Here is a 288,358-nt window from a genome sequence, read left to right on the forward strand (position 1 = left end):
AGAAAGAGCACTTTTGGGTTCTATTTTAGCTTGGGCTCTGCTATGATTTCATGGTCTAGTAAGAAGAAAAAAAAAAATTCTTAGGATAGCTGACATTGAGTACATTGTTTCCTGTTCATCTTGTTGTGAAGATATGTGGCTTCGAAAGATTCTTTCCAACTTGTTTGATTAGGTGTTGGAATCGATAGTAATGTATTGTGACAATTAAAGTTGTGTGAAGCTTTCTGAGAATCTTCTTTCTCATGACAGGTCAAAGCACTATATCTAAGATGTTGTACAAATAAAAATTGTGAGGATCAGATACATTTCTATTTATGAGCATGTTGTTGATGTTTTGACAAAGCCACTATCTTGGATGGTGTTTGATTTCTTCTATGAGAATCTTAGAGTGGTTAAGGATTCTTCTTAAAGAAATATAAAATTGATTATATCACATCATGAATCTTCCTTGGGTTGTAGCTGAGAGGCCATAGATTATGGTCGGGAAGATTGGCACTCCCTTAGGTCGGTTGACTGATAAGCCAGTGAGTCTAGTCAAGGAGCTTGGTTCTAAGCCATGAAGTGATCCCTTAGATCATGATGATTGAAATGCCAATGAGTTTGGTCGGGGACACTAATTTTGTGATCTATCCCTTAGGTATTATCGAGAGACCAATGTATTGGTCCAGGAGATTGACCTTGAGTTCCCTTCCTTAGGTTGTTCACTAAGAGGCCAATGAGTTTGGTCAAGAAGGATGAGTTCTCTCCCTTAGGTCATGGACTGAGATACTATCTAGTTGGGGATATTTACTCCTCCCTTTGGTCATGGGCCAAGATACCTTTGTTTATGGTCGACGAGATGGACCTTATGTATACTCTCTTGGGTCATTGAGCTTGATTGAGAAACCATTGCATATGGTTGGAGAGTTTGACCCCATGAATGATATTGTTTGATCCCATTGGTTAGTTGGGCACTGACCACGATGCCATTTGGTTTTTTCTTATGGGATGTGTTGGGTGTTATGTATCTTTTCTTATGATGATACTTGTACATATGATCTCTCCCTTGGGTTCTTTTTGAGAGACCTATGGATTGGTCAGGGAGATTTATCTTAAGAGAGTGAGAGACTTGTACATCTAATCTCTCCCTTGGGTTGTCGCTGAGAGACCTATGGATTGGTTAGGGAGATTGATCTTAAGAGAGAATGAAAAACACTTCCCTGTCTAAGGGGTAGTGTTGGAAATTTAGTAGCCATGGTCGATATTTTAATTAATAAAATAAAAGGAAAATTTAAATTTACATTTATGACCCTACAAGTGTCAATTCAACCCCCTCTTTGATCAAGTCAGCCTAGCCCTTGGAGGCACCCATTCAACCCCCTTTGGAAGCTATCTATATGAGACCTCTCCTCCTCATTTGGGCAATCAAATCATCTCTATTCTAGCAAAGGAGTTTGAGGATCTAAAAACAAAATCTTATACCTTTCTCTTGAAGACAAAAGGAGGTCGAGTTCTGTAAACATTCTTATATGACTAAAGTGAAGTATTTGTGGCATTGTTTTATGTGCTTCATATGAATATATCTGGCTTATATCTTATATAGAATGTGCGAAAGTTTGTGGAATTATTCTTTGTGGTATGTAAGATTCTTTGTGGCACTATTCTTTGTGGTATGTTATCTTCTTTTTGGCACTATTCCCTGTGGTATGTGAGCTTCTTTGTGGCTCCTTATCTATGTGGTAAAGTGATTTTATGTGGCTCCTTATCTCTTTGACTGAGGAAAAGGACAAAGTTTTGTCCATATGATCTTATAAAAGATATGTTATTTTGACTGATGTACAATTGATGAATTGAACTCTCTCTCATAAGGAAAGATTTTTGGGTTTCCCCTTGTGGGTTTTATGATAGTCTCTAGCCTAAATTTTGATGTATCTTGTCTCTTGTCACATTATTTATTGTGATCTATATTTCTCTGTTGTAGATGTGAAGATTTGAAATTATTCATGTATAAATATTTGATTATTGGAATTATCTAAAGAAGTAATATTGTAACATTGGGAGTAGTTATCAGTTTGAAAAATTGCACTAGTCTTGATTTCACTAGAAAATCAACATATATAACTCAAAATCTCTTATAAATCAAATTATTTTCAATGAAGTGATGTAATACTTAATATATAACAAATTTGATTTAAGAATGAGGGAGGATTTTTCTTTTTTCTTTTTTCTTTTTCATATATTATTTCTCTCAAAGTGTGTGCTTACCCCAAAAAACCTTGGTTTTTCCCACAAAAAACTTCAATACAACCCCACACAAAAACAATCGATAATTCATTTAAAAAAAAAAACTATATCTAAAAAATAATGGGGTTAAATCTCAAATAAGTTTACTCTATTTCTAATTTTCCAAGATCAAGAATATCACATAGTAAAGAGCATATGCATACCAATAAGAGTATAAGTCCAAGAATAAAAATAGTAAAACTGAAATATTAACTCAAAAAACAGAAACATTTTTGGGTGACACAAAAAAAAATTCAACTAAAAATAGTTCTTTGACCACAATGGAATAGTTGTTCAACCAATAAATACAATAAATTAATAGAACCGAGAAATATAGCAACATAGGTTCAAAATCCCTATTAACAAACTTTAAAATAGACTTTGATATCATATTCAGTAAAATAGGGTATACCACATATGATGAACACCTTAGGTAATCATCCACACAACTAGATCGGATAACATAACTTGAGTTTTTTACATGGATAGAAACCTCTAGGAGGGAAACAATGCAAAGCTCCACCCAACCATTGTGGCCACTTGAGGCAATTTATTAATGAAAAAGATAAATTTCCACATAAGAAACTTTCTCATAATTGATCATTAGTAAATGATCCTCCATGCTTTTTAAATAGATATCATAGACCATTCAACTGCCAAGCCATGGATCAATAGTTGTTAATATCAAGGAGAATATGAGCTATCATATCACTCTATGTCTAGAATATATTATGACCATTGGATTATATAACTGTAAATGCATACTAAAGAAACACATTTTTACCAAAATATACTTTAGAACAAGTTGATATTAACTAAATCCTAAATATCTAAATAGCCTAACAACAAAGGATCATCCATTACCTTAATGGGAATAAAAAAAATTACATATGCTTAAGGATTAGGTGAGACAACTAACTATCAAGTTAATATCCCTTTACCAAGGATTGATAATTATAAATGCATTTTGGATGAAACAAATTTTTGTTATAGGAGATTCCTCAATAATAATTTGATATATGTAACACAAAACATGTCTAAAGACTACTCTCCTAAGAAAACTCATTATTAAAGTTCTTTGATATGTGCATCACAAAACAAGTCCAAAAAACACTCTCTTAAGTAGACTTTAATGTTCGATATGTGCATCACAAAACAAATCCAAAAAACGCTCACCTAAGTAGACTTGTCATTAAAACTCTTCTATCTCAAACCTTTGAATCCATAAACTTTTATCAATGTTCTTGGAAAAATCAACACTTTAGTTGACAAACAAGATAATGAAGCATTAAGTTTGAATGTTGGAATACTGAGGGCAAAGTGGTGGGGCATTAGATATTTTCCACCTCCAATGAATGATTATAATTCCTATATTAGTATGAGGATGATCCCTTAAGAAGAACCATGTGTTGAATGGTAATGAGGTTGATCCCTTAAGAAGAACCATAGTGATGAATGGTAATGGAGCTAGATGTATTTAACTGTCCCATGGATATAGTGGTAGAGTACTCACTTACACAAATTCATCCATATGCATAGTAATTATCCTTTCAAAGATGGTATGAGAGAAAAGATGTGGGATTTGTTTTCATTTTATCTTGGACCTAGTAGTTTTTTTAATGTAATGGCATTTGTTCTTTATCTCAAGTACTATAACTTGACAAACATTGGGAAACCTTCATCCATCCTCAAACATGTGCCTAGGGTGTTTTGTCAATTGTATTGGTTATGCTTCATGGAAATTTCTTTAAACCCCCAACTCACTCCAACAAATGCACCCTTTGCTAAATCAGAAATTTTCAAAGAAAGCTTGAGCATTGCAAGAGGCAAGAAAGAGATAATTAAGGATATCTCTCTTTATTTATGGGAAAATGGGAAAGGTACAAAAGGGAATGGGCTAAAAAGGAATTGGAATTGGAATTGTAGATGTTTTAAAGGCGAATATCAAATTTGAATTCTCAAGTTTAATTCATTAAGATTAAAGGAAAAGGGAACCTGAGATTGTTATGGAAGAAATTTCAAATGCAAGAAATAATAGAAAGGATGTGAGAGAAAATAAATGAATTGAAGAAAAAATAAAATAAATAAAATAATAATAATAATAAATAAAATAAAATACAATGGCACATCACCTCATCACATTTTGTGAAATCTTATAAATTGGAAGGTATGCTAGCTAGAGAAGAAGAGATGATATAGCAAAAATCAATTCATAAAGAAGATCTTGATTAGCATTAAAAGATTCAAAGATAAGAAAAATACTTTGGAAAGAAATTTTAATGATACAAAATTAATGAATGAAAATTAACTCTCAATTGGTATCTAGGCACTTAAGATTGGGTAAAATCTCAATTTAGGAAATGTGGAATGTAAGAAAAAAGATATCAATGGATGGACATCTCCATTTAGTTTATATATGTATATGTATATGTATATGTGTATATATATATATATATATATATATATATATATATATATATATATATATATATATATATATATAGATAGATATAGATATATATAGATATATATTGTAAGCTTGGTAGATCATTTCTATTTCTTTTCAAAAAGTAGAAAAAGCTTACATACACATCTAATAGTGTTAGATGGCCTCAACTCACCCACTAGGAGACTGAGTATGTTGGCCATCTAACTGCATTGTAAGCCATCCATTATTTAAAGGTTCTCAAAATGTCTAGTAATGCAATATAAGTATGAATATTATTATTACTCCTAATATATATATATAGCTAAAACATAAACAAAAATATTGTAAATCCATCATATGAACTACACAAAAATTTTAGAAAACATAACCATACTAATCATCATGTTACTCATTAGAGGAATCAATAGGTTAAAGATATTTGGCGCTGGAACCTGACAACTTTTTCTGAGGAAGGCAAGGGATGTGCTTCTCGATCTGGTTGAGGCAAACATTTTCGAGTTAGATATGGTGTTGGATCAATTCAAATTCTCAATGAATTTCTTGTAGAGAAGAATATGGTTTGGGTGGCCCAACAAAACTAGACCCTATTACTTTTGCCATGATGTTATTCATAATCCAGTATAGATAAATTGTTTGTTGGAACTGAGTGTATCTTCCATGAGAGTGACGAGGGTCCTAGACTAAAGACTTACATTTCTCCATGTCTAAATCACAGTTCTCAACCTGTTGTTTTAGCTCTATTTCCCAACTGGATATCAATCAGCAGACAGGGGGAGGAATATTACTATAGTATACCTAAGTAGCTTCCCATGACTTCCCCACATTTCCTCGATGCCCTCTACCCCTAGCTAGTGGAGGCTGGGCTTGCCTGCCTCCACACCCTTGACCTCTATTGCGACTTTGGGCCTGGTGTCCCCGACCATTGTTCCTTTTCTGGGAGGAGGGTCGAGACATAGGAATGTCTTGCAAACCACACAAGGGAGAATGATACCGAAACCAAAAAAATAAAAGTCCAACCTTCGAGAAGCCCGACCAAGAAAAATATCTACCCGCGGAGAGGCTAGAAGACATGGGAGCTTTACTAGGCTAGAAGAGATATAACCCTAAAAAAGTGAGCAGACATGATACAAAAAAACAGTGAGAAACCGAGTTAGAAAAATCAGAACCCTCCTCGGCATTGACCTAGCCACAACTCAAAGGGCCATATTTGTTTTCCTTCTGAACCCGGAAGCCCTTTGAAAACATAGGTCATTGTCAGGCAAGATAATTCTTTATACGATTAACCCAGGTCACCCAAAGAAGGTGGTATATCATTAATAAACTAATTGCTCAAAATCCCATAAACCCAAAACATTGTATGAGACCCCAACAATAATTGCAGAGTACAAAGCCATCATAGAAAGTAGAATTCCAAATAGCATAGAGAGATTGGCAGAGAACACAGGTCAGAGAACACATATAATGATTCTTTCTTCAATAACAACTGAGGAACCCTCAATACTTCCCACACTTCCCAAATTAGAAACAACCATCATTATGTTCAAGTAATGAAAGAGAACCAGACCTGGGAGAAGGAAAATAGAATTAACTAAGAGATCATAACTGCACCAATATGTTGTCGAATGAGAGGTGAGGAAGCGCAGGAGCCACCTGTCCACACCCACGCTTGGAGCCTGGAGGAACCGCTTACCCAAATTAGACGACCACACACTAGTTCTAAAACAGGACCTCAAAGCCAAACTTATTAATTAAAAACCACACCTCCCAAAACTCTTAACAACGCTCATTGCCACCTTTCGCATGTAGACAGTTAAATGAGGGTCGTCATTTGGCTAACTTGATTTTTCCCTCATGAATACTCTCTTCTTGACATGGATCCCACCAAGACCACTACGCGAGCTTGCACCCCAATCGAGGATCTTAGATTCAAATATTGGTATTGAGGGTTGCTATCATTAGCATGTCTTCTTAGGATTTGTTTTGATTGATCCAAATCTTCTCAATTTTCCATTGTATGCCAAGTTCAATCCAATGTCCTTTCGACATTTTGGCATCCCTAATTTTCCAAAAAAATCACTGCAGTGTTACCTTCTCTTCTAACATGGGACGGGATTATGTAATCAAACTCAGTGATGAGATTTTCAATGTTCTGGAGTAGTCTACCAGTTCTCCAGCTGTGACTAATATTTTCACTGCTAAAACCTTGATTGAGTTTCCTGAGGGCCTCAATCACAAGATGAGAATCCCCTTCTATTACCAATTTCTTGTATCCTTCTCTCACAATGATAATTAAGCCTTTTTCCAATGTAGTGAATTTAGCTTCATTGTTACTGGCATAGCCACAATCCACAACATAGAGGATCATGATATTGTATCAGTGGTCTCAGAAAATACCTCCATACCCAGCATCCCCAGGATTTCCTTTTGAGGCACTGTCGAAGTTAAGTTTCACAAAAACCTATGGAGGGGCATAGTACTAGGACAGAGACAATCTCGGAGAAACTATAAGCTTCCAAGATGAAGGAGCTATCATTTGGAGAGATAGGTTCAATTGATTGAGAATTTGGGCCTCATGGGGAGAAACCTACCAATCATATGGATTCCATTTATCAACTAGGATTGTTTCTCTAATATTTTAAATTATCCCTTTCGATACCCCTTCAAGGTTTAAATATTGATCCTTGAAGATTCTTCTATTTTGTTCTTTCCATATTTCCCATAGTAGGAAGCCTAAAGCCAAACTCCAAGCTCTATTAAGTACAAGACTTGATAAGAGCCCTTTTCTCCATGCTTCGATAGTTTCAGTAATTTTGTGTTGATCCCTATCTTGATGACCAAAGAGAAGAGTTATCTTATTCCAAAATTTCTCTGTTAAGGTACAAGTATTCAACAAGTGTTATGTTGTTTCTTCATGTTCATTATAGATAATGCAATAGGACAGCCCATGTACTCCTCTCTTTTGAAGTTGATCCCACGTTAAGATTCTCTTACGACACACCAACCAGAGGAAAAGAGTCATATTTGACCATAAGTGTTATTTCCATATATTCCTCTAGATGGGGCTACAGATGTTCGGAGTATCTCCTGCAGCTAGTTTGTTTATTTCCTTTACATTGAACATTCCTTTAGTGGAATATCCCCATCATAGGATGTCTTTTCCATATTGATTAGTTATTAGCACGGGGGTGATTGGATGAAAGAAAGATTTGGTTCAACCAATCTATGGTCAAGTGGTATGTGGAAGTCCCAGAACTAGTTGCATTTTTCATATGTTAATAAGAGCTACTTTCGTCTTGTATTTGATGGGTAAATATACTTTTTCAAATTTGGTTTTTATGGCTATTATATCTTTGTTATTTTTGTTGAATATATGTTAGTTAAGATGATGTTTTATGATAGTCTTAATGTATGGCTCTCATCATGTTTTGATTAGAAAATGAAAGAATAATGAAGATATGACATAATAAATGATATTGCAGCTATTGTGATAAGGCATCAATGCTTCAGATCTATTGTTATGACCTGTATATTGAATATTTGTGACAATGTTTGACAAAATCCTTGTCATGGGTAGTAGGGGTACAGTAAATTAATTGATTAAATGTTTGAATTCTTAGCCTTATTCCATTGTTATTTATCATTTCTGAAAGTTTCATGAAGTTCTAGGTAGTGGTATGAGTCTTGGCCCTGAAAAAGTGGCACAAAATTTGGGGTCGCTAGCTCAAAACTAGCTGAAAAAGTCATTCGTTGGCATGCCTTGTTGTGGGAGCGACTAGAAGGCCTCAATCGCATGCATGACTTGTCATGGGAGAAGTTGGGGGTCCATATCAGTGAAATGTCAATTTGTCTTAGAGGTTGGTCACCTGGAAGGGTCGGTTGCCTCCTGAAGGTTCTGTAGCATGTGTGGAATGTCATAATGGTTTTGTTTTGTTAGTTCCACTTTTTTAATTGTACATGGGCATTTGAATCACATCATAGTAGCCTCTCGTCACATGTGTACCCCAGCAGACTAGTTAACTCGGGTAAATGTGGGAGGATGGTGGTTATGGAGTGTTATCAAAGCATGGTTCACCCCTTGGACTAGATAGGCGGTGTCTGTTGGTCATGCATATATGTCGATTAAATATGTGTTCCTTATTCTTATGGGCTATTTTCTTGTTTCATATGCATGACGTTGTTCATAGTTGTAGTGGTGTCACCATGTGAAACGTTAATGTTGTTGTTGTTGGATGTGGTCATCATGAGTGCATGTCGGTTGTGCATTGGTCATGCATGTCAGTGTTAATATGTTGTTATGAATATATTGATATGGTGATAGTTGTCATGGATTGTTATGAAACCAACTCAAAAAAAAGATATAAAATAAAGATAAACGCCTTAGAATTCAGCCTCTTCGAGGGGGCAACCTCCTTTACATTACACAAATGAAAAATTCTTGGATGATACAAATGATAAGACCTCCTTTCTATATATAGGAGTCTAAGGGGTCATAATATAATCAGAGTCGACATAACAATAATAATGAAAGGGCACAAAAATAACAATAGTGGGCTTTTATGGGGTACAATAATAACAATATTGATACTACATGGACACAACAATATAATAAGGGGGTTGCACTAATACTAATAAGGGGTTACAATAGTAGTATAGGGACCTAACATGCCCCTCTCCTTCAAAAAGTGTTGTCCTCAACGCTTGAGTAGTTCTGGATGCTTCTGTATAAAATTATCATCCTTCCATGTGAAATCTTCAACAGGCAAGTTCTTCCACTTGATGAGATACTCTGAAATTTATCGTTTTCGTAGCTGTCGATTCCTTGGTTCTGTGACTACCTCAAGTTCCAATATGATTTTTCCTTCCTTATCAAGTTCTGTCAATATTGTTTAAACTGGGATCTTCCGCAACTTTTGAATGAGTCCCCACCCTGCTCCGTCATTCTTCCATTCATCTCTTGCTTCATTTATCAAATTTGGTTGGATAATTATAACAACCTCTAACATTTTGGCAACCATATGTTCAATTTCACTCCTTTGGGCATATGGATATCTGTAAGGTCTGATGTTTGGAGGAACACTTCATGGAATCAAATGAATAGCATGATCATGATCACAAATAGGTAGGAGGCCTTTGGGAGTCTCAAATACCTTGGAATGATTGTCCAAGACTTTTTGGAGATCTAGAGAAATAGATGATTTCGATGTGGGAACCTCTAGCGAACATAATTATGAAATTACGCCTCTTTGCTCTTTCTTTAGAAGCTTTATCATTCTGTTAGAGTTGATTATCTTTCCTAGTTTCCTTGTGATACCCCTTAATTCAACTTCCTTTCCTTTCGAAGAAAATTTCATGAAACGTTCTTGAAAATTAAAAGCTATTTTACCCAAGGATTGTAGCCATTGGACTCCTAGTACAACATCAGCACCACCCATTGGAATGGAAAGAATTGGGCTATTCAATACATATTCTCCCATGGATAATTTGATATTATGGCACTTTCCAGAGCAATTTATGGTTCCTCCACTTGCAACCATCACTTAACACTATGGTGCTGGATATAGGAAGAAATTCAATTCCTTAGCAATCTTACAATTAATAAAATTATGGGTACTTCCTGAATCAATCAACACTATTACCTTTTTATTCTTGATATGTCCTTCTATCTTGTTAGTTTGAGTGGTAATTCTGGCTAGTGCATTACAAGATATGGTCGAATTCATTTATTCTTTCTCGATGTGATCTTTCACTTCTTGAACATTTTTCTTCTTGATATGTCCTATCTTGAGAGTTTGAGGAGTGGTAATTCTTGCCAATGCTTTACAAGATATGGTTAGATTCATTTCTTCTTTCTCTAGGGTTGGTTCCTAGTGTATGTCCTCTTCTTTTGATGTTTCTTGTGTTGGCATTATGACACAGGTTTGGCACTATGGCATAGGTGTTGTCCTTGATGGCAACTCAATCAAATGACAGATCACAGTTCAGGCCCTCAGAATGAAGAAAAAAGAGATATACGCAGGTTCCTCTTAGCCAAGTCGCGTATACACACGGGATAGCCGATCAAAAGGCACGTATACGTATGCACGCACTTTCATGCAAGGAAAAGCATGTACATGAGGGAAAACTTATTTTTTGGTCCATGGTATTTAGTCCTTGGTATTTGGACCTATGGTTTTGGACCATGGTATCTCATCCGAAGTGTTGAACCCAGGTATTGGGTCCATGGTATTGATTCTCTATGGTTTTGAACCATGGTATTGAGTAAGGCCTAAGACTATAAAAGGGGAAGGAGATCATTAGGAAAATGCATTGACTCGAGCATTGAATATCTTATGAGGAGCAAGATCTAGAATACTGGTCATTGGGTTATGGTGCATAGCTGGATCTGAACCAAGGAGGAACCTGAGCGCTAGAAGAAGCATAAGTACTATTGATGGGTCAAGATCTTAAGGCTTGAATAGTAATATCTTTGTGTGATTTTGATCTGTTTTATTTGGAGCATGACTTGATCTATAAATCTGATAATCTTGGTATAACTGATGTCTGAATAAGTGAAAAGGGTAAATTATCTTTTATAGATATGTATGCAGGTTCGACATAGCAGAGATGCGTATACACGTTGGTTCAGTAATTCAAAGCAGCGTATACGCTGGTTGGCCTTAATACAGAAGTGTATGTACATAGGTTATACATATTGAAGTAGTGTACGTCTCTTGAAATATATTTTAGCTACTTCTGTTTATTGCTGCAGTGTTCTGGGTTCAGGATTGGTTTCTGGTTACTGTCAATGTATTCTGGTTACAGCATTCAGAGAAGTAATTGTTTGATTCAGTTTTTATTGAAGCAAAGGAGATTGGTTGATGCAGATGTATTTGATGTTTGATTATTGTCATTAATGGATCCAGTCTGAAAATTTATGAAACATGGTCCCTGGAAGAAAAGAGGAGGTTGTAGCCTTCTGTAGGTCAGCACCTACATATTAGTACATCAGTTAGTACAAGAGCTAAGGGTGTTGTAGCTCCCTTCCAGGAGAAGCTGGAAAACGAGAGATGGTTGTAGCCTTTTGTAGGTAGAAGCCTGCGTACTGGTATAAGACTGCACCAATATTGATCCATTGTAAAAAGAAGTTTCTAATTGAAAGAAGATAGAGACGAATTGCAGCAGGTGGTTTTCACCCACATTGGGTTTCCACCTTATATCTTGTGTTCTTATGTGTGACTGTTTGTTCTGTTTTACTGGTCATGGTTATTATTTATATGGTTTTGACACATGGATTAATGATCAACATCTGAAGAATAAATTAAATTGTAAGTCTGCAAGTTATACGCGAGTTTCCTTAACTGTAGTTGCGTATATACGTCGTTTTCACTAACTGAAGTAGTGTATGAAAATCTGATTATTAAATGAAAAATAATTGACTTGATAATACTGATTCACCCCCCCTCCCTCTCAGTATTATTTCCAACAATTGGTATCAGAGCAGGTCCTTCAAAAGAAGCTTGATCGCTTGAAGGAAGATCTATCATCATGAGCAACTACAAAAAATAGGCATCGATTAGGCCACCAGTCTTTGATGGGAGCAACTTCGTCTATTGGAAGGTAAGAATCACAACCATCTTCAATCTCTTGGTATAGAAGTTTGGGATATCGTGGAAGCAGGATACACATTTCCATCAGCAAATCCTACAGATACGGCTGGTAAGAAGCAGTATGAAACAAATGCAAAGGCTGTCAATACTCTATTAGGGAGTTTATCTCAATCAAAATTTGTCAAGGTTATGTAGCTCAAAACCGTAAAATAAATGTGGGACAAGATCGTTCTGAGCTATGAAGGAGACGATCAGGTAAAACATGCAAAACTACAAACTCTTAGAATTCAATATGAAAATCTCAGAATGTACAATGATGAAAGTGTGCCTAATTATTTCTTACATATAGATGAGATTGTTAATCGTATGAAAAACTTGGGTGAAGAGATAAAAGAAGTTACTTTGGTTGAAAAGGTTCTAACATCTTTGTCTTCTAAGTTTGAATCAAAAGTCTCTACCATAGAAGAGAAACATGATCTACAAAGTATTACCATGTCACAGCTGCACGGAATCCTAACTGCTTTCGAAATGAGAAAAGGGGGACCATCAGACAGTAGAGAAGCCGCATTCAAAGCTTTAGGAAAAGGATGTTACAATGAGTCAGGACATATGTCAAAAGGAGAGGAAGAATCAAACTTTTTCAAGAACCTTCAACGGGGTTCTGGAAGATTCAGAGGTAAGCTACCTTTCAAATGCTTTGCTTGTGGACGAATCGGTCACTATGCAACCAAGTGTCCTCATAAAGATAAGCTTGATAAAGGTAAGGAACCAGTTAGATGGAACAGAAAACAGAATGTAAGTAAGAAGAGCTATTATACACATGAAGACAGTGATGGATCTTCAATTAGTGATGAAGATGAAAAATGTAATGATTATAGATTTTGATGGCTTTTGAATATGATGATTTCTTGGATGCTATAGATGAAAATGATCTCTATGAAGAAATTTCTAAACTTAAAATATTTTTAGAAGAAAAGAGTATGATCATAGATACTCTGACATTCCAACTTGCTAAAAGGGAAAAACACAATGAAAAGTTAGAATGTGAAATTGTGGGACTTAGAAAAGATATTGAGAAAACAAAAGCTCTTAATCTTAGATTTGCTAAAGGATCTGAAACTTTAGATGAGATTATCAAAGTGCAGCGTTCTCCACTAATCAAGACAGGTCTTGGATATACTAAAGAAGCATCTCAAGCACAGAAGCCATCCACCTCCAAAAGTTATCTTGATGCAGCAAGGAGAAGTGAACAGGTTGACAATCGACAGCAAAGGCATAAAGCAGATCACCAGGTAAATCAGGGTCAATCTACCTCAAGGATGAACAAAGATCACCAAGTACATCAGGGAAAATCTACTTCAAGGATGAACAGAAGCTACAACCAACCGCAGGTAAATCATTCTTAATTTGCCTCAAGAATGAATGTCTATGGAAACTACAATCACCTGGATGGAAGGTTTGATAATCGTAGGAATTTCTTCAATGGCCAATGTTTCTCTTGTCATAACTTTGGACACAAAGCAGCTCAATGTGTTGCCTACAAGACCATCATGACCAGAGAAGCACGAAATCAAAGGAGTGTGACTGGAATCATGAAAAGAACCTACAATAACTTTTCTGCTCTTGAAAATGAAATAGAATGTTCTATTTGTAATAACTTCGGTCATGAAGATTCTGAATGCAGGAGTAGGTTTCAGCAAACAACTCAGAAGGAGCAAGCTTCATTGAAATCCAAAACATGGAGAAAGAAAAAACCGCAACCAAAAAGATGTGGTATAGCCTTATATGCCGAAGGATAGGAAAATTAGTGGTACATCGACAGTGGATGCTCAAAACATATGACAGGTGATAAAGAAAAACTTCAGTCATATAGTACTTTAGAAAAGGAAAGAAAGGTCTCATTTGGAAATGACACCCCTGCATTCATAAAAGGTAAAGGTTCTGTTATTTTGAAAGAAAAAGTCAAAGCTGGAAATGTTATGTATGTTGATGGCTTAAAACATAATCTATTGAGTGTCAGTCAAATGTTTGATCAAGGAAATGAGGTAATATTTCGATCAAATGGATGTATTGTTTGTGAGCTTGATACAGGAGAAACAGTGATCAAAGGCATAAGAACTCCAAATAATTTATACATACTCAAGGGAGGACAACAACAATGCTATATAAGCAAGAATGATGAACACTGGCTATGGCACAGAAGATTGGGGCATCTAAGCTTCTCTCAGATAAGGAAAGCATGCAAATATCAGGCAGTTTGTGATCTCCCTGACATCAGAATTCCAGATAATACAATATGCAAATCATGTCAGTTTGGTAAGCAAACCAGAACTAATTTCCCTGAGAAGGAAGGATCAGCAAGTAAGCCACTTGAACTTTTCCATACAGATGTATGTGGTCCATCTAGGAAAAGGTCACCTCGAGGAGAAGAATACTTCATATTGTTCATTAATGACTTTTCTAGGATGTGTTGGATAGGACTTCTGAAGCATAAAGACGAAGCTTTCGAAAAGTTCAAAGCATTCAAAGCCTTGGTTGAAAACGAATCAGATCGCAAAATCAAATGCCTCAGGTCTGATCGAGGAGGGGAATTTACCTCAAATGAATTTTTCAATTTTTGTGAAGAACAATAAGAAGGGAATTCTCTACTCCAAGGACTCCTCAGCAAAATGGAGTAGTAGAAAGGATGAACAGAACGGTTCAACAAATGGCTTATGCTATGCTTGATGAGTCTGGAACTCCTGCAACCTTCTAGGGTGAAGCTGCATTTGCTGTCGTTACTATTCTCAACAAGACAAACGTCCGGGTGAACAGCACTCAAACTCCTCATGAACTCTGGTATGGTAAGACTCCTACGGTAAAATACTTCAAAATTTTTGGAAGAAAATGTTACATCAAAAGGACTGATGAAAACCTTAGCAAGTTTGAACCTAGAGCAGATGAAGGCATTCTCCTTGGTTACTCTCCCCAAAGCAAAGGATATAAGTGTTACAATAAAAGACTTAGAAAAATTGTTGAAAGTATTGATGTAGTGGTTGATGAAGAAGGAAACATTCCAAGGCAGGTAAAATCCAAAGATTTCGAAGATGATGAGGACTATCATTCAACATCAAATCAGACTAATGATGAAGAAGAAACCTATGAGGAACTAGAAGAATAGATAAGGGTAGAAGAAAAGACTCCATCCAGGTATGTCCAGAAGAATCATCCAGAAACTCAAATTTTGGGGCAGAAAGAGGCAGGTGTACAAACAAGAAGAACTATTTCAGAAGCTTCAAGCTATCTAGCATTGCTCTCCTCCACTAAACCACGAAATGTAAGTGAAGCATGCAAAGATGAATGCTGGGTCAAGGCCATGAATGAAGAACTTGAGCAGATTGAAAAGAATAACACTTGGGAGTTAGTTCCTAGACCAAATGATAAGAATGTCATAGGGACAAAATAGATATTCGAAAACAAGATGAATGAGAATGGAGATGTTATTAGAAATAAGGCTAGACTTGTTTGCAAAGGGTATGCTCAACAAGAAGGTATAGACTTTGAAGAAACTTTTGCACCAGTTGCTAGACTTGATGCCATAAGAATGTTCCTTGCTCTTTCTAGCTTTCAGGAGTTCAAAGTATATCAAATGGATGTGAAATCTGCCTTTCTAAATGGAGACTTAGAAGAAGAAGTGTACATTGAGCAACCAGATGGATTCATCCTTGGGAATGATCCAAAACTTGTATGCAGACTCAAAAAGGCTCTCTATGGCCTTAAACAGGCTCTAAGGGCTTGGTATTATCATTTGGATAAGTACCTCCATCAACAAGGTTTTTCAAAAGGATCAATAGATAGCAATCTATATATAAAAATTGATAATGATAAATTGCTAATACATGTTGTGTATGTTGATGATATCATCTTTGGTAGTAATGAAGAAGCCATGAGTCAAAACTTCGTTTTGGTGATGCAGAAAGAATTTGAAATGTCCTTACTTGGTGAGCTCACATATTTTCTTGGTTTACAAGTCCAACAAAACAAAGATGGTATCTTTCTATCACAAACCAAGTACCTCAAGCAGATTTTGAAGAAATATGGGATGGAGGATTCGAAACGGTATGTACCCCTATGGTAACAGGATGCAGCCTCAGCGCAAATGATGAATCAGCAGCAGTGCATCAACCAACCTATAGATCAATGATTGGAAGTCTGCTCTATCTAATAGGTACCCGACCAGACATCATGCATGCAGTTGGAATAGTCAGAAGATTTCAGGCAAATCCAAAGGAAACTCATCTTCAGGCAGTCAAAAGAATTTTCAAGTATCTTCAAGGAACTCAAAATTATGGCTTATGGTATCCTAGAGATACAGATCTCACACTTCATGCATATACAGATGTAGATTGGGCAGGAAGTGTGAATATTAGAAAAAGCACTAGTGGTGGTGCATTCTTTATGGGTTCCAGATTAGTATCTTGGTTCAGTAAAAAACAAATTTCAATTACATTATCTACAACTGAAGAAAAATATGTGGTTGCTGCATCTTGCTGCACACAACTCCTTTGGATGATGCAAACATTGCAAGACATTCAAATCACTTGTACTCCACCTATCTCCATTTTTTGTGATAATACAAGTGCAATCAGTATTTCAAAGAATCCAGTCATGCATTCGAAGACCAAGCACATACCTATCAAATATCATTTTCTCCGAGAACAAGTGCTTGAACAAAAGGTCAAATTGGAGTATGTCCCCTCCAAGGAACAAGTTGCTGATATATTCACCAAACCACTGCCCAGGGAGACATTTGAATACCTCAGATAGAAGCTGGGAGTAGTTGATGCATCATCTTGCTGTTGAAATTATCAGTTTCAAAAAACAGTGGTTGTACGCGAGTTTCATGAAGTGTATCCGCGTACATACGTAGGTGTCTGTAGACATAGTCACGTATATTATGGTTTGAAGACAAACAGTGGGGCCAGACTCAGGATGAAAAGAGTCTAATATGGGTCTGACAGAGACCATCTGGCACAGGTTCAGGGGGAACATATACTTCTAATAATGCATTGTTGGCATTATCTTAGAAGATATTTGGTTCATTTTCTTTCAGGTGGAACAGGTGCAAAAGGAGATCATGGTTACTGGTCTTGATGATGATTGACAGATGCTTCTGATGTTAGTTGCTGATGACTATCATAGTCTTGTCTTAAATATTTAATCTCTATGTCATGTATTTCTTTTATTATCAAGGTCATGTAACGGCCTATGTTGGTTTCCCCACTATGCCTGGGATGAATGATGTAATGTTCTTGTTTTATCATGTGTAAACTTTTGGTGTATCCCCACTTGGTTGGGTGGATGAGTCAATATTGGTATATCCCCACTTGGTTGGGAGATGGATGTATGTATGCGTCTTTGGTGATAGGAAGGTCATTTATGATGTATAAAGTCATGTTTCTTCTTGTAAAACATCTTCTTGCAGACCTTGCCTATAGTCAGGGGGAGCATGGACAGCACAATAGAGTAGAGATTTCAGCATGTACTCAGGGGGAGCATAACCCTTTTCCCTTGATGACAAAGGGGGAGAATGACTATGAGTGACTTGGGGTTGCCATCAAGTCCAAAGGGGGAGATTGTTGGCATTATGACACAGGTTTGGCACTATGGCACAGGTGTTGTCCTTGATGGCAACTCACTCAAATGACAGATCACAGTTCAGGCCCTTAGAATGAAGAAAAAAGAGATATACGCAGGTTCCTCTTAGCCAAGTCACGTATACACGTGGGATAGCCGATCAAAATGTGCGTATACGTATGAACGCACTTTCATGCAAGGAAAAGCATGTACATGAGGGAAAACTTATTTTTTGGTCCATGGTATTTAGTCCTTGCTATTTGGACCTATGGTTTTGGACCATGGTATTTCGTCCGAAGTGTTGAACCTAGGTATTGGGTCCATGGTATTGATTCTCTATGTTTTTGAACCATGGTATTGAGTAAGGCCTAAGACTATAAAAGGGAAAGGAGATCATTAGGCAAATGCATTGACTCGAGCATTGAATATCTTATGAGGAGCAAGATCTAGTATACTGGTCATTGGGTTATGGTGCATAGCTGGATCTGAACCAAGGAGGAACCTGAGTGCTAGAAGAAGGATAATTACTATCGATGGGTCAAGATCTTAAGGCTTGAATAGTAATATCTTTGTGTGATTTTGATCTGTTATATTTGGCGCGTGACTTGATCTATAAATCTGATAATCTTGGTATAACTAATGTCTGAATAAGTGAAAAGGGTAAATTATCTTTTATAGATCTATACGTAGGTTCGGCACAGCAGAGGCGTGTATACACGCTCGTTTAGTAAGTCAAAGCATCATATACACTGGTTGGCCTTAATAGATAAGCGTATGTATGCAGGTTATACATATTGAAGTAGTGTACATCTCATGAAATATGTTTTAGCTACTTCTGTTTATTGTTGCAATGTTCTGGGTTCAGGATTGGTTTCTGGTTATTGTCAATGTATTCTGGTTATAGCGTTCAGAGAAGTAATTGTTTGATTCAGTTTTGATTGAAGCAAAAGAGATCGGTTGATTCAGATGTATTTGATGTTTGATTATTGTCATTAATGGATCCAGTCTAAGAAATTATGAAACGTGGTCCCTAGAAGAAAAGAGGAGGTTGTAGCCTTCTGTAGGTCAGCACCTACGTACTAGTACATCAGCTAGTACAAGAGCTAAGGGGGTTGTAGCTCCCTTCCAGGAGAAGCTAGAAAATGAGAGAAGGTCGTAGCCTTCTGCAGGTAGAAGCCTACATACTGGTATAAGACTACACCAGTATTGATCCATTGCAAAAAGAAGTTTCTAATTGAAAGAAGATAGAGACGAATTGCAGTAGGTGGTTTTCACCCACATTGGGTTTCCACCTTATATCTTGTGTTCTTATGTGTGACTGTCTGTTCTGTTTTATTGTTCCTGGTTACTGTTTATATGGTTCTGACACACGAATTAATGATCAACATCTGAAGAATAAATTAAATTATAAGTCTGTAAGTTATACGCGAGTTTCCTTAACTGTAGTTATGTATATACGCCATTTTCACTAACTGGAGTAGTGTATGCAAATCTGATTATGAAATGAAAAATAATTGACTTGATAATACTGACTCACCCCCCCCCTCTCAGTATTTTTTTTTTTCTCAATCGGTCTACTCCTATTATTTATACAAAAAGTGTTACAGCAAGGCAGCTGCCTTGAAAATTCTTGCCATGAAGTTGGCATTTTACAAAAAAATTCTTGACCTCAGTCCGCGGAAGATTTACAACAGTGCTTTTAACTTCCATAAAACTCCAAAATTGACACACAGCTATCCATTGCTAAACATAAACAAAACATTAACTGACAGAGACCTGAAACATACATGAACACCGAGACTCAAAAGGGAGGCGAACTCCTTCTTCATATGCAACACAAAAACGGAGGCACGGGCTGGTTCATTCGTCATCTGAGGTATACGGCTGTTCCTCAATGACCCGACACCCAAATTGAGCTGAGTCATCTGAGTCGGACGGATGGACCTCTGAGCCTGTAGGCTCTCCTCTTGCTGGCGCGCTCGGACCTGCGTTGGCTTCAGAATTCACCACAGAAAGGCCTCCTGTGACTTGGCGCTGGTTAACATTTGGATTTGCCGTCCTCTGATCTGTAGGAACCCCAAGATGAACAACACCCGAACCCCTAGCATTCTCACACTTTTCAATCGTAACCGAGACTATGAAGGAGGAGTTTGCCAGGGAACACGAATGCGGAAACGGGCAGTGGGATGTGCATTATGCTCACAGTCATCGATCCTAACTTGCCCTCTTCCCCTGCCTCTGCCACTTCTGGTGGCTGGATAATTGAAGCGACCGAACTCCAAAGCATCCGAGGATGGGTCCGAGGTGGGGGTGGATAGCTGATGGGTGGCACGACCGCGGGAACCGCCTCGCCTACTCCCCATTCTGGGCCTTTCTCGCGGCATTTTGATATACCGAGGCTTGACAGAGGGTGAATGCACAGAGGGGGATGACAGAAAAACGAGTGCTCAGAGAGAAGCGGAGACGGAGCCCAGACAAATCCGTGAGCCCCTGGAGCCAGAGCCGAGCGAAAGACGAAGATGGAGAAAGCTCTTGAGCCGAGCGAAAGACTGACTAACAGAAACGAACTAACAGAGTGGCTCAGGGAGACGCTCAGAGCAGCGACCTTTATGGAGTTGAAGGCCTGCAACGGAACCGCGGGAGTGAGGAACAGCCTGAGAGCCATTGCGCAATTAACCAGGAGACTGAAGGACAGCATTAATGCTGCCATTAATAGAGGTGTGCGAGACCAGCTCGCCATCCCATAACCATTACCAGTGGTGCAATTGGGCTGACACCTGCCCACTCGACGCGCCTCCAACGTACCCTCTAGCCTGTCAATCACCCGCATCTGGGAGCGAGTAGTCCTGTTGCACCAGAGAAGTGCATTCATGTTTGAGTTGTTCATCATCTGAGTCACCGAGAGGTCCTGAGAAATATGGGATCTGCTGGTTTACCCCTTGATTGGCCAGTCTATCTGCTACTTTGTTGGCAATGTGTCTTACATGCTTGAAGGTGATGCTTTGGGGATTCCGGAGCCTTTCCTCCAAAAGTTCCAGTCTACTGAGCAGCCTCCAGCTAGAAGCTATCTTGGCTGCCGAGGTACCTGCTTGAATCCTAGTGGCTACTGTTATTAGGATAAGGGAGTCTCCCTCGACCTCTAATGGGAAGAAGTTTTTTTGATCTGCAATGCAAATCCCTTTCCACAGTCCTTCCAATTCAGCAGCATTGTTGGTGTCTTTGCCAATGGTTCCATAGTAGATATGCAGTACTACGCCCACATTGTTCCTGAAGACCCCCCCAAATCCCGTCGGCCCAAGATTGCCCTTGGCTGCCCCATCAAAATTCAATTTGTATGAGTTGAATGCAGGAGGAGACCAAGTGAGAGGAGAGACAGAATTGGTTAGAGGACAAGCTTTGACATGGGCCAAAAAGGACATGTCCAGATTCTAGGCGTTCATGATGAGGCGTTCCTGAGGTGATTCTAGTAGATCCGTGTCTTGCCAGTGTCTAATAGCTAGAGTTTCTTGGAGATTTTGTTTCAGAAGAAGCCACAGAGTGTCAATTGGCCTGCTGATATTGTTAAAAATTCTGTTGTTCCTTTCCTTCCAGAGTATCCAATAGAGAAAGCCTGGGATTAGATTCCACAGAGAGTTTAGAAGAGGGCTTTGAAAAGGGTGCTTTGGCCATTTTCTGATGGTTTCTGTTATATCTCCCATCCGTTCTCCCGATCTTCTATTGCATTGTTCAATTTTCTCCCATAACTGAGTAGCTAGAGGACAAGTCTCCATGAGATGCATAATGGATTCAGAGTTGAGATTGCAATTGGGACATCTCGATGGGCCAATGAATCCTCTTTTTTGCAGATTGTCCCAAGTGAGGATACGCCTCTTGCTTAAGAGCCATAGAAAGGTGGAGACCTTAGGCCATATTCCTGGTTGCCAGACCCGTTCCCATATCTGATCCTTGTCTGTCTGAGTGGCTGAGTAGCGAAGCTGGTAAGCTTCCTTGGTGGTAAACATTCCCCTTGGCGTATGTCCCCAACGCAGTTTGTCCTGCTGGTTTGAGTATTTGATTCTTCTGTGATTTAACTCCTGATCGATCTCGGTATAGGTTTCCCCTTGCCAATTGGCCTGCCAGGTGCTAGCGGGTTTCCATAGTTGAAAATCTTGAAGCGTTTGCTGCTGCCAGAATTGATGAACATGGGTGAGATTTGCTTGCTACATAGAAACCTTCCATATTGGCTTGTGGAACAGAGTGGCTAGTTTTGGGAGCTGTTGCCAAGAGTCCTCCCAGAACCTAGCTGTGGTACCTGAATGAATTTCCCAGAAGCTATGTTCTTGAATGAAGGCGCTATGAAGCTTGGCAGCATTCCAAATCAAAGAGCCTGGGGTTGTAGTGCTAATTCTTATGAGGTCGCTCCATTGACTTCCTGGGGCATATTTTTCTTGCCATAGCCGCACCCAGGGTATTTGTGGTTTGGAGATCCAATTCCACCATATACGAGCTCCCATTGTGTTGTTGCTTTGGAGAGGATCCCTTAATCCGAGCCCACCCTCTGATTTTGGCTGGAAAACCTCCTTCCAATTGACAAGAGCCCATTTCCTATTGAGACCAGAAGATCCCCACAAAAAGTTTCTCTGAAGATTGCGGATTGCTTTGAGGACCCATTTTGGCGCTGCCAGAATAGAAAAAAGATACAGCGGCATGGCCTGGAGAACAGATTTGATCAAGATGAGTCTATCGGCCATATTGAGAGAGCAGAAAGTCCAAGACGAGAGCCTTGAATCCAATTTGTCGAGAAGAGTCCTCCAGGAGGTGTGCTTTATGGCGGAGTCCAACAAAGGAGCCCCCAGGTATTTTGATGGAAGCACTGCTGTAGAGAATCCCAGAATACGAGTGATGTTCCTTTGAGTGGTAGCAGGGGTATTAAAAAAGAAGAGTTGGGATTTGGAGGCATTGATAGAGGTACCAAAGGCTTCAAAGAAGAGAGAGAGCAGATTTTTGAAGGCTTTAGCCTCTTGAGAGGAGGGGTGGCCAAAAATCATAGTATCGTCTACAAACTGTTGGTGGGATAAGGGATGAAGACCATGGAGAGAAATGCCTTTTAGAGCTTGAGAGGAAACAGCAGAGTGAAGCAATCGATTGAGTCCTTCTGCCATGAGGACAAAAAGGAAGGGGGATAGGGGATCCCCTTGACGAATACCATGTGAGGGGCGGAAGGGCGATGAGGGGGAGCCATTGAGCAGGACCGAGAAACAGGGAGAGGAGATGAGATTCATGATCCATCTTGTCCAAGTGGTATTGAAGCCAAATGCCAATAACATCTGATGAATATAGTTCCAGCTAAGTTTGTCAAAAGCTTTAGAGAGATCAAGCTTTAGAATCATACCTGGCTTTTTCAGAAGCTTCAGAGAGTGGATTACTTCATTTGAAAGAATGATGTCGTCCATTATCTGACGCCCTTCTACGTATCCAGTCTGCTCCGGCGAGATGAGAAGAGGGAGGAGAGGTTTGAGCCTGTTCGCCAGTACTTTGGAGATGAGCTTGTAGATGACGTTGCATAATGCAATCGGCCTGTATTTGTCGGGCGTATTTGGTTCATCCCCTTTAGGTACTAGTGCTAAGAAAGTGGCATTTAGGGAGGGGAGAATCCAGTGCATAGATCTTGATTCCTCCACTAATTCCCATACCTCTGTCTTGATGAGCTCCCAAAACTCGTGAAAGAAATTGGCGGTGAAACCATCAGGACCAGGTGCCTTGCCATCCTTGAGTTGGGCCATCGCAGCTTCTACTTCCTGCAGTGAAATAGATTGGAGTAGTTTATTGTTATGGTCCTCCGTTATGATTTTAGGGATGTGCTGTGTGATGGTTCTAATGGCTTGATCTCTGCTTCCTGGAGGCTCCCTGAGAATTTCCTGAAAGTAATCTTTAAATTCCTTTTCCATGTCTTCGTGCACTTCTAATCTTTCCCCTTGTTTATTGTTGATGAATGCAATATTTTTGTGCATTCTTCTTTGGATGGCGGATCTATGGAAGAATTTTGTATTCTTCTCCCCTTCCTTGAGCCACCGGATTCTGGACTTTTGTCGCCACAGGATTTCTTCTTGCTGCCTGCAAGCCTCAATTTTAGTCCAAAGGGTCTGCTCCTGATGCGCCTGCTCTTCTGTCCTACCCTCCAAGATGATAGTCTGTTGAAGTGAGCTCATTTGTTGTTCCAACTTTTTTCGATTCTCAAAAATGTTGCCAAACTGAGTGCGGTTCCAAACTTTGAGAACTTGTTTCAGGTTTTTTAGTTTCTGTTGGAATTGGAACATTTTGGCTCCTTCAGGTGGGATAAAGGATTGCCAGGCCTCACTAACCACTGCTTTGAAGTTAGGATTTGAGAACCAGAAGGCTTCAAATCGAAAAGGTCTGTTGCATCTTGTACCTGGCCGTGACCATTGTAACATAATGGGCCAGTGATCTGATCCTCCTTGGGGCAATATGGAAGCATGAAAGTCCCCTCCCAGGTGTATGGCATTGTCCGAGATGAGGAACCGATCTAGCCTGGAAGCAATATGCTGAGTACCCCTCCGCTTATTGGTCCAGGTATATACACCATTGGAAGTCTGAATATCCATTAATTGATTACTTTGAATAAATTCTTTGAAGCCGCTGCTATCACCTTCTAACCTTGATCTGCCGCCGTGTTTCTCCTCCAGCGTCGTTATGATGTTGAAATCGCCGCCACCAATCCAGAGGGGGAACTGCCTATTAGAATTGAGAATGGTGAGAGTATCCAATAGTTCCAGTTTTTGCTGTAAATTTTGCGGAAAATATACATTTGAGAGATGCCCGTGAATGTTTGTTCCGATGAGATGGAAGGACGCTTGGATGAGGAAATGGGTAGCATGAAAGTCTTGAAGAGTGAGAACCTGCGGGTTCCACATAATTGCCAGTCCTCCGGAAGCCCCAGAGGCATCTACTGAAACTGAGCAGCTGCCTGACCAGACCTTATTGAGGATTCTTTCTATAGCAATGTTATTACTTTTCGTTTCTTGAAGAAAAACTAATGATGGTTTTTCTTGCTGGATCAAGTTTTTTAACATTCTGTGTTTTGAGGGGCTATTGAGCCCTCTCACATTCCAAGAGATGAGCTTCATGAGGAATAGTGGGGTTTGGGTTTGTAGAACTTTGTCAACTTAGGGAATTGCCTGGATTCCATAAGTATTTCTCCTACGATAATGGTCCTTTGCAAATCTGTTTTGCGCCCTCTTTTCTTCGTTTCTTTTAGAATTTTTTTTCCATCCCAGAGGATTCCTACTTGTATACCTAGACATTTGTTGTGCTAAACTTTGGTGAGAACTCCTTCCAGCCTGTCGATTTTCCATGGGGGTATTGAATTATATTCTTTCTGCTTGCATGTTGTTTCCAATTTGAGGATATCCAGACCATCCAAGCTAACATTCTCTGGATCCTCATCCATTATTGTGGGTGTATTCTGATCTTCCATGGATGCATTGTCATGCAGACTAAGAGCTAGAGCAGCATCTAGCTCCATTGAAGAAGACTGTTGGCCTGACTCTGGAACAATTTTCTCCGAGGTAGAGGGATTTAGGCCAGTATCTGGAACAGGTTTCTCCGAGTCAGAGGATATTAGTAGGCTGGAGGGATCGGAGGCGGAGGATGGCCGAGAAGCTTTGATAATCTGGGAGGATGAGGGTGGGGAAGGGATCGCCTGAGGATCGGAGCTTTGATTCTCTGAGGGATCTTGAGAGGAGAGTAAAATGAATCTGTTCTGGGAATCAGGCTTTTTGGGGCTTTCTGGGGCTGCAGGATTTTTCTTTGCATGCCTCCGGCGATTTGGGACTTTAATGAATCCTTCAGAGTCTTTGCTAGATTCATTAGCAGAGGTTTTGGGCTGGGAATTCAGAGGACAATCCCGGAAGAGATGGCCATGTTCATGGCATTTCCGACAACGAAAAGGGATATGCTCGTAGTCTAATGGTTGGATCCATTCAAAATCATCATGAAAGAGACTTACCGAGTCTGCAAGAGCTTTGGTCAAGTGCATCTGGACACAGATCCTGGCGTATGAGGTGTATCTACGGGTTTTGGTTTCCTCAGCAACTTTGATGAAAACCCCCAATCTGTTGCCGATGTCCGCTAGTGTTTCCTCTTTCTAGTATTCCACAGGAAGGGAGTACATACGTATCCATACTGGAGCCCAACTGAAATCTTCCTTATCTGGGTTAAACCTAGCTTTCCAGTCACGAAGGTATAGACCTGAGGAGTTAAAGAAGTACGGGCCGCCTTCAAATATGCGAGATTTGTCCTCCACGCAGTGGAAAATGGCCGTGAAGAAGCCTTTGGGGCCAAGCTGCAGAGTGACTTGTCCTTTGGGCTTCCATTTTGAAGCTATCCAGCCCTACAGAGCCTTTTCAGTTGGCCAAAATCCTAGGAATTTGCCTATGAGCGCGTGGTCCTACATAAATTGGATTTCGCTATTGATTCAATGACTGGGGAGGTCGACTTTGATTCGTTCTGCAGCTTTCGGGATGCATGTTGCCGAGGTCGCCTTTGGCTGTGACGTTAGAGACTTTTGGTTCATACCTTTATCTTTGTCATCCGCTTCACATGCTGCTGAGGGGTCAGCTTCATTATTGACTGGTTTGGATCCCTGATCTGTTTATGGGAAACCGCCAGGAGGGGATAGAGGTACTGCAGGCTTGGAAATGTCAGAGGTGGAAGCGTTGAAAGGAGGGGGGGAGGATCCCGCCCCTCCCAAAGGCGCATCCATGGGAAAGAGGTCAGTAGGTGCGCTGTGGCGTGAGCTTTGAAAACCAGAAGTATGCAGGGATTAGGGTTATCTCGTACTGAGCAGTGCGAGGCATTCGCAGAGCGGCCTTTTCTAAGTTCCTTGTAGTCCCCCCCCCCCTCTCAGTATTATTTCCAACATCTTGACCCTTTTCTTCCTCCTCTTCACAATCTATGTAAAATAATTTCTTCTCAGCACACTTATGACCTTTAGTGTATTTGCTATCACAAATGTAACAAAGCGTTTTTTCTCTTTTTTCTTCCAATTGTTTTGGTGTAAATCTTGTAGGTTGTGGAAGGCTAGGAGCAAACATACTTCCATATTTATAGTTGTGAGTGGTGGGATTCCTTGTTTCCATAATTCTGCTTTCAATTTTTCTTTCCAACCTAAATGCCTTCTCCAATGAATCAGGTTCCCAAAGACAAATCTCATGTTTAATGTTATCCTTTAAAGTCCCTATGAAGACATCAATCCTTTGTTTCTCTGGAATATCATTTACCCTTATATTCAATTTTTGAAAGTCCTTAATGTGCTCTGCCATTAAACCCTTTTGTTTGAGATTTATCAATTGACTAAAGAAGGTGTTTCTCTTTGTATCCTCATAATGTGATATCATTTCCTCCGTGAAAATTGACCACATGACAAGTGTTTTATGAGAAAAAAACCCTTCATAACATAAAAATTGATTTGGTTCTAAATATAAAGATGAAATACGTACCTTTTGTAATAGTTGCACCCATGTAGATCAAAATATTTCTCCTTCTATGGTATCCATGTTACGGGATCCTTGCCATCAAACTTCCTCATATCTATCTTTGGAATATGCTCGATCTTCAATCCAACATTAGATTCTATGAAATCATGATCAACATTAATTTTTTTCTCATCATGAGTTTCCTCTACTAACTTTTCACCATTAGGAGGCCTTTCTTGTAGCAGCTTTGTCCCACCTTCCTTCAAACCTTCCATGTCTTTCTTCAAATATTCCATGTCTTTCTTCAAATATTCCATGTCTTTCTTCCAATATTCTTTCATACCATCAATTTCAATTTCCATGGCATAGATAAAACTATTTATATTAGCATTGATGCATTCTTCAAATCATCCATCAAATTTTGATTACTAGGTGTTTCTATTTTATTGATTCGAGTCATTATTTTTCTTGCTTTTAGGATCGCGATCTTCAATCTATTGTATCTCTGAAAGTTTAGATCTCCAAGGTCTATAATTGTGATCTATGGTCTCCCTCTGTGTCCTCCTTCCAATTCCACAAGTCTGATTGAAATTGGATTCTCCAAGAAAGCGTTATGCCAATCTCCCAAGATGACCTGATTATATACTTTTTCAGTAGAGCAAACTTGTACGAAGTGCCACGTGTCAATGTTTCAACCTTCGGACCTAAAAATGATACATAGAGTAGTACAGTCTGTTCTTTTTCTTCAACTTCTTATGAAATTTCAATCTGATGCTCAGAGAGAGTTATGATGATTTTCCCAAGGTCTCCTATTTGGGAGGTAATTCGGGATCCTGCAAAAACCCTAAATGTCTTGGAGGATATCTCTGAAAATATAGTGCAATAAGATCTGAAATTTGGGCCTGAGCTTTACCGCAATTTCCACTCAAATGGGTTTTAATTTCAAAGTTTGAAACTTCGTCGAAACAAAACTATAGTGACAATTCCATGATGACCTGTTTGAGATGGAATTATGGAGTTTGCAAAAACCCTAGTTTCCTCAGATGATATCTCTGAAAATATAGCAAAACAAGATCTGAAATTCAGACCCAAGGATCATCACGACTTCGGCTCAAATGGGTATTTTTTTGTAGCTTCTGAAACATCGCAGAAAACAAGTTATAGCAAAAATTCCACGCTGGCCTGTTTTGGAGCAGCGAAACCCTAGAATCCAAAGCTCTGATACTAAATGTTATGAAACCAGCTCACAAAAAGATAGAAAAGAAAGATAAACGCCTTAGAATTCAGCCTCTTCGAGGGGGAAACCTCCTTTACATTACACAAATGAACAATTCTTGGATGATACAAATGACAATACCTCATTTCTATATATAGGAGTCTAAGGGGTCATAATATAATCAGAGCCGACATAACAATAATAATGTAAGGGCACAACAATAACAATAGTGGGCTTCTATGGGGTACAATAATAACAATATTGGTACTACATGGACACAACAATATAATAAGGGGGTTGCACTAATAACAATAAGGGGTTACATTAGTAGTATAGGGACCTAACATGCAAGAGGTCATGGTATGTGGTCAGTATTGTCATGCATTGATCAGTGGATAATGGTTGAAATGATGATTAAATGTTGATTATTTTTATATATGTATTGCGCTAATTTGGTTGGTCATGCAGACAAGATATCCTCCCCTGATTTAAGCTTAGGTACATTGGTTTGTTTATATTTTGGTTTAGCTTCCATGATATACCTTGCAGGAAGAGAAGAACAAAGATGACTAGCAAGATGGTAGAATACAATTCACGAGATTCTCCTTATTGATCAGATGAGAAGCATGGTGAGGGATATTCTCTTGACATAGCAAACACTCTGAGAAGTTTGAAGGTAGAAATAAGGAGTTGCAAAGAAGACAATGACCGAATCATTCAATCACAATAGATACTTGCTAGGGCACAAGAGAAACAAGTAGAGGTTAATGCAGTGATTCTTCAGAGTTTGTAAGACTTGCAAAGATAGGGACCACTTAGAATCAGTCATGAATAGGAGGATAGGACTAATAAAGCACATGGTAGCAGGTCACATGATGGGCACAGGTTGGATAGAGATGACACAGTTAGAGATGGAATATTCTTGGGTACCTCTGATAGACGAGGCAATGGACATGGGCTTTACTCTAGTTCTGGTTCAGACAAGTATCATGGTCATCATCATTATCATCCTTACAGGAGGAGTGACAAGGGGTATTTTCCAGATGAGATCAAGAAAGAAAATCCACCTACATTTGGTGGGGAAATGAAGAAGTCACAGGATGTCGAAGCATGGTTGCTAGGAATGAATATGTTCTTCAGGTTTCATGATTATTCAGTGAACATGACGGTCAAAATATCAACATTCAGTCTTAAAGGTAAAGCAAATATCTAGTGGGAAGATGTAAAGAAATTTAGATGTATTATTCAAGAGGAGTTGACTTGGAGTGATATCGAGAGACTATTCAAGAAGAAGTATCTATTGGAGAGATATTCTGATGACATGGCAAAAGAATTCTATGAGCTGAAGATGGGATCTATGACCGATGAGGAGTACACTAGCAAATTGTTGGAGTTATTGAGGTATGTGCCTTACTTCAAGGAGGATAAGGCCAAGATTCAATGATTTATCAGTGGGTTGTTGGTAGCATTCAAGGAAATGATTGATTTTGATGAGCCTAGATCATTGGAGGAGGCCATCTGGAAGCTAAAGCATTATTTTGAACAACCAAAACGCAAATATGAGACTAAGTCACACTGGAAAGATAATACAATGAATAAAGGAAAATGGGACAAGAAGTAAACAAGGCATCAATATACAAGTAACAAAGAGAATGTAGTACCACATAAGAAGTTCAATGCATCTTATAGATGACAGGGATTTTGGTCTGAGGATCAGAATGAGGGTGCAGGCTAGAAGCCTTTGCAGTGTTAGACTTGTGGAGGAGAGAATTGCAAGAGAGATTTTCCACAACATTAGGGTGTTAGACCGCAGATCTATAGTGCTCAGTAGACGTAGATAGTGGGAGATGTTGGACAAAGTATTCCACAGATCTATGCAGCATTGGAGAATATGCAAGCAAATCACCAGACGTCTATTATTGAGATGGTCGATAAGATTTGTGATCAAGTTGTTTCTATTTTGATTGAACCTGAATCTAATTATAATTATGTTAACACTGACCTGGTGTATAAGTGTAGTTCAAATAATGAAGTACATGCATAATCTTGGTTAGTGAAGTTGGCTACAAGTTCAAAGAAGAGATTTCACCATTGGGTAAGAGCTTGTGCATTTTAGTTGAATAGTATGCCTACATCAGCACATTTGAATGTATTGTTGTTGGGATTATATAGTATTTTGTTGGGCATCTACTGGTTGTATCTTTGTAGGACCAAGGCAAATTGTTATGACAAGGCTATTGCATGTCTGGATGAAAATGGGGTATAAAGAGTCTTGAAGGGTAAGAAGAAGGCAACATCATATAGAATGGCGACAACTATGCAGGCGAAGCATAATCATAGAAAAGGGTGTGTGTTAGTTATGGTGCATATTTCTAGTGACAAAGGTAATGAAGTTGAGGATGCGAATGTCTTGAGCAGGTACCCAGTTCTACAATAGTTTCAGGATGTGTTTCTGACATATATTTCAAAGTTTCCACCTCACAGGGAAGTAGAATTTTCTATTGAGTTGGTACCAGGGGAAGTAACAACATCAAAGGAACCTTACAATATGAGAACACCAAATTTGGTGGAGTTGAAGTTGTATTTGAAGGAGATGCTTGACAAGGGATACAATAGGCCAAGTGTATCACCTTGGGGTGCACTAGTGTTTTTTGTGAAGAAGAAGGATGGTACTCTCAGGTTATGCATTGATTACAGACAATTGAACAAAGTGACCATCAAGAACATGTATCTATTGCCGAGGATTGATGACTTGTTTGATCAGTTGAAGGGAGAAGTTGTGTTCTTGAAGATTGATCTGAGATCAAGATACCATCAGGTAAGCATTAAAGAATAGGACATATACACCACTGTTTTCTGGGCCAAGTATGTGCATTATGAGTTTGTTGTAGTTCCATTTGGTTTGACTAATGCTCCATCTACTTTTATGTGCTTAATGAATAGTGTGTTGCGTCCTTATCTGGACAAGTTTTTTATTGTATTCATTGATGATATATTGATATATTCCAAGAATGGAGAAGAGCATGTTGAACACTTAGCAACAATATTGAGATTGATGAGAGAGCATAAGTTGTATGCTAAGCTCAGTAAATGCATTTTCTTTTAGACAAAGTTACATTACTTGGGACATGTGGTTTCCAAGGAAGGCATAACAGTGGATATGTAAAAGATAAGGGCTATGATGGAGTGGGTAGCTCCTGTGATTGTGGATGAGGTAATATCATTCATGGGGTTGGCAGGTTATTACAAGAGGTTTATCATGAACTTGTCACAGAGTTGTTATCCTATTACATCGTTGCAAAGGAAAGGTAAGAAGTTTGAATGGACGGAGGGATGTGCATCCATTTTTAAGAAGTTAAAGAAATTGTTGACAAATGCTCTAGTTTTAAAGATTGTGGATCTGGACAAAGAGTTTGTGGTATGTACTGATGCTTGCAAGAGAGGGCTTGGTGGAGTCCTTATGTAGGAAGGGCATGTAGTATGCTATGAATCAAGGAAACTGAGTGAGAATGAGGAGAATTATCCGATAGATAATCTTGAGTTGGCACCAATCATCCATGCATTGAAGATGTGGAGGAACTATCTTCTTGGAAGGAGATTCGTATTGACGAGTGATCACAGTGGATTGCGGTATCTATTTAACCAATTGAATTTGAATTTCAAACAAGCTAGATGGTTGGCCACAATCATTTAGTTCCAATTTGAGATCAATTACATTAAAGGCAAAGAGAATAGGGTTGCAAATGCTCTTAGTAGGCAGATACTGGGAAATCACATAGCAGTTAAGAGTTATTATGGGACATATTTACAGGATCAGATCTTGCAGGCTAGACAATAGGATGACAGGTATATGGAGCTTATGCAGAGGTTACAACAGGGTATGGGTGATCAAGATGTGGATTATTGTCTCACAGCAAATGGTTTGGTTAAATTTAGGGATAGGATATATGTGTCAGATAACAGTGAGCTCAAGAAGCTTATCATGAGGGAATTTCATGCTAATCCATATTCAAGTCATCCGGGATATCAAAAGACATTGACAACAGTTAATAAGTTTTATTATTGGCTGACTTTGGCGAGGGAAGTGGTAGAGTTTGTAGCTATATGCTTGGATTTTCAATAGGTAAAAGTAGAGTGTAAGCACCTAGGTGGATTAATTCAGCCTATTCTAATTCCAGACTAGAAATGGGAGGTCATCTCCATGGAATTCATTACAGGTTTCCCAAGGACATCTAGACAACATGATTTCATCATGGTTGTGGTGGACAGGTTGATAAAGGTAGCGCACTTCATTCTAGTAAAGTCAACATATTCATTTAATGATGTAGCACAAGTCTTCATCAGAGATGTAATGACATTGCATGGTGTACTGAAGAAAATTGTGTCAGATAGAGATGCCAAGTTCAATTCTAAATTATGGAAAGAGTTATTTGCAAGTTTTGGTGCAAAGTTGGCCTTCAGAAACTTATTATATGTAGACAGATGGACAGACAGAGAGAGCCAATAGGATATTGGAGTATATGTTGAGGATGTATGTGATGCACCAACATCGAAAGTGAGAAGAGTATCTTCCACTAGTTGAGTTCGCTTACAACAATGGATACCAAGAATATTTGTGGACGAGTCTGTTTGAGGCATTGTATGGGCGAACTTGTAATACTCCCATCAGTTGGAGTGATCTAGTGAACATGGTGTTGATTGGACCGAACATGTTGGCAGAGATAGAACACAAAATGTAGGGAATCAAGAAGAATATGAAGGAAACAAAAGATATACAGAAAAGTTATGAAGAGAAAGAATAGGTCATTTAAGGAGTTTTAGGTTGGGGAATAGGGGTGCTTGTGCATCAATCCCAAGAAGAGCTCATTGAGGATTGGATCATGTGCTAAGTTGGCACCTCAATTTTGTGGACCATTCAATATTGTTGAAATGATTGGACAAGTAGCCTATCGACATGCACTTCCTCCGACGGTTAAAGGCCATGATGTTTTCCATGTGTCATTGTTGAAGAAGTGTGTTAAAGATGTTGATCATGTGATTGAATGGTATATATTACAAGTGAAACCAGAAGGAGAATTCCAACCGGAACCTCAGTGCACTTTGCAGAGAAAGATGTTCATGCTTCGGAACTGAGCAATCTAGTAGGTTCAACTGCAATGAAATAATTTTGGGCTCGATGAAGCTACATGGGAGAAGGTGGATCAGATAAAGGCTATGTATCCTTCTCTATTCGCTAGTTGAGTGAATGTTTTTGGAATATGTTATGGTGTGATGCTTGGTATATGTATATATGTATATGGATGTAAATACCTCCATGGTTTGTGTTATAAATCTCCAATAAGTGGTTGGGTGTCATATCGTTATGGTTGTCATGGTGTTATGCTTCTCATGTTGGTTTGCTTCTCAGCAGGGTGATCATTGTAAATACTGCAACAAGCTAAGTTATAAAGCTCCATGGGAAACATGTTTTCTTTTCAACAATCTTGTTGGTTGTATTTTTCTTTTCAACAATCTTGTTGGTTGTAGGTACCATTGAACACCAAGGAAAATGTTCCCCCAAGGGGGATGGTTTTGTAACAACCCTAGTAAAAAATCCATGTAATAAAGTTAATAAAGGAAAAATAATAACCACAGTCATGGGACACGTATTCCGAGCTGAATGTTGGGAAAAAAACATAAGTGATGGGGCTCACTTATGATTAATTAATAGCTATGGAAATTGGAAAAGGTTTTGGAAATGAAAAGCAGCATTAATTAGCATTTTATTTATGAAAATAATCAAAAATAGGAGAAAAGGAAGATGAAAGGTCATAGGTTGCATTCGAGGAGGAAAATGAAAGAAAATAACGAAAAATGAAAAAAATAGAGGCCTCATCAATAAAAAGGGTTCTGAGGATCAATTTGTAACTTTTTGTCAATTCAGTTTTGGAGCTCTCATTTTCTACTCTCTCTCTCTCATATTCTTGGACACTTAAGAGTTTTTTTGGAGCGCTCTTAGAGGAGTGTGGCATACCTAGGATTTAGAGAAAGAAATGAAAGGAAGAGCAAGAAAGCACAAGAGGACATCAAGATCAACAACAATAATGAGTTTTTCTTGTAGGTACCAAGTTTCATGTATGATTTCCTTGCTAGTTTTGGCATGCATGGCACATGCATGTGGTTTCTTGATTATGATTTATCGTTGGCGTGGACGATTGCCTAGATTGATAGTGGATTTTCATATCCTTTCCATTTCCTGGATAGAATTGGTGTTGTGGGTGTCTTTCCTTTTGTTTTATAGTTGTTTCTCATGTTCCTTATGGTTGTGGGTTGAGATTCTAGTTCCTAGAAGCCTTGGTTGGACAAATGCTTTGAAATCCTTATAATAGCTTGAGTTGAGTTACTAGTCCTAGAATCCTTGGTTGGAAAAATGCTCAGGAAGCCCTTGGTGGGTTGAGTTACTAGTCCTAGAAGCGTTGGTTGGACAAACACTTTGGAAGCCCGACATCAACTATGGTTGAATTACTAGTCCTGGAAGCCCTAGTTGGAACAAACACTCTGGATCCCTTGACAACTTGAGTAGAGACCAATCTGATGATGGTTAATGATGTCCAACCATGAGGTGAAATCACTGGTTGAGGGTTGAGGTGTTTGGCCTCTGGAAGCCCTGGTTTGGTTTTGTTTGATTTGTTTAATGAGATCTCACATTCATGCTTGGTATATGGTACGGGGGTGATTAGATGAAAGAAATATTTGGTTAAAACAATCTATGGTTGACCGGTACGTGAAAGTCCCAATTCTAATTGTATTTTGCATATGCTAATATGAGCTCATTTCCTCTTGTATTTGATGGGTAAATATACTTGTTCATATGTGTTTTTTATGGTTGTTATATATTTTTTATTTTTGTTGAATATATGTTGGTTAAGAAATTGTTTTATTACAGTCTTGATGTATGGCTCTCATCATGTTTTGATTAGAAAATTAATGAATAATGAATATATGATGTAATAGATGATATTGCAGCAATTGTGATAATGCATCAATTCTTCTTAAAGATTCTTAGATAAGTATGAAACCCCTATGCTTAGATCTGTTGTTATGACCTGTAGATTGCATATTTCTGACATGTTTGACGAAATTCCTATCATGGCTAGTAGGGATCTAGTCAAGTCATTGATCAAATGTTTGCATTAGTAGCCTTATTCCATTGTTATTTATCATTTCTGAAAGTTCCATGAAATTATGGGAAGTCGCCTGAGTCCTAACCCTAAAAAAGTGGCATAGAATCTAGGGTCGTTGGCTCATAACTAGCTGAAAAAGTCCACAGTTGCTAGCATGTCTTGTTGAGGAAGCGACTGAAAGGCCTCAGTCGCATGCATGGCTTGTCGTGGGAGCGGCTGGGGGTCAAGATCAATGAAATGTCAAGTTTCTTAAGGGGTTGGTCACCTAGAAGGGTTGGTTGGATCCTAAAGGTTCTATAGCATGTGTGGAAGGTTAGAATGGTTTTGTTTTGTCAATTCCACTTCCTTAACTATACATGGGGAGTTTAATCACATCATGGTAACGTCTCGCCACATGTTTACCTCAATGGACCGGTTAACTTGGGTAAATGTAGGAGGAGTGTGGTTACACTTAGAAAGGTCAAGTTTTATCATCATTCCAGGGACTTTGAGTTAATTCATAGAGTGGACTACTTGAGAGGTTATCATTCCATCCAAGTTTTGGTGGCCTTCCACAAAATCGGTTTTTTCTAGAGAAATAAGCTTGGGAAGGAGGGGTTTGAGCCTTTTGACCATAATAGTGGCTATGATTTTGTATATAACATTACAAAGAGAAATGGGTGTAAATCCAGAGGGGTCCTCAGAATGAGCCACTTTAGGAATTAAATAAATAAAAGTAGAATTCAATCCAGGGATTAAATTTTGGGACCACCTAGATTCCTCCACCACATTTAAAACGTATTTTTCAATGAAGTGCCAAGCTTCTTGAAATAATTCAGCAGTACTCTAGACCCAGAGCTTTGTTTTTGGCCATTCCTTTAACTACTACTTGAACCTCCTCCATAGTGACTACCCTCAACAAGGAAAGGTTTCGACCTCAGGCGACCAACTACGAGATGTGCCTAGTTATTCATTGAATGGCTTCTGATCTTTCTGAAATCGGGTCGGAGAGGAGGATTTTAGAATGATCTATTAAAAGGTCCTCCATTTCCTCGTGTTGGGTGAGGTGATTCCCTGATGAATCCTTTAAGGAGAAAACCTTGTTTCTTTTCTGATGTTGGATCATTGACTTGTGAAAAAAATTGGTGTTCTTCTCTCCTTCTCAAAGCCATTGGACTCAATATTTCTGTTTCCAAAGGATTTCTTCATGTTTCCTTGTTTCCTCAATTTGATTAAGGACCTTCCCCTCCTCAGTGTCCAACTCTTCTAGTCAGCCTTTTAGGATCATCCTTTGTTGTATTACTTGCATTTTATCTTGCAGCTAACGTTTCTCCACCAGGATATTCCCAAACTGAGCTTTATTCCATCTCTTGATTTGTTGTTTAAGATATTTTAGTTTGAGTTGAAAAGTATGCATGAAATTGTTTCCTTGCAATGTACTGGCCTTCCATCACGCTTCCATCTTACCCAAGAAGGTCAAGTTCCTTAAACAAAATTTTCAAATCTAAACGGTCGTTTTGAGAGGACTAGCTTGAGATCCATTTCCAATCTTGTTGACCAATGATCTGAGCATAAACAAGGGAGGATGGAGGCCTCGAAGAAAATATCTCTACTAACCAATTGTTCAAAAATGAGAAACCTATGCAGGTGTGAATCCACCTGATGGATTTCTCCCCAACAATTATTGCAAGTATAGATTCTATTAATTGTTGGGACATCCACAAGATTCAAATCATGGATCATAATTCTAAACGCTTCCATCTCAGTATATAATCTTTTTATTCCACCCTTTTTCTCTTCCAATGATGAAATAAGATTGAAATTGCCTCCGAGAATCCATAAATCCTCTGAACATATCCTTCAAAGTTTTCCTATATTTTGGAGGAAAACAACTTTTTATCCTAGAATGTGGGGACCATAAATAGCGAAAATTATGGCCCAATATCGGGTTCCGATATGTCTGAATCTCCCCGAGAGAATCCTAGGGTAGCTTAACCAATCATCAAAGATCATCTCCATATGATTTCCATCCCTTTCGCGCTTCCACGAGCATCCAACGCCATGACCTCATATTGGGGCTTGAGACCTTTAATGATGTTCTTCAGTCGATCTTCTGCTACTTTGGTTTCTTGAAGAATCATGATGCTCGGTTTCTCCTGTTTGATCCTTTCCTTAAGATACCTTTGTTTTCCTTGGCTGTTGAGTCCTCTCACATTCCAGGATACAATTATCATTGAGAATACTTGTTGATTTGGTGGAAGACCGCTGAGAGTGGTAGCACCCTTCCTGATTTTACTCACTAGTACAAAATTACTAATTATTTACTAAAAAAATAACTAAAATTTGCATATAAACAACCATTTTTCAGCCAGTGACCAATAGTAGCTAATTTACAGTATCTTATAATGCGACCAACTTTTAGTCATTTTTAGCTTAGTCATTAATTGGTTCAATTTTACCATCTAGTAGTATATTTAGTCATTAATTTGGTCATTAATTTTTCATTGGTTTAGTCATTAATTGTCGCAATTAATAACCAAATATACAACAATATATATTACTATATGAATCATCGAAAAAACCAATTGATGACAAAAGAAATATGACCAAAATGTTTGTCGTGTTATAAGATACTGTAAGTTAGCTACTAATAGTCATATATATGCAAATTTTAATCATCATTTTGAAACCAATTAATGACCAAAGAAATATGACTAAATTTTAGTCATGTTATAAGATAATTTAAATTAGCTACTAATATTTGTATATACGTAAAATTTAGTGATCATTTTAATAAAAAAATTATCATTTGTAGTACTCATTTATCTTTTTTTGTATTTTCATATTCATTATATAAACCATTAATTTAATAGTTCTATTCATTTCATTTCATTTCATTCATAATCATTATAAACGACTAATTAAGTCATATATTCATTTTATTCGTGTTCATCATTAATTAATATAAACTACTAATTTAGTAGTTTTAGATTGATTTTATGTGTTTATTATTAATCAAAATAGATTAATTAGTATGATTTTGCGACTAAATTTTAAAAAATGTCATACAATGTGCATGTTTATCTAATATGATAACGCAAAGTTACATATGTTAATTACAAGGCTCAAAAATATCAAGTGCAAATAAAAATAATTTAAACCATATAAAGTTTATTATATAAAATATCAAGTTTTACAATATGAGTTTCCAACTTAATATCTGTTGGACTATAATTTACACCTAAAATATTGTTTCATCATTTCAAAACATTATCGTTGTGTTTCCAAAGCATTGCAAGTGAATTCACCAACTCTGAAGGCTTGACCATCAGTCTCTATGAGCGTGTCTTATGTAAGATACTGGCTCTAAGGGTATCACTAGACAGATTCTCTTCTCTCTCTCATTTTGCATTTGTCGCTCCAGTGTTATTATTCTCCTCTTTCTTTAATTGATGCTTCTTACCATGAATATTGAGTTCCTCTCTTGAAAGTGAAAGAAGAAACAATGCAGAGTATAAGACATGAAAGAATATGAATACTAGAATATAAAACAAAGTATACTATAAAATATTTAAACAACATATACCTCAACATTCGATAGTGGCCACTATGTAGCTAGATGACATGTATAAACAAAACAAATTAAACATCACCATAGAAAATAACACCTTAAGAACTTAGTATTCAACCTTCAACAAAACCTTACACACAATCATATAAATTAATTTACATGTTAAAAATAGTAGGCAATAAATAACTTGTGAAAACAAATAGAAAAAAAAAAATGATCAGTGTAAAAAATATCCTTATTCCTTGTTCGAAAAGAGTCATGTTCCTTAAATTTGGATATTATTTTGCCCATAGTAAAATTTCCTCTCTATTATGACCTATGCTTTTAGGATCATGAGATTGATCCAACATCATATTGGATTGTGGAGACAAAATGATTCAGCTTTCCAAGATGAGTACCTCACTTGGTTGAATGAAGGTGCTAGTTGTGAGTAGTGTCAAAATATTAGGGAAGAATAACACTAAGGCATAAGAATATATATCACCACTTGTCCACTGAAAGAAAAAATTTCAATCCCACAATGGCCTCTGGGAGTACATTTCATTGGATGGATATCACACTCTAAGAGATGATTGTCTAATACAATGAGAAGTGTACATATATTGTCACAATGCCCCTCACAGTCAGACCCTATAGTTGTGTCCTATAATATTAATCATATTATACTATTTAATTATAAATTATGACTATCAGATAATTATTAGTTTGAATAATTAGTTTGAAATTGCGTTTTTAGTATTTATGTATACATGAAAATATTCGGAAAAAAAATGTACTTTTTGTGACTAGTTAATTTCGAGTGAATCTAAATACACAAGAAATTATGGTGCCTCAGTGTTTCTCTATTGCTTTTGGTGAATTCCTCTTTGATGATGTCCAATGACAATGCAGTGGACATTTATCCTTGATGTTTTTCTGAGCCAAAGGGAAGCTCCATAAGTAACAACCATAAATTAGCCTCAAATATATTATTGGGGGCCAAAATGTAGTAATTATATGACAAGCCAAGAAACACTCCGCATTAATCATCTTCCCTTTAATATTGATTAATAATTCTTTGCATGATCATGTAATACTAAAGTGTCAAGTAGGGATATTTAAATTCATTCATCCATCAATATCACCTTTGAGAGTGCTTAGTAGTTAATACTTCCTATTACACACACAGTAGATCACCAACTTCAAGGATGGCAATATAAACACAACAAAAATGAAAATAAAAGAAATGCTAGGAAGTCAAATGTGACTAATATTGAGTCAAGAAAATACCAAGCTCTTCACATTAGCAAGGCAGTATTAAGAACTAAAACAAAAAAATCCTTCCATTGCATCATTTTCACCTTTTCTTTAATTTACTTAATTGAGAACATAACTTTCAGACAGACAAAAAAAATAAAAATAAAAATCCTAACAAATGCTTGAGTGATAGTCGTATCAACTAAACAGAAAGGAAATCATTCGATATGATTTTAACTTGCGGAATATATTGAATAATATGAAGCTTTCTCATCCCTTGTTCCTAATCAAATTGTAATCTGTGGGTTCCAATCAAGTAATCAATTTCCCTCCAAGATAGTTAAGAGATCACTTTGGACAAGGACTTCTAGAAGCATTGGGATAGTAGAAATGGAATTACATAGGAGGAAAATGAAGCACGTTAGTGGGTGCTCCAAAATATTTGAATGCAACTAAAAATGATTTTATACTCCCTCCACACATTTTAAAACAGAAACCATTCAGCTGCATCTTATTTATTTTCCACCTTTCTATAATATGTAATTATTTAAGCAAGAATAGAGCATTCATAAATATTGTCATGAAAGAGGACTCTTCATAATCCTAATAAGTTGGGCTCTAAAAAAATAAAAAATTTCATGTAGTGGTGTTTCTAGTGATTTTCAAACTTGTTTTAATTACCTAAATTTAGCCTATTTAAAGTAAATAGTTGCACTGACCACCTTATCTTCAAGTCAGTAACTTTTCTTGAGGGCGTCTTCATGACATCCACCATCTCTAAAAATTATGAGATATTAGTAATATCTTGAAGTAAATAGATAACGTTGGCATAGAATCGTTTATTGATTTTTTTTACTCCATGTCACAAATTTATTGATATTTTATGATTCTTGTTTTCGATTTCCATGCTAATACTGGATTCATCATGCCTGCTAGGATCTTTAGTTGTGCACACATCATATTGCTCACTTCTAATTGTATGAAAAACAGAAAGTATGAACAATGACATGTAGTGACATGTGGGTGTCTATTTTACTCAATGATATGCTTGAATTTTTAACCCATTCCAATCCTACCACAATGAAAGTAAGAGAGACAAGTCACAAGAAGGGCTATCAATAAATGAAATTAGAGACTTTAGAATGCAACTCAATTGTACCTGAATGTAACGATAAGTATTTGCAGCTGCCTAGTCATCAACGAGCATTGAATCACACTGTGAAAAATTCCTTTCATTATGAGAATTTGGTTGCACTGCAGTAATCTTCTGTAGTAGTTCATTGACTTGCATATAGATATAATTTTAAAACAATCCTACTCCTGCAATTCTTCCCTATATGGATCATCTTTGTGCCCCCTATTGATAGTTATTTTTCAAGGCAACAGAATAGAACTCTCCAATTTCATCATCTCCTTTCAAAACAATGCTTGATTATTTCCAGGTGATTGTCTAACGAGTCTCTACTTAGGTCCATGAAATCCTTGATTTGTCTCCATCACACAAACCTCTTTTCGTAATAAAATTATAAATCTGACATCTGCATTCCTCGTCCCCGACATACCAATTATTTACAATGGAAAATGTTATCGTTTCTCCCTTGGTGTAATAGAGATCCACTACTATGGCATGGAGATGATTGGTGTCATAAAATGGTGCAGTGCATCCTTCAATATATGTCACAAAACTCCTCTCACCTCACATAACTCCTCTCATATACAAAAATAAGAGTCCTCTCAAACTTCCTGGTCTCCATCTCATTCATCCTGAAATAAGTGGATATTTCCATGGGTGACAAAGTGTGCTTGGGGATTTAATAGAAGGAATTATCACTAAAAAAAATTACAATGCAACATAATAGTTATCAGCAGGAGGAACAACACTGCAAAGCTACTTCCTAACTAGATAAAGATACTCTTGAATTACCTCTTATAATGAACAAAAGATAACCTCAACTGTCTATAGAGTCTACCTATGTATGGTGGCAATGAAAACATTGTAAAAAACAACATCTACAACAATGTTGGTCAATCTCTTTTTTTAGTCAAGGGCATGCCCAACTTTTGAAAAGTATCAAGCAGGTCAGGGTCCGCCTCATCTACGCTCCTCTTCTTCTTATACTCTCTCTATTTAGGTTCAAAATAATAAAAAAGGTCTTGGAAATTGATGGGTGGGAAAAAGTTATCAGACCATTTGGGTTCTTCCATTTTTAATCATTGTCTATAAACATTGAATCTAAATTTCAAAATCCATTCATGTTCCTTCTTTTTAGCTGAACTTAACCTAAGCTTTGGAGGGTTGTAAGGTTTAATGGATCTAAGTATATTCTACTTAAAATATAGTAACATGGTTTAAAACTGTAGGCATTGAGATCAGAATCTAAGAATGAAACATAAAAGATTTTATGTTCATGATTACAGGAAATTTTAATTTCATGTAACAAAGTTTGAGGAAGGTCTAACATTTGCATCCTACCAGAAAATTTACTTGCATCACTTGGGCCCTTTGCATTTGGGCATGGTAGAGTCCATTACGCAAACAATCAACCACTAAGAAAAGGTGAAAAGAAAAAATAAAATTTCATGCATTCTGACCCTAGAAAAGTTAGGGAGGAGCAAACTGATGTGTACAATAAGGGCATGCAAAATGCTTACTTGTCCATTGTCTTTTGATTAATTGTTGGCCGCAATCAAAATCTGCATTATAATAATCATTAAACCTTTTGTACAATAAAGACATGCAAAATGCTTACTTGTGCATTGTCTTTTGATGAATTGTTGGTCGCAATCAAGATTTGCATTATCATAATCATTAAACCCTCAATTTTAGATAAAATTTATGCTTTGATCATATAAACCCTCCAAATTGTTTACCCATAAGAACAAAAATCATCTTTAGTAAAAAGGAAGAACTCTCCAGAGTCCAAATTCATACCCATGTACAAATTATCAAAATCTCCACGCCAAATGACTTTGCCCTTCTTCCATCATGCAAAATGCTTACCTATGCATTGGCTTTTGATGAATTGTTGGGCGCAATCAAGATCTGAATTATCATAATCTAAGATAAAATTTATGTTTTGATCATATAAACCTTTGAAATTGTTTACCCATAAGAAAAAAAAAATCATCTTTAGTAAAAAAGAAGAACTCTCCAAAGTCCAAATTCATACACATGAACAAATTACCAAAATCTCCACGCCCAATTTCCTTGCCCTTCCTCCATCATGCAAAATGGTTACCTATGCATTGTCTTTTGATGAATTGTTGATTGCAATCAAGATCTTCATTGTCATAATCATTAAACCCTCAACTTTGGATAAAATTTATGCTTTTATCATATAAACCCTCAAAATTGTTTACACATAAGAACAAAAATCATCTTTAGTAAAAGGAAAGAACTCTCGAAAGTCCAAATCATAATCATTAAACCCTATAAAATTTATGATTTTATCATATAAACCCTCAAAAAATTTTACCCATAAGAACAAAAATCATCTTTAGTAAAATGGAAGAACTCTCCAGAGTCCAAATTCCAAATTCATACCCATGTACAAATAAACCCTCAAAATTTTTCACCCATAAGAACAAAAATCATCTTTAGTAAAAAGGAAGAACTCTCCAAAGTCCAAATTCCAAATTCATACCCATGTACAGATTACCAAAATCGTTGATGCTCTCCTAATGTGTTTCACATGCAAACTCCATCTGGAGAAAAATGGAGTGCTACAATGTGATGTTGTAATCTGTGAATATTTTATTTGAACCCAAGGCTAAACTGGAAATGAAAAAGAAAAGAAATATTTGTAATGGAAAAAATAATATAAAATAAAATTTTTAAATTGTAATTGGGTTAAATAATTTATTTTTAATAAGAATTTGTTATTTTTGCGTAAGATGCTAAATTAAAAAGAATAAAAAGAAGTTAAAAATTATATTGGGATGAGTGTAAACATTTAAATATGACCTCAATTAATAAAAATAATAAAATTCAAATTGTTGTATTTTGATTTTGTTATTAACTTGTGAATAGGCTTTGTTACAATACCATGGGCCAATACCATGGCTTATCAATACTTACTTCACAACCAGAATATTTAAAAAAAAGAAGTTAAAAATTATATTGAGATGAGTGTAAACATTTAAATATGACCTCAATGAATAATAAAAAGTTAAATTAATAAAAATAATAAAATTCAATTTGTTGTATTTTGATTTTGTTATTAACTTGTGAATAGGCTTTGTTACAATACCATGGGCCAATACCATGGCTTATCAATACTTAGTTCACAACCAGAATATTTTATAGCAATATGACAAGATTCTTAATCATGGATATTCACCCCCACATTAAGTTAGATATTATTAACGTGTAAAAAATAGTCTTTGTTACAATACCATGGGTCAATACCATGGATTATAAATACCACATGCCAAAAAAACATAAATCATTTCACAATCAAAATATTTTATAACAATATGACAAGATTGTTAACCATAGATATTCACCCTCATTTTATTATGGATATTAACTTGTAAGTCGATTTGTTACAATACCATGGGCCAATATCATGGCTTTGTTACAATACCATGGGCCAATACCATGGCTTATCAATACCGCATGCCAAAAAACCATAACTTATTTCATAGTAAAAATATTTTATTTTAATTTAATTTTTTAATTGAATCTAAAAGGGAAAATGTTACAATTTGAGATATATATAAACCCTCTATCCTCATGAATACTATAAATATTCCCATAGAAATTAAATTAAGCTTTTAATAAAATTAAGCTAAGATGGATCTATGCCGATTCTTTATATATATATATATATATTCCCATAGAAATTAAATTAAGGTTATATATATATATATATATATATATATATATATATATAAAGAACCAACATAGATCCATCTTAACTAAGGATCCAAGGGATGAGAGAAAGCGAATTTACTAATTATAATAGATTAAATACACTGCATGATTTTTTAAATTTTTCATTATTTTATTTTATTTGACATGATTGATTCAAAATATAGGTTCAATAGTTTACAACCAATTAAGTTTTTTTAATTTAGATAATTTCTTAAACACAATACAATGTGATCAAATTTAAGAGAGAATTGGGGAGGGGGTGGAGAGAGGGAGGAAGATAGTGAAAAAGTTGGAGGACAGAGAGGGAGAGAAAAAGAGAGTGATGGGGGGAGAGAGTGAGGTGGGAGAGAGGGAGCGAGGGGAAGGAAGAGAGAGAGAGAGATGGAGTTGGAGTGGGAGAGAGATGGAGGAAAGAACAAAGACATAGAGAGATAGAAGTCTAGAGAGATAGGAGTGAGAAGGAAGAGATGGAGAGAGAGTGGGGAGGGAGGAGAGGAGGGAAGAGAAATAATAGGAGAGGATAGAGATAGGGAGATAAGGGAAAGGGAGAGAGATGGAGACATGGAGATGGAGAAGAACAGGGAAGGGGCAGATAGTGATAGAGTTGAACGGAAAAGAAAGAGAGAGAGAGGGAGAGTGATTTGGGGGGAGAGATTGAGGGAGGTGGGAGATAAGGGATAGAGAGGAAGGAAGATATAGCTGAGGAGAGAGAGATGGAATTGGAGTGGGTAGGAGAGGGAGGGAACAAGAAAAACAAAGAGGAAGAAAGGTGGAGAGAGAGGGAGTGACAAGGGAGTCATGGAGAGAGAGTGAGGGAGAGAGGAGAGTGAGAGGGAATAGAGAGAAGGATATAAATAGAGAGGGATAGAGAGTGTGTGTATGTTTGGGGGGTGAGATAGAGAGAGGGAATAACAAAGAGAGACAAATAAAAATATAGATATTATATAGTATTATATAACCAACCTAAATCCATATTAACCCTATAACTATCAAGTTCTGAGAGAGATTCTATCTCTCGAGGTGCAAACATTTCCTCAAGTTTTGCACTAGAAAAACAAGTTTACACCTTGAGAGATTGAACCCCTCTCGACGCTTGATAGATCCGAGGTTATGATGGATCTAGATCGGTTCATATGAAATTAAAGTAGTTTTTATTTAATATTATAGTCTTAAAAATTAAAATTGCTCTTCAAATTAATTTCAAACTAGATCCAATTAGATTCAATGAATAGATTTTTAAAAAATATATAAAATAAAATTTTTTATTAAAAATATATATTTTTAAAATTACAAATTATTAGAGATAAATAATGCACACACCAGGTGAGGATGAAGAATGTTTTAAGGAAGGATGAGAATGAAGAATGTTTTAAGGAAGGATAGCCTTTCAACCAATCTTTAACAACCTTTCAACCCCTAATCAATTGTAAGTTTAGATTGCTTGACACAATTAAGATGGCTAACATAAAAAACTGATTCATATTATTGTAGTACTTGTTAGGTAGTTGTATTTTTGTTCTTAAACTAAATTAGTCATTCATGTTAGTCATTTTTAGTTGTATTACTTATCAGCTAGTCACATATTTTCGTCCGAGACTAAATTAGTCATTCATGTTAATCATTTTCAGTTCAATCACTTATGATTGCTCATTTTTTGTAGTATTTCACTTGGAAAATATGTGGTGATTAACTTTTTTAGTCACCTAGTCACTAGTTTCTCATTTTCTACTAGTGACTAGTAAATCTCCCACCATTTGGATCGATTCCTACAAATTCCTTCTTCCTCTTTTCTTACTCCCTTTACCTTGTATGATCTGGTCGGGTTTCGTAGGGATTTGGGATCCCATAATTTCTTTTTTATCCCCATATTCTTGGCATTGGTTCACCTGATACTTTTCGAATGTGACTCGGTACAACCTCTTTAATTTGATCCTCTAGTATGAAACGTTCATCCAAATTTTTCCATTCGTTCAGCAGTCGTTTAAGGACTATTTCTTCAGTGCTCAAATCATCCATTGCTCCGTCGATTTCCATGATCTCTTGGGCTTTTTCCTAATCGTCTTCCTCCTTATCCGCCAGCTCCTCTTGGGCTTTTCGCTTTGGTTTATTGTTTCCTTTGGGTGTGGCCCTCTCCCATTCATTGAATGTTGATTTCCCTGGTTCCGTCGACTGCTCATTTACCTTTGCCAAAACTTTGTACCTGTTATTTTTGCCTTGATTTTTCTTTTCCATTTTCTGGTTATCGATCTGATTTTCTTTGTGATTCTTCTTTTTTATTGGTAACCACTTGGAACCCCTCATTCTCAACCTAAGTCTTAGAGTTTTCCCAAGGGACTTCAAGAACCATTGAACCCATTTGATTTTGAATTCTCGAAACAAATGTCCATATTCATAGCATTTTCGGTAGCGAAAAGGAATATGCTCATAATCCAAGGGCCTGCTACTTAATTTCATCCTGATATTCCAACTCAATATACTCTGATAAAGGCTCAATGATATTCATGTAGATGAATATCCTTGCATATGAGGTATAGTGTCCTCTTCGCGTGGAATCATCCACTTTGACAAATTTTTCTATAGAATTTCCAATTCCCTCAAGGACAAAAATTGACTAGAAAGGCGAACCAGACCCAAACTGGCATTGTCATAAATTTTTCCTGATTAGGGTTGTAATATTCCTCCCAGAATCACATGAATAAGCCCGCATTGTAAAAGAAATATGGCCCATTTTCAAAAACCCTCTCCTTGTCCTCCAGACTAGTGAAGATCATAGTAAAAAATCCTTTGGTTCCAAGCTTCACATCTATGTGGCCTTTCGAGTGCTATTTTAGTTGGATCCATTTGATAAGATCCTTCTCAGATGGACAAATCCCTATAAATATGCAAATTAATCACTGGTCTTTCATGTATTTGCGATATTTCTCCAATTTATTATTCACAAATCTCAAATTCTTGGCAACCATTAGCATCGGATCTGAGCCTACCATTGCGCCCCCATCACAAGGTTTTCAGTGTTGTCACCTTCTTGACTTTTACCCCCATATGAGCCACCTTTAGCACTAGTTTCTCCTACCACTACTTTGTTGGAGGGGTCTCCCCACCATAATTGGTCCACCCATCGATCTACCAATGACCGATGATTGGGGAAGGATCTCAAATCAAGAGTGTCATATTTGTATTAGATTTTCAAAGTTCCATAAATTTTCAAAGATGATGACCTTGTTGATTGTCAAAAATATATATTTTCTTTTCTAAAATTAACATAATTAATAGGTATAATATTTAAAAATAAAAGTCCTCAGGGTTAGCTCAATTGATCGAGTCCTCGTTCTTTGCCATTGAGAGGTCATCGGTTCAATTCTCTTAACACCCTTAGGGTCAAGCTCCATGGTTGAGCTTAATCTCTCGGGTCTGCAAACCACAGAAAACAATAATAACCTTTAAAACTAATTTGAATAATTAGTAATAGGTTTTGAATATTGTTATGATTTATAAGATTTGGGGTCTAGGATAAATGACGATGTCACTGATTCAGTTGTTATTCTTAGATATGAATGGTCATGATATAACCTCACCAATATCAAAATTCAAAGAAAAAAAACCTATAATATATAATAAGTAATAAAAATTCTCTTTAAATGTTTAGAATTTTTTATTAAAAACAAACAATAAAAAAATGTTTCTTTTTGTATTATTTAGTTAAAGATACATCATCAATCTAATTTTATTTAAATGTAATATTTAAAATATTAATTAAATGCAAATATATTTTAATAGTATTATTATTATTATCCAATTTTAAGGCTCACTTCCGCACTCTACCCACTTCCACACTCTACCCTATCCCCTCTAGTTTTGAACATGTGACCTCTTAGGAAGAATGGTTATGATATAACTTCACCAATATCAAAATTCAAAGATAAAAACCCCATAATACATAATAAGTAATAAAAATTCTCTTTAAATGTTTAGAATTTTTTACTAAAAACAAACAATAAAAAAATATTTCTTTTGGTGTATGAGACCCCCTTGTTTGTGGGACAAGAGACTCACTTCCACACTCTACCCTATCCTCTCTAGTTTTGAACATGTAACCTCTTAGGAGGAAACGCATGCTCTTAACCATTAGGCCTACTCAAACTATATATAAGAAAGTCGAGAGAAAACACATTCTCTCAAATGTACTTAATTTTAATCAAATGTACTTTTTTAATTAAATTATTTTTTAAATAATTAATCAATTTAATAATTACTTTATATTATTTAGTTATAAAATATATTATTGTAACTTAATTTTAATCACATGTATTTTTTTTAATTATTTTTTAATTATTAATAATAAAATTAATATAGTTATATAAATTAAATTATTGTTACACTATAGATTTAAATGCTTCATAGTTATGTTTTGATAAGAAAGTTATTTTTAAATAATTGATCAATTTAATAATTACTTTATATTATTTAGTTATAAAATATACTATTGTAACTTAATTTTAATCAAATGTATTTTTTTATAATTAAATTATTTTTTAAATAATTCATCAATTTAGTAATTATTTTATATTATTTAGTTATAAAATATATTATTGTAACTTAATTTTAATCAAATGTATTTTTTTTAATTAAATTGTTTTTTAATCATTAATAAAATTAATGTAGCTATATAAATTAAATTATTGTTACACTATAGATTTATGAAGCAATGTAGCTATATAAATTAAATTATTGTTACACTATAGATTTAAATGCTTCATAGTTATGTTTTGATTTTATTTTAAAAAATATAATTATAGTAAGTAAATGTCAATTTAATTATAAATTTAGAAATGAAAATCATTCTTATATAAATATTCAATAAGTAATATAATAAATTTATAATAATATTAAGTGAATGTTAATGTAAATATAAATTTAAAGAAATAATTTTTGTTAAAAAAATCATAAAAAATTAATATGCAAATGTTAATACTAAATATATTTATATGTTCATCCATTAAACTCAATTTAGGTGATTGTCTTTATATGTTCATCTATTGAACTCAATTTCAATGATTGTCTTTATATGTTCATCCATTAAGTTCAAGTGATTGTCTTTATATGTTCATCCATTAAGTTCAGTGATTGTCTTTATATGTTCATCTATTAAGTTCAAATGATTGTCTTTATATGTTATTGTCATTATATGTTCATCCATTATTGTCTTTCACAAAAGTGACATCTAATTTTAATTTCCCACAAGTGATATCTAATCTAATTTTAAACTAACTTAATTGTAATAGCCTCTAATAAATTTTAAAAATTTTCAAATAATCTTTTTATATTTCCTATAAAATATGAAAATATTGTCTTTATATGTTCATCCATTAAGTTCAATTACATTGATTATCATTCACACAAGTGGCATCTAATTTTAATTTCCCACCATTGATATCTAATCTAATTTTAAATTAAATGATTATCTTTCATCTAATTTTAATTTCCCACCATTGATATCTAATTTAATTTTAAATTAAATTAATTGTAATAGCTTCTAATTTTCAAGTAAACCCACTTAGCCCCTTTTACCATTGCCACTCTAAATATTAACCCACTTAGCCCCTTTACCATTGCCACTCCCTCTAACAAATGTTTACGAGAAAAAGGAGGATGGTTTCAATAATTGATTCCGGAGAACAAATCTATTTATTAAAAAAAACCCTTCCGTTTTCCCTATATAACGGAGAAAAAGACCCTATATAACGGAGAAAAAAAAACAAGCGGATAGTTTCAATAATGGATTTAGTGAGAACGAATCTACGTTTAAAAATACACTCCCATTTACCCGTTAACCCTCCATAACGGAAAAAGTCGCGGCAGAAAAAGTCGCGGTGGAAGAAGTCGAATACACCAGGTAGCTTGCTTTCTCAAAAATATATTTCATGTATATATATCAAAAACATATATATATATATATATATATTCATGTATATATATCAAAAACATATATATATATATATATATGCGCGCCTTGCAATTGTTTCTAATAGACAAGAAAATACGTAAGGCGCATAATTCTTTAAATAAATAAATAAACCGTGCTTTGATGTCAGGTTTTCCCAATTTTAAGAAAAGATGTTACCAAAATTTTCCATGATGTTACCTGAACGGTTGTAAGAGAAGCATTGTTAAAACAGTTATGTAAATTTGAACAAACAGAAAGAAAAGGGGAAAGGGAAAGGGAAAGGCAAAGGGAGAAGGAAAGTTTTGAAATATCTCCACCCATGATGATTGCCAAATTATTAAAGCCAAAAATGGATAAGATGGTATTGATCGCAGACCGCTACTTCACAAGTTGAGTGAGAGACAAGAGGCAGGGAGACATTGGGTCGTCATCAATCACGAGCAACATAGCCCCCCTCGTCCCTGGCCCTCCCTTTCCCTCATCTGCTACATTGTAAGTTACCGAACCCCGAGGGAATTTCGGGAAAATCATGTCGTATATCTGCCCTTCTGATCACCCTGCGAATCGTCCACATCATCTGAGAAGAGGCCGAAAAGTGGCATTGTTTTACATCTGTAAATCCTTACAAAGTGGCAAGAACCGACGTTCTGCGACCATATATATGAGCCCTATCTGTTGTCCTCTACTAATAATAAGTAGATAAAAATACAATAAAAGTACATAGAGACGACTAGAGCCAAAAAATCAAAAAGGCGAATCCGAATCTGTCGCTGACATCTGTTATGCCATAATTGTGAAGCTTTCTGGCTATGGCGTTTGTTTCTGAAAGCGGTTTCGGTAGCAAACTTTTTTTTTCATGCTGTTGGAATCTGGCAGAAATATATACTGACGGAGAGATTTTCGGGGTCGAAATTTTGACAAAGACCCTCAGATTCCAAAGTTAAACAAAATTTTGATGGAATTCTTTCCAAATTTTTATGGGATTTATGACATGGAAGAGGGTTCTAGGGTCTTTTTACTCCTTCCTGTTCAGAAGTCTCTGGGATCCACGAACATTTGGGCTGAAGGTGGAGATTTAGACCAATCGGGTGTCACGTCTTCCTGGGTTACCAGTTTCTTAATGCACCATAGGTCCTCTGGACACGAGAAGATTTCCCAATGGGGAATGAAGTCCCGCAGTGGATCACAGCAACCCACCTCGGTCGCTATTAGTCTGCATTTTCGGCTCTTTCTGGCGAGATTGTAGCAGAACCGCCACAGATTTTTTATCAGCTCCGGTCCCTTGCTCCCCTCTGTGTGCAGTCCGTATAGAAAATGCAACCCAAACGGATGGAACACGTCGGGAATCGAGGGGATTTTTAACCAGGGCAAGGTTCTGTCCAACACACGCGTGGTGGCGGCGCACATACACTTCAACGACGAGACACCCTTCACTTGCATTTTGAATACATCGCCGCTGTTCCACACGCTGACGACGGCCCATGAGCTGGGGAAATCGGCGGGGAATTGCCCGTTCTGCAAGCTCGGCCAGCCTTCCTTTCGGGGAAAGGCCACCCATGTGCCCAGGCTCAGTTTATTGTTCACCACTGCTTCAATGTCGGCGGGAAAGAATTCTCTGGTACCAAGCCTATGCCTGTAAAGGGCTTCGGCCTGTTCAACGTTGAGCTTCAAGATTTTAACGCTGGAGGGCGTTCGTTTGGAGTGGGCATGGACGGGGTGGACTAGAATGGCCGGTGTTCTGAACTTAGAAAAATTGCATTTCTCTGTAAAAAGCTTGATAGATGCCTCATTATCCTTCTCAGTGGCCATGTATGCATACTCAGCTCCATTTTCTTTCAACCATGCTTCAAGTGTTTGGACTAGCTTCAACCCAATTCCCAAACGCCTGGTCCAAACCAACAACAAAAACCATGTTGCATTTAGAACTTACACTTGAATAATTAAGTTGCAGAAGCAAACCACTGACCATGTGTTACAAAATTGCACTATACAGAAAAATTAACCATAACCCAATTAACTATTTATTATTGAAAAGAAGACAGCACCAATTAGTATAAGAGCCCCATAATACAAAATGTTCATATGATACAGTGGACTGGCCATCACAGAACCAGAGATAGCCGATCATCCCTTTGATAAGGCATTACAATCAATATCACAGAAGAATTACCCAATGGCTGATGTCAAAGATTACACCATTGGCATAAAGATTTCACAGTATGGTGGGGTTTTTAATAATGTAGCGAACCAGTTATCACAATTAGAAATGCCATGAGATAATAGCACAAGAGGGCAGCCCACATTTAATATTACAGTGGGAATTCTCCAGTATGATAAACCAGTTACATAACCAATATATAATGCAACAGTATGGCCTTCTACAATATGAGGGTTGACCACATTTCATAGTGCAGTGGAATTCTACAGTATGGCAGACCAGCTACAACAACCAATATGGAGTGTTATGTGATTGTTAAAGAATTCATTGCATGGTGCACATATATGGTATTTTGGACCAGCCACCATATCTAATATCAACCAACATGAATGCTGCAACATAATAGCACGAGGATTCCCCAATTTACTAAAGATTTCTAGTACCAACTGTCACAAACAATGTGAAATAAGCATAACAGGATTAACCCATTGACATAAAGAAGAGAATAGTACAAGAGGTAATAAAAACCCAATACATGAATATAGTGCTCACAGCTATTAAACCCAATACATGAATATAATGTTCATAGCTATTAAACCCAATACATGAATATAGTGCCCACAGCTATTAAACCCATTTCTACTCTCACCGGTACCAAACCCTTCGATGTTTGCATAATCCCAAATTGGTTAGTCACTCCATTAGGGATTGCACAGCTAGAGGGTTTTAATATTGCAATATTTTAATCAATCTTTAAATAATATACTATTCTTGATATTGCATGGATTACAGTATTCCCACCATCAAAAATTTAAAAGCCACCGAAAGCCTTGTACAGTATTTACACAGCAACAAAGATGAAAGAGGCACTGAGATTATTCTCAATATTATAATTATTACCTGTGCCTTGGCGAGACTCGAAGACCAAGAATGTAGGCTGCTTTTGTATATCTGGGATTCAAAGATTCCTTCAGCGCGTCTTCAGCCGGAATGTTTCTACCGCACACAACAGTTTTGATGCAGCCTCTGATCAGTCCCACGATCTCTCTCTGCTGTCCAATCTCAGCAACCTGAGATCGCATAGGGAATTATAAAATTAATAAGACCCACAGCGTAAATTCATCCTATAATATGAATAATCACACTATCCCAAAAAACACAAACATCTGAGAAACATTACTTAATTCAAGAAGAGCAGAACCTAAACTCGAATAATAATGCACTAGCAATCACGCCTAGATTCAAGTTTTTAGTCATATACGCCTTCTTTTTAAAAATCTTGCCAGAAAATCCGCCGCAAAATTTAGCGAACAACGAATTCTAATTCTGGGCTTGAAGTGAATCTCAGGCATTAAATAGTGTAAAATTTAAGCAGCAAATTCAATACCAATACAATGAATAAGAAAGAGATTCAAAATCCACAGCTGCACTGTAAGTAAATCATACAACTTATACGAAGCTCCTCCAAAAAAATCTGTTAGTTTTCTTCAAACTTTCTAAAAAATCTGATAATTTGCTTCAATCTTTCAGGGCAAGAAAAGATAAAAGACTCCCCGGAACAGAAAAACGTCCATGGATAGGACTCCGACACCACTTAACAAACAAGCGGAGCTAAAAGAGGACAACATTAAATTCACCACCATTCAAACTCTTCTCGACCAAAAAGCGTTTCAAAAACTAAAGAGAAAAAACTAGAATACCAGCATTACATAACCCAGGGTAAAGATTTTCAAATCCTAAAAACCAAAAAACTAGCATACCAGCATTACATAAGCCGGGCTATGACGGACCCTGCAGAGTGGGTCGCCCATTAAATCCGTGAAAAGAGAAACTTCCCCACTCTGCCCCACTTCGCACTGTAACTCTAGCCTCTCAACTTTCTCAACATCCTTCTCAGGATCAAATTCTCTGATCCTAACCGCCATTTTCTCAAACCCAAAACAGGCGGCCATTTTTCTATTCCTCTGAGAAGAAGAACAGGCGACCCAATCCCCTCCGCACACTCCAACTTCAAACACAATTTCTATCGATCCCACCATTATCACCAAATAAATAAACACACAAACCAAATACGGCGGGCAGGGTCTGCAACACCGGGGAGGATCTGAACACGGAGTAGCGAAAACCTTTAAACGGCCGCCCTTGTACAATGTTTATGTACAAAGTGTATAGAAATACACTACGACACCCAGATTCTGCAATACTGGAGATCTAAAACCTAAGGCAATGCCCAAAACTAACATGCCCAGCTTGTACTACAGTACGCAATAACCATACGAATCTCTATATGTACATGAGCTTCGCTCGAGACTGCCCTTTGCCCTGCCCACTTTGAGTGCCTTAGTCACGTGTGAACATTACAAACCCTTCACGCCGCAGCCGGCACAATGTTCACGATTATCGCCATTAATATTTTATATCATTTTTAATACAGCATCGAAGCATGCGCGCAGATTTCCTGGCAATAAAAACACAACTACGCTTCGACCGTTGCGGTGCCCAGTCTGGTTTTCCCCTCTCTCACTTGCTTTACACTCTCACCCGCCCGGGCCGCCCCCCTCCTGCGATTTGCACAACCCGAGTCCTTAAATCATTCGCAAAATCTCTCTGTCGTGCGTAACTGTTTTTTTAATAATCCTCAACGCCCACCCTCGCCGCCATATTGTTTCCTGCCCCTCTTTTTTTCACGCAAATCAAGTAAATCCCAACCATCATTACACTCCCCCCCTCCCCTTGATTAAATAATTAATACTGCGCCGCACTAAATTGTCATTAAAAACCACCATTATTAAAACCTGGAATTGCATGCATCTCGGCGATGGAATTGAATTACGTGCATGGAGAGAGGGGTGGCCACTGGCATTTACACATGTCCGTCGCCGTTCACACGCGCTTAAATCTCACTGGCCGTTAATCATGTAATGGAAAAGAAGGCGTTCCCCCACTCCCATGTCTCTCATGTGCCACCACTACCTTCACGTTTTGCTGTTGGCAGAGGTGGTGTTAATTTCATGGACTGTGTGTGAGAGAAGAAGAAAGTGGCCACTTTTTATAAAGAGTATAACATTAAATAAATCTTAACGACATTTAGCGCCGCTCTTTTCTTTAAATAGAAATCAGGACAACACCCTTTCTGTAGGCTGCACTTATCAGCATAATGGCGGAGTTCAAATATTCAAGATTTTTATCTTCTACGGGTATTTTCTTTTTTCTTTAAATTTCATTATAGTTAGTATTAAATTTAGATAGTTAGTATGTAAGAACGGTTAGAATTATATTATAGCTTTTAACGGTTGAGTTTATACGATTTGATTCACTAACAATAAAATAACGTATTTTAGCAACGGTTTGATAAAGAGGTATTTTTAATAATAATAATAAAAGAAAATGAAATTTTTTTATGATAATGAAAATAAGATTATATAATTGCGGGTGAAATTATAATTTTTTATTATTTAATTAGTATTTTAGAATATGTAAATAGAACGAGTTTAATTTTTTTTAAATGTTCAAATTAGAAAAAATCAACCACTTAAATATGTCATTTCATTAGTTTTTGATAAAATTTGTTAGTCGGAAAACCGTAAAAAGAAATCCTCATTGAACCATAAAACGTTTCATAATTATGGAAGATTAATGCATTTAATGCGCATAATAATCGAAAATATAACATTGAATCTTAAAACATTCATAATTATATACCATTCATTTTTTTAATGAGTCCACATTTTCTTTTATATGTTTTAAGATAGTTTTTATGATATAATTGTAGAAAGTTAACTCATTTATCAAAATATATTATTTTTTTATTTTTTATGAGTTTTTTTTATGTGTTCTAGTTTATTTGTTTTATATTTTGGAAAGTTTTCTGACATATTTTCTGGTTGAAATTATTTAAATTTTGCAAAAATTTCTTCGAATCACAAGTTTGGATTATAAACTCTCCACAATTTGAATGTCTTAAAAATTTCTCACGCGATTAAATTTATATATTTATTTATTCTATGAAAGTGGTAATATTTTTAATTCATATTTAATTTGGTATTGGGTATAGTTATTATTGACATTATCACTCAATGTAAGTTAATTTATTAGTAGTATTAAGAAAAATAATGCCACCGAAAACAATTAGTTAGTGATACATAGAAAAAAGGGACTCTCTCTTCGACTATTCTGAGCATCATTAATAACAATCCATTAGTGATACATAAAAATGGTTCTTTTACACATTATGCTTTTGAGTATTAGTTAGTTAATTTATTTCTTTATATTTTATTTTGTAGCCAATCATAAGTATTTTTAAGTCATATTCGAAAACCAAAAACATAAAAAATGGTTTTCTGTACAGGATTCGTCACGCGGAGGAATTGCGCGAATGATCAAAAGTGGTTGGAATCCCGGCAAAAAAATTTCAAAAAAATCTTTGAATAACTTTCCAGGCAACTCCTCCGCCTTAGACTACGCGTTTTGCATATAATGCGAAAGACTAATGAGTAGAAGGATCTTTCACATCAGATGCCTTTGAGTATTGGATAGTTAATTAGTTTCTTCACATCCTAACTCTTAGCCAATCCTAAGTGGTTTTAAGTTTTACTCAAAAACCAAAAAATAATAGTTATTTTCTTTGAGAATTAGGTAGTTAATTTATTTCTAGACTAATGAATAGAAGGATCTTTCACATCGGATGCCTTTGAGTATTGGGTAGTTAATTAGTTTCTTTACATCCTAAGTGGTTTTATATTTACTCGAAAACTTTTACATCCTAAATGGTTTTATATTTACTCGAAAACTTTTACATCCTAAATGGTTTTATATTTACTCGAAAACTAAAAAATAATAGTTATTTCCTTTAAAAATTAGGTAGTTAATTTATTTCTTTACATCATAACTCTTAGCCAATCGTAAGTAGTTTTAGTATTACTCTAAAACCAAAAAACAATCTTTCATAACGGATGCCTTTGGTTTTTCTCTTCAGCATCCTCGAAAACCAAAAAACAATCTTTCATACCGGATGCCTTTGGTTTTTCCGTTGAGCATCCCGAAGTTATTTCCTTTGAGAATTAGGTAGTTAATTTATTTTTTTACATCATAACTCATAGCCAATTATAAGTAGTTTTAGTATTACTCGAAAACCAAAAAACAATCTTTTATACCAGATACTCGAAAACCAAAAAACAATCTTTCATACAGATGCCTTTGGTTTTTCTGTTGAACATTCATTTATTTCTTTACATCATAACTCTTAGCCAATCATAAGTAGTTTTCGTATTACTCGAAAACCAAAAAACAATCTTTTATTCGAGATACTCGAAAACCAAAAAACAATCTTTCATACGGATGCCTTTGAACATTCATTTATTTCTTTACATCATAACTCTTAGCCAATCATAAGTAGTTTTACTAGAAAACCAAAAAACAATCTTGTATACCGGATACTGATGAGGGTTTTTCCGTTGAGCATTCGGTAGTTATTTCTTTTCAGAATTAGGTAGTTAATTTATTTCTTTATATCATAACTCTTAGCCAATTATAAATAGTTTTAGTATTACTCGAAAACCAAAAACAATCTTTTATACCGATGCCTTTGAGCATTGGTTTTGCCCACCCTATAGTTATTTCCTTTGAAAATTAAATAATTAATTTATTTTTTTACATCATAACTCTTAGCCAATCATAAATAATTTTAGTATTACTAGAAAACCAAAAAACAATCTTTTATACACGATGCCTTTGAGCATTGGTTTTGCAGTTGAGCATCGGGTCGGGTAGGTTTCATATCGGATGCCTTTGAGCATGGGTCGGATAGGTTTCATACCGATGCCTTTGAGCATTGGTTTTGCCGTTGAGCATCGGCTAGTCATTTCCTTTGAGAATTAGGTAGTTAATTTATGTTTTTACATCATAATTTTTATTCAATTTTAAGATGTTTTAAGTTTTACTCGAAAACTAAAAAAAATTGTTTTATCCTAATTAGTATTTATGGTAACTAGATAGTTAATTTATTTCTTTACATCATAACTCTTAGTATTTATAGTAACTAGATAGTTAATTTATTTCTTTACATCATAACTCTTAGCCGTATTACTTTAAAAACAAAAAAAATAGCTCATTAACTTTTTTTACATATAAACTCTAACTATTTTAACGTATTAATTTTATATATTGCTTTTAAGTATTAGGTAATTAATTTTCTTATTTTGGATATTATTCTAAAACCAAAAAAATGACTCATTAATTCGTTTTTTTACATCTAAACTCGAGAAGAAATACCAAATTCAAAATATATATATATAATTCTTATCTCTTATTTATATTTTTTATTTTTGTTTTAAAAAATAGTTTTTTATTAAATTAATCCCTTCATTATTTTTTTTATTTATTTGTTAACTCCTAGCTGTTTTTTAATTTTAATATATATTGTAATTTTTATTAATGTTTTATATAAATTAAAATTTATAATAAATTAAATGAAATTATTTATTTAATAAAACAATATTTACGAATATATTATTATTGGTTAGAAACTCCATTCTTCTAAACGTTAGACCATATCATTCATCATTTGAAAATAAAACATGATAAATAGCATTCGCTTAATTTATTTTTAATTTTTATAAAATTAAAATAATTAATGTTTTCATCATAAAGCCATTGATTCATTACTTTTATCACTTTCATAAAATAAGGCGTTTTCAAAAAATTTCACCCGTTAGAATTATTAGTATTAAAATGGGTTTTTCTGAGCATTTTATTAATATTTAAAGGGCTTTGTTTCAGGTATTTTATTAATATTAAAATGAGTTTTTTCTAATGTATTGTTTCTAATTAATTTTATTCAAAAAATTTAATATAGATTTATGAAGATTATAAATTTAAATTATTTAATTTATTAAAAAAAATAAAAAAAAAATACTACATTTTAAATAATCAGAAATCACAATTTTATTCAAAATTATATTACTAAATTCTAACTTAAAAACATCTCATATATCAATTAAACTAAACTTTGATTATTTTAAAATAAATTAATGAATTAAAAAAATTATCCGTTTATTGAGAATCTGGAAAATTATTTATTATTTATTTATTTTTTAAAAGTAATAAAATAATTTTTTAAAATTAAAATAAGCAATACAAACATTAATTTTAATTACTAAACTGTACCCTAACAAACTTAATAAAATAAACTATTTGTATATTTTAATTGGAAATATTTGAATTGAAAATTTTTGATATAATGATTAAAATTTTCTGAAAAATCACAGGAAAGATTATTAGTCTACGCATTTAGAATTTTAATCTAAATTCATGTGATTTTCTAGAAAATCTTAATCATTCTATCGTAAATCACAAAAACATCCCATCTAAATATTTTAATATATTAAAACAGATTATTTATTTATTAAACTCATAACCATATTAATAAACTAAAATAATATTGAGTTTTGATTTATTAATTAAAAAAAACATGTATTACACTCAAACCCGTAGGGATATTATCTTCAATTTAAATAGTTGATCATTAATACATCACTCCGCTCGAGATTATTTTCCATATAATTAAAAGAAGAAACCTTATTCGTTTAAATATTTGTATAGATATTGTTTAATTAATATTTCTTTTATCAAATTAAAAATTATGAAAATTATCCATTTATTACAATTCACTAGTCATTTATTGGTGGTATTCTATCTATTTTTAATGATGGATATTATTATTTTATAAGAGTAAAATATTTGACACGTTATTATTTTATAAGATTAAAATATTTGACATAGAAAAATTGTAGTGTGTTGTTAATCGTCTGTTTTAAGTTTTTGGTGAACACTTCATTTTTTTATGGATATTAAGTTTTTTTATTAAAAATATTATTTTTAAGTTTTTTTATTAAAAATATTATTTCTTTAAATTTTTATTAATGTATTAATTAAAAATTATTTTTTATTAATTAAAAATAATTTTTAAAATAAAAATAGTTTTTTTAATAATATTTCATTTATAAATAAATAATTGTATTTATTTATTTTTTCAAAATTTTAATTATATTTTTTTTATTAAAATTGTTTTTATATTTATATTTAATACATTAAAAAAATATATTTTAGATCGTTTTCATTAACTTTAATTTTAATTTGTTATAGAAAAAATAATAATTAAATAAGGTCTATATATAAAAAATAATTAGTAATGCCCACATAGGTAAAGTGAAGTCAACATATAACAAAGAGATGGAAAAATGAATGGATTTGTCCTTTAGAAGTATTAAGATTCGAAGAATTTGAGAGTTGAATGAATTCTCTTTCTAGTCTTATTCTCTGACAGAGCTAAAATCAGATAGCAAGAAGTTAAAGAAGGATGGAGAAGGGACGCGCAGGCGAATATGGTTAGGATCTCGTGTCTGCAGTACGGGTCACTGCAGCTGGCAGCGGATAGAAGGAACACATGGAGGACCCTCGACAATGACGGGCGCCCAACCTTACCCTTTGTTTTGTCTACCATAACGAATGTTTTACTGAAGTTATTGTGTGTCGTAACCCTACCTCTCCCGCGCCCGGTGTATAGGCCTTCGTTTCTACTATTACCTGCTCTAATCGCTGCTTCCTTGACAATTACCCTCAAACAACTGGCGATCTGTGCTTACCGATAGCAATGGACCTCGATCTCGTTGACTACTCAGAAGAACCGCTGATGGAAGGCTCTATTTGGCCGACCCCGCATGTAACTGTGGATGGCATGACCTCGTTCAACTACATGTTAACAGAAACCATTGCCAGTTTACCTCCGTTTTCAAGCCCTTTGAATTCTTCGGTGATACTGTCGGACAAACCCCCGACCTGGCCAGCCCTTTCCACCCCCTCGCCGTCACCATCCTCACTAGGGTTTGCCTCGAGTTGCATTAACCCTAACCCTATGGATAATAGTTCTGCCCTACCCTCTCACCCATCATCCTCCAGCATCATCAACTCTTTACCTAACTCTTCTACTACCACCGTCCATGAACCCCTGATCACGCTGCACTCATCGGCCCCTCCATCTGGCAGCTTTTCGAACATCCCACCTTTATCGAACGCCCTCCCTTCCAACCCTCCCCCTCCCACTGAGGCTCCACTCCTTTCTAGGGATAACTCTGACCATTGAGGTGATACAGCAGCCGAAACGCGACCTCACGAGAAATCTAGATGCTATAGATCAAAAGCTGAAGACATCATTCTCAGGCTTGGGGAGGACATACAGTTAGGGGATACCATGGATTTTGCAGACAGAGTACTGGTTGGAAGAATCCGAGGACAGAACTACTCTGCGGCCCGTTTAAAGTCATGGGCCTCTGAGGTATGGGGACACCACCTGGCCGACATACCTACTGTGCAAACCTTTGTGAGGGGCTGGTTCGCGTTAAGGTTTGCCAGGCCTGATCACATGAATTGGGTATTATCTTCATACTGGCACTTTGAGCATGCGCCTATCCTTATGAAGAGATGAACTCCACTGTTTGACCCGGAAACAGAGCAGATAGGGGTCGGCCCAATATTGTCAGGGCTCTTGCTACAGTTTTGGTCTGAAGACATCTTCCATCACATTGGGAATTCTTTAGGCATGTATATGGAGTATGATAAGTCTTATCAATCCACGGGTATGATGGCCTATGCAAGGATATTGGTGCACATGGATAATAGAGGGGGTTTACAGGAACACATCACCATACAATGGAGGTCATACTCTCGGAAACAACTTCTGGATTACTGTAGAAATTTTGAATAATAAACACTTATTCACAGATATTATCCCAATTATACACTATTGCGGAATACATGCATAATACATAACCTCCTCTACATTGATCATCAATTTAGCAACATCAAAAACAATGAAACATCAATAGCATGCACAAATTAACACAATATGTATCCCGGGGAAAGCTTACAGCTGAAAACCCCACACTATCTGTATATTAATGATTAAGAACATTTAACAATACATAGTACAATACTCCTCTCAAGTATCCAGCACTATCTCCACCTATTACACACAAAACTAGCTCAGGTCCGAACAAGTCACAGGTTCAAATCTTCTCCACTGCTTTGCCTGCCTCTATTGCACACAATACCAAGTGAAAATCACGTGAGCACAGGCTATTTCACTGGGCATATACTGCGCAATCCTCATGGGCATACTCAATCCATTGATTGTGCAAGATCTCATGCACAACTATAGTCACAACTGATAGCAATCTCAACCTCTAACACCTGTCTCCACTGAACTGTACATGCACTGACATGCAACTGAGTTAACTGATGTATTCTTTAGTTGCTTTATGAGTTAATAATTAATTCACACAACTCATCACTAGTCTATTTGTAGTTAGACTAATTACAACTAGTTTAACCAAGTCAAACTGAACACAACTCCATCAACTCCACAATCAACTCCACCAAACTCAACTGCTTGAGTTCTAACTGAAGTCCTGCATGCAATAGCTCAACTAACTCACAAGAAAAGCGTATTTCCTTCTGACAGCTGCATGTGCCACATCTGTAGCTCAAACTGAAGTGCTCCAAGAGGATAAGATAATGTTTATAGTCTAAATACTATTATGAGACAATAATATTTGACTTTTCTATTTTTAGCCTGGCAGTCTAAAAATGGACTTTGATCACTCCGCTGTGAACCAGAAATAGGAGTCCATCTATTTTTCCCAACATGACCAATCATCCATAAACAGCATCCTGCAACTCATAGACCATGATCCATATGTCTAAAAATAGACATAGTCTAAAAATAGACTTTGCGCCATAATTTGCATGCGGGGCCACTTAGTGAAGGCGACTCCTTTCCACTAAGCTCCATCATCTTGTTGCATTCTCAACAAGATCCAAGGAGTACCTTATAGATGCTGAAGATTCCATAAGGTGGGCCATATATTTAGGGAGCGCCCCTGAATAATAAGGCGGGTCAGAGGTTAAATGAAAAGGAAATGGGTACACCAAACCCTCAGACTCAGCAGCAGTCTACAATGGAAGCAGAAGAGCAGCCACAACAGGCATCAGCATAAGCAGGCAAGGTTCACGAGAAAGAGACAAAGAAGAATAGTGGGAAATCACCACTCCGGACACCCTCTCCACCTCTGACGAGAGCTCGGGCGGCTATAGGGGATGCATTTTCCACGGGTATGTCAACTCCTATACTCTCCACTGCTTTTATTTCATCTGCTTTTCCTAGTAATTCTTCTACACACTCTCCTGCTAAATCCCATGTTCTTACTTCGAATGCTTCTCATTGCACTGCTTGAGCATCTAGCTCTCCTCAGCCCCCTAGATTAAACCAGATATCCTCTATCAATCAGAACTATCTTATCAAGTCCCCCCCTCCTATTTACACTTCCTCCCAGCCATACATCCTGGAGGCCCCTTCGCATCCTCTCCTTGATCCTTATATGAGCACCAAACCTCGATACCCCCTGCACTCGAGGATCCACTCACAAGGTCTTGACGTCATAGGATTTGGAATTGACACAACCCCCTTACTTCCCAAACCACCTCGGGGTCGCCCCTCCTCACTCTCCAAAGCTAAACATCTGGCAGGGGAGGAGATTGCCACTGGAAAGCAAAAAACTATAGAATGGGTTATTAGAGCAGACCAAACCCTTGATCTCCCCCCTCCATGAAGATGCTCTCCTTTAACTGTCGAGGGTTGGCTAGCCCTGGGAAAAAATTATCCATGAGATGATTAATTGCCTCAAAAGTTGTAGATATTCTTTTTCTCCAAGAAACCCTAGGCCCTGCTAGCACTATTACCACTTTATTCGAAACATGGTTACCAGGATGATCATTTCATTCGATGGATGCCACGGGAAGATCAGGAGGGGTAGCTTTGGGCATAAACAATTGATCTATCAAGCTGATTAATGTATGGGGTAGTTATGGTTTCCTGGGAGCTGATATATACTCATCCACTCTTGAAGCTGATTACATAATTATCAACGTATATGGCCCTTGTCACGATAGGGCTGATTTCTAGAGGAAATTGCTAAATTCATCCATACTCCAGCAAGACAACATAATCCTGGGGGGGAGGGGGGGACCTGAATTTTTCCATAGGGTTTGCTGAGTCTTGGGGCCATCAAGCACAGGTGGACATGCTATCAGCATTTTTTGAAAATCTCCTAGAGGACCACAACCTTATCGACATTCCCTCTGCAAAGATCCAGCCCACATGGAGGAATAACAGAACTGGTGAGGCTAGCCTTGCAAGAAGGCTTGATAGATTCCTAATCAAAGAACCTTTGGTAAATAGAGGCACTCATATCAGACAATGGGTAGGATCTGGGTGACTATCTAATCACAGACCTATCTATCTAGAAATGCATTATGCCATTGATAAGCCAAAGGCCCCATTTAAATTTAACTCCACTTGGCTGGGGGATGCATATTATACGAGGATGGTGGTCGACTACTGGAAGGCTCACCCACCAGATGTTAACAGCAACATTGTGGATGACTTTGCCCACAACCTGAAGGAGCTGAAATCCCTATCCAAAACCTGGGCTCACAGGAAAAGAACACTGGAAGACCATTTGCTTAGGACAGTTGAGGAGGAAATCTACACTTTTGAGGAGAACATTGGAGGGATATTTCCCTCCCAAGAACTCAAAGATAAGATCGCCTCTCTGATGCACAAGAGGACACAAATCCTGAAGGACAGAGAAGAGAGCTGGAGGTTATGGAGTCAGGCAATTTGGCTTAAGGATGGGGATGAAAATACCAAATTCTATCACAAATTTACCAACGGGAGGAAGGCGATCAATACAATATGGGAGTTAAAAAATGAGCATGGACAAGCTATACAAACCTTTCGAGATTTGGCGACACTAGCTAACTCACATTTTAAGGACATTTACAAGGATCCCCCCATCGCCACCCTAGAAGAAGTAATGTGCACTACCCATCTCTTCCCCAGATTTGTGGATCAGGAGGCAAAACTGGAACTTACAAGAGAAGTCACTTTAGATGAGATTGAAGGAACCTTAAAATGCCTCAAGAAGGACAAGAGCCTGGGGCTGGATGGCTGGACAGTGGAATTTTACATTGCATTTTTTGACATCATAGGGGCAGACATGTTAAGGATCATAGAAGACTGTCGAAGGTGCGGGAGGATGTCAGAAGCCCTTAACTCCACCTTCATAGCTCTCATCCCCAAAGCTGATAAACCCTCTACCTTTGACGATTTCAGGTCTATATCTTTGTGTAATTGCATCTACAAAGTCAATGCCAAGATCATCACTAACCGTCTAAGGCCAATCCTATCCTCGCACATCTCCCCAGAACAATTTGCCTTTCTACAAAACAGATAGATTAACGAGGTAGTCAGCACAGCTTAGGAACTACTTCACACTGTACAGTACAAAAAGTTGAAAGTCCTGATAATGAAGGTAGACTTATCAAAAGCATTTGACAGAGTTAGTTGGCTCTATCTCCAAATTCTGTTAACACACTTGGGATTCCCATACCTTCATTAAATGGATGTGTGCTGTATAACCAATGTTACATATAGCGTACTTATCAATGGATCGACATCCCCCTTTTTTCATGCAGAACAAGGGCTTAGGCAGGGATGCCCACTATCCCCTCTCTTATTCCTCCTCATCCTGTAGGGTCTCAGCAGGCTTATTGGAGAAGATCACAAGCAAGGTTGGTTTGTAGGAATAAAGATCACTGACACTTGTATATTGACACACCTGCTCTTTTTCGATGATGTACTTATCTTCCTCAATGGAGGCATTGGCGACTTAACATCATTGCACAATGCTTTCGAAATATTTCAAAAAGCCACAGGAATGGTTCTGAATGAAGCAAAGTCCACTATTACAGCTACAAGATTTTCTCAACATGAAATACAGTATGCGCTTAGGAGATTTTCTTTCACTCTCCTTCCCCTGGGAGAAGGTATGAGGTACCTTGGCTACCGACTAAAGCCTCATGGATATAAAATTGCTGATTGGACCTGGCTAATCACTAAGGTAGAAAAATGCCTCAATGTTTGGTATCATAAATACTTATCAAGAGCAGGCAGACTGGTCCTGATCAAGGCTGTTCTGGAAGCAACGCCTGTATACTGGATGATGTTGGCCTGGATTCCTAGAGGGATACTAGCAAGATTACAAAACATTTGCTGTCGGTTCTTATGGAAGGGGAAACAACCTGGGAGAATTTTTGCATGGGCCAGATGGGAGACCCTTGCTTTGCCCAAACAGTGGGGAGGATGGGGGATCAAAAGACTGGATGTCTTCTCCAAAGCATTGGCAGCAAAGCTAGGATGGAAATTGCTCAACAATCGTAGCCTATGGACAAAGGTTGCAGTCTCCAAATATATTGCCCCTATCAACACTCTTGATTGGATCAGACAAGCATAAAGGAACACCTCAAACATATCCATCATTTGGAAGGCTGTAACAAACACAATGAGTCTTATTTAGAATGTTCTGACTTGGAGAATTTGATCCGGATCACTAGTTCACATTGGGGAAGATCCCTGGTTTGGCTGTGGCAATGCACATAGGATACCCGCGAGTTGAAAACAATCCTTGTTGATCAAGGCATCACCCACATCTGCCATATAGCCAACAATGCCCGCTCTACCATGACACAACAGGCCTGGAAATCAAGGAACTCTTTAAATATCCCACTGCACTGGAAACAACATTGGCACGACTATACAACTGAATTAACAAAGGCCCATATCAGGATCATAGAAGGGGACGATGAACTTATATGGGCATATGCCAAACACGGCTCATATTCACCCAAAGAAGGATATCTGGCACTGATGGAACAATTTACATACATCGTCTCCCTCCTTATGTCGGTGGCATGGTGAAAATATAAAAGAAGCTTGGAATAATTGGTGGAAGGACACCACAGGAAAGGAGAGGAACTTACCATTACTTATATGTTGGGCTATATGGATAGCCAGGAATTATATCATATTCCAATGGAAGGCTTCTCACTGGCCCTCTATTTTGTCAAGAATACTTGCTGACTATCACTACATTCCCGAAGAGACCACTCCACAGCACAACAGAAACATCATCCCAGAAATCATAAACACTTCTATACCGTGGGCATACTTTGATGGATCGGCCCAGGAGATAGGCTGTGGGGGGGAGCCATTCTACATATATCAGAAACCCATACCTTTAAAATCTAAATGGGTCTGGTGTCAGCCGGATAAATCGTTCTTGCGGACAAGACCGATCTCCATAGTATTAACAGATATCTAGCAACAAGCAGGACAAGCAAATCTACCTTTCTCTAAATATGTTGCAATTTATTAATAAAAAACTAAGAGGTGTTTTAGACCCTACCTTAATTCCAACGCTAGTTTGTGGCAGCCACGCTTCGACCGTTCGAAAGAGTTTCATTTTGAGAACCTGCAATCGCAAACAAGCACACATCAAATAACAACTGGATAGCTAATATAATAAATCATATTCATCATGGTGATTAAGGAATCCATGAAATAAACCATAAAACACATCTTATTGAGAAAAATAAACTTGATTGTATTAACTTTGAAAATAGAAGAACTTTACAACCTTTGGTGCCTTGATGTTGTAAAAGCTCCTCCCACGGTCCAAGCAGGAATCTCCTCTACTTTGACAAGCCTCACACTCTTCCCAATGAGATCAAAAAAGGTATGTAATCCCTCCTCTCAAGCTCAATTAGGAAGACTAAATTCCAACAACATTTCACCTCAAAAATATTCAGCTTTCAACCTCCTCAGTAACCAGCCCAATGCCTCATTTTATAGTGCAGAGGAAGGAAGTTACAGGTCCACCTATGAAGGGATAGAGTCCTCCTTCAAAGGGATAAGCTCCTCACATTAAGGGGTTAGCTCCTTAAGGAATGGGATGCATGAACCTTAAAGGAGCAAACTTTCCACCTCAAGATTCCCTCTAGAAGCTTCCAGAAATGACTCAAAGTGAGTTTTTAAGAATGTACTTGCGCCTTTTTGACTTTTACATGGGTCCGCACCCATTACACAAAGACAAAGCGGTCAGGTACGCAGGGGACATAACCAGTAGGTGCAGAACCGTAGGTAATGCTAAGAGAAAGTGCGGAACCAGAGTTTTAGAGACTTTTAAGGGTTTTCTCTTATTTTTCAAGGCTTGACATGAAGAACTGAGGTTTAAGACTTGCAAAGGAGGAAATTATGAGTGGTGATAGACTCACACTGATTGTAGAATGTCATGGTGACAATATTTTGTGAAACAGATTGCCCCCTAAAGTGTGAAGTTTGTAATAGATGAGGATAGCATTTGTCATCTAAGAAGAGTGAAGTACTTTATCATTTCAAGGATCATCCTGTGGACACCCTGGTTGGAACCTGTAAAAACATTCAATACAAAATATATATATGTGAACATATCATCGCTGAGGTAGGCATTCCCATACTTAGATCAAAACTGACTAGAAAACTAACTAAATTGGTCTGATATAGGAATGATTTTTTAATACATCACAAGTATAGGCATATGTAGAAATAGTATGGGCGCGGCCATCTGTTTATGAATAGTCCACTGTATAATGAATAACAAAATTCCTCGCAGCTTGGATGGTGGAAACTAGATCCAGGGTCTTGATTTCCGCTTCCTGAACTAGTACGATTCTATCCATGTGAATGAATGTGTCGAAGTCGAACATGGTAGAAACCACTTGATTACCAGTCAATGATGTGAAATGTAAGCAAGTGTGAGAGAAACCACCAGTAATGTCAATGGCTCTCAAAGTACTCAGTACAATCCATGAAATGTGAATGGATGAGTTGATGTCAAACATGTCATAGAATCCTTTGATCGAAGGTAAATGATGCAACCTATCGTCGAAGGCGAGAAACCTGCCATTGAGGCATGCAGATTCCAAGGTACTGATGATTTCTAGATCATCTTTCTAGATAATGAGCTGAAGTTGATAGAAAGCGATCCATCGTAGGCAAGACCACAAATGAAATCATAGATCAAGTTTGAAGAAATATATTTGGCAAGGACTAACTCAGGGATGGTCAAGATGGATGACAGATATTTTGCAGATGAATGGTTTATTCGAACTGACCTCTTAAACACATAACGATACTGCAGATGGTTTGGTGACAATTGACCCAGAGCTAATACCCAGAAACTGGTTGAAGACTTTCAATATGGTTTGATTAACTGTTAGGTAAAGGATTTTCCAACCCAGGTGAACAAAAAGTGTCGTGTTCAAGAGTGGTTAAATGCTTTTCTAAAACACAAAGTATAATAAACAGGTTCATTTTTCTCTCTTTTCCCCCACCATTTCTGGCAAGTACCTCTTTATTCTTGACAAGCTTGAGGAGGATAACATTTTCTTGGTTATAAGCTCATCCTTCGGATGAGTCCAACTTAGTTTAAAATTCGAACCCTAAGAAGGAGTGGTTCGTTCCTGTTTAAAATTGAACAGGTCCTTTACTGTTAAATTTTAACAAGTCCAGTATAGGAGAAACTCAGTGTTTTTCAATTTTAGGGAGTCAGAAGAAAAACTTAAGAAAACTCCATGGTTGTCCTTTTTCGTAAATTTGTGTCTCCCAAGCCCCAAAAAGTATAAAATAATACTTGAGAGAACCGCTTGACCATTACGATAATTAGTGTCTCTGATCCAAAAAAGTAAAAAAACGATCAACGACACGTCGTTTTATAACCAATATCGAACTTGAAACGACAAAAGCCCGACAAACTTTTCATGTTTATACAGTCAGAAAAGAGCTGTAAGTGGACCGTCCTTTTAATTTCATTTTAACGAGCTTAAAAAAAAAAACTCGGCAATATTTTCATATTTTACGAGTCAGAAAAGAGCTTAAAGAGGACTCCAATGTTTTTTGTTGAAAATGATCAATTTTCCCTGAAAAATCCAATATTCTGCACAAAAACTCAAACATTACTCATACCTGTTTAAAATAAATAAAAATGCATCAAAAATTTATCTTTTTAAAGTGAAAAATAAACAAATTAAAAATTCATTTATTCAAAAAAGCTTATAAAAAGGGCTTTTGTAAATTCATTTTTACCGTTTGACTTCAGAGTGAGAAGCAAAAACCTTTTGGGTAAGAAACTTCCTGTGAAGATTGCGGAAAATCTGTCCGTTGGAATCGAAAACTGTCAGCTCCAGGTAATCCACATCACCTTTATCTTGCATTTCAACCGTTTGCATGTCATTTTTAGGCTTCCATTTTGATTTTTAGGGAAAAAGTAGTTTAAAAAACCGCTCGCAGGGGTCCGCAGGCACAACATGCGAAACTTGTGGACCCCGGCTTTTTCCTACAAAGGAAAGAGCCAGAGTCCTGCACCTGTTACTTGGGAAGAGTGCGGACCTACGCACTGTCCCTAACTAGCAAGTGCGGACCCCGCGAAATAGGTTTTAAAACTACAATTTTTCCATTTCTGCCCAAATTTTTTTGAACTAAAATGTTCTAATCCACCGTTTTTGTAATGTAGGATATACAAAATGCTCATTTGGCAGGAACGAGAGCATGAAGATGTGGACCTTGCCGCAATAATCATCAACCCTCATTGGATGCATTGAGAGCATGCAGGCTATTTAAATCCGGGCCATACCTGGCATGAGGGCCCAAGTAGACTTTTTGCAATGGCTGGTAGACAGGTGGAATATACAAGACCAGTGTTTCATTATTGGTGGCCACTAGCTCGAAATCGAGCTAGAGGAAATTTATTTCCTGATGGGTTTGCCCAAGAGAGGTGAACGATTATCTCTATTCGGGACTAGGCCAGGTGGCCAGTCTGTCGATAGTCTCCAACTAGAGTTTTGTAATGACCAAAAAAAGGACAAAGGGATCGATATCAAAACTATCTCCCATCCTGAACTTAAAGTGATTGCATTTACTGTCACCAGACTCTGCGGAAGCGCAGCACTGCATGTAGCTACCGGATCCCAAATGCGAATGGCAGTAGACTATTATCGAGGCACCATCTTCAACTGGTGCGAAGCTGTGTTGGCGAATGTAAAAGGCCAACTAACTAGAGCAAAGAACAGACAACTAAAAAACTTTGGATATGGTTTCCTAGTTGTGAGCTTTGGTCTAGAGAGGGTCCCGATGTTGGTCCCACAGCAGCTTTCCGTTGGAGTTGGACTTCCCTGAGAACCTAAGCTAATGCGTTGGGTTGCAGTTATGGCCCGTCATCCTGAGGAGGGTTCAGAGGTTGTTCGATTTCCGCCTGAGTATTTTCGTTGGTTGGAGAACCAACTTTTCGTGATTCAGGATTTTCCATATGCTGGGATGGATTATCGTGGTGACCCAGACATGACTCTTCCACCAGGAGAGCAGTGGGATGATTTAGGTAAAATCATTCTCAACATCTTCTAAGTTTTAACTAATTCTTTTGTTTTTAAATCGTCCAAAATTGATAATAAAAAGTTTTCAAATGCAGATGTGGGTCCACGGTGACCAGCCACTCTTCGGCCCTATGAGAGGAGACACCCAGCTGCAACATTACTAGCCCCACGGGATGAATCTAAAGAGACCCTGACTGAATTGGAAAATCATCTAGAGCGTTTGACAACAGATATTCCAGAGACTAGCATAGATGATATTCCACTTAGGTTACAGTGCTATGTGATTGGGGTCCCAGGACCTTTCAGGAGGTTCCTTTGTAGGGTGGCCCGAGCAGTGGTTTCTTATCGTGATCATCACCAGTGATAGGATGATTGCCTTTGTAGACTCATACGACATTTTTGTTTTTTGTACTATCATTTTTGCCGATCATAAGGTGTTTTTCAACCTATGATCGAAGACGATGTATATTTGACACACTTCTATGCTATGCTATATCACTATTACTGGCTATCTTGTACAACATGTTATGGAATGTTTTTAAATTTACTATTCGATTATTGCAAATGTCTATTTAACATAAACACTAGATTTCTAATGGCATAAACTCTATTAAGCTGCAATACAACGAGTTCAAAATCTAACCTAACAATTAAACTCCGAATCCCGAATGAGATGGATTCAGATAATAACTCAATCACTACACCATACTCTGCAACGTTGTTCGTTGTTTGACCGAGGCTTACCCCATGCATAGATACCAACTCATCAGAGGGTGAATAGATAACCCAAGCTGCGGAAGAAATATTTCGTGTATTACGACAAGCACCATCAGTGAAACCAATGTATGTTTGAAGACATGTCGACATCTGCAATATCAAGAGTAAAATCAATATAAGCATGGCAAATGATAAAAACACTCTCTAAACTAAGCACACTTTTCTAATCTAAAACACACCAGCTAGAAAGAAACTAATCTAACTAAAATCTCCACACCTCGATTTAAGCATAATATCTTTTCAGATAAAGACCATTTCTAGGTTTACCCAAAGAGACACCGTCAAAATCTACCAATTCATAGGCCCCTTTTGCCAGCTTTCACTTAACAACATAAGGACCATGCCACATAGGTACAAATTTTCTAGCCCCTAGCTTATCGTTTTCTTGATCGTATAGTAAGACTAGGTCTCCTTCCGAAAAATTACGAGGTGTAACATTTCGATCATATTGAGCTTTAATTCGTTTGGCATGAGTTTCGATTGCTAATGTAGCATCACGTCGATTCTCATCTAGCTGAGCTAAGTACAACAAACGTTTCTCCTCTTCGTAAGTGGCTGGGAGTAATTCTATGGCTATTTGCAATGACGGAATTTTGCATTCAATGGGTAACACAGCTTCCAAACCATAAACCAGTTAAAAAGGAGTGAAACCAGTTGATGTTTTTACTGAGGTTCGATACGCCCAAAGTGCTGAAAATAACATGTTATGCCAATTCGACCTATGAATACCAATGATTCGTCGGATCATAATGACTAGAACTTTGTTGATAGCTTCAACCAGACCATTAGCCTATGGGTAATATGGAGTAGAACTATCGTGACGCAGGCCAAGTTGATCTGTTAGTTCAGTCATCATGATGTTTCAAAAATGACTCCCATGATCGGTAATAATCGCTTGAGGAACACTGAATCTAGTAATTATATGATTGAAAATGAAAATTGCAACAGTTTTGCTGTCTACCGAAAATGTAGGCATCGCCTCGGCCCACTTAGTAAAATAATCTACCGCAAGGATGATATACACATGGCCCCCGACCGAGTGAGGGTTACATGTAATAAAGTCGATACCCCACTTTGCAAAAGGATCGACGGCAATTATAGGGTGGAGAGGAGTAGGTGGAGCACACATCTTACGATCAAAAATTTGACAATTGTGGCATTTTCAGACTGCATGGATACAATCTTTAAATAAAGATGGCCAGAAATAACCAATGCACAATATCTTTTGGGCTGTGGCATACCCATACATATGATCGCCACATGCTCCATAGTGACAATCATTTAGAACCTTTTCAGCTTCTTCATGAGTTAAACAATGTCGGAAAACAGAATCCACCCCATAGCGATATAGTGTATCTCCAATGATTTTGTATTGTTGGGATTGGAAACGTATTTTCCATTGCTGAGATCGTGAAATTTCAGGCTGAAAAGATTGGGTTTGGAGATAAACAATGATATCTCCATACCATGGATCAAGAGTACTGATAGGAAACAAGGATTCGTCCGCAATGGGCTCTTCCGCCACAGTTTCAATATCAGCACGCAGGAAATCACACATCAATTCCGCAAAAACCAAAGATTTCTTTGCTTTGGATTTTTCAAATTCCAAGTCAAATTCCTGTAGGATAACTATCCATTTGGAATACTTTCCCCCTAGCAATTGTTTGGTCAAAATATAGATCATAGGGTTACAGTCAGAAATTACGGTAGTTTTGCATAGTAAGATGTAATGACGAAATCTTTGGATAGCTTGAATAGCTGCCAAGGCCAATTTCTCCACATGTGAATATTTAAGTTCAGTCGGATTAAAAGTTCGACTAAGATAGTAAATCACATGTTCACTGTTGAATTCGTCTTCCTGAACTAAAACCATCCCGATGGTGGAATGAGAAGCGGCGAGATACAAGAAGTAATCCTGGTTGTAGTTGGGAGGATGCAATAACGGTGCATGGGTCAACGCGTGTTTAAGTGCATCAAAAGATTTGTTAGCTATCTCATCCCAAGAGAATGGAGTATTCTATTTCAACAACCTGGTAAAACCCTTTGTTATCTCGGCGTAGTTAGGAATGAAATGATGTAAAAAGTTTTCTTTCCCTTGCAAACTTTGGAGTTGGCGAAGAGTCGAAGGAGGAGGCAATTTGACAATAGCTTCAACCTTCGAGGGATCGACACGAATGCCGGCTTTTGAAACAACAAATCCCAGTAAACGATCCGTTTCTATATAGAAAACACATTTGTGTGGATTCAGCCTAATTCGATAATGCCTACATCTCATAAAGATTGCTCGTAAATGAGTGAGATGATTGGCTCTATGTAATGAATGGGTAGGTAAATCATCGAGATATGGCTACACAATGTGCTTGATGTCATGAAATGCGTAAGACATAGCCCTTTGAAAAGTTGCTCCGACGTTCTTCAATCCAAAAGGCAATTTGCAATAAGAAAACGTCCCCCATGGACAAATGAAAGTCGTTTTTGATTGATCAACAAGGAGTATGTTGATTTGATTGTAACCGGAAAAACCATCCATAAAGGAGAAAATTTCACTGCCAGCACAATCATCAATGATTTGAGCGATATAGGGGGTTGGATAATTGTCTTTAGGACAAGCTCGATTAATATCCCTATAATCGATACATATTCTTATTGTTCCTTGCTTTTTGTTAACAAGAACAATATTCGATACCCAATCCGTTAAGGGAATTGGATAAATGAAACCTGCTCGAAGTAATTTCTCAACTTCAGCTTTAATAGTAGCAGCTTTTCGCGGATGTATCTGACGCAAACGTTACCGGATAGGTTTAGCATCCGGGTAAGTTTTAATTTCATGGACAACAATTGATGGATCGATTCCTGGAATTTCTTCATATGACCAGGCAAACATGTCGCAGAATTCTTGAAATAGGGCTTTATAAGTTTGGAGTTCATTGTCCGTACAAGAAGCACTTATATGAATGTTTTCAATAATTCCAGGTTTAACTGAAATGTCAATAGGAACCGTTCGAGAGATATTTCCCAAATTCAACTCAGAATCAGGATGTTGCAATGGATTCTGTGGTTCTTTGACATAATCAGTAGTAAAAATAGATGAAAATTTATTTTCAAAATGATCAAGCTTAGGTAAAAACAAAGATCGATGATGAAGATCTTCCCATGGTAAATCATCAACAGACAAAAGTTCACGAATCTACTCATCAGTATGAACAAGCTCGGAAAAAGTTGTTGAATCTGAGGTTGATATTGAAAGTGATTCTCCATGGACCACATTCATTAGATCAATTTCGGTTGAACAAGGGTCAAAAAATGATTGTACATCCTGATATGCAATTTCATAGGGACTCAAAGGCATCGCATCACCAAATGAATCCACCTCAGAATCGGAAGGTACGATCCAAGGATCATCAAAATCAATAGTGTTTGATGAAATCATATGAATAGTTGCAGTAGAAGGCGATACATTAGGAGGAAGAAAGGAAAAAGTTCCTAGTAAACCAGAATATTTAACCAATCCTAGCCCAACATCCTTGTAAGGTATAGTTGTTTTACCGACATGTTGGATACTTGTAAGCAGAACTTCGGCGAAAATCACATGAGGAAAGACCTTTGTCGACGTGTTTCGAACCAACTTTTCCTGACGATGAACCACACTGGTTGGTTCGAAACGCATCGACAAAGGTCTTTCCTCATGTGATTTTCGCCAAAGTTTTGCTTACAACTATTATGGATCACAGAAGCCTCAATTCAATCATGTTGGATACTTTCAGAAGAGGCTGGGTCGGATGAAAAATAAGTTAGCTGGTCTATGGTTACGATCTTTCCATTATGAGGAAACTTTATAAGCCGAAAGACTGATGAAACAACAGCAGTCATAGCGTAAGACCAGCTGCGACCCAAAAGAAGGTTGTAATCTAGAGGGGCATCAACCACTTCCACATCTAGATTAACAGTTTTGCCTTCAACCCCTATAGGTAAATCCTGTAGAATGCCAAAAGGATGGAACCCACGGCCATCAAAAGCCTTTAGAATCGTCGGGGATTGATTGAGTGTAGGAGAACCAAGCGATATCCAACACTGGGTCGACATAATACACGTAGAAGCTCCCTCATCAATTACAGTCCTAAAGCAAGGTCTGTTTTTGACTAACACTAGAATCTGGAAAGCCATTTGATGAGGTAGGTGAGGTGTACTATTCTCTAAATTGAAGATTATAAGGTTCAAATCCTGAATATCAACAACTCCTATAGCTGACAATAGTAATTTATGCTATGCTGGACATGATTGCAACACCTCCAAAGCCGACATCACTGAAGGGGAAATAGCTAAGTCTTCAACAATGTTATAATTCTGAGCAGCTCTCGCATGCGGATTGAAAGCTGACTTCTGAAGTATACCTTTAGCAGGCGGTTTGATTACTAAGTCTGGGTTAGGTTTCTCGATCTGTAGTGGATCAAAACCGGAAGGAGTTGAAGTTGATGGGTTTGAATTAGAAGATTCTGCTTCCTTACCACCAATAGGACTTTTACTACCATAATCTTGCGATGGCGTCGCAATCCTGACATGAGACATCATCATTATGGGTTCTTCTGAGGCATTTGAGGAAGAACCAATCATCTTACTATCTTGACTAGGAAAAGGATCCTTCAAGATAGCAGGCATTTGAGAACCTTTGACGATTTTCGCAACCTCAACTTGATGTGGGCAATCTCTTGTAAAATGTTCCTCATCACAAATGAGACAAGGATAGCGAGGTTTACGTTTCTCGTCAGTAGATTCAGTTTTATCTGATTTCTCTTTTGAGTTTTGTTTATTTTTCTTCTTCCCTTTCTTTTTACCACTGGATTTTGATTTGGCCGTAGATGATTCTATGACATGAATATCGGTAGGAATTTTAGCGGAAGAGTCTCTTGTCGGGGAATCTGGTAAAGTTATAATAGGAGAAGAATTCTTTGAAGATTTCTTCTTGCTTTTGGCGCTAATTGAACTAATCATACCATCAGTGGCATGAGACCCTAAAGGAGCTGCAGTTATTTGATTTTGTTTCGGAAAGTCGGGGATTTTTTCGTGTAAAGTACCCGACTGCATATAAACGAGGTTAAGGTACTAAGCTTGAGCAATTACTTGCTCTTCAGTAACAAAACCTGCCTTAGCTAAATCCTCAGTGATTTTAGGTAATAATGATTTAACGAACCATTCTGCTAAAATTTGCTCCAGAATAAAAACTTTCACTAAACGTCGTCTACGTCGCCATTCATGAATATGATCTAAAATATATGTGGATGTTGACTATTTTAATGAAGTTAATAATTCAGTGCCATTGTCATATCTGACAGGAAACTGAAAATGAGTTAAGAATGAAGTGGCTAACTGACAAAAATTATAAAAAGAGGCTCGTGGTAACTCAATGTACCACTTGGCTGCAAGACCAATCAGAGTGCGTTGAAAAAGACATAAGCGAATTGAATCATCGATAATGGAATTAGATGCACACCAGAGGTGATAAGTCATCACATGGTTTGACGGATCCTCTCCTGATTTACCTTCAAACTTTGGGATATCACTGGGCAACTTATTCGGCATTGGCGGCCAAAACGGAAGATAATTAATCGGATCATTCGTAAGGCGTGACAAATCAGGCAATTCCAAAGTTGCAATAAACGGTAACTGACATTTAGGGTCACGAAAACCTTGGGTCATAAGACCAGCCCCAGGAGGAGGATATCCAGGATAAATTGCAATTGGAATTGCATTTGGAATATTGTATCCTCCCAGAAAACCAGGATTAACCGGACCAAACTGGGGTTGTTGAGGTTGCTGATAAGTATATCCAGGGTACGGTTGATACTGGTAAACTAGGCTTTACATAGCAGGACTGAATTGGTACTGTCCCTGGTACGGTTGATAAGTGAATTGCGGTTGACTTGTGACAACCGTACTTGGACCAGGTTGCCCTGCAGGCATTTGAATCGAAGTCTGAATTGTAGGTCCCGACTGAGGTAAAGATGCTTAAGGAGTTGATGCAGGAACAGTAGAAACCAGAGCTGTCTATACTCCAGAAGTAGGTGGGGTAGATTGAACAGAAGTTGCAGTAGTTGCAGCAGTCATTTGAGGTGGAGTTTGAGGCGAACTAGGCCCAAACTGATGAGCTACACCCGGTGCAGAAGTTTGAATAGTAGGCTGGACAGGTTGTTGGGTTGGACCAGAAACCAAAGGTTGTCCAGATTGAGATGACAACTGCACATTAGGTTGCAAAATATGTTGAGATTGAGATGGATCCCAGACCATGTTCATTCCGGGGTATGGACCCATAGAAGGTTGAGCATATTGAGGACCATAACCCGGTTGAGCGTAGGATTGATAATTCAAAGGTACATTTCTAGCTCCTTGTACGAATGATTGACCAGAAGGTGGTTGGAAACCTTGGGTTGGGTACTAACCTTGAGGTTGATAACCTTGAGGCATTTACTGAAACTAGGGTTGACCTTGAGGTATATATTGATACTGGGGTTGAACTTGAGGTATGTACTGAGTCTGGGGTTGACCTTGAGGTATGTGCTGTCCTGAAGGTATGTACTGTCCTTGAGGTTGTCACCCAGGCGGTAACTGAGTACCTTGAGGTTGCCCCCCAGGCGGTAATTGAGTACCTTGAGGTTGCCCCCTAGGCAGTAACTGACTACCTTGAGGTTGCGGATTTGGAATAGTACTAGACATCATAAGAATTTCTTCTACGCTCAATGGTTGAGTTTCATTATTACCAGTTGATATCCCATGTTCAATGGGTTGAGGAGATGCTCTTGAAAATGTACCAGTGAGTGACTGATACCCAGAAGGAACAGAAGGATCGCCATATAAAAATGTTTCCAGTGATTGGGAAAACATGGATGATTGTCTCGACATATTCAAAGGAGGATAATAGCCTCTAGGTGTTAGATGAAAAGGAATTCGAGGTGGTAAAAAATTAAGACCCGGATTTTCTAAAAAGTTGGTCAATGAGATGTACCAAGCGTCCCTCCTAGGTGGACTATAGAAAATTGATTCACGCTCCCTAAGTTCTAAAGTTGGTTGATTTTCAGGGAGAGTTATATCTTCTTCCGGACTAACAAGTTCTTCAATAGAAATGAGTCCAAAAGGAATATTTTGGGTAATGATCCTTCCTACCCTGGGTGAACCAGGACCACTAGAAGTTGGAGAAGCAAATCCTGAGGATGGAGTAGCAGCAAGTTTAGTTTCAGGCTCAGAAATTTCAGGTTCTTCAGCTAATTCTCTAGTAGAAGAAATACTACCAGTAACTTCGGAAAATGAAATTGGTTCAGAAATATACTCTGTTGCTTGAACTTGATAATCAAGATGAACAATTAAAGAAGATTCTCTATCTTCCGGTGACCCAACTCTACTGTCACTAGGTGTTACAAGAGCTCGTAGCCCTTCAAGCTAGCTTGGTGTATACTCGGGAGGTTGCCCCCTAAGTCTATGGGATTGTCTTGGTAATTCAGCCACGATTAAACATTTTAATTACTTCACATGCAAACAAATAAAATCTCAATAAAACCACCTAAAGTCTCTAAAGAACCAAACAATTAAATCACACACCTAAAAAATTAAGAGTTCAAACCACACACAAACAATAACTTTCTGTACCAAAAACACTAGTTGGTGATGAAATCCAACATCACAGAATTCAATACAGAAAGGATGGTTGGAATAGTTACCCCAACAACCTGCTTAATGAAACAGACTAGCACAAGTTTCTTCACAAAACCGTCTCGAGTGAAGAGAACCCCCCAGAGAGTCCAAGTGAGTCTAGTCGATGTCTGCTCCAGGTACAGTGGGATCTTCCCTCCACCGTCACCTTAGGAAAGAATCCTATAGATTATGGCCACTAAGGTTACCAACAGAAACAAATATACATGGGGGAACAGTCTACGATCCGATACACACATAAGGGCAGAGTAACAAAGCTCAATCCCCTTGAAGGCTCCTTGACATAATCCAAGGTTTACCAACAAGTGACCCCAGGCTCCTCGATAATGGTCAATCTAAGGTTTACCGCTTTTAATACGTGTATATCTGCTATCGTTCCCAATGAGGAAGGATTGATTACCTCACTGGTTCAGATATGATCTCATGCTTGACTCCTTTAGGAGGAGCTTCCCAGAGCATACATGCAACAATTGGGATTTATTTCCTATTGCAAGATATAACTACTTGTTTGTTTTAACTATCTTGGAGAGTTAATTACTCCCTACTCTAAGATACTAGCCTAAGCTATATTGGTGATAAGAGCCCTAGAAATAAAAAGATTGCTAGATCAATTTTAATTTAAGCATTATTTTTATGGGTTGTTTCTTAAGTCAATAGGAATGGAGATGAAACTTTATGGTGTGAAGACTCGATTCCAAAAACACTAAAAATGCACCTAAGATGATAAACAATTATTTTTCTTCAATCCATTTCTAGCTAAAAGAAAGAGTTGAGAATGCAATTCTTTGAAAAACAAATCTTTCCTTCAACATATAAATGAAAAGAAAATCTTTTTTGTCTTTTTCAATAAACTCAAAATGAGACTACTAATTATGCTCACAAAAAATCCCTTTCTTTTTCAACACTCAAAAACTGCAGAAAACAATTTCTTTCAAAAGAGATTCTACAATTTCTAGAAAACACTCAAAACTATAAAAACTATGCTTGAGATCTAAAAATTTCTAAAAACCTAATGGAAATAAAAGATTTAAATCTTTTCGAGGACGTTTTACTTAGTTATTCAACAAACTAAGGATTAATTCATTCAGAATAACAAATTAATCAAAAAACACCCAGCTATGTTTTCTTTTATAAAAATGAAATTCAAAACTTTCAAACAAGTTCATTCAAAGCTTTGCAAAGAGAAAACAAGATCTATTTCTTAGCAAGGGTAGATTTCATAAATCAGTCAGATTCATCAAGAAGACCAAAAAGACCAGGGTAATCTAAGGTTTCTTAGGCTTCTAATCTCTGAGTCACTACAAAGACCAAGCGAAAATCAATCCAGGCACGCAAAACTTCTAGAAAATCACCTAAAACCAAAATGCCAATGGAACTTACTTACAAGAAATTTTTGATAGGACACATGCAGATCTGGGCAGAGACTAAAAAGCGTAAATAAATCCTAAGCTTAACTGGATGAAAACAATTTAGGTTTTTCAAAAATTTTAACAGGGTCTGCAGGCTTCCAGTAGAACCAGATGCGGTACTGCTTTGTGCACTAATGGAACAATGCGGGGATGTTTGCACTGTCTTGTAAAAGAAAGTGCGGTCCTCTTCAAAATTTCAGAAAAAACAAAATATACCCCAGATCCTAAAAACTACCCAATCCCACACACATCAAGCAAAAACTAGAAACAAGAAAAAGTTTCTCAAGTCAAAAACCAAATTCCAGTCCCCAGTGGAGTCACCAATTTGTCGGCCGGATAAATCATTATTGCGGACAAGACCGATCTCCCTAGTATCAACAAATATCTAGAAACAAGCAGGACAAGCAAATCTACCTTTCTCTAAATATATTGTGATTTATTAATAAAAAACTAAGAGGTGTTTTAGACCCTACCTTAAGTCCAACGCTAGTTTGTGGCAGCCATGCTTCGACCGTCCGAAAGAGTTTCATTTTCAGAACCTGCAATCACAAACAAGCACACATCAAATAACACCTGCATAGCTAATATAATAAATCATATTCATCTTGGTGATCAAGGAATCCATGAAATAAACATAAAACACAGCTTATTGAGAAAAATAAACTTGATTGTATTAACTTTGAAAATAGAAGAACTTTACAACCTTTGGTGCCTTGATGTTGTACATGCTCCTCCCAAGGTCCAAGCAGGAATCTCCTCTACATTGACAAGCCTCACACTCTTCCCAATGAGATCAAAAAAGGCATGTAATCTCTCCTCTCAAGCTCAATTAGGAAGACTAAATTCCAACAGCATTTCACCTCAAAAATATTCAGCTTTCAACCTCCTCAGTAACTAGCCCAATGCCTCATTTTATAGCACAGAGGAAGGAAGTTACAGGTCCACCTATGAAGGGATAGAGTCCTCCTTCAAAGGGATAAGCTCCTCACATCAAGGGGTTAGTTCCTTAAGGTATGGGATGCATGAACCTTAAAGGAGCGAACTTGCCACCTCAAGATTCCCTCTAAAAGCTTCCAGAAATGACTCAAAGTGAGTTTTTAAGAATGTACTTACGCTTTTTTGACTTTTACAGGGGTTCGCACCCATTACACATAGATAGAGCGGTCAAGTACGTAGGGGACATGACCAGTAGGTGCGGGACCATAGGTAATGCTAAGAGAAAGTGCGGAACCAGAGTTTTAGAGACTTTTAAGGGCTTTCTCTTATTTTTCAAGGCTTGACATGAAGAACTTAGGTTTAAGACTTGCAAAGGAGAAAATTATGAGTGGTGATAGACTCACACTGATTGTAGAATGTCATGGTGACAATATTTTGTGCAACATCTGGGTAGAGGCACTAATAATTATGAAGAGCTCATAATAGCCAAATTCCTCATCCAATTTGCTCTAAACAAATAGTGCATGAATCTCCAACTCTTCGGGGACTCAAAATTAGTATGTAATTAGATAAACAAAAAATCTAACCGCAATGCATACACATTGAGGCATATCTTGGATGATATTCACAGACTCATCTTGACTTTTGACACTTTTATTTTCCATTACATTTTCAGGGAGTGCAACACCGCTGCTGATCACCTATCCAAGGAGGCAGCGCACAGGCTTGATGGCACTTGGATGATCCATGAGGAGCAGGACGGTGTTACCCATCGGCACTATCATAGACCGTTCATAGACCTAGAGGCATAACTGGATGGATCAATATGAGTTAGGAAGTTTTTGATTATATGTAAATATTTATGGTTTTCTTCATGTCACTTATTTGCAGAACTAAGTTGAACTATACTCTCTCTACGTAGAGACTTTAATTTTTTGGTTTTTGAACAGTTCGCTCCCTGTGTGGAGCATCTCTATCACCGTTAACTTATATTGGATAGGCAATGCCTTACATACTGCATATGCTCCACATCTACAAAATGTACTTTTCTCTTACTAATGAAAATTATGACTTTTTGCTATGAGAAAAAAGAGATGGAAAAATCTACATATATGAGTGGGGTCCACATACATAAAAATAGCTAGCTTAAAGACCAACTATTTTTATTTATTAAAAATAATTAAAAAAACAAATCTAATATTTATATACTTTGAAATTATTTCTATTATATAAATACTTTTTATTATTTTTTATAAATTGAAAATAATCTTATTTAATTAGATGAAAATATAGATGATTTTTCATTTCATATAATTAGTGAGTTTAGCTTTGATTTAATATATAATTAAATTTAATATTTATATACTTTGAAATTATTTCTATTATATAAATACGTTTTATTATTTTTGATAAATTGAAAATAATCTTATTTAATTAGATGAAAATGTTGATGATTTTTCATTTCATATAATTGGTGAGTTTAGTTATACTTTCCCTATAAATTGGAAACCATCCATTATTCATATATTAAATAATATCACTCATTTATCACATCCATGACGTTAGTAGTGCCATCTCGGTTAGTGGATTTAGACCTACATAATAATTAGAGGAATTAAAAGAGGTGGGATTTTTTTTTAAGGGCTAAATATTTCTCTCAAAAGTATGTTTACTAGGAAGAGGGGTAAGATTCCTACATCCCTTAATTCATTTTCAACAATGATTGGAGGAACCTTTACTAATGTTTTTAGGGGTACAATGTGTAGGGAAATTTCACCCCAAAGAGAGAAATTAAGTCTATTTATAGTACTAACACTATTTATTCATCATATATATTTATGAAAAAGAAAGATTTTATGAGGGTGAAAAAGAGGTTTGTACATGAATTAGGGGAAAGATACAATGGTCGTTGAAGGAAATATCTCATTTTCAAGCTATGAAACAAGATAACAATATAGTTATGATTGAAAAAACAAATGACTATTCAAGTGGAATTTAGAACAAGAAATGATCAATCAAATATTCGAAAATGGTTCTTCTCTCTTACCATATAAGAGGTTTCACTACAAAGAAAGGAGTACTTAGTGGAGGTTTTTGTAGAGGTTTTTAATTTTATAAGATTTGACAAAATCATAAAAAAAATATCAACTAAAACATTTACAAATGATTTCAAATTCAAATTCAACCTCAAAAATTAAAATTAAGATTCAAACACGTATTTCCAATTATGGTTTGTCTAAATATGCACTATACTCTGAAATCATAGGTGTCTTCACTATATTTGTTTTGATTGCCTCTCTACTAGTTTGTCCCTTTTGGACATGGATCTATAAGGGGATCATGAAAAAAAAGGCTCCATCCATATGATTATTTCCCACTTTGGTTTCTCTTCTAAAAGCACTAGATTTAGCAAAATATGGTCTAGTTTATGATTCAACTAGTCTCTAGCCATCCCTTAGGTCAATGGAGTTTTAGACTCGAAAGATTTGGAAGGTAATGATCCAAAGAAACCTTACTCATTACTTATACTCTCATGGTTTTTATGCATGTTGGCTTAACCATTCCTAACTACACAATTTAGAAATTTTTTCTTTTTCAAAAAATCAGGATAAAAACACATGATAAATAACATACAAATTATTCATACACATGCTACCATAAATAGATATTTCTATCAACAAAAATAAGTTATCCATTCCAAGTCACTAAGATACAAATATAATGAGCAATCATAATTCTCTTTTTACATTAAATCATCCTTGACTAGTGACAACTAATAATAAAGGAATATACAAATAGTTCAAGATACATATATCCACAGCCAAGGAATTCACAACTATACATCATTTCCGAATTGCAAATAATCATAATAATATAGGAGAAATTTTTCTAAAACCGATGGTACCATGCACTAAGGGAATGGATCTCGACCTCAAATTTGTTGATTTGTTTCACTCTCTTAATGTACTCCTACATGTGTGGAAATTTCTACATCCTAACTAAACATTGTCGACTCATTGGTTGACCTTCTAGTCTACTTCTTGGGTACTATTCTTCCCCGTGGACCCCTAAGCCACAATAGATATGTATAGAAGAATAAAAACACTAGCAAGTGGAGGAGAGCACTTCAGATGAAGAGGTTCCCACTCATAGAGCCTCCACTTCCACCAAAATCACTATAGAACTCAATATGCACTCTAACTACACAATAGCATTAGGATAGTCATTTAACCATCAAGGTTAAAGAGAATACATTTCTCATAACTTGCTCCTTCTTTCACATAAGGTTTCTGTGATGACACTTGTCACTTCATGCAAAAAAATTATTTTCATTAGTTCAATAATTTGATTATTCATCTATCCATGTGGTAGCCTCTCACCAAAGCTCTCCTAAAATTATTTACTTAATTTCTAATTAAAAATGTTATTTTCCCTGACCCACACTTGTTTCTCTTGGTTGTCCTTTGATCTCAATTTATACTCCCTATTTTGTGTTCATTAACTTAATTCAACAGGTAGTTCTCAAATTTTGTCCCCTACTACTCACTAATTTTCCTTAAGTTGAAATCTTAGTTGGAGATATTTGTGTTATGTTCTTTCCACATGGAGTTTCTCTCATGAAATTCATTTTCTCTAATTTTATATTACTATTCTTTAATTTCATTCACAACCCTCTTTTTGTAATGAGAATAAATTAATGTTGGAATAATGTTTCTAATTAATTATGTGTCATATTTCCCCTTTGTTATTAGAACAACTTATATGTATAGGAGCTATTTAAATATACATTATATCTTTTAAATTATTCAAAAGTGAGGAGGGTGGGGTTACTTATTTGGTTCAGCTTTTATAATTTTGCCTATTCTCCCTTTTCTCAAGGTTTTCTTTTGATTTAATTATTTTTATTCCAAAAACACACTTATTATATTATGTGAATTTAGCACTTATCATTGCATGATCATCAACCCTTAATTTTATTATAGCTTTTTCTTTTTGATTCCAAGGGTGCCAGTTAGTCATGCACTTCAAGAACTTCCTTTCAAAGTTCCAAGGGTGCCATGCCACTTGCCCTTAAGGAATACATGACTAAGAGGGGAAAACTTGGCATGACGACAAATACCACTATCATCTCTTATGTTACCTTATATGGTGAGACTAATGGTGCTGAGAATAAAGGAATCTCCCTTGATGTGCACCCCTAGTAAATCTTCGTGAACAACCCAATACAGGGTCTGCCTTCATGACATTGTGAGATTCAAGGCAAAGGTTTCCCAATACCTTCCATCCCAAGTCACAACAGGAGTGCTAGCAGGTGGAATCAAGGACGTTGTCCCACCCTCCCATGAAGTTCCATCTATCATGTACAACCCCATCGCCCATGTGTGATTCTTCTTTCCAAGAAATTGACTTGCGTCTGTAGCCACTATTATGCCATTAGTAATTATAACATAATGTTAATCAAAACATTAAATTCTAGTGTAAAGAGTATGCAATCGATCAAACCAGAGGTTGTTGACTCATCACATGTACTTGCTTTCGAGTAGTCCCCTACCATACTCAATAATCATCAGTAATATCTGCTTATAATGTTGGTCAATGATATAATTACACATGTTAAATTATCACTATCACATAATCGATAATTGTAAGAAAGAAGCTAGTCCTAGGAATATGTGAACAAGACAACATATAATGTATTCATAAACATGATTACACATAGTCATAAAAAATTTCCATTAGAGCCATAACCAAAATAACACCAAATCACTACATCACAATTATCATCATGTCCACTAATAATAAAAATAAAATAACTGGATCCTCGACTTGAGGTCCTCAAATAATAAGGTATGTGCCATAAGGCTATATCAAGGCTAAGGTAACATCAAACTTGGTCAAGTAGAGTGAAGAACTACATACACCCCCTCTTAACTATAGTCTTCTTCCTGAAGTCCTCAAAATAGGAAAGGAAATGGTGATGCATCTCCTCGTTGCATCCTCCTGTAAACTCTTGTTAACCTCCTTGTTGTTGAAAAATGCAACAATAAAGTCTCAATTCGATTTTGCCTTGATCAAATTAATAAAAATTCAATTTCCACATTAGTAGACAACTTGGATGCAGTTAACTTGTGTAACATGGTTCTTGTCACTCAGTTAGCTAAGTAAATTCATGTTAGAGGAGTTGGAGGTCAGCTAAACATGTGTGATTGATCTTGATTGGATCATTATATTGTTTGTCATCCATGTTGATGCATTTGGAGTGGAAGAAATGGAGGAATCGACTAACAGGGCTGTTTTTACCGACGGGACCCAGTTTGGAAAAACGAGGTATGAAACCTTTCGGGAGAATTTTGAGGCATCAAACAACGTTTTTTGGGGATAAAACTATGCCTCCATAGCACAACACCATTTCATGCTATTCTACAAATATATCTTTCCAATGATGCAAAAAGTGTGTCAAGCAGAGTCTGTATGCAAAATTTATGCCACTCAGAAGTTGACCTTCTTGTTTTCACACCTATAGTCGAGGAGGATGTCATTCCAGCCCTCATTATTCATGGAAAAGAGGCTTGCCATGTGAGTATGATGTAAAATACTCTAGAAGAGTCTATATTGTAACTATAGTTAAGAGTTGATGTAGTTAATATTAACCACTAGTAGGCTATCGACTTGTGTTATAATCAGGCCACTAGGAGGAAGAGACATTCCATTCTTTCAAGAGAATTTTGTTCTATAGCTAAGAAAATATAGACAAGAGGGATAGGAGGTAGAGCACACAGGGAAGATTTTTGCACTGTAGTAGACCATGGGCCACAATCCTTACTTCTTTGTACTTGCAACCATATTTCCAAACAAAGAAAGAGAGAAAAGCAGCCTCACCTTCTAGCTAGGTTTTCTCTCGAAAGGGTTTCCTAAAACATATTTTTTTCCTTATGCATGTGTTTGATTTTATTTTTTCATTCTCTACTTTTATATATAATTTCTATTCGCATGCATGCACTAATTACAGTTAAATCTACAGATCTTAAAGTTTAATAAAATTGTAATAGTGTAGAATCTCATATTTTTAATATAATATTATGGTATTTGTTGTGACAAACTATCCAGTGGAATATTCACGACAATTTACGGATCAATGATTACTAATTTGTAGCAATCAATGTCATTTATTTCAAGTTGTTTTCAGTTAAACTAGTTCTAACTGCTGGATGAACTAGTGCAAGGTCAGTGGTGCAGTGGGAGAACAATATAACTCAGTGATCATCCAGTTAACTAATCAATCAACGCAAAATAGCTAGTGCATGCAGAGAATTTGAGTTCTCCAACTATGGTGGAGATTCCAAGGTAGTGTAACATCAGTTTTAGACTAGTCTTGAGCGTACATGTGTTGCATGCAGTCAGGTGATCAACCTTGGGAATTGTGCAATCATTTTGGAGGAAATTCCTAAATAATAGGGGCCTAATTTCCTCAAGAATTGTGAAAGGAAATAGGGGCTCAAGAAGAGGAATAAATTGACTAAGTTCGGGTCAAAGATTCTCATTGAGTAGAGATATAGGTTATTCACTTGAAGGTTGAGCTCAGGTTGAGCTAGAAATTGTAATACATCTCTATTCATTAGATTAATGCAATCAAGTAAAGGGGTTTTTCACAGATTTATTTCCCATGGAAAAATATTGTGTGCATGTGTGTTATTTCTCATTGCATGTTTATGATTGATGTTATAAATTGTGAATTTAATTTCGCAGAGCAGTAGAGTAGGATTGTGTCTTGTGATTTATATTAAAATTTCATGAGCATATGCAATTCTACACCATAATTTCTACATAGTATCAGAGCAAGATTCAAATTAGAACATGGATTTCGAAGCTATTTATCAGGAGAATCAAATTTGTAGTTTAGTGTAGCAGGATCTCTTCAGAGTTGAGAAGATGACCTTCAACGGGTTGAGATTAGAGTATGCATTGGAAGGAAGCTCTAATTTCGTTGCATGGAAGGGTCACATGGATGCGGTATTGGATAACAATGGATTGCTAGAATATATCAAGATAGACATTGAAAAACCACAGGAACATGATGCAAAAAACCTAGCCTAATGGAAGAAATATGTAGCCAAGGCGAGGAGAATAATCTTGGAGGGAATATGGGACCCATTGTCTCAAATCTCCATGGGAAAGAAAATCCTTTCACAATATGGAAAGAACTGACAGAATTGTTCAAGAATAGCAGTGACCATAGGGAACTAACCCTCAAGGATAAACTTCTAAATATCAAGATGCAGAAGAATGACGCTATTCTACAGTATTTGATTAGATTTACACAAGTTCTTGTTGAACTTGGTGGGGTTGGTGTTAATGCTGTAAAAGATGAATTTGTAAGTCTATCTCTTCTAGGCCTTCCCAAAAGTTGGCATAGCTACCAAGACTCAATGAATGGGAGGGATAAATTACCAAATTAGGAATGCTTATGTTCTAATTTGGTACAAGTGGAGATAAGGTGAAATACTAGAGATGGGATGTTGGGTCCTTCATTTTTGGGAACTAAAGAATGTAGATGACAAGCTGGAAGGATGATGACATTTTGTGGAGATAGCCATTGGGAAGCTCTGAGGGAGACATCCGGCAAGAAGGAAGGAACCTGCTGAGAACTATTAGCTATGGAGGAATGGCAAAATAAAGCAGCCATAGCTAAGCAAAAAAGAATAATGACTGTCACACGGAATGAGTCGATCTTGCGGACAGGATAGACCTTCCTAGAATCTAAAGAAGACCTAATGACAAGCAAACCAATCACAAACTATATTTCTCTAAATATGCATTTATAAACAAAGGCAAACAAGTGTTTCAGGCCTACCTTAGGTCCAACGCAAGTTTGTGGAAGCCTCGTTCCTTCGATCCAAATGAGCTCCCTTGTCACGAATCTGCAAACACAAACAAGCAAACAAATTAAATAACCCCTGAAAATCCAATATCATAAAACATATTTAACATGAAAGTCAAGGAATTCATGAAACAAATGACATGAGACAATTTGTTGAGAAAAATGAATTTGATTGTATTAATTCAAATCAAAGAAGAACTTTACAACCTGTGCCTTGACGCTGTACAAGCTCCTCCCAGGGTCCAGCAAGAAATCTCCTCTACTTTGACAAGTTTCACTCTCTTCCCAATGAAGCCAAAAAGGTATGTGATCTCTCCTCTCAAGCTTAACTAGGAAGTTTTAATTCCACCAGCATTTACCCTAAAAAATGTTCAGCTTCTAACCTCCCTAGGAACCAGCCCAATGCCTGAATTTATAGTGCAATGGAGGGAAGTTACTAGGTCCTCCTTCAAAGGGATAAAGCCCTCCTTCAAAGGGATAGCTCCTCTCATCAAGGGATTAGCTCCTTCTCCTTTGGGATGCATGAACCACCTAAGAGCGGCCAATCCACGTCAAAATTCCTTCTAGAATCATCTAGAATTAACCTAAAGTGAGTTTTTTAGAATAAACTTGCGCTTTTTTGACTTTCACAGGGGTCCGCACCCACTCCTTTAGGGACAAAGCGGGCAGGTCCGCAGTTTTTGTAAACAGGAGGTGCGGGACTGCAGGCAATAGTGAGAGAAAGTGCGGAACCAGAGCTTTGTTGATTTTCAATGTCTTTCTCTCATTTTCAAAGCTTGACTTGAAGAGCTGAGGTCTGAGACTTGCTTAGGAGGACAGTACAAGTGATGATAGACCCATACTGACTGCAAATAATCATGGTGACGATATTTTTGTGTAACAGATTCCCCCCTAAAGTGCGAAGTCTGTAGTAGATGAGGATTTCATTTATCATTTAGGAAGAGTGAAGTACTTTATCATTTCGAGGATCATCTTGTGGAGAGCCTGGTCAGAACCTGTAAAAACATTCAATGCAACATATATATATCAGATCATATCATCGCTGAGGTAGGCATTCCCATACTCAGATCAAAAATGACTTAGAAAACTAACTACTGCTCTGATACAGGAATGATCTTGTAATACATCACAAGTATAGACTCATGTGGACACAATATGGATGCAGCCATCTGTTTATGAATAGTCCATCATATAATGAATACAAAATTTCTCGCAGCCTGGATTGCAGAAACTAGATCTAGGGTCTTCATTTCTACTTCTCGAAACAATACGATTCTATCCATGCGAATGAATGTGTTGATTTCAAACATGGTAGAAACCACTTGATTACCAGTCAATGATGTAAACTGTTAACAAGTGTGAGAGAAACCACCAATGATGTCAATGGCTCTCAAAGTACCCAGTACAATCCATGAGATGTGAATAAATGTGTTGATGTCGAACATGTCACGGAATCCTTTGATTGAAGGTCAATGATGCAACCTGTTGTCAAAGCCAAGAAACCTGCCATTGAGGCATGCAGATCCCAAGGTACTGACGTTTTCTAGATCATCTTTCTAGATAATGAGCTGAAGTCGATAGAAAGTGCTCCATCGCAGGCAAGCCCACAACACGAAATCATAGATCAAGTTGAAGAAATTTAGTTGCAAGGACTGACTCAGGGATGGTCAAGATGGATGATAGATATTTTGCAGATGAATGGCTTATTGGCAGTGACCTCTTGAACACATAACGACACGACATATGGCTTGGTAACAATTGACCGAAAGTTAATACCCAGAAACTGGCTGAAGACTTTCAATGTGGTTTGATCAACTGTTAGGCAAAGGATTTCCCAACCCAGGTGAATAAAAGTGTCGTGTTCAAGAGTGGTTACAAAGTATGACAAACAGGCCCATTTTTCTCTCTTTTCCCCCACCATTTCTGGCAAGTACCTCTTTATTTTTGACAAGCTTGAGGAGGATAACATTTGCTTGATTATAAGCTCATCCTTCAGATGAGTCCAACTTAGTTTAAATTCGAACCCTAAGAAGGAGTGGTTCGTTCTTGTTTGTAATTGAACAGGTCCTTTACTGTGAAATTTTAATGAGTCCAGTATAGGAGAAACTCGACATTTTTCAATTTTAGAGAGTCTGAAAAAACTTAAGAAGACTCCAGGGTTGACCTTTTTCGTAAATTTGTGTCTCCCAAGCCCGAAAAAGTATAAAATAATACTTGAGAGAACTGCTTGATCTTTACGACCAGGGAGTACTTTTCGTAATTAGTGCCCCTGATCCGAAAAATTAAAAAAGTGATCAACAACACGTCGTTTTATAACCAATATCGAATTTGAAACGACAAAAATCCAGCAATCTTTTCATGTTTTTACGGTCAGAAAAGAGCTGTAAGAGGAACGTCTTTTAGTTCTGTTTTAACGAGTTTAGAAGAAAAACTCGACGATCTTTTCATGTTTTAGGAGTCAGAAAAGAGCTTAAAGGTGACTCTAAATGTTTTTTTCGTCGAAAATGATAGATTTTGCCTGAATAATCCGTTATCCTGAACAAAAATGCAAACATTACTCATACCTATTTGAAATGGATAAAAATGTTGTAAAAGTACCTTTCCAAAGTGAAACATAAACAAATTTGCAATTTATTTACTCAAAAAACTTATAAAAAGGGCTTTCGTCAATTCATTTTTACCGTTTGAGTTTTGGGTGAGAAAATAGTGCTTTTGTTCAGAAAATTTCCCGTGAAGATTGCGGAAAATCCAACCGTTGGAATCGAACGCCGTCTTCTCCAGGTAATCCACATCATCCCACTCTTCATTTTTAACCGTTTCATTTTTTGTTTTAAGCTTTTATTTCATTTTTTGGAGGGTTTTTAGGCTTAAAACCCACGCGTGGGGGCCCGCAGGCGTAACACTGGCAGCCCGCGGACCCCGACTTTTTCTCAATGGGGAAAAAGTCAGGGGTCCGCACCTTCCATGTAGGCAAGGTGCGGACCCACGCACTGTGTCTAACTCAGAGGGTGCAGTCCCCGCAGCAAGGGTTTTTAACCCAAAAATTCTCAAATTTGACCCAAACAAATTAATTTCTAGCATTCTAATTTGTCTTTTTATTGGATGCAGAGAGTACATCATGCTAGATTGGCATGAACGAGAGCATGAGGACGTGGATCTAGCCGCGTTGAATCACCAACCTTCGATCGATGCATTGAAGGCATGCAGCTTGTACAAATTTTGGGCCATACCTAGCATGAGGGCCCAGGTGGATTTCTTACAGTGGCTGGTTGATAGATGGAGCATACAGGACCAGTGCTTCTTCATTGGTGGTCACCAGCGCGAAATCGAGCCGACAGACATATATTTCTTGACTGGTTTGCCTAAGAGAGGCGAAGACTTGACTCTATTCGGGACTAGGCTAGGTGGCCAGTCTGTCGATAGCCTCTGGCTAGAGTTCTGCAACAGCCAAGCTAGAGACAAAGGGATAGACATAAAAACCATATCCCTTCCTGAACTCATGGTGATCGCATTTATTGTCACCAGACTTTGCGGGAGTGCCGCATTACATATTGCCACCAGATCCCAGATGCGGACGACAGTTGACTACTTTCAAGGCACCATATTCAACTAGTGCGATGTTGTGTTGGCCAATGTAAAAGGCCAACTGACCAGAGCCAAAAACGGAAAACTGAAGACCTTTGGTTATGGGGCTTTGGTTGTGAGCTTTGGTCTGGAGAGGGTTCCCATGTTGATCCTGCAGCACCTTACTGTTGGAGCTAGGCTTCCTCGAGAGCCCAAACTGATGCGATGGGTCGCAGTTATGGCCCGTCATCCAGACGAGGGGATAGAGGTTGTTCGATTCAAACCTCAGTATTTCCAATGGTTGGAAAACCAGGTTTTTTTTATTCAGGACTTCCCTTACGCTGGGGAAGATTTTCGTGGTGACCCAGACATGGCTCTTCCACCAGGAGAGCAATGGGATGACTCAAGTAAAATCATTTTCAACATTTTCCTATTTTAATTTTTTTTTATTATTTTTCTATCGTCCCAAAACTGATAGTAAAAGTTTCAAATGCAGATGTGGCTCCACAGCGACCAGCCGCTCTCCAGCCTTACGAGAGGAAACAACCAGTTGCAGTTGCGCCAGCCCCACAGGACGAATCAACAGAGGTTTTGGCCGAGTTGGAGAGTCATCTGGAGCGCTTGACAAGAGATATTCCGGAGACCACCATAGATGACATTCCTCGTCGAATTCAGCGCTATGTGATTGGGGTCCTAGGACCTTTTAGGCGGTTCCTTTGCAAGGTGGCCCGTGTAGTGGTTTCTTATCGAGATCATCACCAGTGATAGGATGATCGCCTATTGTGGGCACATATGACATTTTTGCTTTTTGTACTTATCATTTTTGCTGATCATAAGGTGTTTTTCAACCTATGATCGAGGACGATGTATTTTTGACACACTCTTATATATATATATATCACTATTATTGGCTTATCTTGTAAATCATGTTATGGAATGGTTTTAATTTTACATGTATGATTATTGCAAATGTCTACTTAACATTCGAGAAGCAATTGCATCTGCTAATGTATTTAAAGATCTTGGAATATGCTGATATTCAATATAATCAAATTCATGTTCCAAGAGACGCACTCTAAAAAATAATCTCAATAACACTGGATTTCTAATGGCATACACTCTATTAAGCTGTAATACAACGAGTTCAGAATCTAAACTCACTATCAAACTCTGAATCCCAAATGAAATAGATTCAGATAATAACTCAATCACTACACTATACTCGGCAATGTTGTTTGTTGTTTGACCGAGGCTTACCCCATGCATAGATACCAACTCGTCAGAGGGCGAATAGATAACCCAAGCTGCGGAAGAAATGTTCTGTGTATTACGACAAGCACCATCAGCGAAACCAATGTATGTTTGGAGAGGCATCGACATCTGCAATATCAAGAGTAAAACCAAGATAAGCAGGAATGATGACGAAAAACAATCTTTAAGCTAAGCACACTTTTTAAACTAAAACACACCAGCTAGAAAGAAAAACTATTCTAACTAAAGATTCTCCATACCCATTCTTTAAGCATAATACCTCTTCAGGTAAAGAGCATTTCTGGGTTTACCTAAAGAGTCCCCGTCAAAGTCTACCAATTCATAGGCCCCTTTTGCTAGCTTTCGCTTGACAACATAGGGACCATGCCACATAGGAACGAATTTTCCAGTGCCTAATTTATCATTAGCTTGATCGTAAACTAAGACTAGATCTCCTTCCGAAAAATTTCGAGGGGTCACATTTCGATCAGACTGAGCGTTCATACGTTTTGCGTGAGTCTCGAATGCCAATGCAGCATCACGTCGATTCTAATCTAATTGAGCCAAGTATAACAAACGTTTTTCCTCTTCGAAAGTGGCTGGAAGTAACTCGATGGCCATTTGCAATGACGGGATTTCGCATTCAATGGGTAACACAGCTTCCAGACCATAAACTAGTTGGAAAGGAGTGAACCCTGTTGATGTTTTTACTGAGGTACGATACGCCCAAAGCGCTGAAAATAGCATGTTATGCCAATTCAACCGATGAATCCCAATGATTCGTCGGATCATGATGACTAAAACTTTGTTGATGGATTCAACCAGACCATTAGCTTGTGGATAATAAGGGGTTGAGCTATCGTGACGCAAACCAAGCTGGCCTGTAAGTTTGGTCATCATAACGTTTCGAAAATGACGCCCATGATCAGTGATAATCGCTTGTGGGACACCAAACCTAGCAATTATATGATTGAACACGAAAATTGCAGCTGTCTTGTCGTCTGCCTCAAATGTAGGCATCACCTCGGCCCACTTGGTAAAATAATCTACCGCAAGGATGATATACGCATGCCCCCCGGTCGAGTGAGGGTTACATGTAATAAAATCGAAACCCCATTTGGCAAAAGGACCAACGGCAATTATAGGGTGGAGAGGAGCAAGTGGAGCGCGCATATTTTGATAAAAAATTTGGCAGTTGTGGCATTTTCGGACCGCGGTAATACAATCTTTAAACAAAGACGGCCAAAAGTAGCTGGCGCGCAATATCTTTTGAGTTGTGGCATACCCAGACATATGACTGCCACACACTCCAGAGTGACAGTCATTGAGAACCCTTTCAGCTTCCTCGTGAGTTAAACAACGTCGAAAAACAGAGTCCGCCCCACGACGATAAAGAGTATCTCCAATAATCCTGAATTGTTGGGACTAGAATCATATTTTCTGACATTATGACCTTGAAATTTCTGGCCGAAAGGATTGGGTCTAGAGATAAGCGATGATATCCCCATACCATGGATCTAAAGTGCTGATTAGAAACACGGATTCGTCTGTTTCCGTGTCCGTGTCAGCACGCGGGAAGTCACACATTAATTCCGCAAAAACTAAAGATTTCTTAGACTTAGATTTTTCAAATTCCAAGTCGAACTCCTGCAGGATAACAATCCATTTAGAGTACTTTCCCCCTAGCAATTTCTTAGTCAAAATGTAGATCATAGGGTTGCAATCCGAAATTACTGTAGTTTTACGGAGTAAAATGTAGTGACGAAAACGTTGGACAGCTTGAACAGCTGCCAATGCCAATTTCTCCACATGTGAGTATTTTAGCTCAGTTGGATTTAAAGTTCGACTAAGGTAATATATCACATGTTCAGTACCGAATTCATATTCCTGAACTAAGACCATTCCAATGGTGGAATGAGAGGCAGCGAGATACAAGAAGTAATCCTGGTTGTAGTTTGGAGGATGCAATAACGGTGCATGGGTCAACGCGTGTTTTAGTACATCAAAATATTTCTGAGCTATCTCATCCCAATAGAATGGAGTATTCTGTTTCAACAACCGGGTAAAACCCTTTGTAACCTCTGCGTAGTTAGGAATGAATCGTCGTAAAAAGTTTGCTTTCCCTTGCAAACTTTGGAGTTGGCGAAGACTCGAAGGAGGAGGTAATTTGACAATAGCTTTGACCTTCGAGGGATCGAAACAACAAACCCCAACAATCGACCCGTTTCTATACAGAAAACACACTTGTGTGGATTCAACCGAATCCGATAATGCCTACACCTCATAAAGATTGCTCGTAAATGGATGAGGTGATCAGCTCGATGTAACGAATGAGCAGGCAAGTCATCGAGATAGGGTTGCACAATGTGCTTGATGTCATGAAACGCATAAGACATGGCCCTTTGAAAAGTTGCTCCAGCATTCTTGAGCCCAAAAGGTAATTTACAATAAGAAAATGTCCCCCATGGACAAATGAAAGCCGTTTTTGGTTGATCGGCAGGTAGAATATTGATTTGATTGTATCCGGAAAAACCATCCATGAAGGAGAATATTTCGCTGCCGGCACAATCATCAATGATTTGATCGATATAGGGAGTTGGGTAATTGTCCTTTGGACAGGCTCGATTAATGTCCCTATAATCAATACATATTCTTATTGTCCCTTGCTTTTTGCTAACCGGAACAATATTCGATACCCAATCCGTTAACGGGATCGGATAAATGAAACCTGCTTTGAGTAATTTTTCAACTTCTGCTTTAATAGCAACAACTTTTCATGGGTGAATCTGACGCAAACGTTGCCGGACGGGTTTAGCGTCCGGGTAAGTCTTGATTTCATGAACAAAAATCGCGGGATCAATTCCTGGCATTTCCTCATAGGACCAGACAAACACGTCGCGGAATTCTTGAAATAGGGCCTTATATATTTGAATTTCGTCTTCTGTACACGAGGCACCTATATGAATGTTCTCAACAATTCCAGGCTTAACCAAAATGTCAATAGGAATAGTTCGAGTGATGTTTCCCAAATTTAACTCTGAATCAGGATGTTTCATTGGATTCTGAGGTTCCTTGACATATTCAGTCGTAAAAATTGATGAAAAATCATTTTCAAAACGATCATTCTCGGGTAAAAACGAAGATCTGTGATGGAGATCTTCCCATGGCAAATCATCTACACATAGGATTTCATGAATTTGCTCATCAGAGTGAACAAGTTCAGAAAACGTGATTGAATCCAAGCTTGATGTGAAAAGTGATTCTTCACGGACCACATTCATTAAGTCAATTTCGGTTGAAGATGGGTCGGTAAATGATTGCACGGCCTCATAAACAATTTCATATGGACTCAAAGGCATGACATCACCAAATGAGTTTATCTCAGATTCAGAAGGAATGATCCAAGGATCATCATAAACAATGGTGTCTAACGAAATCATATGAATGGTTGCAAATGAAGATGATGCGTTGATCGGAGGAAAAGGAAAAGTTCCCAGTAAACCGGCATCTTTAACTAGTCCTACTCCAACATCCTTATACGGGATAGTCATTTTACCGACATGCTGAATACTTTCAGAAGAGGCTGGGTCAGATGAAAAGTAAGCCAGCTGGTCTATTGTTACGATCTTTCCATTATTAGGAAACTTTATAACCCGAAAGACTGATGAAACGACAACTGTCATAGTGTAAGACCAACTACAACCCAAGAGAAGGTTGCAATCTAGAGGGGCATCAACCACCTCCACATCTAGATTAACGGTTTTTCCTTCAACCCCTATAGGCAAATCCTATAGAATGCCAAAAGGATGAAACCCATGGCCATCAAAGGCCTTTAGAATCGTCGGGGATTGATTTAGCGAAGGAGAACCAAGTGATCTCCAACACTGTATCGACATAATACACGTTGAGGCTCCCTCATCAATCATAGTCTGATGAATAGGCCTGTTTTTGACTATCACTGGAATCTGGAAAGCCATTTGATGAGGTAAGCGCGGTGTACTATTTTCTAGATCGAAAATTATTAGGTTCGAGTCCTGAACATCAACAGCTCCTATAGCCGACAAAAGTAATTTACGCTGTGCTGGGCATGATTGCAGCACTTCCAAAGCCGACATTGCTGAGGGGGAAACAGCTAAATCCTCAACAATGTTATAGTTCTGAGCCGCTCTCACATGTGGATTGAAAGTTGACTTTCGAAGTATACCCTTGGCGGGCGGTTTGATTACCAAGTCTGGATTAGGTTTCTCGATCTGTAGTGGATCGGAACCGGGAGCTGAGGTTGATGGGTTAGAATGAGAAGATTCTGCTTCTTTACCATTAACAGGACTTTTACTACCATAATCATGCGATCGAGTCGCAATCCTAACATGGGACATCATGAGTATGGGTTCTTCATTGGCACTCAAGGAAGAACCTATCATCTTACTGTCTTGACTTGGAAAAGGATCCTTCAAAACAGCAGGCGTTTGGGAACCTTTGACAATCTTCGCAACCTCTGCACGATGAGGGCAGTCTCTTGTAAAATGTTCTTCGTCACAAATGAGACAAGGATAACGAGGTTTGCGCTTTTCATCATTAGATTCCGATTTTTCAGGTTTCTCTTTTGAATTTTTGTCCGTTTTATTTTTCTTCTTCCCTTTCTTCTTGCCACCGGATTTTGATTTGGCTGTAGATGACTCTACAACGTGAATATCGGCGGAAATCTCCGCAGAAGAATCTCCTGTTGGGGAATCAGGCAAGGTTATGATAGGAGAAGAATTCTTGGAAGACTTCTTCTTACTTTTAGTGTTAACCGTACCAATCATACCATCAGCGACATGAGACCCTGAAGGAGCTGCAGCGATTTGATTTTGCTTGGGAAGATCAGGGATTTTCTCGTGTAACGTACCTAACTGAGTATAGACCAAGTCAAGGTACTGTGCTTGAGCAATTACTTGCTCCTCAGTAACAACTCTGGCCTTAGCTACATCTTCAGTGATCTTTGGCAACAAAGATTTTACAAACCATTCAGCCAAGATCTGATCCGGAATAAAAACCTTCACTAAACGCCGTCGACATCTCCATTCATGAATATGATCTGAAATATAAGTGGACGTCGATTGCTTTAATGAAGTTAGTAACTCCGTGCCATTGTCATATCTGACTGGCAACTGAAAATGAGTTAAAAACGAGGTAGCTAACTGACTAAAATTATAAAAATTGCCTCGCGGTAACTCAATGTACCACTTGGCCGCGAGACCAATTAGAGTGCGCTAGAAAACCCTTAGACGGATTGAATCATCTGAAATGGAGTTAGACGCACACCAGAGGTGATAAGTCATCACATGGTTCGACGGGTCCTCTCCTGATTTGCCTTCGAACATAGGAATATCACTAGGCAACTTATTCGGCATTGGCGGCCAAAACGGAAGATAATTAATGGGATCGTTCGTTAGGTGCGACAAGTCAGGCAAGTCCAAAGTTGCGATAAACGGTAACTGACGATTAGGGTCCCTAAAACTCTGGGTCATGAGACCAAACCCATAAGGAGGATATCTAGGATAACTAGGAATAGGGATTGCATTTGGGATATTGTATCCTCCCGGAAAACCAGGATTAACCGGACCGTACTGGGGTTGTTGAGGTTGTTGATATGTGTACCCAGGGTACGGTTGATACTGATAGACTGGCTGCTACACAGCAGGACTGAATTGGTACTATCCCTGGTACGGTTGATAAGTAAATTGTGGTTGACTTGTGACAACCGTACTTGAACCAGGTTGTCCTACAGGCATCTGAACCGAAGTTTGAATCGTGGATCCAGACGAAGGTAAAGATGTATGAGGAGTAGATACAGGAACAATAGAAATTGGAGCTGTCGATACTCTAGAAGTAGGTGGGGTAGATTGAACAGATGTTGCGGCAGTTGCAACAGTCGTTTGAGGCGGAGTACGAGGCGTACAAGGCCCAGGCTGAGAAACTACCGGAGGTACAGAAGTTTGAATAGAAGACTGGACAGGTTGCTGGGGTGTACCCGAAACTAAGGGTTGTCCAGTTTGAGATGACAACTGTACATTCGGTTGCAGACCTGTTGAGTTTGCGATGGATCCCACACTAAATTCATTCCGGGGTATGGACCCATAACAGGTTGAGAATATTGAGGACCATAACTGGGTTGAGGGTAGGATTGATAATTCAAAGGTACATTTCCCGTTCCTTGAACATATGATTGACCAGAGGGTGGTTGGAAACCTTGGTTCGAGTACTGACCTTGGGGTTGATACCCTTGAGGTACGTACTGATACTGGGGTTGACCTTGAGGTACATATTGATATTGGGGTTGACCTTGGGGTACATATTGAATCTTGGGTTGACCTTGAGGAACGTACTGTCCCGTAGGTATGTACTGTCCTTGAGGTTGCCCCCTAGGTGCAAATTGGGTACCTTGAGGTTGCCCCCCAGGCGATAATTGAGGATTTTGAGGCTGCCCACCAGGCGGTAACTGGCCACCTTAAGGTTGAGGATTGGGAATAGTACCTGACATCATGAGGATATCTTCTACACTCAACGGCTTAGTACCGTTGCTTCCAGTTAATAACCCTTGTTCAATGGGTTGAGGAGATGCTCCCGAAAAAGTACCAGAAAGTGACTGATACCCAGAGGGAACAGAAGGACCACCGTACAAAAAGGATTCTGCCGATTGAGTAAACATGGACGACTGTCTTGACATATTTAATGGAGGATAATAACCTCTAGGTGTTGGGTGATAAGGAACACGAGGTGGTGAAAATCTTAACCTTGGGTTTTCTAAGTAATTAGTCAAAGAAAGATACCAAGAACTGCTCCTAGGTGGACTGTAAAAAATTGATTCACGCTCCCTTAGCTCAATAGCAGGTTGATTTTCAGGGATAGGGATTCCTACTTCTTCTTCTGGAGCAAGTTCTTCGATAGCTATAAGTCTAGAAGGAAGATTTTGGGTAATTATTCTTTCTACCCTAGGTGAACCAGGACCACTAGAAGCTGGAGAAGCAAACCCCGATGTCGGAGTAGCAGCAAATTCACTTTCAGGTTCGGATATTTCAGGTTCCTCACCTATATCACTAGTAGATGAAAAGCTACCAGTAACTTCAGAAACAGACATTGACTATGGATTATAATCTGCTACTAAAGCTTGAAAATCAGGATGTACCACCAAAGAAGACTCTCCTTCTTCAGGTGACCCAACTCTACTGTCTCTAGGAGTTACAAGGACTCGCAACCCTTCAGGCCGGCTTGGTGAAAACTCAGGAGGTTGGCCCCGAAGTCTACGAGACTTCCTCGGTAATTCAGCCACGGTTAAAAAATTTTAACTACTTCACATGCAAACAAAGTAAAATCTCAATGAAAACCACTTAAAGCCTCTAAAGAACCAAACAAATTTGAATCACACGCCTAAAGAATCTAGGAGATCAAACACACACAAACAGTAACTTTCCGTACTAAAAACACTAGTTGGTGATGAAATCCAACATCGTAGAGTTCAATACAGAAATGGCGGTTGGAACAATTACCCCGACAACCTACTTAATGAATAGACTGGCACAAGTTCCTCCACTTATCCGTCTCGAGTGAAGAGAACCCCCCAGAAAATCCAAGTGAGTCTAGCCGACGTCTGCTCCAGGTACAGTGGGATCTTCCCACCACTTTCACCTTAGGAAGAATCCTAAAGAATATGGTCACTAAGGTTACCAACTGAAACAAATATACCTCGGGGAACAGTCTACGATCCGATACGCACGCAAAGGAAGAGTAGCAAGCTCAATCCCCTTGAAGGCTCCTTGAAATAATCCAAGGTTTACCAACAAGTGACCCCAGGCTCCTCGACAATGGTTAATCCAAGGTTTACCATTTTTAATACGTGAATATCTGGCGTTGTTCCCAATGAGGAAGGATTGATTCCCACACTGGTTCGGACACGATCTCGTGCTTCTCCTTTAAGAGGAGCTTTCCTAGAGCATAAATGCAACAATTGGATTTCTTCCCTACCACAAGATACAACTACTTGTTTGTTTTTACTGTCTTGGAGAGTTAATTACTCTCCTACTCCAAGACACTAGCCTAAGCTATGTTGGTGTATCAGAGCCCTAGAAATAAAAATATTACTAGATGAATTTTACTTTAAGCGTTATTTTTTATTGGTTTTTGTTTAAGTCAAAAGGTGCGGAGATGAAACTCGTGGTATGAAGACTCGACTCAAAATCACTAAAAATGCACTTAAGATGATTAAACAATCTTTTCCCTTCGATGAACTTCTAGCTAGGAAAGAGTTTGAGAATGCAAATACTTTGTAAACACAAATCTTTCTTTACAAAAAAATTAAAAGAAGAGTTTTTGTTCTTTCCAATGCACTCAAAAAGAGACAACTAGTTATTTTCACAAAAAATTCCCTGTTCTTTTCAAAGCACTCAACCACTACAAAAACAAACTTTTCCAAAAGAGATTTTTTATTTTGTTTATAAAACACTCAAAACTATGAAAACGACTAACTTTGAGATCTATAAATTATAAAAACCTATTTGAAGTCAAAGCCTACAAGATGTCTTTTTGAAGGATGTTTTACTTAGCTAGATGTAAACTAAGGACCAATTTATGTAGAATCACAAATCAGTCAAAAACAACCAATTTTGTTTTCTTTTTAAAAATGAAAATCCAAACTTCTAAACACAATCTTTTCGAAGTTTTGTAAAGAGAAAACACAAGGCAGATTCCTCAACAAGGGTATATTTCGCAAATGGTCAGACTCATAAGGAGGCTGGTAGAGACCAAGGTGATCTGAGGTTCCCACAGCTTCTAAGCTCAGAGCTACTACAAGACCAAAATGAAAAACAAACCCAACAAGCAAAACTTCTAGGAATTTCACCTAAAACCCTAACACCAATGAAATCAACCTAAGGAAAGCTTCTGACAGGTTATATGCAGGTCTGGGCAGTGGATAATAACTTCTAAACAAAAACTAAGCTGACTAACAGAGGAAATATTATGTTTTCCAAAATTTTGACAGGGTCCGCAGGCCCACAGTTAACACAGGTGCGGTACCGCTCTGTGCTAAAAGCAAAAGTGCGGATAAGTACGCACTGTGTCAAAAACCTAGGGTGCGGTCCTCTCCCAAAGTTATGAGAAACAAAAAATAACCATGGATCTACTATTTCTACCCAATTCCACACACAACAAGCCAAAAACAGAAACAAAAACACAGTTTCTCAGGTCAAAGTAAAAACAAGGAAAAAATCAAGTCCCCAGTGGAGTCGCCATTTTTTCACACGGAATGAGTCGATCTTGTAGACAAGATAGACCTTCCTAGAATCTAAAGAAGACCTAATGACAAGGAAACCAATCACAAACTATCTTTCTCTAAATATGCATTTATAAACAAAGGCAAACAAGTGTTTTAGGCCTACCTTGGGTCCAACGCAAGTTTGTGGAAGCCTCGTTCCTTCGATCCAAATGAGCTCCCTTGTCGTGAATCTACAAACACAAACAAGCAAAAAAATTAAATAGCACCTGAAAAGCCAATATCATAAAACATGTTTAACATGAAAGTCAAGGAATTCATGAAACAAATGACATGAGACAATTTGTTGAGAAAAATGAATCTGATTGTATTAATTCAAATCAAAGAAAAACTTTACAACCTGTGCCTTGACGCTGTACAAGCTCCTCCCAGGGTCCAGCAAGAAATCTCCTCTACTTTGACAAGTTTCACTCTCTTCCCAATGAAGCCAAAAAGGTATGTGATCTCTCCTCTCAAGCTTAACTAGGAAGTCTTAATTCCACCAGCATTTACCCTAAAAAATGTTCAGCTTCTAACCTCCCTAGCAACCAGCCCAATGCCTGAATTTATAGTGCAATGGAGGGAAGTTACTAGGTCCTCCTTCAAAGGGATAAAGCCCTCCTTCAAAGGGATAGCTCCTCTCATCAAGGGATTAGCTCCTTCTCTTTTGGGATGCATGAACCACCTAAGAGCGGCCAATCCACGTCAAAATTCCTTCTAGAATCATCTAGAATTAACCCAAAGTGAGTTTTTTAGAATAAACTTGCGCATTTTTGACTTTCACAGGGGTTCGCACCCACTCCTTTAGGGACAGAGTGGGCAGGTCCACAGTTTTTGTAAACAGGACGTGCGGGACCACAGGCAATAGTGAGAGAAAGTGCGGAACCAGAGCTTTGTTGATTTTCAATGTCTTTCTCTCATTTTCAAAGCTTGACTTGAAGAGCTGAGGTCTGAGACTTGCTTAGGAGGACAGTACAAGTGATGATAGACCCATATTGACTGAAAATAATCATGGTGATGATATTTTTGTGTAACAATGACAACCAAGAAATAGAAGTAGTCGAACAAGGAAGAAGGAAAAGCCTCCAAGAAATAACTAGTAGTCCAAGTAGGTGTAGAGATATAAAGAAGGACATGCAGAAAAGGAGAATGACGAGAGTATTGAAATGTTGTTGCAGATTTGTTCAAGTTGCACTGTCTTTGTTAATGTGGTTATGTATTGATCTCTCATGGTAGTTTTGTGATGTTGGTATGAGGCTCTCGAGCAAGATGCAATACTGTGTTGATGCTTGGATTAATAGAAAAGGGAGTTTGTTTGGATATTTGTATAGCATATGGATGGTTACATGGTTTCTTAAAATTTTTAATATGATCATATTTGAATTGTATTTCTCTTATGTATGTTCATGATCTACTGTGATTAGATTTATGATTAATATAGTCTGGGGCTCTTTGACTCTTGCATTCCTCATGTGACTCCACCTCGATACTAGACTTCGATCCCCCATCTGACTAAGGTCACGACATGCCTCGGGTGAGACTCCTTATCCACCCTGGATAAGGTGAAAATGTCAACGTTGTGCTCAACTACAACAGAGCTTTGTTGGCCCCTATGCCTGAACCCAGGATCTCAACCCTGTTAATATTTTTGCGCCAACAAATGGTTCTGTTGTCGGGACCTTAAAATTTAAAAAGGGGGTTTAGAATATGGTATCGAGGATCTTTAAGAAGGAGTTGCAAGATTGGTGGCACGAACAAGGGGACCGATTCATTTCTCAATAAGCTCAACTCTGTCGACAAGGTGTGGGGAAGTTGAAGGAAGAGATCATATACACGAAACTAGATAGAAATCAATAAGAGATTTTCAAGTGAAAAATCCCAAAGGAGTTTTACCACTGGTTGTAGGGACTGCAAGTAAAAGGAAAGACTAGTTGACAAAACTGATCTCGTCATGCCTAGACTCAAGAAGATCTTATTTAGCTACATCGACTTGACATAAACCTGACGTGAGCTATGGATTTATGGGTGTTGACCACACTAGAGGGATACATTATTGAGTTTGCAACGTAGAGTCATTGGTCCTTTTCTAAAGTTGAGGTCGTGTTCAGGTCAGGATTTAAAGGAAGAGTACTAAAGGAAATCCCATTGGGGTTAAGGTTCTAATGGTGTAGGAGAACTTGTTGGTATTCTAGAAGTCGAACATGGAAGCTTAATCGCCTAGTGTTGGGGAACGACTTAAAGGGAGGGATGCTACCGAGAGGGGAACTATGAGAATATAGAAGAAATGGACGTAGATTATTTCCAAAAGGCCAGGGGTTTGACGGCACAAATGAGGGCACGAATAGCTAAGAAATGGTGAGAGAGGGCTCTATGAGAAATTAATAGATGACAGAAGAGTTTACACCAAGAAGGAGCGATGTTAAGAGGTCTAGAAGAGGAGGAAAGAGATGAAGTTGGTTTGTCATAAAGAACAAAGATGGTTGTAACAAAAATGGGTCAGGAAGGTGATAGGAACCCATCCTCGCCAGTGCAAATGGAAACGTTGGATGGAATGGGCTACACAAACTCCAAGGAAGGCCTGGATGATGACATGCACTTTTCCGTGAGGAGACTATTTGTAGAAAATGATGTGTCCAATGTAACCAATGACTTGCCTTCCCATAGCTTAGGTAGTATCTTCCCCAACCTTCCCTTGGTACTCTACCATAATCCTAATAAATTTTTGTCTAAGTTAATCAAATCCATAAGAGTTCACAATGTGCATGCTACCTACGAAGATGGAGCTGGTGGCAGTAGAATTAGCAATAATAGTGCAAACCTGCAAGGATCATTGCATCTTGGGTCGTGGGTATTTATACTCTTCTCATAAGTTTAGTAAAATAAGGCAAGATCATTCACCAGGTATCCCAAGTTCTCTGGTAAAGGGAACAATGATGTAGAGAAACATTGGTATATGTGTGAAGACATCTTGAGGGTTGCCAGACACCTGATGATGTAAATTTAATTGAATTCCAAACCACTCTCAGAGAAGTGGTCAGAACTACACTAGATTCCAATGGTAGATGATGTCAAGCAGGAATTTAAGCTCTCTCAGGCTAACCAACAGGGGTTTTAAGAGCTATGGGAAATCAAGCAACGGGAAGGAGAGACTGCCTAGGAGCTAATGAGAAGATTCAAAGATGCGATTAGAAATTTGAGCTACCCGATAGACCCAAATCATCAATGAGACTAGTTCATAAAAGCATTATTGCCCCTTACATGCACACTGTTGGCTCAACATAAAATTGATACACTACAATATGATTTGGAACAGGTGACTTAGATTGAGGATATGGCGGGATATCCACATGAGTATGGGTGGGAGAAACACCTCATGACCCATCCATATTGGGTCTACAACATCAAATTGTGAACCTGCCAGAGAAGCTGAGGGATCTGCAGGCACGACTAATGCGACTAAATGTATAGTGTACTAATTGTCTGGTAGAAGGTCATGTTGCTACGGAGTTTCCAAGGTTGTGGGGAAAAAACACTACACCTACACTAATGGGACCCTCTGGATCTACACCCACTGCAGGATTTGTGCAGATAGGAATGCAAGGATTATACATAGGGCACAACCAATTTCATATGTTTCCAATTAAGTAGAATTCAACACCAACTGAGTATTGTGAGATATGCAGAGGATATGGGCATCTCCGTTGTCTTTTCCTAATTTTACAGAAGTATTCCAACATTCCAAACAACATCTTTTATGAATTATGTGCTTCCCTAACTCATCATATTGATCAGTGTAGAGCATTGGATTCCCTAGCTGATCGGTTGGACAGATCGACCTATTGAATCAATGAGGGTCCTTGAGGACGAGGAGTAGGAGGAATAACGGAAGGTGGGAAATGAGGAAGAAGCCTAGCTCATTGTTATAACTGTGACCAGGAAGGGCACGTTGCATGAGATTTCCCACTACCTAGAAGACCATGGTGCTCTCAGTGTAGGGTTAACACACATCCAATAGAGTACTGCCCATAGTTGATTGCTATATGGGAAGAATGCAACCGCCAAAGCAGAGAAAACTTAATTAATGTAGATCCAAGGTTTCTAGAGTATCACCCCTCTTAAACATTAACATAATCACTCGTGGAGGCAAAAAGACTCGAGTTGACATGGGAGCCACTGAGCAGCCCAAGATTATAAGATTAGCTTCACCAAAGTGCTCACATGACCCTGAACAACAAAAACGGTACTACAAGGAAGTTGCAAAAACTTTTAATAAATAACAATAGGCACGGGGTCACAAGAAGAAAAAACAATATCCTTAAAATCTATGAGTCCAAACCCACTATAATCCAATGCTCGCTCCATAGAAGAATGGTTTATACTATTCTTGCAAATTGTGAGCGATGATCAGATGCTTAGACAATTGTGGGAAAGTCTGAAATCTATTTCCAAGGACAAAGTGGCTAAGGGGGGAATTGTTTTTGCCAACCTACCTGAAAGACACTCCAAGAGGGTGTGGAGGAACAAGAAGAGAACAGAAAGGGAGTTTCGGATTGACGCTTAGATTGTCAGTTTCCAAATTAAGGATACAATGTTGGACTTAGGCTCAAATGTCAAAATTTTCCTAGAAAGACTTGGGAAGCCCTAGGAAGGCCTAAGCTGACATTTTCGCTAATTCAGTTGTGTATGACAAATCAATATTGCATCCTCCTGGTCGGATGACTAGAGGATGTAGAAGTTTATATAGTGGGGGTGAAGACTTATGCAGACTTTGAAGTGATAGACATTATGGGGGACAAGGACCCTTACCCGACACTACTTGGGATAGACTAGGCCTTTGAGAACTATGTGACAATTGATTTAAAAGAAGGAGATAATGACATTTGAAGTAGAAGGGGTTAGAGTGATCCAGACCCTAAACCCATATCAAGGACCAAGGTTCACAGAGCCAACAAATGACAGGGAAGAAATGGAATTGTTGGATCAATTATATCGACTAACAACAGGAAGAAGGGAGGACTATATCAACCTGACTGCAGAAGGTTCTATCAGCTGGCGGAGTATTCAAAGTTCGAAGGTCTACTCAGAGGCCACTTGGGATGATTGGAAGCAAGGTGGATATGAAATCAACACTAGAATATGCACCACAATCCGTTGGATCAACTTGATCAACACTGAGCTATGAGAATTCCCTATTTTCAATGGTATGGATTCAGTTAGTAATTTTATCAATAGAGTTGATGCAACTGTTCTTAAAGAACACAAAGTTCCCCTATTGAATGTCATCTTACAAGTGACACTGGAAAGGTGGTGGGGAGTTCATCGCAACCATCTCAGGGAATAGGAGAAGATCAAGACAACGATGAAAGTCAAATTTATACATTCATGGGAGTACCCATAGTATTTTGTGAAGTACAGGGGGACTATGACCCTCGACAACACTTGCAAGAACGTGAGGCTAGATGGAACAAGGAAGGAGTTTCAAAGGAGTTGTGGGTGCATGACTTTATACACACCCTGGGGACATTTCTGAAGGAATGGTATGTAAAGGAAGAAACAAGGAGATAGGTTGGCGATTGGAATTGCTCAGCATATCAATTTGTTAGCAACTTTTCCTTCTCAAACAATGATGAAAGAATGACCAATGCTTTGTAGGTCGTTAAGAAAGTTCTGCTTACAACTGGCTAGCTAATGGAAGGATGCATAGATCGGAGCACTATAGAGCATATATATGAATTAGGATATCATGAGGTTATTAAACATAACAAAAATAAAATCCTAATGTAATTTGTCCTTGAATTAAATTAGGAATTAAATCAAAATTCTATTCTCATAGCAACTTGTAACAGTTAACTAAGTTAATTTGATTTAGTTGTCTCATTAAATTTGAGTTGGAAGTCTATCTAGAGTCATGTAGAGTGATTCCTAAATTTGAGGGGTCCAGGTTGAGTTCTTTTGAGTTGTAATTAATTAACTTAGTCTAACTGAGTTAAATTTAGTTAAGCTAGTTCAAATAGTTGGAGGAACTAGTAGGAGGTCTAGTAGTGCAGACAAGCACCAGTGCATCTTCACTACTCCACTAGTTAACTGAAGATTCACTCATAAATAACTCATGCATGTGAGTTTAGAGGAAGACCTAGTTGATATTAGAGTTCACGGACAATGTACTATCAGTTTTATAATTTTCTGAGTTGTACAGATGGTGCATGCAATCAGTAGAGGGCCTATGGATGGATTGCGTAGTTATGGAGAGAGAATTCCCAATTAAATATGGGCTAATTCTCTCAGTAATTGTGCAAGGAAGTAGGGGCTTCACAGGTAGCAGAATTGGTTAAGTGTTGGCTTGAGTTGGTTTGTGAAGCAGAGAGATAGATTGTACTTGTGCAGGAATTGTTCAGGTTGAACAAGCATTGTATTTTCTTCTTAGATCTTTTGGTTAATGCAATATAGATAGTCGGGGTTTTGAGCAGTTTCTTTCTCCAGAAAAATATTGTGTTATGTGTGATTGAAGTTATTCCTTTTATGCTTAATGTTTTCATCGGTCAATTTTTGTTTCCGCTGATGAGTAGAGTATATTATTATATTTTGTTTTAGAATATCACATAGGTTGTTGAATCTATAATTAAAAATCTACATGGTATCAGAGTTGAAGACATTATAAAAGAGGAGAATTCGAGTTTGTTGTGCAAGTGAAATCAAATTTTCAGGTTCATTCTTTAGAGCAAACAATATGTCATTCTACGGTTTGAGACTTGAGTATGCTCTGGAGGGCTGCTCTAATTACATATCTTGGAAGGACAGGATGAAGGTAGTGCTGGAAGACAACGGGCTGAAGGAATTCATAGATCATGATATTCTAAAGCCTCCAACATTTGATGCTAAAGATCTGGCTGAATGGAGAAAGTGTGTAGAAAAAGAGAGAAGGATTATCGTAGAAGGAGTTCGAGATCATATTTTCTCGAATCTCCATGGTAAGAAAACTCCATTTGCAAGGCGGAAGGAATTGACATACCTGTTTCAAAATAACAGTGACCATAGGAAGCTGACACTGAAAGACAAACTCAGAAAGATCAAGATGGAGAAAGGAAACTCTATTCCGAAGTACTTGACCAAGTTCACCCAATGTCGAGATGAGCTTGGAAGTGCTGGGATTACTATTGCTAAAGAAAATTAGGTGAACCTAACACTTCTAGGACTTCCCAAGAGCTTGCATAGTTACCAAGACTCAGTTAATGGGAGGGAGAAGCTACCAGAGTGGGAGAGATTGTGGTTCGACTTGGTATAGGAAGAGATTCGGCTAAACACCAAAGACGGATCCTCATCAAAGCATGATGATGTGGATAATTGTGACTTAGCGGGTAAGGAAAAGTAAGGGAAGTGGAATTAAAACCATTTTAGATCAGATTCTTATCAGGGCTTAAAGAAGAAGGACATGTCGAAAGTCAAATGCTTTCACTGTCACGAGCTGGGACACTTTGGCACAAAGTATCCACTCAAGAAGGCTGGTAAGAATCCCTTAGGAGGAGCGGCATGTGAAGCTCTTGCTTCATAGTTTGAACTGGACTTTACCCTTGTCATTTGTATGGTGTCATTGATGATGGGTAGTGTATGGTACCTGAAAAATGGAGCTTCTTTCCACATGAATGGTAACAAATATCTCTTCAATAACTTGGAGGAGAAGGATCTCCAGATGAATATTGAGATGGGTGATGATGGGAGGTATAGAGAAACTGACATGGGTACAATTTCCTTTCAGAGGGATTCTATTTCTCCCCTCACTTTGTGAAATGTTATGTATGTTCTTGGGTTGAAGAAAAACTTTGTTTTTGTTTCCATGTTGGACGATAGAGGCTAGGATGTGATATTTAGTAAGGGAAAGGTGTTCCTTCATCACAGAGCCATAGGACAGGTGAATAGGATAGGTGTTTGAGTGAATAACCTCTACACATTGGAGGTATAATATTGTGTTGCCTTGAGCACTAAAGCAGAGAAGGTGTAGAGCCGAGACATCGGTGAGTTGTGGCATAGGAGGTTGGGTCACTTGCACCATGGCACTTTGAAGATCATGCAACAAATTTCTACCAGTCTTCCCAAGGGTACATTAGAGCAGGTAGACACATGCAAAGGGTGTACATTAGGGAAGTACACCAAAGCTTCCTTTCATGACAAAGACAGTCGAGCACAGGCGATCCTCGATCGAGTTCACTCAGATGTGTGTGGACCATTCTTGACAGCATCCACGACCAAGCACATGTATTATGTGATATTTGTTGATTATTTTTCTCGTAAGTTTTGGATCTTCTTCATGCAGAAGAAAGATCAGACTTTTGCTAAGTTTTTTGAATTTAAATCACTTGTCGAGAAAGATACTAGCAGGAAAGTTAAATCTCTCAGGAGTGATAATGGTGGAGAGTATGTGTCGAATGAGTTCAAAAACTTTTGTGCATCAGAAGGCATTCAATAGGAGTTGATAGCACCTCATAACCCATAGCAGAATGGGGTGGCTGAAAGGAAGAACAAGAGTATTGTGGGAGTGACATGGGTGATGTTGCATGATCAGGGTCTACCATTACACTTGTGGGATGAAGCATGCAACACAGATCTTTATTTGCAGAACATAAGCCCTCATCGAATTCTCAGGATGAGTATACTGGAAGAGGCTTTTTCGGGGAAGAAACCAGATGTGGCACACTTCAGGATCTTTGGTTCATTAGTCTACTGTCATGTTACCAAAGATGCACAAAAAAAGTTAGAGCCTATAATAGAGTTGGGCATATTTTTGGGTACACTGATACACCTCACAGCTATCAGGTGTACCTGCCAACCAACAGGATGACAGTGGTTTGTAGAGATGTAAAATTCGATGAAGAGAAGGCCATGAGATGTTCCCTTGAGAGGGAGATTCAACTACATGCGATTGAGGAGATTTTAGCTCCTAAGGAGGAACCTCAGGATGATGTGGAGCAACCACATGCAGAGGAGCAGGAAGTGGAGACACCCACTCATGCAGAGTCTTCCAGAGATGGGAGAAAGCGCACCAGAGAGGTTGACAAGTTATTGCATGATGCTAGAGAGAATGTGGGAGCACCCACATCACAATATAGGTAGAGGAGGTCACCGGAGAGGTACACTGGCTACATGGCTCTGATGAGAAGATGTGTAGATATTGAGCCATCCTCTTTTGAGCAAGCAGTGCAAAAATAAGTTTGGGTTGATTCCATGGTTGAGGAGTATGACTCCATTGTCAGGAACAGTGTTTGGGATGTGGTCCCAAGACTGGTAGACAAGTTAGTGGTGAGTTCCAGATAGATTTACAAGGTAAAGAAAGTAGCGGATGGTAGTGTGGAGAAACACAAGGCCAAGTTTGTGGCCATAGAGTTTTCTCAGGTTGAGGGGATTGATTACAATGAGACTTTTTCTCCTATAGCAAGGTACTCATCAATCATATCCATTCTAGCACTGTCAATGCAAATGAGATGGAAGATACATCAGATGGATGTAAAGACAACATTCCTCAATGACATGATTGAGGAAGAGGTGTATATTGAGTAGTATGAAGGGTTTGATACCTTCAATAGAAATTCACATGTGTGTAGAATCAAGCGAGCGTTGTATGGAATGAAACAGGCACCCCATGCTTGGTACACCATTATTGATAGCTATTTCACCAAAAGTGAAGCAAATGCGAACCTTTACCATATTGTGGTTCAAGGTAAATTGTTGATTATTATTTTATATGTCGACGATTTGATTTTGACCGGTGATGATAAGCTGATCAAGTCTTGCAAAGAGGATCTTGCAAGAGAGTTCAAAATGAAGGACTTGGTTCTCATGCACTACTTTTTGGGGATGGAGGTATGACAAGGAGATGAGGAATTGTTTGTCTCTAAGGGAAAGTATGCCAACGTGATACTCAAGAAGTTCCACATGGAGAGAAGTAAACCCATGGAGACTCCTCTAGCTGGTTACGGGAGGAAAGAGGATGCTACTTCTAGTGAAGTAGTGGAGGCTACTATTTGTTGAAAATAGCAACAAGAAATGATAAAAATAGAATCTAGAAATTCCAATTTTAATTTTTCCTTGAATTAAAATTCAAATTTAGTCTCATGAGCTACTTGAAAATAATTAATTAATTCATTATGGATTAATTAGCTGGAGAAATTCAAGTTAGAAGTCTTTCTGAAGTCATGCAACAATTATCCCTTAAATTAAGGAGATTATCCCTTAATTAAGAAGATAAGATTGAGTTATATTTGAGTTGTAATTAGTTAGCTCAGTTTACCGAGTTAAGTCCAGTTAAATTAGTTCCAAACTGTTTGAGGAACTAATTGTGAGTTATCAGTCAGTTGATGCATGCATGCACTCAACTAGTGTACTCCAGATAACTGAAGATTCTCTCATCAGAAACTCATGCATGTTTATTCTTAGAAAGACATAGTTGAGCTAAAGACAAGGAAAATGTACTATTAGTTGCATGTGTTTTCCTATAAAGAAAACTCATGCATTCAGAAGGAATCAATTCCTTGAGGATTGCGCAGTTTTGGCAGTGTGTGAGATTAGGTGATCATCCACTGGGTAGAAGAGGTTTTCCACTTGGTTGAAGGAGAATTATCCCAGAGGAACAACGCAAGGAAATATGAGCTTGGAGGGCAAAGAGGAAGGCTTGAGAGAATCCAAGTTTTCCTGTGAGCATCTGTGAGGATGTACTGAGAGCTGGCTAGCTATGAGAGCTAAGGCTTTGTATAATTCTATGTATTTCCACCTTGTATGATAATACAGATAGTGGGGTTTTTAGTTGAGGCTTTCCCCAAAATATTTTCATGTGTCTTGTGCATTGATTCTTCTTCTTCTGGTTATAAGTGTTCATCTCGATCTTTAAGCTTCTACAAATTGATAGTAGAAGTAGGTTATAGTGTTCTACTTTGATTTATATTGCATTATCGGGTTAACCTATAGTCAGATTTTCTATAGAGGTATGAGAGCGAGATTTGTAGAGAATTTGTAGAATTTCTACATGGCATTAGAGCGAATTTTATCAGAGCTATGAACAGTATAATGAGAAGAGAATTTGAAGTTTGAAGTTCGAGGTTGTAGGTGTAAATTGAATTCATATCATACTTCAATTGAGATGGGACATTATGCGACTAATTTCCCATCGAAGAAGTCCAAGAAGGGATCCTCAGAAGGATCGGAAGGTGAGGCATTAGCCTCTCAGTTCGAAATGGATTTTACCCTCATTGCATGCATGGTGTCATCAATGATGGGTTTTGTTTGGTATCTTGACATTGGAGCCTCATTCCACATGACTAGCGATAAAAGTTTATTAAGTGCCTTGGAGGAGAAAGACCTCAAGATGCGCATAGAGATGGGTGAGGATGAAAGGTTTAGTGTTTCAGGAGTGGGCACAGTTTCTTTTTAGAGGGAGAATGGAGCTCCTATCACCTTGACATATGTGAAGTATGTTCTTGGACTGAAGAAGAACTTGGTATCAGTCGCGATGTTGAAGGACAAAGGCTACAATCTTGTCTTTAGCAAGGGAAAGGTTTTCCTTAGACACATCACCACGAGACAAGTGAAACAGATCGGTTTACGAGTCAAGAACCTGTATGCTCTTGAGGTTCAAGATGCATGAAAGGCCTTGAGGAGCAAGGCAAATGTTAGAGACTTGGTGGTTGAGAGGGAGAGTAAATTACCTCTCAATATACAGTTGCAGAAGAAGTCTCAGACAATTGTGGAGGAGCCATAATTAGAGTCAGCAGAGGGACCACATACAACCATACCTCTAGGTCTGAGGTAGAGTGATGTGAAGTGATAGTCCCAAGAAGGCTGAAATTGGGTAGGGTCCATTGAGAGGTTTTATCTCATGGATCGTACCTTGCTACGGGAGCCCAAAGTACATAGTAGCGGGAGGAATCAGTGGGATTGATGCAGTCAGAGATCAAAGTGACAGAGGCTAGAGCAGTCAGATACTGAAGAGCGCAGAGAAGGATTAAAAATAGTACATAAAGGCTGAGTCAGCAGAAGCGCAAAGTTTTCAGTTGACATAGGCAATAACAGTCATAGATTTTGATGACAGATGCATCATACTAATTCAGGTTGGATATATATATTTTTTTGTTTCTGGAGTTGCTGGAGAAACAACACTAGAGAGAAGTGTTCCATGCGGAACATTCCAAAGGTTCAAGATCAGGATCGAGTTGAATTCCTTCCTTGTTGAGAAGGAGTGTTGAAAATAGCAACAAGAAATGATAAAAATAGAATCCAGAAATTCCAATTTTAATTTGTCCTTGAATTAATATTCGAATTTAGTCTCACCAGCTGCTTGAAAATAATTAATTAATTCATTATGGATTAATTAGTTGGAGAAATTCAAGTTAGAAGTATTTTGGAAGTCATGCAACAGTTATCCCTTAAATTAAGGAGATTATCCCTTAATTAAGGAGATAATATTGAGTTATATTTGAGTTGTAATTAGTTAGCTCAGTTTACTGAGTTAAGTCCAGTTAAATTAGTTCCAAATTGTTTGAGGAACTACTTGTGAGTTATCAGTCAGTTGATGCATGCATGAACTCAACTAGTGTACTCCAGATAACTGAAGATTCTCTCATCAGAAACTCATGCATGTCTATTCTGAAAAATACCCAGTTGAGCTAAAGACAAGGACAGTGTATTATCAGTTGCATGTGTTTTCCTATAAAGAAAACTCATGCATGCAGAAAGAGTCAATTCCTTGAGGATTGCACAGTTTTGATAGTGTGTGAGATCAGGTGATCATCCACTGGTTAGAAGAGGTTTTCCACTTGGTTGAAGGAGAATCATCCCAGAGGAACAATGCAAGCAAATAGGAGCTTGGAGGGCAGAGAGGAAGGATTGAGAGAAGCCAAGTTTTCCTGTGAGCATTTGTGAGGATTGTACTGAGAGATGACTAGCTGTGAGAGCTAAGGCTTCGTATAATTCCTATGTATTTACACCTTGTATGATAATACAGATAGTGGGGTTTTTAGTTGAGGCTTTCATAAAGTATTTTCATGTGTATTGTGCATTGATTCTTCTTCTTCTAGTTATATGCGTTCAGCTAAATCTTTAAGCTTCCTCAAATTGATAGTAGGAGTAGGTTATAGTATTCTTCTTTGATTTATATTTCATTATCGGGTTAACCTACAATCAGATTTTCTACATAGGTCTCAAAGCGAGATTTGTAGAGAATTTGCAGAATTTCTACACTATTTACTAGCAGCTTGTTGATTCACTCATGTATTTGGTGAACACACGAGTGGACATGTGTTATGCAGTTAACCAACTTACTCAAGCAATGGTTAAGTTGACCACACTGTATTGGAAGGCAGTCAAATATGTGTTGAGATACCTCAGAGGCACTACTCAGTATGGTCTTTGGTACATACGGATAGAGGGAGTGAAGCTTCAAGGCTTCACCAATGCAGATTGGGCAGGGATTCCATCCGACAGGAAGAGCACATCAAGTGGGATCTTCAGTATTGGGTCAACAGTTGTTTCTTGGTACAAAAGGAAACAGAGGTCAATTGCACACAGCTTAGCAGAAGCATAATACATGGTTGCTAGTCAAGAAACTTATGAGGCTATCTGGATGAGGAAGATTCTTGTTGATTTGTTTGATCAATAGGTGGATCCAACAATGATTTACTATGACAATCAGAGTTCTCTGAGAATCCAATTTTCCATGATCAGTCCAAGCATACTGATATCTAGTATCATCATCTTTGAGATTTTGTGCAAATGAGAATCATGTTGCTGGAGTGCATTCCTATAGAGGAGCAGGATGCAGATATTTTGACAAAGGCATTGTCGAGATGCAAAATCAAGTTTCACATAGGCAAGATTGGGGTAGCATATAATCCCTTTCTTGTTGAGAGGGAGTGTTCAAAAAAGCAACAAGAAAGTACTAATTTAATTTGTCCTTGAATTAAATTAGGAATTAAATCGAAATTCTATTCTCATAGCAACTTGTAATTGTTAACTAAGTTAATTTGATTTAGATGGCTTAGTTAATTTTAGTTGGAATTCTATCTAGAGTCATGTAGAGTGATTCCTAAATTTTAGGGGTCCGAGTTGAGTTATTTTGAGTTGTAATTAATTAACTCAATCTAACTGAGTTAAAGTCAGTTGAACTACTCTAAATAGTTGGAGGAACTAGTAGGAGGTCTAGTAGTGGGGAAAAGCACCAGTGCAGCTTCACTGCTCCTCCAGTTAATTAAATATTCACTTATAAATAACTCATGCATGTCAATTAAGAGGAAGCCGTAGTCGATATTAGAGTTCATGGACAATGTAGTATTAGTTGTATAATTTTTTGAGTTGTACATATTGTCCATGAAATCAATAGAGGGCCTATGGATGGATTGTGCAGTTATGGAGAGAGAATTTCCTAATTAAATATGGGATAATTCTCTCAGGAATTATGCAAGGAAGTAGGGGCTTGGTAGACAATAGAATTGCCTAAGTTTGGCTTGAGGTGGTTTCTTAAGTAGAGAGATAGATTGTACTTGTGCAGGAATTGTTTGGGTTGAACAAGCATTGTATTTTATTCTCATATCTTCTGGTTAATGCAATATAGATAGTTGGGGTTTTGAGCAGTTGCTTTCCCCAAAAAAATATTGTGTTATGTGCGATCAAAATCCTTCCTTTTCTGCTTAGTTTTTTCATCGATCAATTTTGGTTTCCACTGATGAGTAGAGTAGATTCTTGTCTTTTGTTTTAGCATATCACATAAGCTGTTGAATCTACAAGTAAAAATCTACAAAGGTCGTAGCCTATGGAAGGGTAGAAAGAGAACCAGATGAGGATGATCTGGAGGAATTAAGACATCTAAAATTCAATGAAACTAATGTGGGAAAATACGTTAAGGATGGGCCTATAATTAATTTTGTGCATCTACTTCCCCTGAAGCTATGGAAACACAACATCAGGATTGATGAAAAGCTGAAGCTAGCCTTGATTAGAGAATATTGGGACGAATAGACTACCAAAGAGATCTTTGATCTCTTAAAATAATATGAAGACTTGTTCCCATCATCTGTTGCGGAATTGAAGGGGATTAAGTGGGAGTTGGGGGAGATGAAGATCATGCTTAATCCAAATGCAAAGCCATTGAAGCATCGACCATACTGACTAAACCTGAGGGTTAAAGAGAAGGTGAATAAAGGAATAGATAAGATGTTGGTAGCGGGGCTTATATTCCCAGTTGATGAAATGGAGCGGGTTAGTCTATTTTTTATATAGAATAACAATATAAGGATGCTACTTAAATACGAGTCTATGTGGACTACTGCAGTCTAAACAGTGCCTATGTTCACAACCCTTTTCCCACCCGTTTTTAGTGATGAAGTTTTAGACAATGTGGAAACAAATGAAGGTTATTCTTTTACAAATAAATTCTTCGGTTATCATCAAGTCATGATTGCAAAGGTGCATATGAAGAAAACCACATTTACCATAGAATGGGGATCTTATGCATACCATGTTATGTCATTTGGACTCAAGAATGTGCCAACAATGTTTTAAAGTATTGTGATTGCTAGTTTTAGAGATTATATCCATAGGTTCCTAGAGGTCTACATGGATGATTGGATCATTTATAGTTTACTGAAGAAACACTCCAGCTTGCTGAGAATAATGTTTGGCCGATGTAGATGGTGGTAGATCTCACTAAACTTGAAGAAGTGCATATTTTTTTATCCCCTTTGGAACACTTTTGTGCCATATAGTATGCAAGGAAGGGGTGTGTGTAGATGATGCTAAGGTTGCGAAGATTGTGAGCATGGACCCGTCAACAAGTGTTAAGAATCTTAGGTCTACCTTGGGCCACACGAAGTATTAAAGTAGGTTCATCCACAACTATTCCTTGATTACAACACCAATGGAGAAGTTGTTAAAGAAAGGTGAACGATTCACATGGTCAAAAGAATGTGACACTACTCTTAATATAATAAAGGAGAAATTGTCAAGTTCACCTGTTAAAGCCTAGATTTGCCTCAGGCTGAAAAGACAAGGTTCTAGGTCCACATCAAACCACGCTCATCCTCGTAGCTAGCCCTACGAGGATATGAGAGGGCTCTCTCCAGGTCGATCTCGGAAAAATACAAGCGATAGGGCTCGAGATGACTGAAATAAAAGATAATTTAAGGCTAGGTATGAAGTACAAAGGTTTGATTTGAGTTTTTGGGGGTTTTTTGTTGGAAACAAGGAAAGGAAAATTGGGCTCGGGGATGAGGCACAGTTCTGCAGAGTTCTGATTGGGGCAAGGAAGGCAATTGTTTTGATGCTTTAAATTGAGTGAATGAATAGATCGGACTGGTGAGGAGCTAAGGAGAGCAAGAGAGTCTCAAGAATACTCCTTAAATAGATGAAAACATGGAAATTTAAACAAATTCAAAGGCAGAGCATAACAGTTAATGGATTCCACCTTAATCACTCATTTGTTCAAATTCAGAAGAAGAGACAGGAAAATGATACACATAACACTAATGAACTTACAGTTACTTAGAGAAGCACACCATCAAAACATAAAGCCACATGGATCCCAAACAGTGTTGCAAAACCCTGGTCATTCCTTAGCCAAAAATGCAGAGATAGAATGTACAATGATATGCCAAAGCAATCCCAAGTGTCCAACCCTGAAAATGACTTAGGAATTACATGATATAGACTAGCCCAACCCATTCCCTTTCCTCTAGGGGTCGAGCTCATCATTCTAGGAGCTGTTTCAACCAATTCTAAACAAAGCACTAAAATCTAGGCAATCAAAACAACTTGCCTTTATAAGGTAGGAAGCTGATTCATTCTTTAAATTTTCATTTTTTAGTGAATGAATCCTCTAGAACAAGTAAATAAGTGCCAAAATTACATCATGTTTATCCAATTACATCAAGATAGATAAAAAATTACATCAAAAAGCAAAACTAGTCAAACTGGCCGAATTTTTGAGCTGGAAGGTGAAAAATTGAGCGAAAATCCTCTATGCGCCGCGCCAAATCCTCTATGCGTCACGCCACTTTGAGGCTGATTTTGAGGCACTTCCCGAAGTCCAAATTGAGCCCAAGTGTGATTTTTGGAAAGCCCTGCCTGTCTACTTTCCAACCCAAATAGAATTTATGGATTTGGATGTCATTTGCCCCTCCAAAACCTCAATCTGCCAAGACTGCTTCCTGTGTGTCAAAATAGGGGTAGCGAGGTCATTTTTTGAGTGTTTTTGACCTCCTGAGGACTCAAAACTTGCCCAAAATTCTTGGCCATGCACCAGAAGTCATGATTTTTTATGAAAAATCCAAAAATATAAACTTTTTGCAGTTTGGAGCTCCCTAGAAAAAGCGCGTGCCACGTGGCGCAGCGCATAGGGAGAAAAAAACCCTGTTTTTGTACCAAAATTTGACAAAATGCCAAAAATTCTAAAGAGGCTTCGGCCAATATCTAAAGACGATCAAGCTCCCTTTGCCTCTTTTGCTTCCTTATTGCCTTCCTCAAGTTTGCCTTTAAATTCCTGATTCGTGCCTTGCAGACCTTGTTCCGTGCCATGTAGTGGAAAGCCATGTGTCTTAGCAATGCATGGTCCTTATTGGCTTTGTCCAACAGCCTCTCTAAGTGCATTTTAACTCTCTCGAGATTAGACTCCTAATCCTCCTTAATCTCTTGCTCCAATGATGTGAGCTCAATTCTTCTCCTTTGTGTAGCTTGGCGATTCTCGTGGATGTTTTGTAACTCCATGATTACTTGCTGATCTTCAAGCTGTTTGTTCCTCTGATCCAAATATTTCATGGTCCACTTAGCTCTCTCCAAGTCAAGGGATAAGGCTTGGATCTCTGTTTGCTGCTCCTAGATGATCTCCCTAAGCTTGGCACTTTTTGGGCCCGTATCTGTATCATCATCATGAATGAGAATGAAGTCGGTCTCTTGTTCCCTTGAAGGCTCACCTGAAGGCCCCTCATCCTGCATTGGCCTCTTGCCTTTGTCCTGTACCTGTGGTGCTGATGGAGGAAGCAAGGCCCCTTCCACACCAAGTGGAGATAACACTCGCTTTGCTGCTGCAAACAAATGCCTGGTGCCCCTCTTATATGTGATGAATACAGGCACACTAGCGATCTCATGGCGCTCATACTGATGAGAAGGTCCACCTGTCTCATGCTTGACCTTTGATAATCCCTGTGAAGCTCTGAAGAAGTCATGAGAGATGAAATCATCCCAAGTGATGCCCTGTAATCCAAGCTGATGAACCACCAAAATCTTAATAAGATCAAAATGATAAACATTGTTAAGTTGTTGCTGAGGGGTTTTATGCTGCACAAGTGTGGTCATCCTCTCTATGTTCCTGCAAATGAAATACGGAATGTTCATCGTCCGTACCCTGGTGAAATGCATGAGCAACCTGATGTGATAAGCATAGAGACGAGAGAACCGTCCCTCACAGCTGAAATATTTCATGATCAATTTCATTATTGGAGCATATTCATCTTTCAGATATCGGAATGGGAACACTCCCTTGAGTTGCCTCAAGAAACCGGTTTTAATATATGGCTCATAATGCTGTCGGTCAATCGTTTTCCTCATGGTCCACGGTTCCCCAATGTTTGGTATGCTGGTTGCTAGTGAGATAGATTTTGGTGTAAGTGTAAAGGTGACACCAGCCAAGGTAGCCTGATCTCCATGTAAATGTAGCACAAAAAGATGAGCCAACTCATGATGAAATTGAACATTAGCCACCTTTTGACAAAACTCATAGCATGACTGATGCTGAAAACAAAACATTGCAAGAGGGCAAGCCTGTAATTCAGTGAGGGTGACCGGTTCTTCTCTGATATGCCTACCTCCTCTATGAGGTCTCCAGGGTGCACGTTCCTCCATGGGGGAGTCATTTTGAGTTTCCATTTCATAATCAGATGAATTCTCAGATGCCATGACTCCTATTTTTCAAACTGCCTTAGAGATGAAGATGCTAGTGTATGAAAACTGTTTAGACTGCTCTTTTAATGATGTGTGCAAACTCTGCCACCAAAGGGGAAAACCAATCAAACAGGGACTATTAGGAAGGGGAAATAATATCAAGGGATTAGGAATTATTGGGAGAGATTTGTTTGGGAAATATGGGAGGGGGTTTAGGATTTAGGTGTGGGAATAGGGTTTTAGGGTTTTTTACATTTGACAATTTTGGGAAAGGGAATTTAGGATAGGGGTTTAATAACTTTAGGGGATGGGGAATAATGGAGTCAAGGAACAAAGGGAATTAAGGACAAAAGAAATAATGGAAAAGAGTAACCTTGGTGGCAAACAATTTTTGAAACCCTAGGTAGCAGTTTACATGTGAGGAATTCAAAATGATAGGGTTTGAATTTTTGTTTCAATCATTAGCATCCATAAACCACCATCCCTTATCACAAAAATGGATGAAACATTGAGATGTCGACCCTACCTGGCGAATCCACACAAATAAATGGCAATTTGGAGAAATTTCAAATGTTTTCGGGCTTTCAGGTGTATGCGTCGCGCAGCTCATCCAGCGCGTCGCGCTGTGCCCGTTCAAAATTATAGTGGAAATTTTCTCCCAGTGCGCCGCGCGTTGTACCCAATGCGCCGTGCCAGTCAAATTTCCTTCAACTTCACCCAAATTGCTCGCGAACTCAACCAATTTTCTTTGATTGGCTTTCTCCTTGGTCTTGGCATGCAAATAACATTGATCTTCATGAAAATATCTTTATAAAGACACGGATTTAATTTTTGACTCTCCAAGACCCATCTTGGTAATGTTTTGGCATTGGCACTTTTTCTATTTTAATACAACTCTATTTTTGAATTTCCTTTTTGATTTTTTGACTAAAATGATGAAATTCTTCGCAATTTTTTGCAGGGATAGCTGATATGGAATTTGGCAAAGGAGACCAGGGTTGCGCCTGAAGAATTGAACAACTGAAAACTTTTGAAAATTATTACAAAGGAAAAAATGTTTACTTTCATAATCCATCAATATGACGATGAAGTTCGCGAAATAGAAAAAATGTGTAGGACCTCCCTCTGGCTTGCTGGCATTTGGACACTTTAACAACTCAATTTGTGAAACCCTAGACCTATAATTGACACGACTCTTTTCCCATTAAAATATCAAACATTGACTGTCATGAACTTTAATAAACATGATGAGAAGACCTAAGCCAGCAGGTGCAAGACATGAGGGGAATGAATGACAAAGCCCTTTCGTCAGATTATGGCATGTTCCTAAATGGAATGCAGGTGATCGAGCATGATGGGACACCTAAAAATGAAATGCAAAAAGAGTTTTGATCTCTGATGGAGGACTGACAAGACCAACTCTAACATTGGCTCCAATGGGGATGGTAGGTCCTTGGAGGTGCCAAGAACGGCAGATCTCTGGGAGAGCTAGACAGTGCTTTCGTCCATTGGGCTATGGAGTCATTATTTCGACAAACAACACAAGACTGTGACATATTTTATAGACTAAAACCTGACTCAAAATGACTCAATGATGAAACTGAAATGATTGAAAAACTAACTCGAAAAACTAAACTCAAAACTAAAATCTTTCTTCAGAATTATAACCTTCACTTCGGGCCCCAGACCGAAGAAAAGATCACAACAAACACTTGCAATGAAACTGAAATAAAATGGTATTTACAATGACAATGTAAACATCAAAAATAACTCAGAAAAGGTACCGCTTGAGCAGCCGACCATTGACCGGCCCTCCGGGACAATCTTCCCTGTTCATCTCCTTCAGAAGAAATGCATTCTGACCCCGATACACTGCAATCTTAAAAGGACCTTTCCAGAGATTTTCAAACTTACCGTGATTGCCCTTTTCCTCATTCCTTGCATCCCACTTTAACACCACATCCTCCAACTGAAATGTGTCTGCCTTTGCTTTTCTGTCATAAATCTTTTTAATTCTCTCCTGCAACTTGAATGTGTTTTGAAAAACATCTTCCTGTGTCTGTTTCAAATGGATCATTTGATTTAGTCTTCTCTGCATTGGGTCATATTCACTACCAACCTCCTGAAGAAGTTTGACTACCAGAGCTGCAAGAGAGGTAGGGAACACTGTATCAACACCATAAAATAGCTCAAAGGGGGACATACCAATGGATTTCTTCTGACTCACTCGATCTGCCCAAAGTGCATGGACCAACTTCTTATGCTAACTCTTCTTGTTGATTTTCAGCATCTTCTTAATGATATTAACCAAAGATTTGTTAGAAGACTCCGCCAATCCACTGCCTTGTAGATGATAGGCGGTTGAGTGCCCCAAAGTAATGTGATATTTATTGCAAAACTCAACCATCCTTTTTGACTTGAAAGCTGCCACGTTATCAGTAATTAGCTTATTTGGGAAACCAAAACGAGACAAAAAATTATTCTCAAGGAATGAAATTATTACCACATCGGTAGCTTGCCTAGTGGGAATTGCTTCGATCCACTTTGTGAAATAATCTATCATCGTGAGGATCCATCTATGCTGACTTGAAGAAGCAGGATGAATTTCACCAATGAAATCCAACCCCCACTGCTGAAAAGGAGCACTCACCTCAATGGGTTTAAGCGGCAAAGGTTGTAATTTATGCTTTCCTTCAAAAATCTGACAGTTATGACAGCTCTTGATAGTCTTGAACACATCAACAAACAATTTTGGCCAATAGTATCCAACTCTCAGAATTTTATTTGCCGTTGTTTTCCAAAAAAGGTGATCACCACAATCTCCTTTATGGAAATCCTCCATGACCTGCTTCACTTCTTCTTCCACCAAACAATTTAACAAAACGCCACCGGGATCTTTCAAATAAAGTGCAGAATTCAAAATACAAAACTTAGCAGCCTTTAACTTAAGAGTTCTAGCTTTGTTTCTAGCTATACCAGGTGGCGCGGAAAAATTCTGAAGCACATATATGATATCTGAATACCATGGAGAAAGAACAAATATTTCGGATCCCTGAATTGACGAACCTTCCTCATTGTCATCGGACATAGCTGCAATCAGATTTATGTCTAAGACGTGCAGATTTGATTCAGCCATTAACTTTTACAATCCCTGTCCTTTAATGAGCTTCGTGGGCCTTATCTCCACATCATAATCCAGCAAAGCTGCAATCCACTTGCCACGTCTTCCTTCAGGATTTGTTTGGACCAAAATATCTTTGACAACGGTGTTAGGAACATAAGCTAAAATATGGGAATGCAGAATATACACGCGGAAATATTTCAGTGCTTTAACAAGTGCAAGGGCTTGCTTCTCAATAATGTTGTATTTCAAAGCAGCATCTCTTATAGTCCAGCTGAAGAAAGCAATGGGTCTTTCATGCTCATCTTTTTTCTGCATTAATACGGCTGCCATAGTATGCTCCGAAGCAAATGAAAACAATATAAAATCCTGAGTATAATTTGGGCTGATTAGAACCGTGGCTGAAGAAAGAGCCAATTTTACTAAATTGAAATATTTTACAGCCTCTTCTGTCCACGTCACTTGGCTGTCCTTCTTAAGCATGTTTGTAATCTCTCTTAGATGTTCAACAATATTAGGCACAAAGTGGCATAGAAGATTCATCTTACCATCAAACGATTGAATCTCCTTCTTATTCCGGGGCAGGTCAATTTGCTGAATCTCTTCCACACATGCTGGATCAATACGAATGCCATCCTTTGAGATAATGTGCCCAAGTAGTTTGCCTTCATCCATGGCAAACAAGTTCTTCTTAGGATTCAACGACACACCATATTTTGTGCACTTTTGGAAAACAATTTCCAAATGATACAAGTGTTCTTCATCTGATTTGGAAAACACGGTCAAATCATCAAGGTACACAACCAAGAAGACATCCTTCTCATTTGCGAAAGCCAAGTCCATTTCCCGCTAAAAAGTGGCACCCGCGTTCTTCAAACCGGAAGGCATTTTAGCGTAATGAAAAGTCCCCCATAGAGTGGTGAACGCTGTTTTGTCTCGGTCATCTTCATGGACTAAAATTTGGTTTTGTCCAGAATAACCATCGAGTAGTGACATGTGAGATGCTCCAACTACTCGCTGAAGTATGTGATCCATTTTTGGCAGCGGGTAATTATCCTTTAATGAAACTTTGTTGAGATTCTAAAAATCAATGCACAAACGAATCTCACCTGTCTTCTTTTGTACGGGCACCAAATTAGATATCCAATCTGAAAATCGGATGGGAACAATGATTCCTGATTTGTACAACCAATTGATCTCCTTCTCAATTGATGGTAGCAATTTTGGATTAAGCCTTCTTAACTTCCGTCTGAAAGGTTTTTGATTAGGCTTAATAGGAATTATGCGCTGAATTATATTGGTGTCATATGTTTTCAAATCAGAATAGTCCCAAGCAAACACATCAGCAAAGGATGACAACAAACTGATATATTTTGCCTTTACCTTCGGTGGCAATGTTTTGGACAGCTTTACCATCTTCGGATGTTTGGCTGTTCCAATATTCACCTCTTCGACTCCCTTCTCTGTTGGCTGCAATGTTGGTTTGCGGGCTACGTCATCATGATCAAAGAGTTCTTCGAAAGGTATCAAGCCTTTAGGAATCACATTATCCTTGAGCTGCAACACCTCCATTTGATTGATCTGCACATCATCTTTACCATCATCATATTCTACATCAATTGAGGCATCTTTGGACTTACCTTTACTTTGCAGAAAATCATCAATCTCCTCATCATCTTGAAAAAGTTGCCAATATCTCTGATTGTCCAGGACAGTTGGACGATGTTTCACATGGATTTCAAATTTATTACTTGAATTCATAGGAATCTTCAAATTACTTGCTGCCTTAGCAAGTGCATCGGCAAAACTATTTTGAATACGAGGCACACACGTCAAGGTGTAATCTGAAAATGGCTTCAAAATGTCTAGAACAACATTCCGGTATGCCCGCATCCGAGGATGCTTTGCTTGATATTCGCCTTTAACTTGCTTAATCACTAATTCGGAGTCGCCATATACATCAATCCTCTTAGCATTTAGCTTTCTTAGGATTTTTAGGCCAGCGATCAAAGCCTAATACTCAGCTTCATTGTTTGAGCAATCAAAAGCAAGTTTGTAAGAACATACCCGCACATTACTTGGCACTTTGTTTGGAGCAGAAAAAGGATTGCGTACCCAAATTCCAATTCCAGCACCATCATTTCCCACTGCCAGGCCATCTTCCTCTTCTTCAAAGTGTTGAAACTTTATTTGCTGTATTTTTTCTGCTTGCTGTCCATTATCCTTTTCTGATCACTGAATGGTATTGCCCTGTTCGTGACTTTCTTTCTTCAAAACTTCTCTGAAATTCTCTGCTATTTCTAGAATATCATCTGCTGCAACTAACTGACTATCAATCTCATTGAAACTATCTGAATATAAAACAAAAGACTCTAAATCTGTATGTACATAATTAATTGGATGATTAATTGGTTTCTCCTTGCTTGTAATCATGTATTTCATTTTCTACTCCCGATAAAGTTTTCTCATTTGGCCAAACACGGGAATCGTTGCATAGGAGAAATCAAGCTGCATAGTTCCTTTAATCTTTGCTCCCCAAGATCTGGAAAGAAGCATTCCAAATCTAGGAGGTATATCCGCCACCACCACATCCATCAAAACGTTTTTTGCCGGAATCTGATCCAAACTAACCACCAAGTCTTTAATGAGCCTAATACATCTCATCCTGCTGGAATCAAATGAACAGAGATCATGGTATTTCCTGGTAATGTCCAATCCCAACTTTTCCATGATAGCCTTCAGCATAAGATTGTGGGAGGCGTCGGAATCAAACATAGCATTATGCAACACAAACTCATGCACTCTCAAACTGATATAAAAAGGAGGAACATCACTATCCGGAGACTCACCATTCAATGCTGGTCCAAAAATCAGTTCAGGTTGATCATCTTCTACACTCACCATATCAGACATTGGGTCAGCATTCAAAATTTTGGAAACCTGACCTCTATAACTGTTGTTCCTCATCAGCTCCGTCAAGGGAATGGATACCTTTAATTTAGAAATTTCATTTTCTAAACTAAAAGCAGAAGTCTTCTCTACCTCTTTGGCTGGAATCTCTTTCTTCTCAGCTTTATCTTTTGATACAATTGGCTGATTGACTCTTTCATTTGCTGGTGGAGATTTGTTAGGCATAGGATCAACAACTTCTTTTCCTTTATTTGGTGCAACAGGTGGCTCATTCTTAGATGCTGGACCTTCCTTTCTCTTCTGGATTGGATTTATGGGGAAATTTTTGTTTCTTAATGAATATTGATGCTTCTGGGTGGACAAGGCATGCATATACCCTCTCTGATACTCATATGACTCCTCTTCAAGAGCTGTGTCATTCGCCAAGATAAAATATGCATCCTGCTGTACAGCTGAACTTTCTGCATACTCGTCATCTTCAGTGATAAAGGTGGGCATATCATCAGGAATAAAGAAGTGATTTTCTTCCCCTATTACATGGTCTTCATCATCAGATTCGGAACCAACAAAATTCTGCTGAAGAGGTGTCTTTACTTGCTGCTGTTGTGATGCTGGTTCTTGTGCTCGCTGCCCATGCTGTTTGATCCTGAATTGAGGTTGCTGCTGTCCACGAAAATTAGGATTCCGGATCTGTGGTTCAGGCTTATCAAGTGTTAACCTTTCAATCATCTTTTCTACCTTGCATAGCACCTGATCTGAGGTAGAAGCTTCTTCCTTTATTGAAACTCTCTTCTCAGTTTTCAATCTAGCTCGCTTGTCATTCAAATTTGCCTCAACACTAACGGCGATTTTCTGCATTTCTTCTAAGGTAGCTGGGCCTCTCTCTCTTAATTGATAAGCCATGTCTGGATCAAAACCATCCGGGAACTTTAGCAAAGCTGACTTTCTAGTTTGCCTTAAATCATCAGGAATTGCATTATAAATCGCATTGAACCTAGTACAATAGTCTTGCATGGACTCACCAGCATTCCGCTTGATCTTGGTCTATTCAAAAGTGATCTGAAGAGGATCTTTCTTGACTTCCCAACGATCCAAGAACTGTCTTTGAAGCTCTTCTAATGTGGGAATACTTCTGGCTGTCAAAGCTCTGAACCATTTTCTCACCTCACCTGCGAAAGTCTGCACGAATAATCTCATGGTCACGTTTTCTGCATCAATCTCATGAAGCTCAAAGAAATCCGTCATCTTATCCACATGTTGCTGAGCCGTGGTACTTTGAGGAGTGCCATCAAATAAAGGAATTTTACTCTGATAATCTGCGGGCATGTCACCCAAAACTTGAGGCAGCACGAGAGGTGCAAACCGAGCAGCCATTGCTCTTGGTGGATTTGCAATCAGCCTTGGAGATGTTGGGGGAGAAGGTGTAGCTGATGTGTGAGGTGTATGAGGAGGTGTATGCGGAGGTGAAGCAATTTTGGATGTAGAAGGAGTAGATGGAGGTGAATTTAGATCAGACTTTTGATTAGAAATAGTAGGTTGCGGGGGAAGGGTGGGAATGAAAGGTGGTTCAGTGGGAACCCTTGAGCTAGATGGAGTTGCGACAGCTCCAAGAGTTGCAGATGTAGCTTCTAGGAAATCAATGATATTTGCAGCCTCAATGTCAGTTTGGAGTTGTCTTAGAATGAAATTCTGAATGGACTTATTGGATTTTTCAATTTCTAAAGCAGCAAGAAAGTCCAGATTCAGGACGATATACTCAAGAGCATTTTCGGATTTGGTTTTAAACAATGACAATTCAAACTTTTCATCAAAATCAAGCTCTTCAAGATACTTGAAAATTGTAGGGCAAGAACGGGATTTGAACACGGGAGTCACAGAGCTCTCTTGACGAACAATTCTTGAAATCAGATTGGGATTTTTGTAAAAAGGGGGAGGATTTGGATCTGGATTAGCTCTGGTATATCTCTTTGAAGCCAACGTGTTAATTTCAAGAAATCAAAGGAACATAAACAACTTGTTCAACCTTTCAAATTCTAAACTTATCATCCAAAAGCTTAGAATTCTCAAATGTACTGGGGCGATTTACAGGTCAAGTGTCATGATTACAAGCTAGACCGGAGATTGACTGAAGCAGCGTTTATCTACTTGCACTAATGCAAAGCAAAAGCATTTCGAAGGCTACCTAGCATAACTTCAGGCTCCGTCTGTAGCTTATAAAACCAATGACATCAACAAGAAAACCATTTTCTCCCCAGTATGGTCGCCACTATGTTAGAGCCTAGATTTGCCTTAGGTTGAAAAGACAAGGTTCTAGGTCCACATCAAACCACGCTCAACATTGTAGCTAGCCCTACGAGGACAGGAGAGGGCTCTCTTCGGGTCGATATCGGCAAAAGACAAGTGATAGGGCTCGAGATGACTGAAATAAAAGATAATTTTAGGCTAGGTATGAAGTTCAAAGGTTTGATTTGAGTTTTTGGGGGTTTTGTGTTGGAAACAGGGAAAGGCAAATTGGGCTCAGGGATGAGGGACAGTTTCTGCAGAGTTCTAATTGGGGCAAGGAAGGCAATCGTTTTGATGCTTTAAAGTGAGTGAATGAATAGATCAGACTGGTGAGGAGCTAAGGAGAGCAAGAGAGTTTCAAGAATACTCCTTAAATAGATGAAAACATGGAAATTTAAACAAATTCAAAGGCAGAGCATAACAGTTAATGGATTCCACCTTAATCACTCATTTGTTCAAATTCAGAAGAAGAGACAGGAAAATGATACACATAACACTAATGAACTTACAATTACTTAGAGAAGCACACCATCAAAACATAAAGCCACATGGATCCCAAACAGTGCTGCAAAACTCTGGTCTTTCCTTAGCCAAAAATGCAGAGATAGAGTGTACAATGATATGCCAAAGCAATCCCAAGTGTCCAACCACGAAAATGACTTAGGAATTACATGATATAGACTAGCCCAACCCATTCCCTTGCCTCTAGGGGTCGAGCTAATCATTCTAGGAGTTGTTTCAACCAATTCTAAACAAAGCACTAAAATCTAGGCAATCAAAACAACTTGCCTCTATAAGGTAGGAAACTGATTCATTGATTAAATTTTCACTTTTTAGTGAATGAATCCTCTAGAACAAGTAAATAAGTGCCAAAATTACATCATTTTTATCCAATTACATCAAGATAGATGAAAAATTACATCAAAAAGCAAAACTAGTCAAACTGGCCAAATTTTTGAGCTCGAAGGTGAAAAATTGAGCAAAAATCCTCTATGCGCCGCACCAAATCCTCTATGCATCGCGCCACTTTGAGGCTGAGTTTGAGGCACTTACCGAAGTCCAATTGAGCCCAAGTGTGCTTGTTGGAAAGCCCTACCTGTCTACTTTCCAACTCAAGTGGAATTTCTGGATTTGGATGTCATTTGCCCCTCCAAAACCTCAATCTCCCAAGACTGCTTCTTGTGTATCACAATAGGGGCAGTGAGGTCATTTTTTGAGTGTTTTTGGCCTCCTGAGGACTCAAAACTTGCCCAAACTTCTTGGCCATGCACCAGAAGTCATGATTTTTTATGAAAAATCCAAAAATATAAACTTTTTGTAGTTTGGAGCTCCCTAGCAAAAGCGCATGCCACGTGGCGCAGCGCATAGGGAGAAAAAACCCTGTTTTTTGTACCAAAATTTGCCAAAATGCCAAAAATGCCCCAAATTTCTTGAAATTTGGGCTGGAGCTTCTTCATTAAGTGTTATGCTGGGCTAAAGAGGCTTCAACCAATATCTGAAGACGATCAAGCTCCCTTTGCCTCTTTTGCTTCCTTATTGCCTTCCTCAATTTTGCCTTTAAATTCCTGATTCGTGCCTTGCAGACCTTGTTCCGTGCCATGTAGTGGAAAGCCATGTGTCTCAGCAATGCATGGTCCTTATTGGCCTTTTCCAATAGCCTCTCTAAGTGCATGTTAACTCTCTCGAGATTAGACTCCCGATCCTCATTAATCTCTTGCTCCAATGACGTGAGCTCAATTCTTCTCCTTTGTGAAGCTTGGCGATTCTCGCGGATGTTTTGTAACTCCATGATTGCTTGCTGATCTTAAAGCTGTTTCTTCCTCTGCTCCAAATATTTCATGGTCCACTTAGCTCTCTCCAAGTCAAGGGATAAGGCTTGGATCTCTGTTTTCTGCTCTTGGATGATCTCCCTAAGCTTGGCACTTTGTGGGCCCGTATCTGTATCATCATCATGAATGAGAATGAAGTCAGTCTCTTGCTCATCTGAAGGCTCACCTGAAGGTCCCTCATCCTGCATTGGCCTCTTGCATTTGTCCTGTACCTGTGGTGCTGATGGAGGAAGCGAGGCCCCTTCCACACCGGGTGGAGATAACACTCGCTTTGCTGCTACAAACAAATGGCTGGTGCCCCTCTTATATGTGATGAATACCGGCACACTAGCGGTCTCATGGTGCTCATACTGATGAGAAGGTCCACCTGTCTCACGCTTGACCTCTGATAATCCCTGTGAAGCTCTGAAGAAGTCACGAGAGATGAAATCATCCCAAGTGATGCCCTGTAATCCAAGCTGATGAATCACCAAAATCTTAATAAGAGCAAAATGATAAACACTGTTAAGTTGTTGCTAAGGGGTTTTATGCTACACAAGTGTGGTCATCCTCTCTATGTTCTGGCAAATGAAATACGGAATGTTCATCATCCGTACCCTGGTGAAATGCATGAGCAACCTGATGTGATAAGCATAGAGACGAGAGAACCGTCCCTCACAGCTGAAATATTTCATGATCAATTTCATTAGTGGAGCATATTCATCTTTCAGATATCGGAATGGGAACACTCTCTTGAGCTGCCTCAAGAAACTGGTTTTAATATATGGCTTATAATGCCGTGGGTCAATCTTTTTCCTCTTGGTCCACGGTTCCCCAATGTTTGGTATGCCGGTTGCTAGTGAGACAGATTCTGGTGTAAGTGTAAAGGTGACACCAGCTAAGGTAGCCTGATCTCCATGTAAATGTAGCACAAAAAGATGAGCAAACTCATGATGAAATTGAACATTAGCCACCTTTTGAAAAAACTCATAGCATGACTGATGCTGAAAACAAAACATTGCAAGAGGGCAGGCCTGTAATTCAGTGAAGGTGACCGATTCTTCTCTGATATGCCTACCTCCTCTATGAGGTCTCCAGGGTGCATGTTCCTCCATGGGGGAGTCACTTTGAGTTTCCATTTCATAATCAGATGAATGCTCAGATGCCATGACTGTTGTTTTTCAAACTTCCTTGGAGATGAAGATGCTAGTGTATGAAAACTGTTTAGACTTATCTTTTAATGATGTGTGCAAACTCTACCACCAAAGGGGAAAACCAATAAAACAGGGACTGTTAGGAAGGGGAAATAATATCAAGGGATTAGGAATTATTGGGAGAGATTTGTTTGGGAAATATGGGAGGGGGTTTAGGATTTAGGTGTGGGAATAGGGTTTTAGGGTTTTTCACATTTGACAGTTTTGGGAAAGGGAATTTAGGATAGGGGTTTAATAACTTTAGGGGATGGGGAACAATGGAGTCAAGGAACAAAGGGAATTAAGGACAAAAGAAATAATGGAAAAGAGTAACCTTGGTGGCAAACAAGTTTTGAAACCCTAGGCAGCAGTTTACATGTGAGGAATTCAAAATGATAGGGTTTGAATTTTTGTTTCAATCATTAGCATCCATAAACCACCATCCCTTATCACAAAAATGGATGAAACATTGAGATGTCGACCCTACCTGGCGAATCCACGCAAATAAATGGCAATTTGGAGAAACTTCAAACATTTTCAGGCTTTCAGGTGTATGCGTCGTGCTGATCGCCCAACGCACCGCGCCATGCTAGTGCGCCGTGCCCGTTCAGAATTATAGTGGAAATTTTCTCCCAGTGCGCCGCGCCTCCCCGGTGTGCCGCGCCTTCTGCCCAATGCGCCGCGCCGGTCAAATTTCCTTCAACTTCACCCAAATCGCTCGCAAACTCAACCAATTTGCTTTTAGTGGCTTTCTCCTTGGTCTTGGCATGCAAATAACATTGATCTTCATGAAAATATCTTTATAAAGACATGGATTTAATTTTTGACTCTCTAAGACCCATCTTTGTAATGTTTTGGCATTGGCACTTTTTCTATTTTAATACAACTCTGTTTTTGAATTTCCTTTTTGATTTTTTGACTAAAATGATGAAATTCTTGTCAATTTTTTGCAGGGATAGCTGACATGGAATTTGGAAAAGGAGACCAGGGCTGTGCCGAAAGAATTCAACAACTAAAAACTTTTGAAAATTATTACAAAGGACAAAATGTTGACTTTTCTTCAAAACAAAGTTTTGAAGAACAATCATAATCCATCAATATGACGATGAAATTCACAAAATAGAAAACATGTGTAGAACCTCCCTCTGGCCTGTTGGCATTTGGACACTTTAACAACTCAATTTGTGAAACCCTAGACCTATAATTGACATGACTCTTTGCCCATTAAAAGATCAAACATTGACTGTCATGAACTTTAATAAACATTGATGAAAAGACCTAGGCCAGCAGGTGCAAGACATGAGGGGAATGAATGACAAAGCCCTTCCATCAGATTATGGGATGTTCCTAAATGGAATGTAGGTGATCGAGTAGGATGGGACACCTAAAAATGAAATTCAAAAAGAGTTTTGATCTCTGACGGAGGACTGACAAGACCGACTCTAACATCACCATTCTTGGTTTATCCCGATAGGAACAAACAATTTCATGTTCACATTGACGCATCAGGTATTTCCTTGGGAGCCATCCTAGCTCAGCCTGGGGAGGGAAACCTCGATCACCCCATTTACTTCGCTAGCAGAAATTTATCTACGGAAGAGAAAAATTATACCACAACCGAGCGTGAGGTGCTTGCGATGGTGTATTCACTTCAAAAGTTTTGACATTACTTGCTGGGAGGTCTGTTCAAGTTTTCACTGATCATTCTGCTTTGAAGTATTTAGTGAAAAAAAATCATACATGAAGGGAGGATTTGAAGATGGCTTCTATTATTCCAAGAATTCACATTTGAAGTAATATTCAAGCCATGCTGACTAAATGTGGGGCTCGATCACATCTCTCGGCTAGAGTCAGGTGAAAGTGGAGGATCCATTGATGAACAGTTGTTGTACACTGATCTGTTTCGAGTTGAAGCTGTACTGGACTTCTTGGAGGATATAACATCCTTTCTAGCTACAGGTAAATGCCCAGAGGAGTACATAACAACACAACGGAGGCACATGGTCATCTGTGCTGCATACTATCAGTTGATTATGGGGCAACTGTAGAAATTGGGCCTTGATCAACTATTGCACATATGTGTCGTCAACCACGAGAGACAATATGTATTGTGGGAGTGTCATTAAGGGGTTGCACGAGGTCATGTTGGAGGAAAGGCCACTGTAAGGAAAGTATTAGAGGTAGAGCTCTGGTGGCCCATATTTTTTATAGATTCAAAGGAATATGCTATAAGGTGTGGCATTTTCCAAAGGGTTGGAAAGGCATCACACTAATATGGAATTACCTTTGTAACCTGTACGAGTGTTGCAGGTTTTTGAGAAATGGGAAATCAAATTTATAGGACCTATAAATCTGTCAGCATGCTACTCCCATGCCATATATATCATCACCGCCACAAAGTACCTTACCAGATGGGCAGAGGCCACAATAGTTAAAGATTTTACTGTAGATACTTCCACCAAATTTATTTTTGAGAATATTATCACCTGATTTGGGTGCCCTCATAGCCTCACTAGTGATCAGGGGACCCATTTCATTAATGAAACAATTGCCTCATTACTACAAAACTTCATGATAAAACACCATAAGAGAAGCCTGTATCACCCTCAATAAAATGGTATGACGGAGGGTTTTAAGAAGATCTTAGAAAGGTGACTGACCAAGATCTTCTCAGCCAACAAATATGATTCAGATGAGTGGGTACCAACTACTCTATGGGTCTATCACACAACTATTAAAACACTTACACAAAAATATGCCTTTCTAGCTAGTATATGGATGAGAGGTTGTAGTACTTGTAGAGTTCACTATTCCTAGCCTTTTCATTGCACATGCCACTCCTATGATGAAGGAAGAGTTAATTCTGAAGTAGTTGGAGGAGCTTTGGGAACTGGATGAGGCTAGGTTCATGGCATATTTCCATCAAACGGTAAAAAACTAGAGGCAAAAGGCATGGAACGACAGACATATTAAACGGAAATCATTTATGGTGGTAGGACATGTTCTGGTAAATGATAGAAAATTATTGAAGTTTCCTGGAAAGATGTAGATGCATTGGTTGGGACCTTTCATTGTTATCGAAGTGAAGGAATCAAAAGTTTTCAAGCTTGCGCAACTGGATGGTGTCTTACTGTCAGGATGGATGAATAGTGCATGCCTGAAATCTTTCCAGGGATCAAACAATTCCACCCCAAATTTATACATCTTTGAAAGGAGACCATAGGTAGGATTATGTAGGGTCAATTAGTTCTTTGTCATGCAGTAGCTATGTATTTTGAATTGGTTGGTAAATGATGCAGGAGCATCTGGACTTAGCCAGCAATGTGATTGTTTGTTCACATGTTGTGGTTAAAAGAGTTGAATTTCATGACCTGAGTGGTAAAAAAAAAATCAGTTTTAGTAGAGAGGGTTGGATCTCTCAAAGATGAGTTTTACTTCATTATTGTAATAGTTAGGAAATTGTCTTATTTTAGATTAAGGCTAAGTTGTTAGCATAGGTGTGTGATAGAGCTTAATAATAGAGATTTGATTGTTAGAGCGATCAAAATATAGATCGAGTTGTTAGTGCAGTTAGAATAGGATTGATTCATAAAAGAAAGAAGACGTAATGGAAAAATGGATTGGCTGAGCTGAGATGATAGAGGTTTGAGTGAGAGGCAAGAGTTTGAGTATTAGAGAGGGTTTGAGATTGAGATAGAGGTAAATATATTGTTGTAATTGAGCCGAGAGGGCCAAGACTCTGTAACAGATATTATATTAATGAAATTGATTCAGCGTGTATTTGTAGTATTCCTAGTCTGGATTCTTGTTTACTCTGTTTATTTGCATTCAGACAGTTAACTGGGTATTTCTTGTATTTTCATGCCTTAAACGAAAATCTTAGTGTTTAATGTATTTTCTCATAAATCGTGGTTATTTTGTGTTAAGGGTTAATTTTTCGATTAAACACTAAAACTCTTGATTAAGTGCTTTGTTAAGTATTGAGTTAATGCATGTGGTTATATCCGAAAGGTGGGTTTTAAACAGTAAAGGTGGTTATCAGGTAGACAAAGAGCTATAAGTGGTATTTTAGGGAAGTCACCAGATTCCACTAACCAAGTGACACATAGCACTCGGTGGAGAGAGAAAATCGCCTTATCGGGCGGGTATTCTCCGTGCAAGTGGTGCAATCGATATCCTTGTGAATTGTCGAATATAGCACATGGTTGATCGACGGTGGAGGATGAACAGACTGTTTTGTTGATCGAGTTGAGTGTTGACCATTGGATATGATAGTGAAGAGATCTACGGTGTGGATTGAAGTGCTGTTTATAAAAGAAAGTCAACGTGGGACCGAATTTTTAGATAAAAAGTGGGGATGCTTCATGTAAAGCCAACCACGAATAGAATCTGTTGAGAGCACCATATTGGTTCTAAAGTAACCAATCTTCTATCTAAAGTTATAACCATATTTTCACCAACCTGCTGTGCCATTTTTGGTATCAGAGCTCAGAGATTAAGATTGATTTTAGTAAACATGCCACCGAGGAGAGGAGCTGGCATTGGTCGAGGAAGACCTGAAGCAAATGCAGTTCTACTGGAAGAGATCCAGAGTCTGCGCACAAGAATGGAAACAATTGAGACTGCTCAGAGAAGAACCCCTGATGAAGGAGCCGATAGTGCTAAAGAAGAATCTTCCGAGGAAGAAGAAGAGGAGGAAAATGAAACTATTAGAGTTATCAAGATGTTGGCAAAAGTAGGAGGAAAACCAAAGGTGGAAATTCCTACATATGAAGGGAGTCACAATGCAGAAGAGCTAATGGATTGGATCAGTTCATTGGACAAATATGTTGACTATGAAGAGGAAGCTGACGATAAAAATAAGGTGAAATTCTCTTGTTACGTTATTTCTGGGAAGATCATGTGACATTTATTGAGCAACGAGTGCACATTAGATACTATTCCAGTGGTAGAGAACTCTTTATAGGGTGCACAGTTGAATTGGTGCAATTTTCTACTTCAAGAGTTGTTTGAGGCTTGCAAGGATGTATATAAGAGAGCCACCCACTTCATCTATGGATATATTTTTGTTACACTGGCCATGTGGAAATGGTGCCCACCAGAGGGTTGAGAATTGGCTCTAATTGTGGAAGACCAACCACTGGCTCTCTGGTATACACCTTGGTGAACCGTAGGGGACCCAAGTAGCAGGGAAATTAATGAGGCCTCCTTCATTGAATGGTATCAAAAGATGTTAGAAGTAGTCAAGGCCATGAAAAGGGTCCCAAATTTATTACTCGATGATTACTCACTGGAAATATGGTTTAGCATCAATCATGGCAATGTTTGGATATGACTGAAATGTGTCCATCCTGACATATTTCAAATGAGAGCCCAAAAGTTCATATTGACTAATGAAGCTTTCCACAAGGAGGTCAATTCTTGGTTAGGGATCGTCAGAGAAGTTCAAGAAGGGAAGCATATATATATTTGCTAGGAGGGATTGTGCAACAACCACAATCGGGGGAGACATATGTTGCATCAAGGAAGTATATGGCTAAGGAATAGCTGGAACTAGTCTTCAAGAAGCTCCAAATGAAAATTCACTCAGTTTAGGAAACCATGGTGAACATTAGAGTCTCGGTAATTTCATTCCCCACTTTGTAAGACCCTTCTCCCACATCTACCCAAGTAACCGACCAACAGGGTAAACATGTGATGAGAGGCTACTATGATCTCATTCAACCTCCTAGGTCACCTTAAGGAAGCAGAATCGACAAAAAAAAACCATATTAAGCATACAAACATCTTAGAGAACCTCCAGGAGCTACCCCACCTTTCCAGATGACCAAACCCTGAGGAAACTTATAAGTTCAAGGACTTCGAGCCCTAGTCGCTCCCTTGTAAATACCTCCAAGCGACTGAGGGTCCCCTTCTCTCCCATGAGCCTACCAGAGTGCGACTGTAGCCTTATCACATTAGCTGCATTATCTTTTATTAGGTCATATATTCATTGCTCAATCATTTACAAATCAAACATGATGATAATCGTACATTTTCACTGTCATAAAATATATTCATAACTACAACAAAAACAATGAGGATACAACAACCATAAATGCCACATGTAATCCAACACTTTTACATAGAAAATACCAAGGAAAGGAACTCTTTTTTCCACCAAGTTAGGGTTAACGTAACTATAATAAGATCTAGGGTCAATCAAAATAGAAATGACTTGATCACAAAGCTTACCATCCATCTCAATGATAGATGTCTAATGATATTTCTTTCTATTATCTAGAGCTGCATAGTTACATTTGCCAACATCCCCAACAATTTGCACCTCCTGTGCACTATAGATATGAAGCCTACCACCATGATTATATGAGAAATCCCTCTTAAGATACTCCTTACCACATGTCCACACTCCAACCATCCTATACCATCACCTTTATTCTGTTGTTGTGTCCCATGTCCCTATCTAGCTGCATTGAACTTCTTATATGGTGTAACATTCTCTTTCTCTTATGCATTATGAGGCCTTGTTGTTTTCGACTACCATTTACCTTTAATTTTATCTTTCCCTTTACCTCCTTGCTGAGATTTTGTCTTATGCTTTGACTATTCATAGCAATGATTTGGTTCCCAATAACTTCCTCAATTTACCGAGGTTCATCATACTCAATCTGATCTCTAAATGCTAATGGAAGTCCCCCTGACAAATCTATGAACTTTAGCCTTTTCATCTTTAAGACATGGTACATACCTCAATAGCTCCAATAACTTGATCATATACTTCTCATCTATCATCAATCCCATTTTGAGCTCATAGAATTCCTTGGCTTTGCTGTCTTAGTACCTTTCTAACAAGTCTACTTTCTGAAGAGTCTTTTGAATTCATGCCAGCTCAACTCCTCTGTCCTGATGTCTCTAAGTTGTTTTACATATTCCCTCCAGATATTTGCTTTCCCTTTGAGGCTAAAGATAGCTATTATGGCCTTCATATTCTCTGTATACTCATTCAGTTCAAAGAACTTATTCATGCCAAGTAACCAAGCCTTTTCATCCTCAGGCTTCTTCAACTCTCCATCAAAAGTAGGTTGCTTTTGTTTCTTAAACTCATTCAGAAAGTATCCCCTATCACTCTCTTGTAAGGGTGATAGCGATGATGATCACAGTTCCTATTAGAACCAAAACTAGAATAGTAAATGTGTCTATCAACTCTCCTATCCAAAGTATCCAAGAATCTACTATCTTTGATTGTGTCATCTCTATCTAAACCATGAACACCATGAGACCTACTTCCATATGCCCCATTAGTCCCATCCTCCTATCCATAACTGATCTAGAGTGGTCCCTGTCTCTGCAATTCTGACAAACTTTGAAGAATTAGTGCATTGAATTCTGCTTGTTTCTCCTATGCTTGCATGATTATGTCATTATTTGCTTTACAACTCCTTATTTCTTCCTTCAAACTCCTCAATGTGTCTGATAAGTCAGAGGAGTGCCCAACACCACACTGCTCATCCAATTCATAGGGAGAAACTTTGTAGTCTACCATCTTGCTAGTACCTTGATCTCTTCTTGCAAGGCACACTATGTTAGCTTAACCAAATCATAAACAATCCAACATACCTTAATATAACTCAGGGAGGATATATCATCCGCAAGACCAAACAAATTAGCACAATACATATATAAACATAATAATATCAACATTTAATCATCATCTCAAGCATTATCCAGTCATCAATGCATGACCATATCCACCACACATCATGACCTCATGCATGTAAGCTATAACCATATCATTGTATGCATAAAAACATATGTATGGCATGCACACATACATATTACATACAAAAATTAACATGCATATCTAGTGGATAACTGACATAAACTCATGATAAACACATCCAACAACAATGCCATTAACTTTTCACTTGGAAACACCACTACAACCATAACCAACACTATGCATGCACATCCAGTACATAGACCAAAAACATGAGAACACATACAAAACGAATATGAATGCATTACGAACACACCACCCATCTAGTCCAAGGGGTGAACCATGCTTTGGTACCACTCTGTAAAACCCTCCTCCCACATCTACCCAAGTAATTGACCAACTGGGGTAAATATGTGATGAGAAGCTACTATGATATGATTCAACCTCCTAGGTCACCTTAAGGAAGTGGAATAAAAAAAAAAAACCAAATTGGCCATCCACACATACTATAGAACCTCCAAGAGCTACGCCACCTTTCTAAGTGACCAACCATAGAGGAAACTCAACAGTTCAAGGACCTAAAGCCCCATTCACTTCCATGAGCATGCCTGAGTGTGACTGTAGCCTTATCACATTAGTTGCATCATCTTTTATTAGGCCATAGATTCATTGCTCAATCATTTACAAATAAAACATGATGAGAACCATTCAATTTCATTGTTATAAAACATATTCATAACCAACATATAAACAACAGAAATAATAAGGATACAACAACCATAAATGCCACATATAATCCTATATTTTTACACAGAAAATACCAAGGAAAGGAACTCTTATTAATTAATGCAAAATCCAACCTTGTATGGGACTACCACGTTCCACCCAACCATAGATTGGATGAGCCAAATATCTCTTCATCCAATCACCCTTGTGCCATATTCCAAGCATGAATGTGGGACTCAAACCAAAAGAACCAACCAGGGATTCCCGAGGTTAAACCACCTCACCCTCATGAATAGAATCAAGCTTTACCGCAATCCTCACTAGATCAATAGGCCATAAACAAGCATGGACGCCAGCAGATTTCTCCACCTACACTGTGAGTAATTTTCCTGTCTCCTAGTCTCTAGGCTTTACCGCAACCCACAATCCGATATAGGTATCACTAGGCCATAATCGAGATAACACCTTCCATGATTTACCATATATCCCGCCATTCACCGGCAAGGATTCTTATAAATGACCAAGGGAAACCACCTCTAGGCTTTACTGTATATCCTACCATTCACCGGTCGAGTATTCCTAGGCCCACTAAGGCACACCATACCTGGATTACCACAACCCACAGTCTAGTTTAGGGGTCACTAGGCCAGTGGTTTTACCGCAATCCACAGTTTGGTTCAGGGATCACTAGGCCATGTGTTCTTTCATTCAGAGATCCACCTCACTCAGCTTCAAATCCATCTAACAATCCACCTTACTCATCTTCGAATCCATCCGGCAATCTAGCTTAACCAAAACATGAGAACCCCATCACACCATGGTTATTTGGAAATGGAAAGCCAAGATTGAAGAACATTGTCACACTTGGAAAAGCCCATGCCCGTAACAGTAAGAGAACCAATAACACACATGCATAACCATGCATGCCAAATCTAGCAAGGAAATCACAGATGCAAATCGATACCTGCAATTAAGCCTGTTGTAGTTTCTTGATACTTATTTGTCTTGCTTGATATTTTTCTTCCTCTTTGCCTTCTTTTCCTTTCTTGTTCCAATGTTGAAGTGCTCTAAGAAAATTCTAAGTGTCCAAGAGTGTGTGAGAGAGAGAATAGAGAGGGAACTCTGAAATTTACCTGACCAAAATCCATGAACTGATCCTCATAAGCCTTTTTATTAATGTGGCCTCTATTTTCTTCATTTTCCTCCTCACATGCAACATGGGACCTTCCATCTTCCTTTTCTCCTAATTTCCATTATTTTCATAAATAAATTGCCAAAAATGCCATTTTGTCTTTCCAAAGCCTTTGGAATTTATTTTCCAATTTCCTTAGCCATAATAACCAAAATGAACACCCACACTAGGATGTTTTTCCCAACATTTAGCTTGTAATAAGTGTCCCATAACCGTGGTTATTATTTGTCCTTTATTAACTTTTATTACATGGAATTTTCACCAGGGTTGTTACACACTTTCTCTAAATTCCAAAGTTCAAGGTTGTATGATTTTGTGGTTGGTTCTCCCCTCGTCACTTTGCTTCTTGTAGTGGGGCCCATTCCCAGTGAAAATTGGTAATCCCAAAACCCTGACAACCAAAATTTGCAAAAAACTCCGACCAGGTCCAAGAGAAAGAACACAACCACCTCCACCCAAATTGTTAATCTTATGGATGAAGAACCCTATTCATATACTACGTCACCCATTATCGAAGAACATCCACCTTCCATTTCTGTTGTGTCACCCCGATCACACTCTATTTCCCCATACAACACCCACCTTTGCCACCATCTCAGACACCTTAACCCTTGGAACACTGCTAGAAACATAAACATAAATAGAGGTCGACTTCTTTGTCCAGTCCATTACTGCAATTTCCGGCCCAAAATTTTCTCCAATGTCCATGTTATCTTTATTGTTTGAGTTTGGTTCACTAATAGTCAGGGAAAGATAATTAACCCTCCCCTTACCACTATAGGCCATACATAACCGTTTCCCTTTCATTTCCCTTCGTTACTACCATTTCATCCCACTCCTACCCATACCAATCTACTGACAATCGAACCCTTGCAATAGGCCACATCACCACAAGAGAATTCTGCTAAGTTTGTTTCCAGTGTACATTTGTTGTAGAGTCAGTTTCCCAAACCATGGACAATGGGCCACGATGATCTCTAGGGATGGTCCTCAACCCAACTATTTAATTTTATTCAATAAGATGCACACGTGAGCAGAGGCATTGCAAATGTCCTAACCTCTGAATATGAGCACAAACAACAATAGATACTCACCCTCACTATGGAACGTGATCACCTGCTCCAAGAAAAGAAACATCTCTAGAGTCAGGTTGACCAGATAACTAAAAAGTTGTAGGTATTATGGCCCTTAGTCTCAGAAGTAGTGCTTAAAGCCTTGAAATATTTTTTTTCTTGTACCCTTGTCGAATGTTGCGATCACATTCAAGTGGAATTTACTGACCTGATCTCAACAAATATTGAGCTCAAGCAAAAGCTTGTTGACACTCAAAGGGCACTATAGATCGTACCACCCAATACATAGTCGAGATTGAGAAGAAACTTGCAGATGCAGCAGACCTCAAAAATTCAATCATCAAGGCCGTGGAAGAATCCCACACCGTTCTACAATAAGTGCATGACTGGTCTAGTTGTCTATCAAAGAAGAACAAGCCTATCTACCCTCTATGTAGCTATGTAAGTTACCCTATTAATGAAGCCATGGGTACCAAGGACAAGAGCTAGTGAAAGGAGATTCTCACATAGGTGAATGACCTTGAGAACCAAATCCAGCGAATCAAAGATGTATCCGCCAAGACCAAGCAGATACTCTGGGACCTCCAGCCACCAACACAGACTCATTTGGAAACACTGTAGTAACTCAACGAAGAAACATATGTGTAGTGGAACTCTCTACTGATGAAATTCCTACACAACCTATGAATGATGTTGCAATTCAGTTCCTTGCCCAAGTAGCCACTCTCACAAACACATGGTAGGAAGCCCTCAACGAATACACTAAGAATAGAAAGGCAGCCATCAAATCAATTGCTGAGTTGGGTCCTTCGTTTGAATGGATCAGCGAAGGAGAAGCATCGCAGGAAGGAGTGCTAGAAGCATCAGTAACACTAGAAGCATCAGCAACATCAGAAGCATTAGAAACATCAACAACACCGACAAGAGATTGACTTAGGGACGAGTCAATGAACTATGGTCAGGGCTTGTTGGGTCCTTCATTTTGGGGAACTAAATAATGTAGATGAAAATCTGTTAGGGTCCCACCCTAACCCACTTATTTATGTAATGGGATCACGTCATAGTCAAGAGTCAATAAGCCCATATTAATAATTGTAAGTGGTTAACCCGCAATCAATGACGGGACCACCGTTAGTTGCAAATGGGTCGTAGTATTAGATAGATGGTATTAATAAAACCCACGATATTGATCCGTGGTATTGCATGTATGAGTCATATATAAAGGGTAGAGACTCCCTGCGAGGAGTATCATGTCTTATTTTTTAATCGAGCTCTGCTCTATCGGAGGTTGCCCCCTCGAAGAGGCAAGTGAACATTACTCTCTGAATAATAAAATCATTGCTGTTCTGTATTCTGGGTATCTTCTCTTCGCATATTCTGTATTTGGGTATCGTTTTGCAGGTTAAGAGCATAACAAGTGGTATCAGAGCACTTTCCAGGGCCGATGGGATCTCCATTTCTTAGCAATTTTTTTTTTTGGCTAGAGACGTGTTCCGGCGTCTTTAAACCACGGGATCTGTCGTTGAGCACATAAACCTGCGGATTTGGGGAGGCATGCACGCAGGAAATACAAGAGGTGGTCACGTCTGTTGGACTCCCTTGTAACCCTTGTGAGTACCCCTTCGAGTAGTAGCGCATTAGACAGAACCGCGCACGGACTGTCTTCCACGTACCCTCTGGGTATATCGGAAGCCCCCTAGGCTCCCTTGAAACCTCGCCATAGATAAACCGTCGGCCGTCTTGCGGCTACAACACACCGAGAACAGCACTCGGAGAGATTACTCGCCCGTACGATAGGGTAGTCGGGTTGTACGGCTAAGGGTTCGGTCGATCCTCCTTAGTTAGAGCCCTGAAACATTGGGCCGAGTACTACTGCCAGACCCTTATGTATATTGCGATCTGTAGCACCTGACACTCCTCAAGACCATAGTTCCCTTTTCTATTAGTGGATCACACATCATATCTTCTAGATCCGCTTGTGCAAAGGGGTGCAGCAGCAGCAGACATCAGTCCCGCAGTCTCGAGTTCGCAGATCAGCCATTCCGATCTATTAGATCCATCAGATCCGCAACAGCAGTCTGTTCTGCCGCCCAGAGCTATCCGATCCGCCATTCAGATATCTCAGATCCACCAGATCGGAATCATTGTGAAGGGTTCCTATACCGGGGTATAATTTTCGCAGGACATTTGGCCGCATTGACATTTTGAGGAATTGGCAACTGCAGTATTGATAAGGAAGGAGTAAAACTCCGTTAGGAGTTTTCTAAAAAAAAAAAAAAACGAGTCTGTGATCTTCCGGGGCACTTATTGGTGATCTAGCCCATCAGAATCAGGACGATGAGCTGAGCACAATGGTACCATTCAATTGTTAGTGAAAATTTTTTAGGCGGTCCCAACTTTCCAAAAAAATCAGGTTGGTGTATGGTAGAAACTAGAGCTCAAGCGATGGCCAATGAAAGGATGGACAAACTTGAAGACTCCATGCAAACCGTCCACGTTCAGCTTAACCGACTAAATAGCCTGGTCGAGGGCATGATCCAGAAGGGCAAGGAGTAAGCCCACGAGGAGATGTATAATGGCAATGGACATAATGAGGGTGAGTCTAGCCACTCTCCTCACATCTGGCACACCCACCAACAACCCCGTCAGCGACCTCCCAAGTTGGATATGCATAAATTTGACGGTTCTCACCCGTCGGCATGGATAGCCCAAATGGAGCAATATTTCAATCTGAATCGCATCTTAGATGATATGACTCAGCTTATGGTGGGAAGCATGTACTTGGAAAATGAAAGGTGGAAATGGTGGGAATGGCATCAACGTTGCAATGGACATTTTAGGACTTGGCCCAAATTCACAAAAGCTCTTCAAGACCGCTTTGACCAAGAATCTTCTTTTTTGGGTCATCTTACTAAGCTCCGATAGACTGGTATAGTGGATGAATATATTACAGCTTTTGAAGCCTTAGCCTTCTGCACTTGGGGTCTCTCAGATGTGTTCTACACAGAATGTTTTATCAGCGGTCTTAAAGAAGCTATCAAAGCCTAAGTCCTACTGCACCACCCTCCCACATGGACGGAGGCTTGCAAGGTAGCTCGTAACGTGGAACGTGCATTAGCAGCCCAATACAGTCGCCCAAATTTCTCCGCTAAAGGTTGCCCCCCACAGGCTCACAACACGACTCAAACACTTAAGGTCCAAAAGGTGTCACCTGCGGAAATGGCTGAAAGAAGAAAGCAAGGCCTATGTTACTACTATGATGAAAAATACTCCCCATGTCATAAATGTAAGGAGCCCAAAGTTTTTCAAATTGATGCCACTGACTACAGCTCAACAGAGGAAGATCCACCACTTGAGGAACATGAGCCGCTAGAAGAAGACAACCAAAAGGACAATGTCTCTGACAAACCAGTTATTTCGTTGCATGCTTTGGCAGGGATTTCTTCCCCTCAAACTCTCAAAATCAGAGGTTTTATTAAACATCGCCCAGTAGTAGTCTTGATTGATAGTGGAAGTACACATAATTTCATCCATCAAAAAGTCACAGAAGCAGTGCATTGTTTTGTACGAGCAGTTTCTAACTTCTAAGTCCAAATTGCGGATGGAGGCACAATGAAATGTGAAGGCCGCTGTGAAAATGTCAAACCTCAAATGGGGGATTATCAGTTGAAAACCCACATGTTTGCCATACACATGGGGGGTTGCGACATTGTCCTTGGCGTTGAATGGCTCCGCACTCTTGGGCCAATCACAATGGATTTCCAGGAGTTATATATGAGTTTTAAGCAGAACAACTACACACATACCCTCCGTGGACTCCAGGCGGGAGCCCCCTCTATCATCAGCTCGCATAGGATGGAAAAATTGTTAAAAAAGGGCAATCATGGAGTTGTAGCTCAATTTAATGCCATCCAGGCAGTTGAAACCAAGCCTCTGCCAATTCATCCTGAGATGCAATAGATTTTAAATAACCATCTGCCGGTCTTTGACAAGCCTCATGAGCTTCCACCCTCCCGAGGGGAACATGATCATAGCATCACCTTGGTTCCAGGGGCCCAACCCCCAAATGTGTGCCCATACAGATATTCGTTCACCCAAAAGAATGCAATAGAAAAAATAATCAAGGAACTTTTGGAAGCAGGTGTCATTCGTCCCAGCATTAGTCCTTATTCATCCCCAGTGGTCATCGTGCTCAAGAAAGATGGGGAGTGGCGGATGTGTCCTAACTTCAGGGCCCTCAATAAGTTGACAGTCAAAGATAAATTTCCCATCCCGGTGGTTGACGATTTGCTGGATGAACTCAATGGGGCTCAATTCTTCACTAAGCTAGATCTTCGCTCAGGCTACCACCAAATTCGCATGAAGGAAGTCGACATTCCCAGACTGCTTTCAGAACTCATGAAGGCCATTATGAGTTCCTGGTCATGCCATTTGGTCTTTGTAATGCCCCCTCTACTTTTCAGAGCCTTATGAACCACATTATCAAACCATATCTCAGGAAATTTGTCCTTGTCTTCTTCGATGACATCCTCATCTATAGTTGCACTTGGGCCGCACATCTTCAGCATGTAGATCTACTCTTGCAACTACTCCGCAAGCATAAATTATTTGTCAAGATGTCCAAGTGTTCGTTTGGCATGGCAGAAGTTGAGTATTTGGGCCACATTGTGGGGCGTGAAGGTGTCAAGGTGGACCCCAAAAAGATCCAGGCAATGCAGGAATGGCCTCAACCTAAGACCTTGAAGAGCTTGAGAGGATTTTTGGGTCTCACAGGCTATTATCATAAATTTGTCCGCAACTATGGTCGCATAGCTAAGCCCCTCACCCAACTCCTAAAGAAAAATTCATTCTTTTGGAATTAGGAAGCACAACAGGCCTTTACAGCTCTAAAAAATGCCATGTGTTCCACTCCAGTGTTAGCACTACCTGACTTCACTAAATCTTTTGTCATTGAATGTGATGCTTCGAGTACAGGTATTGGGGCGGTTTTAATGCAGGAAGGGCGACCTTTGGCCTTCACAAGCCAAAAACTAAGTGGGAGGAATCTGGGCCAATCTACCTACGAGAAGGAAATGATGGCCATCTTACATGTAGTCGAGACCTGGCGACCTTACTTATTGGGGCGACGTTTCCAAATCCGCACAGATCATCATAGTCTTAAATATTTTTTGGAGCAACGCCTATCCTCCCCACAACAAAATAAATGGCTCGCCAAAATGCAGGGATATGATTATGAGATCATTTACAAGAAAGGGAAAGACAATAGTGTAGCAGATGCATTATCTCGCCAATTTGAGGAGGAAAGTACTCTGCTAGCAATTTCCCTCCCCATTCCAGAATGGATTGAAGAGGCTCGCAGGGAATGGTTTTCACACACCGGGCTCTCCCAACCCATTTCTCAATTGCAGGTAGATCCAAATTCCACCAAGGGCTACTCGTGGCAGGATTATATTCTTCGCTACAGGGACAGAGTCATAATATCACCAACATCCACCCTCAAAAGTCACATTTTCGCAGAATTGCACTCATCTCCCATTGCAGGACATTCGGGCTCTCAGAAGACGTATGCTCGCACCAGAAGATCATTTTTTTAGATAGGAATGAAAAAGGACATCCTTACTTTCATAGCAGAATGTGATGTCTGTCAACGCCACAAAGGGGAAACTGTCAACACACCAGGCACATTACAACCATTGCCCATTCCGGCATCAATTTGGACGGAGGTTTCTATGGATTTCATTACAGGTCTTCCAAAGTCAGGGAACAAGTAATTCATCATGGTGGTTGTGGACCGACTGTCGAAGTATGCTCATTTCTGTGCCCTACCCCACCCGTTTACACCAACTTTGGTTGCTCAATCTTGCATGGATCAGATCTTCAAATTGCATGGCATGCCCACTTCTATTGTTCCCGACCACGACCCGATCTTCACCAGTAATTTTTGGCAGGAACTCTTCAGGATGCAAGGCACTCAACTAAAACTCAATACTTCCTATCATCCGCAAATGGATGGTCAAACCAAAGCCATCAAAAAATGTCTAGAAACCTACCTTAGGTGTTTCACTTCATAAAAGCAACACCTTTGGGTACAGTGGTTACCTCTGGCTGAATGGTGGTATAACACCAACTATCATGCCACCACCAAAATGACTCCCTATGAAGCAGTATATGGTCAACTCTCGCCTTCACCTACTTCGTATCTCAAGGGGTGCTCAAAAGTACAAGCAGTGGATCAACTCCTACAACACCGCGCAACCATGCTCGCCCATCTTAGAGAGAATCTTCATCAAGCTCAGAACCGCATGAAGCAACAGGTAGACCAGCATCGCTCAGAGTGCCGATTTCAAGAAGGGGATCAGGTCTTTTTACGGCTATAACCATATAAGCAAACATCACTCAAAGACAAGGGGTGTCAGAAACTATCTCCCAAATTCTACGGACCATATCAAGTACTTCAGCGCATTGGAGAAGTGGCTTACAAGTTGGCCTTGCCACCTACTGCAAAAATCCATCCAGTTTTCCATGTCTCATGCCTCAAGAAAGTGATTGGGAACAATTGTAGAATTCAGACCAGTCTACTTGAATTGGACGAAGAAGGGTCCATTTGGCTTCAACCCGAACAGGTCCTAGACACACGAGACAAGAAACTGCGCAGTCGCATGATTAAGGAAGTCCTCGTCAAATGGAAAGACACCTCTCCGGAAGACGCAACTTGGGAACCAGCCACTATTCTTCAGCAGTTTCCGCAGCTTCAGCCTTGAGGACAAGGCTAGTCTTAAGGGGGAGGGCATGTTAGGGTCCCACCCTAACCCCCTTATTTATGTAATGGGATCACGTCATAGTCAAGAGTCAATAAAGCCCATATTAATAATTGTAAGTGGTTAACCCGCAATTAATGATGGGACCACAATTAGTTGCAAATGGGCCGTAGTATTAGATAGATGGTATTAATTAAACCCACGGTATTGATCCGTGGTATTGCATGTATGAGTCATATATAAAGGATAGAGACTCCCTGCGAGGAGTATCGTGTCTTATTTTGTAATCAAGCTCTGCTCTATCGGAGGTTGCCCCCTCAAAGAGGCAAGTGAACATTACTCTCTGAATAATAAAATCATTACTGTTCTGTGTTCTGGGTATATTCTCTTCGCATATTCTGTATTTGGGTATCGTTTTACAGGTTAAGAGCATAACAAAATCTAGAAGGTTGATGACATTTTGTGAAGATAGCCATTAGGAATTTGCGAGGAACACAATCGGTAAGAAGGAAGGAATTGGTTGAGAACTATCAGTTTATGAGGAATGGCAGAATAAAGTAGCCACAACCGAGTGGAAAATAATAATGATAGTTGAGAAACATAAGCAACCAAATGAGGAATAAGGAAGATCCTCCAAGAAATAAATGGTAGTCCAAGAAGGTGCAGAAATATAAAGAAGGACGTGTGGAAAACGAGGAGGATAATATTGAAATGTTGTTGTGGAGTTGTTCGAGTTGCATTATATCTGTTAATGTGGTTATGTATTGATCTATCATGATAGTTTTGCGATGTTGATTTGATGCTCTCGAGATGGATTTAATACTGTATTGCTGCATGGATTAATAGAAAAGGGAGTTTGTTGGGATATTTGTATAGTGTATGGATGGTTACATGGTTTGTTAAAAATTTTAATATGATCATATATGTATTGTATTTTTCTTTTGTATGTTCATGGTCTTTTGTGATTAAATGTCTGATTAATATTGTTTGGGGCTCTTTGATTCTTGCATTCCTTGTGTGACCTCACCCAAATACTGGAATTGCTTCCCCCATCTCACTAAAGTTATGACACGCCTTAGGTGAGAATCCTTATCCATTGTGGATAGGGTGAAAATTTCAGCATTGTGCTAGACTACATTGGAGCTTTGTTGGCCCCTATGCCCAAACCTGGGGTCTCAACTCTATTAATAATTTTGCACCAACATGGGACTTCATCCAAGGGCGAGGATGAAGAAAAATTTACATTTGTTGGAAAGGGAAAGAAGGGAAAAGGGAAGAAATATCAAACTAAACCAGAATCTAGCCAAGGGGGAAAGAAGAAATATTTGTCCAAAATTAAATGCTTCAATTGTCATGAATTCAGGCACTATGCCACGAAGTGTCCACATAGAAATTCGAGCAAGAAGACCTTAGGAGGAGCAACAAGTGAAAGATTTGGCTTCAAAGTTGGAGCTTGAATTCACCCTTATCGCATGCATGTCCAACGTAGTGATGGGGAGTGTGTGGTACTTGGACTCAGGTACATCATTCCACATGACAGGGTCTAGATATTTTTTTAGTGACCTATAGGAGAAATATATCCAAATGCACATCAAGTTTGGGGACGAGGGAAGGTAAAACATGAACGAGATTGGTAAAATCACCTTTCAGAGGGAGTCAGAATCCCCTCTTAGACTCAAGGATGTCATGTTCATTCCAGGCCTAAAGAAAAATCTCATCTCTGTTGTAGTTTTCGAAGACTTTGGTTATGATGTGATTTTCAGCAAAGGGAAAGCATCCTTGAGACACATAGCCATGTGAAAGGTGAAGCAGATTGAGTTTCGTGTGAGGAAACTCTATAAGATAGATGTGGAATATTGTGTTGTATTAAGTTGTAAGGTGGAGAAAGTGAAAATCAACAATGTCAGTGAAATTTGGCATAGAAGAATTAGCCATTTGCATCATGGCATCTTGAAGATTATGCAACAAATAACCACTAGCCTCCCTAAAGGAGCACTTGAGCAGTAATATGTATGAAAATGATGTACCTTGGGAAAGTATGCAAAATCCACATTCCATGATCAAGAAAAATAAGCACATCCAGTCTTGGAAAGGATCCACCCTAATGCCTATCGACGTTTCTTGACAACCTCCACTGCCAAACACAAATTTTTTGTCATTTTTATTGATGACTTCTCAAGGAAGTGGTGAATCTTCTTCATGCAAAAGAAAGATGATACATTCTCCAAGTTTGTGGAATTCAAGGCACCGGTTAAGAAATACATTCAAAAGAAGGTGAAGGCTCTCAAGAGTGATAATAGAGGTGAGTATGTTTCAAATGAATTCAAAAATTTATGTGTGAATAAGGCGTTCAAAGAGAGTTGACAACCCACAACTGTTAATTTTAGGTATGTTCTATGCTTAGAGCAATTTATTTCAATTTTCATATTTAGCTCAATATCTTTTCCAGATTAACAATCACATCAGCATTAAAGTACACTGCAGATAGAACATAAACATAAATCGCAGAAGACAAGCCAAGACAAGAGGACACAAGATGTGGTGCTAGTTAGGGACAAATCCCACAATGTGTGGGGAAACCCTTGATTAATTCTTCTTTGATGTTCTTCAAAGTTTAGCAGAGAAAGAGAGAGAGAGAGAGATAGTACATTTACAACAGAAGTCAACACTTTGACTTATCTAGATCTGAGCATATATCATCTCCTATAACGATGAGATCAGTTGAAGACATTCTGCTTCAACTGATTCTCAAAGGTGACGACTTTACCTATCGTAGTGATGCCTTTCATATATTTGTTGCACCTTACTGTGTAGCACCATCACGCTGCATCATGCATCATCATGCATACATCATGCTACTACCTTTGCCTTCATGTACCATTGTGCTGCCTATGCACAAGATCTCATAGTGTTGTCCATCATGCTGCCGCTTCTACCTTCATGTATCATTGTGCTACCCATGCACAAGATCTCATAGTGCTGCCCATCATGTTGCTGCCTCTGCCTTCATATATCATTGTGCGGCCCATGCATAAGATCTCATAGTTCTAACCATCATGCTGCTGCCTCTGCCTTCTCGTTGCTTTATCATGTTGCGACAATTTGCTTCTGTTGATATCAGCCTTAGCTGTTTGCTATGGCTTGCAGCCTAGCAAAGCAACTAGGCTATTGACCCTATTCAGCAGACTTCTTAAACTTTCTTTCTGTGTCAACAAGTCTCTTCTATTATAGCGTTGACAGGATTATAGGGTTTCTCACCGTGTGAAGAACGTGTATGATCCTTACTGCATGTTCCTTACTTGACTGCATTCATTATGTTAGATTTTAAGCTTCTGTGGTTGTTTCTTGGAGTAGCTTGATCCGAATTATCCACAGTATCATGTTCATTCTATCGATGTTTCAAACCCCAAAGAGGGTCCATCATCAGGACTAATTTTTAGAATAAGATTGATAGTTCTTTGAGAGAAGAATCATGCGACCACAGTATTAATAAACTATCAATCTTATTCTAAAAATTAGTCCTAATGATGGACCCTCTTTGGGGTTTGAAACATCGACAGAATGAACATGATACTGTGGATAATCCGGATCAAGCTAATGCATTCATTATGTTGTGTTCCTTATACTATATAGATTATATGAACGTGGTTCCATATTCCATATATGAACTTGGTTCCATATTCCTCATATGACTGCGTATATATATTCCTTATATGACTACATGGATATATATTAACGTGTTCTTATATGACTGTGTTTACAATGTATATGACCGTTTTACATGTATGCGTTCTAGGTATAAGACTGCGTTCCATATATCAGACTGCCCAGCATATAACCATGACTGCGTTGCCTCTTCATTACTACAGCTCAGCTTCACTTGGTGCGTATATCGCCTACATCCTGATCATGAACAACGTTTACCATGATGTACTGCAACACCTCTTCATCATGGTGTTTCATTACTAGTGTATCAACTGCGTGTAAGTGTCCAACGTTTCTATGGACTGCGTGGTAAGTGTCCAGCATTATAGCGTTGAGTTTCTACTGCAGCTACCTACGGCTACCCTTCATGTAACTGCGGCTTACCCTTCATGTATCATCTCCATTGCTTGTGATTCCATGACTAAGTTATCATTTAGGGCATCATCATGCATTGGGACCAGCGTGTGTTTCTCTTGGTGTCTCACTCCTCCAAAAACCCAAGACGTGGAGAGGAGGAGATCACTCAAGAATTGTGTTGAAATGACATGAAATCTTCTTCAATTTATACTAAAATCTATATGATGAATATACATGACGTTTGGGCTTCTTGAGCCTACATAAGAGCTGGTCGGCTTGATGATAATTACATAAGCGAAATAAATTCATATCTCCATAAATATTTATCGGAATCGGATGATATTTGGATCAATCCTACACCTCTCGATGAGAGGGATCCAATAAAAATATCAGCTAACATAAATAAGCTGACCCACATGGAGTTTGGCCCTAGTTGCCAATTTTAACAACAACGGAATGGGGTAGCTGAGAGAAAGAATTGTAGCATTGTTGGAGCAGTGAGAGCTATGTTACATGACCAAGGCCTACCTCTGCATTTGTGTGCTGAGGCATGCAACACAACAGTCTATTTGCAGAACCAGAGTCCTCATTAGATTCTTGGTATGATTACACCAAAGGAGGCTTTCTTGGGGAGAAATGTGGATGTGTCATACTTGAAGATCTTTGGAGCCTCTATTTACTGCCATGTCTCCAAAGAAGTAAGGAAGAAGCTTGAGACGACAACAAAGTTGGGGGTATTTGAGGGTTACACATAAAATTATCACAACTACCGTGTGTAGTTACCTTCCCTCAGAATAATAGTTTTGTGAAGGGATGTAAAATTTGATGAGGAGAAAGTGATGTGGCGCTCTCTTGAGAGGGAGCTTCATGTCCCCCTAGAAGAGGATATTTTAGCTCCAAGGGAAGAACCTCACGAAGTTGTGGAGAACCCACAAATTGAGGAGCAGAGAGTGGAGACATTTACTCAAGTAGAACCATCTAGAGAAGGCATAAAAAGAACCAGGGAAGTTGATATACTTGTGTAGGATGTGAGGGAGAATGTGAATCTCCTTCAAATTTGCGTAGGCAAAGGAGGTCACTTGAGAGGTACACTGTGATGAGGTTCATCAATGGGTAAAATATATGGACCTTAATACACCTCCAACTTACTAAAATCAACTCTTATCATAATTCTTTACATGTTTTAATTATATTTTGCTTAATGAGATGAGTAAAAGTAAGATGTCATGTCTAGTGGTCTAATGTGCATTGATTGCAGGTTTTTGGAGCAAATTGTGGCTAATTAGGGTGCAAGAACTCAAATGAGACAAGAAAGAGAGATTATAGGAGATATGATCTCCCTCATTAACTCCTCACTCACTCGAAGATCCCTCAATCAAATCACACAAGCTAGAAGTTGCGAGCAGTTGAGTCACGAGGACCATTAGCAGCCAAGAGAGTGATAGTTAAGAAACAGTTAATCGTAAGATTGGGAGCCAAGCCTCCCTATATTTAAGGAATTTGTTGGCAACTTTAGTTGCATAAATAAAGAGGCTTAGAGCCTCATTAGGATTCGGATTTTTTGTGCAAGATAGCTAAGGTGTTTTCGAGTTAAAGGATTGTGACCAAACACTGTTATGTATTTTTTGATACGTTAATGAAAATGAGCAGCATTCCCTTGATCCAACATTGAGTTGACTCAGAGGGCTAAATCTCTTGGGATAGGGCCCAACCCTAGTAGTAGAGGTTCCTCTTATTGTACTTGTATTCTTAGGTTATCTCATAGATTAGTTGTTAAATTGATTTTGTTGTTGTTAAATTGCAAGTATTGGTAGATTTGATTAGTTTGATTCCATTTGTGAATAGATTTAACAATAGAATTATAGGGATAAGAAAATATTCAAAAAGGGCTGATAACAGGCAGATCTTACCTCATTCCTCCCTTCCTAGGACCATGGCTTGAGGAACAACTCCCATTTAGCCCAAAAAAAATGGAATTCTGATTTCTTGTGAAATTTTAGGTTTTTCTGCCAATTAGGTCATCATCTTTTAGTTTTAGAAGATAGGTTGCAGTTGTCATTTCTGATATCTTAAATTTTGCACTAGATTTAATGTTTCTTTCATAATAGGTTTCAAGCATTCCCATGCATAAACTTGGCAAATAAATGATGCAAATTCTGTTTTCTTATATTTTTTTGAAATCCCTTCTTGTTTTGAGATGGTTTATGGATAAATGTCAACACTGATGTATATGTTGTAGGAGTTTCTACATTGCAGGAAGACCTTATGTCATCAGCCACAATCAAACCATAGCCAACCATGATCGCCAAAGGCGAATTAGTTCTCAATTCAAGTTATCATGTCACAAGGATAACTTGCCATGCTTATTGAGCAAATCCAACCATCATAAAGCTTTGGGTTGAGTTTTGAGTGAGTGCCTACCACTTGCTTGTCCTATTTCTTCCATTACTCACCTTCCCTAAGCTCTATACCACCTTCCAACCCACTCCCTATGCTTTCGGCCTATTCCTGTAGGAAAACAGGGGATCCTGTAGGTGAACTAGGACATCTTGTAGACATCCTATAAGAAAACATGTAGTGGCCTGTTTTGAGCCCGAATTGTGAAAAAAGCATCACAGAAGTCAGGAGTAGACCCTTGCTTGCTTCCCAAGCCATATGAACCATTACACTCATCTCCCTCCACGCCTATCTCACCTTCCATGCAACCAAGAAGGATTAACATTCACATTTTTACAAAAAGATGAAAACAAAAATATCTTTATATTCATTCATGCACACAACAGTGAAGTGCTTGTTTAGATAAGATTTCATGCTTAGGTTAGTTAAGATTTCACATGTGTTAAATTTGAATTATTTTGAAAGCAAGGTATATTAACAAATAGCTAGACGAGTTATGTGTTTTGTAGGCATCTATTTCAGTCTTTCATTACTATAGTAAGTAGCATTTCAATTCTCTCAATTAGGGTAAAATTCTCCTCTCTCAATTGGTAATCAAACTTCTTATAAATCAATAAAAGGTTGGTTTGAAAATCCCTAGTGGTCTATCACCCCAGCTCAACAATGACAAAGAGTGGACCCATTACATCTATTTGTGTATACAACATTGTCACCTCCAAGTTTGTACGAACCCCGGGTTGATGAAGTAAAGTTGGTAGCCCTAGGAGTTGCAACATCCTTGCTACAATACTGGTGCTCGTCACTTTTTGGCTCTGTTGTTGGGGAGGTGTCTGATTAGATTTGATTTCTGCTTTCTTTCTTCCATTTCTTATCTCTTTCATTCTTCTATTAGTTCCATTTTTCAAAGTAGTTGTAAGTTTGTTTGCTTTCCTTTCCATTCAGCAATTGATTTCATTCAATAGTTAGTTTCAATTCAGTTTGTGATTTCAATTTTGCAATTAATCTTAAATCTTGAAAAATAAAACAAAAGCACTCCTTTCATGCCTCTTAGGAATACAGATAACTTAGGAAAATTTCTACCAAATACCCTCACCACTTTATACAACCAACCTTCCCTCTTCTTCGGCGGTTGTGAATTAGAGGACCCCTTAGGCGAACAACCAGATATTTTTGAAGATCCTATAGGGAAGAAGAAGAAACCATTCCAACTGACCTAACGGATGAAAATATAAATAAAAGGGAAGATAGGGAAGAATTGACGGTTCTTTTCCCATCAGAGAAACTAATGGGGATGCCAATATGAAAAACATAATCCCCTCTTCTCTTCCTCACTTCCATGGCCTGACCTCAGAAGATCTAAATACTTTCTGGTTTGAATTTTTTGTCATATGCAGAACTTATGATTACACCTCTGATGATCAGAAGTTAAAAATATTCCCATCCACTCTCAAGGATGCAGCTCTGCTGGTTCATGGGTTTACCTGGGGATAGTATCACCACCTAGGCTCAGACACAACAAGCTTTCAACAACAAGTATAGGTACTACTGCAGGTCCAAAGATAGCAAAGATGAAATTTTTAGAATGACCCTGGGACAGGATGAGTCCTTAGAGGATTATGAGAAAAGGTTACAGCTCAACTATAAAAGGGCTAGGTGCACACTTGATCTTAAGTCACTTAAGTTAGTCCTTCTCATGGGGATCAGGGAATATCTCCTAGAAACCCTAAACCTGCTATTAGGAGGGGACATCTACTAGCTACCCTATGAGGATATCAAGGGCATTTTTAAGAATCATTCTAGGGAAGCTATAGAAAGGGGTAGGGTTATTCAAATAGTGGCCATCTCACCCTCTTCCAACAGATCTATAAAAAGTGAATTTGGGAACATGTTGGAAGATTTTAAGAGTTAAATGCTGCAAACCCTTGCCTCGCAGATGGACACTATGAAAATCAAGAGGAAATAGGAGGAAGCAGAGAGAGAATTAGCCATCTTCTGCCCTAGATACACAAGGAGGCACCCTAGGAATGAATGTCCATTAAACCTTATAGAAATATGCTTAGTCTGTGAGGAAAACCACTCCACAGACAAGTGCCCTTCTCTACTTGGACTAAAAGTTGTGTAGCAAGGAACTAAAGGGGTGACTGAAAAACTATGCTACATAAATCAAAGAGGCCTCATGGGCCTCGACCATACCAGTAGGGCATTTAAGGGTCATCTTATGCATATTACAACCCTAATCAAAACACATCCATTCCCTCTTGGTTCCCCCCTGCTCATCCCTCCTACTCTACACCTTCTCCCTGGTCTTTTCCACCTCAATATCATTCCCAACTGACCAATTAGCCAGTTCAGCCATATACTCCTCCACAACCTTAGTGGAATGCACCATCCCAAGGGTGGAGGCCTCCATACAACAATGCTCTAGCTTTATTTCCTTCAAATCCATCTCAACCACAAATTTTACACCCTGCTCCACCTAAACAACCTTAGATGCTTGCCCAACCAAACTCGAACCCGAACAACAGACAAACACAACAGGTCTACAGTGGAGAGACATCCTACCCTGCTTATGTTGTGGAAATTCATGAAATCAACCTTAGGTCTAGGAGAGTGCTCCTAGATAACCAACCTCCATCTCCACCTAGGGAGAGTGAGGAGGAAAGAGAGGAAATTATGCCTAGAGTGAATCCACCACCCTTTCCTGAAAGGTTAACCCATCTAGTCCAGGATACCCCAGAAGAGAATGAACTTTTGGGTGAATTGAAAAATATATGTGTCAGAATCCCACTTCTCCAAGCTATTAAAGATGTACTCATTTATAACAATATGATTAAGGAGAAGCGTTTCAAACATCCAGGGAGGCGAAAAAGAGACACCCCTACCATTAATGTCATTGGACAGTTGTTCAAGTTAATTTTGGGGCAGGTAATTTACACAAATTATTTAGATCCTAGGAGTCCTGTAGTAAATGTACACATTGATGGCACCATTGTCCCCCATACCTTGATTGATCTTGGGGACACTATGCTCAATTTGAATCTCCAGGGATCATTAAGAAAGACCACGACAGTCTTGCAGCTTGCAGAACGATCCACAATAGCCCTTAAGGGGATTATTGAGGATGTGATGGTCTCCATTGTCTCCTAGGAATACCCTACAGACTTCTTAGTTCTCCAGCCTAAGACCAAATTTAATGGTTATCCTCTCATACTTGGGAGGCCTTAGTTAGCCACTGTTGATGCCTACATAAGCTGCAGGGCTGGAAATATGACTATCAAAAATGGACATCTATCCAAGCAGTTGGTCATGTACCTTCCTGCTCAGCCATCTCTAGAACATGACTTACCTTTATGGCTAGAAGAGGAGGAAGAAGATGAAGTATACTCCTCCCAACTCTATACCCTAGAAACTTCCATTGGAGGAGGGCAACCTGATGAAGATGATTTGATTGACACATCCTCCAAAATCCAACTCCCAACACCCATGTCTCTGGAGGAAGTAGTGAAGGAAACCAAGGACAACCATCATATTGATCTATGATTAGTTGACTCAAACCCTACTCATGTCAATACAATAGAATTCGGCCCTGAAAGAGCATTGAAAATCAACCCCTCTCTCTGTACACCAAGAAGAAGAGTTATGTAATATGCTAAGAGAGAATTTGGATGCCTTTGCTTGGAATTACAAAGAAATGAAGGGAGTGCACCCCTCGGTGTGTACTCACCACATTTACATCAAGGAAGGCTGCAAACCAGTCCGACAACCCCAAAGGAGAATGAATCCAGCTCTTAATGATATAGTCAAAGAAGAGTTACAAAAGCTTCTAGATGTAGGATTCATTTACACTATATTGGACAATGAGTGGGTGTCTCCTCTGGTGCTAGTTCCAAAGAAAAATGGATAGTGGAGGATTTGTGTTGATTATAGAGGGTTAAAAAAAGAAATAAAGAAGGACAATTTTCCTCTACCTTTCATTGACCAAGTGTTAGATGGTCTGGCAGGGAAGAAAGTCTTCTCTTTCTTAGATGGGTTCAATGGGTACAATCAAATCCAGATCAGCCCAGAGGACCAAGATAAAACCACCTTCACCTATCCTTGGGGTACTTTCACTTATAGGTCCTTCCCTTTGGTCTATGCAATGCCCTTGCTACTTTATAGAGAGCAGTCTTGAGTATGCTTGCAGAGCTAGTCCATGATGTAGTAGAAATTTATATGGATGACTTCAAACCCTATGGGCATGATTTCCAGGAGGCTCTCTCTAACCTGGGCAATGTGTTAAACAAATGCATTGAAATGAACTTATCCCTTAGTCCAAAAAAATGTGAATTCTTGTTGACTGCAGGGACTGGTCTAGGTCACTCAATATCCCAGAAAGGACTGCAAGTAGACCCAAATAATATAGCCATCATCACAAGGGTCCTGGCTCCACAGAAACATAGGGATGTCAGAAGCTTTTTAGGTTTAGTCAGATACTATAGGAGATTTATAAAAGATTTGAGCAAGTTAGCTTCTCCCTTATTTTGGTTATTGGCCAAAGACTTTGAACTTTTATGGTCAGAAATTTGCCAAGAAGCCCTTGACACCCTAAAGGACAAGTTGACTACTGCACCTATTCTTTGAGGCCCAAATTGGGCTCTTCCTTTCATATTCATGTCAATGCCTCTCACAAAGCTATAGGAGCAGCTTTAGGCTAGATAGATGACAAACTACCTTATGAGATTTACTTCATCAGTAAGCATCTGTCAAAAGTCGAGCTGAAATATAGAGTGACTGAAAAAGAGATCCTAGCTATTATGAATTCATTGAATAAATTTAGACATTACATTACTGGTTACCAAACATTTGTACATACTGACCATGCTGCAATTAAATACTTGATGAATAAACCTGATGTAAATGCCCAGATTATTAGATGGTTACTTTTATTGCAACAATTTGATTTAACTATTATTGATAAGCTTGGCAAGGAGAATTTTGTTGCAGATTTACTTTGCTTACAGGGGAGGAAGGAATGGTTGATGATCAATTACCAGATGAACATTTATTCACAATTTAATTTCTCTCTCTATGGTTTGCTAACATAGCAAACTAGTTGGTGTCTTCACAGTTTCCTCCGAATTTGTCCTCCAAGGAAGAGAGAAGAATCATAAGAAAAAGCGCCCCATTCACTTGGATGAGGGGAAATATCTTCAAGTTAGGTCTAGATCAAATTCTGAGAAGATGTGTCAAGGAGGAGGAAGTCTTCGTAATCCTTATGGCCTGTCATGATGGGCCTTGTGGAGGTCACTTTGTGGCCAAAAGAACAACATTCAAGGTACTACAAGCTGGTTATTAATGGCCCACTCTTCATCAAGTTGTAAGAAGGTATACTAACCAGTGTGATCGGTGCCCAAGGATGGGGAAACCTACCACAAGGGATGAGATGCCTCTGCAACCTCAAGTGACTTTCGAGCCATTTGACAAGTGGGGCATGGATTTCATCGGGCCCATTGACCCTCCATACAAACAGATGCAGTACATTATTGTGTGCATTGACTACTTAACAAAATGGGCTGAAGCCAAAGCCATCAAAGTAGAAACATAAGAAAAAGTGGTTGAATTCTTAAGGGAGAATGTGTTTTATAAGTTTGGGTACCCTAGAGAATTGTTCACTGATCAAGGCAGTCAATTTACATCTCACATGATTGAAAATATGTTAAGTCAACACAAGATCAAGAATAGAACATCCACCCCTTACCACCCATAGGATAATGGGAAAGTGGAAGTAACCAACCGAGCATTGGAAGGCATTCTGACCAAGGTGATTAGCAAAAATAGAAAAGATTGGGCAGAAAGATTAGTTGAGGTAATCTGGGCCAACAATACCACTTGGAAGACAACCATTGACTTCACTCATTATGAGCTAGCCTATAGGAAGAAAGCCTGTTTTCCATTGAATTTGAATACAACACCTTAAGGATGGCAGCACAAGTGGATCTAGATATCACAAGGGGACAACAAGAATGCCCTCCTGCACAAAGAAGTGACTCAAGTTCAAAGGAAAATATGGCATGAAAAGAATATAAAATATAAATAGTTTCAAGAAGGTGATTGGGCTTTGCTTTATGATTTTGGGTACAAATATTTTAAAGGCAAGTTAAGGACTAGATGGTTATGGCCTTATGTGATAGAAAAGTGTCATGATAATGGTGCTGTTCAAATAATAACCATTGATGCAAAGGCTATCTCTTTGCTTGTAAATGGGTATAGATTAAAAATATACAAAACCCCTTATCAAAGAAAGAATTCATCAATAGCATTGGAAATACAGTGATGGTGGTCGATCAAGTCTCAACTTCCACCCAACCAAGTCCCTGAAGAAGAAAAAAAAAAAAAAACAAAAAATAGAGATTCAGGTGAAAACCTCCATGAGGCCCCTGAGTCCCACTGTTGGGTTGCAAACCTTTTGAGGAAGCCAAAGAGTGTTAAAAAAAATGATCTCTGGGTGAAAACCTCTTTTGAGGCACCCAAGGCAGGAAACTAGGATGAAAACCTCCTTGGGGGTAGGCTAGTTGTTTTTCAAAAAAAAGAAAAAAGAAAAAAGAGAAAAAGATACAAAAGATGACAATTCTATTTTACAAGTCTGCAAGAAGAAGAGAAGCACAACATGTAGAGGACATCAGGACCTACAAAATCCATGTTTTACTTCACCCATCTCATATCCTCCATTATCCCCATACTCCATTATCCTCCATACTTCACTCCAGGTCATTTCAAAGAGTTCTATGTTTTCGACAGGATTCCCTGTAACCCTACAGGAGTTTCCTGTAGAAATTAAAGGAGCTCTTAGAAACCACAAGAAAATAAATTCAATGGAAAGGTGGTGACACAAGCTTGTGTTTAAATGTGAAAAAAAACCATTTAACTCACCACAGCATAGCCAATACCTTTCATGACCATGTTGCCCCTGTATCCATCAAAGAAATCAAGTTTAAAAAAATATTTGTAAAAGAAAAAAAAGAAAAGAGAAAAGAGAGAAAATGGAAAGAAGAGGCATACCAAGAGCAGCATCCCTCACCTACCATTCCATAATCCCCTTCTCCACTCATTTCAACAACCCTTCTACTTTAGAGATGAGAAAAATGTGAGAATTTAAGGGAAAGGCAGCTATAGGACATCCTGTAGCAGCCTATCCCACGAAAGAAACCACAGAGACTGCAACCATCTTCAGCACAGGGACTACAAGGATGAGGAAGCTCCTCCAGAGCTTAGTAGCAGCAAGAAGATCAGCAACAACAAGGTCTAGCACCAAAACATCATCAAAAGGAACAAAGCATCAAAAGAGGAAATATACGGTGAAAATATGCAGGTTGAAAAGCATAGCAAAGTGGCACCACTCTCCAGAATGCATCATCAACGAAGAAAAAGCCCATAGGTATGTCATCTTACCAATGCTCTCTCATAAGTACGATATGGTCAAAACTGTAGGAATAATGTGGGAGTTGATTTTATAACTATGTTAGCGAGAAGAAAAGGGTTAGATCACTACACACGTGTCAAGGTCAAATCAAAAGAAAAAGGGGAATGCATCCAAAAATGGTTAAGATACAGAGGATAAGAGTGGGAGATGATTACAAGGTAAGGTGAAATGATGGACTAGTAGTGGGACCAACAATCCAAAAGAAGGTGCTCGTACTCGAACAACCAGCACACCACCCCACATGATCATCCATAAATAGAAATAAAATATTGAATCCCATATGAGAAAAGCAAAGGAAACTTCAAGGATTCATCGAACAAAGATGTTACATTCGACATTCATGAAATAGCACCTATAGGAAACAGTTAGCATCTACAGCAAGCATGAAACCTACAGGATATAGGGAGATTAGCCTACAAAGCTATCAATGGACACTAAATATAATCAAATCAAGGGTTATCATCACCATGACATAGCAAAGGGAGGTAGGTGCCATATCTTCTATATTTTCCTTTTAAAAAGAAGAAATCCTCAATTTGGTTAGGAATTTGCAGTGCATATAAGGATAGAAAGATTGTATTGCATGTCTCTAAAGCTTAAACTCCAAAACTTCACCTACTAGAAGTATTGAACTATGTCCACCCAAACCTCAAAAATTACCAGGGAAATATGACAAGAGGTTTCAATAAAAGAGAACCCACCAACACAACAAGAATCCACTAGTATCCTCTAGTGGTGGAAATTTTTACAAGGCATTAATGGATGGGGTTCTTTGAGAGGATGAGAGGATATGATGATGATGTGGCCAGAGAATTTTCCCTGTCACTCATACCCCTCACTAAAGCCAGTGCCACTACTGTAGTGAAGGGTTTATCAGTAGAAATTATCCCTAAGGTTATAAGCAGGATAACTACACCTCCCTTAGGGTTACCATGGAGAAATCAGGACAAGACCAACAACACCCATGCAAAGAAAAGTTTCTTTTTTGAAGGAGAAGAGCCAATTGAAGACAAAAATGGGGTTATAAAGGAGAGCATTCCATACCCTTGGAATGAAGTCAGTTAGCACATCATCAAATATATTTCATGTGAAGGGAGATACAGTTTAGTGTATGGATACCACTTCAGACTCCTCCAAGAACTGAGATTTGGAGAGAACACATCTCCTCATAACATACTGAGTATAACCTATTTTATGCTACAATCCATGATAGACATGAGCATTAAGGTGCAAGAGGGAAAACATCAACAACTAGCCCATCATGGGTTGATTAAAATCATCTTTGAAGATGCTCTACAAAACTTAAGATTCCTTATTGCATGGACAACATTTGTAGACATGCAAGTAGAAGAAGCAATTCAATGCATTGAGTATGACAGAAGCCCTATTGCTAGTGAGGGAGAAGAAGAAATAGAGGATGTTAAGGAAGAAGAAACAAAGTAGGAAAATGAAGAATAAATAAAGGAGGAAAACGAAGAAGAAACAAAGGAGGAAATAAAAGAGGAAACAAATGAGAAGAATGAAGAAACAGAGGAAGAAAAAGAAGAGGAAGAATAAGACAAAGGAGAGGATGAAAAGGAAGATGAAGGACAAAAGGATGAATAGAGGTCTACAACTTAGAGTAGAGAAGAAGAAGAATCAACAAGAGTGTTTCGAGAGCCTACATAGAAAGAGGAAACAACTACTCTAACTGCCCTAAGTACACTTGTCAAATCAAAGGGAAAGAAACAAAGACAAACCCCACTTTAATTTAGGACAAGAAAGAGCACCAGGATTAGACAAGGGAGACCTCAAACCCCTACCAAAACTCCAATTGTCATAGAGGACTCACCAAAACAATAAGAGAAAGTAGTCCCTCTAAAGAAAAATGAAGGAGAAGGAACATCAAAACAAGCTTCTCCAAAGTCTCCAATCACCTATGTTAGGAGGCCTATCACAAGGCTAGCCTCATAAAAAGGAAAAGGTCTCCTACAAGAGACACAAACAGACATACAGGAAGCAGAGACAATCCTACAGGAAACTCTGTCAAACCTACAGGAAACACAGAAAAGAGACCAGGAAGGAATTACTCAACAAGAAACAAAGGAAGAGGGCCAAGAACTGAAGGAACCTAGCCCACAGCCAAACCTCAGCTCCTACTATGGTTCATTGAAGGAGGCATGGTGATACCACAGAAATTTTCCATTCCTCTATTCTTCGAACTTGAAAAATAGAGGGCAAGGACACACAAGTGGATGAAAATTTCTAAATCAAAAGGGGTAGAGGATGTAGGGCACATGGAGGAGAAATTGCAGGAGATGGGAAGAGAATTGAGCAGTATAAGAGACAGAGAAGAAATAATGAAATCTCAGTTAGAGGTTGAGAACACATGGCTAAGGAAGAAGCTACAAGAAAGGGAAATCCAATTAGCAACTATGGCCAGTTTATCCATGGAGGCAATTCAGTGCAGGATGCCAGCAAAGTCATATGCCTTATACCTCAAGGAACCTTGGCTACAATTCCAGACAAATACCCTAGCACAAAGAGGAGTTATGCCTTTCCAGGACTACAAACAATTCATTGACCTCTGTGATCAAAGCACCTTGGAGGATAGAGAAAAGATATTTGAATTCTACCTACACAACTTATCTTTGATAGACTTAAATGTGTGGGACCCAAATCCAAAGCTAAGGGACTTGCAATTAATGACCTTAGCATCTTGGATGAATCATGAGGAGTCAAGAGCTATAGAGATGAAAAAGGTATTGGAAAAAAAAAGAGGCAGAACCCCTTATGATCAGAGCAGAACAATCTAACCCAATGACTGTCATCAGCACTCACAACCTCATTGAAAATGATCCCAAGCTTGCACCAAGGTACCTTGCTCTACAAGAACAGGCAGTCACACACTTTGAAGACATGCTAAGATTTATAGGAGATGACAGCTAGCAAGCCTGCCAGAGGAGATGGAACACCTTACCTTACAGCCTAAATATCAGAGAATATCATTCTCTTGACAGAATGAGGGAGGCACTAAATCAAACTCCAATGTATAAGAAAGCATTACAAAGACTCAAAGTAAATTGGATTGGATTGAGGCTTAGTCCAGCATTCCTTTTAGGAACATTGGAAGGAATAAAAGAATAAGAAGAAAGAAAGCAGTGGGAGGAGATAGATAAGAATGCAGGGTTTTATTCACAAGAGGAAGAGACTACAAGAGAAGCATGGGATGTTAGGGAAGCCACCAAAGCAATGAAGGACATGGACATAGATTAAGTTGCTCAGAGGATGAGCAACACCTTCGATAGGGGGTGATAATGAGGTTTCTCAATGGGTAAAATATATGGAACTTAATGCACCTCCAACTTACTAAAATTAATTCTTCTCATAATTCTTTACATGTTTTAATTATATTTTGCTTAATGAGATGAATAAAAGTAAGATGTCATGTCTAGTGGTCTAATGTGCATTGATTGCAAGTTTTTGGAGAAAATTTTGGCTAATTAGGGTGCAGGAAATCAAATGAGACAAGAAGGAGAGATTATAACTCATTAACTCCTCACTCACTCGAAGATCCCTCAATCAAATCACACCAGCTCGGAGTTGCGGGTAGCCGAGTCATGAAGATCATTAGCAGCCAGGGCAGTGATAATTAAGAACTAGTTAATCTCAAGATTGGGAGCCAAGTCTCCCTATTTTTAAGGAAGTCGTTGGAAACTTCAGTTGTATAAATAAAGAGGCCTAGAGCCTCATTAGGATTCATATTTTTTGTGCAAGATAGCTAAGCAGTTTTTGAGTTGAAGGATTATGACCAAACACTGTTATGTATTTTTTGATATGTTATTGAAAATGAGTAGCTTTCTCTTGATCCAACACTGAGTTGACTCAGAGGGCTGAAAATCTTGGGTTAAGGACCAACCCTAGCAGTAGAGGTTCCTCTTACTGTACTTGTATACTTAGGTTATCTCATAGATTAGTTGTTAAATTGATTTTGGTGTTGTTAAATTACAAGTATTGGTAGATTTGATTAGTTTGCTTCCATTTGTGAATAGATTTAACAATAGCATTATAGGGATAAGAAAATATTCAAAAAAGTCTGATAACAGGCAAACATTACCTCATTCCTCCCTCCCTGGGACAATGGCTTGAGGAAACTCCCATTCAGCCCAAAAAGGTAGAATTCTGATTTCGTGTGAAAGCTGGGTTTTTTCTACTAATTAGGTCATCATATTTTAGTTTTAGAAGATAGGTTGCAGTTTTCATTTCTCATATCTTAAGTTTTGCATTAGATTTCATGTTTCTTTCATAATAGGTTTCAAGCATTCCCATGCATAAACTTGGCAAATAAATGATGCAAATTATGTTTTCTTATATTTTTTTGAAAACCCTTCTTGTTTTGAGATGGTTTATGGATAAATGTCAACACTGATGTATATGTTGCAGGAGTTTCTACATTGCAGGAATACCTTATGTCATCCACCATAGCCAAACCATATACTCCCATGATTGCCAAAGGGCACTAAGTTCTCAATTCGAGTTATCGTTTTACAAGGACAACTTGACATGCTTATTGAGAAAATCCAACCATCTTAAATCTTTGGGTTGAGTTCTGAGTGAGTGCCTACATCTTCCTTGCCCTATTTCTTCCATCAATCACCTTCCCTAAGCTCCATACCACCTTCCAACCCACTCTCTATGCTTTCATCTTGTTCTTGTAGGAAAACAGGGGATCCTGTAGGTGAACTAGGACATCCTGTAGGTGAACTAGGACATCCTGTAGACATCCTATAGGAAAACTTATAGTGGCCTGTTTTTAGCTTGAATTGTGAAAAAAGCATCACAAAAGTTAGGAGTAGACCCATGATTTCCTCCCAAGCCATATGAACCATTACACTCATCTCCCTCCACACCTATCTCACCTACCATGAAACCAAGAAGGATTAGCATTCACATTTTTACAAAAAGATAAAAAGAAAAAATCTTTATATTCATTCATGCACACAACAGTTAAGTGCTTGTTTGGATAAGATTTCATGCTTAGGTTAGTTAATATTTCACAGGTGTTAAATTAGAATTCTTTTGAAAGTAAGGTATATTAATAAATAGCTAGACGAGTTATCTTTTTGTAGGCATCTATTTCAGTCTTTCATTACTGCAGTGAGTAGCATTTCAATTCTCTCAATTAGGGTAAAATTCTCCTCCCTTAATTGGTAATCAAACTTCTTCTAAATCAATAGAAGGTTGGTTTGAGAATCCCTAGTGGTCTATCACCCCAGCTCAGCAGTCACAAAGAGTGGACCCATTACGTCTATTTGTATATACAACACTGTCACCTCCAAGTTTGTACGAACCCGGGTTGATGAAGTAAAGTTGGTAGCCCCAGGAGTTGCAACATCCTTACTGCAATACTAGTTCTCATCACAATGACTACATGGCTCTAATGAATTAGCTAGTAGAGACAGATCCATCATGTTTTGAGGAAGTAGTAGACCAACCTGTATGGGTTGATGCAATGGTGGAAGATTACGAAACCATCGTAAATAAAAATGTTTGGGAATGGTCCCAAGACCAGTAGATAAATAAATTGTGGGTTCAAGATGGATCTTCAAGGTAAAGCATGTAGCAGATGTAAGCATAGAGAAGTATAAGGCCAGATTTTTGGCCAAAGGATTCTCTCAAGTTGAGGGAATTGACTTTGAGGAAACTTTTGCTCTTGTAGCAAGGTATTCATCCATTAAATCTATTCTTTCTTTAGCTACAAAGATGGGGTGGAATCCACCAGATGGATATAAAAACATCATTTCTCAATGGGGTTATTGAGGAGGAGGTGTACATCGATCAAAGAGAAGGTTTTGAGACATTTTATTGAGAGTCTCATGTGTGCAGACTCAAGTGAGCATTGTACAGTCTCAAACAAGCACCCCATGCTTGGTACACCGAGATCGAAAACTATCTCACTAGTTTGGGATTCACCAAAAGTGAAGCAGATGAAAACCTTTATCACATCTTGGTAGAAGGTAAATTTATTATTATTTTCTTATATGTTGATGATTTAATTTTAACTGGTGATGAGGAGTTGATCATATCTTGCAAGGAGGACCTTTCAAGGGAATTTGAAATGAAGGACGTGGGTCTCATGCACTACTTCCTTGCGTTGTAAGTAGGGCAAGGAGATGTGGAATTGTTCGTGTCTAAATTCAAGTATGCAAAAAAGATACTATAGATATCATGCTTGGAGAGTTTTAAACCCATGGAGACACCTTTAGCGACCAACTAGAGGAAGGAGGATGCCACTTCAGTTGAGGAAGTGGATGCTACCATTTATTGGCAGCTAGTGGGTTCACTGATGTATCTTGTGAACACAGGACCAAATATGTGTTATGCATTCAACCATCTGAGCCAAGCTATGGTTAGGCCACCTAAATTGTATTGGAAGGAAGCTAATCATGTTTTACAGTACCTCATAGGCACTACCTAGTTTGGACTATGGTACAGACGGACAGAGGGAGTGAAGTTGTGTTGCTTCGCAGATGCATATTGGGCAAGGAGTCCATCCAAATGAAAGAGTACATCAGGTGGAATTTTTAGTATTGGGTCCACAACTTTTTCCTATTACACTAGGAAGAAAATATTTGTGGCACTTAAGTTGGCATAAGCATAATACATGGTGCAAGTCAAGCATCGTGTGAGGCGATCTGGATGAGAAAGATACTTGTGGGAATGTTTGGTCAGATGATGAATCCAACTGTGATTTATTGTGATAATCATATTTGCGTCAATATCTCTGATAATATTGTATTTCACGATTGATCCAAGCATATAGATATCTGATATCATAATTTACGAGATTCTGTGCAGAGGTGGATAATGTTGCTACAATACATTCTAACAGAGGAACAAGATGCTGACATTTTGACAAAGGCTTTGTTAAGAGATAATTTCGAGTTCCATAGGTGCAGGATAAGGGTGGTTTATAATCCCTTTCTTGCTAAGAGGGAGTGTTGAAAAATGCAGCAAGAAAGTCCCAATTTGATTTTGCCTTGGTCAAGTTGAAAAAATGCAAATTTCCACATCAGCAAACAACTTGGTTGCAGTTAACTTGTGTAACATGGATCTTTTCACCTAGTTAGATCAGTAAATTTGAGTTAGAGGAGTTGTAGTTCAGTTAATCATGTGTGATTTATAATTTGTAGTAATCAAGGTCAGTTATTTCAAGTTGTTTTCAATTACCTAGTCCTAATTGCTGGAGGAACTAGTGGAAGGCCAGTTGTGTAGTGGGACAATAGTCTAACTTAGTGATAATCCAGTTAACTAATCAATCAGCCCAAAATAGCTAGTGTATGTAGATAATTCAAGTTCCCCAACTGTGGTGGAGATTCCAAGGCAGTGTAACATTAGTTGTAGACTAGTCTTGAGTGTACGTGTGTTGCATGTAGTTAGATGATAAACCTTGGAAATTTCACAATCATTTTGGAGGAAATTCCTAAATAATAGGGGCCTAATTTCCTCAGGAATTGCACAAGGAAATAGGTGCTCAAGCAGAGGAAGAAATTGACTAAGTCTAAGTCAGATCTTCTCAGTGAGAAAAGAGATAGGTTATTCACTTGCCGGTTGAGATCAAATTGAGCTAGCAATTGTAATACACCTCTATTCATCAAATTAATGCAATTAGGCAAAGGGGTTTTTAGCAGATTGCTTTCCCCTAGAAAAATATTGTGTTCATGTGTGTTATTTCTCATTGCATGTTTGTGATTGATGTTCTAAATTATGAATTGAATTATAGAGTAGTAGAGTAGGATTGTGTCTTGTAATTTAGATTAAAATTTCATGAGCAATTGAAATTCTACACCATAATTTCCACACTTGTACTAGGTATCCTCAATTTGTAAATTGAGGAACTTCTCTTTCAGGTTTGTCTTTAATTGATTCATCGAAAATATTTGAGGGCACCTACTTAAGGCATTAACCACCATGTTTATTTTTTGTTTTATTTAAGTAATATCAAAATCATATTCACTTATATTTAACTCTGACCACCTTCTTTGTATGGAGTTTAAATGGTCTTGTGTGAATATGTGTTGTAGTCCATAGTGATTAATGTTTAGTTCAAAATTCCTTCCTAGTAAGTAGTGTCTCCAAATATTTAGGATGTATACAATAGCTTCCATTTCTAGATCATCGATTGTACACTTTTCCTTGAGGGTTATAAGTTTTCTTAATTCATATGTTATTACTCTTTCCTCTTGCATCAGTTTGTAACCAAGTCCTTCCTTGGAGGTGTCAATGCAAACTAGGAATTTTCACTCCATATCTGACACCTTCAGGATTGGTGCAATTGATAATAATACTTTTAACCTCTAGAATTCCTCTTCACATTAAGTCCAAACAAAGTATTTATTCTTTGTTTGGAGTTTGGTGATGGGGGTTGTTATATTTGAAAACCCTTGAATAAAACTGTGATAATATCTATCCATGCCCATGAACTATTATTTTGTGAACATTGGTTGGTTCCAGCTATTCCATGATGGCTTCGATCTTCACCAAATCTATTGTAATACCCTCCCCAAAGATATTGTGTCTGAGATAGTTGACCTTGGATTGGTAAAAGTAATACTTTGACAACTTTCCATACAGTTGGTTTTCTCTCAAACATTGTAAAACTATTCTCAAGTGTTCATCATAATCCTATGGGGGTACTTGAGTGGATCAATATATCATCAATAAATACTTATATAAAATTATCTAGGTATTTCCAGAATATCGCATTCATCAAATTCATAAAAACACCCGAGGCCTTTATTAGTCCAAAGGGTATTCTTAAAGGTTGTTTTCTGGACATATTCTTCCTTAATTCCTAACTGATGATATCTCGATCTCATATATATTTTGAAAACACAATTTCTCCCCTCATTTGGTTGAACAATTCATCTGTCCTCAATAGAGGATATTGATTTTTTATTGTCACCCCGTTTAACTAATGATAGTTAATGCACAATTACCAAGACCCATCCTTCATTTTAAAAATAATTATAGGGGTTTCCCATAGAGATATGTTGGGTCATATGAACCCTAAGTCCAATAATTCCTTTAAATAGATTTGCAACTCTTTTAATTTTGGAGTCCGCATATGATATGGTGCCTTTGTAATATGCTTTGTACCTAGTTTAAGGTCGATAGTGAAATCAAGGTCCCTTTTTATACAAACATACACGCATGTCATCATACCATCAATAAATTCCTATATTTGAGGCATTAGACACTTACCTAACTGAGTAATTAGGATGAATCATGATAGCTGTTCTATAAAATATCATGGATATTCCATTGGAAAGTTCATGAGAACAAAACTGATAAAACTATATTTAAAAAAAAAATGAAATCTACACTAATAGGGTTTATTTTTCTTTCAATTTCTGGATCTGTAGATTATTGCTTATTGCATATGAATGAAAATTAAAATCTATGCAGAAAATATAGAACACCAAAATAAAATCTCACAAACCATGATTTTACACAAAATATAACATGGGAAATCATTTTGGGAGAAAACGGAGCAAGAAGGTGAGGTCACTCTACTCTCCTTCTCTGAATAGAAAATGGATACTAGTACAAAGAAGTGTGTCTTGTTGCCTATAGGCTACTACAACACACAAATCCTCTCAGTGTGCTCCATACCTTATCCCTCTCGATTATTTTGTGTTGGAATTATTATATTTCCATTAATGTCAACCTCAATGATGACAACCATAGAATGAGATGATTGTTTGTATTGGCATTGATGACCTATATTTGAGTGTGTTTATTACTCATTTGGAGTTGGACCTTGGGTTTGGAGACTTGGTAAGAATACAAATGGGTGATGATACCTAGATAAAGTCAAGCTTGGCGCTTATATCTGGAGGTATTTAGCTGACAATGGGTCATCTCAAGTTTTTGTGCATAGTGCATTGAGTAACCATCTAAGAGACCCTTCCAATAGTATATGGAACTTTAGAAAACTCCTAAGGGAATAGGAGTTATAGCAAGTCAAAGTTTTCCAAGGTTCCAGAGCCTCACAACTCCTCCAATAGACAAAAGGCATGGGACAAACAATTTTCTCATTGTCTAACTGAAGATTTGACAGTAAGTGCATAGATATTTGGCTAGAGATCCTAGTGATGCCATGGGTCCATGATTGATGGAACTCGAGGGACAAGAATTTTCCCAATAGCTGACAGTTTTGTGGGACGACAAGTAGAATGTGTGGATTGGAAGTTTCCCGACACTTGATGCACAAATCACCATTCGTATTATGGGATGTTTAGAAATGGTGTGGTGGCATCATAAATGAATATTGGGAGAAAAATATTTGTTTGTTAGCATGAAACATAACTTCACGTCCTATCATGGTAGATTCTATGGCTTGGAAGAACTAATGAAGGGCACACCATGGTAGGAAAAGACTACTAGACACAAATCTCACCAACACTGGAAAATAATGTAAATACATACCCCGGACCATTTTTAATTAACAAATGTTTGGGGAAAGAAACATAAAACACCATACATTTTCTTCGTACTGGATGAAGTGGTAGCGACAACACATGGTAACACATGATTGGAAGAGAAAGGGTGAAATGGTAACCATTTGGAGGACTAGTCAATACAAGTGACACATAGCATGACAAGTGGCCAAGTGTAGGGATTTTTTTGAGTGATCAAGGGTGCTTGGTATGGATTTTCCAGATTTGCTATCAAAAATCAATATGCACGAAGGATAAGGGGGCATCCAACACCCGATGGATTCAACGACTAACAATGACTTGATCCAACAACTCAAATCTACATTAGGCTCTATACATGCATGATGTTTATAGATATTGTTCGGCGTGATGAATGATTTAGAAAATTGACATGAAAGAACACATGTCAAACAAGTTGACATGGCCCAATGAAAAGAGAACACATGGCCAATTGATGGTGTGGCACACTCCATATAGGTGACACGTGCAAGTAGTTTTCATGTTTTTGGGTGGCTAAGTGGGTTAAATTCGTATGATATCTGGCCCCACTTAAAGGCCTCCACATGGTATTATCACTAGTACAAAATGACTAATTAGTTGCTAAAAAAACAACTAAAATTTGCATATAAACGATCATTTTTCAGTCGGTGACCAATAGTAGCTAATTTATAGTATATTATAACATGACCAACTTTTAGTCGTTTTTAGCTTAGTCATTAATTGGTTTCCTCATTTTTACCATCTAGTAGTATATTTAGTCATTAATTTTTCATTGGTTTAGTAATTAATTGTCGCAACTAATGACCAAATATATAACAAAATATATTACTATATGAATCTTCAAGAAAACCAATTAATGACTAAAGAAATATGACCAAAACGTTGGTTGTGTTATAAGATACTGTAAATTAGCTACTAATAGTCATATATATGCAAATTTTAGTCATCATTTAAAACCAATTAATGAACAAAGAAATATGATTAAATTTTAGTCGTGTTATAAGATGCTGTAAATTAGCTACTAATAGTCATATATATGCAAAATTTAGTCATCATTTAATAATAAAAAATTTATCATTTGGAGTAGTCATTTATCTTTTTTTGGTATTTTCATATTCATTATATAAACAATTGATTTATTAGTTTCTATTCATTTCATTCATTCATGTTCATCATTAATTAATATAAACTACTAATTTAGTAGTTTTATATTGATTTTATGTGTTTATTATTAATCACCATAAATTAATTAGTATGATTTTGCGACTAAATTTTAGGAAAATATCATACAATGTGCATGTTTATATAACATGATAACACAAAGTTACATATGTTAATTACAAGGCTAAACAATATCAAGTGCAAATATAAATAATTTCAACCATATAATTTTATTATATAAAATATCAAGTATTACAATATGAGTTTCCAACTTAATATGGTTTGAACTACAATTTACACATGAAATATTGTTTCATCATTTTAAAACATTATCACTGTGTTGCCAAAGCATTGCAAGTGAATTCACCAACTCTGAAGGCTTGACCATTAGTCTCTATGAGTGTGTCTTATGCAAGATATTGGCTCTAAGGGTATCACTAAACAGATTCTCTTCCCTCTCTTATTTTGCATTTGTCGCTCCAGTGTTATTGTTCACCTCTTTCTTCAATTGTTGCTTCTTACCATCAATATTGAGTTCCTCTCCTGAAAATGAAAGAAGATACAATGCAGAGTATAATACATAAAAGACGATGAATACTTGAATATAAAATAAAGTAGACTATAAAAGATTTATATGACATATACCTCAACATTCAATACTGGCCACTATGTGGCTAGATGACCTGTATAAACAAAGCAAATAAAATGTCACCATAGAAAATGGAATTGGAGGGGGATTCATCATGCATGCTAGGATTTTGTTATGAAACCAGTTCACAAAAAGATAGAAAAGATAGTTGAACGCCTTAGAATTCAGCCTCTTCGAGGGGGAAAACTCCTTTACATTACACAAATGAACAATTCTTGGATGATACAAATAACAAGGCCTCCTTTCTATATATAGGAGTCTAAGGGGTCATAATACAATCAGAGCTGACATAATAATAATAATAATGTAAGGGCACAATAATAACAATAGTGGGTTTCTATGGGGCATAATAGTAACAATATGGGGACTACATGGGTACAACAATATAATAAGGGGGTTGCACTAATAACAATAAGGGGTTACACTAGTACTATAGGGGCCTAACATGCCCCTCTCCTTCAAAAAGTGTTGTCCTCAACGCTTGAGTAGTTCTTGATTCTTATGTATAAAAATTTTGTCCTCCCATGTGGAATCTTCAGCGGGTAAGTCCTTCCACTTGATGAGATACTATGAAATTGATCGATTTCGTAGCTATCGGGTTCTTGTTTCTGTGACTGCTCCAGGTTCCAATATGATTTTTCCTTCCTCTTCAAGTTCTGACAATATTGTTTGAATTGGGATCTTCTGCAACTTTTGAATGAGTGGCCATACTTCTTCTTCCTTCTTCCATTCATCCATTCCTTCATTTATCCAATCTGGTTGGATAATAGAAATAGCACAAAACAATACTTCCACATCCTCATCCTTTCTTGAGACTACATTTGCAACAAAATTTTTCTTCCCTTTTCTATATATGATGTCAAAGTCATAACCCAACATATTTGTGACCCATTTTTTCTGTTCTTCTAAAGATAATAGTTGTTCTAAAAAGTATTTAAGACTATCATGATCCATTTTTACCTTGAAGTGTCTTCCCATTCAGTAAGGTTGCCATTTATTAAGTGCATGTAGTATTGCCAATATTTCCTTCTCATAAATAGCTTGCTTGAGATGTAGCAGTAAAAATACCCAATCACCTACATCAAAACATTTTTCACTACGATGTTGATCTACTTCTTGTTTCATTCGATTTTGCACCAAAGTGGCGTTATCCTTTAAAAGTTGGAGAACTTGTTGTTGATGCTCGATGTGATATTTCATTGCTTGAACCTTTTTCTTCTTGATATGTCCTTCTATCTTGAGAGTTTGAGGAGTGGTAATTCCTTCCAATGCTTTACAATATATGGTCAGATTCATTTCTTGATGCTCGATGTGATCTTTCAATTCTTGAACATTATTTTTCTTGATATGTCCTTCTATCTGGATAGTTTGAGGAGTGGTAATTCCAGCCAATGCATTACAAGATATGGTTGGATTCATTTCTTCTTTATTGATGTGATCTTTCACTTCTTGAACCTTTTTCTTTTTGATATGTCCTTCTATCTTGAGAGTTTGAGGAGTGGTAATTCTTGCCAATGCTTTACAAGATATGGTCGGATTCATATCTTCTTTTTCTAGGGTTGGGTCCTGGCGTATATCCTCTTCTTTTGATGTTTGTTGATCCTTTTCTTCCTCCTCTTCATACTCTATGTAAAATAATTTCTTCTCAGCACACTTATGACCTTTGGTGCATTTGCTATCACAATTGTAACAAAGCCCTTTTTCTCTTTTTTCTTCCAATTGTTGTGGTGTAACCCTTGTAGGTTGTGGAAGGCTAGGAGAAACAACACTTCCATCTTTATAGTTGTGAGGGGTAGAATTCCTTGTTGCCATAAGTTTTCTTTCCACTTTGTAACAAAGCCCCTTTTCTCTTTTTTCTTCCAATTGTTGTGGTGTTGCTCTAAAGAAGGTGTTGCTCTTTGTATTCTCATAATGTGTTATAATTTCCTCCGTGAAAATTGACCATGTAACAAGTTGTTTACGAGAACAAAGCCCTTTATACCATAAAAATTGATCTTGTTCTAAACATGAAGATGCAATACATACCTTTTGTAATAGTGGTACACCATGTAGATCAAAATATTTCTCCATCTGTAGTATCCAATTTACCGGATCCTTTCCATCAAACTTCCTCATCTCGCTTTTTCTTGATTTTAGGAGCTTGATATTGAAATGAATGTAACTCTGTACTTTCGGATCTTTAAGTTCTGAAATTTTGACATGTAGTAGCTCTCTGTGTCCTCTTTCCAATGCCACAAGTCTGATCAAATTTATATTCTCCAAGAAAGAGTTATGCACAATCTCCCAAGATGACTTGATTATATACCTTTTCAGAAGAGAGAACTTGTATGAAGTGCCACGTGTCACTGTTTTGAGCTTAGGATCTGAGAAATATGCACAAGAAGCTACAGTCTATTCTCTTTTTGTAACTTCTTACAAAATTTCAATCTGATGCTCAAAACAAAAGTTATGACTATTTTCCCCAGGTCACCTGTTTGGAATGAAATTCGGGAGTCTGCAAAAAGGCCAACTTCCTCAGATCATATCTCCGCAAATATAGTGCGAAATGAACTAAAATTCAGACCCGAGGTTCATAACTATTTTAGCCCAAACGAGTTTTCTTTTTTAGCATCTGAAATGTCGCAGAACAAAATTTATAGCAAAAATGCCACGATGACCTGTTTGGAGCAGCAAAACCCTAGAATTCAAAGCTTTGATACCAAATGTTATGAAACCAGCTCACAAAAAGATAGAAAAGATAGTTGAACGCCTTAGAATTCAGCCTCTTCGAGGGGGCAACCTCCTTTACTTTACACAAATGAACAATTCTTGGAAGATACAAATGACAAGACCTCCTTTCTATATATAGGAGTCTAAGGGGTCATAATATAATCAGAGCCGACATAATAAGAATAATGTAAGGGCACAATAATAACAATGGTGGGCTTCTATGGGGCACAATAGTAATAATATGGGAACTACATGGGCATAAAAATGTAATAAGGGGGTTGCACTAATAATAATAAGGGGTTACACTAGTAGTATAGGGGCCTAACAGATTTTTTGAGTGTGCACACATCATATTGCTCACTTATAATTGTATAAAAAACAAAGAGTATGCACAATGACATGTAGTGACATGTGGGTGTCTATTTGACTCAATGATATGCTTGATTTTTTAACCCATTCCAATCCTAACACAATGAAATTAAGAGAGACAAGGATACAAGAAGGACTATCAATAAATGAAATTAGAGACTTTAGAATGCAACTCAATTGTACCTAAATGTAACGATAAGTATTAATAGCTTCCTGGTCACCGATGAGAATCAAATCACACTATGAAAAAATCCTTGCATTATGATAATTTGGTTTCACCTGCACTAATCCTCTGTAGTAGTCCCTTGACTTGCCTATAGATATAATTTTAGAAACAATCCTACTCCAACAATGCTTCCCTATATGGATAACCTTTTTCCCCCCCTATTGATAGTTATTTTTCAAGGCAGCAGAATAGAACTCTCCAATTGCATCATTGCCTTTCAAAACAATGCTTGAGTATTTCCAGGTGATTGTTGAACTAGTCTCTACTTATGTCCATGAAATCCTTGATTTATCTCCATTGCAAAAACCTCTTTTCGTAATAAAATTATAAATCCCACATCTGCATTCCTCGTCCTCGAAATTCCAATTATTTAAAGTGGAATACTTTATCATTGCTCCCTTGGTGCAATAGAGATCCACTACTATGGCATGGAGATGATTGGTGTCATAAAATGGTATAGTTCATCCTTCAATATATGTCGCAAAACTCCTCTCACCTCACAGAACTCCTCTCATCTACAAAAATAAGAGTGCTCTCAAAATTCCTGGTCTCCACCTCATTCATCCAGAAATAAGTGGATATTTCCATGGGTGACAAAGTGTGCTTGGTGATTTAATAGAAGGAGATGTCACTAAAAAAATTAAAATACAATGCATCATAATAGTTATCGGCAAGAGCAACAACCCTGCCAAGCTACTTCCTAACTAGATAAAGATACTCCTGAATTATCTCTTATAATGAACAAAAGATAACCTCAACTACCTATAGAGTCTACCTATGCATGGTAGCAATGAAAACATTGTCAAAAACAACATCTACAACAACGTTGGTCAATCTCTTCTTCTAGTCAAGGGCATGCCCAACTTTTGAAAAGTATCAAGCAGGTCAAGGTCCACCTCATCCAGGCTCCTCTTCTTCTTCTACTCTCTCTGTTTAGGTTCAAAATAATACCAAAGGTCTTAAAAATTGATGGGTGGGTAAAAGTTATCATACCATTGATTTCTTCCATTTTTAATCATTGTCTGTAAGAATTGAATCTAAATTGCAAAATTCGTTCAAGTTCCTTCTTTTTAGCTAAAATTAACCTAAGCTTTGGAGAGTTGTAAGGTTTAATGGATCTAAGTATATTCTACTTAAAATATAGTAACATGGTTTAAAACTGTAGGCATTGAGATTAGAATCTAAGGATGAAACAAAAAATATTTTATGTTCACGATTACAAGAAATTTTAATTTCATGTAACAAAGTTTGAGGAAGGTCTAGCATTTGCATCCTACCAGAAAATTTTCTTGCATCACTTGAGCCCTTTTAATTTGGGCATGGTAGAGTCCATTACACAAACAATCAACCACTAAAAAAAAGGTGAAAAGAAAAAATAAAATTTCATGCATTCTGACCCTAGAAAAGTTAGGGAGGAGCGAACTGATCTGTATAATAAGGACATGAGAAATGCTTAATTGTCCATTGTCTTTTGATGAGTTTTTGGCCGCAATCAAGATCTGCATTATCATAATCATTAAACCCTTTGTACAATAAGGACATGAACAATTCTTACTTGTGCATTGGATGCGTAAGCAGGCTCGACCATAGGGAGAGGACCCTTTAGGGGGCTCGACTGATAAGGAGAGGAGAGGGACGGAGTCACTCACTATTCATATGGTGAGGGTCCTCTCCTCTCCCTCTCCTTAACAGTCGAGCACCTAAAGGTCCTTATGGTCGAGTACCTAAAGGTCCTTAACAGTCGAGCTTAAACCTTTTGTACAATAAGGACATGAAAAATTCTTACTTGTGCATTGCCTTTTAATGAATTTTTGGCCACAATCAAGATCTGCATTATCATAATCATTAAACTCTGAACTCTAGATAAAATCATTATCATAATCATTAAACTCTCAATTCTAGATAAAATTAATGATTTGATCATATAAACCCTCAAAATTATTTACCCATAAGAACAAAAATCCTCTTTAGTAAAAAAGGAAGAACAGAGTCCAAATTCATACCCATTTACAAATTAACAAAATACCATCATCATTAACCCCTCAACTCTAAATAAAATTTATGCTTTGATCATATAAACCCTCAAAACTATCTACCCATAAGAACAAAAATCCTCTTTATTTACCCATAAGAACAAAAATCCTCTTTAGTAAAAAGTAAGAACAGAGTCCAAATTCATACCCATGTACAAATTACCAAAATATCCATGCCCAATGACCTTGCCCTTATCATAATCATTAAACCCTCAACTCTAAATAAAATTTATGGTTTGATCATATAAACCCTCGAAAGTATTTACCCATACAAACAAAAATCTAAATTTATGGTTTGATCATATAAACCCTCGAAAGTATTTACCCATACAAACAAAAATCCTCTTTAGTAAAAAGGAAGAACATTGTCCAAATTCATACCCATGTATAAATTGCCAAAATATCAATGCCCAGTGACCTTGCCCTCGCTCCATCTAATCGTTGATGCTCTCCTAAGGTGTTTCCCATGCAAACTCCATTTGGGGTTCGAATCCCATGAAATCCATAGATCACGTTGATGGTCTTCCTTCTTCTACAAGGCAAAGAAAAATATAGTGCTACAATGTGATGTTGTAATCTGTGAATATTTATAATAGAAAAAATAAAAGAAATATTTATAATATAAAATAAAATATATAAATTGCAATTGGGTTAAATTATTTATTTTAATAATGATTTGTTATTTTTTTCATAAGACCCTAAATTAAAAAGAAGAAGAAGTTAAAAATGATATTGGGATGAGTGTAAACATTTAAATATGACCTCAATTAATAATAAAAAGTTTAATAAAAATATTAAAATTTAATTTGTTATATTTTTATTTTGTTATTAACTTGTGAATAGGCTTTGTTACAATACACGGGCCAATACCATGGCTTATCAATACTACAAGTCCAAAAACATAACTTATTTCACAACCAAAATATTTTGCAACAATATGACAACATATATAACCGTGGATATTCACCCCCACATTACCGTAGATATTATTAACTTGTAAAAAATAGCCTTTGTTACAATACCATGGGTCAATACCATGGATTGTCAATACCACATGCCCAAAAAACATAAATAATTTCACAGTCAAATATTTTATAACAATATGACAAGATTGTTAACCATGGATATTCACCCTCACTTTACCATGGATATTAACTTGTAAATCCTCTTTGGTATTCCATGGCATATCAATGCCACATGTCAAAAAACCATAACTTATTTCATAGTAAAAATATTTTATTTTAATTTAATTTTACAATATTTTTTTAATTGAATCTAAAAGGGAAAGTGTTACAATTTGAGATATATCTAAACCCTCTATCCTCACGATTACTAAAACTAGCTAAGATGGATCTATGATCCATCTTAGCTAAGGATCCAAGGGATGAGAGCAAGCAAATTGACTAATTATAATAGATTAAATATAGTGCATGATTTTTTTAAAGCTTTTGATTAATTATTTTATTTTCTTTGACATGATTGATCCAAAATATAGGTTTAATATTTTACAACCAATATTATGGGCCAATACCATGGCTTATCAATACTATAAGTCTAAAAACCATAACTTATTTCACAACTAAAATATTTTACAACAATATGACAAGATTGATTCTTAACTTTGGATATTCACCCTGGCACATTACGGTAGATATTATTAAATTGTAAAAAATAGCCTTTGTTACAATACCATGGATTATCAATACCACATGCCCCAAAAAAAAATTATTTCACAATCAAAATATTTTATAACAATACCACATGCCCAAAAAACATAAATTATTTCGCAATCAAATATTTTATAACAATAAGACAATATTGTTAACCATGGATATTCACCCTCACTTTACCATGGATATTAAATTGTAAATAAGCTTTGTTACAATACCATGGGCCAATACCATGGGTTATCAATACCACATGCCAGAAAACCATAACTTATTTCATAGTAAAATATTTTATTTTAATTTAATTTTACAACATTTTTTTAAATTGAATCTAAAAGGGAAAATGTTACAATTTGAGATATATCTAAACCCTCTATCCTCACGACTACTAAAAATATTCCCATAGAAATTAAAATAAGGTTTTAATAAAATTAAGCTAAGATGGATCTATGCCGGTTCTCTCTCTCTCTCTCTCTCTATATATATATATATAAAATCCATCCATCATAGCTAAGATCCGAGGGATGAGTAGTGCATGATTTTTTAAAGTTTTTCATTATTTTATTTTCTTTGACATGATTGATCCAAAATATAGGTTTAATATTTTACAACCAATTAAGTTTTTCTAATTTAGATAATTTCTTAGACACAATACAATGTGATCAAATTTAAGAGAGAGTTGGGGAGGAGGTGGAGAGAAGGAGTGAGATAGTGAAAAATTTGGAGGATAGAGAGAGAGAAAGAAAGAGTGATGGGGGGGAGAGAGAGTGAGGTGGGAGAGAGGGAGTGAGAGGAAGGAAGAGAGAGAGAGAGAGAGAGAGAGAGAGAGAGAGAGAGAGATGGAGTTGGAGTGGGAGAGAGAGGGAGGAAAGAACAAAGACATATAGAGATAGAGGTGGAGAGAGAGAGAGGATTGAGAAGGAAGAGATGGAGAGAGAGTGAGGGAGAGAGGAGAGGAGGGAAGAGAAAGGAGAGGAGAGGATAGAGATAGGGAGAGAAGGGGAAGGGAGAGAGATGGAGAAGGACAGGGAGGGGGGAGATAGTGATAGAGTTGGACGGAAGAGAGAGAGAGAGAGGGAGAGTGATTTGGGGGGGAAGAAATAGAGGGAGGTGGGAGATAAGGGATAGAGAGGAAGGAAGATAGAGATGAGGAGAGAGAGATGGAATTGGAGGGGGTAGGAGAGGGATGGAACAAGAAAAACATAGAGGCAGAAAGATGTAGAGAGAGAGGGGGTGACAAGGGAGTCGTGGAGAGAGAGTGAGGGAGAGAGGAGAGCGGGAGGGAATAGAGAGAAGGATATAGATAGAGAGGGAGAGAAGGGGAAGAGAGAGATAAACAGAGAAGAGGAAGAGAGGGAGAGAGAGTGTGTGTATGTTTGGGAGGTGAGATAGAGAGAGGGAATAACAAAGAGACACAAATACAAATATAGATATTATATAGTATTATATAACCAACCTAGATCCATATTAACCCTATAACTATCAATTACCGAGAGGGATCCAATCTCTCGAGGTGAAAACATTTCCTCAAGTTTTGCACTAGAAAAAAAAGTTTGCACCTCGAGAGATTGGACCCCTCTCAACACTTGATATATCCGGGGTTAAGATGGATGTAGGTCAGTTAATATGAAATTAAAGTAGTTTTTATTTGATATTATAGTCTTAAAAATTAAAATTTCCCTTTAAATTAATTTCAAATTAGAACTAGATCCAATTAGATTAAATGAATAGATTTTTAAAAAATACATAAAATATTTTTTTATTAAAAAATATATTTTTAAAATTACAAATTATTAGAGATACATAGTGCAAAGTTAGATCACCTATACACCATGTGAGGATGAAGAAGTGTTTAAGGAAGGATAACCTTTCAACCAATCTTTAACAACCTTTCAATCCCCTCACTTGTAAGTTTAAATTGTTTGACACAATTAAGATGACTAACATAAAAAACTGGTTCATATTATTGTAGTACTTGTTAGGTAGTTGTATTTTTGTTCTTAAACTAAATTAGTCATTCATGTTATTTATTTTTAGTTGTATTACTTATTAGATAGTCACATATGTTAACCCGTGACTAAATTAGTGATTTATGTTAGTCGTTTTTAGTTCGGTCACTTAAGATTGCTCATTTTTGGTGGTATTTCACTTGGAAAAGCTATGGTGACTAACTTTTTTAGTCACCTAGTCACTAATTTCTCATTTTCTACTAGTGGATGACATCATCATGATTTAAGAATGACATCAGCTAATTATGTGGCACAATATCAGGATTCACGTTGGGGGGTTGTTTTTGTGAACGTTTTCCTGTGTTAACAATTTTTTGGAAATTGATTGATAACAAGGTAGTGAGCCAATTATAGGACTTGGGTTTAGATATCTAAACATCCAGACATATCTTAGGATCCAAAGATTTTGACCTTATGCAAAACTAACAAACATGCAGATTCAAATTGCAGGTCTATTGTGTGGATGTGGGACCTGGGCATAGTGACGATATGGATCAGTGAGAGGTGACTAAACACCATCGACTTACAAAGATAATATAGGTGATGTAGTGAAAACATGTTGTGGCAAGTCCATTTAGATATTCAAACATCTAGGGTCCCTCCAGACTGTATACAAATGCCATAATGCAAATACTCCCAAATATCAAATATGAGTCTAAGCACCTGTAGAGTTAATTCCTCGGTCTTGAGGTCATGGTCTCATATGCCAAAGAGTTGAAGGTTATTGGCACAAAGGTATTAAACCAATTTGAAGATTAATACTCTCCATGCTTAAGCCATTGGTCATGGATCAAGGTCACATGTGTTAGGAGCACTAATGAGGAAAGGAGCTCCTCTTTCACCTGGAAAGCAAGAAAATGTTTTTGATGTAGTAGTCATGTGGTGTAGAGGGCTAAATTTAAGGGCATAACACAAATGAAATTTGGTGTTTCATGTGCCTAAATTCAATTATGTGGTAGTTGAAGAAATAACTTGGTGTAGAGATAATAAATGGAAACATGATTAATGGAACTGGTTGGTAGTCCAATTGAAGTTTAGAGGCCATAATAAAGATGAATTTAGCTATAATAAATTAAAGGTATACTTGTGGTTGAATATGGAGTAGAAAATTGAAGAAGTGGGGATCTAAATCCATGCATTCTGTACATGAAGTCCAACCTTGAGCTATGAAATATGTAATAAAGTCCATTCTTGAGCTTTGTAAATGTAGATGAAGTTCATCCTTAAGTTGTGAATGAATTAATGAAGTGCATCATCAAGTCACATGAGAATGAATGAGGTTCAACTTCAAGACATGTGTAACAAACTTAAAAAAATGTTGTTGATCTGAGTGAGAGAATGTCTATCCCATTGGTGAGTTCAAAATGAGACTAAGCATAAGTTTTTGTGTTGTGAGTGTGTGCGCCAGAGGGCTAAAGGTTGATTGAGGCAATATGTGGCTGCGAAAGTGTAGAGGAAGTCGAAGGTGGTAAGTATTTGTATGGAGCGTGATTATGACATAATGGAACATATATAAAAATATGTAATCAAATATAAAAGTGAGAATAACTACAGAGAAGAGGAAGTGACAAAGGCTGTTGACTTTGTTGTGATATATCAGGTTAAGTGAGAGCCAAATCATAGATAGAATCAAGTTGATTGTAGCAAGAGCACCCGTGGATTCAATTTTGAAAATGAGATTAAATAAGAGCTTACATGGTTCAGTAGGTTAGTGCTTGGATATTAAGGAGTTGGTTCTTCCTTTAAGTGGGTTCCTAAGAAATAAATTAGGGGGTCGATGCCTCCTACAAGTAGTGGCTTGCAAATCAGGGAGTTGGTGCTTTCAATTGATTGGTGCCAACAAAACAAATAGGGAGTTGGTGCCTCCTGTTGGTTGGTACCAATAAAAAAAATCAGGGAGTTGGTGATTCCTATCGGTTGTCGCAAGCGAAATAAATAGGGGGTTTTTTCTTCCTATGAGTGGGTGCTCATAAAACTTGGTGTAATTAGAGTTGGTGATTTTGATTTACATCATAATATAAACAAGTTTTTGTGATTTTTATCTCGGAAGGGTTTCCATGTAAAAATATATGTGTACAAATGTGCATGTTGATTATGATTCTACTGTGTGGTTCATATGTTGATTTATGATGTTACTTACATGTTTGGTTTCCAAGTAAATTCAAAATTTTAAATTGGCAATAATTGTTAAAATCGCCCTTAATACTAATTCACCCCCCCTTAGTATTAATCTAGTTTCCAACAATTGGTATCAGAGTAGGTAATACTAATTCACCCCCCCTTAGTATTAATCTGGTTTCCAACAATTGGTATCAGAGTGGGTTATTTTAGGAACAACTTAACCACTAGAAGGTAGATCTAAAAGTGATCATGGCTATAACTAGGATGGGCTTACACCAGATGGAGTACCATTTTTGAATGGAACGAATTATATATCTTGGAAGGTAAGAATGGAAGCTTATTTGATGTCGTATAACTTGGATGTATGGTGTTGTGTAGAGAGTGGAGTGAAGAATGAATATGATAGTGAAGCAAGGAATATTATCTCGAAAGTACTATATGATTCAGACTCAGATAAAGTCAGTCATTGTGAATCTACAAAATAAATGCTAGATAAGGTGTGATGTATACATGAAGGAGGAAATCAACAATGACAAGAAAATATTGAAGAACCCTACTGCTCTTATAATGAATTAGATCTTGAAGAAGATATTATTGTCATAAATTTTATTGTTGGAGATAAAAAGAAGAAAAGGAAGAATAAAAAGAAGGTGGCATCTCAAAAGAAATATACTTAGAAGAGTGAATATGGAGATGTAGAAGACTCAGATGAGATGCATTTTTCTATAAAAGGTAAGATATTGTCTTGATATAATTGTATGAGATTAGGTCATCTATATTCTAGATGTTCATATGAAAGTTCAATCTGAAAGAGATAGATTTACATCTAGTAGCAATGACAAAGGACCTAAACTCAATGAAATAGCAGATTAAGAGACCAATCAAGAAGAAAATAAGAGAATCGTTAGTAGCGATGAAGAAGGGATACTTCTCATTCCCATGGAAGAATATTTAGACTCGAAAAGGGATAAAGGTCTTGAAGATGTAAATAAGACAAGTGATGATTAGAATATTCAACAAGTAGCCAAAAGAATGAATTAAGTACTGACAAATCAACTGAAAGAACGAGAAGCTTAATGTGAGAGTCTAGAAGCTGAGATATTCTCATTGAGACACAACTACGAAAATGATAATAACCATCTATCTCGATATTAGAAGCTTGAAAAGAGTACCAAGATCCTGAATGATATTCTTAGCAGTCAGAGATTCCCTTGTTAGAAAATAAAAAAAAGCAGAAATTTTCTCATGTCTTGATAATTACTTGTGATGTATTATAATTCTTGTTAACTTATTTTATGTATTCTTTTATATTCTAATCATCAAGCAACTATCAAAACCAAAAAATTGAAGTTCAAAATAATGAAGGACCTAAGATGTAGGCTTTTAGCCAAGGCAAAACCCCTCTCTTAGGGGAAAACCCAATTAAAGTCTCTTCTTTTTCTTCAAGAACCAAATCAAATGAGACAACCAAGACCTCTAGACAACAACAATTCCTCCAATTGACCAAGTCAGTGTCCCAAGAAGATTAGTCAAATTATAGTCAAGTTCTTCCAAGAGTCAACACAAGTCAATTCTTCCAAAACAAGTCAACAAGGGTCTCGACCCTTTATGAAACTTTTGAAATTTGGCCTGCAATAGTTCAGATTTGTAGTAACCCTAACTATCACATAATTTCGCACGTTTGAACTAGAAACAAGAGAAAAAACAACTTTCTTTCCTTCGCTAGGGTTATTCTTTCTTATTCAAGCCTTTGTCACTTCCTTTTCTTGCCTTCACACTTCGCAATATTGTAGATTGAGTTACTTTCTTGATTGATGCCACAATATGTTGAAGTCACTGCTTATATATAGTGGTCGAAGCTCCCTTATGAGGCCGACTTGATAGATATTGAGGCTGACTTGGTGGAGGAGGTTTACATGACCAATTTTACATAAAAAATAATTTTCTTCTTTGATATAAAAATTCCAATAAGGGTATAGGACATGATGACAATGACAATGACTCATGATTTAACCCTAGAAGCACACAATGGGTGCTTTGACCTATAATCATAATCAATAGAGCATGAAACCCATGCTTACAAAAATGATTTTCTTTGATCTTTAAAATTGCCCACTCTGAGCTAGAGTCCAATTGTAGATGGTGGACCTCACTTATCTAAAATTGGCATATACCTAATAAATTAAAATTCTTTGCCTGACTAACTCTCCATAATAAAATCTTGACTTAGGAGAATCTTAGAAAAAGAGGCTTTGTGGGTCCAAATGGATATGGGCTTTGCAGACAAAATGAAGAATCTGTTGACCACCTTTTTGCAAAATGAAATATAGCACATAAAATTTGATCTACAGTCCTTCATTTTCTTGGATTTCAGTTAAATCAAGCATGGTCCTCCTTTGAGGAGATCATTTCCTTTTGGGTGAAAAATTACAACCATATTAGCACTCACCCCATCTTGGTGGCTTGAGGTATTTGGCTCCTCCGGAATAGGGTCATCTTTAGAAATGACAACATATGCACCCTCATGCAATCTTCCATAATTATTTCCCTCTTCAGAGAATATATCCCTTCACACACTGGAAAAGATTCAATAAGAATTCAGTTTCTTGACATCCCTTCTGACCTTCCCATTGGTTTTTTTGACGGAGTAGCTCAAGAGAATACCTATGGCAGGGGAGGTCTAATCAAGTGGTCAGGAAAAATATATGTCTTCTTCAAAATTGTCTAGGATCAAGGACTAATACCAAAGCATAGCTTGTAGGTGTGTGGGCACTCTTGTCTCTAGCCAAGATGAAAAACATCAAAATCATCTTAATTCTGGGAGATTCCAAATGCATCATAGATTGGCTATCTGGTGTTTCCCAACTAAAAGTCTTAAATCTAATGGATTGGAAGCATAGAGTAGAAGAAGAAAACTCACATTTCCTGGAAATAAGATTCAAACACATCTATAGAGAGTTCAATCCAACAACCAGCAATCTTTCCAAATCAGCTCTTTCTTTAAAACCCAACTCCATCTTGTACGAGGATTATATTGACAACTAGGCTCAAGACATTATTTCACACATCCAACATCATAAGTATATGTTTATGTTTCAGCCATCAAGCTTTATCTCACTACAAATTTCAGGACATCCTTTTCTATTTTCAAAATCTTTTTGAAAAGTTCAACACTTAATCTATTAATGTACTCATGTAATGTGAAATGTATCTATCATTGTAATCTCACCCTTGAAGATAGGATTCTTAGTCAGATTGAATTCAGTGAAAAGAACAAGGCTGGCATATTTGTAGATACCTACAGGTAACTAAATGTAAAATTCCTCATGGTCTCTTGTAAAACAATGAGTTGGTATAGAAAAAAGGAACAAGTCGTGCAATTTTTTGTTACCTACAGATTGCTTAGTTAGGTCTAAAAGGCAGCTACAACAATATTGTAATTTTTTTTATTCTTATGAATGACAAAAATTAAATATTACTGTGTGAAAAAAGCTACACTTATCAATCTAATGGAGTTTAAATATTCAAGATTTTTATCTTCTACGATTATTTTTTTAATATTTTTTCCTTTAAATTTCATTATAATTAATATTAAATTTAGATAGTTAGTATGGATAGCTTTATGTTAGATTATATTATAATTATAAATATAATATAATAGGTTAGAATTATAGTGTAGCTTTTAATGGTGGAGATTATATAATTTGATTTAATAACAACAAAATAACGTATTTTAGTAACTGTTTTATATAGGTAATTCAAAAATTTTAATTTTGCATAATATTTAATAATTATTATGGAAATAAGATTATATAATTGTTGGTGAAATTATCTTTTTTCATTATTTAAATTGCATTTTTGAATATGTAAATAGAATGAGCTCCAAAGGCTTTTGAAATGTTTAAATTTGAAAAATTCAACTACTCAAATACGTCATTTTATTAATTTTTTTATCAAATTCGTTAATCAAAAAATGAAACTATAAAAAAAATCCAAAACATAACATTCCATTATAAAACGTTTCATAATTATATAAGATTAATGCATTTAATGTGCTTACTTTTTCTTTAATATGTTGTGAGATAGCTTCCATCAGATAATTGTAGAGGATTATCCCATTTATCAAAATATATTATTTGTTTATTCTTTTAATTAGCTCTTTGTTTATTTTATGAAAGTGGTAAATTTATTGTAATTTATAGTTAATTTGGTAGTGTGAGTATTTATTATTGTAGATTAAATTTAGCTATTTGTTTATTTATGAAAGTGGTAAATTTATTATCATTATTTGAAGAAAAATAATGCAAACTAAAACAACCGTGATAGATAAAAAAATGACATTCACGCTAGATCTTTTAAATTACTGGACTGTAGTTTGATTGAGCATCATTATTAAGAATCCAAAACATAACATTGAATCATAAAATATTTATAAGTATATAAAATTAATACATTTATAATAATTTATTATTTTTATTAGTTATTTGTTTGTGGTAGTCCATTTATTTTATATTTTGGAGGGTTTTTTAACATATTTTCCAGATTATATTTTCTAAAATTATGTAGGGATTTCTTTAAATCTATATAGAAAACCCCATTTTAAACAACTAAAATTGAAGAGTTAGCAAAAAAACTTTGAAATCTAACCAAAACTCCAAAATGTAACCTTTTTAGATAACTAGTATTTGTTCGTTTTATACTACTATTTGTTCATTTTATGAAAGTGGTAATTTTATTGTAATTCATAGTTAATATGGCAGTGGGAATGATTATTATTGACATTATCATTATATGTAAGTTAATTTATTACTATTATAAAAGAAAAATAATGTCATTATATGTAAGTTAATTTATTACTATTATTGAAGAAAAATAATGCCACCTAAAACAATTAGTTAGTGATTTGTAAAAAGAAAAGAATCTTCGTAATATGTGCCTTTGATTATTGGAGTGCATGTTGATTGACTATTATTAACAATCCATTAGTGATGAGTAAAAAATATTCTTTTACACATTATTTTTTGAGTATTGGGTAGTTAATTTTAGACTTTTGTGATCCATATTGATAATCAAGATGTCTTTGCGATTAATCATATCATTAAGATTTGTTCGACATTTCAAACCATCTAGTTCATCCTCGAGACAATGGTGAAAAAATCAATCTAACCATAAGTTTAAATAGTAGAGATGCATCCTGGTCCAGAGTTAAATTGAATAAATCAAAATAAATAAAATTAATATTTAATAATTAGCCAAATCAGATGTTAGGAGCTAGTTGTTAGAAATTAGTTGTTAGAAGAATTGAAATAATAATTTATTTATTTATTATTTTTGTTCTATTTAAATTAAATTAGATTAGACTAAATTAAATAAAATTAATATTTAATTGTAGAATACGAATAATATAATATATATGTATATTGATTATAAAATTAGGTTAATATTATTAAGTCATTATTAGAGAAAAATGGGGGAAATCAAGAAGAGAGGGAAATAATCCAACTCGTGCTTAATTTCCAACCATCGTCCCTATTGAGATTGATTGCATGTTTCTCAATCTCAATGGCTTCTCTTAGCTTCCTATGATGGAAGTGATCAACCCTTGTGATGACCCGAGAATCCTCAATGCAGACATGGTGCTTAGATTTCTCTAGATGTTCAGCCAATGCTGAGGAGCAGGAATGATTGTGCTTAATGTCTATTGCATGTTCTCGGATCCTTTGGCTAATAGAGTGACCAGTTTCCCCAATGTAGGGAATCTCGCAGGAACAAGGGATAAAGTAGACCCTTTTCATGTCTTTGGGGTTCACATAAAAGGTTTTTACTCTATCCCTTGTTTATGTGGGATTCCCTACATTGGGGAAATTGGTCGCTCTATTAGCCAAAGAATCAAAGAACATGCAATAGGCATTAAGCACAATCACTCCCACTTAGCTTTGGATGAACATGCAAAGAAATCTAAGCACCATGTTTGCATTGAGGATTCTTGGGTCATCACAAGGGTTGATTACTTCCATCATAGGAAGCTAAGAGAAGCCATTAAGCAATGGTTGGAAGTCAAGCAAGAGCTGGATTCCTGTCCTCCCTTATTGATTTCCCCCCCCTTCTTTTTTTCTCTAAAAATGACTTAATTGCACTGAGAGGTGCTCTACAACCTAGTATAGGGTGGATGGGTGAGCGTCAGATGTGTGAGCATTAGATGTGTAAGCGTATTGACAGTGCTAGACCCACCAACTTGTCAAGGGGATCTCCTCGGTAAGAAGTCCCAATTAGACCTCAAACCATTTGGTGTAGGAGTCCCAGCAGTGGGTCATAAAGAAATGCCTTGACCGCAATGTCACACAGAGACAAGTAAGATAACTCTGTCAATAGCAAGGGTGTGACTGCTGTAGTGAGTCATGGAAGGTGTATGAGAGGTTCTAACACATGAGGGGTGGGATGAGTGTGCCCCTTGGAAACTTGTAACAGTACTCAACTGGGAAGGGAACACATGAGCGAAGATGCATCACAAGCTGGAAAGCGAGTTAGTTGGAAATCCAAAGTGATGGTTAAATCAACATCACATCTGCAACAAGATTCATATAATTGCATACAAAATAGTTCATACACAAATAAGTAAGTTAAACAGCATACATCGATAAAGCAACCGGAACAATCCAACTACAATAACAACATATGCATGGAAATGTGCTGGCTCTTATTATATAAAGAAGTGTAAGTTCCAGTCATACAATACATCCATGTAAACCCGCTAGCCCCAACAGTGGAACGTTACAGCCACATCTGCCTGCTCCTCCAAAGAGATGTATTAGCTCTGTGTAGTGGAGAAGCCAAGGCACGTTACAATATGATGAGCACCAGTATTGCAGCAAGAATGTTGCAACTCATGGGGATACCAACTTTACTTTATCAACCCGGGGTTCGTACAAACTTGGAGGTGACAGTGCTGTATGTACACAAGTAAATGTGATGGGTTTGCTCGTTGTCATTGCTAAGCTGGCGATAGACCACTAATGGTTTTTCAAACCAAACTTCAATGGATTTAGAAGAAGCTTGATTACCAATGAGGGAAAGAGAAATCTACTCTAAGAGAAAGCTTGTCTACTGTAGTAAGGAAAAAGACTGAAATCAAATGCTAAAACACACCATTTTCTAACTAACTGCTAAGAGGCTATGCTTCAAAAGAATTCTAAGTTAACATGTATGCAATTCTACTATCCTAAGCATGTAAATTTAAAGCATCAAACATTCTACTGCTGTGCATGTAAATGAATAAAATAATTATGTTTTTCTTTTTGTCTTTTTTATGTGAAAGTGTGAAAGCTAATCTCTTTTGGTGATGTGGTAGGTGGCTTAGGGATGATGGTGAATGACTAGAAGGTTGGGGAGACCAGTAGGGGGCCTTTTCTAGCTTCCTAGAGGCTTTTTCTTCAATTTGGCCTCAAAACAGGTCACTACAGGATGTCCTAATACGTTCTACAGGATGTCCTGAAAACCTAAAGGATCCCTCATATTTCTACAGGATACAGCTGAGAGAAAAAGGATGGGTGTTGAAGGTGATGGAAGGCTTAGGGAAGGTGGTTGGTGGATGGAATGAGGCAAGGGAGTGCCTAGGACCACTTCAGAACTTAAAGCCAAGGTTGGGAGATGGTTGGATTTGCTCAACAAGCTTGGAGAAGTTTCCTTGTGAAATGATGAAATTGGTGAAGGTTTTAGTGAAAGCAAAGAATGATCATGGATGGATGAAGTTGGAATGAGGTGGCTGACTATGACATATTTCTGTACTTCTGAAACCTCTGCACTACATCAAACATTGACATTTACCCAAAAATCATGTAAACAAGAAGAATTTCAATTATCTAAGGAAAACAGAATTTCATGAGCTAGCTGCCTACTTTATGCATGAGGAGAACTTGTAGAATAAGATGGAACATTGATGAGATATAATGTAAGATTGAAGGTAGAAGAAATGGTAACTAAAACTTGTTCTTGAAAACTGATCAAATGCTGGCCTAAGTACAGAAAACCCTAAATTCCATGAGAAATTAGAATTCTGTCTTTTTGGTGCTGCATAGGAGTTCTTTCCTCAAACCATGATCCCTGAAGGAAGGAGTGAGGCAAAAACCACCTATGGAAACTTTTTGATGTTCCTTTATCTCTTCTAAACTATTGCTGAAGTAAATCAAAAATGGAAGCAAACTGATCAAATCTACACTACTTGTAGTGAAATAATTCTAGAGACAATTCAACCATTAATCTATGAATTCAATCTAAGCATACAAATACAAGAAGAGGAGCCTTTGATGCTAGGGTTGGGCCCTAACCCAAGAGTTTCAACACTTTGAGTTAACTCAGTGCTGGATCAAGGAATTTCTCATTCTCATTATCAAAACAGAAAATTACATAACAATGTCTTCCACAAGTCTCGAAGTCGAAATTGACTAATGTTTTTATAGCGAAAATTAAATTCCTAATGAGTCTCTAGGCCTCTTTATTTATACAGCTGAAGTCCCTAACGAATTCCTTAAGTCTAGGGAGGCTTAGCTCGCAAACTTGAGATAAACTAGCTCTTTAACTATCACTTGCTCGGCTACCTTTTGATCTATATGACTTGGCTGCTTGTACTCTGAGCTAGTGTGATTGATGGAGGAATATTCGAATGAGGGAGGAGTAAATGAGGGGGATTTACCTCCTACAGTCTCTCTTCCTTGTCTCATTTGAGTTTCAGCCCTTAATTATCAAAATTCCACGATTTTCTCTCACAAACCTACAATCAATGCACATTAGTCCACTAGACATAATATCTCACCTTGACTCATCTCATTAAACAAAATATAATCAAAATATGTAATAAATTGTGAGAAGAGTTGACTTGACTAAGCTAGGAGGTGGATTAAGGTCCATATAGTTACCCAATGATGAGGCTCATCATCGCCTCCCTATTGAAAGTGTTTCTCATCCTCTGAGCAACTCAATCAATATCCATGTCTTTCATTGCTCCAGTGGCCTCCCTGACATCCCATGCTTCTACTGTAGTTTCCTCTTCCTATGCATAGAATCCTATCTTCCTTTCTATTTCCTCCCACTTCTTTCTTTCTTCCTCTTCCTACCTTCCTTCTAACATCCCTAAGAGTAGTGGTGGATTGAGTCTCGCGCCAATCTAATTGACTTTGAGTCTTTGGAGAGCTTGCTTGTACATGGGTGTTCTGTTTAGTGCTTCTCTCATTCTTTGAGGAGAATGGTACTCTTTGATTTTCAAACTGTAGGGAAAAGTATTCCATCTCCTTTGGAAAGCTTGCATGTTGTCATCCCCTAACAGCTTGAAAATATCCTCAAAGTGTGTAATTGCTTTCCCTTGGCCAACAAGGTATCTGGTTGCAAGTTAAGGGTCATTTGCAATCAAGTTATGTGTGCTGATCACAACCATTGGATTAGACTGCTCAACTCTTATCATGGGAGGCTCTGTTTCTTCCCTTGCCATTATTTTCTTCATTTCAGCAGCCCTTGCTTCCTCATGGTTCATTCATGATGCCAAAGCCATCAATTGTAAGTCCCCTAGTTTTGTATTAGGGTCCCATACATTCAAATCTTTCAAGGCTAAGTTATGTAGGTAGAACTCAGATAGTTTAGCCCTATCCTCCAATGTGCTTTGATCACAAAGGTCATTGAACTGCCTATAATCATGGAATGGCATAGTGCCTCTCTGTGCTAGGGTCTTGATTTGGAACTGCAACCACTATTCCTTAAGGTATGATGCATAGGACTTAGCTGGCATCCTGCACTGGATTGCCTCTAAGGATAGACTGACCATGGATGCCAATGGTTCTCTCATCTTGTAGTTGTCCTTTTAACTATGCATTTTCTGCCTCCAACTGATTTTTCATTATTGCTTCTCTATCCCTCAGGCTGCTCAGTTCTTTGCCCATCTCTTTAACTTTTTCCTCCATGTGACCTATGTCCTCCACCCCTTTTTATTTGGAAATATGCATCCATCTATGTGTTCTTTTCCTCTATTTCTCAAGCTCAAAGAATAATGGGATGGAAAATTTTTGTGGAATGACCCTACCCCCTTCAATAAACCTATAGTAGGAGTCAAGGTTAGGTTGAGGACTAGGTTCCCTTAGCTCTAGATCCTCCTTCTTTGTTTCTTGTTGCATACTCCCTTCTTTATCCAATTTCTGAGTTTCCTATATGTTTAACATAGTTTCCTATAGGATTGCCTTTGCTTCCTATAGGTCCTTTTGTGTATCCTGTAGGATGCCTTTTCCTTTGGATGAGGTAGATCTAGTGACAGGCCTTCTAACATAAGTGATAGGAGACTTGGGGGAGGCTTGTCCTAATGATCCTTCTCCTAGAGATTTCATAAGAGGAGCCATCTTCTCCTATTGTTTGGGTGAGTCTTCAATAACAATAGGAACAATGGTGGGAGTTTTTGGTTTTCCCTACCTTATTCTTGTACTTTTTCTTGTCCTAAAGTACAATAGAGTTTGTCTCTGTCTTTTCCCTTTTTGTTTGATAGGGGTACTAAGGGTAGTGAGGATAGCTGTTGCCTCTTTCTAAGTAGGTTTTGGAGATACCCTGGGTGATTCATCCTTGTCTTTTGCCTCCTCTTTTCCATTCCCCCTCTCATCTTTGTCTTTATCCTCTTCTTCTCCCTCTAGTTCCTCACTTTGTTCATCACTTTCCTCCTTTGCATCTTCTTTTGTCTCTTCACCACTTACCTTCTATTTTTCTTCCTCTTGTTCCTCATCTATTTCCTCTTCATCCCTATATATTACTTCTTCCTATTTTTCAGTTTCTTCTTCATCCTCCTTAGTTTCTTCTTCATCCCTTTCATTGGCAGTGGGGCTCTTGTCATACTCAAGGGATTTTATATCTCCCTCTGTCTGCATGTCTCTAAAAGTTGCCCATGTGATAGGGATTCTAAGGTTTTGGAGGGAATATTCTATGATAAGTCTAATTAACCCATGATGGGCTAGGTGTTGATGGCTTCATTCCTGCACCTTCATGCCATATCTATCATTGATTGAAGAAGGAAGTAGGGGATACTGAGTCTATTTTGAGGAGGCGTGTCTGCTCCAAACCTCAACTCTTGAAGAAGCCTAAAGAGTACCTACCTTCACATGAGATATACTTTATTAGGTGGTAGCTAATTTCATTCCAATGATAAGGTATGCTTGCTCTTCTCACTCCATTTTTGTCTTCCGTGGCCTCCTCTCCTTCTAAAAAGAATTTCTTCTTTGCAGTTTGTCTATTTCCCTTATCCTCCTTTCTCCAAGGCACTCCTAAGGGAAGTGTGGTAATTCTACCTTTGATTTCAGGGGTGAGCTCTATGGAGAGGCCTCCCACCACAACAGTGGCATGGGTCCTGGTCAGTGGAATGAGGGAGAGAGAAAAATCTCTGGCTACTTCATCATCATACCCCCTCAATTTCTCAAAGAAACCCATCCAATTGTGCCTTGAGAATATATCTAGCATAGGAGGGTGTTGATGAATCCTCACTGTGTTGATGGGTTCTATTTTATTAAATCCCCATGTCATTTTCTCTGATGGATGGAGGGTTGTATAGGTATGCTACCAAATTTATTGAATGAGAGAATTTAAACGAAAATTCTGTGTATGCAATTCCCTTATGCTACAATTACTTTCAACAAACTAGAATATTTTTTATGTTCCTTTCACTTGGAAAAATGTGGGGAAATGTAGATCCTACCTCCTTATCACTACTTGATGAAGCCAACCCGTGTTTTTCTCCCCTTAAAACTGCTCACTTCCAATCTTGTAGGTGCTGGACTTTATCCTATAGGATCTCCTGTAGGATCTCGTAGGTGGTCCCGTGTAGGAAAAAAAATGAAATTTTCCTTTCCTGTAGACTGCTTGAGGGCCAAGAGAGACTTTTCTAGTATGGAGCCTCAAGAATGTGAATGCTTCTATGCATGGGGATCAACGTTTATTTCCTCATATGGGTGATTTGAGTGAGGTGGTGTGTTGGTAGCCGAGGTACAAATATCTATTTTTGGACTGTTGGTCCCACTACCACATCATCATTCTCCTCACCTCGTAATCAACTCCCACTTCGGGCATCCATAGCTTAACTACTTTCGACCTCATCCTTCTTTTCCTTGACTTGACTGCTGCCACGTGTGTAAGGACTAATTGCTTTCTCCTCATTGACTGAATGAAGGTGGCCAAGTTAACTGGCCACCTTTCACTTATAAATCAACTCTTTCACAACTTTTACATCTTTCGATCACATTATGCTAACGAGGGAGTGGAAGTGAGATACTTACCTGTGGTAATGATGCCTTGATGTTGTTTGTTGAAGAATGAAGTCTTTGGGTATAGGGATTTGTGAATGAGGAAAATATCCTTCAGGTGTTGTCCCCTTGCTCTCTATCTTCATACTCTTTTTTTCTGTGTTTTTTCTTTGAAAATTGAATTTTTTTTTTGACACTGACTTTTTTATGAATGCAGGGGTGATCATGGTGGAGAGAGGTATGGTGATGAGATGGTGAAGTAGGAATTTATTTTTTTGACATGGGTAGGTCATCCCCTTTCTCTAGGGCTACTTCCCTTAGGATTCCCAAACCACTGTAATTCCTACAGGATCATCCTATAGGTTTTCAGGGAATCCTATAGGTTTACAAGGAATCTTGTAGAAAACATAGAACCCTTGCAAACTAAGGTAAATGAGTGGAAAAATGGAGGGAATGATGGAACGATGAAGGATAATGAATGGATAAATAAAAGCATGACCCAGATAGGTCCCTTTTGATTCTCTTTTGTTTCTCTGATCGTCCTCCTGCTGACCTGCAAACAATATTTTCATAATTTTCCTTTTCTCTTTTTTTTTTTAAATTTTTTTATTGAAAGCAACTAGTCTGCCTCCAAGAGGTTTTCATCCTAACTGCTTGCCCTGGGCACCTCAAGAGAGGTTTTAACCCAGATATCTTTTTATTTATTTATTTATTTTTTGTTTTGAAACCATTCGGCCGCCTTAAGAGGTTTTCAACCCAACAGTGGGACTCAGGTGCCTCATGGAGGTTTTCACTCGAGTCTCCTTATTATTATTTTTTTTCCTTTTTTTCTTTTCTCATTGACTTGATGAGGTAGGAGCTGAGACTTGCTCCACCACCATCACTGTTTTGCTGATACCATCAATGAAACCTTGCTTTGAAAATGGCCTTTTGTAAACCTTCAATCTATGCCCATTAACAAGTAAAGGAATGGCCTCTGCATCTATGGTTCTAATCTACACTGAACCATTATCATGAAATTTCTCTATGACATAAGGCCCTAACCATCTAGTCCTTAACTTTCCCTTAAAGTATTTATATATGGAATCATATAACAAAGCCCAATCACCTTCTTGAAATTGTTTGTCCTTGATGTTCTTATCATGCCAAATCTTCCTTTGAATTTGAGTCACCTCTATGTGTAGGAGGACATGCATTTTGAACTCATCCAACCCATTTAGCTGGAGCAATCTCTCTTTTTGTGCATTGTTGAGATCTAGATCTAGTTGGGTTGTCATCCTTAATGTGTTGTACTCAAATTAAATGGAAAATAGGGCCTTCTTCCCATAGACCAACTCATAGGGTGTGAATCCAGTGGTGGTCTTCCAGAAGGTATTGTAAGCCCAGGTGGCCTCAACTAATCTATCTGCTCAATATTTTCTGCTACTGCTAACCACTTTGGTTAGAATGCCCTCCAACACTCTATTGGTCACCTCCACTTGTCCATTAGCTTGTGGGTGATAGGGAGTGGAGGTTCTATGCTTGATCTTGTGCTAGCTTAACAAGTCTTCAATCATGTTGGATGTAAATTGGCTACCTTGATCAGTGACTAGTTCTCTAGGGTACCCAAACTTGTAAAATACATTTTCCCTTAAGAACTAAGCCACCTTCTCCTCTGTTGCTACCTTGATTGCCTTGGTTTCAACCCACTTGGTCAAATAGTAATTGAACACAATGATGTACTGCTTTTTCTTAGAAGGAGGGTCGATAGGTACAATGAGAAATCCATGCCCCACTTGTCAAATGGCTCTAAATTCACTTGAGGTTGCAGAGGAATTTCATCCCTTGGAGTAGGCTTTCCCATCCTTTGGCACCGATCACGCTGACTAGTATATCTTCTCACATCCTAATGAAGAGTGGGCCAATAATAACCAGCTTGTAATACCTTGAATGTTGTCCTCTTGGTTGCAAAGTGACCTCCACAAGGCCCATCATGACAGGTGAGAAGGATGTCAAAGACTTCCTCCTCCCTGACACATCTTCTCATAATTTGATCCAAGCCTAGTTTGAAGAGGTTTCCCCCAATCCAAGTGAATTGGGTGCTCTTCCTCATAATCTTGCATTTCTCTTTGGAGGATAAACTCGGTGGGAACTATGTGGACACCAAATAGTTTTCTATGTTAGAAAACCATGGAGAGAGAGCTGAAATGGTGAATAAGGGTTCATCTGGTAACTAAACATCAACCATTCCTTCCTCTCTTGCAGGAAAAGTTAATCTGGACAAAAAATATACAACAAAATTTTCCTCGCCAGGCTTATCAATGATAGTTAGATCAAACTGTTGTAATTAAAGTGACCATCTAATAATCCGGGCATTCACATCAGGTTTATTCATTAAATATTTAATTGCAGCATGGTCAGTGTACAAATGTTTGATAACCTATAATGTAATGCCTAAATTTGTTCAATGAATGCACAATAGCCAGGAGCTCCTTTTCGGTCACTGTGTAGTTTAGTTCAGCCTTTGACAGATTCTTACTGATAAAGTAAATGGCATAAGGCATTTTATCATCTATATATCCTAGAGTTGCTCCTATGTCTTTGTGTGAGGCATCAACATGTATGTGAAAAGGAAGGGCCCAATTTGGGCCTCAGAGAATAGGTGTAGTGGTCAACTTTTCCTTCAGGGTGTCTAGGGCCTCTTGACAAATTTTTGATCATACAAACTCAAAGTCTTTGGCCAAAAACCCAAATAAAGGAGAAGCTAACTTGTTGAAGTCTTTTATAAACCTCTGATAGTATCCAACTAAACCTAGAAAATTTTTGACATCTCTCTACTTTTGTGGAGGTGGGACCCTTTGGATGATGGCTATTTTGTTTGGGTCAACCTGCAGTCCTTGCTGGGATATTGAATGACCTAGAATAGTCCCTTCAGTCATCAAGAACTCACATTTTTCGGGACTAAGGGACAGGTTCATTTCAATGCATTTGTTCAGCACCTTACCTAAGTTGGACAGAGCCTCTTGGAAATCACACCCATAGGTTGTAAAGTCATCCATATAATTCTCTACTACATCATGGCCTAGCTTGGAAAAGATACTCAAGACTGCTCTCTAGAAAGTGGTAAGGGCATTTCGTAGGCCAAAAGGAAGGACCCTATAGGTGAAAGTACCCCAAGGACAAGTGAAGGTGGTTTTAACTTGGTCTTCCGAGCTGATATGGATTTGATTGTAACTGTTGAACCCTTCTAGGAAAGAGAAAAAAAATTTCCGTGCCAGGCCATCTAGCACTTGGTTGATGAAAGGTAGAGGGAAATGATCCTTATTTGTGGCTTTGTTTAACTCTCTGTAATCGACACAAATCCTATACTTCCCATTTTTCTTTGGAACCAACACCGAAGGAGAGACCCACTCATTGTCTGAGATAGGGTAAATGAATTCTGCATCTAGCAGCTTTTGCAGTTCTTCTTTAACTATATACTTGAGAGCTAGATTCATTCTCCTTTGGGGTTTTCAGACTAGTTTGCAACCTTCTTTGATATAAATTTGGTGAGTACACACTGACGGGTTCACTCCCTTCATTTCTTTGTAACTCCAAGCAAAGGCATCTAGATATTCCTTTAGCATGTTGCACAACTTTTCTTCTTGGTGTACAGAAAGAGATGGGTTGATTTTCAAAGTTCTCTTAGGGCCGAATTCTATGGTTTTGACATGGGTAGGGTTTGAATCAGCTAAGCATAGATCAATCTAATGGTTGTTCTGGGTTTCCTTTACTACTTCCTCTAAGGACAATGTGCTAGGAGTTGGACTTTGGAGTATGTGTTCAATCAAATCATCTTCATCTAGTTGTCCTCCTCCTATGGCTGTTTTCAAGGTATAGAGTTGGGCTGAATAAACTTAATCTTCTTCCTCATCCTCCAACCATAAAGGTAAGTCATGTTATAGAGATTCCTGGGCAGGAGAGTACAGGACCAACTTCTTGGACATATGCCCATTTTTTATAGTCATATATCTAGCCCTGCAGCTAATGTAAGCATCAACAGTGGCTAACCAAGACCTCCTAAGGATGAGAGGGTATTCAGTAAGCTTGGCCTTAGATTGGAGAACTAGGAAATCTGCAGGGTACTCCCAAGAGTTAATGGAGACCATCAAATCCTCCACAATCCCCTCAGGGGTCACTATGGAATGATCTACAAGTTGCAGGACTGTTGTGGTCTTACTCAATGAACCCTAGATGTTGAGCATGAGCATGGTGTCCTTGGTCATCACATTAATGGAAACCCCAAGATCAATAAAAGTGCGTGGGAGAATGTTTCCATTAATGTGCACATCTACTACAGGGCTTCTAGTGTTCAAATAATTTGGACAAATTACCTACCCCAACATTAAGTCGAATAGCTATCTCATGACAATAATGGTAGGGGCATCTCTTTTTCACCTCCTTGGATGTTTGAAGCACTTATCCTTAATCAACTTGTTGTAAAGAGGTACATATTTTATAGCTTGGAGAAGTGAAACTTTGACACATAGATTTTCAATTCTCTCATAAGTTCAGTCTCTTCCGGGGTAGGCTGGATTGGTTGAGTTAATCTCTTAGGAAAGGGTGGGGGATTTAGTTTAGGCATGATTTCCTCTCTTTCTTCCTCACTCTCCCTAGGTGAAGGTAGAGGTTGGTCGTCCAAGAGTACTCTCCCAGATCTTAGGTTGATTTCCTGAATCTTCACAACATAAGCAGGATAGGATGTCTCTCCACTGTATACTTGTTGTGCCTATCTGTTGTTCGGGTTCGGATTTGGATGGGTAGGCGTCTGGGGTTGTTTAGGTGGAGCAGGGTGTAAAATTTTTGGTTGAGCAGGTGGTGAAGGAAATAAAGCTGGAGCATTGTTGTATGGGGGCCTCCACCCCTGGGGTGGTGCATTCCACTAAGGCTGTGGCAAAGCATATGGTTGAAATGACTGGCTGGTCGGCTAGGAATGACATTGAGGTTCAAAGGACCAAGGAGGAGGTGTAGACCAAGAAGGATGAGCAGGGGGGGCCTAAGAGGGAATGGATGTGGTTTGGTTGGGGTTGTAATATTCATGTGATGACCCTTGCATGCCCTGCTGGTATGGCTGAGGCCCATGAGGTATCCTTTGATTTATGTAGCAGAGTTGTTCAGTCACCCCTTTAGCTCCCTGATATACAACTTTTAGTCTAGGTAGTGAAGGGAACTTGTCTGTGGAGAGGTTTTCTTCACAGATTGAGGAGACTTCAATCGGGTTTAATGGACATTCATTCCTAGGGTTCCTCCTTATGCATCTAGGGCAGAAAATGGCTAAGGCTCCCTCTGCTTCCTCCTGTTTTCTCTTAGTGTGCATAGTGTCCATCTGTAGGGAAAGGGTTTGCAGCATCTCACTCTTGAAATCTTCCAGCATGTGTCCAATTTAACCCTTGATGGATTTATTGGAAGGGGATGGACTGACCATAGGTTGAATACCCCTACCCTTTTTCTTAGCTACCCTAGAATTGTTTTTAAAGATAGTCTTGATATCTTCATAGGGTAGCTAGTAGATGTACCCTCCTGCTAACAAGTTTAGGGTATCCAGAAGATCTTTCCTTACCCCTCTAACTAGGACTAGCTTCAGTGACTCAGGGTCAAGTGTGCACCTGACCCTTTTGTAGCTAAGATGGAATATTTCTTGATAATCCTATAGGGATTCATCATGCCATAAAGTCATGATAAAAATTTCCTCTTTAGTGTCTTTAGACCTGTAATAATCTTGATACTTGTTTTTGAAGGCTTGTTGCATCTGAGCCCAAGTTGTTATGCTATCCCCAGGTAAACCCATGAACTAGAGCAAAGCTGCATCCTTGAGAGTGGATGGGAATAGTTTCAACTTCTGCTCATCATTGGTGTAACAATAGGTTTTGCATATGGAAAAAAACTCAAACAAGAAAGTGTCTAGTTCTTCTAAGGTCAGGCCATGGAAATGAGGAAGGGAAGAGGGGATTATATTCTTCATCTTGGTATCCCCATTGGTTTCCCTGATGGGGAAGGCACCCTCAACTCTTTCTCTATTTCCTCTGTCATTTCTATTTTCAGCCATTGGGTCAGTTGGAATGGGTTCTTCTTCTTCTTCTCCCCCTATAGGCTCTTCAAATATCTTTGGTTTTTCACCTAAGGGTTCCTCCAATTCACAACCACCGAAGAAGAGGGAAGGTTGGCTGTTTGAAGTAGTGGGGGTATTTGGAAAAAATTTCCCTAAGTTATCCCTATTCCTACGAGGCATGAAAGAAGTGTTTTTGTTTTGTTTTGTTTTGTTTTTTTTCAAGCTTTGAAAATAATTGCAGAATTGAAATTGCAGACTGAATGAAAACTAACTGACTGAATGAAAACTAATTTCTTGAATGAATCTTACTTGTAGAATGGAAAGGAAAGCAGAGAATGCAGAATGGAAAAGAAAGAAAACTAAATTAATTTTGTAGAAATGAAACTAATAATAGAATATTAGAGACAAGGAATGGAAGAAAGAAAGCAATAATCACATATTACTCAGACACCTCCCCGGAAACAACACCAAAAAGTGATGAGCACCAGTAAAGCAAGAAGAATGCTACAACTCCTGGGCTACCAAATTTACTTTATCAACCCAGGGTTCATACAAACTTGGAGGTGACAGTGTTGTATACACAAGTAAATGTGATGGGTCTTCTCGTTGTCACTGCTAAGCTGGTGATAGAACACTAATGGTTTTTCAAACCAGACTTCTATGGATTCAGAAGAAGCTTGATTACCAATGAGGGAAAGAGAAATCTACTATAAGAGAAATCTTGTCTACTGTAGTAAGGAAAATGAGTGAAATCAAATGCTAAAACACACCATTTTCTAACTAACTGCTAAGAGGATATGCTTCAAAAGAATGTTAAGTTAACATGTATGAAATTATACTATCCTAAGCATGAAAATTCAAAGCATCAAACATTCTACTGTTGTGCATGTAAATGAATAAAATAATTCTGTTTTTCTTTTTGTCTTTTTTTATGTGAAAGTGTGAAAGCTAATCTCTTTTGGTGATGTGGCAGGTGGCTTAGGGATGATGGTGAATGATTAGAAGGTTGGGGAGACCAGTAGGGGACATTTTCTAGCTTCCTAGAGGAATTTTCCTCAATTCGGCCTCAAAACAGGCCACCACAAGTAAACTTACAAGATGTCCTAATGCGTTCGACAAGATGTCCTAAAAATCTACAGGATCCCTGTATTTCTACAGGATAAAACCGAGAACAATAGGATGGGTGTTGAAGGTGATGGAAGGCTTAGGGAAGGTGGTTGGTGGATGGAATGAAGCAAGGAAGTTCCTAGGACCACTTCAGAGCTTAAACCCAAGGTTGGGAGATGGTTGGATTTGCTTAACAAGCTTGGAGAATTTTCCTTGTGAAATGATGAAATTGGTGAGGGTTTGAGTGAAAGAAAAGAATGATAATGGATGGATGAAGTTGGAATGAGGTGGTTGACTATCAAATCTCTATGTACTTTTGAAACCTTTGCACTGCATCAAACATTGACATTTACCCAAAAATCATGTAAACAAGAAGAATTCCAATTATCTAAGGAAAACAAAATTTCATGCGCTAGCTACCTACTTTATGCATGAGGAGAACTTGTAGAACAATATGGAACATTGATGAGATCTAATGTAAGACTGAAGGTAGAAGAAATGATAACTAAATCTTACTCTTGCAAACTGATCAAATGCTAGCCTAAGTACATAAAACCTTAAATTCCATGAGAAACTAGAATTCTGTCTTTTTGGGGCTGCATAGGAATTATTTCCTCAAACCATGATCCCTGAAGGAAGGAGTGAGGCCAAAACCACCTATTGACAACTTTTTGATGTTTCTTTATCTCTTCTAAACTACTACTGAAGTAAAGCACAAATGGAAGCAAACTATTAAGAAAATTAATCAAATCTATACTACTCGCAGTGAAATAATTCTAAACGCAATTCAACCATTAATATATGAATTAAATCTAAGCATACAAATACAAGAAGAAGAGCCTTTTCTGCTAGGGTTTGGCCCTAACCGAAGAGCTTCAGCCCTCTGAGTTAACTTAGTGTTGGATCAAGGAATTGTTCATTCTCATTATCAAAATAGAAAATTACATAACAATGTCTTCTACAAGTCTTGAACTTGAAATTGACTAGTGCTTTTACAACAAAAATTCGAATCCTAATGAGTCTCTAGGCCTCTTTATTTATACAACTAAATTTCCCAATGAATTCCTTAAATATAGGGAGGCTCGGCTCCCAAACTCGAGATAAACTAGCTCTTCAACTATCACTTGCTCGACTGCCTTTTGATCTCCATGACTTGGCTTCTTGTACTCTGAGCTAGTGTGATTAATGGAGGAATATTTGAATGAGGGAGGAGTAAATGAGGAGGATTTACCTCCTACAATCTCTCTTCCTTGTCTCATTTGAGTTTCAGCCCTTAATTAGCCAAAATTCCATGATTGTCTCTCACAAACCTGCAACCAATGCACATTAGTCCACTAGACATAATATCTCACTTTCACTCATCTCATTAAACAAAATATAATCAATATATTTTATAAATTGTGAGAAAAGTTGATTTTACCAAGCTAGGAGGTGGATTAAGTTCCATATATTTACCCAATGATGAGTCTCATTAGAATATTTTCCAAGCTCTCTCCAAGATAGTCTTATCAAAAGCGTGGCTGACCAAAAGCCTATACATTGAGTTATGAGGGACTATCTATAGCAAAGGGTGGGGGTGGCCCTTTACATTTCCCTTTGTGACAATTCAACTACCCTCATGAATCTTCATCGACTCTATGATTGTTACATCCACTATTGATACTCGACTTACACTTGACATGACTTAACATTAAAATGCACATGTACCCATGTGAACAAAACTAGCTTGAGCAAGCCCAACTAGACATCACTCTGACTTAGACAACCATGGAAGTCCAACTCCTCAACTTCTTCATGTTGATCGACAGTAACATACTAATGCTAAGATCTATAGTCCTTGATGGTGTCCATGTGTTCCGTGATGACATCTGTCTAAAACCTGACCCTTCCCTCCATAGCATCCGGGTACACTGCTCGGGCTCCTATGTCCAACTCATCTGAAATCATGCGCATCATTATCTTCAAGGTGGCCGGACCAGCAACATACTTGTGCATGACGTCTGCACTGAAAGACAAGTATGGGCTGGTGGTGATGCGTATCAACTTGTCGAAGTATGAGTTAAGGTCTAGTCGGACCTGCTTCTTTGTCTGCGTCTGGGTGAGAGTCCTGATTGATGGGATCACATATGTGCGCACCACAACATCCATAATCTTGAATACTCGTGCATGGGAAGCCTGTATGCTAGTGATGAACTACAGGAGTTCTTCATAATTTCAGACCTGACTCCAGATGCGTGATTTCAGCTCGAAAACATTGACCCTTGTCATCTTAGGAAAGTGAAGTGGGGCTCCCTTGTCCTTCATCGTCCATGTTTACATGTCATCAACAGCAGAATGTAAGTTCATCAAGATATGTGTTCTTCTAGCACATCGCTACGACCATTAGTTGAGATGGATGACTGCCTTATGCATGGTACCAAACCTGGAGTACAATGCTCGCATAATTGTGTCAAGGGATAATACTTCATCTAGTATTTCCTTCTTCAGTTCATCTCGGGTGGACATTGTCAACAAGTCTCCTTGCTAGGCCATTTTTAGTTCCTTTGCCATTCACTCATTCCCAGCTATTAGGAAGCGAACACTTGAGCTAGTGGCTTCAGCATACACTCTGGTTGCATTGGCCAGGGCAGCTAGATTTTTTCTCCCATCATTCATGATCACTCGTCCTTCAAATTGCACAGGAGATGTTTGATCCTCCAGAGTTGACACTTTGTGGGACTACACAACTCTATGTTGGGATTCATCAAATGAGATGTTGTGCATCTCTTCTTCCAGCTAATCACCAAGGATATGAGTTCCTCCTTGGTCATCCAAGACTTGCTGATCATCTCGATGCATTAAAGTGGGTGAGTCAACCTCTTTGTGGTGAGGTATGAGGTCGGTGTCCTGTTCCAACTCCTGCTGCTCCATGTTCGCATCCAATTGGTTAAGTGCCTATTCTATTTCATGAGTTAAGTCTTTCCCCTGCAATGGTTCACCCTGTTCACCTGATGCCAGCTGTTCAGATGAATCAACTACTTGTATGAGCGCAACTTCATCTGTCTACACATGTTGCGCCCCCTACTGTATCTGTTTCTTCTGCGCTTCCCTCTCCTGTTTGCATAGCTCTTGTTCCTTTCGGAGTTACTCCCTCAGCTCATGCAACTCCCTCTCTGCTTATTCAATTCTCTTCTTATCCTTCTTCCTTCACATGATTCTCTTGTCTCGTTGCTACCTCTTTGCATCTATAGCCATAACTAATTTCTCTGCAAGTGGATCTGCTCGAAACTTACAGCTTTGCTCCTCCTCCATGCAATCGACAATCTTCCTCTTACCCTTTTCATGCATTGGTATGCTTGCCTCTACTACCACTACTACTACTATTGGTGCTCTCCGTGATGCTGCTTCATGTTGCTTCGCTAACCACTCCACAACGAAGCCGACTGGTTCATTGGGTCTGGAGAAACTATAGCAATATCTCCATGGGTCCTCCTCGGCCCAATGACATGCCCCGTGAATCCAGTTGAACTGAACTCTCGTGTAGTGATCTTTCATAGTGCAATTTGGGTCATATGTATTGTAGCTTCAAAGGTCGAATGGGTACTTCTTCATGAGTTCTTCTTTGACATCCACTTGCTTGATACTCTGGATCTCATATAACCCAATCTGCAACAGAAGAGCGGGTCAATGTGCCTTCTTCTTCCTATGAGTCAAGCTGTCAATATTTCCGAGATGTGATATGCTACTTCCTGCATGACAAGTACGTGCAAAGAAAACTTCGGAAGAACATGCAAAGGCTTCTCCACACTGAACATTCAGATGAAAGTGTCGGATGGTGAGGCATACCAATCTGCAATACCTGTCAATGCCTCCATTGCTTCCGTTGGCATGTAGGGTGGACCATGTTCGAATATCATCTTGTACAATGGAGTGAAAAAATGGTCGGACAACCATATGATTACTCCTTTGAAGCTGCATTCAGACAAAAACTTGAAATATGTGTTCACAACAGTCTCCGCCGGTGACCATGCCCACTCCAAGCATGGGAACTCCTATCGGGCACAACTACATCTAGGATGTAGGCGGACATGTAAATCTCTGCATGCATATCTCTGGATGACTGTCGATCCTTCGTTACTTATTCATTCAGCTGCTGAGCCAGTATGCCAGACCAATTACATGGTTTCCCTTCTCTAGCCAATTGGCCCAGTGCAAGCACCCAACTTTGTGGGAAGGTTTCCGCACTTGCTTGGCCATACAAAGGACAAGCAAATATGATCAAGTATTCGTACGCCTTCCTTAGCATCTTTGTCTTGTAGATCTAGTTAGGTGTCAACCTGAATCGAGCTAGCTCCTTTACCTAATTCTTCATAATGTCTTTAGAGTTAGCACTGATGTTGGGTAAGCTGAATGGAGTCTCCATGACAGTCACGGGATTTGAAATCTGATACATCTCATCATAACATTCCTAGAAGGTCACAAGATTCGTCCCACTAACACTGCTCAAGGTCATCGTCTCAGGATCAGTGTGAGAGACAATCCAATGTATCATGTTCGTGCATGGGAACATGTGATATCTGAATGCAATACGGTACAAGCCAGACTTGTGAATGTTCACGTACACCTGAGAGTCTTCGAGGTGTTCCCCAAAAGTGCTTGCAAATGTTTCATTAACCTCTTGCCACTTCAGTTTGGTGTCCTTATCTAGATACAACTTTGTATTTTCATAGATCAGTAGACTAGAGGACATTTGCTCAACTGCTTCTCTAGCTGCATTTCCATCAGTGTCCTTTGGTTCTGTTCTCTTGGAAACCATTGAGACAGATGAACACCTGAAAGATATAGAGACAAGAAACATGCATGGAAATAAATCTGTCAGTGAACACAAAGAAACTTTGGGGAATGACACAATACATACCTGGGAAACTCATGGGAAATGTTGTGCAATTTCTTCTGGGAGGTTGGGTGACTAGCTACTGGCTGTTGGGATTTCACAATGCACAATTCTAGCTGGGAGTGACTGCAAGCTTAGGGACTACATTGCACAATTTTCTGGGCCAGTAGTCACTGCCCCTCAAAAACGTGCAAAACAGTCTTGGAGGGTAGTGATGGGTAGAAATGCACATTTATGGAGAGGAAGGCAGAGCCTTCCTTCCCTAGATTGCGTAATGCAGTCTCAGTGAAGGCAGAGTCTGGGCCAAGGTTGGCCTGAATCGCCAATGGGAAACTGAAAGAAAATAAGACAGTGAATGCACGGCGACACTAAGTGAAAGCAGAGTCTGGGCCAAGGTTGGCCCGAATCGCTAATGGGCAACTGAAAGAAAATAAGACAGTGAATGCATGGCGACACTAAGTGAAAGCAGAAGTGATTGAAAGTGCATGCAAAACATGAATGAAAGATTCAACAAACAGATCAACATGCATGTGGGTGAAGCGATTCGCCAGTTTGGCGAACGTTCGTGCAAAACAATTTCATGCACATGACAATAGTGAGATAGAAACGAAAACTGAAACAGAGCCAGGACAAGCTAGTATACATGTAAATGACAACAAGCATTCAAATAAATCAAGAAAACCACACTCACACAAGAGAATACACAAAAAGTGACAGAAATGTTGAAAAAGACAAGTTGAGGCCACTTACCCATGAATAGCTGAGACGGATGTGTTGAAGAGTCTTGGATGTGCTATGGGACGTTACAGCTCCAAGATCAATGTGAAAGAATGAGCTCTGATGCATCAAATAAATAATTTTGGGCTCATGAAGCGCATGCCACAAATCTAGGAGAAAGCGACACTTGGAGCGAAACTTCTAAAGCAAATTTTCATGTAACCTCTGGCTGCTAAAAGTAGCTCCCTGAATCATGGGATTCCTTTTGCATGACACCTTTTTCTATTCCGGGAAAAGGCAAGTCATGCATGCATGCATGCAAGTCAAGTTTCCTTGGTCTCGGGTGGAACTGGTCAACTAGACTGCTCATGCATGAAACTACTCAACTACTTGAGAAAAATGCGCATTTTTGGCTTGGAGTTGGGTTGACTACCTAGGAGGTTTTCACAATTTTTGGGTAGAGCAATTGACTGCTGCCTGGATTTTCACAAATTCTGGACTGAGCAGCGCTGTTGGGGAAATTTGCGCAATTCCTACTTAGAGTGTTGGCTAATAGAATTGCGCAATTCTGGAGCCCAGCAAGCTATCAGACAACATTTCATAATTTCTAGAGGGAAGGCTGGTTTCCCTCCAGAAATACCCAATTTTCTTAGGGAAACTGATCAGCCTACAGCTGTACCAAGTCTTGGTGAACAACCTGTGAGGGGAATGCATCAAGCTATGATCAATAGGCTGTCTTTGTGCATGAAAATCACTGAAGCTTGAGTACTTGATGAAACAAGAGAAGGTGTTATGAAAGGTTAGTAGGGAGGCTCCAAAATGGGCTAAGGAAAAATTTTGGAGGGTGGTTGTAGCTGCTACAACACTTGGCGATACACTGGTAGAACTCCAGCTCTCTAAATGGACCTTGTTCATGAAAAGAAAGTCTAACACCTCCAGAAGTATTGTTCAATTCTCAGTTCATCTTGGCTTCACACTAGCTTGATTGTAAAATGTAGCATCTGCCAAGCTCTTGGTTGATTGACACACATTCCAAGCCAAGGAAACATAGTTGTTTTGATTGGGGTTGAGGGGTGTATGGATGCACAAGCAGTATAGTCGTCAAAGTCTTAGTTTCATCTCTGGTGTTGCTCCACTGCCAGAAGGCTTGGACAGTACCCTGTTGGAGTCACATAGGAACACAAGCATAGCTCCAATGCTAGTGAGCATGGTTAGTACCCCATCGGAGTTACTTGCATCACCTCCCTACGCACGAAGCCTTCTCTTTTTTCGCCTTATTCATTTCTCATTTCTCATTTTTTTAATTTTTAATTTTTCATTTTTTCAACTATGTATAACACTTATTCATTTAAGAGGTAGAAGAGGGATCTTGACTTATTGAGAGTATAAGAGATTTTTCCAGCAGAGAAGTATTTTATTATATCTTTGACATGCCTGTTAAAGTTTTCCCCCTCACCTTACTCTCCTTGACTGCGCTGACAAGGGTTAACCTAAAAACAATCGACTAGAGAAGGTGACACTAATTATCATGCAAGCATTGTGTTTTCACCAAGGTTCATTTCGAATAGTACGTATTTTCCTTCGACGTATCATGGACTAAAAGTAACAAGCTCTTCATACAGAGGTAAGATGACAGATAACCAAGTAGTCATAGTTGTACAAGCCCTCTTGTACTTCACCCAACTCATTTCAAGAGTCATACATGGTTTCATATGAAACTAACCTACAAATGAAACAAGTGAACTAACAAAAAACAAAGCAAAGCAAGGGCAGAAGCGAAAGTGAAAGCAAAGAAAGTAAGCAAACAAGCGAGCAGACAAACAAACAAACAAAGCGAGTAAGAAAACAAGCATGCAAGAAAACTAACTGAAAGAAAAAACTTCGCCTACTCCTACACTAATAGTGCATGGGCCTGATCACGTGAAGTGATATTTCCAATGTAGCCATAGGCACATTGGTTGACCCACGTTGGTGAAGGCTTGGTTCGCGAGCAACCCAGTTGTGTGAATCAACAAGAAAGAAAGCTATATAATAATGAAGACAACCACACTTCATGTTTGACAATGCCCACAGGACATAAGTGAGTGCAAGTGCATGATGAGCAGTCTGTGGACTTATCATGGTGTTGTGTGACACTGTGTGCAACTTTGAAGAATAAGCACAATATTGACTTAAACATGCAAGAAAATGAAAGAAACAAAGATAAATTGCATTGCAAATGAGTGCTTGCAATGTAATATTCCTCCAATGCATGAGCGATGGGATCGTGTTGTTCAAGTGGAGGAAGTATGATCTCTATGTGAGATGGATCTTTAATGTATACCACTAAGTGATGAGGAGTCTCGAGTTATTGAATAGTCTCATGATCAGAAGTGAGAATAACCGCAAGAGAGCGAGGACCTGACAGAACCATCAGCTTGGGCTGAAGTGCCTTGATAGTCTTGGGTGTTTCAACTTCATCATCAGATAGATCATCATAAACTAGTGGCTTTGACATATCAACTATGATAGAGTCATGATCATGTTCAAATACGAAAACAAATGGATCACGACTGCCACGATCTGAAAAATCAATTATTTCATTGGCAACCTCATGATCAGATGAATCAAACAGAGGGGTAGATGAAGAGCGAACAAGAATCAAACAGAGGGGTAGATGAAAAGCAAACAAACTCATCTTCTGTGTTTCTGAAAAAGACAGATGAAATATCAAGTGGATTTTCAATGAATAATTTATCCTCTTCGTTTCCGAATGATGGACCAACATCCGACGAGCCCTGTGAGTGATCATCAATGGGTGCATTCGTGGATGAATACACACATCAAAATCATGGATGGTACATTCACCAAAGATGTTAGGAAAGAATGGAGGGGGATAAGAGGGAAGGAAGTCATCGTTCGCCGAGTGTTGATGCTCAAAATCCAACTCATACCCTTCGTGAATAACAATGCATGTTGGTTGTGCAACACCAACTCCGTCAATGGGTTGTTCCTCGTTCACAAAAAGTGAAGAGTCTAGAATGGATGAACATAAGACAGTATCATTTGGAGGATCACCCGAGTGCGAAGACAGAGGTCGTAGAACAGAATGCATATGAGAACTCGAAGGACTCAACCTATTGGCTTGAGGGGGCCTAACCTAGGTTTAGCATTAGTTAGCCAAAAAAATCCCTACACTACTGGCCCTTTCGGCATCAACCTGCAGAGCGCAGACTGAAGTCTCACCCGAAGCAGTATGGGGGGATGCTGGAACCAAGTTTCCGCACACTTGAGATGGTTGTGATGTCAGTTTATTCCAACTCTACCTGCCTTCGTGTAGGTTGCTTATCCCTTTGTTCTACCCTTCAGTACCTTCACAAAATTTTACAATCGGCTTCCGCGCAGCCCTAACTAGGTGCCGAAGTCCTTTTGCCCTGCTAGGGAAGCGAACTATGATATCTCCTAAACTGGGCTAAGTATCTTACTTATCTTATTAACAAATCTTATTTAGCTTTGCGTAAATATATTTTCTTACTTGTGTTCACTTAACCAACACATTTACATATATTCACACATCATATAAGCCTTAGAAGTGAAATTCGTCCCCAATATAACAAATGCATAAACAAGAAATAAGGACGCAGAAATTATAGAATAGTTCACTTTATTGATAATTCCATATGAATACAAACTCAACTCGCCCTGCGCACTCAGTTGCAGGGGTCCGCGCACTCAGCTGTGGACTTTTAGGCCTCTGTGCACTCAGCTGCAGAGCCTCTACCTACGCTACGACCCAAACTTAGACTTCTACTTCAGAGCTATCTCTCATACATGTTCGATCATCAATTCTATTCTAATTGCCTTTAACTACTTAAATCTTAGCTCTATTTATACAATCCATGGTCTGCAGACCATGGGTAGATCTTTTACAACCAACATTACATTATCAAAATAAGTGTGGACAACCCTATGAATTTTTAACATCTATGCACTCCGCGACCACAAAATGTGGATTCTTTACACTTGGATTACAAAATTGGACCAAAATATGGGCTTTTAGCCCCAAAACTGCCCTTGGGGGATCCCGCGCCCAACAAGCCCCCAACATAAACATCGTGACTCGCCCTTGAGTCACTCTAAAGGTGCGGAGATCTTAGCGCGAAGACCTCCTAGATATGTTTGGATCAACCACAACTTCGGCAGCACATTGAGCAGTTGCCTGCTGGACTTCTTCCACGCGTTGCTCGGTGACTGCTACTAAACTACTGCTCTGAATATTCTGCTAAGTTGCTTGTAGTTTCATGAGCTTTCCATCAATGGAGGTTGTGATCTCGTAAGCCTCGTCTATCCATGGTTGTAGGCGCGCTCTTAGGATCGCTTCTTTGTGCCGAGCGACATCCACCTATTCCTTGAGTGCCTTTGCCTCCTACATCCATGCAAACCTCTGCGTAAGGGCAACCATCTGTGCGGTACCTTTTACCTCGTCATACCTCTGTTGGAGGTCGCGCACCTCTGTCTCTAGGCGCTTTGCATTTGGGTCCTCCTGCAGGGTGGTTAAGACATCGAATGACTATTTGAAAAGTTGCATGTAGTCTGCCACTGCATTGTCAACCACCACTATTGTTGTTGTAACAATAGTGGTACATTGTTCCCTGATCTCTGGCAGAGTTGAAGGCTAAGCATTCAATTGCAGTTCTGTGATCTGCAGGTTCAGCTTCAGCTGAAACCTGGCTATCTCTGCTCGAGCGTTGTGCACCCCCGTGGCTAATTTACGGATGCGTGCCTCAATTGGTTCCTCTTCCTAAATGGCGAAATTCAGGACCATCTGGAAGGCTTCGTCCACTACCTACATTATCTTCTTTTTCTGCTCTACTGCTTCGTTGTGCTGCAGGCCCAACTGCTCAATGTTGATGCGATGTTCACTCATTACCTATAGAGCACGACTCTCCCTGGCCCGTAGTTTCGTGGTGACTTCATCCTATACGAGATAGAGCGTCTCCTGAGGGAGCATGTCCATACTTAATCTGAACCCTTTCAAACTACTGAACGTGGCCCTATCGGCCTCATTCTCTGTATTGAGTGCTCCATTTGGTAGCACTATTGTGTTGGTCATCCTTGTGCGCAACATCTCCTCGGTAGTTGAAGTGTCGATCGCGAGGCTGGTGGACTCTATGCCAGCCTGTGGAGTGCAAACCTACAACTCCTGTAGTTTTGTTTGAAGATCCCCCAATATGAGTTGTTGCTGTTATTCAAATTGGTGGAGGGCCTTCATGGTGACATCCCTCACCGCTTTTCCGATGTCATGCAAATCCCCCTTAGTGAGGGTGATTGGGTCGAAGGATGTCATTGATGCCTTTGTTTTCTTTCTTGGAAATTCCTTCTCTCGCAGTTGCAGACGCTTGAGTTGGGTGGACGTTGTCTGTGGGTCTGTGCCACCTTGTTCTATCTTTGTTTCTGCCTCAGTGCTAGGTGAAGGTGACTTTTTTCCTTCATGCTCTTCTCCTCCTGTTCTCTACTATTTTTTGGCCAATTTTGCAGTTCTGTGCGCTTCCTGGGCCTTAGCCTCTGCTTCCTCTTTCCTGCACTTTTCCGCTAGCTGTGCCATCCAAAGCTTTGTCTCTTCCTTCTTGCGTTGCACAGTGGACTTGTTTGTTTCCACTGTGGAGCCAGCTGGAGCACGCCACTCCATTGGCCAAGACTCAAGGACTGTGAAAATTACATCATCAGTCACCAAGTACGGTAGTTTATGCCATGTCTTCATGGGGTCCTTCTGTGCCCTGATAAAGACATGGTGGAAATCCACTTTGAACTCTACAAAGCTCTATAAATTGGCGTATATTGTGGGCGACAAATGTGGCTTGCGATTGATCCCCATCTAGATAATCATCTCCATTAGGTCCGAGAATATCTTACTTTCTCTGATATGCTGCACATCCTTGGTCACCCACAGCGAAGCGTACTTCGCTGCCTCTGGAAGGTCTAGCGTGACCAAAGGGAATTGGCTATCTTTGGGTAGCTCCCATGCCACTAGTACTATCGAAAACAGGAGCCACACGTAGTGAACCATTTTTCCCTACTCCTGTGCCTCATGATAGTTTGCAAGGAAATCGTTGCATAGATAGTTTGCCCAGTTGAACTAGACTCCTTCTGCACATTGGGCCATTAGTGCAATCACTCGTGTGGGCACTTCATCTGTGCAACACTTCTGCATCACCTTCCCTACCAATATTTGTGTCACGACCTTGACCACAGGGTTGTTAATGTTGGATATGGCATATCCTCACTTCTTCTTCTCCAAATTGAACTTCTTCTTCATCGCTTCTGCAAGGGCCAACACGCCACCTTTTCCTTCGGAATTATTGGCTGGATCCTCCCTTGAGTAAGGTAGCCATGTAATCCAGTGAATCAGATGGTCTGTGATGGGGATGGGCTCCTCCAGCCACAAACACCCATCATGCACCAAGAGGAGCAACTTCCTGATGACGAAGATGGTCACTAGGGAGCGGTGGTAATGCGGCACCCAAAGCAGGTTAAGAAATCCGGATTTCTCTACACCTCTGAGCCATGTCCATGGCTACAATTGAATTGTTCTAGCAGTCACATCAATCCTCTGGCGCATTAGCTTCTCAGTCGTTAAATGTGGGAACTTATTGTGGTCTGCGAGGTCCCAATATTCAAACTTCAACATAGGAACCCACTCCAAGTGCAGTCCCTCAAAAACAATATCATTTGGGAGCAACAGAGTTTGCAGAGAGCTCCTGTTCTCATCAATGTCCTTTGACACCTTGGCTTTACCCTTGTGCGGAGGAACATATTCAGGTAACTGGGTAATAAGGTTCACACCCTGGGTTTCAACTTCCATTTCTTCGTCCTCCTCATCCACCAAGATTTCTTTAGATTCCTCCTCATCGACATCTAGATTAATGGCCTTCCCTTTTTCCTACAAGGTGAGCTTGGTCCTCTGTGGATTTTTGGGTGAGACCCGCACCGGGATCATGGCCTGCTTATCCTTCTTAGGTCGTGGTGTTCTAGGTGATTTAGGGACCTCCTTTATCGCTCTGGCGCTTCCACTTCCACAATTTCCTGCATGGCTTCCTCGACTGTCACTACTCCTATGTCCATGGCTTCCGCGGGTGCTGACATAACGCTATTCCACAATTCTTACAATGTCTCTGGTACTTTCTAAAACAATGAATTCACTTTCAGAGTCTCGAATAGGTCTTAGTTCATGTATAGTTGAGCATACAACAACTGAATTCTCAAAATTCCAAGTGTTTTTCGTTGGACAACCACTTGTAATTTATAGGGTCTTTTGAATTTGAATTCGACCGTTCCCCCGACATTCAGCCCATTAATGTTGGATTGGTGATAGATTTTCAAGAATCTAACCCATAAAGTTCACCTTAAATGCCTGTCGCCCTCTCTATTTGGCCTCAAACTAACCATCAAATCGTGAATGGTGACTTTAACGGTCATTTTCTAGCAGACCTGTGTGCTAGCGTAGATGTCTTCGCATTGTCGCAGACCTAGTGACACTTCACTGCTGTTTATAGTCCTGACATCACGCGGTTCTCGGGTAGTGTAGTTTATAGTCCCGCGTCTCCTTTCAGTTGCTTGGAGTGCTAAGACTATGCTACTTCCATATAGTCACATCGTCAGATTTCCAGTGTATGGATTCAAGCGACTGTCATTCACCTTCCTGGGAAGTGTTCTCCATTTAACTTGACCTGCTGTACTGCACCTTTGTTGGTGATCTCCTTAATAACATACGGACCTAACCAGTAGATCCTGAGTTTCCCTGGAAATTTATAAAAATTAGTATCATACAACAACACCAAGTCATTCACCTTAAAGGTGCGCAACTTAATATGTCGGTCATGCCATGCTTTTTTGCATTGCTTTTGGACCTGCTGGTGAAATCTAGCCAAAACTCGTTCTTCTTCGAGCTCATCCAGCTGTGCGAGCCTTTCTTCCAGGGCTCTGCGACCCGTCATACCTGTGATCGCTACTATGCGTAGACTAGGCACGATGTATTCCATAGGCATTACAACTTCCACTCCATAGACAAGCCTAAAATGTGTTTGTCCTGTTAGCTTCTTGCATGTCGTCCAGTAAGCCCATAACACTGCAGGTATGCGTAAGTACCAATCACTTCATTGAGCATTGCATACCTTGGTCAGTGCATTTTCAAGCACTTTGTTGAATGCTTCCACTGTTTCGTTAGCCTGTGGGTGATAAGGTCTGGTCTTTTGGTGATACACCTGTAATTCCTCCATTAGTGCATTAATCGTCTCATTCAGAAAGTGCATACTGCGATCGCTCATCAAGATATTTGGACATCCAAATTGCGTTAGTACATGTTCAAATAGAAACTTCATGGCAGTTTCTCCCATACAATCCTTCACCAGCTGCGCTTCTACCTAATGAGTCAAGTACTCTATCGCAGTGATAATGTACCTCGCACCTGTCTTTTCTTGGAGCTAAATAGGTCCTACAAAATCTATTGCCCAATTTTCGAAGGGCTGCAATATTACTTGTGGATTCAAAGGCATTTCATCCCTCCATGATGGCCTGCCTGTCCACTGATATACATCACATGCCTTGCAATATGCTTTTGAATCCTGATGAAGGGTTGGCCACCACAACCCAGTGCGTAGAATATTCTGCACGGTTGCTCTTTCTACATAATGTCCTCTTGCGGCGCCCCTGTGAGCATCCGCGAGGATGCTGCTTCGTTCAAAATCAGGTACATACCTTTGCAGTATTTCTTCATTCCCCATCTTGTATAGATGCTCAAAAATGATAGAGAAGTCTTCCGCGCGCACCACTAATTCCTTCTTTTGTTGGATAGAGTATCCTTCCAGTGTATTTCCAGTTGTTAGAAAGTGTATTATATCCTCAAAATGTCCATCCGTGATGCACACAACAAAGAGCTGTGCGTCAAGTAATCCTTCCTCCATACTAGTAGGTTCCTCCCCTGTCTCGACACGTGACAGGTGGTCAGGTCCCGCATTCAATCATTCAGGCTTTACAACTTCAAAATCATCTTGGAACAATAAAAGCCATCTGCAAATTTCCCCCCGAACAAAGGCTTATTGACCAAGTACTTTAGCGCGGAGTGATTTGTATACATCTTAAAGTGGCCTCCTAGCAAGTAGTGTCGATACTTCTGGAGTGCATACACCATGGCTAGCCCTTTGTGCATAGTGGTGGAATAGTTCTTCTCTGCTTTGAATAATCTATGGCTTGTGAACGTGATAGGGTGGTCCAAGCCTTCTCCACCATCTTGTGTTAGTATTGCCCCTAGCATTATACATGACGCATTGACATGGACATGAAACTCTTTCTTCCAATTTGGGAAGACTAGAATCGGCACGGTAACCATATTTTCTTTCAATATTTCCAAACTTTTCTTACAGTCATCGTTCTAGTAGAATGTGACATCCTTCTTCAACAATTCTTCCATTTGGCACGACGACCTGGGCATAGCCTTTGATAAACTTCCTGTAATATCTCGTATGTCCTAGAGTACCACGCAATTGTTTCACACTCCTTGGCGCTTCCAAGTTCAAATTCACCACGATCTTTGCGGGGTCTACCATCAGCCCTTGTCTGCAAACCACATGCTGTAATAGGTTCCCAAAAGGAACACAAAACAGACACTTTGTGAGGTTGAGCGTGATCTGGTATCTTAAACAAGTATCCAACATCAAGCATAAGCTCGCCACTTGGTGCTTAACCAACCCAAATATAGTCCAGTCATCAAAATAGACCTCCAGGAACTTATGAATATATTCCTTGAATGCCACAAAAACCATGCACGAAAAGATAGTAGGTGCATTCTTCAGTCCAAACGGCATGACAATATCTTGAAAGCAGCCCCATTCAGCCGCGAAGGTTGTCTTGCTCCTATCCTCCGGCATGATTTTGATTTGGTGGTACCCAGAGAACCCATAAGTGAAAGAATATGTTTCCTGACCACCTACATTGTCCAACACTTCATCCATGAACAGAGTTGGGAAAGGATCATGCACACAAGCGTCATTCAATTTTTTGAGATCCACGCATATCCTTATCTCATCCTTCTGCGTCTTCTCTTGCACCACCATTGGACTTACCCACTCAGATTCTTCCATAGGCTCAATGATGCATTCTGCAAGCATTTTGTCTAGTTCTACGTGGACCTTCTCCTTGTATTTTAGATTTAAGTAGTAAGGCCTTTGCTTAACTGGCTCCACGTCAGGTTTTAACGTGATCTTCATTACTCCTAGATCTCTGATTATTCCTTTCAAATTTTTAAACTTGGTTGGGAATAAGTCCTGATATTGATGGAGTAATTCAACGACCTTATTCACTGTTGCATCGTCCTAGTAGTCTCCAATCCTTGCAAATTTGGGTTCTGCCTCCATACCAATGTTCACCTATTTAGTTTTCACTGGCGCGGTTATATCAGGGTTCTCAATTTGTGGTCCTTGAACCTCATGGTGGCCTTCTGTTTCTGGAATGTTAATCTTCTATGGATCCTCATCCTCCTCTTCAGTAGTTACATTATAACATTCTAGCATGCGACTCAGCTGAGTAGCCCATTCAGGCTGAATCAGGTCTACAGGATCCTGTGGTATCCTAAAGATGGCTACTTTCACCTCTTGTAGCGCTTCATCAATACTGTCAAACCCATCCTCAAAGCTGAATGTCATCATGAATCTTTTGCGCAGGATATTCCATTCACCTGTCCCATGGCAGATCTCTGTTTCTATATACCAATTCATTGGGATAACATCCAGGGTATGACAGAACAGGTGCACCCACTCAGGTTGTGGATTTTCCCCATAAGCTTGAGTCCGTTTGGCCAAATGCGCGCGTGTATCATCCTGCCCATCATACTTGTCTGTCAGTCGCATCTTAGGCTTCCTAAATTGTGCTCGCATCAATCTCCTACATTCGTGCCAATCATCAAAGCTTCCTTTGTGCGTACCCCACCATCTTGCGGGCATAGCACGTAGTACCCAGTCCAAGGCTTGGAAGCATTGCTTTTCCAGAACCTCCCTTTCAAATGCATCCAAGAAGGTATCTACCTCATTTAGATCATCATAAGTAGGAAGATTTATTACTTCTGTCGACACTCAGTGCAGCGACCGGGCCATCATGTTGCAATTCAGTGTAGTTACCTTGTGTAACCGATTCTACAAGCATTCTATTTCTTCATAGAAATCTGAAGTAGGAACTCTTGTGCTCCCATGTAATCCACCCATCCATGGTGAGATTCACCCAGTCTTGGTCTTGTGTTGTTATCTTATAGATATAGTCCAGATCATCATCATTATCCTAGTCGTGGACTAGTTCCATATATCATGATCCCTCAGCAGGATCCAAGGGTATTATTACGCGCAGTGATTTCTTCTCAAATATCATCTTTCACTTCTTAAGATTGATTACCCCATTCATATCAGTAGCCTAGTCAATTCCCAAGAGTGCAGGGTAGGGTTTGCTGTCATCAACAATCTCTATTACTTCAAAATCTGCCAGCGCACTCTCTCCCTTAATATCCATGGTGACTCCTTGCAGTCACCCATGGGTATGACTTTCTGCTGATTCGCAATCCTCAGTAGAATCCGAGACCATTGCAGCGCAGGTCTCCCCATTCTCTCCCATGTCTGTTCGGTAAAACATTGGCATCTTATCCCAAATCCAGAATAACTTGATCCATCTCGTATTCTCCGATCTGGGCGGTGAGTCTCATTTCATGCCCTGTCCTTGTTCTATGCTTTCTGATCTTTGGGACTATGCCTGGTTCTCTTGGCAAGGTCCTAGTACATTTGTTGATAAGTTCTTGTAACCCTTTCATAGCCTTACTGTCATGCAGTAACTTCATACAGGGTTCCCAGAAAGTTGTGAGCATAGAGGGGTCCATCTATGGCTCAGGCTTGTCTTTGCTTCCTGAAGTGTAGGCCTTAGCGAAGCTCTTCTTAGCTTCCATGAAGGTTTCCCAAGTCCGCTCCAAATCAATATAAACTTATTTCATTGGGGCTTTGCAAACCCAGGTACTATCTTTTGGTTGTTTCCCCTTGTCATCTCCTGTCGCAATTCCACTTCGGAGCACTATATTTATGTTCGCATATTCCTCGCGTGGCTTAGACCTCATCATCTGCAGGTTCTGAGTCGGGGAGGTGGTAACACTCCTTTGTTACATATCCTGGCTATTAGCATAGAAAAATCTTTTGTTTCATGATCAAACAACATGCAATACTTGCATGACGGGTGCGTTGGATTAGTGCAATCACGGGCATAGTGTCCTGGCCCTCCGCAATTGTAGGAAATCAACTGTCTGCAACCTATACCAGGTCCTCCTCTGCCTCAGCCTCGTCTGCGCCCCTAAAATCCTGTCCACACCATCCTTGCATTCTAGTCAAGGGGTCACGCTTTGGCTTGAACCCTGTAGGCAGGAGTTCTATCCATCATGAATTCATAGCTCCTGCAAGTATGCTCATCATGTCCCACCAATCTACAAAAGTTACAGAACAACTGTTGCAGAGTTTGCGTATACTTCTGTAATAAGTGACAATTCTCTGTGGCATGTTTTCTGGCTATTTGACAAATAGCACACCATAAAGTAGGTGCCGCGCTAGGTCCTGCTTGAGCTTCCGACCTTAAAGGCATTGGTCCTCCTCTTGCAAGGCAATTTGTAAAGACTGGGCAATGGTCCTTGTCATAACCCTGACTCTTGCATTTCATGCACTATACTTATTCGCATACTTCTAGCTGAACCGTCCAATCCTGCTTCAAGATTTACATCTCAAGGCACATATTCTTCAGCTATGCGTGGATCTGTTGAACTCCTAGCTTAGGATCTTGCATTAGGATCTCATGTAGTCTCATGGAAATCTCCAAGGCCTCTGCCTGAGTTGTTATCTTCTGTTACGACAACGCGCTTCTTAGGTGTGGTAGTAGCGAAGCCACAAAACACTTGCGATGCTGTCCATTTTTCAAATTCATGTTGGCTTCACGAATTTTACATTTCAGCCTCTGATTTAGTTCCCAATGTGTCTCGCATGGTGGCATCCTGATCTCCTTGAATCCCATAATTTACTGCACTTCTGATTTAGTCCTGCTAAATTCCCTATTCAGTTCTGCTTGGATGCCCGCAACTCTAACATTTGAGTTATTGTTGGAGTACATAATATACCAGGTTAGCACGTGATCTTGTAGAGCACTAACCAATGTTTCTTTCTTTATATGGTCATCTGTAACACCTTGAGCTTCCCATACAACTTTCACTAATAACTGGGATTGGTCTGGGTCCTCATTTCCCAAGCCTTTGAACTAAGGAAACTTCACTATGTTCGCCATACTGAATTGCGGTGGAGGTGGTACAGGTGAAGTTGGAGGCGACGGAGGTGAAGCAGGTGGTGGTGTGGGCGGAGGTGGAATTCGCAGAAATCCTTGTCTTATCAACTGAATAGAACTTCGTGGAGAGACCTTCATGATCCCTTCTTTGTCTCCTCGCAGAGGTGAAATCAAGGGGCTATGTTCTCGACCCTTATTTCCTTTGTTTCTATAAATTCTTCTGCTTCGCATAGATTCAAACATTAAGGTAGCTGCATAACCCGTTTTTTGTACAACAACATTTTAATCCAAGTATTCAAAGATTTTACGTATCTTACCTCGCAGTCCTTTGAAAAAGCATCGCTCTGCCTCTCTTTTGCTGATTGAGGTGTCAACCACAAACTCAGTAACAAATCCTCCTATGATGCCAACGGGCCAATGATCGATGGCACAGGCGATCTTATCCTCCGATGCTTCCAACCTTCGCACTAGCTTTGGGGTCCACACAATAGGACTGTCAAGTTTCCACCTTCCTTGGCTATTTACTAGCTTCAAAATCCACTCGTATAGCTCAGTAGGGAAGGACCCGAAAAATATTTCATGGATCTTCATATACAGGTATCGGTCCAACCACTATTCTTTTGATAGTCGCGGGTTTCTTTTTCTTGTTTTATGAAGTCGTGAATCCTTCTGTCCAACCAGCCTTCGATTTCTTTCTTAATTGGATTCCAGTGATATGACATCACACATCTCTATGAAGATTCTGGTCCTCACAATGGAACCATTTGTTGGCTTGAGGGGGCCTGACCTAGGTTCAGCGTTAGTTAGCCAAACAAATCCCTACACTACTGGCCCTTTCGGCATCAGCCCACGGAGTGCGGACTGAAGTCTCACTAGAAGCAGTATGGGGGAATGCTGGAATCAAGTTTTCACACCCTTGAGATTTTTGTAATGTCATTTTATTCCAACTATACCTACCTTCACATAGGTTTCTTATCCCTCTGTTCTACCTTTCAATACCTTCGCGAAATGTTACAATCAGCTTCTGTGCAGCCCTAACTAGGGGCTGAAGTCCTTTCGTGCTGCTAGGGCAGCGAACTGCGATATCTCCTAAACTGGTCTAAGTATCTTATTTATCTTATTAACATTTCTTAGTTAGCTTCACGTAAATAGATGTTCTTACTTGCGTTCACTTAACCAACACATTTATGTATATTCGCGCATCATATAAGCATTAGAAGTAAAATTCATCCCCAATATAATAGATGCATAAACAAGAAATAAGGATGCAAAAATTATATAATACTTCACTTTATTGATAATTCCAGATGATTACAGACTCGACTCGCCCTACGCACTCAGCTGCAAGGGTCTGCACACTCAACTGCAGACTTTTAGGCCTATGTGCACACAACTACAGAGCCTCTACCTACGCTACAACCCAAACTTAGACTTCTACTTCAGAGCTATCTCTCATACATGTTCGATCATCGATTCTATTCTAATTTCCTTTAATTACTTGGAGCTTTTATTTATACAATCCATGGCCCGCGGATTATGGGTAGATATTTTACAATTGACATTACAATATCATAATAGGGGCAGACAACCCTATGACTTTTTAACATCTACGCGCTCTGCGACCACAAAATGCGGAGTCCTTACACTTGGATTATAAAATTAGACCAAAATATGGGCTTTTAGTCCCAAAACTACCCTTGGGGGATCCCGCGCCCAAACAACCAAATCTGCGTGAAAATTGAGTGAAGTGATGTTGGGAGGATGTGAAAGTTGAACAAGTGTGTGAGCATGATCCTCAACATCACTCAGCAGTGATGGAGCTATTAAATGAGAGGAAGGTGGAAAGTCAGTCAAGACAATGACCACATCCACATGAGATTTCTCAGCTCCCTCGCTGAAGAATGTTGAGTGAGGCTTGATCTCAAGCTTCTTCTTCAGAAGGGCAAATTTCTTAAGTCAATGCTCGAACCGGTCCCAAAGATAGGCAAATTTCATCTTGCTCAGAGCTTGAATATGCAAGTCACAGAAGCGCTACCAAAAATCAATAACCAATTCATGCGGAGCCTTCCATTGATGTAACAGTTTTTGGTCAAGATAGTCTAGATCAAAATGATAGAAAGTGTCTTCAATAATATCATAGAGGTTCTCAAGTGAGTGCACACTGTCAGCTAGTAGGCTGAGCAGCCATTGACATGGAGATTCACGAAGTGTGTGTGCAAGCAACAAGCTGGCCTGTTCAATAGAAAACCCATATTCCTCATGAAGCATGGAAAGAAAGTCATGTAAGTACTCAAGCTAGGCCACTTCGCCTTCACCATCATAAGTGTAAGTGGACAAGAGATCGGAAAACTCCCCCTTGATGGAGACATCTTCACAATTCGAAAAACATCGCGAAGGGAGAAGACTGCAAGAATCCATGAAAGGTATGCAAAGGTTAAAAACTAGATGAGAGGACACAGCTTGTCATTTGTCCCTCCTTCTAGCACCAAAAATGTTGACGATGTTGGACCCGCCAACATGTCAAGGGGATCTCCTCAGTAAGAAGTCCCAATTAGACCTTAGACCATTTGGTATAGGAGTCCCAGGAGTGGGTCATAAAGCAATGCCTTGACTGCAATGTCGCACAGAGACAAGTAAGATAATTATGTAAATAGCAAGGGTGTGACTATTGCAGTGAGTCATGGAAGGTGTATGAGAGGTTCTAACACATGGGGGATGAGATGAGTGCGCCCCTTGGCAACCTGTAACAATACTCAACTGGGAAGGGAACACATGAGTGAATATGCATCTGTTAGCCTCACTCTCTTAACAATCAATAATAAATCTAATTATCACATTAAATAAATAAAATCATGAGAATTTCTCAAACTAAGGATTCTAGTTTGGATGAGAGACTCTCTCCAACTAGCTCTCCTAAATTAGTGTGTAAGTTGAGAAATTATCTCAACCATGTGAGTCTAATATAGACGCATTATCTTAAGACCACTTTCTCATGTATTTAAATGTATTATTAAATTATTTGAATAAGAAGGAAATACATGAGCATGAGATACCACATGATGGCTCTCTCCCTTTTCCACCAGTTTATTTTTTGTGTGTTAACTTGCTGTGCATATAGTTATATGGTTGTGTGATTCTACTTCATGTGGTATCGGAGCAAGGTTGAAAGTCGCATGAGACTAATCAAGCTGTTGAGGGAGTAATGGAAGGAAAATAAAAATATTTGCACATCAATCGCCTTCAATAATACGAGATCAAAGCAGTGGAAGGTCTTCTAAAAAAATATATTGGAGAATTAGTTTCAGATTGAGGGAAAACAAGTTTTTTAAGCAAGATTTTGATCTCTTTGACAAATATTGAACAAGAGCTGTGTGGAGATGATTCCTTGAGGATTATACATTAGTTATTGGAGAGGGCCGAATCACTGGATTTACCAGCACTCGAGCACAAAGGTATCTTTAGCCATTCTTGACCAGATTCATCTAAGGCATGCACTTATCTGAGAAGAGTACTTTAATTCCAATTCGATGTGGTGTAATTACGTTGAATTGGGCAATATTCTGCTAAAAAATCATGCTTTGAAAAAAACGTTGAAGGTAAGAGAGATTGAAATCTCATATCCTTTGGTTGATTTTATAATTAAATATGTTGGCATTTTAACAGAAGCTCAATAGAATCGATAAACTTTTTCATGCATGAGGGACTCAAAAAAATGGTTAACCCATGAGCAGAAGGAGCGGATGGTGGCATGAATTATAGTTTTATTCCACTTCAATGGCAGACTACAGTAGTTTGATCAAATTTCTACAGGGTTTTCAGGAGCACTACCTGGTTCAACTCATTGTTGTTGCAACCCTATCAAATAAAAAGTGGATTAAAGATCTAGCAATGGAGCAAATATTCCGTGTTGCGCTCAGTTAAATTTTGGTTTGGTTGATGCGGATCAGGGATGCTACCATAGCAAAAGGTTTCTTCAGCGAATAATGATAATTCTCTGGAGTTGAGAATAACATTAACCCAGCAAATTCGTGAAGATCGAACCTCCTTAAGCCATCGTATGGTTGTCTTGATTTATGTTGTGAAGCCATCGTTGTGCCCAAAGAATTTCTATGAGAACATTTACATGATGAAAGTGTCGTGAAGACTTACAGGAATATACTCAACAAATAAGAACACCATGGAGTGCAAGGCTCTACTTCGATCAGAGGTAAGTTTGAGCTTATGTTGTGCCTACAAGTATTTTCTTTGCACATGCAAATAAATTTCCATATGCTTTTTCCACTCATTCTTTTTAAGAATAAGGCTCACGTGGATAATTTCAAGAAAATGAAAAAGTAAATTCATAAAATGAGTCATGTGGATTTTTAACCTGGTTGTATGTAAAAGGTATATGTTTTCTTCACATGCATAATCTTTTTTTGGAATATTTTATTATTCCATTACAACAGAATGAACCGTATCGTGCATGTTTGAACACAAAGTTTGAAGTGATGTTTTCACTTTTTATAAAGTGATAGTAAAGTAAAGTTTTTGGAGGGATAAGTGCCTTAAAAAGTGAATATGGAGTGATAAGTAAAGTAAATAGGGAGTGATAAGTGATTTCCAATTTATTTTTAAAAGGAAAGGTTATTATTTTAATCTAAAGTAATATTTTACTTTGAGATAGTTTAAGTTCATTTCAAAGTCAAGTCAAAGTTAAAGTTAAATTGTAATTGAGAAGTCACAATGGCAAGTGAGAAAAGTGAGGTTTGATGTGAAAGAGAGGTAAAACAAATATTAAAGTTAAGTTTGATGCTAGAGCTTGGCATTATCATTGTTTTAGAGTCAGTTTTTGAAGACAATTTGACACAAGGAGTTCTCAGTCTGTGCTTGAGATGCCTCACTGAAGACATTGTCATGATGATGTATATTGAAGGTTAATAAAAACATCTCTTTTTGTGGTGATCGTGTCCTAGATCGCACGAAATTGAATAAGGGGATCATAGGTACACTCTATTTCGTGAATGTGCTTGCATGATTTGAGTCGAATTTGTAAAACACTCTCTTTATTATGCTTAAACAAAACAACTACACGCACATAAGAAAGTTTACATATGCAAGTCATCGATCAAGCTCCTGAAATCAAAGCTCCCATAATCAATTAAGTTCATAAGCACAAAGCATCACATCATCAACTTGATAAGATGATCTTCCAAGCAAGTACATTTCACATCATGTAATCAAAGCAATCAAGTTAAGGATGCTACAAAAGCAAGCATTTCAGGCCAAGACGACATCAACATCATCAACACTTTTTGTATCACTTGTAGAAAAACTTTTTTTAACTGAATTGTATGGGTGCATTCTCAGTTGTAACTAACACCCTAATTTGACTTGTTAAGGTGAATACATTAAGTCAAGTAAGTATTCAACTGAGTCATCAAGATTGAACTTGTAATTTGTCTCTTGGGTGCATTTTCGACAGTGTTCCACACCCTTTCCTTTTTTACAAATCATCACATTCAGTGAGTACATTTAAGAAATCACAAGTGTCAGTAATCAATCAAGCATGTTCATGTGAGCATCAAATCAAGCCAGTGTTTAAAGCAATCATCATTCAAACAATCAAAGCAAGCAAGTGTGAAAGCAAGCGAGCGTTCAACAATCAATCAAACATCAAGCGAGCAAGTTCTACTAATCTAGCAAGTATTAAAAGAAAGTGAGCATGAGTTCCAACAAGTTCACATGGTGAAAAGGATTCAGTTGTTAAAGATTCTTAACAATTTGATCCTCTCAACTATTGAAGACATGGTACAAATCAGAAAATCAAATTTTGTTGATATTTTAATGAATTTTCAACATGCACATGAAATGATCAAGTTTCTTCAACTGGAGTCACAATTGCAGAGAAATTAGTTACAAGAGAAACGTGTTGCTTCCAAGTCTTTGACCAATCCAGAGACAACTAATCATTCGACTTCATTCATCCAACCAGCTTCAAGTGTTGAAGTTGTTCTATTTTCAACTTTCTTCCAAACCCATCATCAAGCCATGGGAAGAACTCCAATGTAACAAAAATCGATGCGGATTAGGATATGACAAAGATGAAAACAACTTGCATATCCCTGATTATTCTAAGCTAATCAAGTTCATCAGTGCAGGATTTCTTGATCAAATATAATCAACAAGCCATGAGAAAGTTATAGACAAAAAAATATGCACACAAACTCAAGTTGCAGACAAACCGAAATGTTCTCCTTGTCAAAGAATCGGTCATCTGGAAAATCAATGTTTTGATCCCCATCCTTGTCACCATTGTGGCAAGCAGAATCATTCATCAACAAAATGTTGCAAACAAAACCAACTTTCCAGATTAAAGATCGATTATTCATGGACTGATCCATGGGAATGGTCATCCACATCCAGAAGATTATACAAGTTTTACAATCGGATTCACTCACACATATTGCACCCAAAATGAAGATGGTACTCTCGTGCTGTTGAATGGGGGAGTACACTAGTGAAATGCTCCTACACCTGAAGGAGGGAAGTTCAAATATAATTTGGAGAAGATTGCTTCTCCTTTCAACTGACAAAGGGGGGAAAATGTCATTGAAATTGACAAGTGGTTGTCAGACTGAAAGTCTTGACAACATCAGTGAAGCAACCAGTGGGAATCTTCATCAGCGAGTGGGCGATCATCATCAACAAATACGCCAGTGGGCGTTCATCAAATTGTGTCAGTGGACATAGGATGCTGATTTCAAGCAAATGACAGTTGGATCCTTTTGCAGCTTGGCACATGATGGAGTTGTCAAGTGACATTGAGAGATAAATTAGACATGTAGCCAATTCATGTTCTCTTCAAATTTGAGTTTTTTTAGCATCCAACTTTGGCGGTTTTTCAAGAAAATGTTTTTTTGAGGAGAAATTTGAGAACTTGGAAGATGGTTTCTTGTTTGTTTTGGATTTGTCATTGAGAGGGGAATGTTCGCCTCACTCTATTAAAAATCAATGATAAATCCAATTATTAAATAAAATAAATAAAATCATGAGAATTCCTGAAACTAAGGATTCTAGTTTGGATGAGAGATTCTCTCCAACTAACTCTCCTAAATTAGTGTGTAAGTTGAGAAATTGTCTCAACCAAGTGAGTCTAAGATAGACACACTATCTTAAGACCACTTGCTCATGTATTTAAATGTACTATTAAATTATTTGAATAAGAGGGAAATACATGAGCATGAGAGAACACATGATGGCTCTCTGCCTTTTCAACCAATTTATTTTTTGTGTGTTAATTTGTTGTGCATACAGTTATATGGCTGTGTGATTCTTCTTCAGCATCACAAGCTAGAAAGCGAGTCAACTAGAAATCCAAAGTGATGGTTAAACCAACATCACATCTGCAACAAGATTCATATAATTGCCTACAAAATAGTTCGTATGAAACTACGTAAGTTAAACAATATACATCGCTAAAGAAACATGAAAAATCCAACTACAATGACAACATATGCATGAAAACGTGTTGGATCTTATTATATAAATAAGTGTAAGTTCCAGTCATAAAATACATCCATGTAAACTAGGTAGCCCCAACGATGGAACATTACAGCCACATCCTCTTGCTCCTCCAAAGAGATGTGCAAGCTCTGTGCAGTGGAGAAGCCAAGGTGCATTACAATACTATCCAATCTCTCTCCAAGATAGTATTATCAGAAGCTTGGCTGACCAAAAGCATATACAATGAGTTATGAGGGACTATTTATAGCAAAGAGTGGGGGTGGCCCTTGACATTACCCTTTGTGACTGTTCAACTACCCTCATGACTCTTCACCTACTCTATGATTGTTACATCCACTATTGATACTTGACTTACACTTGACATGACTTAACATTACAATGCACATGTACCCATGTGAACACAATTGGCTTGAGCAAGCCAAACTAGACATCACTCTGACTTAGACAACCATGGAAGTCCAACTCCTCAAAATATTCATTCTGATTGAAAATAACATACTAATGCCAAGATCTGTAGTCCTTGATGGGGTTCGTGTGTTCCGCAGTGACATCTGTCTGAAACCTGACCCTTTCCTGCATATTATCTGGGTACACTGCTCGGGCTCCTCTGTCCAACTCATCTGAAGCATGCGCATCATTGTCTTTAAGGTGGCCGAACCAACAACATACTTGTGCATGATGTTTGCACTGATATGCAAGTCTGGGCTAGTGGCAATGGGCATCAACTAGTTGAAGTACGAGTCAAGCTCTACTGAGATCTGCTCCTTTGTCTTCACTTTGGTGAGGGTCTTGATTGATGGGATCACATGTGTGCACACAACAGCATCCATACTCTTGAATACTCGTGCATGGGAAGCCTGTATGCTAGTGATGAACTACATGAGTTCTTCATAATTCTGAATCTGACTCCGAATACATGCTTTCAGCTCGACGACATTGACCCTCATTATCTTAGGCAAGTGAAGCAGAGCTCCCTTGTACTTCATCTTCCATGTTTGCATGTCATCAACAATAGCATGCAAGTTCATCAAGATATGTGCTCTTCTAGAACATCGCTGTTGTCATCAGTTAAGATGGAAGAATTCCTTGTGCACGTACCACACTTGGATTACAATGCTCACATAACTATGCCAAGGGACAATACTTCATCTAGTATTTCCTTCTTTAGTTTAGCTCAGGTAGACATTGTCACCAAGTCTCCTCCTTTCTTGGCCGTTTGTAGTGCCTTTTCCATTCGTTTATTCTCAGCTATTAGGAAGCGAACACTTGAGCTAGTGGCTTCGACATACACTCTGGTTGCATTGGCCAAGGCATCTGGATGTTTGTGCACATCGTTCATGGTCACTTATTCTTCAACTTGCATAAGAGATGTTTTATCCTTTGGAGTTGACACTCTGTGGGACTGCACAACTCTATGTTGGGATTCATCAAACGAGATGTTGTTCATCTCTTCTTCTGTCTAATCACTAAGGATCTCAGTGCATCCTTGGTCATATGAGACTTGCTAATCATCTGGATGCATTGAAGCAGGTGAGTCGACCTCTTTGTGGTGAGGCATGAGGTTAATGCCCTGTTCCAACTCCTGCTACTCCATGTCTGCATCCAATTTTTGAAGTGTCTGTTCTATTTCATGAGTGAAGTCTTTCCCCTGCGATGCTTCACCTTCTTCACCTGATGCCCGCTATTCAGATGAATCAACTACTTGTACGGGCGCTACTTTGTCTATCTACACATGTTGATTCCCCTGGTGTATCTGCTGCTGCTACGCTTCCCTCTCCTGGTTGCACAACTCTTGTTTCTTTTGGAGTTGCTCCCTCAGCTCATGCAACTCCCTCTCTTCTTCTTCCATTCTCTTCTTATCCTTCTACTTTTGCATGATTCTCTTGTCACACTGCTGCCTCTTTGCCTCTATAGCCATATCTACTTTCTCTGCAAGTGGATCTACTCGAAACTTGCAACTTTGCTCCTCCTCCATGCGTTCGACAATCTTCCTCTTAACTTTTAAAAGTGAGAATACTTTTATATATACATATTTGAAATTTATATAATATTAATAATATTATAGATGAATCTTAACCAAGGATCCAAACAAAGATATAAATCAAAGTGACTAACAATGATAGAGAAAATATAGTGCATGATTCTTTTAAGTTTTTGATTATTGTATTTGCTTTGACATGATTGATCCAAAATATAGGTTTAATATTTTATAACCAATTATGTTTTTTTTTCTTTTTAGATACTTTCGTAAATACAATACAATGGGATCATATTTAAGAAAGAGAGTGAGATGGAGGTGGAATAGAGTGGGGGAGAGAGACATAGAGGTGGGAGAGACAAGGAGAGAGAGGAAGGAAGAGAGAGTGGGGCGGGGGGGGAGGAGGAGAGGGGTAGGGAGAGAGAGATGGATTTGGAGGGGGGAAGAGAGGGAGGGAAGATAAAAGACATTTAAGGATAGAGGTGGAGAGAGAGAGAGGGAGTGACAAGGGAGAGATGAAGATGGAATGAGGGAGAGAGGAGACGAGGGAAGAGAGAGAAAAGGAGAAGGTAGAGATAGGAAAAGAAGGGGAGGAGAGAGATAGGGAGACATAGATATGGAGGGGGAGAGAGGGGGAGAGTAAGAAGGAGAGAGGTAGGGAGATAGTGATAGAGTTGGAGTGTGGAGAGAGAGGGATAGTGTGATGGGGGGGTGAGAGATATGGAGGTGGGAGAGAAAGGGAGAGAGGAAGGAGGAGAGATAGGAGAGAGAGATGGAGTTGGAAGGGGAAGAAAGACATAGAGAGAGAAATGTGGTGAGGGAGAGAGTGACAAGGGAGAGATGGAGAGATGGTGAGGGAGAGAGGAGAGAAAGAGGGAAGAGAGAGAGAGAGGGAGATAAGGGGAAGATAGAGAGGGGGAAGGGGAAGAGAGAGAAGGAGAGGAAGAGTCAGGGAGAGTGAGATATATAGATATGGAGAGAGAGTGTGTATGTTTAAGGAGTGAGAAGGAGAGAAAATGGGAGATAGAGATATAAATGGAGGGGGGAGAGAGGGAAGAAGAGAGAGGAAAATAGAAGGGGGAGGAAGAGAGATATATATGGAGAGATAAGTGGAAGAGGGAGAGAGAGAGAGAGGAAGAGAGAGAGAAGGGGAAGAGAGAGAGAGAGAGAGGGAGAGGAAGAGGGAGGGAAAGATAGATAGATAGATAGATATGGAGAGAGAGTGTGTATGTTTGGGGATTTAAATAAAGAGACAATGGGAGATAGATATATACATGGAGGGGGTAGAGAGAGGGGGGGGAGAGATAGAGAGGAGAGAAGAGGGAGAGACAGATAACTAGATAGATAGATATGAAGAGATAGTGTGTATGTTTTTGGGATGATATAAAGAGATAAAGGAGAGATAGAGGGAGTTAGAGATATAGATAGAGGGGGCTTGAGGGAATACGAGAGAGAAAAAGAGAGGGATGGAGAAAGATAGATAGATATGGAGAGAGAGAGAGATTGACATGTGTTTAGAGGGTTAAGATAGAGATACAAATAAGGAGAGATGGAGGGAGGTATAGATATAGATGATAGGGGAAGAGAGGGAAGAATAGAAAGATAGAGAATGGGAGGGAGAGGCAGAGAAAGAGAGATGGGGGAGAGAGGGAGAGAAGGAGAGAGGGATGGAGACAAACACAGAATGGAAGGTGGAGAGAGAGAGAGAGAGAATAATAAAGAGACACATAGAGACAAATACAGAAATAAAAGTTAGATCTAGAAATTCATGAATATTTTGGTTTTTCACTAAAATAGATGTTTTGATTTTAGTGTAGTTTTTGATTTCTAATACTAATTGATCATTTGCACTAGATGCATTGATTCCAGTGTAGATTTCAATTCATAATCTTATTTAATACCTTACACTAGATGCATTTATTTCATTGTAGATGTTGATTTTTACTCTTATTTGATTACTTTCACTGGATGCATTGGTTTTAGTGTAGATATTCGATTCTAATCCTATTTGATCACTTGCACTAGATGCATTGATTTCAATGTAGATATCAATTTATAATCATATTTAATACCTTACACTAGATGGATTGATTTCATTGCAGACGTCTATTTCTAATCCTATTTAATACCTTACACTAGACACATTGATCTCAGTGTGGATGTTGATTTATCATTTGATGCATCTATATGTATGATGTACAATAATTTCAAAGTAATTAGATTATTATTGCGCATTGATTTTAGTGTAAGCACATATTTCCCCCCTCCATCTATATCTCAATCTCCCATTGTATCTCCTTCTCTCTCTCTCTCTCTCTCTCTCCTTCCCTACCTCTCTCTATCTTCCCCTTATCTTTCTCTAACACTTCTCTCTCCACACACACACACACACACACACACACACACACACAGATATATATATATATATATATATATATATATATATATATATATATATATATATCTTTCTCCCTCCCTGTCTTTTCCTCTCTCTTCTTCCCTCTCTCCCCCCCTCCATCTATATCTCTATCCCCACTTGTCTCTCCTTCACACCCCCAAAACATACAAACACTCTCTCAGTGTAAGCATATAAATATTATTTATGATGTGAATTTACTTCTATGTTATAGTAATTCAACCATAAATAATACTTGAATTTTCATCCTAAATAAAATGTTCACTTACTTGAAATGTTTGCTTCCTGAAACTGTAAACTATTTGTAATTGGATACATTCTTATTATTCCCATTTTCCATCATTCAACATTGTTAATCACTTTGCATTCAAATGCAGTAATAGAAAATAATGACCATTGAGTATTATTTGGGGTTTAACACTCCATAAGTCACAGTGATTGACTTTGGAGAAAACTACTATTAATATTGGAGAGCAACAAAGACAACGTATGGTGTTTACTACAATAGCTCGAGTTAAATATTTGAATGGTCTATGATTTCAACTTCCCTTTTCATATGATTGATATGAGAAAATGGCAAAACTAATAGGTGTGACAATAAGAACAGTAGAAGAAAATAGTTTCAGATTGATCACAATGAATATTGTTTGTAATTGACTATATTCTTATTATTCACATTTTCTATCATTCAACATTGTTACATTGTCACTTTGCACTCAAACTTTTTATTTCATCATTTTTTGTCATTCATGTTACTAAGAGTCTCTCTCATTTCAAAAAAATGAGGTATCTAAGCAAATTTAAAATTAAATGGACCAAATTAATCTTAGACATATTTAACATATTTAAAATGATCAAAATAATTAAATATTCAACAAATTTTGTATGACCGCACACGACTGAAACCAGCCTAGATCTATCAAGCTCCGAGAGGGATCAAATCTCTCGAGGTGCAAACCTTTCCTCAAGTTTTTCACTAAAAAAAGAGGTTTGCACCTTGAGAGATTTGATCCCTCTCGGCACTTGATAGGTTTGGGATTAAGATGGATCTAGGCTGGTAATACTAATATGATTTCATAATCAATATACATATATAATTATATTTATTCGAATTCTACAATTAAATATTAATTTAATTTAATTTAGTCTAATCTTATTTAATTTAAATAGAACAACAATAAATTAATTAATTATTATTTCAATTGTTCTAACAACTAATTTTTGAGAGCTAACTCCTAACAACTATTTCATAATGGATAATTATTAATATTAATTTTATTTATTTTGATTGATTCAATTTAATATATTTTAATACCTAAATAATATTAATTTTATTCTAATAACTAATTATTAATGGCTAATTCCCAAGGGTCGACCAAATCTTAATGACGTGATTAATCCGAATGACACATTTATTATAGTTAATTAATTTATTTCTATCCTAATTCTTAACCAATCAAGTGCTCCTCCATCATTTCTATCCTTCCAATCCCTCACTCCATCCAGCGTTTCCCCCTCTGCTTTCACCTTTAATTCTCTTGACCTTCTCCTCAATCAACCTTCCAAATCCTCTTTCGATGGTTTTGTCAATAATTCTAATTATAATAATATTAACGCCATTAATATTAATTTTATTGATAATAACCATAATAATAATAATAATAATAAAGAATTAGATGATAATAGTATTAACAACAATAATGTTAATAATAATGCATTAGATAGTAATAGTAAAGAAATAGTTAATAAGAACATTATTATTAATAATATCAATATGGAGGAAAGTAGCATTAATTTTAATAATTTCATAAGTAATATTAATTCTAAGTATAATAATAAGAGCATTGGCAAGGAATTTGTTCCTCCTCGGAGTAATAACAAGGTTGTTAATCTTTCAAGTTTTTCTTTCCCTCCTCCAGTTTTTAGGCTTTTGGAGAGAGGTTTAAACTTTGCCCTTGCTCCTAGGAAAATTTCAGTCGATAATATTATGTGTGACATTGAATTTGGAATTAAAGGCTTACCTGATAATACTAAAGATGTTATTAGGCAAGACTGTGCGGTTATTCTTAGGAAAGCTAAACCTCCGAAGAATAACATCAGCAAGGAGGAATTTGAGGCCCTAAAATCTTTGAACAGGAACCAAGACATTGTGGTCTTGAAGGCTGACAAAGGTGGGGCCGTTGTTATCCTTGATAAGGAAGATTATTGGAAGAAGATGTTGGATCACTTGGAGAACAATGGTAGCTACAGAAAACTCGATAAGAATCCCTTAAAAAGGATCTCTAAATCGGTGGCCCTAGCTATAAAATCTAGTAGCTCGGTTAGCTCCTTCAGCCATAAGCTTATCGAGAGTAGCCCCATCACTCCCAGGATCTATGGAATTTCGAAAATCCATAAGGAAGGAGTCCCCCTTAGACCCATCGTCAACACCATAGGTGGGCCAACCTACCTTTTAGCGAAATATCTAGCCTCCAAGCTTAAGCCCCTTGTTGGCCTCACAGAGTCATTTGTTAAAGACTCCTCGTCATTTGTCAATGAGTTAAGGGATGTAAATTTTGATCCTGGAGACATTCTGGTAAGCTTTGACATTGTTTCCTTGTACACTAACATCCCCATCAAAGAAGCCTTGGATGTCATCTTTCGCCTTACCAATCCCAACACCACTAGATTAGTCGAGATCTACCTTACTTCCACTTTCTTCTATTTCGAAGGTGAGTTCTATGAACAAACATGTGGTGTGGCTATGTGCTCACCCCTGTCCCCTATTGTTGCTAATATTTTTATGGAAGATTTTGAATCCAAAGCTTTAGCCTCAATGATTCTTAAACCTAAGCTTTGGAAAAGATTTGTAGATGATACTTACTCGATTTGGCAACATGGTCTGAATAAGTTAGATCTCTTCTTTCAACATCTTAATAATCAATCTAACTCCATTAAGTTTACCATGGAGAAAGAATTTAATGGTTGCCTTCCTTTCCTAGATGTCCTCATTTCTAAGAAAGAGGATGGCTCATTTTCCCATCAGGTTTTTCGGAAGAAAACCCACACTAAGCAGTATCTTCATGCCAGGTCCCATCATTTCCCTGCTCAAAAGTTGGGGGTTCTTTGCACTCTAGCTACTTGTGTTATGAGGGTTTCTTATGTGGACCATTTTTCTAAAGAGAAATACCATCTCTTGGAGGTTTTCATCAATAATGGTTACAGTAAGAAACAAGGCCTTAAATCCTTCCTCAAAGCTTTCAAAAGTCATAAGGCTAAGAAAAACCCTTTTGATCGTAGTTCTGGAGTTCACCTCCCCTTCATCCAGGGGACGACTGATAGGATTGCAAGAATCCTCAGGAAACACAACATTCCCTCAACCTTTAGACCCCTTAATACCTTAAGAAGTTCCTTAAAATCAACTAAAGATCTTGTGGACCCTAAAGATTTGAAAGGCATTTATGTCATCCCATGCTCCTGTGGAACATCATACATTGGTGAAACAGGCAGATCCATTAATCAAAGGATTAAGGAACACATTGCTGATATCAAGCATGGAAGGACCCGCTCTTCAGCCTTAGCAGAGCATGCTGTGAAGACCAATCATCATATATGCATTGAGGAGGCAAAGGTCATTGTGAAGATTTCTCACTTTCATCACCGTAAATTTAGGGAAGCCATAGAGATTGAAAGGTGACCTAATAATCTTAATAGGGACGACGGGTGGAAAATCAGTAGTTGTTGGATTCCGGCCCTTTCCTCTTAGCTTCCTTCCTTTTGTTTCTCCTTCTCCTCCCTTCAGTTTTTGTTTTTCTTAATTTGCCCCCTTGATATTGGCTCCTTGATCCCTTCCCGTTTTTTTTTTTAAATAACATAATTAAAATTATATTTTATTATTCATAGTACATAAAAGCATTCTGATTATTTCTTCCTTTGTATAACTAATTATTTCCTTCTCATTTCATTTAAGCTTAATATTTAACCATTTTTTCTTTTAGACTAAAATATAACCTAATTAAAATTCAATTTGATTATTCATAGTACATATAACCAATTTAATTATTTTCTTCCTTTTTATAACTAGTTTTTTCCTTCCCATTTCATTTAAGCTTACTATTTAACCATTTTAATTTTAATTTTATTTATTTATTTTTCTAAGAGTCAGGTTAGTTAGATATAAATTAAAATTAATTAATAAATAAATAGTAAATATTTTTATTTTTAGGGTTAGGTTAGTTAGATATTATTATTATCTATTTAGTTATGAATAAATAAATAATAATTATTTTTATTTTAAGGGTCAGGTGAGTTAGATATTATTATATAATGTATTTATTATTGATTCAATTATAGAATAAATTAAAATAAATAAATAATTAAATATATAAATAAATATTAATAATAATAATAAATAAATAAATAATATTAAATAAATTAGTATTTCAGCCCTTTTTCCCGTCCAGTGAAAAGTAGCCGTTATCTAGTCATTTTTCCCTTCGCTATTAGAAGATCTTGACTCCCTATTTAACTTTCTGCTATGATATGATTTTCCATCGTGTCCTAATGATGAACCACATTGGTTGGTTCGAAACGTGTCAACCTAAATCTACCAATGTGATTTCTTCCAAAATTATTTTCAAATCAAAATATGGATCACAAAATATTGAATTTAATTAATAAATAAAATAATATTATAATTTTTTTTATTTTTATATACATAAATAAATATATATTAAAATTAATCAAAAATTTTAAATTAAGATAAGCAATATTAGCATCACTAATTTTAATTACTTAATCCCATAGCAAAACTTAATAAAATAAAATATTTATATATTTTAATTTAAAATTTTTAATATATCTTTTTCCCATGGCAAAATCATAATTTTCATTGACAATTGAAAATTACATACTGAAGATGCTGGTAGCGTATGCAATAAAAGTGGTCATAAGCCACAATTGTTCTATCAAAAAATGAGTCAATCCAAAGGTTGGGAGACTGTTACGATAAGTACATATGATATGTTATGAAAATATATAGTTATGACATGTACAATAATCAAAATTTAATTACATAAAAAAAACCATAAATGACATGAAATTAGGGCCTGTAGGCCTCGTCCTACTACACATCCATGTACGGCCCATTGTAGTAAATGTAGTAGTCCCGATCATGCTGCTCCATAATCAACCACATCCCCCTTGGTTAGAGCGAGGCTTCTTTGGATAGCTGGTCAGAAATTTTGTTGCGCTTCCTATATATGACGACAAGAGATATAGTCAAAATGTGTCCTCGACATCAAAGCATCATCCAAAATATCTTAGAGAGAGTGTGTGTGACATGCATATTGTTGATTAAACCATTTTATGATAATCTGTGAGTCACCAAAGATTTGTAATCAACGACATCCTTTCACAAGTGCAAAATATAATAAGTGACAGAGGGTAATGAGTTCAACAAAGTTGTTTGTCCCATCCCCTAGTCCCATTTGGATCTTATAGAAGTGGGTAATTGTGATATGAAGGAGGATTCCCCCGCCATAGCCATGATGTTGCACCGAGCCATCAAAGTATGCCCATGGAGAGTCACAGTCAATAGCCTCTACTGTGATGGTACGCATAGTAGGAACATGGTCATCCTCTGGGATGCTTTCATATAATGTTATAAAATGTGTTGTGACATGTGACCAGCAGGGAGTGGTGTTAGTGAATATGATTTTGTTCCATTGTAACCATATACTCCAGCATATCAGTATAGCATTAGGGGATTTTTGAGGTCTAAAATGGGACTCCTAAGAAATCAAATAAGCTTTATAAGAACCAATAGGATTCAAAATGATGATGTCAAGCATGGGGGATGATTCACCATTTTTGGAGTAAAAAGGTACAAAGATTAAAAAGTAATAAAATAATAAATCTACTTTTTCAACTCATATTTTCAACTTATCTCCCTAAGCTTTTACTCAAATTTCGAGCGGGAGTACTCGTTGGATGCAAAATTTAATTTCTCATCCAAGGAGTACCCATGTTACATACTTTTGATGGACCCTACTACACGAAAAATCAGAAATAGATGAAAAACGTGATTGCAATCATGTTTTTCATGTATTTCTCATTTTTTGTGTAGCAGGGTCCATCAAAAGTATGCAACATGGGTACTCCTTGGATGAGGAATCAAATTTTTCATCCAATGAGTGTTTCTGCTCACAATTTGAGTAATCCCATATGGAGATAAGTTTAAAATATGAGTTGAAAAAATAGTTTTGTCTTTTTTGCCTCTAAAATTTGATGATGTAATCTAATCTTATTTTATTATTTCCACCATTATTTTATAATTTTCTTAGGAGGCCCATTTTAGACCTCGCAAATCCCCTAATGGGTATGTTATAGATCCTGTGAGATTGTGCATTCATCCACCATAGATTCCAGGCCTCCAAGATGTCCACCCCGAGCCATCTTGTTTGTATGTGAAGGAGAGCAGTGACCTCGTTCCATATTGAAATAATAATAGGGAAAGTAAGGAAAATATGGTCAACATATTCCAGTTCTTTTTTGCAGAGTAAACACTAGGATGGACCATAAAAGGATCACTTTTGTAGATTATCCCAAGTAGGGACCTTCTTCTGATGAATGCACCACATGAATAATTTTGCTTGAGGAGGTGACTTTAGTTTCAAGAGAGCAGACCACAACCAATCAATAACTAGTGGTTTCTAATCTGAAAATATACGGAGATAGCCAAATTTTGGGGAGTATTTCCCATTGAGAGAGTGTGCCCAAATAATCTCATCATCCCCATTGTTTGTTCTAAGATGAGATTCTGTGAGTGAATCTGTATATGATTTCCAATTTTCCTGCTAGATGTGAGGAATGCCCTGAAGGTCAGAAGATTTCCAAACCTGTATGTATATATTAGTGTTGCCATGATCAACAATATGGGTCAGAGTAGAGTAACCTACGATCATGAGATGGTGTATCAGGTCATGGGGAAGTTGATGTGCGTTCCCACGGCTAGTCCATGGATCCAAACCAATGCAAATTAGATTTCCATTGCCAATCTTCCAAGTCAATCCGTTCACGATATGTACACGTGATTTTAGGACCGCACTCCAAACCATTGATATATTTGATATGTCCAAAGTGGGGAGCTTGATCCAGTCTAGGGGATGGAGTGGGTAAATATACTTATGGGTGACCACCTCAACCCAAAGATTCCTAGAGGTGAGGACATACCATCCCAATTTGGCTGCCAGGGCACTTGCAAATATATCAAGTTTTTTCAATCCACATCCTCCCCATTTTTTGGAAGAGCAAGCTTATCCTAGCAAGCCCAAGCAAAAATGTGCCCTTCATGTTTTCCCTTCCAAATGAATCTACAACACAACTATTGTATTCTGGTAAGTATACCTTTTATTATCCATGCAAGTGACATCCAGTAAATTGGGGTAGCTTCCAAAACTATTTTGTTGAGGATGAGTTAGCCCACCGTGGAGATCCATCTATGATGCCAAATGTTCACTCGCCTCTCGATTTTGGCCACTAGCCAAACCAAATATGCAATCTTGTAATTCACAGGCTTTAACCAAAATCCCAAATATTTAAGACCTTATTCAAAGACAAGAGAGGTAAAAGGGAAATGTTTTTGTGCATATATTATTTCATTTGGTGAGCATCCCATAATAGATATTGTGGATTTGAGATGGTTACATTCCATGCCAGTGGCAAAATAAAAAGATCGTAAAGCAGCGGCAAAAGTAGTTGTGTCCCCCAATGATCCATTCAGAAAGATGAGAATATCATCAATGAATAGAAAGTGTATATGGATGCAATTGTTTGTGATCTTGATTCCCATCAATCTACCATGTCTTTTTTCTGCAATGATGTGACGGCTCAGTCCTTCCATGACCAATAAGAACTAGAGTGGTGAGAGTGGACAACCTTGTCTGAGGCCTCTCTTAGCATGAAAGAATGATGATGCAGATCCATTGATAAGGAAATTGTATGAAACATTAGTAATACAACATATAATCCATTGTATAAAAGGTAAAGGGAGACCTAGATGTGTCAATAGCATCCTAATGTATAGCCAGCTGGTTCGGTCAAAGGCCTTTGCTAGATCAATCTTGAGAACCATACCTTTGAGTCTCTTGATTTTGATAGAATGAAGGGCCTCCTGTGTAGTGCCAAATCCTTCATGGATCTGTTTGTGATCAAGAAAAGTAAATTTCTCTGGGGATATGTACTTAGATAAAATGGGCTTAAGACTATTAGCTATGATCTTAGCAATAATCTTATAGATATAATTATAGAGTGATATCGGTCGGAAATCATGAAACGTCTAAGGATCATTAGATTTGGGGATCAGAGCAATAAAAGTATATTTGAAGGTATCATACATTCACCCCCCCATCCGACATTCTTAAATGACTGGTAGGAGATCATTCCCTAGGATATCAAAGAAAGCATGGTAAAATTCAATCAACAAGCCATCTGGTTCAGGGATTTTATCCTTCTTGAACCATTTCAGGGTACCTTCCAATTCTTCCATAGTAACAAAAATTAGTAGATTCTCTCCTGGTTCATGATCCACAAATCTTGGGAAAAGGCTTGCCACCTTGATGATCTCAACAAGATTTGCATCCTGTGAAGCACTGAACAGTTGGCTAAAATGGGTAGTGCTAAGGGTAACTAATTGATGAAAAGTCTTTGCCTGCATACTGTCATCATCCTCCAGGTGCCAGATGATATTGGTAACCCTACAACCATTTGAAAATTGATGATAAAGCTTGGTGTTTTCATCCCCCGTGTGTAACCATATGGCTCGGCTCTGAAGTCTCCAGGTTTCCTCACAGTCCTTTATTATTCTATTTCGATCTACTTGTAATATGCTGAGTTGTTCTTTGGCCTCAATGGAGACAAATCCACGACCATCTTGATCCACCAAATTGGCCAGCACTATTTTTGTGCCTCTCGTTATCTCATCATGCTTTTGTCTTTTTTCCCTGGCCCAATTGATAGATTTGCGCTTAAGGATGAGCATTTTTTCGACAAAGACTTCAGAGACAGATTGTCTAGGAGAGGGAGAATAGGTATTCCAATGCTTTGTAACCATATGTAGGTATCCTTCATCCTTGAACCAGGTGGAATTGAATTTATATGGTGCCTTAGGCTTGCAATCAACATAAGAAAACTTGAGATAATTGGGTAAGTGATAAGATAAACCCCCAAATCCCACCCATTGAGGATATAATGAGAGATGATCCAGTAGAGTTTCCTTGAATAAGAATCTATCCAACCTCCTAGCGAGCGTTGCTTCTCCAGTCCTTTTATTATGCCAGGTAGGTTTCAATTGGGCCATAGGGATATCAGATAGATGATGGTCCTCCATTAATGAGCGAAAATGATCTGAAAGTGAATCACATTGGGCATTATGACCCTAGAATTCAGCATGGCCAAAAGAGAAGTTGAGATCTACCCCAATAATAATATTATCAACTTGCATGTAGGTGTGATTAAGGAGCTTGTGCCAAAAAGGTGCCCGATTGGTACAAGGTCCATATACATTGATGAGTCTCAATTCCATCCCTAATTCGAAAGTGTAAATATCAGCACCAATTATTCCTTCCCCTCCATAGATATTTAGTAATTTTACTACCCTGGGATTGTAACCCAGATCCAGACCACCAGACCTCCCCCGAACATCTAGGGCATGAAATTTCCATCTCGGAATAAGATCCTCAAGAGTGTGAGTGATCAACGAGTAGGGTGCAAGAGTTTAGCATAGAAAAATAATATCCACCAATTTATCATCAATCAAGTAGCAGAAGGTTGGTTTCTTAGCAGGACTAGCCAACCCGCGATAGTTAAAGGAGAGCCACTTCATGGAGAACCGGGGAGAGTTGAGGTCAATTCTCTAAGGACCTTGTCAATGGGAGGTTGGCAACCATGAGCCACATCCAGTCCCGCCTGGTATATAGCCTTGAACATATAGGAATGTTGACCCCTAGTAGTTCTAGTGGGCATAGGAGAGGGGATAATGTTGATACCACAATGATCACTGAGATAGATACGAGAAATGGAATAGAGGTTATAGTAATGACTCCGACCGGAGTCAGTGGAGAGCTCTGCAGAATAGATGGGACTAGGGAACTCCGGAATGGGGGGGGGGGGGGGAAGGGGGAGAAAGTAGGAAAGGAAGGCACCAGTGTACATAGTGCAAAGGGAGGACAAAATGTAGGTGCAAAAGTGTAGTGTGATACATATGGAATGCATTTAGATGATATAGCATAATAAGAGATGGTAAAGAGGAATTAGTACCTACAAAAGAGGCAGTCGTCATCACGGCCACATGAGATCAGTAATGCATGGGAATGGGGGGTGAATAGTCTCCATATGAGCTTCTCGAGCCACTGAATCATCCATCAAGGGATTGTCCTTAGTCTATACAAGTCTTTTGCCTCATGAATCAACATAAGTGTTTGTTGCAGATTATTCTAGACGAGCCACCGATGTAGAGTTGGAGGCAAGTAGAGGACAATCCTTGTGAAGGTGCCCAATTTTTTGGCACCATCAGCATTGATAGGGGACACCTTCATAATCTAAAATTTTTAGCGTACATGTATTCCTCCAATGTAGTTGCATGTTCTCCTCCAGTCCCTCTCTAGTATCCAGGTGTAGTAAGATACGTGCCATAGCCATGTTACCAATGACAATATAAGATTTGTTATATTCTATGTATCTACATAATGCATTCCCAATCCTCTTAAATACATCTTCCGACTAGAAATTGTTATGAAACCAGCTCAAGAAAAGATAGAAAAGATAGATCAACGCCTTAGAATTCAGCCTCTTCGAGGGGGCAACCTCCTTTACATTACATAAATGAACAATTCTTGGATGATACAAATGACAAAACCTCCTTTCTATATATAGGAGTCTAAGGAGTCACAATATAATCCAGCCGACCTAACAATAATAATATAAAGCCACACAAATAACAATAGGGGATTCTATGGGGCACAGAAATAACAATATGGGGGTAATAGGGGCACAACAATATAAATAAGGGGTATAACTACAATATTAATGGGGTAATCACTAGTATTATAGGGACCCAACATGCCCCTCTCCTTCAAAAAAGTGTTGTCCTCAACGCTTGAGTAGTTCTGGATACTTCTGCATAAAATTCTCATCCTCCCATGTGGAATCTTCAGCGGATAAGTTCTTCCACTTGATAAGATACTCTGAAATTGATCGATTTCGTAGCTGTCGAGTTCTTGTTTCTATGACTGCTTCCGGTTCCAATATAATTTTTCCTTCCTCATCAAGTTCTGGCAATATTGTTTGAATTGGGAGCTTGTCACCTATAACCTTCTTTAAACATGAAACATGGAAAACTGGGTGCAATCGAGAAGCTGCAGGAAGCTCCAATTTGTATGCCATAGTACCAATCTTTTGCAACACCTTGTACGGACCATAATACTTTGGTGATAATTTATTATCCTTCTTAGCTTGCTTTAGGGACATTTGCTTATATGGTTGTAGCCGTAGGAATACCCAATCACCTACATCAAAACTTCTTTCACTGCGATGTTGATCTGCCTGTTGTTTCATTCTATTTTGTGCCAACACGAGGTTATCCTTTAAGAGTTGGAGGACTTGTTGTTGATGTTCGATGTGATGTTCCACTGCCTGAACCTTAGAATTTTCTCTTAAATATGATGTGATGGATGGTGGTTGATACCCATAAAGTGCCATAAATGGGGTCATTTTTTTTGCTGTATGGAAGGAAGTGTTATACCACCATTCAGCCAGAGGCAACCATTTGACCCATTGTGTCTGTTTATCAGATACAAAGCAACGAAGATATCCTTCCAAACATTTGTTTACTATCTCAGTTTGCCCATCAGATTGAGGATGATAAGATGAGCTATGAGCTAACTGAGTACCAAGACAAGAAAATAATTCTGTCCAAAAATTTCCAGTGAAAATGGGATCTCTGTCACTTACAATAATCTTTGGGTTTCCATGTAGCTTTTGAACTGTTTCCATAAATGCAGTAGAAACTGTACTGGCTTTAAATGGATGTGATAATGCACAAAAGTGTGCATACTTGGTAAGTCTGTCAACTACCACCATGATGACACTCTTTCCCTCAGACTTGGGTAAACCTGTGATAAAATCCATTGAAACCTCCTCCCAACGTTGGCTTGGAATGGATAAAGGTTGTAATAGACCCGGTGTCTTAATTGTTTCAACTTTATTTTTTGGCAAACCAAACATTCCGCCACAAACTTTTGAATATCTGATTTAAGGCCATCCCAAAAAAATTCCTTCTTAACCCTGTGGTAAGTTTTTAAAAATCCTGAGTGCCCTCCTAAGGGAGAAGTGTGCAATTCCATAAGAATCTTTTGTTTTAGCTGGGAATTCTTACAGAGGTATAAGCGATCTTTGTACCATAACGAATCATTTTTCCAGCTAAATGTATCAGAAGTACTGGAATCTTGTTGTAGCTTTCGAATAAGTGCCCACACTTCTTCGTCATTCTTCCATTCCTCCCTTGCTTCGTTTATCCAATCTGGTTGGATAATAGAAATGGCACACAACAATGCTTCCACATCCTCATCCTTTCTTGAGAGTGCATCTGCCACCACATTTTGCTTCCCTTTTTTGTAGATGATTTCAAAGTCATAACCCAACATCTTTGTGACCCACTTTTGTTGCTCTTCAGAGGATAATCTTTGTTCTAAAAAGTATTTAAGGCTATCATGATCCGTTTTTACCTTGAAGTGTCTTCCCATTAGGTAGGGTCGCCATTTCTTAAGTGCATGGAGTATTGCCAACATTTCCTTCTCATAAATAGCTTTGCTTAAAAACTTTCCCTTGATTGGACGACTTTCAAAAGCAATGGGTCTTTCATCTTGCATTAGAACAGCACCAATTCCATTTCCTGAAGCATCACATTCCACAATAAAGGTTTTTGTGAAGTCCGGTGTAGCTAAGACCGGTGCTTGGCACATTGCCTCTTTAAGATGTTCAAAGGCCTTTGTTGCTTCCGGAGTCCATGAAAATGAATCTTTCTTCAATAATGTTGTTAGAGGTGCTGCTATTCTCCCATAATTCTTAACAAACTTGCGATAATACCCTGTCAACCCAAGAAATCCTCGCAGATGCTTTATGGATGTGGGGATTTTCCATTCCTTAATGGCTTTAATTTTGCTAGGGTCTACCTTAACTCCTTCATGAGATACAATATGACCCAAATATTCCACCTCCTGGACTCCAAAGAAACATTTGGATCTTTTTGCATATAATTGTTTCTCCTCCAATAGTTGTAGCACCCTGTCAACATGTTCAACATGATCCTTCCAAGACTTGCTGTAGATTAGTATATCATCAAAAAATACTAACACAAATTTTCTAAGGAATGGTTTGAAAATTGAATTCATCAAACCTTGAAATGTTGAAGGTGCATTGGTAAGGCCAAAAGGCATGACCAAAAATTCATAATGACCCTCATGAGTTCTAAATGCCGTTTTTGGAATGTCTTCAATCTTCATTCTGATTTGATGATATCCCGAACGAAGATCCAACTTGGTGAAGTAAATTGATCCATGCAATTCATCCAGTAATTCATCAATAACAGGAATGGGGAACTTATCTTTAATAGTGAGCTTGTTGAGCTCCCTATAATCTGGACACATGCGCCATGATCCATCCTTCTTGTGCACCAATACTACTGGAGCTGAGAAAGAACTTTGACTCGGTTGAATTATACCAGCCTCTAGCATTTCTGCAACCATACGTTCAATTTCACTTTTTTGGACATAGGGATATCTGTACGGCCTGATGTTTGGAGGAACACTTCCTGGAATCAGATGAATAGCATGATCATGATCACGCATAGGTGGGAGACCCTTGGGAGTCTCAAATACCTTGGAATGATTGTCCAGGACTTTTTGGAGATCTGGAGAAATAGATGATTCCAATGTGGAAACATCTAGCGAACATAATTGTGCAATTACACCTCTTTGCTCCTTTTTTAGAAGCTTTGTCATACCATTAGAGCTGATTATCTTTCCTGGTTTCCCTGCAATACCCCTTAATTCAACTTCCTTTCCTTCCGAAGAAAATTTGATGAAAAGTTCTTGAAAATTAAAAGCTATTGTACCCAAGGATTGTAGCCATTGGACTCCTAGTACAACATCAGCACCTCCCATTGGAATGGAAAGCATTGGGCTAGTCAATACATATTCTCCCATGGATAGCTTGATATTATGGCACTTTCCAGAGCAATTTATTGTTCCTCCATTTGCAATCATCACTTGACACTCTGGTGCTGGATATAGGAAGCAATTCAATTCTTTTGCTACCCTACAATGAATAAAATTGTGGGTGCTTCCTGAATCAATCAACACTATTACCTTTTTCTTCTTGATTTGTCCTTCTATCTTGATGGTTTGAGGAGTGGTAATTCCCGCCAATGCATTACAAGATATGGTCGGATTTATTTGTTCTTCATCTAGGCTTTGTTCCTGGAATATATCCTCTTCTTTTGACCTTTCTTGCTCCTTTTCTTCTTCCTCTTCACAATCTATGTAGAATAATTTCTTCTCAGCACACTTATGACCTTTTGTGTATTTGCTATCACAATTGTAACAAAGCCCTTTTGCTCTTTTTTCTTCCAATTGTTGTGGTGTCAACCTTGTAGGTTGTGGAAGACTATGGGCAACAACACTTCCATCTTTATAGTTGTGAATGGTATGCTTCCTAGTTGCCATAATTTTGCTTTCCATTTTTCTTGCTAACCTGAATGCCTTCTCTAATGAATCAGGTTCCCAAAGGCGCACATCATGTTGGATATTATCCTTTAAAGACCCTATGAACACATCAATCCTATGCTCCTCTGGAATATCTTTTACCCTTATGTTCAATTTTTGGAACTCCTCAATGTGCTCCATTATTGAACCCTTTTGTTTGAGACTTATCAATTGGCTAAAAAAAGTGTTGCTTTTTGTATCCTCATAATGTGCTATCAATTCTTCCGTAAAAATTGCCCAAGTGATAAATTGTTTACGAGAACAAAGCCATTGATACCATACAAACTGATTTGGTTCCAAATATAAAGTTGCCATACGTACCTTTTGTGTGTTTTGCACATTATTGAGATCGAAGAATTGCTCCATCTGTAATATCCATGTGGCGGGATCCTTGCCATCAAACTTCCTCATATCGATTTTTGGAACATGGTGAGTCTTCGATCCAACATTAGAGTCTATGGAATCATGATTAACATTTCTTTTGTTCTCATCATGAGTTTCCTTTACTACCTTTTCACCATTAGTGACCCTTTCTTGTAGCAAGTTCTTCAATTCTTCCATGTCTGTCTTCAAATCTATCTTCAAATTTACCATCGAATCCTCCACCTTAGTTTCCATGCCATTTATCTTAGATTCCATGCCATTTATCTTAGATTCCACGCCACTTATCTTAGCTTCTGTTAGCTTTTGTGAGCGTGACATTTGTTGCACTTGTTCTTGTAATTTTGATATATCATGTAGCATTTCTTCCTCTTCTTCATGAGTCATGCTAGAGCTTTCAGGTTCCTTACTAGGTGTTTGCATTTTCTTTCCTCGGGGCATCAGTTACCGATAATAATGCTTTACTATGCCCTTTGAATTCCGTTAAACCAAGCTTACATAAAAATTTTAAAAAAAACTACACACCTTTTTTCACTTTATAGAAGCCTGATATTGAATCTGATGTATCTCTGTAATTTCAGATCATCCAGTTCTAAAATTGCTACCTGTAGTAGCCTTCTGCGTCCTCTTTCCAATGCCACAAGTCTGAGCCAAATTGGATTCTCCAAGTAAGAGTTATGTGAAATCTCCCACAGTGACATGCTTTTAGACTGGTTCAGTAGAGCAAACTTGTACGACGTTCCACGAGTCACTGTTTCAACCTTTGAATCTTAAACACACATACAAAAAACTATAGTCCGTCCTCTTTCTGTACCTTTTTACGAAATTTCAATCCGATCCTCAGAGAGAGAGTTATGACGATTTTCCCCAGGTCACCTGTTTTGAATGTAATTCAGGAGTCTGCAGAAAGGCCAACTTCCTCAGATCATATCTCCGAAAATATCATGCGAAAAGCTCTGAAATTCGGACCCAAGGTTCAGTGCCAATTCTTCTCAAATGGGTTTTTTTTGTGACTTCTGAAACGTCACAAAAAAAAAGTTATAGCGAAAATGCCACGATGACCTGTTTGGAGCAGCGAAACCCTAGAATCCAAAGCTCTGATACCAAATGTTATGAAACCAGCTCAAGAAAAGATAGAAAAGATAGATCAACGCCTAAGAATTCAGCCTCTTCGAGGGGGAAACCTCCTTTACATTACATAAATGAACAATTCTTGGATGATACAAATGACAAAACCTCCTTTCTATATATAGGAGTCTAAGGAGTCACAATATAATCCAGCCGACCTAACAATAATAATATAAAGCCACACAAATAACAATAGGGGGCTTCTATGGGGCACAGAAATAACAATATGGGGGGTAATAGGGGCACAACAATATAAATAAGGGGTATAACTACAATATTAATGGGGTAATCACTAGTATTATAGGGACCCAACAGAAATGGAGTGGTAATCCCAGAAGACACACCCATATAGGACTAACCCTTAATTGTTTACGCTCTGGGTCGAATAGTGTACTCCAACATTTTAACAACACCACAGCAAATTCAATATGCCAGTGTTTTGATAATACCCAAGGGATGAAATCGAGGCACTAAAAATGCAGCGCAGACCAACCACGAGAAAGAGTCACCATTGATGGCAGTTCATTAAGAACCTATCCCAATACTTGCAGAATCCATTGATGCAGACGGGCAACCGAGTATGCTTTGCCACTGACTCTAACCACCAAAACTCAGCCAGAGGTATCAAGCACATCACCCATCTATAGATTGTCACCAAATGTAAGAGAAGTCTTTTTTGTCCCAGCCTTGACCCCCTTGTATTGCTTTTCCATTTGACCTGACCTTCCTGAAGGGGGGATATCTGATGGAGCAGGGGGAGGACTAGTTCCATAACACAACTGAGGACCTGTAATATATCTGACCTACAAATATATGACAAAGAAAATATACCCAAAAATAACAAGATCGACCCAATAATATAACATGAAAATGCTTCTTTTTATTGATCAAACCCTTAAGGTATATAATCACTCCTTAAGGAAGGAGAACACTCCGCAAGCCATATGCTTGCTCATACAATATTCCTTGACATATCTCCATGGGGAGTCTCTAGCCTCTATATAGACCTCATACATAGAATACCATGGGTCATTACCATGGTTCTCTCAATACCATATATCTAATACAATGAGCTTATTACATTATTTCTAACTACTTGTGGTCCCTTACATGATGCGGGTTAACCAATTTATTTATTAACTACGGCCCATCCCATTATTACATTATTCTCTTGGGTACCTCCCTCTCTACCCCATACTATCCCCCCTAGGTATACTACATTCCACCCCCTTAAACATGTTTCGTCCCCAAAACATAAGAAGAACACAAATAACAAGATCTACTCAAAAGAGTAGTCCACTAGTACCATGCATGTGCATCTAGCCATCCAAGAGAGAGGTGAATCCTCGATCTAGCTGGTGCCTCACTCACTTGAGATGGAAGATGACCCTAGCGACTCTTCTGTGTTGATGTATTGTGGGTGGAGCTTTGCCCCTCTCTATCTGTCATGCAGGGGTTGTGTCCTTGTGGCTAATTTTTTTCCATTGTGTTGGTTGTTTTCTTGCGGAGTGATGTGCGTGGTGATATGGTGATGTTTTAACCAACGATGTATATTTCTATAATTCACCACTTAATGGAGTCTGATTGGTATCTGGTACATGTTTTGGTGCCTGTTGTTCTTTTCTATCTTCCAATATTACTTCAACCACGGATTCCTCATCTGATGTATCAATCCCTGTAACATTTTCTGCTTCAGCCTCCTTAGACTCTACCTGTTTATTGATAGAAATATCCTTTAATGTAATTTTCTTCTTTTTATACCAGAGCTTTAGGAATTTATTCTGCACATTAATATTGATAATATCAACAGATTCCATCCAAGGGTATCGCAAAACAACATCCACATTAGCCATATCTGAAGCATAAAAATCAGAATGCAATACATATTTATCCATAGAAATATTCAAATCTTTATAAACTTGAAAATCCGCATTATCAACCTATGTGTTTTCCATGTGTTTCGTTGGAACTTGCAATTTTTTTGTCAAATTAACATTTATAAGATTTTTCTTGCAACTAGGATTTATAGACACAATGATATTCTCCTTCTGAATATATCAAAGAACCTGTAATAAGGAGGTACCAGTAGAAAATAACCCCATATTTTTCTCATTATCTTGTTTTCCAGCATGAGACCATTTGTCTAAAAGGAAATTTTCAAATTCTTCATCTGAAAGTTTGTACAACTTCTTACCGTCCAGTGATCTCCACCTTATGGCAGCCTCATCTCTCAACCCAAGGCATAATAAACCTTTCCAATTTTTCCCATATGTGAACTTTTGACTTCTTATGAATTCTTCAATAGTAGGTCTATCATATTTTTTGGTTAAAAACGTCTTGCTGGAAGCCACGAAGAGGGTTTTGAAAAAATCACTTACTTGGAAAAAATTTAAAATGGCCACAATTCATTCAGTATTGATCAGAATCCTTATTATGACCTATTTTCGGAAATGGAATGACCATTTTGCATCTTCTCATGGCATAGAAATCCCAATCTAGGCACTCTAGAATTTCATATCCGCGCTGCAACTGTCCCGCCATCACAAAAAATTTATGAAAAAATAGCTTATTTTAAATCAGCGATGTCTCCCTCATCCGGACTCCGATTCGAATTATTTTTTGTTTTGAAATTGGGTAATTTTTCAAGAGGATCTCATATCTTCCATTAGTTTCTAAAATCCCCCCCCCACAAAAAATGACAAAAATTAACTGGAGATTCGTCGTCCACGAATTTTCGTCAAAAAATTTCTGCAACACAACTCATTTTTAAATCCGCGATATCTCCCTCATCCGGACTCCAATTTGGCCAATTTGTTTTTTGAAATTGGGTATTTTTTCACGAATAATCTAGATCTTCCATTTTATTCTGGAAGTTTTGCACCAGAAGTTTCAGATCCGATCTGAAACTTTCCACCCCAAAAATTTTCTGAAAAAAATTAAAAAAATATCTCTCTGCTTGCCCAAGAAAGTGCTACAATACCACTTGTAATGGATCTGACCTAAAAATATATAAAAATAAAAATATACCCAGAATAAGAAGAGAGAAATAGATGAACTTTAGATCTTTATTAATATCAAAACCCTTCAGGTAAGAAAACACCATACAATCACTCCTTAAGGAAGGAGAACACTCTACAAGCCATATGCTTGCCAATACAATAATCCTTGACACCACTTCATGGGGGAGTCTCTTGCCTATATATAGGCCTAATACATACAATAACGTGGGTCATTACCATGGTTCTCAAATGTTGTATCGGCTAACATTCACTCCCATCCCAACCCTAGCCATATCTATTAAACCTATTGAGTTTTTCCTTATTCACTCATGGATCTAATCTTGATGATAAACCACAGAGGTTGGTTCGAAACGTCGATTCCAACAAACATGAATGCGAAGACTTCGAAAGACAACACCACAAAAAATTTAGATTACAGAAGCCTCAAATAAAAAATTTCGACCTGTACGGGAGGGAGAAATTAAGAGAAGTTCATTTATTAGAACGGTTCAGATCACTGATTGCAAAGAAGAAGTCAGATCTCACATTTCTCAAACATTGGATTAGCTAACATTCACTCCCATCCCAACCCTGGCCATATCTATTAAATCTACTGAGTTCTGACTTATTCACTCATGGATCCAATCCTGATGAGAACCATAGAGGTTGGTTCGAAACATCGATTCCAACAAACATGAATGCGATGACTCCGGAAGACAATACCACACAATGGACTTATTACATTATTGTTAACTACTTGTGGTCCCTTACATGATGTAGGTTAACAAATTTATTTATTAACTATGGCCCATCCCATTATTACATTATTCCCTTGGGTACGTCCCTCTGTACCCCATACTATCCCCCCTATGTATACTACAATTGCAAGAATTAACAGTTGCATTGAAAGAAAGTAGAACAAGTAGTAGTATGTTGGTAATGCACTTTAGGAGTAGGGCCATTGTGGGACACGAGTTCCCAGTAGTGTCCATTGATTTCCATGAGAATTCTATGACTATTATGATGGTTTTTAGGCAAGTATATGCCTTTGTTCTTGACCTTTCGATGCGAGGAAGCGTTGCTAAGAGCTGGATCGCCGAGATAGGGGATGTTGGGGAGATTGGAAGGTGAGTGATGGGATGGAAGGGGGTGACCAGATTTCTCGAGGGATTGTGTAGCAGAGAAGTTTAGGATGAGGATGGATTTGTTTTGGTCATTAGAATTTCCAGATGGAATTTGATGCACATTGGGAGTGTGCCCTAGAACAATGATCCAATAATTGTTTGTTGATAGAACAAGTAGCGCAGGATTGTAGCACTGGACATTGGATGCAACTTTGACTTTTGTAGTGGATTTTGGACCTCCTAGGAAGGAAGTGAATCCTAAAACTACTTTTGAGTGCGGAGGTGTGAGCCTTTGGATTCCCTTGTTTTAGATGCATGCATCGTATCCTATTATTTCTTGGTTGAGAAAATGTGCATATGTCTATATGTGTGTATTATTGTAAATATTGTATCAAACTGGATTCATAAAGCTCCATAAACAATATGATTATTTTCTGGGTGAAGAAAATGTGTATGTGTGTATATGTGGTTATTATCGTAAACACCATAATGAGTTGTGTTATGAAGCTCTAGTAAATGGTATGGTTGTCATGTTTTAGTAGATGGTCATTGTAAATACTACAACGAGCTAAGTTATAAAAATCCACGGGTAGTATGTTTTCTTTTCAACAGTTTTTCTGAGGTCTTGGTGTAGTTTAACACCGAGGAAGGTGTTCCCCAAGGGGAGGGTTCTGTAACAATCCCTGGCTAGATGTTAATAAAGGAAAAATAAGACCACGATTAAGGGACATTTATTCCAAGATGAATGTTGGGAAAAATATCCTAGTGGCTGTTGATTTTGGTTATTATTTGATCCAGGATGGATCTTGATTGAGTCTAGTCGTAGTTTTCTATGTAATGTTTGAAGACCAAGATGGTCCTAGATAGAAAAAATTCTCGACATGCTCAGACTTTTGTAGTCCTAGATGCTTGTGAAATCAGCACCAAGTCAAAGACCTTGTGGCACTGATTCCGGTGGTATATCTGGTTTCGAAAATGGCCTCCATATGAGGAAGAAAATACGTTTTGAATTTTTCCTCTAACAAGTAAAAAAGTCAAAGTCAATGTCGGTGGAAGTCAAAGTCAAAAGGTCAACAGTCAACTCATGGTTCCAGTTGACACATGGCGCACTCAAATTTCGCCAAGTGGCTCCTTCTAGTTTGTCAAATTTTTGAATTTTGATTGGTTGATTGATTTTTAATTTGGCTAATAATGGAGCACCACATGGGGCAATGTTTGGATGCCACATGGTCTCACTATAACTTATTAAAAAAAAATGATGAGTTGCAAGGTCATAGGGGAGATTCAAACCACCGAACTATTTTTCAACACCAAAGCGCTCCACCATCACATCACCGCATGTTCCTTGTTAATACATGGCCGCATTGTTATTTTTAATGTTGATATTTGACATAGTTGGGGAAGGGTTAATGGAGTCTACCACATCTAGAGACCCCACCAAACCCATGGTTTATTATGATAACAAGTATGATGATACCTCCAAATATGGAGTAGAATCTCCATTCCCAACTAAAACATAGTCAAACGGATGCATATATGTGATTGTCGGAGTTATTGCTAAGTCAAAAACTGTGACCACCATTTCAAGTCATGAAAAATGCCATGGGGGTTGGCATATGTGTATCCACCAGAGAAGTTATGATGCCAAAGGTATATCAACCAAATGGTATGTGATTTTCCAAAGTTTCAACACTGCCAGAGTTACTATAAACATTTGTTGTGTGTGATATGCCACACAGGATGCATCACCGTTGGAGGTGGTTAATGATATGTTACTTAGCACGGGGATGTGGCATAGTTGGCGTGGAATTCATATTTAATGTGTTAAACTATGATATCACCACTCATTCCAAAGTCAACAACCATATGTTATGGCTTGGATGCAGTGAGGTTGGTAGAGTTAAGATATGGTATGGTGTAACCTCCCACAGTTGGTGTGGGGCTAGATAGCCACTAGTCTAATGAAGGATATGTCGTGGCTATAGTCTTAAACCATATGATGGGTGGATATTTTATATTACATTCACTGATCCGATGTGAGGACAATGGTTATAACGATATGCCAAATATATATTGCAATGTGTTGAACCATAGCATTTTAAAACAATATGATATATTGGTAGGAGGGAGTTGGAATATACATTCAAATGTCCAACCACATGAGAATATATTGGTCCAATGGGTATTTAACCACGTTTTACGGTTGCATTTTATTTAATTTGAATGACTAAGATTGGTACCATAGAGTTACACAGTGTTATGTTTGCAATATTTTTGCACTCAAACTCTAAAGTTAGAGTTTCAGAAACATTATAAAAGGTTGTCAATGCACCAAAGAGAGAAGCAAGCAATTTGAAGGCAGAGGTGAGTGAAGTGTAGTGTTTGTGGGCTAGCTTTGTGATCAAGTAGGTGTTGTACAATTGCACCATCAGAACTAGAAGTGGATGGCGAGATAGACTTTAAATACAAATTGAAGTTGGCATTTCGAGGTCATATGGAAGTCAAATTGCTTGTTTGAAGAACCAAAACAGGGGTTTTGGTGTGCTCTAGACACATTTCTAGAGTCTGTCTGACAAATGCAACAGATGATTCTTCAGAATTTAGTACATGGAATGTTGTCTCTCTAAGTCAATTTGACTCAACTAATTAACTGATGTACTTATTGATGCATGATTGCTCATTTTCAGTTGAGGTTTAGAATCCTTGTAGGAGACTCTTTGTTTCACTGTAGATGACACATTAATTGTAGGTTGTCAAGTATATTGTGAGAGTTCTCTGTAGGAGAACATTTCCTTGTAGAGAAAATAGCCACAATTTTGAATAGAAAATTGATGTACCTCTTTTTAAATACTGAAATATGAGTGCCTAGCCTTTTGAGCAGGGCCCGGAGATGTAGCCCAGGAGGGGTGACTCCATCATCAATCTTAGTGTCACTGTTCCTGATGTCTGCGTGATTATTTGTGTTATTTTCTTTATGGTTAACTTGCACATGTGAATTAATTCATGCTTGAAGGAACACCAACTTAATGTGTTGTTTTAAAGACCCATTTTCAAACTTGCAAAGTGTCAGAGGACGATCTTCATCTTCCGCATTTTTAGATCATTTTTGGTATCAAAGCTAGTTCTCACCAAAGTGCAAGAATGGGGAAAAGCATGAATTAGATTCGATTGCAAGAACTATAAGTTCTCAACCAGCAATATCAATAGGAGAACATTGCATTGTGAAGACAAACAAAGACTGTAAGTGAAGATCGAAGCCTAGTAGAAAAAATGAAAGAGGGGTAGTCCTTCAAGTCGAAGTCCATCCACTACAGGAGAGAATGAAGTCTCGCCACTTCATCAGGAAGATGAAGAAAGTTCATCTCTATCTACCACTCCAAAAGCATAATCAGTGGAAGAAGCCATTGGTACTTTTTCCACACCTTTTGAGGAATTTCATTATGTACGAACATCCGAGGAAATTATTCTGAGACAGAGAAGGATGAGCCTTCCAACGATCATGAGATTCGGGCATTCGAGAAATATACCAAAGGAATGCCTATGAGGCTGATGAACAAGATGGGCTATCAGTAAGGACAAGGCATCGACAAGCATGGCCAAGGTAGACTCTAACCAATCTCAGTGCCAAAAAGGCCTAATTATGAAGGGTTTGGATATGACCAATCAATATATGACTACTTTGGGAAGAGAGGTCACATCACAAATTAGTGTTGGTCCTTACATCCCGAGCTAATGTCAAAAAAGTTGTAGTATCACAAAGGTAAATAAACAAATCATTCTAGTAGTGATTTAGAAGGTGAGTGTTACAATCAAAATTTTATTACAAAGATTAACAGACTTATCCATGTACTTTCTGTTGGAGTAACAACCATTGTGTAGTTGAATGATGGAAGTAGAAGGTTTACAACAAGAAGGTGCATGCTACAAGAAGTCATTCGTGGAAAGATGACACGATCGTGTTGGTAAAGGAAAGTCTAGGAAAGACTTTGATACTGTCAGGAAAAAGATCGACATTGTCAACATAGAGCTTCGGGAAAACAAGAAAGAAGACAACCAGTGCAAACTTAGGAGAGATAGTTTGTTCACAGTGTAAGTTGAAACGACATTCAGAAAACATATGTCCAATGCCACCATATGATTCAACACCAGCACAAGCAGGACAAGAGGCAACAAAGAAAACCGGGGAAGAAGAACGTAAGTCTCTAGAGAAGTCTCCTACTTGGAACTGGGCAGATTTCATGCCTTATGTGTAATTGTGTGTCTATGAATTACCATCACATTAGTAGGTATAGATGAGTTTGTAATAGGATCTAGATGGTTTTTATATTGATGCTTGAATCTAATAAATTCATGATTGTAAGAAACTTTTGGAGGTCCAAAAGTCCTTTAGTTGGGAGGTATGATCTAGGATGGATCTTTATTGAGTCTAGTCGTAGTTTTCTATGTAATGTTTGAATACCAAGATGGTCCTAGATAGTAAAATTTCTCGACATGCTCAGAATTTTTCATTCTCGTATGCTTACAAAATCAGCGCTATGTTGAAGAGCTCGTTGTGTTGACTCCGATAGTATATCCAATTATGAAAATGGCCTCTGTATGAGGAAGAAAATGTGTTTTGAAGTTTTCTTGTGACACATAAAAAAGTCAAAGTGAATGTAGGTGGCAGTCAAAGTCAAAAGGTCAAAAGTCAACTCATGGTTCCAATTGACACATGGCGCGCTCAAATTCTACCAAGTGGCTCCTTCTGGTTTTTTAATTTTCAAATTTGTGATTGGTTTATTGATTTTTAATTTGGAAAATAATGGAGTGCCATGTGGGCTAATGATTGGCTTCCACGTGGCCTCTCCATATCCTATTAAATTTTTTTTATGAGTTGCAGGGTCGCGAAGTAGATTCGAACTGCGGACCTATGTTTCAACACTAGAGAACTCCACGGTCACACCACCACATGTTCTTTGTTAATACATGGGTTCATTTTTATTTTAATTTTGGTATTCAACACAGTTGAGGAAGGCTTGACGGAGTTCGCCACGTCTGGCGGCCCTACCAAACGCACAGTGTATTGTTATAACAAGTATGACGATACCCCCAAATATGGAGTAGAGTCTCCATTCCCAACTAAAACACAGTCAAAGAGATGGCTATATGTTACTGACATAGTTATTGCTAATTTGAAAACATGTGACCATCGTTTCAAGTCATCACAAATGCCTTGGGGGTTGGCATATGTGTATCCGTTGGATCATTTTTGATGCCACGGGTATATCAACCAAATGGTATGTGATTATCCAAATTTTCGACACCGCTAGAGTTACTATAAAAAAAAATTGTGTGTGATATGCCACATGGGATACATCACCACTGAAGGTGGTTAATGATATGTCACTTAGCGCATGGATGTGGCACAATTGGCAGGAAATTCATATTTAATGTGTTAAACTATGATATCAACACTCATTCCAAAGTAAACAACCATATGTTATGGATCAGATGAAACGAGTTTGGCAGAGTTAATATATGGTAAGGTGTAACCTACCACGGTTGGTGTGGAGCTAGATATCGACTGGTCCAATGAAGGATATGCCATGACTATAGTCTTCAACCATATTATGGGTGGAGGTTTTATATTACATGTGCCTATCCAATGTGAAGACAATGGTTATAATGACATGCCAAATATATATTGCAATGCGCTGAACCATAGCATTTTAAAACCATATGCTATATTGGTAGGAGGGAGTTGGGATATATGTTCAAATGTCCAACCACATGAGAATTCGTCGGTCCAATGGGTATTCAACCATGTTTTATGGTTGAATTCAATTTAATTCAAATGACTAAGATTGGTACCATATATTTACACATTGCTATGTTTGCAATATTGTTGCACCCGAAGTCTAAAGTTAGAGTTTTAGAAACATTATAAAAGGTTGTCAATGCACTAAAGAGAGAAACAAGGAATTTGAAGGTAGAGGTGAGTGAAGTGTAGTGTTTGTGGGCTAGCTTTGTGAGCAAGTAGGTGTTGTACCATTGTGCCATCAGAAAACAAATTGAAGCTGGCATTCCGAGGTCATACAGATGCCAAATTGCGTGTTTGAAGAACCAAAACAGAGGTTTTGGTGTGCACCAGACACACTGGTAGAATCCATTTGATAATTGTAGTATCCGATTCTTCAAAATTCAGTACATGGACCGTTGTCTCTCCAAGTCAAGTTGAAGTGGGTAATTGAATGATATACTTGTTGATGCATGATTGCTCACTTTCAGTTTAGGTTTAGAGTCCTTGTAGGAGACTCTTTGTTTTACTGTAGATGACACGTTGATTGCAGATTGTCAAGTATATTGTGAGAGTTATCTATAGGATAACATTTCCTTGTAGAGGAAATAGCCAAAATTGTAAACAAAAAATTGATGTAGCTCTTTTTAAATACTGAAATATGAGCGGCCTAGCCTTTTGACCAGGGCTCGGGTCTGTAGCCCAGGAAGGGTGAACTCTGTCATCAATAATGGGGTCATTGTTCCTGATGATTGTGTGATTATTTGTGTTATGTTCTTTATGGTTAACTTGCACGTGTGAATTAATTCATGCTTGAAGGAACACCAACTTAACGTGTTGTTTTAAAGACCCATTTTCAAACTTGCAAAGTGTCAGAGGATGATCTTGATCTTCTGCATTTTTAGATCATTATGGCTAAGGAAATTGGAAAAGGAAATGGCAAAGGCTTTGGAAAAATGGCATTTTTTGCACATTTATTTATGAAAATAAAGAAAATTAGGAGAAAATGAAGGTGAAAGGTGACAAGTTGCATGTGAGGAGGAAAATGAATGAAATAATGGAAAATGAAAAAAACAGAGGCCTCATTAATAAAAAGGCTTTTGAGGATCAGTTGGCAAGATTTTGTTCTACTTTGGAGCAAGGAAGGGAAAACAATGGAAAGCAAAGATCAAGCAAGGAAGAGCAAGATCAGGCAACTTCAGTGGGAATACTTGTAGGTAACATATTGCATGTGTGATTTCCTAACTGATTTCGACATGCATGGCTTTGCATGCTGCTATATGGTTCTCTTATTGTCAGTGGCATGGTTTTTCCAAGTTATAACAATGGTTTTCCGCCTTGCCTTGCCTTTCCTTTTTATAGATAGTCGTGGTGTCATGGGATTGTTTTATCGGTTTTGAGCTTTGGAATTTCTGAATGGTTTTGGAATCTAGGGCAAAGGTGGTCTCAGGAAAATTCCCAAAGGCGTAGGAATCCCTTGACCAATTTTGGCAGGATACATGGTAAAGCCCGAGGGTGGAGTCTCGATTTAGGACCTAGTGATTCAGTGTGGATTATGGTAAATCCTGGGAGTCTTGTGTCTCAGTTTAGGGCCTAGTGATCCGGTTTGGATTGCGGTAAATATTGAGAGACATGGAGACAGAAAATTCCTCAAGGATAGTGATGGATTCCAGAGGCATTCCAAATTTGGTTTTTTTTTGTCATCTCATGCTAGTTTTGGCGAGATCACGGGTTGTTGAGAGTGGAGGTGGTTTAACCTTTGGGTTACTTGGTTATTTTTGGATTGGTTTATCCATGATATCCCACATTCATGCTTGGAATATGGAACATGGGTGACTGGCTGAAAGAAATATTTGGTTTAGCCATGTCTATGTCGGGTGGTATGTGGAAGTCCTAAACCTATTTAGTTCTTGCTTCTATTTAATAAAAGATAAGTTCTCTTAGTTTTGTCATTTTTAATATTTTGTTTTAATGGTTGTTGTTTCATTGTTATTTACATGGTTTAATGTTGGTTATAAGCTTGGTTATATGATTGGTTATAGCCATGGTTATTTCATGTATTTACTTGTAACTAAAAGGATAATGGATGAAAGACCTAATTGATGTCAAAACAGTTAAGGGAAGATGGTGGTGATCCTTCTTGTAAAGTCTCATGTGAGTTATTAGTCATTTATGCTCCATCTTGTATTCATTTGATGTAGATTGCATTGATGCCAACTATTTGACAGAATGTTAGTCCCAGTTGGGGATGGTCAGGCCTAGTTGTGGAGTCATTTTTTGATTTGAAATTATTTTGGTCATGTAATTTATGGATTGTGAAAGCTATAGGGGTTTATGGGCAGTGACCTAGATTTTGGGCTTGAAAATTGGCACAAGTCCTGGAGTCCCATGCATAAGTCTGAGGAGAAAAGTTCCCTAATGCATGCACACCCATGTTTTGTGTGCGTCCAGATATTTTCAAATGCACCTTTGTCCATATCAAGGGAATGTCCAGGGGTTTAGTGGTCTAAAATATCATTGGGACCCAGGGGCTGGTCAAGGGAATGAATGGGATGCATTCTGGGAGTACTCTAGAAGATGCAGAAGGTTTGGTACATTGTGTTTCCATTGATTCCACTTTCTTAACTGACACATAGGGAGTCGAATCATATCACTGTAACTTCTTGTCACATGTTTACCCCAGTGGGCTGGTTACTTGGGTAGATGTGGGAGGAGGGAATTATAGGCCTACGCATATGGGAGTTCCCTTTTCCACCCCCGAATCTGGATATCCATATATAATTCTTGCTTGAATGTAATTCAGACCTAATCACATCCAGGCCTTCACATATGTGTTTGCCCTTGTCCATCTCCAAATCCTCAAATATCGAATATCATTGGATTTTGAAAGTGGTATTTGGTATCATGTGTGACAACACATAAATAGGGGAAATCTGACCCTTACATAATTAAACCTCTGCAAAATGATGATGGATCTTGGCACCATCCAATCCAAGATCATCATGTTGAAAATGTAGTAAGAAAATATCAGTTTGAGTTTGCCTTGGTCAAAATAGAGAAAATTAGAGTTTCTATTTTAGCATAAATCATTGAGGTACTTAATTGAGGTGACATGGCACTTGTCACATAGTTAACTTAGTTAATTTGAGTTGGGGAAGCTGGAGTTCATTTTAATATGTTTGATTTCTAATTTGTGGCAATCTATTTCAATTAATTTGAGTTATTATCAGTTTAAGTAGTTCTAACTGTCATAAGAACTAGTGGAGGTCAAGTTGTGGAAGTGGAAATTCAACCACACTTAGTGATCAAATAATTAACTGATAAATCAACCCAAAATAATTGTTTCATGTAGAGAATTTGAGTTACCTAGTTGAGATGGAGATTCCAAGGCAATGTACTATAAATTGTAGTATATTCCAATGTGTAGAGGTGGTGGATGTAGTCATAGGAAGGACCTACGATAATTTCACAATTTCATGGTGTGAAATTCCTAAAAAATAGGGGCAAATTCCCAAGGGAACAGTGCAAGGAATTAGGAGCTTGGAGGGCTTGGAAATTGGCTAAGTATTGGCTAGAGTTAGTCAGTCAAGTAGAGGGATAGAATATGCACTTGCAAGGTGTGCTCAAGCTTGATCAAGCATCATATTTCTTCTCTATTCTTTGATTAATTCAATATAGAGAGTAAGGGGTTTTCGGGAGTTTCTTTCCCCTAGATAAATCTTTGTGCATGTGTGATGTTTCATTTTTCATGTATATGATCCTTATTCTAGATGGTGAGTTAACTTCCACAAATCAATAGAGTAGCTTGAAGTCTTGTGATTTAGTAAATTTCGTGAGTAGTATTGAATGTACACATTAAATTTCTACATGGTATCAGAGTTGGAATCACTGTAGAGAAGAGATTTTGAAGTGGTCATTATAGGAGATTTGAATTTTCATATCAGGGTTGCAGGTTTTCTTCAGGACTGAGAAGATGGATTTCAATGGACTAAGGCTCGAGTATGAACTTAAGGTAAGCTCAAATTATGTTGCATGGAAGGACCACATGTAGGTAGCAGTGGGGGATAATGAGTTGAAGGATTTCATTGATAATGATATTTCGAAACCAACAACATCTAATGCAAAGGATCTAGTAGAATGGAAGAAGTGTGTTTCTAGGGCGAGGAGAATGATATTGGAGGGAGTACAAGACCATATTGTATTAAATATCCATGGGAAAGAGACTCTATATGTAATGTTGCAAGCACTGACAGATTTGTTCCATAATAGTAGTGACCATAGGAAGTTTGCACTCAAGGACAAGCTTTGAAATATCAAGATGTAGAAGAACAATACTAATCTACAATAGATGAGAAGGTTCACACAATGTCGTGATGAACTTGGTAAATTTTTTGTTACTGCTGCCAAGAATGAAGAGAATTGTGCCTTGGCTAGAGAGACAAAGAAAGGGAAAGGGAGTAAATCCCAATCCAAAGCAGAATCTAGTCAAGGGGGCAAGAAGAAAGACTTGTTCAGAATAAAGTACTTTCACTGTCACGAATTTAGGCACTATGCCACGAAGTGCCCACACAAGAATACAAGCAAGAAGACCTGAGGAGGAGTAGCAGGTAAAACTTTGGCTTCACAGTTCTAGCTTTACTTTACTCTCATTGCATGCATGGCCAACACAGTGATAGGAAGTGTGTGGTATCTCAACAATGGTGTCTTGTTCCATATGATAGGGAATAGAGATTTTTTTAGTGATTTGGAGGAGAATGATCTCTAGATGCACATTAAGATAGGAGATGATAAAAGGTACAATGCAACCAATATTAGTAAAGTCACCTTTCAAAGGGAGTCAAGCTCCCCTCTCAGAGTCAAGGATGTGATGTTTGTTCTAAGTCTAAAGAAGAATCTTGTCTTTGTTGCAGTTTTGGAAGACCGTGGTTATAATGTCATCTTTAGTAAAGGAAAGGAAGTCTTCAGACACATAGCCATGGGATAGGTGAAGCAAATCAGGGTTCATGTGAAGAAGCTCTACAATCTAGATGTGGAGCATTATGCTGCATTAAGCACAAAGGAAGAGAAGGTGCAAAGCCACAATGTCGGTGAAATTTGGCATATAATACTTGGCCATTTGCATAATGACTCTTTGAAGATCATGTACAAGATTACCACTGGCCTCCCCAAAGGAGCACTAGAGTAGTAGGATACATGCAAAGGCTGTACCTTGGTGAATTATAAAAAAGCCACTTTCCATGGTCGAGATAGTAGAGCACATGTAGTCCTTGAAAGGATCCACTCTGATGTTTGTAGACCTTTCTCAGCAGCCTCCACTACCAGGAACAAGTATTTTTTCATATTTATTGATGACTACTAGTGGATGTGTTGGATCTTCTTCATGCAAAGAAAAGATGAGGCTTTCTCCAAGTTCTTAGAGTTCAAGGCATTGGTGGAGAAAGAAATAGGAAATAAGGCGAAGGCTCGCAAGAGAAATAATGGAGGTGAGTACGTGTCAAATGAGTTTAAAAATTTATGTGCAAAAGAAGTCATTTAATGAGAGTTGAAAGCACACCACAACCCACAAGAAAATGGGGTGGCTGAGGGGAAGAATTGTAGCATTGTGAGAGAATCATGGGTGATGTTGCATGACCAAATCCTACCTCTACACTTGTGGGCTGAAGCATGCAACAAAACAATATATTTTCATAACAGGAGTCCTCATCAAATTCTTGGCATGATCACACTAGAGGAGGGTTTCTTGAGGAGGACGCTGGATGTGTCACAGTTTAGGATATTTGGAGCCTCTATCTATTGACATGTCTACAAAAAGTTAAGGAAGAAGTTAGATCCAAAAATAGAGTTGGGGGTATTTGTGGGTTACATAGAAACTCCCCAAAACTACCATGTGTATTTTCCATCTCTTAGAATGATAGTTGTGTGAAAGGATGTCTTTGATGAGGATAAAGCCATGCAGTTCTCTCTTGAGAGGGAGCTTCAAATACCACCAGACGAGGAGCTTTTAGATCCAAAGGAGGAGCCTTAGGATGCTTTGGAGCAAACACAAGTTGAGGAGTAGAGAATGGAGACAACCACTCAAGTAGAATCATCGAGAGAAGGTATGAAGAGAACCAAAGAAGCTAAGATACTTATGCAGGATGCGAGGGAGAAAGTATGCTCCTTCAAATCAACATAGGCAGAGAAGCTCACCAAAATGGTGTAATGGATATATGGCTCTAATGACTGAGCTAGTCGAGACTGAGCCATCCTCTTTCAAGGAAGAAGTAGAGCAATCAGCAAGGATTGATGCAATGGTGGAGGAGTACAAATCCATTGTGAAGAACAATGTTTGGGAAGTGGTCCCAATACTAGTAGACAAATCAGTTGTGGGTTCGAGATGGATATTCAAGGTGAAGCACAGAGTAGATGGAAGCATATAAAAGTACAAGGCCATATTTGTGGCCAAGGGGTACTCTCAGGTTGAGGGGATTGAGTATGAGGAGATCTTCTCTCCTGTAGCAAGGTACTCATCCATGAGATCAATCCTTTCTTTGGTTGCATGGATGGGGTGGAAGATCCACCATATGGATGTGAAAATAGCATTCCTCAATGGATTTATTGAGGAGGAGGTGTATATCAAGCAACCATAAGGCTTCAAGAATTTTTATCAAGAGTCTCATGTGTGCAGACTCAGGCGAGCATTGTATGTTCTCAAGTAAGCACCCCGTGCTTGGTACACCAGGATTGATAGCTCACCAGTTTGGGCTTCACCAAAAGTGAAGCAGATGAAAACCTCTATCATATTTTGGTAGAAGGTAAATGTTTATTATTGTTTTATATGTTGACTTGATCTGACTGGTGATGAGAAATTGATCAGATCTTGCAAGGAGGACATTTCAAGAGAGTTTAAGATGAACTACATGGGTATCATGCACTACTTCCTTAGATTGTAAGTATGGAAAGGTAATGGGGAACTGTTTGTCTCTTAGGGAAAGTACACCAAAGAAATACTTTAGAGGTTCCATGTGGGTAGGTGTAAACTAATGGAGACTCCTCTAGCAACCAACTGGAGGAAGGAGGATGCCACTTCCAGTGAGGAAGTGTATGTGATTGTTTATCGACAGTTGGTGGGTTCAATCATTTATCTTGTGAACACATGACCAAACATGTGTTATGAATTCAACCAACTGATCCAAGCTACGATTAGGCCAACCAAACTATTTTGGTGGCCAGCTAAGCATGTTCTACTGTACCTCAAAGACACTACCCAGTTTGTACTTTGGTATAGATAGGCAAAGGAAGTGCAGTTGTGTGGCTTCATAGATGCAGGTTGGGTGGCAAATCCATCAGACCAAAAGAGTAAATCATGTGAAATTTTTAGTGTTGGGTCTGCAATAGCTTATTGGTATAGTGGGAAGCAAAGATCAGTGACACCCAGCTTAGTAGAAGCAGAATACATGGCTGCAATTCAAGAAACATGTGAGGCGATCTGGATACAAAAGATACTTGTTGGCTTGTTTGGTTAAATGATGGATTCTACTGTGATTTACTGTGATAGTCATAGTTGCATCAAACTCTCTTAGAATCCTATTTTTAATGATCGATCCAAGCATATTGATATATGGTATCACGATATATGAGATTGTGTGCAAAGATGAATTATGTTGTTGCAGTACATTTCGACAAAAGAACAAGATGCTGATATTTCGACAAAGGCCTTGTCAAGAGGGAAGTTCGAGTTCCACAAGTGCAGGATAGGGGTGTTTCATAATCCCTTTCTTTCTGAGAGGGTGTAACAACCTTGGTTAATAATTCATGTAAAAATATATAAGACCATGGTCATAGGATACGTATTCCAAGCTGAATGTTGGGAAAAACATCCCAGTGGGCATTCATTTTGGTTATTATGGCTAAAGGAATTTGGCAATGACATTGGCAAAGGATTTGGAAAGGCATGAGACATTATTTGGCATTTTATTTATGAAATAATGAAAATTAGGAGAAAAGGAAGCTAAAATGTCACAGGTTGCATGTGAGGAGGAAAATGAAGGAAAATAATGGAAATTGAAGAAGATAAAGGCCTCATTGATAAAAATTATTATGAGGATCAATGGGTAGGTTTAGTCAGTGTAGATTTTTGTCCGTTTAGTTTTGAATATCTCTCTCTATTCGCTCCCTCTCTCATACTCTTGGACACATAGAGTTTACTTGGAGCAATCTTGAAGGAGTGTGGCATACTTGGAGTCTTGGATCAAGAAGGCAAAGGAAGAGCAAGAAACTGCAAGAGGACATCGGGATCAACAACTACAATGAGTTTTGTTTGTAGGTACTTAGTTGCATGTATGTTTTCCTCACTAGTTTTGGAATGCATGTGTTTCTTGGTTATGATTTGTCATCGGGATGGAGGATTGCTTGGATTGACTATGAATTTGCCTAGCCTTGTTGTTGGGTGTGTGTTATATTCTTTCCATGCCTAGCCTCACGTGCGTAGCGGGGGATTGGAAGGCGGATGGTAGCCCCCTCTGTCGGGGGGTTTGAGGGGGGTGGTAGCCACCCCTCTATGGGGTCTGGGGTAGTGCCCCAGGAATTTTTTTTTTTTGGACACTATATTAGGCGCATAGACCTACCATGGTTTTGTGCATGTGTTCCACACATGGTTTTGGGCATGATGGTTTTCTTCCCATGGTATTTCGTAGATCTGGTCAAGGGAACTATGATTATGTTCTAATCCAGGGTTAATGGATTAGGGTTTATGAATGCTTCGTCATGTATATATATGTATTGTAACATTGAAAGGGATATAATGAAAAATCAATCTAGTAGTCCCAGTTTTGGGATCTAGGGGAAAATCTCTAAGTATATTTGTTTTATGTTTTTATGTTCTTTCCATTGTTTATTTTCTATTTTTAGAATTCGTATGTAGGTAATTTTTGTACCGGGTTAAAAACTACATTTGGTATTGGAGTTGTTTTAGCTTCAAGGGGAAGCCTTTGTTGCTGAGTGGTTTTTCTCGAGCCTATGGTAGACCATGTTCAGTGGGAGATCTATGGATCGATTCTTGCGGTGAAAGAAGATGGCAAGCAGTGGAAAGATAGAGATCGAGAAATTTAATGGCCAGAGTTTTGAGTTGTGGGAGCTCAAGATGGAGGATCTGCTAGTGGATAAATATCAGTGGATTGCAGTAGATCTAGGTACTAAACCAACGACAATGTCAGACGAAGATTGGGGAAAGTTGGATCAGAAAGAAAAGAGTACAATACAATTGTGTATCTCAAATTTAGTATTGTTGAATGTATCAGGGGAAGCTATGGCAAAGGCTTTGTGTGAAAATTTAGGTACCTTGTACCAATCTAAGTCTCTCTTGAATAAATTGTTCCTATAGAAAAAGTTGTATAACCCGAGGATGAAGGATGGAGACTCAGTCATAGAGCATTTCAACACTTTTAATAATGTGGTAAGATAGTTGTTATCTGTTGATATTAAGTTTTTAGATGAACATAAGTGAATTAGTTTGTTGTGTTCTCTACCAGATTCGTGGGATAGTTTGGTTGTTGCAACAGGTAGCAATATAACTACCCCAAAGTTTGATGGAATAGTCTTATCCTTATTGTCAGAAGAGATGAGAAGAAAAAATATGGAGGGCCAGAATGGAGATACCTTGTCTGTACGAGGATGGTTCGAGAAAATAAACAAAAATAAGTCCTCGAATGGGAGATCTAAATCTCCAAGAAAACCTGTAAATGTTTGCTGGAAATGCGGAAAATAAGTGAACTTCAAAAAGGACTGTAGATCTAAAGCTCCTAAGAAAGGAAATGGATCTAATGTTTCTCCTTCTGAAGAGGCGAAAACCACCTCAGGTGAAGGTGGGGATGTGTGATTGGTTTCTTCTTCAAGTACACATGTAGATCATGAGGAATAGTTGATTGATTCAGGTGCATCCTTTCATTTCACTCCCCATAGGGAGTGATTATGTGAGTATGAGAAATATGATGGTTGTGATGTATTCTTAGGGGATGAAATGAAGTTTAGAATCATCAGTCACAGAACAGTCAAGGTGAAATTGCAAGGTGGAAGGATTAAAACAGTTCCGGGTGTTCTGAATAAATTTCCTGCATTGGCTAGAAATATGATTTCTGTAAGAAATATGGATGATGAAAGTGTAAAAACAATGTTTGAGAAATACACTTATGAGATGATTCGAGGAGCACTGGCATTAATACAGTTATTTTGGATTGGAACTATGTACATGCTTTTGGATAATATTATTGTTGATGGATGCAATAGTTATGTGGTTCCTGATAGTGGAGTAGAAAATCTAGTGGTCTCTAGAGAAAAGACCATGCCATGGCATCAAAGGCTTGGACATATTGGAGAGAAGGGCCTTCGAATACTTCATGGTAATGGTATTGTAGAAGGTATGTCTAATTTCTCTTTGGATTTCAATTTCTATGAACATTGTGTATATGGGATGCAGAATCGGGTGAGTTTCCCCTCTAATGCTAAGAGGGCGAGAGGATATTAGAGCTTGTGCATAGTGATGTGTTTGGACCTATGTCAGTTCGGTCACTGGGTAAGTATGTGTATTATGTATCATTTATAGATGAGTTCTCAAGGAATACATGGATATATTTCCTTAGGAATAAATCCTAAGTCTTTGACATGTTTAAAGAATTTAAGGCTCTGGTGGAAACCCAGACAGAGAAGAAGATAAAGGTGCTGAGGACAGATAATGGTGGAGAGTTCTAAAAAAAGGAATTTGAAGAGTTCTATAAGAAGTGTGGTATAGCACGATGGAAAACTACTTCATACACACCTCAGAAAAATGGAGTTACAGAAAGAATGAATAGGAAGTTGATGGAAAAGGCAAGAAGCATGCTCAATGGTGCCAAGTTAGGACAAGAATTCTAGGCAGAGATGGTGGAGATTGCATGTTACTTGCTTAATAGATCACCTTCATTAGCATTGGAGGATAAGTCTCCACATGAGGTACGGATTGGTAAGAAACCCTATCTTTCACATCTAAGGGTATTTAGTTGTGATGCTTATGTACATGTTCCAAAGGAAAAAAGAACCAAGTTGGATAGTAAATATGAAAGGTGCATCTTTATTGGGTATAAGGATGGTTTAAAAGGTTATAAGATTTGGAACCCAGAAACAAGGAAGGTTGTGTACAGAAAAGATGTGGTGCTTAGAGAGGTGAAATATGTTATTAAACATGAAGTCCTACCGAAGGAACCTAAGAAGATAGAGTTTGAGCTAAAGGAGGAAGAATAAGACTCTACAACAGAAGAGGAATCAAAAGATGAAGAGCCACAAACTCCAACTATGAGAAGATCAGTTCAAGAGAGAAAGAAGAAATAAAGGTATAGTCCATCTACTTTCTGTTCAAATTTTTCTTTATCTATTACTGATGATGATGCCATAGTTGTCAGGGAGGCAATAGATTCATAGGATGGAAAACTCTAGAGAGAGGCCATGGTTGATGAAATGGCATATTTAAACAAAAATGAGGCTTTGGATCTAGTGGAGTTGCCGACTGGAAGGAAACCCATTGGAAGAAAATGGGTGTTTAAGAAGAATATGAATGTAGAAGGTAAGATGGAGAAATACAAAGCTCGTTTGGTAGCAAAAGGTTATTCCCAGGTGTCGAGAAATGATTTTGGTGATATTGTTTCTCTTGTTGCTAAGGTATCTTCTATTAGATTAATTTTATTTGTTGTTGTTGCTTTTGATTTTTAGGTAGAACAGATGGATGTCAAGACAACTTTTCTTCACAGGGATCTGGAAGAAGAGATATACATGAAGCACCCTAAAGGCTTTGTGGTAAAGGGTAAGAAAGCACTGATATGCAGGTTAAAAAGATCTATGTATGGGTTAAAATAGTTACCAAGGATGTGGTATTATAAATTTGATACATTTATATGGGTACTTAGCTTCACTGGAGGCAAAGCAGATCACTGTGTGTACTTTAAATTAATTGGTGACTGTGTTATTTATCTATTCTTGTATGTGGATGAAATGCTGCTAATTGGAAATGACAAAGAAATTATCTAGGATTTGAATACCTAATTTTTCTCCAAATTCGACATGAAGGATCTCGGTGTTGCAAATTATATTTTGGGCATGGAAATTAAACGAGATCGAGAAAAGAGGAAGATTTGGTTAAACTAGAGGAAGTATGTCGAGACAATACTATAGAGGTTTAATATGCAGGATAGTAAACAGGTGAAGGTTCCTATTCTTGTAGGTGTAAAGTTATCTACTGAACAATGTCCCAAGACATAAGAAGAGGAACAAGACATGTCCCATGTTCCATATGCAAGTGAAGTCAGTAGCTTGATGTATGAAATGGTTTTTTTAAGACCAGACATTGCACGTGTAGTGGGAGTATTGAGTAGGTTTATGTCAAAACCAGGGAAGGAGAATTAGACAGTAGTGAAGTAGGTTTTCAGGTATTTACATGGCAATAGTGATTATGGTTTGTGCTATGAAGGAAGACAAATATTGGGCATCCATGGATTTGTTGATGCAGACTAGGTTGGAGATTTGGATCATAGAAGATCTACAAGTGGGTATGTGTTTAACCTATTTGGAGGTGCAGTCAGTTGGATGAGCAAGAGACAGTCTGTAGTGGCACTTTCAACTACAGAGGCAGATATATGCCAGCCACTCATGCAAGAAAGGAATTAGTTTCATTGTAAAGTTTGTGTTCGAGTATGGGGTTAGTACAATGATCTATAAGGATAGACTGTGACAACCAAAGCACAATTTTCTTGGAAAATAACCCTTCTTATCATTCAAATACAAAGGACATTGATGTTCAATATCACTTTGTGAGGGATATGGTTGAGGGAAAAAAGATGTTGCTATAAAGGTGGACACTTTGAAGAATGTTGCAAATGCACTAACAAAGTTTGTGAGCACTGAGAAGTTTTCATAGTGTAGAGAAGTAATGGGCATTGCAGGGCTTGACTAATGAATAAGCTCTCCTTTGACCCCCTGTGTGGAAAGAAAACAACAAGTGGGAAAATTATGGGTATGTGTTAAATTCTTTCCACGACTAGCCACACGTTCGAAGGAGGGGGTTAGAGGGGGGGTGGTAGCCCCCCTTCATTACACTAGTTGCAGTAGGGGGCGGGTCACAAGGGGGAATGGTAGCCCCCCCTATAGGGGGGTTTGAGGGGGGTGGCAACCCCCCTCTACGCGGTCCGGGGCAGCGCCTTAGGAAATATTTCTTTGGACCTTATATTAGGTGAGCGGACCTACCTACGTTTTTGTCCGTGGGTTTCGCACATGGTTTTGGGCATGATGATTTTATACCCGTGGTATTTTGTAGATCCAGTCAAGGTAACTACGGTTATGATCTAATCCAAGGTTAATGGATTGGGTTTTATGAATGCTTCATCATATATATATATATATATATATATATATATATATATATATATATATATATATATATATATATATATATATATATATATATATATATATATATATATATATATATATATATATATATATATATATATATATATATATATATATATATATATAGATGTACTATAACAATGAAAGGAATATAATGAAAAATCAATATGGTAGTCCTAGTTATAGGATCCAAGGGATAATATTTGTGTATATCTATTTTATGTTTTATGTTCTTGCCATTGCTTATTTTATGTGTTTAGAATTCGTATGCAGGTAATTTCTGTACAGGGTTAAAACCTACAATTTGCATTTCCTCGATAGTCATGGTGTTGTGGGTTCATTTCCTTTTCCTGGTTGGTTCTCATGTTCCTTTAGTTGTGGGTTGAGTTACTAGTTCCCGAAGCCTTGGTTGGACAAATGTTTTGGAAACCCTATAATGGCTTGGGTTGAGTTACTAGTCCTGGAGGCTTGGTTGGACAAACATTCTCGAGCTCGACAACATTCGTGGGTTGAGTTACTAGTCCTAGAAGTTGGGTTCAAACAAATGCTCTGAAGCCCTGGATAGTGTTATTATAAAATATTGCACCATGCAGCACAAGTGTAGCATGAGACAAGAAATATACATAGAGATAGCCTCTGGGTTGATTGTAGACCAGTGCCTAGGACATCTTAAATAGAGGAGTGCTTGTAAGATGGTATGAGAGGGGTTTGCAGCACTCCAATTGTCACAAAATGAAGATGGTGGTAAGAGGGTTTGGTTCAATATGCCTTTAATGAGGGAGATTCAATCCAACTCATGAATCCAGATGCTAGGGGTAAATGGAGCAACCTCAAAGAGAAATTTTTTCTTCTTCTAGTGGCCTACACATGGAAATGAGATAGCTTGAACTAAAGTTGAAGTGGTGAAGGAGAGGGGGAGGAGAAGGAGGAAATCGAGTGCATAGGGTTGTAATAAACAGATTGCTCAGCCACTATATTTCAGCAAAAACATGAGAGAGTAAGAAGGTGGAATGCAAAAAATAGGGAGATCTGATGTAAAGATTTAGGCTTGCATAGTAATGAGTATCAATCTCTATTCAATAGTTGAGGTAAGTCTGAGCCACCACAGGTACTATAAGCTACTCATGACAGACACAAGTAAAACTGAAGGATGATAGGTACTGCATGCATAAAGATAACACAAGTAATTATGTGGTCTCGCACAGGCACTCTCTTCTATTTAGCAGTGAAGACAAATCCATTTATCATCCAAAAACATAATAGGTGCCTTAACATTGTTTTAAGGAAGAAATACAAAATTGGAAAGAGGTTGCAAAATGGAAAACTTACTGCACATTAACATGTTTGGAATAAGTCAGGAAAATATCATTTATCTCTGAGAAGCCAACAACCGGTCCATACATTCGGTAATGATATTAGTGAAATCCCATGAATACGTAAAATTGAACCAAAATGGCATCACAAAATTCAGCCCTCGTGGGTCAGAATATATGGAACCAGCCTCGAACCAGAACCCTTCTATAATATTTCTTCCCCCTTTTTATAACAAGACCCCTTAGATAGATCCAAGATCAAAACCTACACATAGATAAGACAAGGCGTAATATCACAACATATAGCTTTGACAATCAATTCACTAACATATAGAGATATCTAATTACATGTATCTAAGCCACTCATAATAACGACATTGCATAAACATGTAAACTAATTACAATACCAACGCCATGGAGTGGACAACACAATTGTAGGTCTATATTAATGATAGAAAAGGGTGATTACAACCATCGGTTGTATCAACCTTCCCTTACTCCTCCATCTTCTCTCTCTCTCTCCCTTCTTAACCTCTTGTAGTGCCTTTGTCAGATACTAGCTTTGACAGTCAAATAGGCAATCCTTTCAAATGTTTCGACCTCTTCCACAATGGCCCTAGCCTCACATATATAGCATGAGAGGATAAGCCTTGCCAAATACTTCATGAGTTACTTTGGGAAAAGTAGAGATGTTTCCATGCTTTTATGCTCTTTCCCCATTTGTAGACTCTGTTAGGAATAATAATTCCTCCAAATAGGTCGAATCTAGATGTTTCCTTACTTTTATGAGCTAACATAGGAGTGAATATCAAGATATTTCTTGGTCAACTTGTTCATTTGACTCATTGAAACTCACTTAGTTTGACTAACGCTCTTCCCGAGGCAATAGATAGAGTTACCCTAGGCAGTAATGCACCTGATGCATTTCTTTGAAGCTTTATAAATCAGGTTGCTAGTTCTTGGAGAGCGTTAGCTTGACAAATAGGCCTATGAACTTGGTTAGTCCTTTAGTCATCTTGCATTTCTCCTTTGAGTTGGTGAGGAGGTAATTTTCCTGTGTAATAGATGCCCCCTAAAGTGTGAGATCAAAGGCAGAGACGATGGCTGAAATACTTTATATAACTATCACTTTCTTTAGAAAAAAGAGAGAGAGGATCGAAGCTTCGGGAATACGAGAAAGCTGATACAACACATATATATAAAAAAATCTAAAATCATGTCCTGAGTCGGGCATTCCCACACTCAATAGCTATGTCAGAGCAATTTCTCTACAAAGATATATGATGATCATGTCCACCGATAAGCACAATGCGGAAATTTTGTCATAATAAGATCATTATGATGAGTTGTCTCCAAAAAATAATATATGCAACTTGGGAGAGGAAACAAGGCTAAGTAATGTAAGCCTCTACCCAATGTCTTGATTTCTGCTTCATCTTAACAAGATAGTTCGATACATGTGAATAAAGGCATTGAGGTTGAACATGTACGAAATTTTCTGATTAACAGTCAATAGTGGAGACTGTTAACAGACGTGAGGATGGCCATCGATAATGGTGATGGTCTCCAAGATGCACAATACAATCTAGCGAGTGTGAATACTATTTCTTTCGTCGAACACTCGTAGAATCATTTAACCAGGAGCCAATAATGAAACCCCTAACCAAACACAAGGTAACCTGCCATTGATGTCAGCAAGTTCCAAGGCATTGAAGTGTTTCTGGGTTTGCTTCCTAGATAGAGTGTTGAAGCTGTTAGGAAGGGACCTGTCGAAAGGTAGGCAATAATGTGTCCTACATCAGTTGACATGAAACAGGACAAGAATGATTGTTTTTTGAAGAATAGTTTCAGCATTGGGTCAAAACGAGAGAGGGCATGATGGAAGAATATTGTTGATGGTTTGATGGAGGAAATAGAAGATAAAGGTTTTCCATTGAACAATAGAAGGCACGACACAAAGGTTTTAACCATGCAACACTAAATTCATGAACACCAAAGAGTGTTAGGATACAGAGATGTAAGAACATCGGGGTATATAGGCTAAACTCATAGGATGGTAAGGTTCATATTGAGAGGCCATCATAAGGAAAATTTTGCTCAGGGAGTGCCATGTTCAAGGGAGAGACTATTGCCAAAAAAATCTTTTCAAAATACTGACATAAAGCAATTGTATTATCGACTTTCCCCATCTGATTAATTTATTGAGTCTAGAAGGGTAAACTCATTAGTCTTTTCATATTTCAAGAGTTTGAAAATATCATAAAGAGCGACTCCATTCCTCATCTATTTAATTTAATCAGTCCATACAGGTATACTCGGTGGTCTTTTCATATTTCGAGAGTCTGGAAAGATCGTAAAGAATGACTCTAGGGTGGCCCCTTTGCATAGTTTTCAACTGAGTGCGACAAAGGTTTAATATTATACCCAAAAATGTCATTTTTTGTAACTTAATCTACTAAGTCTAGCTAACGAAATAAACCTACACTCAATAGATTTTGCCTCATTTTGTTACAAGTACAAGGAGACGGAGTAAACTCGATATTTGTTGTGAAATTTTAATGAGTCACGCGACGACAAACTCAAAAGATCTTCATCAAATTTTAATGATTCAAATGAAGAAAACTCGAGGTATGTTTTTCAGTTTAATGAGCAAGTAAAAAGAGGTAAAACAACTGCTCATTCCTTCTTCATAGATTTAATGAGCCCGAAGAAGGGAAAAGCTCGGGGTTTTTTCAATTTAAGAGCAAGAAAGAGTCCCAAAAAAAGAAAGTGCTCATATTATCGCCATAGGAGTTTAACGAGCCCGTTGAAAAAAAACCCGAGGATTTTGCAATTCAAGAGTGAGAAACGTTCCCATAAAAGCAACCGCTCATAGAGAATCAAACGTGGTCATTTCTGCAATTTAGCCTTGAACATCCTTTCATTAAAACATGAGTAATTTTCAACAATATGTTGACAGGGCTCCTGATAAATATCATAGGAAATGAACTAATTCTACTTTAATGACTTTAATTAAGACAAGACATACCTCCAGAGTGACTATAAGGAGTTTTTGATCCTTCACTTTCACCATTTGTATCATTTTAGTTTTGTTAGAGTGTTTTGGAGCTAAAGAGGAGTAGATCTTCCATAGATGATTGAGGGCAATCCAAGCCACTATTCAACTTGCTATTTGTCCTAGGTAGATATAAAAGCATTTATCCTACTTTATTTAATTATTTTTAGCTACATTGGGGGTGGATTTTTAGACTTTGAGGAAGACCTAGGTAATTAAATGTGACTAACGCCCCCCTCTAGGTCTAGAGGGGTGTTAAACGCCCTTCATGACCTAGGGGGGAGCATTAGTCCACCCTGATTTCCATAAATTGGGGCGTTAATGTATGAGGGAGCATTATAAAACCATAACAAGTGATTTCCCAAGCGTTTTTGCCCCATTTGCACTAATTTTTGGGTTGATTTGTGTAGGTTTTGATCAATCATGACTTGCTTATGGAGGGAACGGGCCCATGATAGATAAAAATTACTTATTCGAAATGATCAAGCTAGTATACTTGCATTGCGCTGATGTGGTTTGATGAAATATGCAAAGATTGACCCGATGAAAGGTCAGGAGGAACTTTTAAGTTGGATCAATTAACATTGGGATGAACACTAAGGGGTGTTCAGGATCGGGGACCATGAGCTTGTAATCGACAGAGATGACATCTATTTTCTAACTGGTTTTTCCTGCAAAGGGGCATGAGAAAACTTGACCGATGGTAGGCCCAATCATCGATCCACCTTAGAGCTAATCCTAGCTTATTGTATCCCTGAGAGCAAACTTGTGAGCAACATGGTCCCTATAGAGCTGATCAGATCCAACTCTATGAAGGCCATATTATGGATGATTATGTGCTTGGTGGGGTCCAAGAGTCCCCATGTTGAGACAAAGGCCCAATTGTTGCTTTCCATTGATTGTGTCCAACCCTAGATCTTCAACTAGTGTGAGGTGGTGCTATGCTAGATGAAGGTGGAGTTGATGGCATGTAAGACTTGAACCCAATAGAGTTTTGGGTATGATACTCTTATTGTATCCTTTATACCTGAGAGGGTGCCCGTTATGAGACCATGGATGAGTGTAGGTCCATTTGCTCCGAGAGAGCCCAGGCAAGGGCGATGGGCATCGCTCGATCCTCGCACTAGAGGGGGACCCATCCAATATTTTTTGAAGAAGATTTCTTCGAATGGATCAGTGGTCAAATACTGATGATAGATGACTATGCCTGTGAGGGCATGGACTTTACAGGTGATCCTGACAGGATTCTGCCACCTAGTACAAACTGGGGGTCTCAAGGTAAGAAGGTTTTTTTAGAGTATTTAAAGTATTTTTGAGCTTTTGAATGTTTATGTAATGTTTTTGTTTGTTTTATGGTTGAATAAGTACTAACATGAAGCTTTTTGCTTGACATAGATGTGGCACTGGTACAACTTGCAGGCGAGCCTCACAGAGTGAGGCGAGGGGACCAACCACCCGAAGGTGGGGGTGATGCTCAGAGTCTCCGTGAGGTTTTGAGGAACCTCGAAGGTCTGAGCATGGGTGTTTCGCCCCTTCCCATGAGGGAGATCCCCGCTCACATGTAGCGACACACTGTTGGTGTGCCTGAGCGGTTTATGGCTCCTCTTTGGAGGATAGCTAGAGTTGTCTTGCTTTTTCAACAACAGTAGACTCTGTTAGCAGGTGCATGGTATAGCCATCGGGTGTTTATAGCAAGGTTTAATAGCCATTTTGTAGTTAAAATCACCCAAGTTTTGGGAAATTTTTTGATGTAAAAGACTCGATTTGATATATATACATATACATACACAAACACACACGCACGCACACACACACACACACACACACACACACACATATATACATACAATTGTTTTGGTATTTTTATGATGTAAATGTTTCTAAGTGTTTTTATAGTAAATTTTTAACCATGTAAATATTTACTTTCATACATATATCTATAATAAATGAGACAGATGCGAATCTAACACATAGTTTTCTAATGAATCAACAATTGTATTAAATTCTCGAGGAATGTGTTCATATGTAATAAACTCAAATTGACGTTCCAAGAGTCGTACCCTTAAATAATGACGTAACAATATTATATTACGAATGTGATAATGATTTTTCAATTGCATAATGACAAGCTGAGAGTCTAACCTGACCACCAGATTGGAGATATCCTGAGATGACACCTCAGTGAGAAGTAAAATTACAAACATATACTCAGCAAAATTGTTGGTGGCATTACCAGGAAAGACTCCCCCCCAACAAAGCAGTTCCAACTCAGGTGTGTAAATGACTCAAGCAGCTAATGCAATGTGTCATGTGTGATGACTGGCACCATCCCCGTATCCTACGTATGGTAAGGGTAATGAGGACATCTGTAAAATGAGAAATATGTATGAGACAATTACTAAAAAAAAACTGAAAAATCAAGTCACATCAAAAAGAATTACAAAGCACATGCCTAGTGTAGTACTGGGCATAATACATTTTCAGATAGAGCTCGTTTCGGGGCTCATTGAGCAAGATTCATTCCCAGTCCTGAAGTTAATATTCCCCTTTTGAGAGGGCCTTGGTGATGAAATATGGACCGAGCCATAAGGGTTGAAGTGTTCCTACCCCCAAGAGGTCATGTTTTTTATCATAGAGTAAAACAAGATCTCCCTCTTGGTAAGAACGAGGCTTGACCTTCTTGTCATACTAGGTTTTGACCTGGCACTTGTGGGATTCAATTGTCAATTCGACATCTCGACAGGTTTCATCCAGTTGATTGAGGTATAATAGGTTCTCTTCTTCAACAGTAGTGATGGAAAAGAGTTCAACAACAATTTGAAGGGAAGGAATTTGACACTCGATAGGTAAAACTGCTCTAGGACATAAGCTAGTTAAAACGGTGTAAAACCTGTAATGGTTTTTACTAAATTTTGATATGCCCACAGTGAAGGATATAATATTCGATGCCAATGTGTTTTGTGATTCCCTACTAACCTTCAGATCGTGGTCTTTAATATTCCATTAACGGCTTCTACTTGGCCATTAGCTTGGGGGTAGTAGGAGGACAATTGGTCATGGCAAAAACCTAACAACGATGTTAAGTTAGACATCATGTGATTGTGAAAATGAGACCCATGGTCTGTAACGATCGTTCAAGGAACACTGAACCAATATGTAACTTGATTAAATAGGAATAATGTTGCGGTTTCTCGATCGACCTGGAAAGTGGAAAGGGCTTCGGTCCATTTCGTGAAATAGTCCGCCGCTACAATAATGTAGTTGTGTCCAGCAGAGGAAATGGGGTTACATGTGATGAAGTCGATACCCCATTTGGCAAAGGGGTTGATGGATATAACGGGTGTAGTAGGGCTGGGGGAGTGCGAATTTTCTTTGTAAAAAATTGACAAGGGTGGCACTACTGGAT

At 38.3% G+C, this 288,358-nt stretch overlaps 1 protein-coding gene across 1 annotated transcript; it reads right to left on the bottom strand.

Moving 5' to 3' along the window:
- Positions 1-51,705: 51,705 nt before the first annotated feature.
- LOC149249454 (putative N-acetyltransferase HLS1) lies at positions 51,706-56,134 on the bottom strand. The gene is made up of 3 exons (XM_089458694.1): positions 55,290-56,134; positions 54,430-54,599; positions 51,706-53,256 (listed from the first exon to the last, which is right to left on the bottom strand). The coding sequence occupies exons 1-3, from the start codon at positions 55,566-55,568 to the stop codon at positions 52,401-52,403; spliced, it is 1,305 nt and encodes a 434-aa protein (XP_089314820.1). The 5' UTR covers positions 55,569-56,134; the 3' UTR covers positions 51,706-52,400.
- Positions 56,135-288,358: the final 232,224 nt, after the last annotated feature.

The sequence above is a fragment of the Pinus tabuliformis genome, chromosome 7, assembly GCF_031772625.1.
Source record: "Pinus tabuliformis cultivar Carrire ecotype Pingquan chromosome 7, CPIR1, whole genome shotgun sequence".
Lineage (NCBI taxonomy): Eukaryota > Viridiplantae > Streptophyta > Pinopsida > Pinales > Pinaceae > Pinus > Pinus tabuliformis.

Excerpts from the sequence above, each read along its gene's own strand:
- LOC149249454 (XM_089458694.1), bottom strand. The coding sequence starts at position 55,568 with ATGGTGGGATCGATAGAAATTGTGTTTGAAGTTGGAGTGTGCGGAGGG. Across the intron at positions 54,600-55,289 it reads GCCCGGCTTATGTAATGCTG|GTTGCTGAGATTGGACAGCA; the intron begins GTATGCTAGTTT and ends ATGCGATCTCAG. Across the intron at positions 53,257-54,429 it reads CGAGTCTCGCCAAGGCACAG|GCGTTTGGGAATTGGGTTGA; the intron begins GTAATAATTATA and ends GGTTTGGACCAG.